Consider the following 241436-nt stretch of genomic DNA (forward strand, 5'->3'; position numbering starts at 1 on the left):
TAATTTCCCATATCTTTACCAAGTGACATGCTCAAGCTTTTTTTTTCTCCCCACTGACCCGTTGACACATACCCCACCAAATTCAACAGAACCTGACAGTTGTTTACAAGAGTCTGAAACTCCATGTAGCACAGCTGAAGTCCTAGATTCTGATCTGGGCATGATAGACAATAAAAGCATCATCAGGTCTGTGAGAATCACAGAATCACTAAGGTTGGAAAAGACCTGTAAGATCATCAAGTCCAACCATCAAGCAACAAGAAGCTTCTCACCTAACAACTCCTTTTTAGACTTAAACAAAGAGTGATACTAGCAAGGCAGTGATCCCTAGGATCAGCCCCTTACATAACGGCTTCTTGTTGGTGCACTTGCTCAACGCCTTAAAGTTTAAAGCTACTTCTCACCTGTGTCTTTCAAGACTCAAAAAAATACCTTAGATGCAATATTGGGATAGAAGCCATTTTATGCCTCCTTGCTGAAGCTGGGTGACTATCCTAGAAGACATTTACATGGTCAGATACAATTAGTAAGAGGTTGCTAGACTCCACAGCTCTACAAAGCTATCTCAGACTCTCATTCATATTCGCATTTTGCACTTTAACAGAAAAATATAGAAAGTCATCACATAATGTCTTATAATCCTTTTTTTTCAATCAGATACCTCAAAGTATAACCTTGCCTCTTTATGAGAAGAAAAAATATTGTGAAACCACAAATGTTTTATGTAACTGTTTTAGAGTAATTGCAGGAATTGACAGAGGAAGTTCACTGCAAGACATAAATATACACATCTTGGACATCTTGATCATACAAAATTCTCATACCCCTATGGAGTTATGAGACAATAGATCAATTATTTATCCTCTCTCCTGGCTATACACGCTGAAATTTCTTAATTAAAAACAAACAAACATACTTAATCGATACCAACCTTCACTTCAATTGACCGTGGACATGAAATGATTACTGGGAAAATACATTGCAATTTTACTTGTATGGATTTTTTAAAAAATGTAATTTCTTTGTATTTCAAGTTCCAGGGGTTTATTGGGCTAATTAGATCCAATTTGACAGAGTTCCCTTCTTGTCATGACACTCTGAGCCAGCAGCTAAAGAAAACAGCAGAATTTGTTCATGACAAGATAGAAAACTCAACAAACACTTTTTGCTACAAAAATGGAATCCATCTTTTCAAATTTCTTACCACTCTGCTGTTCATGGCAGTAGGGATCAAGAAGGCACTTAAAAATGATGGAAAACAGAGTGCCAGTAGGCAGTGAATTTTTACAGATGTGCTTGACTAGAAAGAAAGATGAAACTAAGGATCCTTTTCCTGGGTTTGTTCATCAAAGATAGCTGCAAGGTGTAATACACAGGAATAGTTGTCAGTAGTGGGTGAAGCTGTCTAAACGTTATTTTAAGAACAAAATTGAAATGTTTCCTGGTAAAAGACTTAAAATGTTTTATGTTCACTTAGAAGCTTTTCCAACATTATAAAAACAATGCACAAAGGAAATTTTTCTGTCAGAAAAAGTATTAAGACATAAAGTCTCATTCATGAGATTTCTGAAGATACTTCATTTAAAGTCTAATAGTTTAGCCTGAATAAAAGAAAGGCTATTTAAAAAAAAATGAAAAAAGATTAAGAGCTACATTCCAATCTTACTACATTGTAATAGAGTGAACTAACTGTCAAATGCCCTCATGTAGATGAAAGATATGTTGAAAGATAAACTCCTTCTTGAAAAAGTTCTTTCATGTAATGGATATCAGGTTTTTATGCATATGGTAGTCATGTAGTTTCAGAATAATGAAAAACCCTTGGGACAAAAAATTTTATGAGACCAATGAAGTCTCATTTCACATCTTAAAATTTTAGTTAGTTTAACTTATAAATTATTCATTGTGAATAATTTACAGCTTTCTTAAGCTATTGGAATTTGGGAAGAGGATTTTTTTCTTTATGAAACTTCCTATGACAAGCACATACCCAACATTACCTTAAATAAGTATATATTATAATCTATTACTTTTTATGGTATGGCCAGACCTTGCCTAAGTGTCTCCAAACTGATAACGAAACTGCTTTTCCTTGCTATTACACTATTGTGGGTTTTTAAATCAGAGTATAGAGTGATAATGTGGAAAAAAGAATAGAAACATGAGGGGAAAAAAAAGATAAAAGAATTAAATTATCTAGCAGATGTAGTGAATAGAGATAAGAAACTGTATATCATTCATTGCACTGCATGTCTATGAAATGTTGTTAACCAACCATGGCACTCTTACGGAGTCTTAGAAATTCACACTAGAGCTGAGCCTGTGTGAGTTATACTCACATAAACCAGGGTCAGACTGCAATTAAGGGGTGATGTTATTCCATACTACTAACCTGGTGAACAACTCTGGTGGTGGCACTTTTACACACACACACAGACACCCATCCCCCTTGCTTTTCTCAGCTTTATAATATCTCCTTTATGAAATGCAGTGGGTCTCGATGATAAAAATATCTCTGTAAGAGGCTGATGCTGAGCAGGGAAGCATTAGTTTTGAAATACAAGGAAATAGGTCTTTGTTAGATTATCTGCATTCAGACCATATATCCAACAGGCAGTTCGTTCCCATATTTCCAAGATGGAATTTGAAAGCTAGTTCTGAAGCAAATGTAATTTCCTTCAGGAACACAACAAAATTAAAACAGGACAAATGTCCTGGATACCAAAGTTCACTGGCTTTGATTACCCCTAACCTTGTGCATAGACAAATTTCCTTGAAAATCTGGGAAAGGCACAAAGAGAATTCAAAGTCCCAACAAAGAGCATGTAGGATAGATCATCTACTGTTACTGACTAATGTACTCCACTGCCTTATATCAGGTTCCTGCCATGTAAAATTCATCTTGTGTTGTCACCAGACAAAAAAGGAAATATAATGTGGGGCTTGTGCAATTGCCTTGATTCAACAGGTTTGTATGCTTGGACGTTTTTACATTCTCAAAAAATTCCTGTTCACCTATTAGTATCCATCAGGAAGAATGAAATAACAACGAGGGTGTTATGTTTTTTTCTTTTGTGTAGAAATGCAACAAATACATTTCCACAAATAAATAGTTCAAAAGCACCATTCACAATTGGCTTTCAGCATGAAATAGCAGAACACACAGAACATTTTGGAACATTAGTCTGGTTTCATACAGTGCTTTTCAAATGCTGTGGTAAGAGGTCTTTTCAAAATAGAAGACTGAATGATGGAAATGTATTGACTGAAGACAAGATCTGGTTTTTTTGTTATTCCATATGTTGTACAGGCTTTTGACATTAGAACAAGTTTTATATAAATTATGTACTCTGCAAGAACTGCCCTTACTCTAAGAAAAATATCAGAAGCCAGTCAAGATAGGAAGGCAAAAAGCAGTCTAAATTAAAATCTGTCAGAAATACAGAGCCCTCCTGGTGAGATTCTCTATGACAAGGTCTTAGATATGAGACCACATCCAAAGCCCAAGTTCTGTATAGAAGTTACAGCTTCAACTGAATCACTTTTATAGCTCCTCACTTATACCAGAATTGAATTATATCTACTGAAGAGCAAACTTTGTCTCTGTGGCTGAAAAATCAGGTGCTGGTGAGTCATATGGAGACTTAACCAAGACAGTAACTAGGGCAATTCACTTGTAAAGCATTCACCTGTTAAAGACAGCAGAATACTGTAAACAAATTCAATAGGATTACACCAGCAATTAGTCCCAGAGGTTTAGATTCTCTGCCGTGCTATACCCTGTAGATTTGTACACCTACAAAATGCCTACATGGGAGATTTTAAACAAGATCAGAATGGTAGCATTTTACATCGTGGTATAATGGCATAAAAACTACATTACTGTAGAGACTGTATTCCCTTTTGTATGGCCTTTCTGAATCATAAATCTAGGCCTCCTGGTAGAACCTCTTACATCATGGAGTACAGTCCCCTGTCAACACAGCCACCTATCACTCATTCATTAATGTATTTAGCATCATCTGCAAAGCAACTAGTCTCTTTGCCCCAGTGCTGTGATCAGAGGCAATTCCAGAAGCAACCCGTCATTCCAAATCCAAGTTTGTTCATGGCCAGCCTACACTATCAGGTAAGATAACACAAATACACAAATACCTTAATGATCTGTCTTATGTTTAACAAATATTTATTATACACAAAATGCTTTTTTAAAATGAATACACAGAAATCTGGGTTATTCCATAAACTCCAAAGCATTTAAGGTTCATTAATGGTTCTTGTGAGTCCTGCTACTCTTTCTTGTTGGTATCTTATCACGTGGATACCATAGCCCAGAAGCTTCCTCTTCTATTCAGTTGTAGAGCACAACCATTTTTCCTTTATAATGGAGAAAGGCAATTGTTTCAACGATACACTAGAGACCACTTGCTGAATCAGCAGCAGAGAAAAACTGAGCTTTCCAGCATCCACAGCCACTCCTGTTTGACCAAAAGCTCTGGAGAGCCCCACCGCAGTGTAAGTCCCTCATAAACACAAACCTCATTGCACCATCTCCCATGAGGATTACTAGGGTGCTGGAGAAGGATATCTTGTTCTTTCAAGATTTTCAGAAGCATCTTGCAAACTGGAAGGGTATCTCTAATCATAAGAACTGTCCTTCCTCAGATTTCTCATCCATCCTCAGATTTCTCATCTCATTTCCCTTTGAACTCAGAGATGGTATGCAAAGCATTTGTATAGATGGCAGTTTAGAATGATTGCCCGAGACCTCAGAACTCTCCTTAGACAAAGCACAATCCCTCAAAGTATAACTTCCTATCCTTTAAAACAGAACAAGTTTTCAAAGTACAGGGCAATCAACAGTTTTCAACTTGTGAAGACAATAAGGGTACAAAAGAGAAAGCTTAATGACTTTCCATGCTGATTTACTTTTGAGGGAGATAAAGGTTCATATATTAAATGAAACCGAGAATGAGATTCACACAGCTAACTTCATACACTTAGACTGGTATGCATTTAAAGTAAGTCATCTGACCTGGTTTAGGAGATGAACTGGCCTGTAAAGAACCTTGTTTCTTTATTTCTATTTCCAAAAGAAGGAGTCTGATATAGTAATCCAAGATTTAGATGTGTGGGCTTTAATTGCCTAAGCTGTAAGTGGTGACTCTCACGGGCAAAGTACTGTCACTCAGAAGAACTGCCTCCAATGGTAGAATTCAGCATATCTAATAATTTGCCTTCTCCCCAGTACCACTTAAGGCTACCAGTAACATTGCCTCAAATGCTGCATATTTGAAGCCAGACTGTCAAAAGGCATATCAATGAATTAAGGGCTTGTGAAACCAAACACTAAACCCAGTAATAAACCATATTTCTTCCTTTCTTCAGCTGTTTCTGTGCATACTATTGTTGGTCTACAGGCTTCTCATCTCTGCTGTCCCTAAGACTTTTTACAGGACTGAAGTTTTTAGTTTGGATGTTTCTTCCAATCAATCAGTTTCACTAGCATAACACCTTCAGGTGACAAAAACCCAAGTAAAGCCTAGGGTCGAAACTCAAGTCTGTAGAGACAACAGGCTGCTTCTGTGCTAAGTTTTACAACACCACAGAGCAATCCCACGTTGTCATCACTGTCAATGGCAGACAATAGCAGAAAACAAGGCCCTACTGTCTTCCATATCATGAACCTGTCCTCAAACTTAATAGCACAAGTACTGTCACTCACTAATTTTAAGGCACAGAATAAACAATAAACCCGGATTCTGGCACTGACAAGAGGAGTAAAAGGGGATCTCAGATCTGAACTAGGATGTCCCTCTTTCTTGTTCTCAGTAAGAAGGTGGTATGTCCCTGTATTTTCCCCACAACAATCACTGATTTTTCCAGTGTAGCAAAGGAAAACAAGGAGAACTGAGAACAAATCTAACCCCACTGTACTCAGAAAACACCTTTTTACCTTATTTTTACCAGACTTCCAGGTCAATCCAGATCCCAGCATTCAAGTCCAAAAAATTACACAGATGTTGAGAAGGATCAAGCAACCTGCATGGCCATATAATATTCCCAGTGCATTCTGAATATAATTATATGCCCAGCAGGAATTCATAAGGCATTGCACAGAACAGCAACAATTATTCTTAACTGTAGGCCCAGCTGGCTCCCAGTCTTAAACCAGCAAGAGTTTTGCTAATAACTGTAGCAATAGCAGAAAAATAAATACCTTTGCTAAACACAATCATTACTTACGTGCATCCACCCCACTGGTGTAATTTAATATGGACTCTTTATTCTATCTGCTCTCCTCCTGTCTCCCGACCAGGGTATCCAGGATGTATGACACTAAGGGATATTTTGAATAACTGCTCTGCTCCTGCACTGCAGAAGATCCACAGAGTGGAGCTGAGAGCACTGAATTAAAAAGAGACTCAAGAAAATCTGTACAGGTCTCTCTTATTTAATTAGATTACCTCATAGATTGAATATAAACTTAGGCATCAAGGTACGGAATATCATCAGCTATGACAGCATTGGGAACTGTGATTTGTGCCAGGAAAGACGATTTCAGAGCATGTACCTAGAATTTAATGTTTATAAAATGAATTAAAAAATGCAGTTTGCCAGTCACAACAGTAAAGTTTTCAAGGAAGAGGGAAAAAAAGACTGAAATCTGAGTCCAACTGAGTCAGAATGTGAAATTTGAATGTCTCCAGGCTGTTAGTTCAGGAGAGGGTGTAGACTGGCAATTGCTAGAAATTAAATGGAAAGTAACTTGTGACATTCTGTCAAACTTCACCTGCAAGTGCAGCATATTTATAAAAATAAACTCAGTTCAACCTTTCTGTTTCCACAAAGCATGAAAAAAAAAAATTGAGGTTATTTTCTCAGTGTAATAAAAATGAATCTGTTTAATAGATCCAAACTGAAAAACATGTTTTGCAATTCTAACTAGTGTATCTATCACACTTACTATCTTCAGGAATGTAGAGTAACATTTTCAAAAGTGTCCAAGATTTTTCACTGGCCAGACTTTGAGTTCTCTTGAAAAGTTTGGTTTTAGTTTAAATGAAACATCCAGAACACCAGTTCCCAGCCATCACTGGTCCTCAAATAACAATTCTGTGAAAGCAATATGTTGAAAGCAGCCCTGTATTGTGTCCATCCCACTGTGCTCAATTTTAACCTTTCAGTTCCCTCTGACTGGGAGCAATATCACTGGATCGTACATAGTATTTCACCACAAGGTATGAATTAGGAACCGTTGCTCTGAAATAGCTTCAAGAGAAAATAAGTGTTAGATAGGTTAGTTTTACTAAAGATATCATAGACTATTAAAACTTTATTTTTGACATTTTATATTAATTGTTCGAAACCTGGTCCTGCAAGCTGATACATGCAGATGGATTCTAGTTCTTATACTATACCCCACTGATTTCTGTGAAGCTTTTTTCAAGCATATAGTCATATGATAAGACAGACTTACAGCTCTTTGCACCTCATTCTTTCTGAAACAAAAACAGATAGACAAATACCATTTGTCTCTGTATTTGTCTTTCATTGGCTCTAATGTAGCAACATTACTGTCCAGATTCATTGTATTACCTTATGTTTGATTACATGCAAAAAAATACGTGTACTATAGTGGAATTTTTTAAGATAATCATCAACATGCTTCTCTTCATATAACACTTCTTTAACTCACACTCAATCCTCCTTGTGCTTTTTTTCTTTAAAGTTTTGCAATAACACATTTTAATTTTTTTCGTAGAATTATTTGGCAGAATACCATTGTAGTGACTTCTGCAATCTTTGCAAGACCTTTGGAAAGTATTATTAGTTCTGGAAAACAGGACTTTTTGTGACCTAGAAGAGTGAAGAACTCTTGTTTGTTTAAAAGTAAAACATATTTTTAGAGGAAAAAAAGTATTGCACTTTGTTTCCCACTTAGACTTGGGGGGAAGGGAGCACACAGAAAGGATGTTTTAGAAGCTTCCCTCAGATGGTGTGCACTTTGCAGCCATTTCTGGTGAGACATTAGTACACAAATCAATTCTTCTCAGACAAGCTTTGACCCCCCCTCTCTACTTAAGATTTTACTGGTACAATCTTTCTGCTTTACTGAACAGAATACGGGCACAGGTCATTGCATGTAATTATATGTTTATAATAGAGGAAGAGGAATTAAGATGAGGGAGTGGACTGGTTTACTTACTGCACCAATCTTAAATCAGTATAAGTTTCCAGTGTAGGCAACACCTTACCTAGCTTCAGCAATCACACTCTAGTGTGTAGGAGCTTTTCACACTGTGGTAGGAGCCAGACTATTCTAAACTCTTGCAAGCTCTGAGAAGGCTTTGGGAAAACTGGGACTGAGACTGAGAAAGCACAGTAATGAGCAACACCTGAACTTTATGAGCAACCTTACTGAAAAAGACCAGTCAGTGGAAGTAAACTACATAGCTAAAATGCCTAGAAGGACTTTGGCTTTGTGTGTAAGAAGAGTATAACCTACTTTTATATTCTAAAAAAAAAAAAAAAATGCATTAAAGGGGCTTGTATCCAAAAATAAACACCTGTCCTTCATTTACAACATGAGATCAGTGCTGCAACTCAGCTATATTCATAAAGGATGATTAGATCAAATGCCAGGGTCAAGCGATCTAAATCTCTGTGGATGATCCAGAAAGACAAAATTGCACTACTGAACAGGGACCATATCCTGATCATGTTAAATTCATGAGAAATTAGGCAGGCAAACAGCTGCTGCTATTCCTTTTCTTGCAAATACACCATTAAACTGCTTGTAAATAGCACCCCATCTCCCCTCAGAAGAAAAATTAAGAATAAAAAAGTACATTGAAATATTCTAAAATAAGCAAATGACAGAATTAAGATTGCCCATAAGATCCTGACAGGCTTCCCTGTGTATGGTGACAAGACCTCTTGGTCCTCAGGACAACTGTCTCATTCATTTCAAAAAGGACAGTATTAATTGAATGAGCATATATACCATGTCTTGTTTTGCCATAACTGAAATTTTTTTTCTAGCAATTCTTAATTCACTAACTTTAAAACTCTGCTCTGAAGGGATGATTAAATTCTTCTAGTCATTCTGTGATGCTCATCCTTCTAACAGGTGTTTGACAGGTGATACTTCGTTTTCTTAAACTGTCCCTGACTGAAGATGAATGAGGATAATCCCCATTTTACAAATAGAGAAGGCAATGAGATATCCCAGCCAAATCTCCCCAAATCTGCGTGCCTCGTTTGAGGTATTAAATACTTGACTCACCTCTTATCAGCCTCACTGACCACTTGCCCATTCAGTCAGCAGCCATCAGAGGGTTACAAACTTCTGCAAACTGGAACTGAAGGTCTTCAGTCAGGCCCCCAGGAGGCAAAGCACCAGACATTTGGGGATCAAAAGGGTAAGACCGGTTTTATTGGCTTGCCTGCTATCAAAAGGAGCTCTGCGGACAAGGCAGAATCAGCAGTCACTTCTCCAAGGTGGAATTCATATGGAAGGAGGCTCTGCTTGCAATGCCACCTGATTCAACACTTGCCTTGTAATTGAGGAAGGGAAGCCATAGACTGCAGTCTCTGCAGATGCTACAAACCTGAATCATGACAAAATTAGCCACAGCCGTATACTACACACTGAATAATTAAAAAGCGATCTTAATCCTGCCATATTCTGATTTACAACTGTGTAACATTATATAATCCAAATTTAAGAGTTCAAGCATGAATGCCTAGGTTAAAGACAAAAAAACCAGACAAATCTCACCATGTGCCACCACACACAGCCTTTTGGCAGTATTTTGGAAAGGCATTAGGACTTTCATGGAGTCCTGCATTAAAACCCTCTCTCTCCAAACAGCCTAATATATTATTCAGTATCCCTCAATGTACAGCAGCAGCTTTTCTAAAAGATCTGTAGAAGTGCTGTACATAGGTTTTTATTTGATATAGCATTGCCTATTTGAGGGAATATGAGTATCTTTAGCTGCTCCAAGCAGGTTTGGATTTAAGACTTCAAGGCTTCATCATCCAAAGAAACATGTCTCCCAAACTTTTCTGGCCATTGCTTAGATCTATTTTGAGTCAAATCACAGAGACAATCCCTTGAAATGGTCTCACCACAGCCTCAAGTTACTCTCCGGAAATATGCCTGAAGCATTTTCTCCAAGGATGGCCTCTAACCCTCTGACCATAAAGATCCCTTTGAAGCTCATAGCAGGAACTTTGGAGTTTCTTGTTTGTGTTACTCAGCAATCCAGTAATTACAGAAGCAGAAGTTGAAAGCATCTCTCTAAAGCTTCAGACGGCTGCTTCATTTTCTCCCAATGCAGCTTTATTAAGCATGTTTGTTGCTTACAGATTCTGTATGTTCTGTTCTGATTTTAGGACTAGATTAAGGACTTCTTGGGACCATTAGTTATTTCAGATAGTCCACAGAGATGCAGGCATACTTTCTTTCAAGTAGTGTAGCAGATGCCATCATAAATATGTTGCCCAGATCCCCTGCACAACAGAGGACAACAGCTAAGTTGTACCCACACAGTCCTCTCACTGAAGATGCTAACACACAGTAGAGATGGTTAAATTTCTTTTCAGAGTGCTTTCCATAAACCTATTAAAGTGGGTGACAAGATCTCCTAGAGGCAGTGGTAGAAGGCTATATAGACATGGAAAAGTGCAGATACCATGTCCAGGAGTCAAATTAATCTGCTACACTGAATCAAAAGTAACTCACTTTCCACTACTCTGTACCAATATTTGGGATTTATTTTCTTTATTTTTTGGTACATAGTGTTGGTGTGGTACTATGCAGGATCCAGTATATCATATTGTTTATAGATGGTCACAGCAAAACAGTATTTCTGTCCTGTTCACCATGGCATCCATTACTAAAAAACACATCTCACTCCAGACTGACAATTATCTGAAGAAGTGATAAGGAAAAGTGAATTGATAAAATGTTATTTCTAATTCTTTTTGGGGAATCAGATCTATCTCAAATCATGGTAATGTAAATTACTGTGGCAAATGTGACATCTCTGTCTGAGAGCATGTTAATGTAATTTACTGTAGTGAATATCATATCTCCATCTGCTAAAGCAATCTGTTAAAATTCACTAAGATTATTATCTTCAAGAGGCAGAGGTTTTTAATCTTTCAGGTTGCTGTCTCTTAAGTTCCTTCTGATGGAAATAGTATCTAACATGTGATGCTGACTGACAACATTTGATTAAATTAAAAATGGAGTATGTAAATTCCTAGCTCTTACCAGCTCACTGTAAAATAGCAGCTGGTAGGAAGTCAAGGCCAGAATTTCAATAGCTCAAAACATTCAGTTTCAGCCAGGATTTCATCATAGAGACCAAGACTGTGAGAGTAATGATAAGTTGTATATGTGCCTAAATTACATCAGCTTTTAACAAGTCTTTTCTTATTATCAGAGATCAAAAAAGCTGCTCCAAAGTAAAATGTCCTACCTTGAGAAGCTATGTAAAAGTAAAAAAAAAAAAAATCAGTGAAAGAATGCAATGGTTATGACTATTTCATTATTATGGTTATGCAGTGTTTAAAATAGTAGGCTACAACCTGTAGTCACTACTTCTGTGGAAATCAGGAAAAAAAGGCTGAAATATCTCAAGGAATCACATAACTTTCCTAAGAGGTACCCAGTCTGTACCTATAATGCTTAATCTATAATAATATGGAAAGATGGATATTTTTACTATTAATTGAAAAAGTTCCAAAGCCTAATCTAGGGAGGATGCGTCACATAACTGCACAAAATAGTACAAGATTCTATTTCATAAAAGTCTAAAATGGATCCAAAAAGACATTACTTACACAAGATCATATGAATGCTTAAATTTGTGTTGAAAATGAATTTCACTTAAGATTTTTTCGCTTTAGCAGCTGACAGGTATTATGATCTTAAATAGGAAAATATCCATTAATATGTATTAGAATAACACCTTTAGGATAAAAATAGATAAGGTGCAATAGCACTTCAACAGCTTTGGTTAGGGTCCCTTGCACTGATTAAAACTGCCAAGTATCCCACTCTTAGCCACCTTTCCAGTGTTTGGGTGGGTTTGGCCAGACTGGCTAGGGAGCACAGGGGTTTGAAGGCTGAAGTCAGAGACCACAGAGCTTTGGAGTTGTGGGGATGGGGAATAAAAATACTGTTACTAGGATCAGTAGGAAAAGAAACTAAGAGGTACCTCCTTTCTGGATGGAAGGGTTGCTTAATTTCCTTTCCCCCTTTCCCCTCAGAAGATGGCTTCCTTCCTGGTGGTGATGAAGCACAGAAGAACTTCACAAAGTCAGCTTTCAAAGTGAGACATCCAAAATACATATACTCCCCGTTCCAGCCTCACTCTTTCTAACTGTATCTGGCTGCTGGGCAGCTTCTTCACTTTGGGGTATTGACACCTGCTGGCCAGTATAAAAATAGCAAACTGGTTTTTCTCAGGAACACAGTCCCAGTGCTGTATGCATATGGTTTCATATTCATATTCTCTGCCATATGGTAGAAACTTTCTGATTCAAACTGATTGCAAGTAAAAATCATAATTTTAAAACTATTACATCTTTAAAAAAATATCTATTTAGGAATTTGTTTTACTATTAATGCCAAGACACCCTGAACAATGCAAGTGTTACCAAGACTTTCCAAATACTCCAGTACATTATAAACAACTAAATGTTCCTGGGTTTCTGATTTTCACGGATTTCAATAAATCCAAAGAGCCGCGTACTCCAGATTTTGCTGGAATATAATGTGAAATTAAAGGGAAAAAAAAAGGGTCCATATATTAAGTCTATATATTTCTGCTTTTCCTATGTATATGGAAATCTCTACCTCCACCTCTTCAATTGTTTGTTATATGTTTAGCTGTAGAATCTAAATGAAGGACAGCATCCTTTTAAACATTTACACAAGTTAAATATTTTTAGTGGAAGACTGGAGAGATTCATGAAAGAAAAAACTTTGAGGGTCAGTAATTGCACAGGAATGACATTTGGCTTGATCTAAAAAAGTTTGGAGTCTGAAAGTTTGTCAGGGGAAATGCAATATACTTGCTATTTATGCTTTCACTCTTTATACAACTTTTCCTAGGCATCCCCTTTTGATTATTCTCAATGACAGGATATTGGGTTAAACTGCCTTTTGGTGTGGTCCCATATGAACATTCTTAAATACTGGAAAATGTGTCTTAATAAATACATGCTAACATAGATAAATGCTGTGACCAGCATCCTACTCCTTGCAAGTTGGGGCTTAGGGACAGATTGATTTGTATTCCTTTAAGATCCCACTGAAGTCTGAGGCTCACAAGAATTTTCTATGTAACTCTACATCAAATAATATCTCAGTAAGTGTTTTCTCTAATTATAAAAATAAAGCTTTACATTAGATATTCCACTATTGGTACTCACTCACTTATATTTTACAGACTGGATGTTCAATATCTAAAACAGTAAGACAAACACATTGAGGGTGTAAATTCAATTCTTATCTTTAGCGTACATTAAATCCCTGTACAAACTCCTTCACTGAAGAGATTGAAGAGTAGAATGGTTTTAATTAACTGCAGAATAATCCTTAGAACACTGGCATTGACTTAATGATCTCCATCAGTTTTCTTCAATATTTCTGAACAGCCCTGTGTAAACAAACCCTAAGAAGGGTTAACTTTGTTTCTCTCGATCTTTATTTTGGATAAACTATTGTATTCAGAGAGTACAAAAATTAATTAGCCATGCTGATGAGGAAGACTGTAATCTGATTGTTATCATATTTTCACTGCAGGCAAGATGGAACCACTCATTTTCACCATTTCAGCTCCCTTTGTCTCATCCAAACAGTCTGAGTTACTGTAAACTGAAATGGCATGACGTATGACTGAAGGGACATTGCAATGCAGTACATTTTTAATGCCAGCTATTTTACATTTCAATATATACAAAATCTTCTCCACCTTCTCTGGTATTACTAGACCAGCTTCCTACTCTATTTCTTGAGAAGAATGAGGAGGAATTATAGTCATTACTAGACAATGAGAGGCAGGTATTGAAACATTAATCAGAATGAGAGAAAAGAGGGAAGGGATTAAAAAGCAAATCTCTGTAATCTTCATAAGTGATAGTAAAATATTTAAATAAGCAAACAATGTAAATCTGCACTGTGAACAAATAGAAGTGTCATTTTTCTCATTGTGAAAAACTCACAGTCTAAGACAGAACAGGACAAATAAAAATCAATAATATACATGGGATATTAACAAGGTGAGGGAAAGAAGAATGCTAAGAAGGAATAGTGGTTAGGAGTGGGTGAGCTGGCAGTCAACAACCTGAACAATCAAAAACACTCTGTGTTTTGAGAGACTTGTAGATGGAAGAAACATCCTTTCAGTACTCCACAGGGATTGAATAAGTTTCTTCATCATCACCAAGATCTGCCCATGTAAATACTCTTACAAATAAATTAAAAAATAAAGCCCAGAAATTATCTGAATCCTTGCAATATCTCCTCATGTGAAGGAAACACTGATTAGCAGCTTAGGAAAAATACAAACAAAAACATACAGGAGTGGTTGACTTTGTAAAATAAGTACAAATCTAGAATACAGCATGTGATAAAAATGACTGCAAACCATTGTGCCTGGAAATATAGGTTGCAACTTATATGAATCACTCTGATGTTCACGATGTTCTTCTCACTTGCCTTACTTTAATTTGCAATCCTTTTACTTGTATGGTCGAAGCATATCATTGTTTCACCCGCATAGTTGGCGCCAGTTTCCAGGTCTTGCTGAAACCAGCCAGAATTGTCAAAATGGAGGTAAGAGAAAGTGAATGCAACACCATGACAACTGGGGAGCTAGCTCAATTTCCAGTCTGGTTTTGAAACTCTCTGAATAACCAAAAGCTCTTGGTTATCTTTCCCTGCTTCTTAGCTCTACCGTTCTTGCATTAAGAGGAGAGGAATGGCATTTGGTTGTGTGTCATAGACGGAACGGGCCCAGACGACACTTAAATATTCTTTCTTTACAAGAAAAGGGTTCTGGGAGCATTGTTGATTTGCTAATGTTTCCATCATCCCTGTTACCCCTACTGAGACAAAGGAACAAGGAGTGACCAGATGCATGAGTTCAATGCACTTATCTAATCCAATGCTAACATACCAACTGAAACCTGGTAACATTCCACTCAATTTGCAGCATTTATTTCCACAACACTCCTTCACAATTGGAGAATAGTATTCCTCACATAATTCTTCACATTCCTCGGGGTGAAAACAAGCATGTGCATTGTTTGTAATTTAAAAAAAAAAAGTATTAAGCGCTGTGTGAAAATTAGCTGGTATGGAAGCACCTAAGTAACAAATGCAAACTACTAACATCATACCTTGAGAAGCATCTGCATACCTTAAGTTTTGCTAATGCTTATGGTCAGAACTCCTGGTTTCCTATCTGTGCTGACAACTGTGCTCCCTGTTTCACACACAGGCCTGTTTGGGGTTCACAAGCTAGGCATCCCAGCCCCACAGAAATGCTAAAAACACACCACCAGTGCAGAAGTTCATACAAAGCATAGCAGTTTCAGCTGTTCACATTAAATACATGGCTTGAAGAGAAAGGAGTGCTGCCAGCCTTATACTCTAGCTCAGAACTTTCCTCTAGAGAGCAGGACACCTGGGCTTTCCAGGTATCAAAGAGAAATGAAGTTCGTATTTTCCATAAGAGTATCCTAACGACCAGACAAGTAAAGCTAGGGCACTCCCCAAAAAAAAGAAAGATACAGTTACCAAACTCTGTTCTAATAAGTATATGGGGGCTTTGTTCAGTAACTGCTTGATTTAAAAAGCACAAAATACCCTTAGGAACAAGGACTGGGGACTGGCACCAGCCCTTTCCCCACTATGTACCCTAATGTTAATGAAAAGGCATGCTCCCTCATCCTTGTCTTCTTTTACTGTCCCTTGAATCTTGTGTTCCTAACTGTATAATGGTTCAGACTTAGTAAAACGGAGAAAAAACACCACAACTGCCCTCTACCCTGTCTGGGCTGGTGCTCTCCTGTAACACAGTAGATGTGTCTAGAACACACAGTACCAAAGACCTTAAACTGACTGCTTTGTTTGGCAACCACGAATCTGTTACATGCCCCGAATAATACCACTTTGGTTTGCATTAAAGGAGATAGGGACGATCCAGCCAGTCCTGCACAAATGCATTTCCTCAGTATCTAAACTCAGGTAAGGCAGAATTTCAGCAAGCTACTGCATGGCACAATCTGTTGGTCTATTTAGGCAACTGGCACTTGGCAAGTGCTTGTGAATCTCAGGTTAGGTCCTGACCTAACTCAGGGTTGAGATTTTCACTGTTGGATCCAGCCTCCAGGCAGAGTCTTTGCAGACATGCATCACAGTACTTAAGTTTAATTTTCTACCCAGAACTTCTGAAACGTTTACCTGTATCTACTTAGCTGTATCATCAAGCTGATTTAAAAATCATATATATTAATTTTAATGGTTCAGTCCTACAATAGACTCTGAATTATCCTTCTGTTTCAGTGGTTCAGAATTTTAAAACTTGATTTTAATTACCCTTATATTATAACTTTCATATTTCCTCTAACATTAACAATTTGAAGAGACATGAGACTGCCAGAGGGGAGAGAAGAATGGATTTACAAATGCAATAATAGAACAACTTATGAAACAAGAAATGTCCTTTGTTTAATTTATATTCTGTATTTGATTATGTATCTCTCTGCATGCAGGATCTGCTTTTTACCTTTCTGGATTTCCAGGAGAATTTTGTTAATATGCACATTGACCTTTTGCAAACAATATAGGGAGAAAGGGGAAAATGTTTAATCAGTTTAGTATTAATTTCAATCACTGCAAAGGTTTCATGCAGCCCACAAAATATATATTAAAATGAAGTTTGTTAGTCTGTATTGGTGATGTGAGGTATAATACAATAGTTGTCTATAAGCCTAATTTATAAAGTGTGGGCCTATAAGCACTATTTTGCTTTTTTCTGATAAAGAATACCACTTCATGAAACAGGAACTTTTCATATTAATTTGGAGTTCTTGCTTTCTGAAGCACTTTGCATGTGGTAAGGGAGAGAAGAGGGAAATGAAGACAAAAGAAGCTGAAGTTTATCCCTGAGGTTTCAGCAGGTTGAGACAACTAAGCTGTCTACCAAAACTGTATGAGGAGATGCCTGATGGCCTGCACCATGTGGTTCTTGGCTTTGGGAGTGTCATAGGAGGCAAAGTTCAGTATCCACAACAGGGCTGCATTTACCTCTAGCTATAAGCCATTGAAATATTGCACAGAATCTGCGTGTGGAGATTTAGGGTAATTTTTTCTATTACAAGGAAGTTACACTTAGAGTGGAACATTAACTTTTCCATGTTCTGACATCACGCAAAACCCTACACTTCTGATTATGGCACTTCAGTGTTTGTGAACTCAGGTTAAATTAAGTGGTTTAACCACTACATATGATCTTCCTCTGCAAATGAAGGAGTAGGACAGAATTATGACTATGTGAGTGTCTTGGATAAGTATTTCCATACTTTTACACAGCTGGATCTAAATTCATTCCTCTCTCTGAACTCCCTGGATAAACAACATTTGGCTTCCTAGCAACGTCATTTGTCCTAGGTCATTCAGACACATTATTACAACTCAGTTCTAAAACAGTTTTGTTTGAAATTATAAAAAATAGCTGTGTTGCAGATGTACTTTCTTTTGCTGTGAAACTCTTGAACTAAGCAGCAGAAACAAACTGGAAAAGATGTTTCAAGTACCATACTCTGTTGATTTCTCTCCTGCTCCTCACACTCAGTGAAAGGATGTTGCAGGTATAAACCAGAAAAACCAAAACCATCCCTTGCCCTTTGTGTGTAACAGAAACTTAAGGAGGGATACAGAGATGTCACACTGAAGTGAGTCCAGCAGAGGTTACCCAGATGGACAGTGGGCTGAAGCTCATGGCATGCAGAGTGAAGCTGAAAGGCAGATTTGTTCAGTTTTCAGGAGAAGGCTACCTAATGGTAGATGGAAATGCTGCCTAATGGGGCAGCAAGATGATGGAGTCAGACTGTTCTTGGTGGTGTACAGCAATAGGATGATGGGTGATAGACGCAGGTATTAGGAAAAAACATCACAATGAAGGTGATCAGCCACAGGAACAGCTTACCCATCTGAGTATCTTCATCCTTGAAGGTATTCAAAACTTGACTGGACAAGGTCCTGAGCAAATGCCCTAGGCATTTGAGCATCCCTGATTTGAGCAGGGATTGGACAAGATGACCTCGAAGACCCTTCATTATTCTACAGTTCCAGCTTCTGTAGATGCTACTGTTGCTGAAGCAGCTGTGTTTCAACTACATAGATGTGCTAGGGGATGCCTACTGTACAGAGTAGGTCCCTGTCTCACATCAGTAAAGTCAGTTTGGGGTTCTGCAAGTGAGTTCAACAGAAGCAGGCCCTAGGCTTCAGTTCCAACTATTTGCAGTTATTCATTGGTGCAAGTTTACAAGTTTTGATGCTCATAAAGAAATGTTTGGAGCTGCTTCCTAACAGTTCTGCTTTATTTAAAGTATATGCAAGAGTAAAGTAATCCAAATTCAAGTGACTTGAAACTACCGTTAATCTCTCCCCACAATGAAATATTTTGTTTCATCTCAAAAGCTAATTTAATAGCTTTACTTTTCCATCCTGCATTTGCATCCATCCCTATACTTCATTTTTTCCATGGTTTTTCTCTGACACTTCAGAGAAGGAAAATAGAGCATGCAGTGTAAATCAGACTAAGTTTTTCTTGGGTACCTACTCTTCATTTAAGAAAAAGAACTAGTACAGAATTTTAGGGTTTCCATGGCTGCTACTATCCTATTGAGTTCTAATCCTCAAATGATCTCTTACAGCAGCTCCAAGAAATAGCCAAACACAGGAGTCTGTGTACTTCTAAGCTTGGGTTTATTACATCTGATATTGCAACTCTTGGATTAGTATTTATTGCCACTGTTTCACACAGACATGCCTCAAACCTTAATCAGACCTGGAATGGACTTTTGCAAGCCGCACAGACTTTAGGATCTCAATTTTTTATGTAAAGTCTTCTGCATCTTTTTGAAGGCTTTCCTTCACTAAGCTGTACAAAAGAACAGATGATAATTTAGACTACTGGCATGAAAAGACTTGAAATTTCTCACTGCAAACACACACAAGGCAGAGAAGGAGGAGAAGAAGAAAAATGTGTGCATGACCAGCACAGAAGCATTCCCCAGGCATGGTGCCTGTATCAGTTTAGAGGGAGTAAGTTGTTGTTCCAGCACCTACAAGTTAATGGGAATACCACCAATTATTTTAGGCAGAGGAGAAAGTGGCATAGCTACACTGACAGTATTGCACTCCCTTGTAAGGAGCATATCACTGATTGCAGATCGCTGGATTTCAATAGATTTCCAAAGTAGTGTGTATGTAGTGGTGCCCAAGCTTCATATTCATCCCTCTTCAGGCTACGCTGCCACTCTAAAAGACTGAAGAAAATCATCTTTCTCCCTGTTTTTCAGTGTAAAAGATGAACATATTTTGTCTGTTAGAATTTATACAATCAGATCAGGCAACATTTCCTGCATGCATTTGGACAGTGTCATTCAAAGCTGGCTTTTGTTTAAGCCCAGTACTATTTTCTACCTGAAAATGTTAGTAAATAAGGTGTTTCTGCATGTGTACTGTGTTATTTACATCAGTTAATGACATTTTTAAGTGGCAACTAACTTGTTTCTGGTTTGTTAAATCATTTTTTGTTTGAAATTTTGCAGTTCAAAACTTCACATTATTTCCCTAAAAATGACACTTTAAGAATAGCTATGTAAACATTTTTTCACAACAGCTAAACATCATAATTTCTGGGAAATTATATGCAAACGTCACAGGTGTAACTATGGGTATGGTTCTGACTAGGCAACTAACATACTGCTGTCAAGGACAAGGATGTAGTGGAAGCCAGATGAGATGGAGCTTTGCAATACCAGGTGAACCAGTGTGCCTTATGGATGCACATCCAGAGGAACATCTGAGGTAGAAGTTTCTAGCTATCTCTGCATCTGTGTTCCCTGAAGACCAGTTTCCCCAGCTGAAAATTCAAAACCTGCTGAATTTTACTGCTTCTAGTAACTTAGCCAGTCTATTTCCTCCACAGATATTTTTAGTATTTCTACATTGCACTGGACCCCGACTTACTGGTGTGTCTGCAGCTGGACCACATGCTACTGGGGTAGGAACTAGAACCATTCAGTTTTAAGGATGAAAGTATTATTACTGTTTCTACTTACCCAAGCCTATTCCTGCACTGGGCGGAGCTTAGGTAGAAAAGAGAACCTGCGCCAAACTGTAATGTTATCAAATACTACTCTAGTGACAACTGATTTTTTAATGGTGACAAATTGGAAATATACACATTTTTTCAGATGAGGAAGCAGAGCAATTACACTACACACACAGTGCAAGGAAAATCGAGAAATACGTCTGAAAGCCTTGATGCACAGGTACATGATTTAACTGCAAGACTACTGCTCTTCCCATATTAAAAAATGGTAATGACCCTCTTTCAAATACAGAGTTACTAGAAAGACTGAGGGAAAGCCATGTCCAATCTGAGCAGGACTAAAGTTTCCCTGATCTTGCATCCTCTTTTTCTCACTAAGATGAGTGAAGAAATTCATATGCCTTTCTGCCATCCTTTGGATCTCACTATGTAGAGCTGCATATTTCACCTTTAAATGTTGTGAACACTAGAAACTCAAACTGCTAATAATTGCCCTAGGTAAGCATAATTTTCAGAATGTGACCAATGTATTTACTCTATTGACTGAACTCTCTGAAGTAAAGTGTGGTGAGAGAGATACCCTGCAGAGACTAAAGTAACTATATCTACTTCCCATGGGTAAAACCACCATCATCTTTCCTGTATTGCCACTAACTGGCCTGATTACCCTCACAACGGAGCCAATTTTACACTGGAACAATTCCACCATCTTCAAAGAAAGTTGCCTTCATTTACGTTTAATCTGAGGAGTATCAGGCTCCAAACACGTATAGTTTCATAAGAAACTTAAAGTAGGTCAGTTTGAATCTTAAGCTATTTGATTTTGTCTCTTTTAAAATAAAAAAAAAAACCTTTCAGCACTGAAGAAGCAAAGTCAAGAGGTTTACCCATCATAATCATTTGACTTACATAAAATGTTTTGTGCGCCCTTTACTCCAATGTTACTAATTTCTTCCATTCCCCCCCTTCTTTACTCCACTTCAAGGGAAATGAAATTAGCACTGAACAAAATCTGTATTTTTTCAGTCTTGAGGTCTCAGACACAAAAATTTTTGAACACTCAGCAGAAATTCTCCAGGATTATAACAGGTACTACAGCAGTTTATAAAGGCACAACTGCAAAACAACTAGAGAGGATTATTCAAATAAAACAAAACATTAACTGTAGTACTGGGATATACTTTATATTAGATACACTTACTAGACTTCCAGGGTTTCCTTTTCTCTTTCCAAAACGTTGATGTGGTTTTGTAAGCAGAAATAGTACGATTTTGAGCTTTGAAGACACAGCACTTGCTCTAAAGCCCAAGTTATTACAAAATCATAATAGGCATTGGATGAAACTCTTAAAAAAAAATTCCTAAATATATACATTTCTATACTTAATTGTTTTTCTTAAAAAAAAAAGAAAAAAGTCATTTGTCTTCCAAGTTTTTTCCTAAGCAGAAATAGCAAAACTCAGTGATCTCTGAGTGTGTGTCCCACAGCACCTCTCCCAAGGACTGTAAATTATATTTCCCTTTCCTCCTCCAGATCCCAGACTTGTCCTTCATCCTGCCCCACCACTTTGACCAAGCACAAGCCACCACATAGTTGGTTAATTCAGCACTATAGACAAACTGGTAAGTACTCATAGGTTTCTTGGCTGGCTGATTTCTCTTTGATCAGCTCAGGGCTAACACCTACCTGCAGCATCAGCAGGAACACAAATTCAGATCTCTATCTCATTTTGTGAGAGTTTTATACCTTTAAGTTTTTGGCAGATTTGGCTAAACTGGACAATGTAGAAAAATTCTTGGGGTGAACTAAAGATGGGTAACATGACTATATAAGCCCAATTTTATTAAAAAGTCAAGCTAAAAGCATTATCACTTTGTTATTGCAAGCAATGCTGTTCTGTTACACTTAGAGTCACATTTGTATCAGGTAGTTTAAAGAATTGCAAAAACACAGAACTCCTGAACAAGTATATACTATAAATCCCACTAGAATATTGTTTATTATCCTCTGGAAGTACTTTCATCTTCTGGTTCTGTGAAAACTTTGCATGATGTTCTAAAAGCTTAATATAATGCTCTGTGTAACTTTGACCTTAAATTAAAGCAGAACAACGGAAACGCTATGTTTGCAGTATTATTTATTTGACCCAAGAACGCCTTGGGATTTATTGTAAATTTGGAGGCTGCAGAGATCTGGAAGAAGCTTTTAGCAATTCGCTAATTTAGTGTCATTGGACATATCCTGAAAGGTAGAGATATTCAATTTGGTTTTATTTTTTTGCTCTTTTATGCTTACATTGGCAAACACCAAACCATTTATAAGCAGAATAAAGAACAACTTTCCAAGAAATTAGTGAGGCTCACAGATGAAAGGGCTAGAGCAGTTACCTATAAAGGACTGCATGTAGGACTATTATTACTTCATTTCACAGTGAGTGATGTCTTCAGAAAAAAAGTATTATTGTTCAGCATTAGAAAATAGGATAGTACACATGAAGTATTTTTAAACCTGTGGAGAAAGGAGTACTGAAGAACAGCTACCCTTATATAAAGTAATATTCACCTTGTCCATGAACATGTCTGATGGTCAGCTGGCACACATTTCCCACAGGAACTCCTACCATCACTCTCTTAATCAATTCTGTTCTGTGGTTGAGGGTACTTTTCTTGAAATTTTGTATCATGACTCAAGGAGATTAACCTATTTGAAAAAATACTGAATTATTCCTGACATAGACTCTTTGCCATCCAGTTCTGATAGTTATACTACATAGTTTAACTGTATTGTGAAAGTGTTAAATATTTCTTTTATTGTAGCAGGAACTCCTATTTTTAGAAAAATGTGAAAAATCTGCAGCTGCCTTACAATAACCAGTAGCTGAGTGGTTAAGATGCAAGAGGTGTGTGTGGGTGTAAAGATTCAAGTTTCTGCATAACATAGTTTGGAGTTGCCCCCAAATCTCACTGACAGAAAAATGAGATGAGTGCTTGTCCACAGAGAACTGAATGATTCTACTTTCAACTGTCTGTCTTCCTTGTGTAGCCCCTACTACTTTTATACAGGTTATAAATCAAGATACAAACTTAATCCACATAACCACAAGCAACCTTTCTAAAAATAAAAATAAAAATAATAATTTTAAAAATCGGTCTATTTCCTGCACTTTTCTTGTTGAAAAAATTCTTCCCTCACTTAAAGAGTTTTTCCTGCCAGATTCTGTATGTGCTTTTCCAGGAAAAGTTCAGTTTTGTTGAAGCAACAGGTTCTGATGGAAAAAAAGCCTTTCCACTGGAAAATTCCCCACTAGCTCCAATTCAACTTCTTTCCTTGAGGTCATAACAAGAGTTATAATATTCATTCCTGCTATGCTTCCACCGTAACTTCAAACTGGACATGCTGCTGTTCTAGAAGCATTATCCTGGGTCCCTTAAATTGGTGCCCCAAAGGTATTTTGCCCATCTAAAAGCCAGTTAAAGCTGAAGCTTTCACTCTCCCTGTATTAAAATGCCTGCTCTTGAAGCTGATGTGAGCAGCAGCCACAGAAACCAATTGACATGGCAAAAGATTTAAAGCGCTCACAAACCTGATGCGCTGCAGGTCCTTCAGCGCCACCTCCTGCCACACAACACGTTTATAACTGTGCAGAACTGCACAGGGTCTCAGAGCAGCCGCCGCCCCGGCTCTCCCCAGCCCTCAGAGCACGAAGCGGTAGCAATGGGGCCGATGACACAAGGCACAGCCTGTTGCCATCTGTTCCCAGCTATGGAGTCTTTTCCAATCTACCACAGCCATCCCGTGGATTTGGGGGAGGTCACAGCAATGAAGGATTCCTGCTCACCCCTACTTGCCAGGCAGTTTTTCTTAATGCAGAAGTTGCTGCAAGGCAAGACACTGACAAAACACATTTCATTTCTTCAGAGCCTGGTTTCCCTCATATACTGCCTCATTACAGCTTAATTCTGACTTTGTCCTATTACAAGTTTTTACAGCTTTGTGCTGCCCATATACACTAGGAAGTCTACATGCCCCTAGAGGTAAGCTGCAGACGGAAGACTTCTAGGCTTTGTCTCTCCAAATTTGTGGCATAGTTATAAGAAAGACTGCTACAAGATACTTGTTCCAAATTCATAATTTTTCATTGTTTCCCATTCAAAAAAGAAGTCTAGTGTGAAACTGAATAGAGACATACCACCATCCAAGTTCAATCAAAAATGTAAGAAATTCAGCATACAATCAGCAGCATTGTATTATTTTGCATAGCTGGGAGATGTAAACCGTTACAAATATAGTACTCGATATATATGGTATATGTAATACAATGCCATGTAAAAGCTTATTTATGTGACAGTGGCCTTAACGATCAATAAAATGGACTTGACAAGGACAGACTTAATGATGTGGCACTCTCATTTGAACTCCTATTCTGTCTCAGGACAGTGGGTAACAATTCATCCATTCTTAAATGGGTTCTTCTACTAAGAACTCCCATTAACCTCTTGTGAACCTTTTATAAACTGAGGAGTATTGAAAATGTTCTAAACCAGTAAATGGTGAAAATATGAAATAAATGTTGCAGAAACACAAATCTGCTGGGATTTATTCTTTGAAATCTTTCACCTTGCATGGATTTGAAGACAAGGACTTTCTTTCCTTCATAATAGGTGTAATTTGAGTGATTGATTGCGTGGTTGAAAATTGAATTTAGTATTTTTGAAATATGCTTTATTTAAGAACCCGATATATTTAAGCCTCCTTTTGTTTATAGCTCAGTAATTGCTCCACTAGCTTGCTTTCAAAGATGCAGCATTTTTTTCCTGCTGCTTATTGTCAGTTTCTCTAAAAACCTGTGTATCTTGTTTAATGATTTTCTTCTCAAAATCTCTTTCAAGTAATTTAAAACTTTTTCTTTCAAGTAAACAAACCTATATGAAGAAATGCTATAAAAATTCTTATCCCAAGAGACTGCAAGACTTACATTCCTATCCAAAGACAAATTCTCATCACAGACTCAGTACAGTCCATGATTCACAAATCCTATGGGATTATTGCAAAGCATTAAAAACATATACACACAGGCATACTTTTTGTCAGTAAAAAGCAATGTGAGAGGGAACTACAGAGAACAGGTATCACTCTATACAAGGACACAACTCCAAAGTTTATGGCTTCATAGAATGAAGCAGAATCCACAGAGAAATAAAGAAGTGTTTCATTTCCTTAATTTGTTTTTATTCCCAGGAAGACACTGAACAATTAAGGAAACCCCAAAACGCTGTGAGAACCCACTCACTATGGCTCTAAAACACAATGGAAATGGAGGGACAGCCTTTAAACTTAAGACATTCCAGGATTAAAATGCCACTGTAAGCACGTGAGAAGGTGGAGAAGCTATTCCCCTTCTTCTCACCAGCAGAGTTTGGGGCATCTGAATTTATCATGACTGTGACATCAAGTCACATTTACCTGTTTGTCCTAATGTGCAGCCATGTATAGGCATCATGTGCTCTGTAGAAAATTCTCCCATTCACAATATGCAAATGTTTTAATATTTTTACCTTCAAAATTCTGTGGAAAATGCTCTCTCATCTTGGATTTTTTGTACTAAACATCCAAATCGCCTCTTGGCTCTTCCAGTCTTAGCAGTCTCATTTTCAATAGCTTATTTAATTGCTACTTCTAATTCCCCTTTTAATCATTCATGCCATGTTCAACCCATGCACGGAACATAACCTATTCTCTTCAACGAAGTCTCTGTCAAAATCCTATTTCAAATGTTAAAAGAAACTGTAAAGACATGACATTATCTTACCAAACAGGCTGCTTCTCCTGTGAGTCCAGGATCATACCTGCACACTCAGAAAATATTTGTTACTGTTTTTACCTCTTTTGGTTCTTCAAAACCAATACAGCTGAGAGTGTATGAAAAAGATTACACTTTTGTCCAGCTGACAGTGGTGCAATTATCTGACAATTTCTCCATCACTTGTGCCTGATGGCACAACTGAAGCAGGATTAGTGCTGAAAGCAGAGCTTGGTTATTTGTGAGAAACAGCAGGACAAATCAGTAATTTAACTACAGGCTACACACATTTTCAGAGCAACCTTGGGATGGGAGAGTGGTAGCCAAAAGTTTGACTAATGCATAAGATGAAGTTTGATTAATTTCCAGAAGACTGTAATACATATCTACCAACTGTAATAGGGAAGCAAGACCTGATGACACAAGACCTCCCTTCTTGTACAATGTTATCTACTAGAATAAATTAATACATGATCAGTTTTAAGTACTATCCAGCAGGAGAGTAGAGACTGCAGCAGGAGGCTCTAAATCTATAGCATTTGGCTGTAAATTCACCAGACCTGGTCCCTAAGCATTCAGGATTACATTCACAAAAGGTATTTATCTGTGCCTTATACTGTAATAGTCATTTAGTATTTATTGACTTTAAAGGGAAGTAAGCAATGACCCCTTTGTAGATCTAGCACTTACCTCTTACCAAAGACTAGAGCACTTCCAGTTTACTGGTATGAAAAGAATGCATGAAGCTACAAAATCCAATCTTTTATTGGGGCTTTATTGTTACCTTCAAAACTGCTCAGTGTGTGTACTGGTAAACATCTGGACTCTTCAACTCATGACCTACTAAGTACTTGTGGTCAATAAGAAGAAAAAAACATATCTGGTGAACCATTGTCATTCCTTGCTTGGTCTAAACAAAGTTCTTCTCCAAACACCTAGCTGAAGAGTCCTGACTGTGATTTGCTTTGTACATTAGTGGTACAAGAAGCTCCACTAACCATTAGAAGTTGCCACTACTCTTGCTAATAGAGCACCAATTTAGGATCCCAAAAAGCATCACCATCATGTTGTATAGGCTGCTTTCTCTATGACAGCTTTGGCAGAGCAATGGAAAAGAGATTATAGAAGCTTAATAGAAAATAAATTAGAGTCAGGAAACAGATGAAGGAGGCCTTCTATAACATATAGCATGATTTTAAGCAGGACACAGTGCTGGAGCACTGACTGAATAAGCAAGAGAAGTCTAGTGGTCTCATAACAAAGTGATACTGGATCTCAGAATTCTCTGGTGTTGGCATGGTAGGAATCAAGATAAAGCACCTAAGGAAGAATATAATGTTTAGTGGTTATGGAGGAGCTGAAGAGGGAAATCAGAAGATTCAAGAGACATTTTGCAGAATGGGAATGAGGAAGAAAGGAATTTTGGACCATTATACAAATAAAAATTAATAACTATATGACAGATAGCAAGATTCATGGGTTTTCTGGGCTGACATGAGGTTGGGAGTGAAAATAAGGGGGGGAAGCTTTGCTAATATCAAAGGAACATGTTTCTCATGATACACAGGGTTTGAGGATGTAAAAGACCAGGGTAACTGGAGGTATGAGTAGATGCCATCCTCCATGCTCATACACATGCACATACAAGGAAGTAGAAGAATGGGGTTATCCAGGAGCTCACAGTGTTTTGCTTCTAGCCCACCTCCATCAGTCAGATGCCCTTAAAAATAGGGGGTCTTTGCTAAAGACCAAACAGCCATGTACAAAAAAACAGGAAAGTTGTAACTAAGAATTTTTCCAGGATTTCATCTGAATGAAAACTGACTACTGGTCTGCTGCTTTATAACTCTGGAAAAACTATAATTTTAAAGAGAGACATAAATCTTCTGCTTTCCCTGATAAAATTTACTGCTCTTCATAAACTGCTTAATCACGAACTTACTAGTGCTTTTGATTAACGACTAGGGAGAGAAAAAAAAGTCATATTTTATCTGCATAAGAAATGGCAGTTTTGTAGCAGCGAGAGCCATAACCAAGCTAACTCTATAAGAGAAGGGAAATGGCTTCTTTCCAGCTTTTACAGCACTGATTGAGCTTTTAAATACTAAATAGATCTCTTTTCCTACACTGCTAAAACTTCCATTGTTCCAAGAACAAGCTAAAACCTGAGATGATATCAAATACATCAGCAAAGTCTAATACAGGAGGGGGAAAAAAAAGCCCTATTTTAACCACTACTTTAAACTCTTCTGGTGTTCTGTGGGTTTTTTTCCTCCTTAAATAGAAGTAGATTTCCAGCACAGTGACCTTAAAAAGCAAATATTTTATTGCATCTTACCACCAAATACACTATATCACCTTTGGAGTCTCTTTATCTAGGTTTATCTCCAGCACACAGTACTTCTGAATCCAAGAACATTCAAGTGTAACTCCTAACACTTAAATCACAGTCTTCCAAAGACTTATGGACATGGTGAACTTTAAATAGAGAAATTTTTTCCCCTTCACAATTTCACTGAAGGAATTTACCTTTTTTAAAGTTAGCCACATGGACATATCTCAGCAGACCCAGAATCAAAGAGCGTGATAGCTGATGGCAAGTAGAAGAATCGCTAGTGTAAGTAACTGTCTCTCACAGTTGTTGTATGTATGCAACAATCACTTCAGCGTTATGTGGGGACACAGGAGACAGACTGGTATTTCAAATGGGTTCAAGCTGATTTCAGTACATTGAGTTAGAGAAGGTTAAGTTACCCTTCTCCTTAAATTATGTGACAGCTGTGTAGCGATAACCTTAAAAGTAAAGATGCTTTTGTGGAGAGGTTGGAATATTGAGGTGAAAGAGACAATCAACTAAAGTGAAAAGAAATCAGTTAAGTTTAAAAATATTGTTGGGGTTAGCAGGGCTCCAATGGATGTTGCAGGATTTGCTTATCCACAGGACAGAAGAGCCTGAATTAGAAGAATTATTTTTAATTAGGAGAGCATATGCTAGCAACAATCTATGAATTTAAAATTTGCAAATGGAAGAACAGCTTTTCATTCACATTGCCCTGAAAAATCTAAGTAAAAAGGGAGCATGAATTCTTCACAGCATTATCTGAACAAAAGTAACCCCTTCCTGCAAACATAAAGTGAATACAGTAGGTCAGCGAAACCAATAAAGGACTTTTTTGCCATGAAATGGTCTTTTTAAACCTATCTTGCTGTTTAGTGGGACTGAGTCTTAATGGTGAAATACTAGCCTCTTCAGCTTCTCTTAGAGCTGATCACATGTTACCAGAAGTATAATCAATGTTATATTTGCAAATGAGAGGTCCAGTAGAAGCAAGAAGTGGAGCCTGACTTGCTCACAGAGTCATTACTCCTCTACCTCTTGTTACTGAATCAAATGAGTTGCCAGATCAAATCCAAACATTAACACCAGACCCTAGTGAAGTGCAGGCCAAACAGGTCATGAGTACTATACAGGCCAGGCTTATTCAAAGCATTTTCTTTTTGATTTTCACTGCTACAAGTTTCATGTATTTTATTTAGTAAGTTGAAATGAAATTATTTGTATAAACTTCCCTGTCTTTACAGTAGAAGGTACCATTCCCAAATGATGGAAGTGCAGGGCTAACACTTGCTCTTACTCTCCCTCTTTTTTGTGTTCCAGTTAATCTTTGAGCTATAATCACAAAATCACTACAGTTGGAAAAGACCTGTAAGATCATCAAGTCCAACCATCAACCAACACCACCATGCCCACTAAACCATGTCCCACAGTGCCTCATCCACACGTTCCTTGAACACCTCCAGTGAGGGTGACTGCACCACTTCCCTGGGCAGCCTGTTCCAGTCTTTCACCACTCTTTCAGTAAAGAAATTTTTCCTAATACCCAATCTAAACCTCCCTTGGTGCAACTTGAGGCCATTTCCTCTCACCCTGTCACTTATTACTTGGGAGAAAAGACCGACACCCACCTCACTACAACCTCCTTTCAGGTAACTGTAGAGAGCGAGAAAGTCTCCCCTCAGCCTCTTCTCCAGACCAAGCAACCCCAGTTCTCTCAGCTGCTCCTCATAAGACACGTGCTCTAGACCCTTCATTAGTTTCGTTGCCCTTCTTTGGACACGCTCCAGCACCTCAATGTCTTTCTTGTAGTGAGGGGACCAAAACTTAACACAGTATTCGAGGTGCAGCCTCACCATTGCCAAGTACAGGGGCACGATTGCCTCCCTACTCCTGCTGGCCACACTGTTTCTGATGCAAGTCAGGATGCCGCTGGCCTTCTTGGCCACCTGGGCACACTGCTGGCTCATATTCAGCCGGCTGTCGATCAACACCCCCAGGTTCTTTTCTGCAGGGCAGCTTTCCAGCCACTCGTCCCCAAGCCTGTAGCATTGCATGGGGTAGTTGTGACTTGTGGAACCGCATACAATTGGCCTCCTGGACCCCTTTGCCCTTCAGGACCGTCTCCCAAGGGACCCTCTCAACCAGTGTCCTGAACAGGCCGAAGTCTGTCCTCCGGAAGTCCATCGTAGTGGTTTTGCTGACCCCCTTCCTTACTTCGCCAAGAACTGAAAATTCTATCATTTCATGGTGGCTAAGCCCAAGACGGCCTCTGACCTTCGCTTCTCCCACCAGACGCTCTCTGTTTGTAAACAGCAGGTCAAGCAGGGCACCTCCCCTGGTAGGGTCCCTTACCAGCTGCGTCAGGAAGTTATCTTCCACACACTCCAGAAACCTCTGGGACTGTTTCCTCTCATCTGTGTTATATTTCCAGCAGACATCTGGTAAGTTGAAGTCCCCCACAAGAACAAGGGCTTGCGACTGTGAGACTTGCCAACGTGACGCCCATCTACAAGAAGGGCCGGAAGGAGGATCCGGGGAACTACAGGCCTGTCAGCCTGACCTCGGTGCCGGGGAAGGTTATGGAGAGGCTCATCTTGAGGGCGCTCACGGGACACGTGCAGGATACCCAAGGGATCAGGCCAAGCCAGCACGGGTTCATGAAAGGCAGGTCCTGCTTGACCAACCTGATCTCCTTCTATGACCAGGTGACCCGCCTAGTGGATGAGGGGAAGGCTGTTGATGTTGTCTACCTGGACTTCAGCAAAGCCTTTGACACTGTTCCCCACAGTATTCTCCTAGAGAAGCTGGCGGCCCGTGGTTTAGAGAGGTACACTCTTTGCTGGGTAAAAAACTGGCTGGATGGCCGAGCCCAGAGGGTTGTGGTGAATGGGGTGAAATCCAGCTGGCAGCCGGTCACAAGCGGAGTCCCCCAGGGCTCGGTTTTGGGACCGGTCTTGTTTAATGTCTTCATTGATGATCTGGATGAGGGGATAGAGTGCTCCCTCAGCAAGTTTGCAGACGACACCAAGTTGGGAGGGAGTGTTGATCTGCTTGAGGGTAGGAAGGCTCTGCAGAGGGATCTGGACAGGCTGGATCGATGGGCTGAGGCCAACCGGATGAAGTTCAATAAGGCCAAGTGCCGGGTTCTACACTTCGGCCACAACAACCCCAGGCAACGCTACAGGCTTGGGGATGAGTGGCTGGAAAGTTCCTCTGCAGAAAAGGAGCTGGGGGTGTTGATCGACAGCCGGCTGAATATGAGCCAGCAGTGTGCCCAGGTGGCCAAGAAGGCCAACGGCATCCTGGCTTGTATCAGAAATGGTGTGGCCAGCAGGAGCAGGGAGGTGATCGTGCCTCTGTACTCGGCTCTGGTGAGGCCGCACCTCGAATACTGTGTTCAGTTTTGGGCCCCTCACTACAAGAAAGACATTGAGGTGCTGGAGCGTGTCCAGAGAAGGGCGACGAAGCTGGTGAGGGGTCTGGAACACAAGTCTTCTGAGGAGCGGCTGAGGGAACTGGGGTTGTTTAGCCTGGAGAAGAGGAGGCTGAGGGGAGACCTTATCGCTCTCTACAACTACCTGAAAGGGGGTTGCAGAGAGGTGGGTGTTGGTCTCTTCTCCCAAGTGACTAGTGACAGGACTAGAGGAAATGGCCTCAAGTTGCGACAGGGGAGGTTCAGGCTAGACATTAGGAAAAAGTTCTTCACTGAGAGAGTGGTGAAACACTGGAATAGGCTGCCCAGGGAGGTGGTAGAGTCACCCTCCCTGGAGGTATTCAAGGAGCGTGTGGATGTGGCGTTGTGGGATGTAGCTTGATGGACATGGTGCTGTGTGGTGTTGGGTGGGTTGTGGCTTGTTATTGTTGTTGTGTGTCGTGGGTTTTGTGGTGGGTTTTTTTTGTGGTTTTTTTTGGGGTTTTTTTTTTTTGGGTTTTTTGATGTTGTGTGTTTTTGGTTTTTTTTTTTTTTTCTCCAGGTTGGACTCGATGATCTTACAGGTCTTTTCCAACCGTACTGATTCTGTGATTCTGTGATTCTGTGATTCTGTGATTCTGTGATTCTGTGACTTCTGCCAGTCGCTTGTAGAACACCTCATCGGCTTCTTCGTCCTGGTTGAGTGGTCTATACCAGACACCCAGCAGATATCTGCCTTGTTAGCCTTCCCCCTCATCCTTACCCATAAGCATTCTACCTTGTCATCACAGTCATTGACCTCTATACAATCAAAGCACTCCTTGACGTACAGAGCCACCCCACTGCTTCTCCTTCCTTGCCTATCTCTCCTGAAGAGCTTATAGCCATCCGTTGCAGCACTCCAGTCATGCGAGTCGTCCCACCATGTTTCTGTGATGGCGACTACGTCATAGCTGTCCTGCTGCACAATGGCTTCCAGCTCCTGTTTACTGCCCATGCTGCATGCATTGGAGTAGATGCACTTGAGCTGGGCTATCAATTTCACCCCCTACATCGGCACGCCACCCCTACGCTCATCTCTAGGCAGCCTGGTTTCATCCCCTTCCCCCTTCAAATCTAGTTTAAAGCCCTGTCGATGAGGCTCGCCAACTCCTAAGCAAGGATCCTTTTCCCCCTTGAGGATAGTTTAACTCCATCTGCTGCCAGCAGGCCTGGTGCTGCGTAGACCACCCCATGGTCAAAAAACCCAAAATTCCTCTGACAGCACCAGCCTCTGAGCCATGTCTTAACCACGTTTGCTTTCCTGTTCCTTTCAGTGTTCCTTCCCACCACTGAAGGCATCGAGGAAAACACTACCTGTGCTCCCAGTCCCTCAACCAGTCTCCCCAATGCTCTGAAGTCCCTCTTGATCACTTTTAGGCTTCCTTGCTCAACGTCATCGCCGCCAACCTGCAAAAACAACAGTGGGTAGTAATCAGTGGGCCATACCAGACCAGGGAGGTTCCCAGTGACCTCTCTCACCCAGGCCCCAGGGAGGCAGCAGACTTCCCTGTGGGTTGGGTCTGGTCAGCATATTGGGCCCTCTGTTCCCCTCAGAAGCAAATCGCCTACGACAGTTACCCTCCTTTTTGTCTCAGTAGAGGTGGTTGTGATGTGTGGGGCAGACTGTCTAGCCCTAGGCAACCCCCTAGATGGACTTTCATCCATATCCTCATTATCCTGGCCCTCAAGTTCCAGAGCCCCATATCTGTTGTGTAGGGGCAGCTGTGAAGGTGAAGGTGAGGGAGGCCGGGAGGGGATTCGCCTGCTGCCCTGAGCAGGGACCTGTTTCCATTCCCCTTCATCTCTTAGGTCCCCTCCTTCTGCCCAGTGGCAAGAGGGTAAGGGATCCTCTGTTTCTCATGGAGCCTCCATCCTCTGCCTTGGTCTCAGGGACAGTAGGGTGCGGCTCCACCAATCTATCTCCCTCTTGCACTCCCTGATGCTCCTTAGCCTCTCCACCTCCTCTTTCAGCTCTGCCACCAGGCTGAGCAGATCCTTCACCTGGTCGCACCACATGCAGGTGTTGTCTCTCCCGGCCTCCAGCACGAATGACAGGCTCAGGCACCGCCGGAGATCTGGAAAGCCGCGTGCTCGAGCAAGAGCTCCGTCTGGGTCGTCACGTTCCTTCTGGCAATGGCTTTCAGCCGAGTGGAGACCGCAGCTGGGCCTCTTCTGGGAGGGCAATGACCACTCGTCGAGAGAGCCTCTAGAGCCAGGAGGGAGGACCGCACCCTGCCTGCCCAAACTGATGCACTGCGCAAACTGACGCGCCACGCCCTTCTGACGCGCCACGCCCTTCTGACGTGCCACGCCCTCTTCGCTGCAATCTGGGTCGCTCGCGCTCCCTGGGGGCTGCTCTTGTACCCGAGGCACTTAGGCCGCCGCCGCTCTCGTCCCCGCCCATGCCAAGTCAGAGCTGCCGCTCGTCAGGAACTCGCTCTGCCAGCTAGGGGGGGAAATCTCTACAGCGATACTGATTCAGCAGGAGATGTTGATAATAGTTCTTTTTCATCTTTACAAAAGGTCAACCTAGTACTGCAGAAGATTGGGAGCTGTGGGTATGAATCCCTTTTTGTCAGAGGTCAGAACTGAAGCCAGGTCCTGTATTTGAGCTTAAGATACAATCCACTAGATAGTTGCATTAAAATATTCTCACTGCTCTCTTTTAAAAGAAGATGAGAAAAGAAAGCAGAATCCAATACAGCACTCTGAAGAAGTTAATCATGTTAGGCACTATTTTTTTGAACCAAGTTACTTGCATGTGAAGTGAATGTTTGCTAACATCCGGTTTTTGTAACGCATTATTTCATCAGAGTGAACTGGGCTGTTAATTTGCCAGTAAGAATTCCTGTCCATTAGTAATTCCATTAGTAATAATTCTTGTCCCTTCCACCAGAGGTTTCCCCATCCACACAACCAATTTGACATTCATCATAACTGCAAATGCACAAAAAAATGCTGGAGTCAAAACCAAATTGATTGGTGTCAGTCCATGCGTGGCAGGGAATGTCTCCTCAGACAGTAACTACAACTCTACCTTTAAGTAGACAAAAATACACAAAGGAGAACCCTGAAGGTTTGATGAACTGGTTGAAACTGGGGCAAGTCCCAATTCAGTGCTTTATCGACTATATCAAATTAACTCCATCTTTAAAGAGGGTTTTTTAAAGAGGTTTTTTTTGTCTGCTAAGCCACTGCTTGTGCGGTGCTCAGTTCTCAGTTTGTTGCTATGTTGTTGACTAGATTAGATAGCTTGTGTTGGTGGCATGCTTTAAATATTTATGTTAGCAAAAACGTAAGGCTTAGCATCATTACAGTGGGAAGAGGATGCTCTGAGGGTACATAGAATATATGATGGGTTTAGAGGAATACATTACACACTTCTGAGAGCTTTCATTCTTTTGATAACACAGTGAATTTCAGATTTCCATAAAAGATGCAATTTATAACCAAATTTCTATTTCCATTTCCCTCAGATGATAGAATTGTTAACGTTACACAAGTGTTAACATTACTGGCATGAAACACCCTAAATGCATCACCCTCTCTTCCTCCCCTCCCCACAGTGGTCATTCATCTACAAGAGAGTATAGGAAAGCAGTGGCCACAGATGTTTCTCCTCCACATTTATTTCTGCTATTCCCCACAGTTGCCTGCCTTGCACCTCTGGGTCCTTTTTCATCCAAATTAAGCCATGTGTTCACCTCCCCAGTCCCTCTTCAAGAAACTATGTCAAGTTTTATAGTTAAAATAATTGAAAAGTAACATAGTCTTAAGAAAAAAGTAATGGGACTGCATCACTTAAGTATTCACATTTGCTTCTGTTTCTTAAACTTCTTAATTTTTGAAGGGAAGCTTCAAAGGCCCACAAATATTGAACATGAAAGTCCAACTCTAACCTGATCACCTTCAGATATTTTTCAGTGTAAACAAAAATATTTCTTTCTCTAAGTCTTTCCCCTCCCTTACACCTATAAGAGAATATAATTGAGGAATGTTGAGAGGACATTGGTCAGGCACCAAGAATGAGATTACATATTCAAAACATTCTGAACAAGAGATACTTATTTCAGTATTTTTGTTAAGCAGAAAAAATCCGTTTTTTAATGGGGTCTGCTTTTCACCTCGCATTAAATTGTTTTGAGTTCCAAAACAGAACAGGTTCTAGACCTAAACCTTAGCAAAATTTGAGATTCAGTCATGGTTCAAGAATTTCTCTGCTTTTCATGTACATGGAAGTTTCCTTTTCTTGATGTGCTCACGTGTATGAAAGTTAAACTCACCTTATGTTTTCTTACAGTTTTATTTAAGGGAATGAAATTCCTTTGTACCACTCTGCAAAGATAAATACTACCATTCTTATTGTCCATGGGTATTCTACATAAGAGAAACAATGATTAGCAGTTGAAAAAATTAATCACAACCAGCTAGTAATGTGTGAAATCACATGAACGCAGTGACTAGAGAATAACTCTTACATTCTAGCTCCGAGTATAAAGTTGTATGTAAAGCAGTGGTTCTGAAACTAATACCACAATATCTGTTGTGAAAAAGATATTCAGATTTTTTAACAGCAAGATGCATTCCATGTCGCTGCTATTTTACAAGGCTAGAAAACAAAGCAGCATCATTTTCTTTTTGGGGAGTCTTGGCATTCAACTGAGCTTTTTGGCAGCCTACTATTTCACTGTGTACTTGCATGGTTCAGAGATCTTACTGATCCTACCAGCATTTGGGGGAAAATAATTTTACCAAAGTGACTTACTTTTCAACCTCTTGATGTAATTAGCCTTCAGGCGGAAACAACTTGTCCAGTGGTTTTCAGTAAAAGTTTTTAAATTTAGTGCACAGCCAGCCCATGCAGCTCCATGCTGAAACACAGGTTCCAGTCCATGAGTCAGCCCTTTTGAAGGGAAAGGTTGTCTGCCCTCCCTATCTTCTTCCTGGGGTTTCCTCCTGAAGACCTTCAGCAGAGGAGCCCTTGTCAACTTCCCTACTATAAACAGCTGCTGTATGTATTCACAAAAAATGTAACAATACAGAATTATGTTTGAGGTCATCTCACATATTTTGAGAAACTCTAGCACTTGAACTTCATATTTTTAACCACTCCAGTCTCCCTAGAAGTGGCTTACACACAGAGGGCTTTCCCTGGGAAATATCCAACAGACCAGATATAGGCAATTTCCCATCTAAAGGATGTGGCAGGGAATATATTCCCTACTACAGTAATCTATTCTTCTCCGTGGAGATGCATGAGAAATGGGAAGAGAAAGAGAACTATGACATCAGTACTGTAAGATTACTAAATGGCTATGTGTGGCATGAGAGCAGTGCTTTTTCGGTTGTTTGCTTCTGACACAAGAATGACCTCTTACACATTCCAAATCAGTACTGCTTACCAACTAAGGTAGTGAGGAGACCCTAAGTTGCCAGTCTGAGATTATGTGATCTTCCAGGAATGGCTGCAGAAGGCCTAATTCTTCCAGTGACCTAGCCCATGGCTGAGACTCCTCCAGGTAGGTCTTATGACCACCATTCTGGAGGGGCTGTTCCTTTTTTCCCCCAGGGTCCAGAGGCTCATTTTGGATATTCATTTAAGTGAGAGAGAGACTTTTGAGCACTACCCTAGTTGAGAAAGCTTTCTCATGTGATGAGTCACATTTTAGGCAGTAACACACTGTTACTAAAGAAATTCTGCCCATAAGGACACATAAGAAATACAGGCATAAACATCTAGTGGTGGTGCCTTTTTTGTTCTGAGGGGAAAAAAAAGAAGCAAAAAGACAGAGAGAAAAAAAAAAAGCCAGATATGCTAAAGGAAGTGTACTTTCTACTATTAGACAAGAACCTTTCTTCACCTTTTATTATGCTTGCAGACCAGTGGCATAATCAAACATAAGTGGGCTGACATTTGTCTTCTATCTTATGCCCCATTCCTTTGATTCACATGTTACTTTCATCAAAAGAGGTCACTAGCAAAAGGTGGCATCAGCCATCATGATTTTGGCAGGCTGACAGTCAATTTTGTCACCTCCTCCAACCCACCCATCACGTTATGGCATGATGATAGTATCACACTCAGAGCTAGCCAGGATCTGGTGAAGGCGCCAGAAAATGAGCCTTTAGGATATGGCTTCTACCTTAACTAAGTAATTTTACATAGAGGAATATGAAAAGGAATAGGAAATATCAGCACCCTGGCTTTTCCAGCCTATTGCCGCAGAAGTGTTCCCATCTGTTTTTTCTTGTAAGCTGAACAAATCCTGTTAATTGGCTTTGACATATAAAACTGTATTTGAAAGGAAAAATTAGAGTGTGCATTCCTTGAAGGCCAAAACAATCAAGATTGTTGTGTCCTTCCAGATTCCTCCAGATCATAAGACCTATTACCGCCTCAAACTTAAGATGCAGAGGCTGATTCTGGTCCATTTGTGCCACTGTATAAACTGCAACATAAGAAAAGCCTTATGAATCAGTGCAAAATTAGCCATATTGAAACAGTGAAGAATGATCTTTTAAGTAACTTTTGTTATTTCTAAAGATACCTCACTGAATGCTAGTTATAATGCATACATCTGGCCATGACTGTGATAATACCCTTAAGGAGAGGTATTTCCATTAAAAGCATTAATTAATTTTCTTTATTAAGGCATAGTTAGTTAGATGATAGTATCACCTGAGTTTAAAAAAGAAGTCAATGAGCAGACATGAAAAATCTGAGCTCCAGAACCCCTTTTTTTCCTGAGAAAAAAAGAAAGTCTCTTAACAAAGTGCTCAACATTAAGGAAGACAGATTAATTAGTGCTATGAGTTTTGTTAATCCACAAAAATAGGCAAAATTGTCAAATCTTACACTGTGCAGAGGAAAAAATAAGTGCTAAATTCAGCTTCTGTCTGACTACTATTAGAGAGCTCTAAAGAAAGATGTACTACTTAGCTGTCAAGATCCTCGAATCATGGAGAGAAACTGAAGAAAGATACCTATGAAAAATACCTGCACATTACATTTTGCATAGTGGGAAGATCTGAATAGAAGTGAAACTCAGGCTTTGATCTTTTTAACATGCTATACCTGATTTAATACAAAAATAAAAACTTCAGATGATACCTATTGATCTGTACAGTCAAACAAATGGAGCAACTGACACTGCCTGTTGAGGAATGCAAAGCAGTCCTTGTTCACTCTATGCCTGTTAAATACACTGGTACTTAAATCTGGGCTCACAGGGCTTCAAGCATTTTCTAACAAGTACCAGGCAAAAAAAACCCCAATCAACCAAACAAAAAAAAAACCCAGACAAACACCTCCAAGTACAGTCCTGAAGAAAGGCATCTCTTCTCATTAGCAACTGTTGTAATTATTCAGAAAAAGACATCATGCTTCCTTTTGTATATTCTTATGATTTGAGAAGTACTGTACTCTTTAATACAGCTTCAAATGGGGTGGTGGAAAAGAGTCCTGCTAATTGTTTTAGCAGTGATTACAAATCAAGTGAACATACGGCATTTAAATTACCTCAGTTTCTAAGACACCTGCTATGTTTCATGGAGAAGAAGCTCTTGCTCCAGTTTAGAACATAAGATCCAGTCTGCAAGTGCCCTGTTTCAAGTTTACTTTTGGATTTAAAAAAAATCTCTCAAAGAAAAATACTATCAGAAGTTGGAAAGCCGATGCATATGCCAAATTTTTAAATAAAGGAGCAACATTTCCTTGAAGGAATAAAATGGGAAAGGGGGTACATCATTAATAAATACAGGATGTACTCCACCTGTATCTAGAGAATGTATGAGACAGGCTTGAAATCCCTGTACCCTGTAGGGTTAACCATAAATACAGCACATAGTAAGCACTGGTCAAAGCCAACATACCTAAGAAGCTAGCTGGATACAGGCTATCTGCTTTGCTGCTGCGCTCTTAATCTTCTTACTTAAGAGTGCATCATGATATTAAATTAACTGAAGTGCTTTTAGCATGTTCAGAGCCTGACAAAAATAACTAAATAACCATAGCACATGGAAGAGAAATTAAATATTGAAGCAGATTAATCATCTCACCAGGGTCAGGAGGTGGACTTGCACCTCCATTGGTATCAAAATATTATGTTTGTTATGGTCTGCTTATTATTTACAAAATCACATCATATGAAGGGATTTCAAACATTTATTTAATTACTCACAGTCCAAACCAGTATAACATTCATTAACTGCAGATGTCAATAGTTATTAACACGTTCCCAAAGGCACTTTCCTTTTAATGTCTGCTACATTCCTTTTGCATGCCTTTTAATTATAAATTAAAACCAGCATAAACACTATAATAAAAAAAAATAATTAAAACATGTTATTGCTTGGCATTTTTTAAAAGACAAATGCACATAATTTTGCAGAAATTAAGTGATACACGTATTTTCCTTTAATAAATGCTATATATTTTCATTGTATTAGGCTTTATGCACAACTTTTTACCATTTTTAATAAACAAGGAACAAAATTACCTATTCTAAAAAATTTTAATAATGAAACATTTCTTTTTTATAATGAGAAAACAGTTGCTCTCAAAAAGGCTCAGTCTGCAGGTATAGTTTGTATGTGGCAATTGATTAAAGTTTCCTGCATTAGCCAATTTAAAACTAACTTGTTTTCTTGGATTTCTTCTGAGATTCTTCTGGTATGAGCTGATGTGAAAAGAGCATGGAGGCAGAATTTCACATCCAAAAGAAAAGAAGCTACCTATTATCCAGACCTGCATAAATAAATGAAAATACTTCAGATAGTAATTTATAATTTAGTCATTCAAACATTAAGCTTAAACACAGACAGAAGCATTTGCAAGAATTGCATTGCTTTTAAAGTAAACCAGAACACAGACCTTAATAAAAAGGGAGGTTCCAACCTCTTGCTGCATCTAACAACTATGAAATCATGAATGTGGAGGGGTTCCCTGTTACAAGACTGAAGTCTGGCCAAGTCACTGACTTATAAGATCTGCCTCATAAGTGTCAATGTAGGAAAAACGCTTCCAGACAAACTAATGAAAATTGGTGGCTCATTCTTACGGATACTACTATGGTAGAATAAGGATTAGAAACCATTCTTGCCAGACAATAGAAGGCCCAAGGAGGCGGCCATTGGGATATTTTCGATACTTCAATATAATTGTTAAATATGTAATTATGGAAATACCTCAAAGGAGTAGGTTTCTGCATTTCTTGATGCCTTGACGACCAACATAAATCAATTATAAGCTGTTAGCTCAAATTCAGAGCTTAAAGTGAAGGCATAGACTTGTAATAAATAAAGTGGAATTAAAGACAAGAAGAAACAATTAAGTTGTAAAGATCCTTGTTAACAGGGTTGAATCAACGTGGCACCAGAGGTATTTGAAATTGAGTTTTACCTATAAACTAAAAGTACCTATAAAACAAAAGTGCTAATGGTGAGAAAAAGCCATCACTGAAACAGACTGTGCAAGGAATTTCTTTAAGGCATTAATCAGACCTAAACCTGATTAAGTGTCTAATTGGCTTAATTACTGATGGCAAGACAACATGTGCGATATACCTCTTTGTGGTAAAAGAGTTACAGAGTCTTCAGGAGAGTTGAATGGGCAAGATGTTTAAAAAACTAAAAGCGGTCTTTTCTAGAGCAAAATTATCACCTGAGGAAGCAGACTGCAAGAATGAAGGTATCCCTCCACCACCCAAGGCATCTACAAGCCAGGTATAGTTTTTATTGTTTAGTATAGACCCAGTAATATTACCTTTTGTTTCGAAATTATTTATGTAAGTAAATTCCAAAGGTTAGCTTCTCAAATATACTTATTGCGCACAGTATCAATCTTTATTTAGCAGAATCAGATAAATGCCTTTATTTCCCTCCTCTATCCCACCTTTTCTTTATGAAGAAAAGATAGATTTCCTTCTTTTGCAAGTTGCTTTCCAAATAGGGCTAATCTGAAATAGTACAAGCTTATGAGAAGTCTTGATCAACATTGCAAACGGAGAATTAGAAATACTGGTATGGCTACTTTTGATGTGTTGATGTATTCCTCTTCATCTTGTTTCCTGCTGGCAGAAAATGTCAGTATATCCTTTCTGAATATTGGAATGGTATACAGGTAGCTTCCTGATAAGCGTTGGAAAGGTAAAGTAATTTGGTAGCTTTTTTAAGAATTGTTCTATTTGGCTTGTTTTTACTAATATAACTCCGGTTTGAAAATACAGTACGTCATATTAGTCTACAGTCTGTATTTTTTATTTAGTAGTTCTTTACTGTAAAAGTTAACTCATTCTTTTAATTTTAATTAATGGACTATTTTAAAATGTGACAGAAGGATAGATACTCCTTCACTTGTTACCTTTAATTTTTATCTTTTCCCAATAATGTCCTAGAGAGTGTTTTGGGTTTTTTTCAGCTTGACATAATCAAAACTTTACAAGGCAAAATGGCAACAATTTAGGGTTTCACCAAATAATTAGGAAAGTGAAATGAGTTCTAAAGTATCAGCCTGAGCTATTAATCTGAATTCATGCTTAATGGAACACTGAAACTCTACCATTATAAAGCTAATTTTAACTAAGCAGTGTCTTTTAACACATTCACAACAGTTGAGCATATACAAAGACTCTGACTTAACTTCTGGGAGCCTTGATTTACATGTACAAGAGTTCTGCAGATTTTACAGTTTTAAGTAAAACTGATAGAAACATAAATGTTCATAAGACTGAATCATTTCCTAGAACTGATGTTTTTCCGAAGCTCATAGGTTTGTACAACCTCAAGAAGAGATGCAGTTTAATCCAGCCCAACTGCAACTCAAATTTGATTTATCATTACTATAAAAGTGCAAAAAAATTTTTTTTTGATGAACAGGCATATCCATACTGCCATCCACACAAAATGGCAAAAATGTTTATGTTCAACAAACTTCATATACTGTAGATCTGCAGGCAAAGTATTGTTCATGCTTCTTTTAAAGTTCTGCACATCAGTTTTCTTGGGTCAATAAAACATTGTCTTGAAAGAAGAAAAATCCTGAATCTCAACAGCTGACTTCTGTGCAGCCTGATACCTCACTTGGCAAACTGCTCTAGGAAAAAATATATGTTTAGATTTTCCTGGAGACATGGATTACTCTTTTCACCGGAATAATTCCATACGTCAGCGCAACACTCAGATCATATCACCATCAGCCTCCACTATTACAGATACTGTTAAGATGGAGACAGATGAATGGGTCAAGGATTAACAAATTTTCTGCCTGCAAGGAGATGCCATCTAAAGAGAAAAGAAGAAATGTACATAGTATCTGGTAACTGTAGAGCACTGTTCTCACATTAATATTCTTACACTATTAGGAGGAAACCTTGAGCAAAGAAAACAACCTTTACCACAAAACAACATGCAAGTACCTCTAGTGTCCACAGATATTGATTCGGCCTTGAATTTTCATTTATATATAATATCTAATTTAATTATATTTCTATATATATGTATATTAGAACTTCAGTGCTAGATTCTCTGAATAAAAGCAGACAGGAAAAAACAAATACTTTCATAGAAAAAGACAAACCCCAAATTAATCTCAGAAACTCAAACAAAGAGAAGGTCATTGAGTTTCAAGAGGGTGAGGGGAAAAAAGTGCGTGAAGACCTGAAATCTCCTAAAGCAAAATAATTTTTCATATGCTTTTACTATCTAACATCTTTCTCTATTAATCAGCATGATAAACACCAGGCAAATTCATTCTTTCTGGGATAACAAATGCTCATGGGCTTGATTAGCGCTACACTGTTACATAGTACTGTGAACACCTAAGACTCCCCATGCACTTCTCACTCCCTCCTCCAAGGGCCACTCTGCCAAAGCCAAGATGAACCAAGGCAGAGGCACATGAGGACTTGGTTCATGGATCTAAACCAGAAAGTGTGGGAGGAAGTTAATTTTTTTAGTGAAAGTTGCTACTCTCTCTGTATTTTGTAAAGATTGAGAACTGTCATTGTCGTAAGGTAGCTCAAATCATACCAGGTCTAATAGCCCAGCAGAAGGTTTAGGCAGAAGAATAACTAATTCAGAGATGCCGACTGGCTTGTGAGTGGCAGCATGGAACAAGTCAGCCTTGACAACATGAAGGAGGCTCTGGGAGCATGCAGCAGCAAAAGTCCAGGCTAAGTAACCGGGTTTGCCCAGGGAAGGTGTGAGGACATCATTTTTTTATTTCAGCATACAAGTTCTTTTGTGAACCTGTCTGGAAAGTCTTGTCCAAGAACACACAGAGAATACCCAGGAATAAAGATCAGTGTGTGTCAACTTGGTTAATCAAATTCTTAGGAGAATATTGCAGACATCAAACCATCCTTATCATTCTTAACAAAGAGCATCTACAGTTTCTAATCCTGTTTATTTTTTTAAGGGTGAAAATAAAAAAACTGATGAACCACAGAAAGCAGAGGCCAATAAGAAATCAGAACCTGTACCAAAGCAACAAGGTCAGTAATAAGCTATTTATGAGTATTCAAAGATTATCTAGACAAAATATATGTACACTATATAGGGCTGTAAATAAAATTGTTCTTCTTCTAAATGCTCAGCCAGGTGCTGATCTTGTTTTTTATTTGTGGACGAAATTAAGAACTCTGAATTCCCATTGAGCCCAAACCAATGATTTGTTACGGAAATACGAGCACTATCCAACAATAATAAAAGGCAACAAGCTTTCAAGCACACAGTCCCTTCATGAGCTTGTCCACTTTAATCAGCTAGTCTAACAAAATCTATTTTCTTTTACTGTAAGTTGTCTTCTTAGAAACCTTACTTTAAAATAAAAGTATGTAGTAGCTTAAGAAAGAAAACGGCATATTTTCAATGTATATTTTGGGTATATTTCTCATATGTATTAAAAAACTACAAAGACAAGACAGACTTTAAACTGACATTCAAATCTTTCATTGAACAGCCATTTAAAACTTTTTCAAAATGAGCAAACAAACAAATAATTAAGACAAAGCAATGCCATTAAAAAATATTTGCCATCACTATTCAGAAGACATCCAGGATTAGAACAAAGGAATACAGAACTCAGGGCAGTAATACAAGGTAATTATTTGCCTAAGCAGCTGGTTGCCAAAAACAGTGGCAGCTGGCCATGGCTATTCTGCCCCGCTCTTTCCCCACCTCCCAATAGCCAGGCCTATTTTGCTTATACCCAATCCAGAATGACTGCTGCAGCAACTACCAAAATAAAGGCTCAGGATGTGTGAAGCAACAACTATTGCTGGGCCATGTCCCCTCTTCCCTCCCTCACAGCATCAGCGGTGCAGCCCTTCCTTTCCTTTTCCATCCTCCAGTACTGGAGAAAGACACCAAGTCCAGTTTTCCTGTCACCTCATGCTTTGTCTTTGGGAGAACAATTCAGGTTCATTTCACTGGAGCAACAATGCAAAGGCTGAGGAACATCCAGCTTTCTGTGATAAAGATGACTTAAGGAGAGAGGAGCAACTAGAAAAAGACTCCAAGGGAACTTGCATAATCCTTACTTGCACTTTGTGTAATCGTAACAAGTATTACAATTCCTTTCCTCATATAATGAAACTTTAAACAAAGTCCATTTGATGCAATTATCTTGTTATATAATGGCTGTAGCACTAAATCAAGGGAAAACAAAATCTGACATGAATTAACTGTAGCAATAAGCCAACAATGGAAAAAATAAAATGAGATATTTTGACGGGTTTTAGCAACATTAAATCACAGATGTTATCCCATGGCAGAATGAAGTATCATTATAGAAATTTTTTTTTGTTTTCATCCAAAATCTGATCTAATTTTACAGGTTAATGTAAGTCATGAATCTATATGTTGGGATAATAAACTACTTTTTTTTCCCCCTTCTAAAATATAAAATAAGTGGTGGCATAGAAACAACTGCCTCATCATTTATTTTAGGAAAATATAATAACCCAGTTAAGCTCCATGTTTGTTTGGGGCTTTTTTAAATCCATAGTTTTCTGGAAGACTGCTTCAAGTCTCATTTTCAAACAGCCACAAGACAGTTTCTCCTTTTGCATGTGGGTATTAATGAGTTAGATAGACAACAGCTATACAAGCCAGAGAACTTACACAGGCACCACACCTCAGGAGAAGCTTATGAATTTCAGCACCCTGTACGTAAGTCCTCACCATCTGAGGAACTCCATTAACTGTGGGCAGAAAAGCAAGGCTGGTCTCAAGCAGTTCACAGGAAGGTCTAGATAAAGACTCCTGCAAAACTTGGTGAACTTTCTATCAGACCTAAAATCATGTGGACAGCTGTTACAAGAAGAAAATAAGAATATCTGTGGGTAAGCAAAGGACAAGAAACCAGAGAAAGCATTTTGCGGTGTATGTGCAAATTTGGAGAGAATTATTAAAAGCACAGCCAGGGTTCAACCAACACTAGTTAAGGGAGATCAGTTAAATGGAGAAGTTAAAACTAGTTAGAAAAAAACCTTTCCAAGATCTCTCATTAGTTTCTCTGTTATAACCAGAATAAAATAGACCAGTAAAGCCTCCAATCAGAGTCCCATTTTGCAGCTCCATAGTCCTGAAACACAAACCAACAGACTGAGCAGAGCTTATCTTCATCCCCTTCTTCTCACATGGCCAAAACCAGCCATCACCTTCTTCCGTTCTCCTAGCACTTCACAAGGCAGCACAGTGTTCCCAGCACAAATGAAAACTCAGCAGGAGGCATAACTGGAGCCCGTTTGGTTAACACTTGGCCACTTATATCACTCAGCAACACCTGGTACATTTGGCTTCTTTGTTGGCTACTCATTGCCTCATCTCCACCTCCTCAGTTGCCCTCTGTCTCTCTAGCTTGCTTTGTGATTAATTCTCTGCATAATTAGTTCACGCTGTAATTAATTCTCTGTGCTTAGACAGTTTGTTCCATAATGGACTCTTTTTTTAATTTATTCCCTGCATTTCTTTATGTACTTAACGAAGTGTGATTCACCTAATTACAGGTTCTCCATGATATTGAATCCAATTGCTATTCTTTATGTATTTATCACCTCCCTTAACTGACTGGCTATACAAATGCTTCACTTGTTTTACACACTGTTGTTCAATAGCTCTGTTGGTGGTTATGCTATTTAGAAGGCCACATGCAGCCTCCACCTGCTAGCTAGTATCAGCATTATAATTCTCTGTATCACAATTTCTTTCGTCCTCCTAGCAGACCCCTCCAGTATGATTCTTTCCATCTCATCCCTTTTCTTTCCCTTTCTCTAAACACTCTCAGCACCATATTTAAGTACTGCTCTTCTGAAGTCTGTCCCCATCTCCTTCTCACTTTTCCCTCGCTAGAAACTGGCCTGTTTCCAATATTCTGGTTTTTGGTCTTCTTACTTCTACCAAATCAACAAGTATCTCAAAGATTTTTTCCAGATTCACAGACATATTTATGCAGCTTTTACTAAAGTCCATATTGACATGGTTGTATTCTTGGTAGGACCTGAGTGAGAAAGCTAGACTAAAACTGTCATAGGCATTTCTATACATGCTACAATTGCACCTCTGGATCATAAATTAGACAGAACCTCCCATCTGGGAGATTACCATGTTGATTTTCAGTGATATTTAGTACCTTCAAAGCCTATGTATTGGGTTTGCGTGGCAGCGCTTGGTAGCAGGGGGGGCTACAGGGGTGGCTTCTGTGAGAAGCTGCTAGAAGCTTCTCCTATGTCTGATAGAGCCAATGCCAGCCGACTCCAAGACGGATCTGCCACTGGCTAAGGCTGAGCTAATCAGCAACAGTGGTAGCGCCTCTGTGATAACATATTTAAGAAGGGCTGAAAAACCAGGAAGAGGCAGCCGGAGAAGAGAGGAGTGAGAATATGTGAGAGAAACAACTCTGCAGACACCAAGGTCAGTGAAGAAGGAGGGGGAGGAGAGGCTCCAGGCGCCGGAGCAGAGATTCCCCTGCAGCCCGTGGTGAAGACCATGGTGAAGCAGGTTGTCCCCCTGCAGCCCATGGAGGTCCACGGTGGAGCAGATATCCACCTGCAGCCCATGGAGGACCCCACGCTGGAGCAGGTGGATGCCTGAAGGAGGCTGTGATCCTGTGGGAAGCCCATGCTGGAGCAGGCTCCCGGCAGAACCTGTGGAGCCGTGGAGAGAGGAGCCCACGCTGGAGCAGGTTTGCTGGCAGGACTTGCGATCCCGAGGGGGACCCACGCTGGAGCAGTCTGTTCCTGAAGGACTGCACCCCGTGGAACGGACCCATGCTGGAGCAGTTCGTGAAGAACTGCAGCCCGTGGGAAGAACCCACGTTGGAGAAGTTCGTGGAGAACTGTCTCCTGTGGGAGGGACCCCACGCTGGAGCAGGGGAAGAGTGTGAGGAGGAAGGAGCGGCAGAAACAACGTGTGATGAACTGACCGCAACCCCCATTTCCCGTCCCCCTGCGCCGCTCGGGGGGAGAGGTAGAAAATCGGGAGTGAAGTTGAGCCCAGGAAGAAGGGAGGGGTGGGGGGAAGGTGTTGTTTTTTTAAGATTTGGTTTTACTTCTCATTATCCTACTCTGATTTTGATTGGTAATAAATTAAACTAATTTCCCCAAGTTAAGTCTGTTTTGCCCATGATGGTAATTGGTGAGGGATCTCCCTATGTCCTTATCTCGACCTACAAGCCTTTTCTTCATATTTTCTCTCTCCTGTCCAGCTGAGGAAGGGGAGTGAGTGAGCAGCTGTGTGGTGATTAGTCCGGCTGGGCTTAAACCACGACAGTCTAGATGCTTTGGAAAGTACCCAGAGGATATGCAAAAGCTTATATATCTGCTCACAAATTGAATGCAAGTGCCATTCTACAGCGCATGAGATTTTGGTGCTTTTAACAGAGTCAGAAAATCTATATCCTAAGTGAGAAGCCCAGACAGAGTGAAAAAAAAACCAACCAACCAACCAAGAATTTTAATCAGCATCCCTGAATGTGTAGCACCTCAAAAGAAGAGCTGCTCAAAAGGAACTTCACTCCAGACTCTCTGCCAGCGAGTACACTTCTGTTTAGGTACTCGAGGAACATTCAATTTCCACTAAATTTTTAACTAAAAAAAGGAAAGCAGCAGAAGCTGCTGATAGTTGCCACCTTTCATATATTAGCCTAGCTCTTTTACCTCCACTCTTCTATAATAAGGGATTTCAAACCCGTATGTTTCGCATTCCACTACAGTTCCCTAACTACCCACATAAAGTCAGGACTAGAGAGATGTGGGAGGAATTTCTGTGGCCTTCCTAATTGCTGGGCCATCGTGCAGAAAAGAACGCAAAAACCTGTGAAGTCTGAGAAGATAGAGTACAACACAGAGCCTGGAACTGACCTAGAAGTTAACTGAAACACTGACATTGTAGGAGGAATGAAGAACTTCGATTTCAGCATGTATTTATATTACATTATTGAATCTTTAAAAAAAGGAAAAAATAATTCTCACAATGGGTATTTGACCTTATCGCAAATAAACAAGGCCCAGAGCCAAGATTTCCTCTTGTCAGAGGAAAGCTTTGATCACTAGCTTCTATATAAAAGATGGTCACTCCCTCTTCTTGTAGGTAGAAGTAAAGCAGATATATTTATTGAGGGTACCAAAATCCCGTTGCTGTGAAACCCTGGCTAATTTCTGCTTGTTAGGCACCAACTAACTATGTGGACTACAACTGAGTTATAAGCCCCTGAGAAGGGAGATTTGAATTAAATGTGAAATTTCACAGCTAAAATCTGCCTTTGGCCTGTTATGAATCTGACTCTTAAGCTGCTTTACAAAACCTGTCCCCTAGCACCTCAAAATCCAGAGTTAAATAAGTGGTTTGTATTTCAAAAAATATAAATCAAGAACAGCATTTTGATATAATATGCTGAAGCTCAGTGAACCAAACCTGTCAATACAAAAAGACTTTTAAATAATAATCTTATTCCTTGTCTTCTTATCCTTTATACTCTTCACTGGCACTCAGTCAACAGGCAGCTATTATTCCCATAAAATGTATTTTTTAAAGATTACCAAGAACTTGAATATGTTTAATCAGCTTGCTTCCACTCCTGCTGATATGAAGCCTTTTAATTCCTTTCAGATCTTCATTTTTCACATGAGTGACAGAGCTAAATGCTAGGAAAACAAACCCAGCTTCTTCATACAATCTTTCTTTCTTTACATGGAAAATAAACCTTTGTAATACTTTTGTTAGCCACAGAAGTTGAGGGTTGAGTTAAGATAGACCTACTTACTGATGGTTTTACATCAGCCCCACTGATTTCTGAACTGTTTTCCCCTGCACAGAGCATTTGTCCAAAAAAATTTTGCTTGGAAGGTCACAAAGGTGTATATTTTGTAATGTCAGAGCAGAAGTCTCTTCTCTCGTTTGTCCATAGGTTTCCTGTGTGTTTATTTTTCTTGACATCTTCGTGACCCTATAGCTATCTTTCAAATATTTACGGACATAGCTCAAGAACACCTCTGTGAGGCAAGGACAATCAGGCAAATTATTAACTTTGTCAAAAGTATCCCAGGAAGTTTATAGATCAGTTCTCTCATTCCCATTCTACTGCTTCAAATGCAAAGTCAGTCTTTACTCCTGCTATTTAAGAGAACCTGCTCTCTATGTTATTTGGCAGGTGATAATGTTTAAGAGCCTATCTGAGACTGCTAACCTATTTTGAAACTTTTAATAGTTTTCAAAAAGAGTAAATTACAAAAAAAAATGGTTTTAAGTGCTTAAAATTATGTTTCTAAGGTATATATGTCACCGAGATAGCTAAAAAACAGATTACTCAAACATTAGCCACTCTGCCTCCTACTAACAGGCTCTACCCGTGTCTTTACACAGTGTTTCCCATTTCAAAAAATGCTGTCTAAACTCAAGCATTTCCATGCACTGTTAAAATTGCCAGCATTGTTGTTTGTATATTAACTAAAATAGTTTTATCATATGAGTACAAACACTAAGCTTTTTAGGCAATAATTAAATATACATATTCAACAGAAAAAAGATAAAGTATTCCTTTATCTTTGGCTTTTTCTCTCCCGTGACTAATTCTCTTCTGTGTTTCTGCTAAATATTGAGAAGCTGATCAAGGCAATTCAGGCCAATCAGATTTTCAGGACTTTTTTCTTTACAAAAGAACAACATTAAATGTTCTTTAAATAAAGTTTGCCTACATTAGCCCTGGTAATAAGCATCAGAACTGAGTGTTAAGGTTTGCAATTGTATTACATACATAGCAAGCCAATTAACTATATTTAGTACGACGCTATCATTGTGAGATAATATAGTATTTTTTAAGCATCTGTTTATTTTAAAATGGTTACATTTTTGTAAAAGTCACTAAGAAGTTAGCAGTAGAAGAAAGTATTTGACAATATATTTAATTAATATTAAATGCACACTATGCTAGGGTGTTGTGATGGAAATACTGCTTCCACCAAACAAAAATATACAAATGAGTCAATATTTTGTAAATGGTCTGTAAAACAATATATTGTGCATTGAAAATGAAGTAAGACTATGTCAGACAATGACCACGTTGCGCTAAAATGTGCTTTTGTACAGCCAAAAGAAGCAGCCCAGGGAACTCTTCACTTTTTATATGAGGACAAGTAACTGCTAGCCATTAAAAGTTCTGGCTTCACATATGCCAAACCAGTTCAGAAAGGGAGGGGAAGCATAGATAAGATGCTGGTCAGACTTGCTAGTACAAGGCAATGGAGCTGGCTGGGAATTCTGGGGAAGAAAGTCTTCCCTTTCTGAAGTATGGCAAAAAAAAAGCACTTTTTCTGTTCTGTACTCAGGAATACATTTAACTGCTACTATCTAGCTGCTGACATTTATTCATATCTTTATCTCTAAAAACTAATCTTTTATTTGACATCTTGTTTATCTTCATTTTTTGCAATAAGGATAATACATTTGTGATTATAAGAGGCCAATTACGGCTATGGAATGTGTACATGTACATAACTGATCCAAGAAATAGAACACTTAAAGCCAGCCTAGTGACTGAGAGATTTATGTTTTATCACTTTCTGGAAGAAAGTCGCAGAATCACAGAATCACAGAATCACAGAATCACTAAGGTTGGAAAAGACCTGTAAGATCATCAACTCCAACCTTAAAAAAAAAACAAAAAAAACCCCCACAAACAACAACAAACCACAACACACCAAAAACCAACCCACCCAACACCACACAGCACCATGCCCATCAAGCCACAAGTCCCTTCAGATTGGCTGACTGCTCCAGAGGCACACCTCCTGATGCTGAATAACCAGTAAGGCTGGTGATCTCCACAGCACAAAGTGCTTTCTTTCCTGTCCCTAAGCCTCCTGCTGCTGTTTGCATGGATAGAAGTAGGGGTCAGATAGTAGAGAAGAGCCTGCTCGCTGAGGCAATCTCTTCCCTTGCTCTGAACAGCAGGCGGGCAGCTCAGCACCTTGGTCTCCACATTGACCTTTGGAGGGAATAAGAGGAAGGAGCTGTCCTAGCCAGGCTGGGGAGGTCGTAATTGCCTTTTGAAAATCTAGACCTTTTGAAGAACACCAGTAACAGCAGGAATAGGACTGGGAAGTAGAATAAATTATGAATTAGTGTAAAATGACTGAATTAATCTGCCCTTCCGTTTGCTAAGTACTTACTACGTTAGGAAATAGCATTTTATGCTCTAGTGGTGGAAGGATCATGATCATATTCATGGCCATGGGATGACACTTATGTCAGTGGATCCAGGAGGTTTTCGAGTCCTTTGCTGACATTGCCTATTGACAGAAGAGAAGTCAGCAACACCTCTGTGGAGCTAGGCCTATGACAGAGATTTTTGCATCCACCAATACTTACGTACGCTTAGGACTGAAGGCTTTAGAAGAATCAAAAGTATTATGGCAAGAATAACAACTCTGCAGTGCTGTGTCTTGGCATTGACAAATCTGCCTATACCAACAGCTTTCTCTGTGGAAAAAGGTCCTTAGGACTAATGCCTACAGTTTTAGGACACTGTGTACAGTGCTAAATTTTAGAAACATGACAGTGGAGTTGGTCCTACATGAGCAAGTTTAAACCAAAACCAACTTTACCAGCTCTTTCAATATTATGCTTAACCTCACAATATTCTGCTTTTTGCAAAGCCTGAATTTCTGGTTTCATGTTATTATTACACAGTTCTAATAAAAACCCCAACAGTCAGCCTTTGAGTTGCAGAGGAAAAAAACCCTAAATTATCAATCAAAAAGGCTTAAAACTTATAGATAAGTACGAAGTATTCTCTTTTTTGCTCTACTGCAAAAACGGGAAATACTCTGCTACAGGCTGTTCTGCAAATGTGTGTGTGTATGTGTGGCAGTAAGAAACCAAATGAATTTGGAAAGACGGTCAAGGGTCTCTGTCCAAAATTGTGAAGTGAAAATTGAAGATAAAAACTGCTTTATGTAAACATGAACAAGGGAGCTGAGCAGCCTCAGAATAAGTCGGATATACTCCTCCAACATGCAGAGATCTTCTGGCTACTCTAACCTAATCCTGCAATACTGTTCCAATGTTGTTTTACTGGAAGCTTGAAAATAGGGGACAAGAACAAACAATGAAGGTTTAATAATACTAACATTCAACTGGGAGCATCGTCAACCTGACTAAAATAACACAGGTAAAAGACTGACATCCCATCAATAGCCTTTTTTTATTACTTTTTTGCCTGGCCTATGTCTTTCCTGGAAGAACAAAGACCTGTGGAAAATGAGAAAAATCTGAAAGACTAAGAGAGGGAAACAAATTGGTCTTGTAACCGGCATCTCGTTCCTTGCTCCTTGCTATCCTAGGCAGATGACTGGTGTGATGAGGTTTCAGTGGACCTCTCAATTTAACCAGCTACCTTTTTTTGAAGGATTCCATTAAGCAGTGTTTTGACCACAAATTTATACTTCCACAACTGGTGCTTTTCCCTTCCGTCTTAAAATAGAACGAACAACACTTATCACAACTCAATTTTAAATTATATTATTCTTATGGGGAGGCCAAATGATCTAGAATACATAGACACCAGTGGGCTGCATTCCTCAGCTCCCACTACTAATACTTTGGCAGCTTTACCAACCTATATTCCAATATAATGGGAATGGAAAGAATTTAGAAAAACTCAAATCCCTTATTTTGTCGAATAACCATGAATCTATCTGTTTTGAAAATTGCTTTAGATGTTGGTGCCTTGGCATAAGTCTGCCTCCTTTTTCTCACTCATGATTTCTTTACCGTGACCAAAGTTATGTAAAGCCAATAGAAAATTTCTTTGTCATCCTTAAGCCTTGCCATCTACCTGATGTATCATTATTCATTGTAGAAACCAACTGTTGTACTCTAAATGTTCCCTAAAATGACTTCCACATTGTTCTTAAAGGCATTCCTTTGGGGCTGGTCTCATAAGTCAAAAGAGTATGAGCTAGACTTAAACAATGAAGAGTGACTAGGGTTTTTTAAATGTGACTACACAATTGTGCCCTCACAGTTTCACACAGAAAGAAACAACTAAAACATGACACAGAGCTGGCAGTGGTGCTAGGCCATGATATCCTAATCCTAATACAAATAAGCCCCGTGCTGGTCCTGGAGATTTATGAACTCTAAAAACTTGTGGAAGTCTGGAATATTCATGGGATTACAGTGTTTTCCATCAGTCTAAGTCCAGTCAGCATTTAATGGCTGGTGTGGGTTCACACTTCAGACTGAATACCCTGAGAGGATCTAGCAGTCTGAGAAGCCATTATCCTTCTGCAATGGGATGCTTACGTGCAAGTGCCATATTTTTTTACTTTGTGGTCTTCCCTTCCCATACACATGTTGTCATTCCAGACATAGATTATCTTACTCAGGAGTCTGTTACTCTAAACAGTGTGTCTACACTGGCATTTTATTTCAGATGAAGAATTCCCTTCTGAAGCAAATCTCCTGATTGTCCTCCACTGTGCTCTGTTTTTTCACCAAAACACCTCTAGGGATGCATGACTGGATTCCTTTAGAATTGTATTGGGTTTGTGTGGCAAGGTTTTGCTAGCAGGGGGGCTACAGGGGTGGCTTCTGTGAGAAGCTGCTAGAAGCTTCCCCTGTGTCCGATAGAACCAATGCCAGCCAGCTCCAAGATGGACCCGCCGCTGGCCAAGGCAGAGCCCATCAGCGATGGTGGTAGTGCCTCTGGGATAACAGATTTAAGAAAGGGGAAAAACTGCTGTGGAACAGCAGCTGGGAGAGAGGAGTGAAAATATGTGAGAGAAACAACTCTGCAGACACCAAGGTCAGTGAAGAAGGAGGGGGAGGAGGTGTTCCAGGCGCCGGAGCAGAGATTCCCCTGCAGCCCATGGTGAAGACCCTGGTGAGGCAGGCTGTCCCCCTGCAGCCCATGGAGGTCCACGGTGGAGCAGATATCCACCTGCAACCCATGGAGGACCCCATGCTGGAGCAGGCTCCTGGCATGACCTGTGGACCTGTGAAGAGAGGAGCCCACACTGGAGCAGTTTGCTGGCAGGACTTGTGACCCCGTGGGGGACCCACGCTGGAGCAGTCTGTTCCTGAAGGGCTGCACCCATGGAAATGGCCCACGCTGGAGCAGTTTGCGAAGAACTGCAGCCCATGGGAAGGACCCACGTTGGAGAAGTTCATGGAGAGCTGTCTCCCATGGGAGGGACCCCACGCTGGAGCAAGGAAAGAGTGTGAGGAGGAAGGAGCGGCAGAGACAACATGTGATGAACTGACCACAACCCCCATACCCATCCTCCTGTGCTATTCAGGGGGAGGAGGTAGAGAAAATCGGGAGTGAAGTTGAGCCCAGGAAGAAGGAAGGGGTGGGGGGAAGGAGTTTTTAAGGTTTGGTTTCATTTATCATTATCCTACTGTGACTTTGATTGGTAATAAATTAAACTAATTTCCCCAAGTTGAGTCTGTTTTGCCCATGACGGTAATTGGTGAGTGGTCTCCCTATCCTTATCTCGATCCATGAGCCTTTCGTTATATTTTCTCTCTCCTGTCCAGCTGAGGAAGGGGAGTGATAGAGCAGCTTTGGTGGGCACCTGGCGTCCAGCCACCGTCAACCCACCACAAGAATAAAACTAAACCAGAAGAAGGACTCCATGAATCACCCTACTTTACTCAAGCTGCTGACTGTCATTCAATTCAGAGGATCATAATAGACCTGGTTTGAAATACAGCTGCCTCAAACAGATATAGCTTGGATGCCAGGCCTTCAGCACCATTTCACTGTTCTGGTTGTTGCTATCAGGTTGTATTCTCTGCTAGTATAGATGTAACTAGGGGCAATTACTATAGTAAAGAATATTCCCATAGTGAGATTATTACTGAAATGTTGAGATTAGCCTTGCTGTCACTCTTGAGTACATGGCTTTTTGGCTGGGGGAGTCAGGGCAGGGAGAACTCGAAAACTACAAACCATGAATTCAGAAGGGAATAGAAACTGCAGCAAGTGCTGAAATTTTTTGCTCTTGCATCTTCTTTTCTACATCATGTTATGCTGACCACAAAACCACAGGAGGACTGTGTGCCAAGGAAAGCACAGAGTCAGTAGCATCATTTGTAGAGATCCCCTGGGGAAAGGGTTAAATAGAATTTTAACAGGTTAAGGTTCAGTAGCAAGACCCACAAATTAGTCAGTTATAAATAGGTGCAAAACTCCTTTATTTTCTGTAACTGCAGTTCCTCTGTGATTTTCTTACAGAGGATGTCTATGAAATTCCTAGGAGAAATAAACTTTATTTCACTATGAGAATGTATTCACTGTGCTAGAACCCTGAACCCATTTTAAAATTCCTCCTTCCTAAAAAGAAAGTCTTTTTGACTGGAACTGCCAGAAAAGAATTTTGAACCCCTGTAATCAAATGGTAAGAAACTCTTTCATCCTTTCTTGAACCTTCCTGGAGACAGGAACAGCAACAGTCGTCTTAGGAGCCCTCACTTCCCTGAATGTGTGCTATTCTGTAACTTGAAAATTCCCTGGCAAGATCTTTCAGGTAAGATGAAACATTCCCTAGTGTTATATTTTCAACAGACTTTTCCTCAAGATAGTACTGCAATACTAACTGCTGCAGAAAGGAAAAAATAATCTGCATTTCCATTAAGTGGGCAAGATACTGTTACCAATTAGAGCCATAAATCCAATCAAATATCCGAGTATTCAATGGAATTCCTCACAAAAATCTTCCCAGCTTACAGGTGATAAGTAATACAAATCCTGCAGATTGTCTCTTCTTACTCAATAGTTCTGCATTTCTTCAAGGGACTATTTGAAAATCAACCCATAAACTTGCTAAGTCAAAACGCAGCTGACCAGAACGTTGGGGAACATGGATTTCATCGCCTTCTCTTCAGTTCCTTGTCTGACTCTGGCTTGAGTATTTCTGGCATCCCCAGACACCTCTGTCTAGGTCTTGTCTTTAATTCTGTTTAAGAAATGAATTCCTATAAGAGTAGGAGGGCTCACACAGGGCATTCTCGCTTCTTAACCTGAATACTAAGAAAAAATACTAGAAATGTCCCCCTAGTCCTGTAACCAATTGTCCATCCGGTAAAAGTCTGAAACTCAGCTCAGGAAACATTGTGTCTGTTCTTAATAGATGCCTGGAAGAAAACATGTTTCCAAATCTGAATAAATGGTGGTAGGAGGGTAGTTTGGTTTATCAAGTGCTGTAAACAAACTGACCTGCTATCCTTCACTAAGCTTTGTTTCAATGCCATTTCAAGCAACCACCTTCCAGCTGAGCAGCTTAACAGTTTGCTGTTGTAACTGCTTTTACGCCCCTGAAATGAATAACAGCTCTGAAAATATGGAGATTAACTATCAGAAAACTAATCTTACACTATCTATTCAAAATACTCAAGGTCGATTTTCTTTGAGCTGTCTTGAATTTAAAATACAGCATACACAACAGGCTCCTGATTTATTTGCTATGATGTTTTGCTGCCAAGCTTTTTGCTCTATAATCAAATTACTTAAAGTATTTATGAAGGCTGAGTTTGTTCCTCCTTTATGCAAAGTGTCAGACTGATGAGAGCTTTCAAATTATTTTTCAGCATGAAAGTTTCAAATAAAGATGTAAGACTAATTGTAAAAATTAATCACATAAGGCCACTTAAATGGCAAAAGACTATACCATTTGCATAGAGTTTGTTTCAAACTCTGCAAACTTCCCACTTAAACTCCTTTACAAAAGTTACTTGTAACAAAAATGAAGAAACAGACTAGCCAAAGTTCTACATACTCACATCTTTAATGATATATTTCAATTATAATTTACTGAGCAACAAACAGGACTGTCATGGCAGCTGAAGCAACAAGAGGTTTAATGCAATTCAAACACTGGAGTATAAATAATGTCATTAGCATTTGCTATGCACAAGCAAATAAGGTACTCTTCATTTTTCTTCCTGTATTTCACAAGGCACTTCTGGACAGATCTATCTATCTGTCCTCTACATATTTTTTTAAATAAGCACAGACTAAAATTCTATCATACTGTGTGAGTTCTTGTCGCTTATAAATATAGAAGAGCTCTGTATTGACCATTGTTGAGCTGGCTACAGATGCATCTAGTTTAAAAACCACAAATAAATTACATATTCTAAAAGGTATACTCATCATAAACATGTTCTGTACATCTGGCACTGAAATAGATTTATGCAGGAAATTATTCAAAGGTCAGGTCCCAGGATCAGTGTCATGTAGTGCTTGTCCACTGAAGAAATAATGGCAGCCAAGCTGTGATTCCTCCAAAAGTATTATCATAATTCTTTAAAAAATGGTATTCAAAAATCAAAATCTTTTTTTCTAGATACAGTACCAGCAAAAGCACCTGAGCCTTCAAAAACTGAAAAATCAACTGAACCAGCAGAGACAATTCAACAGGAACAGCATCAGCTCAATGATGGGAAAGAAGATGCTAAGTGAGTAAATTCAGTTAAAAAATTAAGGCTTTTTTCCTGACATCCTGACTTAACATTTCTGTATGCCATATTTCAGTTCTTTAAAAGTCCCTCCTGTCCTGTAAGGATCTGAAGAGCTTTATTTCAATTCTAAGGCAACGATATATATGAGGTATTCATTCAGTATGTGCTTTTGATACTTTCTTGTGTACATCATCTTAAATTGCAGGAATGAGGAACAGGATTTGCTCAACTACACTTATATACTAACAATGCTGCTGCTTAGTTATTATCACTCTACCTTAGCAAAGGAGTAAGTCCTGGGATGCTGCCCTGAATAGCTGGAATATTTGTCACATCATTCTGGCTTAAAAGCTTTTTACCCTGCACATTTTTTTGCTGAGTTATACCATTAAATCAGCATTAGTCTCTGCAACCAGAGGATTAGGACTGTCTCTTCCTGAGAAGAGACAAATAAATTAAACACTAATGTTCCTTCAGGGGAAAATCTAGAGTCATTCAACCTTTGGAAAAAGCTTAGGTGACTGTTTGTTTTGCTAAAATAGAAATAAATATGACATCTAGAAAACAATAATCTTGGAATAGTCTATTCATTACAGAAGCATAGATTCATAGAATCATAGAACAGTTTGGGTTGGAAGGGACCTTTAAAGGTCATCTAGTCCAACTCCCCTGCAATGAGCAGGGACATCTTCAAATAGATCAGGTTGCTCAGAGCCCCGTCCAACCTGACCTTCAATGTTTCCAGGGATGGGACATCTACCACCTCTCTGGGCATCATGTTCCAGTGTCTCACTATCCTCACAGTAAAGAATTTCTTCTTTATATCTAGCTTAAATCTACCCACTTTTAGTTTAAAACCACTACCCCTTGTCCTATTGCAACAGGCCCTGCTAAAAAGTCTGTCCCCATCTTTCTTACTAGCCCCCTTCAAGTATTGAAAGGCCTCAATAAGGTCTCCCTGGAGCTTTCTCTTCTCCAGGCTGAACAACCCCAACTCTCTCAGCCTTTCCTCATAGGAGAGGTGTTCCATCCCTCTGATCATTTTTGTGGCCCTCCTCTGGACCTGCTCCAACAGGTCCATGTCTTTCCTGTATTGAGGACCCCAGAGCTGGACACAAGTCTCATCAGAGCATAGTACAGGGGCAGAATCACCTCCCTTGACCTGCTGGCCACGCTTCTTTTGATGCAGCCCAGGATACAGTTGGCTTTCTGGGCTGAGAGTGCACATTGCCAGCTCATGTCCAGCTTTTCATCCCCCAGTATCCCCAAGTCCTTCTCCACAGGGCTGCTCTCAATCCATTCATCCCCCAGCCTGTATTGATACCAGGGGTTGCCCAGACCCAGGTGCAGGACCTTGCACTTGGCCTTGTTGAATCTCATGAGGTTCACATGGGCCCACTTCTTGAGCTTGTCCAGGTCCCTCTGGATGGCATCCCATCCCTCAGTCATGTCAACTGCACCACTCAGCTTGGTGTCATTTGCAAATTTGCTGAGGGTGCACTTGATCCCACTGTCTATGTCGTTGATAAAGATACTAAACAGCTTCATAGAACAGCTCAGGTTGGAAGGCTGGTCCAGAAGGAATGAGCTAAGAGCAGGACAGATTTAGAGGTTAGACCCAACTCCCAAGTTAGATCAGGTTGCCCAGAATTTTATTCAGTATAATTGTGAGTGTATATCTCCAAGAATGGAGTTTCCACAGTTTCTCTGGGCAATCTGGTCCACTGTTTGACCATCCTTATTATGAAAATTATTACCTCACATATAATTAAATTTTCCTTTGCTCTAACTTGCTTCTGTTGCCTCTCATTCTTTTGCTGTGCACCTCCAAGAACACTCTGGATCCATGTTTCCTATAACCACTCACTGGATAGTGGAACACTGCAATTACCTCCATCTTCTCAACTTTTCATCTCCAGTCTGAACAAACCCAGCTTTCTCAGCGTCTCCTCATATAACCTGTGCTCTAGTCCCCAGTCTTCTTAATAACCCTCCGCTAGTGTTGCACCATGTGGTCAGTGCCTTTCATGTACAGGGGAGACTACAGCTGAATACAGATGCAACCTCATAAATGTCACACAGAAGGAAATAACGACTCCTCCTCAATAAGCTGGCTGTGCTTTTTCTAAAGCATAGCATGTAGTTAGCCTTCATTGCTGCAAGAACACACTGTGGATTCATTTTCAATTTGTTGTTCACCAGGAACCCCAGATCCTTTCACGCAAAGCTGTTTTCTAGTCAGTCAGCTCCAAGCCTTTACTCTTGCATGGGGTTATTCCATTCCACGTATGGAAACTTGCATTTGCCTTTGCTAAGCTTCATGAAGTTCCTGCCAGTCTGTCCCCCCAGACTGCTGAGATCCTTTTGAGTAGAAAATAATGGATACACTTAGTCCAGAACAGGGTAGAAACTCCTGCTGCTTGCTTTTGCCTTCTATTATTTTGATTATGCTGATGATACAGAGCAAAAGTCTTTCCCTGACATGGAGTTATTTAATTTATAGAGAAGATTATGTATTTCCTCTCCTGTCCAAGAGAGACTTTGTACTGCAGTGACAACAGATAATCAAGCAAGATACTAATGCATGTGCCTCTATAAAATAATACCTGCAATTAAAAATAACTCTGACTAGAATGACTGGAAATGTTATAAATAACTTGGTAATTTGAATCTGAATCAGTAGGTCAACAATGAAAACCAAGGTAAAGCATCTCCTTTTTTGTCATTGTAGGATATGTTATTAGACGCTTACAGTTCCACTGGTAAATCCCGTAACCATGGTTAACATAATTAAAATATGCTTATGAAACAAAGGGGTATGTTGCTTATTAGTAGAAGACAAAATCTGTCTGTTAAAATGAAATTAAAAATGTTTATGTTAAACATTCTCTTCTCAGAGCTGTTCTGACTCACTGTCATGTGTGCATCCAGATATATCTAGTCAGTGTAATTTGAGCAACAGCTTCTAAAAATACAGTAAATCTTTGGTAAATTCTACTGTCAAAACAGTTACCCGCTAAATTCTGCAGTAGAGCTCGGAAGGCATGACGCTGGTGTCGTTGCATTGGTATGAAACTAAACTAAACAGACCTATTATATGACTTTCAGAACTGGAGGGAGAATAATTTTAAAAATGTGCCTTTGAGAGATTTAATTCATTGCCCCTGAAGATTCATGGGAGTCTATTCAGACACCATTCTTCATCAAGGTCACTACTTTATTGAGTTTATGTGTTCAAATTTATTCACTAGAATATTGTTAAGGAAATCAACTGCCTTTATCTGTGAGAAAAGCTACATGAATGTGTATGCATACAGAGAATTTGAATCAAATAGATATGTGTAGTCTACAAAAATAGCAGCAAATGAAACATGCTGAAATCACTCTCTAGCACTGAGGCTAACTAGAACAATACAAAATGCCTCCTGAAAAAGTGTCAGTTGTGAATTATCTTTGCTCAATGCTAATTTCTGGTTATTCCCATACCTGGGAATTATTTGGAAAAGTGCTAGTTTGACTAGTCAAAACCGTATCAAGGACTGTTCGTGTAACTCAACAGGATAGTCAACTGAGAGCTCCATTGTCCAGGAGTTTTTCCTGTCACTGTTTAATCTACATTTAGATAATGTCCAAATGGAGATTAGTAACAAGTGGTGTCCCTCAGGGGTCTGTATTGGGAGCAATACTATTTAATATCTTTATTAATGATGTAGACAGTGGGATTCAGTGCACTCTCAGCAAGTTTGCAGATGACACCAAGCTGAGTGGTGCGGTTGACTCCCTGAAGGGAAGGGATGCCGTCCAGAGAGACCATGCTGCTCCTGAGGGAAGGGAAAATGGGAGCCAAGGGTAACCCCACTGCAAGCAGTGTCCTTACCAACAAGGTGCAGTCCCACAGGGTCTGAACACAGCAAGCAGAGCAGTATCCTAATAACAGGGTCCCTCAACAAGGCAAAGTGATGAACCAGGTTTAGAGTCCATCCAGGGAGTCCAGCCAGGACCAAAAAAGACAGGGTCAGAGACAGGACTGGAGACAAGGGTACAACATGGCTCTAAAGTCCATCCAGGAGACAAGACCAGAGGCAGAACTGGAGCTAGACACACTTAGGCGTAGCTCAGGCAGTGACTAAGGCCTGAGCTTAAGTGGACACCCCAGACCCATGTGCAGAGGGTGTGGGTGGAAGTCCCACTGAAGGCTGCTCAGGGCCATTAAGGCCTGTTGGTGTACTCATGGTCCTGGTACTATGATTTGACTTAGATAGATAGATTATTTTCATATACTAATCATCCTCCAAGAGTCAAAGTTCAATAAAAAGTCACTTGATCTGCACCGTAAGAAATCATTGGCATGCCTATAGACTGTGAGTAAGATACATAATAAGGTAAAGTTTGTGGATATATATCTGTTCACAACCCATATACATCCAGACCACCTCAACATTCATGGAAATTATGTTAATAGAAAAGGTTTCACCTTATGTTCTGTTACTGTGACTTAATTTTTTAAAATGCATCTGTGCGGGCTCAGATACATAAAATAAGGAAGAGTGAAGAAGGCAGTTGTCCTGTTTGAAACAGCACACTTTTCATTTAGATCAGACCTGTGTCTCTCCACGCAGAATTTCAGGGCAAGGTAATGAGCTTCTGCATAAGGACTTTAAATTTTAAAATTTTCGGTAATATTGCTTTATGAACAATTATACTAATGTAACTAACTTATGTGAAATCAGTAAGACTACTTATATGTATGACAGTTTGCAAGATTGTGCACCAGCTCTGTCCTTCTTCCAGTTCCAGTGCATTAGAGTAGCTGTAGTTCCGTGCAGCACAGCACGTACTATCTACTAATAGAAAAATAGGGTTTTGAACTTCGTCTGAAAGAACAAATAATTTTTTTTCACTTGCTAAGTGAACTAGAGCTTTGACAAAGACTGCATTTACTCTGGAAAATTCCCATAGAAACTGTTTGTCCACAAGAAAATAAATATATGTCTGGTTTTCCCTCTCAGCACCCCCTCATTTTTAAAATACAGCAGTACACGGTGATGGACATTAATAAACTGTAGAGGGACACAGCACTGGTCTCAGCCACCTGAACTCTGCGTCTGAAAGAGGAGACACACAAGAATGGCTGATGTGCCAAGGTGCTGAATTACGGCCGAGTGACTGAAATTTTTAATGTCTGTTTCCTAATGGCTTAGATAGGATTGCACACAAGTCGGCCCTGTCTGCCAATATATTGTTTCTCCCTTTCATCTTTAATGATATTGTAACAGACGATAGGTAATTTCCATACCTATTTGCTGAGCAATAATAATCTCTGGGAGGAGGGCTAAGACTATGCTGTCTCTTCACAGCAAGAAATAAGGGAACAGAACAACACTCAGGACCTAATTTGCACTCTAATAGAAGACCGTGGAGTCTTATTAACAAGGAACTAGCACAAAACATCATTGCAGCCTTTATAATATATCGAGCTGGCTTTCTGTTGGGTAGGGTTCATAAAAACACGCATGTGCGTGCACAATCCTGCACTTTTTTGAAATGCAGTGCGAGCATTTCAGGTGAGATACTGCGTAGCACTTAGGCAAATATGGCACATCACGAGGGAGCCGCAAGGACCAGCCCACGCCTCAGGGATGGGGAGCTGGCAACACGGTGGACAGGGTAGGGGCCTCCCCAGCCAGGGCCCAGGCCCAGCCCTGAGCAAGGCGAGCAGGGCTGCCAAGGCCAAGGCCAGCCCAGAGCCCAGATCACCAGGCAAGTCTGGGGACCAGGCAGGTCCGAGGCAAAGCTGGGAAGGCAGTCAGCCCAATGAGGGGAACTGGGGTCAGACACAGCCCCAGGACAGCCGGGCAGGGCTGGGCTGAGGCCAGGCGGGATGTCAGTCTGCGGGTGTGGGTCAGGATCAGTGGGACCCGTGGCCAGGCCCAGGCACAGTCGCACCCGCTACTCAGCGGGAGCTGTAGCTGTGGGCCAAGCACTACAGCCGCCACCGAAAGCAAAGGTCTTCAGACCACCTTGTTCTGCAAAGAGACAAATATAGCCATTTGGACACAAGAGAAAATGACAAAATGCTTTGTGAGGGTACTGTTTGGAACCCAAAATCTAACAAAACAAAAAAAAATTAAAAGATGTGATTTAGATGATCACAAAGGTGATGTAGGAGAGGCAAACGTGAGACCTTTGTATGACCCTACGCTGAAGGCTGGGAACAAACACAGAGCCCGTGGCATGTGGTAGCTGATGAAGAGGAGGACTGCATTAAGTGCTTTGGCATGTAAAAGTAGAGGGGAGACAGATGCCTAAGGAACAAGTAGTAGTGGATGCCTGGCATCAGGGGACGAGACAGAGAAGTTGCAGAAGTCCTAGAAAAAGTAGAGTATGGAAGAATGGTAAAGCATCTGAGAGCATAATCAGAGAAAATGGAGGGATACAAAGAACTTCTATGACCTCTTCTCTCCTCTGTGACTTTTAAAAGCCTTTAAGCCTGGCTGAAGTTGTAAGAGTGTTTCATCTTCCCAGATTACCAAGGTGATTACAATGTACTATTTATACTAAGGCGGTACTCTGAAACCCCAGTCAAGGATCGTGAACCCTACTCTGCAAAATTCTGCGTAAAATGACAATCCATATTCGCGGGCCTCATATCCAAGAGTACATAAAGAAAAAAACTCAGCGGGTAACCGGGACTTCGGATGCTTTTAGCTTTCACCTCAAGACCTTAAACATCCTGGGTTATGTCTAGAGAGGAACAAAAAATTATATCTGATACGCCACGTTCAGAATCTAGGTATTATGAACAAAACCTGTTCATATAAAATGCACTAAATAAGTTTTAATAAAATATAAAGATTATACAAAGTACGTCTAACATTCACACCTAGTAAACGTACTCCTCTGATTCTGCTTTTGCAAATGCAGAAACAGAGCTTTCAACATTTTCAAAAAAAAGAGCTCCAGCGTTGCAAACTGCCATATGAGCACAGGTTGTTCAGGAAGACTGAGTTTTGTGCTTGTAGTTTGCCTTTTTCATAGCCACAGCCTATTACCTAGTAGGCTATACCAGTCCTTCTCAGGCCCATAAAGGAATTTTTTTCCTCTCTAATTTGGCTAATAGCAAAAAAAGATAACAAAACAAAGATTAAAAGGCAATTTGCTGTGTGGTGCATAGCCAGGTTAATAAAGAGAACTCCTGTTGGTAGCATGTTCTTAGTGAATAATGCACTTCATTTAGCTCAATTACCTCGACCAAGAAAATAACCGTGCTTATTAGTGCTTGCCATCCACTAGTTGCAACACATCAATTCACCAAGCAGATGCATCTTAGAGAAACTATGTCCTATAACAAGAACAAAATCTCAGCACCCTGGTGAAACAGACCCAGTACCAACCCTCTGCAGAGTCTCCAGAAATCATTGATTACTGTAGGAGCACCAGGGACCCAAAAAGATGACACTCATGACACTAAACTCCAATCGACTTAAGATAAAGTAAAACAAGGCTAATGCTGGGCACTTCTGAAAAATCCCAGTTTAAACATAGTTACAAGCATATGTTGTAAAGGGACTAATACCTTTCCTTAGTTGTTACCAGCTGATCACTGCAGTACTTGAAATTGTAAACAGATGGAACGCATCCAGTACATTTTGTAAGCCTGACTGAAAAGACATTAATGCATTACAACGAAGTCAAAATACTTTTCTTAGCACTTATATTCCTTCTGCTTAGGTTTTTCTTTCAGGGCTTGTCACTTTTAGTGCTTGGATTGGAATTTCTGCAATGGCTAAATTGAGAACCTGCAAGTTAAATAGAAAGGTGGTGGTGTGCTGCCTGTACCAAAATGGATTAAACTTGCTGTAGTCATTGCTGAGATGTATTTTCCTACAGCCTTTAAATTCTATCCATTCTGCAGGATGCAGTTACCCATACCATTTAATGCCATTCACTCTGCACAACAATTAAGTAGGTAGCCTGAAGTTAAAAAGGTAGCGAATTGGGAATTTTTTCCTTGAAGACTAAATGAAGCAAGTAAAGGGACAGAAATGTCATTATGCAGACTAAAATGCTGATTTTTTTTTTTCTTTCCTTGCATTATTTTAAATTATATATTAATAATATTCATATATATTTATTTCTGACTGTATAAATGGGAAAAATTCTTTTTTTTAGAATATCTAAGAAAACAAGGATATAGCTTGTCATACTTTGCCACTGATTTATTTCTTTAATTAAAAGCATTTTGTGTAAATCCTCCATTGCCCTAACATTTTTCAAAGTAAGATACCTTTTTTTGTGAAGGAAGAAATGATAATTTATTAAAAATATTATCGCTGCTATTATCTGTTGAGTCAATTGCAGGGAAAAAAGCAAAGCAATGAGTATTGTGACAGGTACACTGGTGTGTGTAATATGATTGCACCAAACAATTGCAAATATATCAGTGTCTTCATAAATCTAAGAGGCAAATTATGACATAATGCTTATTATCATTTAGTAAAAGAAAACTGATTATTACTTTATGACTAGTGTAAGTATTCATGCCTATAATTAATCTTGTCCAATACTTCTTATCAAAATACCCTGTCTCCAGTTATTTACTCACTTTCCAAATATTAGCTATTTAAGATTAAAACATCCCATTTTGTGCAGCACAAGAGAAAAACAGAGGAAACTGTGACAGGCGGAGATGTGAGGATCAGATGAGAAGTCAAAGGGGTCTGGCAGCCCAGCCTCATTCAGTGCCCTGGGTAAATGGTACTTGAGAGGAGATGTGTGATGATCTGTTGTCCACAGAGAACTTGCCTACTTTGTTGCTGAATTTGGAAAAGAATGTGGCAGGAGCCTGCAGAGGGGGAAAGGATGGTCTTAGATAGCGGTAATTGAAAGTCATCTCAGAGGAGTAGGTTCCTTCTGTCTCTCACCCAAGTTTCTTTGTGATACTAGGAAAGCTACGTGAAATGAGTTCCTGCACAAGTGGCTGTAGAGCAGTTTACCACTAATGAAGGTAGAATTGCAACAAAGTTGGTTGCACCAAGCTAATTTTGTGTAATTAGCATAGGCAACAATAGTACATGGCATGAAGTTCAGTATATTGTGAAAGTCTGCCAGAGTTCCCAATAGTGGAGCAACTTTAGTTGCCACGCGAGCTGAATCTATCCCTCCACTTCCTTCTCTTTCATTTTCACCCTTGCTAGTTAAAGCTTCCTGAAGCATATATCACCTAAAAGATTCTTATTCAGGTACTCACACCTCTGCGCACTGAAAATTATAAAATTAACTGATATTCTTAGTCACCATACAATTATTATCCTTTTCCTAAATCTTCTTCCTTTGCAAAAAAAACAGTAATAGAAAATGAAAATGTACAAATGGCCAAAAGGTAAGACAAAAGAGATGGGACTATATATTTTATCCCATGTACACAGTGGCTAGGACAAATTATACCAAAAGAGATTTATGTTGAGAAAAATTCGTACAATGTGGCTTGTGAAGCACTAGAATAAATTCTTTAGGCAGATTATGTAATAGCCATCACTAGACATATTTAAGAACAGGTTAGACAAGAATCTGTCAGTAATGCCACATGTATACTTCATCCTGCTTTGAGCTGTGGGGACTAAGATTACATGATATCTCAAAGTTCTCTACAGTCCTATGCTTGTGTGATTTTTTTAGGATCTGTATGAGAACAGATGAGAAATGAAAGCATCTATTGAAAATTAAGTTTTTCAAATTTTAGACATTTTATTGCAACTTTTTAAAAAATTCATTATGGGAAATACTGTAGTATTTTCATTTTAGCTTTTTATTCCCTGCATATTAATAAAATCTGAAGAATAGAAAGTGTGAAGAAGGATTTGTGTTGTGCTCATGAACTCTGTACAGCACTGGATCATACTCTGATTAAGACATTTTTTCCTTAGCCATAAATTATTATATGGTTATGTAAAGAAGTTATGAGTTTGCATTTAAATGTGTTCGACTTTAACAGATGTTACATGTTTATGATAAGGAATGTCTTTAAAAATTCCTGATAAGAGGCAGATGCCCCAGACAAATTTAATCACTTACAGATAAGAAAACCCCAATGACACAACAGCACCAGATAGATAAGAAAATGTGAGGCAAGACTACGTCACTTATTATCATATGGTCTTTCTTAGAATATTATACTTTTGTTCTAAAGCAATGAGTGTCAGAATCATGCTGCCCTTATTTTTTATACTATAGTAAAAATCCAGTGCCATTAAAGAACTTTATATCAACAGTGACATTAAAGAAAGGTGATTTTTCTAAATTGATACTTTCAACACTCATCCTACTTTCTTTTGCATAGTTCATACTGCAAAATTGCTAATTAAAATAAAATCTTATTCACTTTCTAATCTGGTACCTCAGTGACTGTTCCATGTGTTCAGCATTGACACAGACTTCTCCTTAGAGAGCACTGTAAAGAGGATTAGAGGATTCACAGCCTGTTGTGATTGAGTAACCAAGAGGATTGTCAAAGAAGCTTCTGTGACAAACCTTTGAACTAGACAGGAGCAATGTCATGCAGCCTAGATGATTAGATTTCAGTCTGCACTGCATCAAGAGGTTTGTTCTGAGTCCAATGCCAGTAGATAACCCTGAAAGACAGTGGCTTCCATGAACATTGTTGCTTCTATATCCATTTTGCTGTATGAATACAACATGAGATCGAGGAAATAGATGATCTCTGCGTTTTATTTCAAGAACACTTGCTTAGGGCCAAAACAAGCATAATTTCTGTACAAAGGCTCTGAACTAAGGGAAAGTCATGAATTCCAATGGAAAGTTTTATTCACGTGGCGTCCACATGAAGCTTATTAATGCTTATGGCTTCTAGATATAACCAAAACCAACCTAAATATTATTATATCACTATGTTTAAATTAATTAAATATGCAAGAAAATAGATAGTAGGACAAAAGTAACGTCAGTTTAAATTCAAATTGCATGTATTTTATTCTTTTTCATTGCAAAGAAAAGTTAATATACTGCCAATATTTCAAAACATGCAGCAAATAGAGAAAGACATAATCTTCTGGCTCACTAAAGATGGGTCTCTTTCAAACACTTTCCCTCTTAAAAGAACAGATGATGGGGCAGAGGAAGATACTTGTTTCAAGACTGCTAATAAAAATTAAAATTTATTTAAGAGCTTGTTGAAATTCCATGGGCTCTAACGTGTCAACAGCTTGTTTCAAGACTGTAAGATCTTAGAAACTCACTTTCTTAGCACTTGAGCTGTTGAGATTTTTGGCAGTAGTGGACCTGGTGGTACCTATACAAGTTAAGTCATTCATTCACTTTCCAAACCTTTATATATTTCAAGGTTTTTTGATGAAAAAGATTTTCTGTCATGGTTCATACATTCTCTTACATTCTCAGGAATCACTGCCTACAATAGTTTTCATGATCTGAGCTAATATAATCTTGAAGTCTGTCATGCTGCTTTCCAACTGCTACTCACTCACAGTCTTTAAAGGCTTAGAAACTTTCTTCAGACCTTTAACTCACACTAATTCGTGGTGTTTCTATTCACATTTATTCCTATTAAAATACGGTTCCTCAGCTCAAATACCTCTTTTCCCTGCATGGTTCTCCACCAAAATTTGAATGATCTTATTGCCTCTCTCAATCTGTTTTGCTGTCCTTTTTTAAGCCAGGTTCCCAGTAGCATTGATCATTCTTATAGACTTTATACAGTTTCCTACGTGAATTCACCTTTTGAATACAGCTGGTCAGAATAACTCTGAGCATTGGCTTATATACCAATATTAATGCTTCCTTCACTGGCAATATGTCAGATGCATTGTAGGGTTACATTTGCACCAGTGTTTTTCATAGCCAGATTACAGTATGGCTCATACGCACCCTGTTGTTGACTAAAACACTTGGATATTTATCCTTTTGTCATCTGCAATTGATAATCCCACCATTTACAAAAGAAATTCTTACAATTTGTTTCTAAATGCATGTCTGCATTATGTAGCATTAGATTTGTTCTCGTTTCTATTACTAAATAATTCAATTTTTCTTGTATAGGAGTCAGTCCTACTTTTAATCTTCTAAATCCCATGTCCTATCAAACATCATTAGCACGCTACTACATTTTGTACCAACATCATTAAAGAAAATATTAAAGCTTACTCCTAAAACTCCATAAGCTTCCTGTGCAGGTAAAGGAGAAGGATAGGCTCCTTTCGCAGGGAATTCAGAGCAGAAACCTGTATCTTACTAGTTCTGAACCTCTCCTCAGAGAAGCCTTCTATTGACTATAAAGGGAGCATAATGAGAATAGCTGAAGTTAGCTTTCTGGAATACACCTGTTCCTGTACCAAGCAGATGACTAACATTATTTTCTGTTACAGAGAAACATTAGGTTTCCTAGTCTTTTAGGGTGTGTAAGCTTAGACTTGGAACTGGGGACAGATAGAGGTTTCTGGTTTCTATAACATTTCCCATACTGGGATTGTCAGCACAAATTGAAGATGTGTTTTTGAATCAATACCCTTCATGATGCCTAGAACTACATTTTTCTGTCTCACTGAAATCTTTCTCAGCTATACAGTCATGTTTTGTGGACATTTGTATAGCTATGCATTGTCATATCCTTCTGAAAATTGGTGATTTGAATTAGTGATTCTCCATAATTTTTTCAAGACAACAAATTATTTTTTCAAGACACAGGTTGTAAATATGATCATAAATCATAATGTCAGTGCTCAATAAAAGCATTAAAAGTTCTATTGCAAGATCAAGAATTTTATTTCCAGGTAGATAGGAGAAAGTTTCTTAAGTGCTGCAAAAAGAAGGGTTATAACTGAAATCAGCAAAAAGTGGTATGGATTTTCTTCAGGCAGCAACATACATTTATGAATTACATTTTCTCAGGGGTCACCTGGTAGATAAAAGATGGAGTTGAACTCAGGTATTTGGTGTTCATGGCCAAAAAGCAAGAAAGAACTCTAGATTGCAACTTAGAAAAGGGTAAACTTGATTTATTCTGAAATAAGTTATTACATTTCTTGATGCCTGTTTTGTTTGAACTCTTAACAAAGAAAACTTCAAAGCCACAGTACTTAATAGATGTTACATGTTATATACGTTAGCACACTCAACACAGTATTTCCATGGCCTGTTCTTTCAAAGCCATTTTCTTCCACTATGCTATAGGTGTCTAAATCTTTTCTCTTATCATGGGGAGAATTAAGGTACTGTAATTTTATTCACTAAACAAACAAGTTAAAACCTACAAGTTAAAAACATAAAACCTACATACTAAAAACATACGAAAATTACATTATTATTATTATACTTTTATTGTTACATATTTTGCTATTGTTAAACACAATATGTTTGAGGTAGTAACAAAACTGTGTGCATAGTACATGAGTTGTGGTCCTGACTTTTTAATTTCCTAGGCCATGTGAAACTATTACTTCTGCGGGGAATAAACATTTCTGCTCTGTAAAGGACTATATGGTATAATAAGTAATATAGACGGAGGCCTATTGTAACATATTGCACAAAGGTCAGAGATAACTTTGCTTGAAGAATAATATATCAGCTTAGAGACAAATCCTAGCACTCCGCATAGCTCAACACAGGAAACCGAAGGCAAAGTATTTTTCTGCCCACATAAGCAGTGTGTTAGTAGGGAGCAGATTTACCTCCAGCTGCAGATCTGCCCCTGTATGGCACAAACTCTTCAGCTATATAACACAGGCAGAGCCAAATGAGGAATTGATCGATATCCACAAGTCTGATCATCCTCTGAGAGCTTTCATACAGATCATAAAACCAAAAAGAGTCCGGTATGAAATCAATACAGTCTGTAAGTATAACTGTGAGGTGAGAATGAACATTATGCATTCAAAATGAGGCGTTATCTCCTTAACAGAGCGTGCTAAAAACGTAAGTCAAACTAACCTTTCTCACAGGCACAAGTTCTGAAAATCTGAGTAGTAGCAAACCAGAATCAGAAAACATTGCAATGTAGTACGATGGACAAATTAAAATTGTTAAATATCATCTCTTCAAAGAGAATTACCTTAGCAGGATGTCTGACGTGGAAAATATACTCTTGTTCCTGCTGGCTGTCATGTTCTGCTGGCAGCTATGTGTATGTATATGTATTCATATGTATATGAATTTATAAAACATATATTAAGAGTTAATAAAAAGTTGACCACATGAAAGAGAACACACATAGTGAATGAAACATCACCAAACAAAAAAGAGGAGAAAAAGAGGAAAGCACCTCAACTCTGCCGGGGAAATGATCTCAGGCCAGTTAGGAGGTGCTGGCCAGACCCTAATTTCCATCAAGAGTGCCACATGTGGTGAAAGGCACTGGTGTCACGCATTCATGGCAAAGCACCACCTAATGAACGGTCTTCATTAGCCAAGGCAATTTAAAGTGCACCTCCACATAAAGCACAGGTACAATACACATCTTCAAATTAGCAGTATTCAACACGTAGCCACCTCCATCTGTATTAACCAGAGAAAATTTAAAGTAAGCATTTCATTACTAGAAAATAATAGAGGAGGAGATAATGCAAACCAAATGAGAAGTAGAGCAAGGAAAATCAATTTCTCATCAACTGTGGGGCAAATAACTTTAAAGAAATTCACATAGTTTCTAATCAGTACGAAAAAACAACATGGTTCTTTTGGGCTACACTGCAATGATAAAGCACCAAATTTATGACAGAGGAGACTTTAACTTCTATTGGAAACACTGTGAAATAACAAGAAAACCCCATGCATCTTATAGCTTATCCCTAGAAAGCAGATAGAAGGGGCCTTTGGCATGACTCTTGTGATAAGCGTATTTTGCTGTAAGATAGCTAGTGCTCTGAGCAAATACAGCAACAGCAAAAAGTAAGAATTATTTTAAATTCTTTGCATAGGAGCTGAAAAACTAATTGTGACATGTTAGCTCAAAACAAGAAAGGATTTCATTACATTGCAGATGGCCTGAGTAAAGGGAATATGTGACACAAAAGGAACTGTGATGAGATTACAAAGTATTTCAGAGCTGTTTCATTAATCTCCTGTCTGGGGAGTTTTAAGAAATAGACACTATAGAAGACTTAAATTAGAGGAATGATAACCACATACTTCCATACTTCTGCTTCTTCTTCTTTTAACAGCTTATCTCCATTTTATCCAATGATTTTATTGCTGAAGGATTTTCACATCCTTAAATCATACTTCCTTGGGCACTGTGATATGTGTTGTGTCTCTAGAAAACTGTGCTTCTCAAAAAGCTACACACATCCCACTCTGGCACTTTCCTTTTTTAGTTACAGCTCCTTCTGTTAGGAACTTCAAAGTAGGTTTAGGTCTTGAGGAGACATGGTGTTTATTCAAAGATCACTTTGGAATGTTTTTAATTTCTTCCCTACTCAAGATGCTGTCATACCACTTTCCCTCTACTCATCTTTGGGAAGATCTTCTCAAGAATTTGGAAATTTCAGGCGTGCCTCACTCTTGGTCTGCTGCTTCTCTTGCTGTCACATCCACATCCCCATGGTATTTGGGACAGAGCTGAAAAACTGACAAGAAAGAAATAACTCTCTGCTGTACTCCCTGTATTGGGCATAGCTGGCAGGGTTTCGGTACAGGGATAGCAGTTGTGACCTGTGTGGGAGGAGGCATGGAGCTGCCCTGCGCCACTCACAGCCACTTCCAGCCGGCTCTGACACTGGTGTGTGACACCAGTTGAGAAATGTTGAGTGTAGGATACAGAAGAAATCCCATATCCTGGTCTCCACATAGAGGAAGTCCAAATGCACGGCCCACCTGCCAGCTGGGTGCTACTCCAAAACAGCCCCCGTTTGCATAATCAGACACTAGCAAGTAATTGAGGATGAAATTTCAAAAGAGTTGGTCAAGAAACACCTTCAGCTAGATTTTCTAATTGACTGCATAGTATGCATAGATCCTATTAAAAGCATTAGTTTCGGTGCAGAATGTGAGAGTGCGGGTGTTTGAAAACGGTCCTTAGGTTTGAAGAAATGCTGTGAGTGCCAAAATATCAACTCAGTGTTACTAGGACCCTGTGATTGTGAGGAAACATGCAGTGGGGAACTTCTTAGTGGAAACAGAAGAAGCTTCAGCAGGAACACCATTGTTTTGCTTCCGCTTGGTAAAACATGCATATTTTTACCTTGTATAAGCCAATATCTATTACAAAAATGAGATTAAATCAATTTTCCCAAGATCAGGAAGCATAAAGTAAGCATAGTCTCTCCTCCCCTACCTGCACATCACAGTCTTTAACTCAGTTATGTCCTGTCATCATTAGGATATTACCATATAATAATGAACACGTTTTTATGCACAGATGGTAAGAGCATGCCTTGTATCTTAGCAAATACACAGGATAAGCTCTAGGCCTTACATAGACACAGTAGAACCTGATGAAAAGTAGCAGTGGGAAGTCATTAGTGTAGTGGGCTACACAGAGCACAGGGTACAGGACCTCCTCTGCCTCAAATACCGTGTAGACTGCTGCACATAGGCAGCAAGATCAGTTGCCACAAGCAGGAAGCAAGAGCAGTTAACTTAGGTGTCCACTTACCATGAATTAAGTGATGTGAATAAGCACTGTGGCCAATAGAGATCCAGTCTTAATGTCCGACTTCTGCTCAGAAGTAGAATTAGCACTGTTTCCTTCCAGTGCTTTCCAGTACATTAAGCTTTTTTCCTTTTGTTTTAATTAGCACACAGAAGCCAGCACCTTCAAGTTTCCAAACAAATGAGTATGCTGATGCCCAGCTGCAAGAGCTTGTCAGAAAAATGCGGGAAAGGGCAACAGTCTATAAAGAAAAGCTGAAAGACCCAGTGCTGTCCTCCCCTGAAGGCAGTCCTACAGCTTGTAAGTGACTCCAAACATAGCCGTGCATTTGTTGAGTTTAAAGATGAAAATTATTTTGTGGGAACAGAAAACACTGTGACAAAATTTTCAAGTAAGTATAGCGCGTTTACCCACTGAAATCGATCAGTTTGTGCCCATTGAAGCCAATTTATCCTTAGCAGTCTACAGTAAACCGGGTCCTTATGTACGAGCTCACTTTGAACGGCACCACTAAAGAATTTGGGGAAAAGTCTTGGGCAGTGTCTAGAATCATCCCTGTCAGGCAGTTTTACGTATTTTAAAATAGCTCCCAGATATGTTTATTCATGGCAATGAATCTGAAACATATGAAGAAACATACATATCCTATGAGTAGATATTAGTCACTCTGAGATTAGATCTTCTCTGTAAAAGTAAGTAAAATTTTAGCTATGCCAGCAATCTTCCAGACACATTGAGGACTCTAAGCACCTGCTTCGAACAGAGTAAAGTCGACCAAAATTAATTAAAAATTTACTTTTGACAAAATATGAAACATAAAACAAATATGATATTTTTCCTCTTTAGAGGAAACTTTGACTTTTTTTTTTCCTTTTCACAAAGAATTGAGTGTGGTGATTTTATATTCTGTCATTTTTTTAGAAGCTGTTTATTGCTTACCTGTTTCTTAATAAGCTGGAAAAAATAGTGCCTGAAGTATTTTAAACTATACCAGCTGATAAAGAAATTAGGGTTTTTTTCCAAATTATTTCTTTGCTCATTTACCTCTTTTGTTCTCTTTGTAGAACTTACTTACAATCATTTATTTCCTAAATCATTATAGATCCAGTTTGCCAGTTTACTGATGAGACTGTGTATCCTACTCAGAGGTAAAGCCACCAGAATTAATGGGACAAATGTGTGGACAAAATTATCCAGCCCAAAGATGGAAGAACTGGGCTCAAAGGAGTGCCACAAGACTTTTGTAAGCCTAGAAAAATGCAAAACCATAGGCTTCCCATTAGTTTCACCTGCTGCATCTTACATGTCAGTTCTTGGGAGAGGGGAGAGATCAGCCCGTGGCACAGATGTCTTTTCTTATCTCCATCCTAATTGCATGCATTATTTGCAACAGTCATGTAAAGAGAAATGCCCAGTTGCATTAATGAATGCTGAATTATGAATTACCTTATTTCTGTCAGTCATTTATGGCATTAGTTGTGGGCACTGTCCAAGGAAATACAGTAATATATATACTGCACTCTGTAACTTGAAGTGCCCTGTTCTTGATAGAAGATGTACATTATTATATCAGTGGTGATTTTATTCTCCAGTCTGTTTTCTAATGCATTCAGTACCATAATGAATTGTAGCTTTAGTCACTGCCAAGTGGTTTTAGAAGAGTTTTTAACATAATGAGGTTCTTGTACATGTTAGAACAGGATGTAGTAATTGAGCCATTATTAAAATGTCACCCTTTGCATTATTCTATGTGGCTAGCACCGTCAAAGAAGAAGCCTCCACCCCCACCAAAAGAAGACAAAAAAGAAGAAAAGAAAGAGGACGCAGAAGCAAAGCCAGAGGAGGATCATTACTGTGATATGCTGTGCTGTAAATTCAAAAAACCTCCACTGAAAAAATACATGGAGTATCTGCAGCTACCAGACAGCATAGACTCATACACAGGTAAATTAAAAGCTATGCAATAGAATGGGGTAAAGGCGTATTGAAGTGACCTAGTATTACACAGTATCTGTGAGCCACCATAAGATCCACATTCCAGTTTGCAACTCGGAGAGACGCATAGATCCTGCCCTAAAGAACATTTATTCCAAACAGGGAAAAGACGTGAAAAGTGACAACAGTTGTAAAGATGATATGCATACCAACCACAATTAAAACCCAAGTCTTCTCATTCTTGTTCTAGACTGTCCCATTCATTAAGGCCAAATAATTCTTTTGTCAGTTATAACATACACCAGCAGCATGCAAAATGCATTGAGTTTCTTCAGATGCATTAAATTCTATGTGCTCTCATAAACTCATCTTTTTTCCCTTTTGCAAATTCTTTGTGTGACTCCTAGTTCCAACCTATATCACTTTAGCAGACTGTGCCATTGAAAAAGGGAGAAGGGTAGGTTGTTCTGGGCAGAACCATTCCCAGAGACTGCTGTAGAATAAATGAGTCTAAAAGAATGAGAAAAGATTCTAAGTTCATGCCTGTAAATTCAATGTTTTTTCTTTCAGATCGCCGTTACGTAGCATGGCTCATGCTTGTGACAGTTGCCTATAATTGGAATTGCTGGTTTATTCCCCTTCGGTTTGTGTTTCCATATCAAACCCCAAGTAATACAATATATTGGTTTACCATAGACATCATTTGTGATATTTGCTACCTGTGTGACTTACTGATTTTCCAGCCCCGAGTGCAATTTTTAAAAGGTGGAGATATAATAGTAAGTATTGCAAGTGGGATTTCCACAGGTAATAGTTGTGTGTTAAAATACATTATAGAAATTCCCTCTAATCTGACACCTTTTTCCTGCTATGTTAAATCTATGTAACTTTTTTCATTTATCAAAGGATACCTGTGTTCTTTTTCACTGACCTTCCATTATCCTATTTTGGAAGAAGGAAACATATCCATTGTCTGCATTCTTAAAAAAAGAAAAAACAGATTTGAAAGTAACAGATGAGAGCAGTCGGAACAGGCATAAAGCTCTTTCTCACCACAAGTAAATTGGTGCAGCTTCACTGGAATCAGTGATTATACGACTATGTACTCATATGTGTACGCATATATTTCTACGCTTGTGTGAAACTTTCAGCATTCTATTCACCTTGTGCAAGAATCATAGTTGAAGACAGTGCATATTCTGCTAGGGCTGGACAGGATATGCGTGTTTTGTTACAGGTTGTGAGATTGTGGGGTTTTTTGCCAAAATCAGAGCAAATCCCTGTAATTTCAGAATGTTTTGAAAATAATTTATTCAAGATATTTTATTTTGTGAAAATACGCACATTAAATTTTGCTTCTTGCTTCTATTTTTGTGTTATCTTTTTATAGAAAAATGCAAAATAAAACTCTAAGCAAGTATTTGAAAAAAGGTAAAAGCTTGCCCTTAACATATCAAAAGGGCATCTAGAACATTAACTTTTCTTTAAAATCTTCCCTACTTTTGATTTTTTAACTTCTTGCAGAAGAAAACTTAATGTGGAAAAAAATTAGTTTAGGTAACTTCAGTGTGACACTACTGTGCCCAACAGGCAGAAAATTCAGAATTATATATACTCAAATATAATTTGGAACTAGGTTTAGTTCAGTGCTTTTACATAAAATTTTACACATTGTGCATACAAGATATTACTGATACCTTTACAGAGGAATCTCAGATAAAACTGTGCAAATATAGTTTGGAGAGATATTAAATGCAGTGCAGTGTAATGCATTTTTCCATGTCAAGACATTCAGTAACTGACAATCTTGCCTAAATCCTACAAAACTCAAGTTTTATGAACAAGGTTAAAACTCTAAAGTAGGAAGCTTACCTTTTATTTCCCTTGAAGCTGTTTGTACAATTCATAGATTTTAGTATGTGAAGAGATCATCTACTGCCTGATCTTCTGCATTTAGTTTAACGCTTAAACTGATAATAGTGAAAAGTTGGCATGGAAATATCCTTAAGATTTTAGAGCTATTTTTAAAGTGTCCCTGGTATAAAAAGAGAAAGTATAGTAATAGATACATTTCTTTAGATATTTGTGATTACCCTTTCTTATTAAGGTATTAGCATCAGTTCCCATGGAGAGCAATTTAAAAATAAATAGCTAATCATTATTAATGAATGCAATGTTGATTATTATAATGATAATAATGCTAGCATGTTAATGCTAGCTTTCAAAGAGCTAATTTTGTACAGCACCATCAGAAAAGTTCTTTGCATTCTTCTTGGAACCACTGAAGTCAAATGGAGTTTTTGGCCTTGAAATTGAAGGGGTTTGGGTCAAGCACCAACTGGTACAGATGTCTTGAGAGGGAATATTTGTGGGAAAAATGTAACATACTTTGCTAGACCAACAGCCAGATTTTGAAAAAATCAGACAAACCCCAAACATGTTTTTTTCAAATAGGTCTAATAAAATCTGATCCAATGTAAACTGGTCTAATAAAAGCACTACTACTACCTACAGATATTTCTCCATTCATACTTTTAGGCCATCATTAATGTAATTGACATCATCCCTACTATGAGAAGAGAATTATTATTATTGTCGAGTAGCAGAGGCTCATTCTTGACATTCTGTTCTTGACTATGCCTTTTTGTCCTTTTGTTATCACTGTAGTCAGACAGAGTGGAAATGAAGAAATTCTACCACAGCTCTATGAAGTTTCGGGTAAGCAGATCCTGTGTTAATGATGTCAATACGTAAGTTCTGGCTGTAGAATTTCACAGGATTTTTTTCATTCACTGAAAATCACTGTTGGTTTAAGAACATCACCAGAAAACATTGGCTTGATGGCATGTTAGTACTCACCAGACAAAGATTGCCATCTTCATAGACAGTGTTTAACTGTAAAACAGAATAATTATAAATACAAATATAAATATTAATCCTGATTAAAAAAATAGTAAAATAGAATTAATAAAATTATCTGTTTTGATGAATTTGTGTGAGGTCATCCTCGCACACACTGAAAGACAATAGCACAGTTTGCCAGAGATTCATTAAACAAAATAAGAAGTCTTGAAGTTAGACAATAACTCTATTCAGTGAACTCTTATGCATGGTACTGAATAGGTCATCACTCACACGAGTAAACAAAAATTCAAACTAAGATTTTTGATGCTTATTGCACTTTGTAAAAACAAAGATGCATTTGATTTAGGAAAATGGTTCGTTTTGTTCCTAAAACTGGTTTTGCCAGCAGAGGATAGCTACTCTATTGAACTCCTGATACACATAGAATCATAGAATCATTAAGGTTGGAAAAGACCTTTAAGATCATCAATTCCAACCATTAACCTAACATTGCCAAGTCCACCACTAAACCATGTCCCTAAGCTACCTCATCTTTTAAACACCTCCAGGGATGGTGACTGAACCACTTCCCTGGGCAGCCTGTTCCAATGCCTGAGAACCCTTTCAGTGAAGAAGTTTTTTCCTAATATCCAATCTAAACCTCCCCTGGTGCAACTTGAGGCCATTTCCTCTTGTCCTATCACTTGTCACTTGGGAGAAGAGATCGACACCCACCTCTCTGCAACCTCCTTTCAGTAGCTGCAGAGAGCAAGAAGGTCTCCCCTCAGCCTCCTCTCCTCCAGACCAAATAACCCCAGTTCCCTCAGCCACCCCTCATAAGACACGTGCTCTAGGCCCTTCATTAGTTTCGTTGCCCTTCTTTGGACATGCTCCAGCATCTCAATGTCTTTCTTGTAGTGAGGGGCCCAAAACTAACAAAGTATTTGAGGTGCGGCCTCACCAGTGCCAAGTACAGGGGGACAATTGCTTCCCTAGTCCTGCTGGCCACACTGTTTCTGATGCAAGCCAGGATGCCGTTGGCCTTCTTGGCCACCTGGGCACACTGCTGGCTCACAGTCATTTGGCTGTCAACCAACACCTCCCCAGGTCCTTTTCTGCAGGGCAGCTTTCCAGCCACTCGTCCCCAAGTCTGTAATGTTGCATGGGGTTGTTGTGACCCAAGGGCAGGACCCGGCACTTGGCCTTGTGGACACTCACACAGTTGGCCTCAGCCCATCGATGCAGCCTGTCCAGATCCCTCTGCAGAGCCTTCCAACCCTCAAGCAGATTAACACACCCGCCCAACTTGGTGTCGTCTGCAAACTTACTGAGGGTGCACTCGATCCCCTCATCCAGATCATTGATAAAGATATTAAACAAAACTGACCCCAATACTGAGCCCTGGGGAACACCACTCATGACCAGCTGCCAACTGGGTTTAACTGCGTTCACCACAAGACTTTGGGTCCAGCCATCCAGCCAGTTTTTTACCCAGCGAAGAGTGCACCCGTCCAAGCCATAAGCAGTCAGTAATACAGCTCTGTGACAATAAGCCCACGTCTCTGAAGTCTCAGTTATTGCCCCCTCATCTTCTGTAAATACTTTTGCACCTGCCTTGTTTCAGAGTTAAATTTGTCTCAGTGGCTGTGGTATCACTACTTACATACTTGAGGTTAAGCTGTCCAAAAATGAAGGATACACACTGTACAGGCAAGTGAGCAGGACAGAGTCAAACTGAGAGCAAGAGAACTAAGTGGATATGCATAGTTTTATTTTAAGTTTACAGTTGCAGTATGTTTAGTGCTCTTGATTTCTGCAGAAACTACTGAGAGTTGAGTGTTCTCCCCACATGCAAGATATAGATATAGTCTGGGAATTTGTCATATGATTAAGTGCTAATTAACAGTTACTGATTTTAAAGCACTTCTGACTAAATTTTGCCTCCTATTAGACATGTGTTTGAGAGAGGGAGAGAGGCCATAAAAGGCTGTTTGTCCTCTATCAATTTTTTGGTTTGATCTGCTTTTTTCACATAGTTCAGGTATTGACTGCATCTTACTTGCAAGGAATAAAAGGTCTGTGCCACAGGCTAGTTGCTGCCAACACCGGTTTTGTGTCTCAGGGAAAAGGCATTTCTGATTACGGTGAGATGAAGCCTATAGTTCCACATCCCTCTTTTGTTCCCAAATGATATCAGCAACAGAGCAAGACATCACAGGATCCTTAAAAAGGCAAAGTCAAGTTTGCCATAGCTTTCCTTCTCTCCACAGAATCTCCATAGTGATATGGGAAGCAGAAGCATCCAAATATAACAAAAGACAGTATCTATTAAAAAAAACCACACCCAAACTTACCATCCTATGATGAATCTGTTATTTGGAACACATGGCTTCTGCAGGTTGCAAGCAAGAAGTCTACTTCATTGTGTTCCCCCAGATTGCTTTAGGCAGCCTTGTTTGAAAAGCCATAGGACTACTAAGAAGTGTTTGTGGAGTGCTTTCCCCACCTCCACTCACCAGCCACATACCTACCATTTTAGTCTTTTCAGAACTATAATTGAAATAACAGAATGTATTAGTAATCAAACATCTGAGATACTGTTAATAATACCCGTGAAACAGATTAAAACCTCAGGCACAGGGGACTTTAAAGCAGGGCAGAGGAAAGCTGTTGGTGTTTTCAAAGAGATAATCTTGCCTGCCAGTACTTTGGAAGTTACAGGCTTAGCATGCTGGATGTTCAAATATTATACTCAATCATGATTCAATCTAAGTAGCTTTTGACGGCAAGTAAATGCATTATGATTATTGTGAAGTTTAAACTGACCTCTCTGCTCTTCAACAGCTTGATGTGATATCAGTATTGCCGTTAGAAGTTTTATACTTCTTCTTTGGATTTAACCCAGCATTTAGAGCAAATAGGATGCTGAAGGTAAGATCTGTGTTAGTGATGGATGGCTAACCACACATAAATGTTTTCACAACCCAATGGAAAGTTGTTTATAATATTTAGGAATATGAAATTTAGAAATTGGAAAATATCTGCAGGATAAACTACAACATCAGTAAAGAAAGGAACCAAAAAGACAAGATATAATCTAGCCAAATGAAGCCCTCATTCTCTTATTTTTCTTCTGACTTTATTATTTCCTACTTTCAAAAGGTATTTTGTGATTAAGACTGCTTTGTTTCCATTATTTAAATTAGATTAATCTTAAATTTCCTGTTTAGTTTTCAAAGATCAAAAAAAATTAATTTAAGATCACTAATTAATGCCAATGTATTTTCCCCTCCTGTTGGAAATGTCAGGTGCTTAAAAGCAAGGGAGGGAATTTTAAGGACAACATAAATTATACACAGCATATTTAACAAGTGTAAACCCGCTTTTGTTATTGAGTCCAAAGACATCTGGAGTTGTGCAATGAAGGGGCTGAGAAGGGATTAGACAACAGCCTTCTCCCTTCATTTCCTGGTAATTAGCAGGCCACTCTGTGGCTAAATACATTCCCCTTCACACAAGCAATATGTTGACAAAGAATTGGCTTTCATTTAAAGTTGGAGGGGGAACAAGAACTCTGAGAATAAAATGAGGGTGCTCTTCAGTTTTCAACAAAACTTCAAAATTCCATAAATCAGAACCAAAATAATATAATGAAAAGTTAGACAGTACCTCATATTAGGCAAACAGACATGTACTGAACAAAAACAAAGAAAAAAGCTATATGCAAATATTAAGGGCTATCACTAAAGGTAAACTACAAATAATTAACAGGAGGAGTTCGATACAGCAGCAATTGTTACTGCATGATATCATCTAGTATGTGCTTGTTGATACATAAGCTAACTTACTGAGAATTAACTGGAAATTCAGAAAGAGTAAAAAGAGATTTTTATGTGTGTAATTCTCTCTGATAAAGTTGCCTAAGCAACTATGTATGTTTGAGGAGGTAGCAGTCATTCATCTGCAGCAGTCTGACCTAAAGAGCAAGGTTATTTCTATAATCAAATTAATGGGGCACTCAACACCCAAAACAATGTTTAACTCAATTTTCAGCTTTGCTTTGCAGTTCACCTTTTAGTTAAATGTTTAAAGAAAGACTACCAAAAAATCCGAAAAATTGTTTTCAAAATGTGTATGTGAACTAATGTCTGTACTATTAGAAAAAGATGTGTGGTGAGGAATAGTAATTGGATTACTTTCATTTGTTTTCCATTCAGCATAACACATTCTTTGAGTTTAATGATCGTTTGGAAGCTATTCTGGACAAAGCATACATCTACAGGTATGTGCTTATTAAACTCTTGTAGCATGCAAAGCCTGGCACGTAATGTATTTTGTATGATTTCACGGCTTGTCAGTGAAACACTGGATGGAATATGATACATCTTCAGCTATTCAATTTAAATATCTGTCTTTATTGTAATCATTAAAATAATAAATGCAAAGCTTCTCTCCCATATGAAATCTAGCTCAGTTCAGCTGGCCTAGTTCAGGCAAAATGTTCATCAAACTGAGGCTCCTGACAAAATTTAACTGCTCAGAACTATCAGAAGTTTCTTCAGTGAAAGAGCTAAAGAATGGTTTCTTTAAGTTGTTCATAGCACTGCCAAATCCTCAGTAGCTGTTTATTTGTACTTAAGTCATAAGCTTGAGCCTGTGTCAACATTTTTCTTCAAATATGCTCTCACCATGAACCTGGCATATACAGAAACTTGATCCTCCACTGCATTGACTAAACTTGGAATGAGAATCAATTCAGCACAGATCTCAAATAGTGATTATAACTGTTGTCCGCTGCACTATGTTCTCACCTTCTGCATTGACTAGAATAATACTGGAACCAATTCAATCAGTCCATGGACATGGGTATGGCAAGTTTCATAGGCCTCTCAGCAGTCAGTGATGCTGCTAAGACCAAATGAACCCATCTACTGTGTCACCATTATTGTTATCTACTGTCAGTGTCATCAGCCGTAGTTTATCCTGTGCAATTCCTACACCGACAGACTTTTTTACCCTGTCCCAGTTTTGGGGCATGTATTGTTCCTGTGTGCTGCTGCAGCAGAAATAAGAATCTGCTGTTTATCACTGCATTCTATTTCAGAGATTATTGCACTTAAATGGTAGACTTGGTATTCATACATTGAAAATGAGATATTTTATGAGATTTAGAAACTAGCTAATTTGAAAAGGAGTTTGAAACATCATCTGTTTCATATTTTCATGTACCTGCAAAATAAAGCAAAACTTAGAAGATTGAAAGTTCTGCTAAAGTATTTTTGAGATGCTGACCTCCACAAAGCGTAGTCTTATGTTGCCCTCTCCTTTCACTTATTGAAGAGTCTTTTGTGGTTTGTTTTTTTTTCCTTTTTTTAAATTCTTGTTGGTACAAGAGAAAGCTTGTCTGAATTACCACAAGATGAAGAAAATGCTTTTCAGTTTCTGAATCACTGCCTCCCTATCTTCTCCAATTTCTAATCTCATTAAAAAGTTTTCATATCTCTTGCTTATATTTTTTAACTTTTTCTCATGTTGCGAAATTTTAAAATTAATTAATTAATTTCCATAATACTTCCTTTGCTTTGAAGTCATAATTCAATTACTTTTCCCTGATAAATGCCCTTTTCTCTGCCATGCCCTTATACAATGCTTTAAAACATACTTCAGAAAACACTGATTCTCAGTTTTTGAGCTGCTCATTGGTAAAAACATTTATATGGCAGAGATCTTTTAATTGGCTTACCAAAAGTCATTAGGGTGTGGAAAGAAAAAAGGGCAAATGGATAAGAGAGGCTGTTATACAGAAGAAGAGTACAAATGGAAGCTAAAAAATATAAAAAAGATGGGCTGTTTGTGCAAATCACTGCATTTTATTTGAATGTAACAATGCTGTTTTGATCTGAGATCCTGGTATGGTCACCATTTGAGCAATAAGGCACCAATTAACTGGATAATGTCAAACTAAACTTCTACACAGCAAATGCATGTGCCTGGGTGGATTCTTTTCTCAAACTCATTAGTTTGAGTTTGTAGGAATAGAGCTAGCAAAAGTTACTACATCTTATCTACCTATTGTGGTAGATTCAACATGTGCCTAGAGAAATATAATATATATTGTAGCAAAGGCTTCCAGAACCTTTGCTCAGACCTCAGGAGTCCACTTGCATGGATTCAAACCTGTGCACAAGCCCCAGCGTGGTCAATACTGCAATATTACTAGATCACATCAGTTATCTGCTGTTCTCAATAGCTTGCAACCCTAAACAGAGCTGTCCTGGAAGCACACCAACATTTAAGCAGAGAAGTAACATTCATTTGTCAACATCCTAAAGAAGAAAAGTACACATAGGTAGATTGCTCAATGGCATGGAAAGGCAAAAGAGGGCATGCAATGGCACCTGAAGAACCAGCAAAGGAATGCATAATACAGAAGCAACCACAGAGTTATTATCTCCCATTAACTTAGTTTATAGACCTAACTTAGTTAGAACTCACTAAATTTTCATAAAATGACGCACTCAGTTACTATGCACTGTGAACTGCATTGGATTGTAGCTGTAGCAGATAAACTCATTATGTACCAGCCTCCCTGTGTTTAGCCAAGTCCTGAACTTTTCCTGCTTATTTATCCCTTGCCTGTATGAATATTTGAATGGAGAGCTAAACACAGGAGATCTTTCTTTTTATCCCCATGCACTAAACAGAGGATATACAATGAGATCATTATCGTATTAAACAGAAAGCTGCTCGGTGCTTAAGTAGTTCATCATTGGCGTTCTTCAAAGAACTGGCCATTGGCCATAAGCATAAGAACAGGGATTAGGAGTGATATAACTCCTGCTGTAGCCACTAAATTGTACTATTTAGCGGATCTACTGCAGGCTTCCTAGCACAGTTCTTGTAACACGGTCCGTTTCTGACCTCAGACATTTCTTGGCTTTGGTTCACAAGTTTAGAGCCTATCTTGAACAGTTTGGCAAACTCATTAGCCCTCTAGCCTCATTAATATAGCTTCAAATTTCTATAAATGTTCATAGCCAATTAAAGAAGTGGATTATAAAGTCCTCAGGGAACCATAATTTAAAAATTACCCTGTGTCAAATATTCTAGGAAAGACATTTATTTGATCTTGGACAAACATGAGTGACAGGTAACTGCCAGCTATTTTTTTCATAGAGTCAATACAGGTGGGGAACTACTTAGTGAATGCTTAATATAAATATTGTTGATCCAAAAAAGCAATGGGTTCCATATTAAAAGGAAGGAAAAATGTAAGTTGTTTTACAGGAATCTGTTGACTTTTATAGGGTCATTCGTACAACTGGATACTTGCTGTTTATCTTGCACATTAATGCATGCCTGTATTATTGGGCTTCAGACTATGAAGGACTCGGCAGCACTAGATGGGTGTACGATGGCAAAGGAAACATGTAAGTTTTTTTCTCCTGCAAGAGTTTTTTGTTGATTTTTCTCCTTCCTGCATCCCCCTCCTTTTCCCATACCTTTGCTTGCAGAGTATGCCCTTACTTTACAAGTGCTTGGATGGCAAACTTTTAGCACCATGACTGTTGATTAGCAGCTTTCATTACTAACACATATTTGGAGGGCAGGTGCAGTGAATAATCAGTTTACCACTTTCAGCTTTTATAGGTTTATGAGTCAGTGCTAAGCACTAACTTAATTAAACATTTAGAAAGCAACAAGGGTCATAAATTAAACTTACTGATTGCATATGCACATGGGAACTGTTAGACGGATTGCAGAACAATGTCTCAAAGGAATCAGAGGCACAGAGGTTTTTTCTGCCACACAGCATTGTGTCATTAAAATGCAACATTTTAGTTCCTCTAAACACCATAGTGATTGGTCTGAAAAAATTCCACCCACTTTCTCTGATTTTTTGAGAAGGTCATGATTAAACATGTGGCAGAGTGTCTCCAGTGGGAAGGACTGGATATTGGTACACTTTTCCACAAACTCCTTGTGACAGCAATAGGCTGGGTGCCAAGTAAAGGACATTCATTAAGATGATGGAGAGGAAGCAAGAGAAAATAGCAAAGTTATAATGTATTTTGTGTGTAGTTATATAAAAACATATCTAGTAGGTTCAGATGTATGAACGTTCATTTCTTTCAAAGGCTATAATATAGTTAAAGCCACAGAAGCTCAATTTGTTCATTAATTGCATTCTTTGCAAAACCGCATATAATATACTACTGGTGTCACAAATCACCCTGTAAACAACTTTTCACGTTTCTCTTGGAGACATGCTCCTCCTGCTTGTAATTTTGTCAGACTTCATGAGTTAGGTGTGAAGTCACTACCTTGAAGGGTAAGAAAATAGCCTTTGAGAGTAAAACACATTTTGTGTAAAGCAGCATTGATTTTTTATAATTGGGGTTCTCTCTCAAAAAAATGACATGGCTGAAGTTTCCACACACCACTAAAATACACAGCTTGAATACTGCAGTCAGACACATGCAAGCAGGCTCATGGAGCTCAATGGGACCACTTATGTAAGTGAAGTTATACACAGGTATTTATTTGCAGGACCAAGGCTTCCAGAAATCTGACAAGAACAAGGCAGAATGAATTTCCATTATAGCTATTTTTGTTAATGTCATTCTTGGGAATACTTGTCTCAGAAGTAAAAAATAAGGTAACTAAGACTGAGCAACCTGAAAACTCCGAAAGTAGAGCGCTTACTCAGTCTTCATGTTTTTAATGTTTGTTCAGAACAGCCTAGAGAACAGGCAAGAAAATCTTCCTGACAAGAATATTTTACATTTCACTCAGGGAAACAATCGGTAGAAATTGTTTGCCCGCTTGATCACAGACAATGCTGTTGTGCCCAAAGGCAATGGTCAGGTTTTTTAATATTTTGTGATACCTTTTCCATGAGGAGACAAAACCACTTCTCAGGTGACATCACGCTGAAATCACATGGGATTTAGGGCAGAATTTTTTATAAACAATAACAAAAACCTGATAATTCAAGGTCAGTTTGACTTTGAAACTGTCAAAAAAGATTAAACAGAGATGCTGAAATAGTATTAGATTATATCCATGTAAGCATCGTTAAGCCATTAATCTTCCTCATCTTGGTATTGGTTGGTGAATGTATGACTTTATTTTTTTGCCTGTATCTAACTCATACCGGATCATATGGTCCCATGTACATGGAACCCCAAAGAGTATCCCATGTTGAGCTGCATTTCATAAACTACAGCTTGGTATCCCACTAACAGCAAATGCCTTCTATATGGGATAGTCATTGTCTTAGGGAATCAAGCATGACATATTATCTGACTGTGGAACATTTGGGAACTTTTGACAGAGAGGCATTGTATGAACATTAGTTATTATTGGAGATGCAATGTGAATTTAAACATATCAGACAAGATACTTTTAGGTATATTCATTTATCTGGAAAGCAGAAATTAAGAACAATCTGGGAAAAATCTGTCAGAAAAAGTGACCAGTACTGCAGTTTATAATATGGCACAGCAGTGCAGATGTAATTTCCTTTCACACAGCAATCAGAGTTTCCAATATTTGAAGCAAAATATGCCATTGGTCTCACATAGAATGGGAACACATTCAGGAAGAAGATAAACATAGTTTCTTAGATAATTAAAAAAAATGACAGTAAGCAGTTTGACAAATAAATCAAAATCCTAGTGGTCTCAGATTACACTGACCCAAAGCAAATGATCTGGCACTGATTTAGCAGCATGAATGTTTTATGTAGAATCCCTGCTGTGTCCATAAAATGTTGCTAGTTATGGCCAAAACCAGTTCTTAAAAATGTCAACAGTTCTACGATATTTTTTTTTTCCTTTCCAGGCTAAAACGAATACACAGACAACAGTTTCCTTTATCAATTTGATTATATATATGTTCTTGAGCAGGCATACTAACTGGTGAACTTCAATTTATAACTAACTTCAAACCGCAAGCAAAGTTATCAAAGTAGCTATTTTTGCAAATTTCTGCTAGCTGCATTCTTTTCCAGCTCCTGTCCAGACACTAAAGTGTTAGTGACAGTCCAAGAAGTTCTGAGGTCTTCTGCACGGCAGCCTTCAGTCAAAACCTTTGAACTGAGGTGCCAAAGGCAGTCAACTTCACCCCCCTGCAACACACTCAGATTACACACACAACATGTTCCCAGCATTAAAACACTCATGAGTTCGGTATAATTAGGCAGACAGACCTCAGTCATTACTCTCCTAATGCAAAGGATAGCATCCCTGATGAAACACCATAGTGTAGAGCCTATGTAACCACAGCAGCAAGATACTGAAAAGGTCTTTTAATTATAGCTAAGTGAACAATTTGAACTATATGTGTTTATTTACAATCTAATTTAACTACCTAAGTAAGAGATCGGTCTCCCCAATTCCTCAGGAAAATGGACAAATCCTCTAGAAAGGGATTCAAGGCAGGAACATAATGTTGTTGTTCTGAATTGTACCATGGAAGTATCTGTCTCTTTCATCACTGTCCATAAGGGAAACTAAAACTAGGGAACTGAAATTCCTATGCAAACCCCCCAGGTTAGCATTAAATTTAGTCAAAACAAATCATTCCATTTTGCTCACGGTATAGTTCTGCTGCTGTTTGCAAGTCATCCACAAGTAGTCTGCAAAATTCTCCAGCATATTTATTAAGCAAGACACCTATTTGCATCTTGATGGTGTTTCTGTATAGCTTGCTGCCTTCCTGCTCTGGGCACAGACTTAGTGCGTATCTGGAAGTCCCAGAAAATGGTCACTGTATGTGTCTAGAACAACTCTACTTCTTTGGTATGCATTGCCCAATATGCAGTAAGACTGGCATATCTTAAAAGGTGTCTCACGGATATCAGCTATACATTGCACTTGCAATAGGATTGATGTGTCCACTCATAGTGCTTGCTATAGAGAAGCAGTTTTGTGCCTCCAGATAATATGGGAATGCACAGACTTAATGCTTTCAGACCTGCTACATTGCAGTCGTACTTTTTAGATAAAAGCTTTGTAGTTTACATGATCCTGTCTGAGATCATCATACCCACAGCCACCTGATGAATCAATCACTCAAGAAAAAGAGGTACCAAGAAGGAGGTCATTAGAGTACCAGTTTGTAAAGGCCACGTCTTTACTCTGCTTAAACCCATCCCAGTTGTAATTTGAGAGGAGTCAGATGTGATAGCCCTGAAATAATGCTTCCCTGGGCTGAAATGAATGTGTGAATACCACCTTAAAATCTGATAGCCACATACACAAAGATTTGATCTACCTGTATTAACCAAAACTATGTAAGGAGTTGAGCGTATTCTGAAATGGACTTTTATGAAAAGGATATTTCTATTGGCATAATATTACAAGGTATCTTACTTGCAGCATTTCTGAATTTTTTCATACCTAGGACTTATTTTAGGGAAAATCTAGTAGTCTGATTGCCTGAAGGATAAACATACTCTCTATTTGTGCAGAGGGAAAATCCCTTTCTTGTCTCATGTTGTTTGCTTCAACAGTAATTTTATAGCAGGCTAGTAAGCCGTATGGTGAGCAATGATGGTTTCCAGACACTAGCTACTAGGAAGCAGAGCTGCTAATACTGTTGAAATAGGAGTCTGTTTTTTCTGGCTTTCCTTAAACAAAATTTACAATCTCTTTTCTCTCTTTCTTAGGGAAAAAAAGCTGCTTTATATTTCAACTGTGTAACTTTCATTTCAGATTAAAATAAAAAAATAAAATGTGTAAATGGAGAAAATATAAAACCTGTGCCTAAGAGATAGTGAATATCCTGTAACTTTGCCAGTAGAAAGTTTCTTTTGAAGTAAAATTACATAAGAATATACTGTATTAATTACATCTTCAGAAAGGGGTGGGCAGATCTGAAAAAACCTCTCACATTTTGGTTATACAACACTGCAAAGAAGAATGTGACCCTTAAATTCCTTTGAGGAGCTGCTTTCATTCTTTGTAGACATTCCCAGAATGAAGATTATATTGTCTAACATGGTGGACTTAGCAAGCCTGGCATCCAAGGCCATTAGGGGTGAGGGAGTTGGTTAATTACTTTCGTTTCCTATAGTAACTAGCACAGAAGTAATGTTAATTTCTTTATTTTTATATTCATAAATTATACATGTTTCAAGCACTACAGAATTCTTATTTATGGCAAATGAATATTATATTAATATGCTTTATATGATAATTCCCCTCAGACAAGCTAGAAACATTATTTTATGCCTAAATGTGCAATTCTTCCAAACCAGATCTGAGGCTTTTTCTTACTATTTATTTATGTTACAGAAGTCTAAGAGAAAGCTGCCACTTATGCATACTTTGTTGGAAGCACGCATATGTGATGATTTTTTTTGAACCCAAGTGAAAATATTATAGTGGTGTAATCCAGTTGTTCATTTCGCACCCCTAACAAGGAAAAATTATGGCAGATGATAGGTAATTAATTTTTTGACTTAAGGACTCCGAATGAAAACAGCCAGTTCTGGCTGTTAAAATCTAAAACTAGAAAACTATTGTAAAAGTGACCATTGTTACTGCATTTCATTAATCTGCAACCATGTAAAAAGTGACTTTGTAATGAAAAGCAAAAATTGATTGCTTGGTAAAGCTTGACATTTTAGGTGAAAGACTTGGAAACACTTTTGGGTGATTTAAATAAAAATCCTCATTGGAATTGGTTGTTATTGTAAGTTTATTTTCTCATATTTGCACAAAACTGACCCTCCAATTGTATCATTACATGGTCCATTTATTAATAGGAGTGGAGTCCGTATCTTAATATGAGAAGAGTTTAAAAGTGGAGGCCACCAAATTAAAATATAAATCTGAAGTCTGCAAGCAGATCAGATGGCCTCAGATTCAGGATAGGCATGAAAAGATGCATGCAAGACTGTCTATTTCAAAACATATATCTCCAAAAGCATTTCTTCTGTTGGTTGTGTTTTTTTTTTTAATTTCAAACTCAATGAAATTCCACAAACAATAGAAGGAATCTTCATTGCCTCAGAAGCAATAGTCTTAGATGAAAGAATGGAAAATTTCATTGTACAATTAAGGAAAATGAATTTCCACCCCTAATCATTAGCGAACCTGAAGTCTGATTGTACAGAGACTTAGGAAGTCAAATCCTAATTAATAGGGGGCCTTTAAAAATATTCCTAAATCAATTACTTATTAGCTCAGAAAAGAAGGAAATGTTAGCATATTCGTGACAATGATTTGAACTAATTAATCCCAGCTGCATAGTATGGGGGATGCTGCGTTCTAGTACAGTGGTGCCATGTCCTAGTACAAAATTTAAAACAGAAGCTTAGAGACGCCAAGGCACTTTATATATATATAAAAGAGAGTTAGTATGACTATCCTCAAAAAAATAATAAAAAAATAGTTCTGTCCAGGTCCTTTGTTGTTTTCATAAACCTGTGTTATCATACCAATAGAAATACACCACTTGAATGCAACAGGCTGTCATGCACAAAGGCTGTACAGAGGGCTGTACAAACAGGACAAAATGTCTTTGGCCAAAGAACTCACAATTCAGGTATGAGAAGTAAGAGACAGCAGACGGATACAGGGAAGGAGTCAATATAAGCCATACGCTGAAACAGAGTCTTCGTGACTGACCATTGCTCACTGCTATATTTGGCTTCTAGATCAAGAGAGTTCTGAGAAAAGTTTTCAAGGGTGTTAACAAGGTGGTTTTGTAGCCATTGATGGACAATTCTTCCCAGGCATGAGGGAAAGTAACGAAGAAGGCAAGAAAGTGTTTGTTAAGGTGATAGAAGGGGTAGTGGAGGCCAGCCACTAGAAGTTAATGCAGGAATCAACCTTTCAGTGCTGAGTAAGTGTAGTGGTTTGGAGAAGCTGGACTGTGGAAACATGTAACTTCTGTTTGACATAACCCAGGAGGCAGAATCGATGAAGGGTGCTCAGAAGCAGAGTGGGAGGAAGACCAACGTGGTTAACTGGGTAGGAAAACGAATGGGCACAAGAAGGACAACACTGCATTTGTCGTGCCCACCATAAGGCTTCACACTGATGTCATCAAGTGAAGCCATGGAAGAGTTTCAGATGTGTGTGCATCTAGTATGCTACAGATAAACTCTGGGAAGTGTCTAACACTTTTACACTGCTTTTAATGTCATGGCATCTTCACTGGTAGCATTCTAATGCTGTAATGTCCACCTTGGCAATTTGTTACAGAAGTCTTCTGTAATGCTGCATAGAGTTACTGGAGAACAGTAAGTAACCACTGCATTTCCCATTTATTCTTATTTTGCCGTCAGTGAGAACATTCAACTCAATATGATTTACTTAACTGTATCATTTGTAAAATCATAACCCTTTATAAAAAATGCTGAAGGTCTTTTGGACTGAAAGGCATCACTGAAAGGCCCAACTCAGGAAGGTATATGCTTAACTTCAACCACGTAAGTACCTATGGTTAATAACAAAAATGCTGTCTGTATCCACAGGTATCTGAGGTGTTACTACTGGGCAGTTCGTACTTTAATCACCATCGGTGGCCTTCCAGAACCACAAACCCTGTTTGAGATAGTTTTTCAACTGCTGAATTTTTTCTTGGGTGTCTTTGTCTTCTCCAGCTTAATTGGTCAGGTACATCAAGAAATAGATAACTAGATAAGTTCAAGTTACTGTAATGCAGTGATAATAAATTCAATTTAATGAAGTTTAGTTCTGGAAGAAACTTCAGCTTTCATCTGAATGTCCCTCTATTTAACTGTCATCGATACTTATTCTTCTGACAAATAAATGTGTTTAGTCAGTTCCCAGTTTTGTAGCCCTTTTGCACACAAGCTAATTTAAAGCCAAGACTCTGCAGGACATGAATGATTCTTGAAACTATGTATAATTCCTTTTTTCTTCCTCACAGCCAAGGAGACAGTTCCTTAACATTCACACTCTACTGTTAAAACTGATATAAAAATTGTAATTGTAGGTATGATATTAACATGTACAAATTATTGAATAAGTCATGCTCGATACTACTGCCAAAAGAATGCTGTTAATGGAGATCCCATGATTTTTGTCAAACTACAATTCTGCTCTCCCATAAATTACGACATATTTGTTAACCTGAAAATTAACTGGTTTCTATTTCTCTTGGTTCTCATTTGGCTGGAGGAAAAAAAAAAAGCCCATAGCACAGCTAAACAGTTATATTTCCAAATGAATATAACTGAAATATTTCTGGCTTGTAACTATTAAACTTCAGCTTTAGATCCATAGCTTTTGAAATACCTTGCCTACAGAGCAACAAATGCCATGGTTTTAAGACACCTTGCCTACAGAAAAAGAAATGCCATGGTTCCTATTTGAGACTGTGTCTTACGAATTCCTGTACAAATCATTCCAGGCCTTTTGATTTGTATATGTCTGTTATTGGAAGAATTATTATGAAAAAATAAAGATGAAAACTGAAATTTAATTTTTATTTTGAATACAGGATTCAAAAAGTTCAATCAAAGAGTTAAAAACTGCAAGTCTCCTGTTGTTTAGAAGTGCAAGAAGAGATAATCATCACAAAACAGACTCTTGCCTATAGGATGTAAAATTCATCCACAAACAAGAATTACCAAAAATAAAACAAAGTAGTTCATATAAAATATTTCTTCTGGAAAACTATTGAATTCAAGTATATTGGATTAAACTTCAGAGTTTTCATATCTATAATTTTTTCCTAAATTGATATAACTGTCAATGAAAGCACCATTCCCTATGAAGATTCTGCAGATTAGTTTTTGTAACCAGTATAGTAATTTGCAGACTCAAATCTTAACTCTTAACACACGAACAGCTTCATTGTAGTTTTTTATAATTCCTGTTTACAAAGAGCTCTTAAAATTACTGAGTTATTCCTGGTCTAACACACTTGCCTAAAAATTGTTATTCCTACTGCAATCAACTGCATCTGCAATAAAGAGCAGAATTCAGCCCACCAGCACACTAATCCTTGACCACTGCAATATGAAGCCATTTGACTAAAAACATGTCTATGCTTTTGAAGAAGGAATATCTATGAACATGAACTCATACACTTTCTAAAAACTAAATTGTATTTCTGTTGGAATGTTAAATGATGTTCCTGCACTAAAATCTTCAAGGACAACTTTCAGCCCAAAGTGCATTTTTAGGACTGATCTAGATTTGCTTAACGATTTAAACAGTGGCAGGATCTTAATTCTAGTGGTGCTAGCTGATGTTATTAGAGAAATTTAGCCCAGTTTGCTTTACTTCCGACTTGCATGGCACACCATATGCAGAGTAGCTTTATTATGGATTTTTAAGGAAAGCATTATCTATATTTTTCATCCATGTCCAGAAATATGAGACAGAATAATAAGCTAAAGTCCACAAATTATTCCTTTAAAGTCATAAGTACAGACTTTCCAACACAATTAGATTAAATTTGTAATGCTTCTGAAAAAGCGGATGAAGCACCTATTCAAAACATGCAGCTGAATATATAATTAATCAGTGATTTTGCAAACAAGAGTTTTATTCTTTTTATATGTTGTTGACAAGACATTCAAATCAAGACTATTTTTGCTGAAATGTGTAGTAACAACAACTGATGTTTGCAGATGAGAGATGTAATTGGAGCAGCTACAGCAGGACAGAACTACTACCGTTCCTGTATGGACAACACTGTCTCCTATATGCACACTTACTCTATTCCAAAAGAGGTCCAAAATCGTGTTCGAACCTGGTATGAATACACATGGGAGTCTCAGGGAATGCTGGGTAAGGCCTTCCAATTCCAGTTACGTAGTAACTCCAAGTGAGAGTGGTTGTATAGATACAGATATAGGGTGAAATTCACATTTCTTCTTTTCTGAATTGCATGCGAGAAGTGAGGAGGCTATTCAATTTACTTTGGAAAAGAAAAAAACTCCAAAGCAATATGAAGCTTACTATTTCATAAATTCTATTAATTTATATAATGTTCTGGTTATAACTTTAGACAGGATATGTAACTTAAAAGACAGTATCTTAGTAAAAACATATTAGCAGCTTCCTCATTTGAACTCATGGATACTAGAATAGCTCCATTAAGATATTTTTCTGTACAATGCTCATTTTTATGGACATTCTTTCATTCTTCCTTTATATTTTCTAACTAATAGGGTTTGCTTTTTTTTTCTTTTACAGATGAATCAGAATTACTGGAGCAGATGCCAACCAAAATGCAATTAGCCATTGCAATTGATGTGAACTTTGCCATTGTCAATAAAGTTGACTTATTCAAAGCAAGTAGTTTTACAGAAATGTGTGATATTCCTGAAACAGAAACCTTGTTTTGTGCATCTTGCAACACTTAAGAATATGTTTGTTAATATGCAAGGTGAAATAGGTCTAAGAAATATTTCCATCAATGGAGACATGTCAGGACAAAGCCAAGTGCCTGCCTTTGAATTTTTTGTGTCAATGCAGAGATTTAAAAAAAGGCAAATGAGATTAAGACACAGTCCTGTTGTATCGACATATTAAAGCTGATGTTATGGTGAGACTGTAAGTTATTTCAGAGTATAACTAATCTCAAGAGTCAGACATAGAAGAATGTAATTTTTAATACAGTTCACCTTGCCTTGCTGTATACCGCCCAGCATTGCCTGTGAGATCACTAATGCTATGTGTTCTGGCAACATAATTTTGATGCAGTGAATGCTACTTTTTAGTAACTTCTTGTGCAAAGGAGCTTTCTCTTTGTTATCATTATAGTTTTCCAGAGATACAATTAAATGCGGTACTTTAAAGACTGACTTTTTGATTGCAACACCAAGGAGACACTACATTTTAAGAACTAGTCTCGATATACAGTAACCTGAGCACTAATTTGTTTGTTAGAATAATTGCAAAAAAATCACATGATATCTTTGTATAAACATTACATATCTTCACAGTTTCTGCCACATTTGCTTAAGACATGGAATGCATAGATTCATACCAACATTTGACATGTTCCGGTGTTTTTTTTCCCCTAGATCAGTAAAAAAAAAGACACACAAGAGACCCATAAAGCTGTGGACATAGCACTAACTGAGCTTCCACACCAAATTTAGATGTACAGAAGCTTACTTCATACAAAGTGAAGAGATGTTCAACCTAAAGGGAACTTTATAAGTATCTGAAATGACAATTCTTTCAGTCCTCTCTCTCTCTAAAAGCTGATCCTTACAATGTTTTGAGTTTGCCTTCCACTTACGAATCCCTGGATCATTCATGTGTTGTTGGGTTTTGCTGCCCAATGTAAGCACTAATAATCACTTGTGTTACTGAATTAATAGAGCAATCAATTCTAACTATTTTAACAGGGGTGCGACACCCAGATGATATATGACATGTTGCTCAGGTTGAAATCCATTGTGTATTTACCTGGTGACTTTGTCTGCAAAAAGGTGAGCATTGTCGTCTCTTTCAAATAATAATTGTAGCATGTATTTTAGAAAAAGAGTTCAGATATCGGTCACCAGTGTCCTTTAAATAAAATTAATCCTGAGTGAATTAGATAGCATAAAAGTAATTAAGGTACTCTGTGTAATAATAACAAATGTGCTCTCAAGTTTCAACTTCGAACAAGACAATATGGATTTTATTACTTATATTATCAAACATAAAATTATAGTAATATGGGAAAGTAGTTAATGTAAATATGGCTTATCTAATGATACATCATGAAGTTTTAATATTTAAAATGGAGCAAGCTAAATTTTTTTATACATATATACATACAAACCTAGCCTGCAGATCTCAATCTATGATGCTTTGCATGTGCTTCATCTGTATATTCAGAAACTCTTACGTGGAATTATCCAAGAATGTAGAAAATACACTGCATCCCATACCACTCCTTACAGCAGGATCTGATCTTACTTTACCTTCACTCACAGCTCTGAGTCATCTCCAGACTTCCAGCTGAATGCTGTCACACTGTCCCTTAGCAAAGACTTCTATCTTCTCTAAGCATTTTGGCTCAAACATGGCCTTGTAGTAACACAGGTAGATAGCTCAGCTTCTGACCAAGTGAACGCAAGTCTCTTTACAAAAGGCATGTAAACATACTCATAGGCAGTGTTGGATGTAATTAAAGCATGCAGGAGAGTGAAGTATCGGTACTGTTACTGTTCTGGCAAGTAACCCACAGTTCATACCACACCCACAAGTGACCATCAGCACCCCTTAACTTGTCTTCAGCAGTTCTGGTCCAGGATCTTCACTAAGGTCCTGCTCCCTCCAGGAGTTAAGCATATGATCCTCTTCCCGAATGCTGAGTTAGTCCCACTGACTCCACAGTGTAGGAGGTTAAACATTTGTGAATGCACTGAAGGATCAGGTGTGTCCCTTCAAAGACCAATCCCAGAATTACTGTTGGCTAGAAAGGATGGAAGACTAGTTTGGTGTGTTTGCTTGTACAATGCACAGCATGAAAGGATCTTAGACTGTGGCTGGGACTCTGCCACAACAGAGATATTAAATGACAGTAACAGGTTCAAGGTCTTGATCAAAGATGCAAACAGTTCTCAAAAAGGATGGATTACAAGAAATGAAAGTATCACCTTATTCCAACTCGATTCAGAGCTGAAAGGCTGCTCACTTGTGTAGATCTGCTGTGTGGCCAACAACCACAGTAATCCTATTAGTGCTGCCACATGTAGTAGGGAATAAAACCCTGTTGGAACTGCCTCCTCCTTGGATGTATGTTGGCCTCATCGTACTTCACCAAGGAGGCTCTGACATGCAAGCTTGGAGGCGCAAGGGCAAGCCCTATGTTTTCAGTTATGGCTTTGTTGTTGTTGCCTTTTCACTTTTACAATTAAATTGCTGCTTTATCTCAATTACTCCAGCTGCACGAGTAGAAAAATATTTATTTGCCTGTCTTATTGAGAAGTTACGAGGACTGTTATAATCATGTTTGTGAAGTTCATTATATTACTCCAGTTTGCCTGCTTTTTATTGTATATACTGATATCATGCTTTGAATCCTAGTAGATCATGTGAAGGATAATAAATAAATTAATAATCTCTTTTACATAAAAGTAGACAAAGTTTTGAATGATTGTTTATTCTTAATTTCCTTTAAAATTAGGTAACTAATAATTAGAAATAATAGTGTAAAAACTGAAGCTTTTTAGACCATGAAGCATAGGCTTTCTTTGCACTTCTCTGTTATTAAATATGCTGCCAAAGTACTTTAGTTTCCACCAGAATAGGTGATGGAAATGACTGCTACAACCCTAATTATTATCTAGCCTTCTTCTTCCAAGCTGGCCTACACAGTCTTACTCCTGTTCAAATATCGTTCCACAGCACAATTAGATCTGCCAAAGTCAGATCTGCTCAGTGCTACGAAAAGTAGCGCAAACATTTATTTCTCCATAATACTGGTAAGCCTGTTTATGAGAAAGTGGAAAGATATTTAAAGAATAGTTTGCCAGATTATTCTAACAAAAAAACACTGCCTTGCTAAAACATGGTTTCTTTGTATGTTTGTACACCCAGGGAGAGATTGGCAGGGAGATGTACATCATTAAACAGGGTGAAGTTCAAGTCCTTGGAGGCCCTGATGGTACAAAAGTCCTGGTTACACTAAGAGCAGGAGCTGTATTTGGGGAGATCAGGTAGGTCCATCGCTATTTTTAACACTTTCTTTAGAGCTGGGCAAATCATCAGTGGTTGTTTAACTTCTCTGTGGTAAGCATGACAGCTACCATGGGGAGGCTGGAAAGTTGGTAGGATCAACCAAGATGACAATGAGCAAGAGGATGCAGGTAAGTGAAGGAAAATCTAAGTGAAACATCAGAGACTAATCTGGCAAGATCTTAGACCAGTGTTTCGGGCAATGTACACAGGGATTTTAAGACAGATTTCTCCTTCAGCATTTAAAAGATTTAACACATCTTCCTGTTCTGAGGTCTGCAATACAGCAGGACCAAATACATTTTATTGCCTGTATAGTGAGACTAGGTACCCTCACACAGCAGATGGTAAAAATAATTAATTTCCAACAAAGGAGATAAAAATCTAAAATAGCAAATAAGCCTGGTTCATTTAGGAGCTGAAGTAGGGATGAAGTTGCCAAAAATCAGGCACCCACATTTGAAAATGTATTTATTTAAGAGCATACAAAAAAAGAAAAAGGGTGGCAGACCAGATTTTTGGCTATGAGTTTATCTGGAGGAGAACATTTTTCTCAGGTGGTTACAAATGGTTTTTATATTCTCCACGTGGTTGCTATGCAAAATCCATTAACTCTTATGGGCCATGTGCCCCAATTAGCCAACCAAGTACTAGATTTTAGGCACTGCATCCCCTGCTGAGGTTGGCCTGAGGAAAAGTAATAAAATACATGTGCTGCTGCATCTGATAAACTGGATTCTTGATTTCTTCCAGCTGCCTTCCTGTTATTGTTAATCCTCTTGCTGGTAGTTTTAATCTGCCTTTTGAAAAGTGGTAATCAGCTCTGTGCCAGGTTTACATTTATCTTCTACTTGTGTCTCCCTTCGTGGCAGGGGAAACATTCCCATTTATCCAGTAATGTGCATACAGAACTTGCTTAGACCTTAGGTGGAAAACACCTGATATATCCCATAGATACAGACCTTTTTCATTGAGTGGGAAAGTGAAATTATATCAGCTCTTTGAGAGAAGGTTATGTGAAGGGTATCTATGTGTAACAATATAATACCTGAGCAAAGCCTCAAAACAAAATGCCGTATTGTTACTTATGTGGAAAGGCTGAGAATGCACTGGTTTTCAGTAAGGGCTGAATAATGAAAAGATAAAAGAAAAAGCTACAGCAGCCCAGATATGTAACATGCACATAGTTTTCAATTATATATGAGTCTTCTACTTGGAGTGAGGACTTTATTTTAACGGAGAAATGATAATAATTGGTTTTAAAACAAGGAAGGGATTTTCAAACTTTTGATCTAATACAGGTCAGCACTTGTTTCCACGTGAGAACTACACAACAGCCTTTAAAGCTTCATTTCCCAGTACGTGTTACTCTTCACATAATTGCCAATATGGCCAGTAAAACCCTCAGCAATGCTATAACCCTGCACTTCTAGTCTTGTTTTATTCATCATTGACCTACTGCAGCAGCATACCAGTGCAGACACACGTAATTTGCATATAAATGACAGGCTGTGGATAAACTGGAGGAGAAAATACACAGCAACTGGCAGACATCTCCAAAATTGAAGAAAAGCAAAGACATGAAGCACTAAGTGTATTGGTAGAGATTTATCCTCTTCCTTGTGGTGAAGTGTTAGAAAATAATGAGTTTGTATAGCGCCTCTCTGTAAGTTTTGTCAGGGTCTTCTGAATACTGTATAGCAGAAGAAAATAAAAAAAAAAATATTTAGTGGATGAAATATTGCTTCATTTAGCACATCCAAGTTTTCCCCTCAGTATTCATAGAATGGTTATCACCTGATATCAGACTGATTTCCTTCTGACTTCTGATTGAAGATTTGTTTAGAGAAATATGTCAGCTTCATTCCAAGTGGTTTAACTACGTGATTTATAAGACACTTGCTATTTAATTTCACTCTGTTCAAAATACATGTAAATGATGTTTAAAAAGTCTCTGAGGGCAAAGGAGTTAAAGAAAACAAAAAATGTTTATTTCAAAAAATTTCCCTGAATCATACTAGAAGGCCAATGCAAGACTAATGTCAAACAAGTCCTTTTCCAATTTCATCCTTGAAAATTATTACAGAAACAGATTAAGTAATGGAAGTTGCCCTCCAGTTAACATCTTATCCTCATTACTACTTTCCTGTATAGATAATATCACTTTGGGAAGCAAAATAATCTCAGAATCAGAGGCAAACAGATTGCTGCCTTAATGAGAGCCTGTCTGCACAGACAATTGAGAAAGAGAGAAATTCAACTATAACACAACACTTCACTTCATTAGCCCAGAGAAATTTATACTTTAAGCCAGACGTCCTCATTCATCCATTTACTGTTATTTCACTAGAACAATTTCCTATCAGAAAATATTTCTCCATTATACGTAAATTTTTGAGAGGAAGATCTCTAAATGTTTGGTCTCAGCTTCAGATTTTCAGCTGTTTTGTAACTTTAACTTTTATTTAAAAAAAAAATCAAAACTAAAGGGAGTATTTAGCCTTGTGAAAGATTACATTTTCCACTTTGCCCAGGATTTCCCACAAAGTGGCAGCTGCTGCTTCTCAATGAGCTCTGCCCTTTGGTGTTTGACATCCTGCTCAGAAGCAAGATCCAGACCTCTTTGCCTTTCCTGACTTACCAGTTATCTCCATAAGCACATAGGTGCCGAGCTGAGCCACCAGAACCCTGCACGTTCAGCTGATACACATGCCATTCCGTGGATCAATTTGCTAATTTCAATGAACAGCAGCTTCCTACAGAGATCAGCTATTAAAAAAAAAAAATAGATAAGCTGAGTCATCACTCTGACAACTTTATACCTCTAAATTAAATTTGCTAGCATAAGAATTCAAAAGTTATCATCTCATACTAATATTATAGCATTTCAAGCTGACAACTGGAGTAAAAAATGTAAGGTAAAAAGTGCAAATTTCTCTATTAATATAGATATTACATTATCAAGAACCATTGCAAGGCAAATGTAGTAATTTTTTAAAATTTGGTCTATCATGTAACTCTTAGCACACTAGCCAAAACAGATTCAGTGATGAAGTCCGTGACGCTCGCTGTCCTTAGCCAAAGATAATTCTGCTTGAGCAAGGACTGCCTTACTTGTAAAATTCACCTCACACCATCACCATAATGAAAAAGTTGATCTCTTTAGTCCTAGTCTGCCTCGATAAAATGAGTTTTCTGTTAGGAAAGCCTGAAAATGATTGTTCAATGACTTGTTGAGAAGTGATTCATGAGAACTCAAAAGCTGTTTGCAATTTTCTTTAGCTGCTTTTCTTATTGTGCAAATAGTTTTATTCTATCTGAGGAATTGTACAGAATTGTTTAAAAAGAAGACGATATACTGCATTTTCAGCTTGAGTTCATATATTGATTGCTATCTTGGGTTGCAGAAAAACACCGTGTGTGTGTAAAAATAGCCTTGTACACACAGTTGCAGAGGTCTCATACTATCCTTTAAAAATCAAATATAATATATTATCTTTATGATCTGTTATTTATAAATATGTTCTATAAATATATTTATTATTAAAACCAATATTTATATATACTTGATTAATATTTTGGATAAGTATTAATTCATGTTTTATGGGATCCAGACTATCCTTTATTAATAACTTTTAAATTTAGAGATTACTAAATAGTCTCTAAAAATATAAACTCACTGGTAAATATTTCAGGGACAAATTTTAGGGTAGATGTCCTTGAATACAGTGATAAAGGAATTTTAGAAATAAAAGCAAAATGCAACTTCTTTTGCTTGACATCACAGCTGAGAAGTGAAGTCTCTTCATTTAATTTGCTTAATGCAAGATGAACAATTTAATTTTCATTTGTACAACATCTAATTTTTATGTGGATATCCTTCCTATGGCCAGCTGCTGCTTGCTAAACTGGCCTAATGCCTTACTTTCAAAACAAAATAGCCGCCACCTTCTGGCTGACACATTTGTAACTGTCAGCTTGAAAGACCTTCCTAATCCGTATCATTCAGCTTGCCAACATTCAAACGTGAGATGTGGTATGTGAGAAAACTGAAAAACAAAGTCCCACCAAAGTTATTCACTCAAGAAAATTAAAATTCTTGGAGAATCATTCTTTCATTGTAAATAACTCTTCCAATAATACAGACTTGTGCTGCTCTACTTCTGATGTAAATCATTGAGGAAATGCCAAGTTCACATCAAGACTAAAGCAAATGCAGTCCTTGCAGTGGGTGTCACTTGGGAGAAATGTCTCTACCTAGCAAGACTTTTCACAGTCCTTAGCATCTACACATGCCTGACCAGTAGTGACAATTTGCCTTCCTGAGGCAAGAAGATATTTCTAATCCCACTGCAAAGGGACTTTACAGAACATCAGATAGAACAGTTGGGTTCATAAGTGAGCTTTACGATGATTTTAATGGAGAACCACCAGCAAAGAGATTCCTCACTAGGGCAATTAACAATGTGACTGATGATGTTTGTTTTCATTCCAGCCTATTAGCTGCAGGTGGAGGAAATAGAAGGACTGCCAACGTGGTGGCTCATGGTTTTGCCAACCTTTTCATTCTGGACAAGAAAACACTCAATGAAATCTTGGTGCACTATCCCGACTCAGAAAAACTTCTCATGAAGAAAGCAAAGTATGTCCTAATAACAGTTTTTAAATCACATTATTTAGCTGCAGAATGGACAGTTGTGGCTTCTAGACAGATTTGCATTCCTTTCTTGGAAGAGTAACAGATGTAAACACATTTGTGTTTAGAGGTCAGATATGCCTGGTAGTATCTAGTGGAAGTCATGCTCTTGGCAAGGCTTCCAAGGGTTGTGGAAATGTGTAAGTAGAATGAAGTCCTGAATGTAGTTGCCTTCTCTGTTGTATTTAAGGTAACAAAACAAACAGGAGATACAGATGCACATCAGGACTCCTTACACAGTCCAGAAAGAAACTGCAGGACAGATGTCAGTTAAGGAGTATGTTTTCAAAGATGTAACCGAACACTTGCAATTAATTCTACAGAGATAGGCTTCAATGCATCCACAGACTTGCATGCATTTCCAAAACCTTAAGCAGTAGTTAGGAATGGATTTAAAGTAAGACCCAACAAGATGGAAGTACACAGCTTAGAGGGGCATGCATTTTGTTCAAAAAGATTCTGAAATGGGATTTCAAACCCAAACTGCTTTGGGTTTGAAACTGCTTTGGGTAGCTTGCTAGGATCACCATTTCCCCAGCTTTGAAAGAGCAAAATATTGTCAGATTTTGCCATAAAATTATGACAAAATGAGTACCTTGCTACCTTGTAAAAGGTCCAAATACATGAAACAGTTTGTCATTATTAGTATACTTCAGCACTCTTACTGTTCTCAGCTGTTGCCTTGCATTGCTACCAAAGGTTGGAAGGTTGCTCCCAGACTTGAAATTCCACCAGAAAAGACTAAACATAGCACAGGAGTGACATTTTGTTTAGGGAAATGCTAGCAGATGGTTGCACTCAGCATGTTTCAACAGCGCTGGCTGTCAAACAGCAGTATCTGAGAATCATCACGTCCCTGAGGAACAAGGAACCTAGATACAGAATGGGCTGATTGCCCAATTTTCAAAACCAGCATCAACAGGCAGAAAGGTGGAACAAATCCACTGACTGATGGTCCCCAGCATTTATCCTTCCTGACTTTTCTCAAGCTTCTTTCTGAACTGTTGTACGTCCATCATTACTTGTTATTCCTGTCTCTCTGTCCCACACTACCTTCTGCTTTCTTGCCCACTCTAATTATATCCTGCCAAGCCATTAAATTCTGCTTCCTCCGGTTAGCCTCCAGATTGGTGGAAAATTATCATCCATCCTTCGTACCTGCACTCTCATTTGGGCCCAAAGCCCTCTCTAGGTATCAGCCTAGATACAGGATATCCTGTTTAATTTTAAAGATACGGAGTACCTGCCACGTGCTGGAGGCCATGTATTCTGCTCACCTGTCTAGGCATCCACTAATTCTTCCAAAACTCCTGTGCTCTATGTATGGTCAGCTATGTCTGTAGAAAAACCAGGCACCAACAGGGAATTTGTGCACTGTTTTGATAAAGATTGCAGTTATGTTCAATTTTGGAATCAAGTTATTAGTTGCTCTTCCCTGGCAGGTTTACATTAGAGTTCTCATTGGCCATCCCACACCTTTAAAGGGCTCCTTGAAACAAACTAAATGGAGTTATACAAACAAGAAATTTGTTCTATTATCATCCACCTTATGGTCACTGTATGGTCTTTGCATAATAAACCCATGCAAGTTGCTGAAGCGTACTTTTTAATTTCATGAAAATAAAACTTAAAAAAAGTAAAACCTTCACTTCTGAAATTTCCAAAGTACAAGACACCGGAGAAAATTATAGTATTATGGCATTTACTGTATAGTCCCTATTCATAAAAAGCCTTAAGTCAAGGCTTTCGCAAGGTTAGAAAAGTTGCCTTGAAAATTATACAGTAACCTAATAGAAATTGAAAGCATGGGAACCCTCTGCTTTTCACTGGTTCCATCTATCCTGGAACTATCATCTAATCTTTACTCTTGTCGTTCATTATCACTTCTTGTCATTACGGTTGCAAAACAGTACAGCTATGAAAGGGTGTAAAAATCTAGTCTGCCACATGATTGGCAGTAATTTTTATACCCTCAGGGTACCTTCTTCTACTGAAGAAGACCAAAAATAAGTACCACTGTCTAACCTGACTTATGAGAGATGAGCTATGCTGAGTTAGTTTGGTAAACTATTACTTCCACAAGCATCAGATGGACTCCAAATTGAGCACTAAATGCTCTGAATTTGCATCCAGAAGGCCAGGTAAGAGACGTCCACCTCAGGTATGAGGCATCTGTCCCCTCTCCACAATACTTTGCACCTTATAGAACTCTCATCTGCTTTGCAATACCTTAATTTGAGCCTGCACTTGTTTATTCTCCAGGATATAGGTAAGCAATTGGCTGCTCATGGCTTGGACAGAGGTAGTCTTTGCTGGGTAAAAAACTGGCTGGATGGCCGGGCCCAAAGAGCCGTGGTGAACACAGTTAAACCCAGTTGGCAGCCGGTCATGAGCGGTGTTCCCCAGGGCTCAGTACTGAGGCCAGTTCTTTTTAATATCTTTATCAATGATCTGGATGAGGGGATCGAGTGCACCCTCAGTAAGTTTGCAGATGACACCAAGTTGGGTGGGTGTGTTGATCTGTTCGAGGGTAGGAAGGCTCTGCAGAGGGATCTGGACAGGCTGGATCGATGGGCTGAGGCCAATTGTATAAGCTTCCACAAGGACAAGTGCCGGGTCCTGAACTTGGGTCACAACCACCCCATGCAACGCTACAGGCTTGGGGATGAGGGGCTGGAAAGCTGCCCTGCAGAAAAGGACCTGGGGGGCTTGATTGACAGCTGGCTGAAGATGAGCCAGCAGTGTGCCCAGGTGGCCAAGAAGGCCAATGGCATCCTGGCTTGCATCAGAAACAGTGTGGCCAGCAGGACTAGGGAGGTGATCGTGCCCCGATACTTGGCACTGGTGAGGCCGCACCTCAAATACTGTGTTCAGTTTTGGTCCCCTCACTACAAGAAGGACATTGAGGTGCTGGAACATGTCCAGAGAAGGGCAACAAAACTAGTGAAGGGTCTAGAGCACGTGTCTTATGAGGAGCAGCTGAAGGAACTGGGGTTGCTTGGTCTGGAGAAGAGGCTGAGGGGAGACCTTCTCGCTCTCTACAATTACCTGAAAGGAGGTTGTAGTGAGGTGGGTGTTGGTCTCTTCTCCCAAGTGACAAGTGATAGGACAAGAGGAAATGGCCTCAAGTTGCACCAAGGGAGGTTTAGATTGGGTGTTAGGAAAAATTTCTTCACTGAAAGGGCTATCAATTGCTGGAACAGGCTGCCCAGGGACATGGTTCAGTCACTATCCCTGGAGGTATTTAAAAGAGTGTAGATGTGGTGCTTAGGGACATGGTTTAGTGGTGGACTTGGCAGCCTTAGGTTTACAGTTGTACTCTGTGATGATTCCTAAATGATTCCATGATTCTAACTCCAAATTAGAACAGTAGCCTCCAACTCTACCAGAGCCTAGGGTGCAACCCTTACCCTTTCCAGCTTTGCTTTTGCCACTGGATCTGGGACAAGAAAAAACTCGCTGGAGAAGTTGCCAGATCTTCATCCATGAATGTGACATTTTAGCTTTGCAGGAACTTTGCTCGGTTTCACAGCACTCCTGCATGTTCTTGTTCCTTCCTGTCTCCAGGGTGCTGCTGAAGGAGAAGGGAAAACCTGCTCCAGGACCACCAGTGCAACAAACACGGGGCTTGGCCAGTCTGTTTGGGCAGAAGCAGGAAACTCCAAAGTTGTTTAAAGCTATGTTTGGAGGCAAAAGAAAAGAAGGTCTTGCTAGGCTGCTGCAGCTGAAGAGAGAACAAAACATTCAGGTAATGCCACAGAAAATAGAGTAGAAAATTCCAGGTGCTGAAGAGGGAAACAGGAAAGACACTGGGAGGGCCTGGGCAAACAGAGTAGATGAAAATGTAGCCTTACTGCAATCAACAGCAAAAGCTCCCAGTAGCCGAGATATAATCACTGTACCTAATCTCTGTAAACACTAATTCTAAAATTTGGCTCAAGTCTTCCTGGACCTGGACTCTATGCAGAGTAGAGAAAACAAAAGTAAAGAAAAAGCAAGGAAAAAGGCAAGCAAACAAAAATCCTCAAAGAAAGTAAGGATAAAATAGATTTTACAAAGACCCTAAGGGCATCTGATCTTCTAATTTTATGTAAACAACAGTAAATACAGAAATATCCTAGCACAGTAATCTGATGCAGCTGACTCAAGCACACGGTGGACTTTCCAATTCAAAGCCAGATCTTTGGTTGTCACAAATCCTGAAGACAAAATTTAAAGTTTAGCCCACACAGCTGAAACTGATTAAATCTCTAATACACTGCGCTTATGAGAAAACTGTTATTTTAGCTGACTAAAAATAATTCCCACATTATACTCTGTTCTGAGAAATGTTAATGTTAGTAAGAACCTGCTCAGTTCTACATATTTAGCCAAAGGTGGCAGAATTCTTTTCGCTCTTTACAGCTGAACTGGCAGTGTTTTTATTCAAGTTAAATAAAGAACTTTGCTTACACAAATGACTACAACACTATGATTGGAACAGAAATATTGGTCAGTTTAATGTGTATTATTTGTGAACTTAAATAGCAAATAGGCTTGGCCAAGGAACTGGGGCACTGGGCGATATGTCAAGATTTACGTAACACTTTTTCTTTCAATACTAATCTAAGTATAGAAAGGAAGGCAAGACTGAAGGAAGGGTTGTGTGCCCCAAAATGTGCCTGTTTCATCCTGCTGCATTAGTAAGAAGCAGATACTATCACTATCCACAAGCTTTTCCTAGGTTTTATGTTGACATTCTGATTCTGAAATTGCATTTTTCATTTAGAAACTGATTTTCAGTATCTAAATACAAATTTACATACCTTGCATACCATTAATCACAGTATCCATGCTGCACCTTTCCATTGCATATACAGAATAGAACTACTTCCTGAATTTCTTCTGCAGCATTGGAAAACAGTTAACTTTTTGTTTCTAGGAAACTCAAGCTGAAGCAGAGAATAAGCCTGAACAAGAGAAGAAACCTGTGGAGCCTGCTGCCTCATCTGCACCCCCTGCACAAAAAGAAGAGCAGAATGCAGACACTAAGCCTAAACCACCTGCAGTTATGCACAGAGGAACCAGTAATGAGTCTCTGATCATTAGTATGTCTCCATCCCCCAAAGCAGGAGAAGGAGAGATCCTTAAAGTTGAAGTCAAAGAGAAAAGAAAGAAATAGATGGTGCTTTGGGCTGTGGCCCCATCTGTTGTCTTACTGAATTCAGAGGGCTAACGTGACTTTGCTTTTGGGTAGAAAAGATGAAAAGTAGAGACTATTCAAGAGAAAAATCTACCCCAGCTTCTCTTCTTCTTTCCCTCCTCTCTTGAGACAACTGGGCAAATTATTTATATACTTACCTCTTAACCTTAAGCTTGAAGAGAGAACTTCTCATGTAATAGGAATTAGAGCTCAGATTGTATTTCAGGACCACTTGTTTCTTGTTTGATCCATGCTCTCCCTTATCTCTTACTCTGTCTTGTTCCTGCTTCTCCTCTTCCCTCTCCTGTTTATCCTCGCTTTCTTATTGCTGTTCCTGTTGCTCAGTTTGCTCTTAATTTTTGTATGTGTTCTTTTCTATTTTCTTTTCTGGTTCCCCATAGTTATCTTTTTTCTTGTTACTGGCCTACTGTTGCTGAGGTTACTTATGTTTCTTTCAATTCTTCTCTCTCCTCCCCTTATACTTGTCATCAGTGACCTGCTTTTGTGACCAGCGTGGCTCAGTGCAGATAGCTGTGATGCTTTGTGTTGGGATGTTTTAGCTTGGGGCAGAAGGCTAGAAAACAAAACCATTGTCAAAAGGTAAAAATCACAAAATACACAATGGGGAAGCAGATGGCAAAATTATTGCCAGCCTTTTGAAAGCATGAGCATTGGCTCCAGTGGTCTTTGACTCTGGTGAATAAAGATGGCAAAGACTTAGATATTCCCCCTCACCCCAGGGGTGACCTTTAACTTTGGGCTGCTGATTTACACATTTGACCTTCTCAAGGGGTTGGGCATTAATAACGCTCTCTGAAGAGCAAGCAGTTGATACTGGACAACTTCTTGAAGAATCTTGGTATCTAAACTAGCCACTTCAGAAATAAAGGCTATCTTACAAAAAGCAGGATTTACACTTCCTGGCTCTGTGGTGCATAGCTTCAACCAATGCTCCAATTGTTCACCTCCATCACAAACCTCAATTGATGGTGCCAAGTGAGCCCTGTGCACTACCGGGGCTGAGCTACATCATACCTGTGAACTGAAGTAAACCCTTTACCAGCGCCACAGCTGAGAGGGATACAGCTGTCTAACAAGGAGCTCCCACACTGTCAGCCTTCTGCACTGACTCATCACAGAACGGGATGCAGTATTAAACAAAAGGCTGAAGCTGTGTTTTAAGCTTAATTATCACTTTTTTCTCTTCCACGGGTTTGCATCTCCTCTTTCTCCCTGTCCGCTTTCAAACCCCACTGGATAAACAGTTTTGGGAACTAAAATCGTTACGCAGAGGCCAAGCCAAGAAATCATAAGGGCAGGCTTCACAGCCCTCAGCTGACCAGCCAAGCAAGGAAGGCACCATGCCAAAATTAAACATTCACTTTGCATGCTATATATGATCCTGTGGGCTATGCATTCCATAGGCCTGTTCTTTAAAGCCTCTGAACTTCTCTAATCACAGGCAAAGCTGGCAGCCCAACCAGAATCAGTGGGAGCTTTGCCTGAGTAAAAGCTGGATGACTGAATTCCATATGTTGTATATTCCACATATCCTCTGACATGACCAAAACCTAAATCTCTCTCAAAAAAGAAAGTTCTGTCGCATTAGCAGTGAGGTCAAGGTTCAACTGCTACGTGGGAAGAACCATCTTTATTTGTATGTTACTTGTTATTTGATATGTAAGAAAAATAGATGTCACAACAGAGGTAGAAAATTGTAAGATGCATCATAAAGAATTATTCATCTATTGCACATCCAGGAACGTCTCAATACAATCTCAAAATTAGAAATATTGCAGAACTGCTTCACAAATGAGGCCTTCTGTGGATAATAATGATCTATGAATTCATTACAATACATGGTTCTCACATGGGTTTTTTTGAGAGAAATTTGTCAGAACACTACAGAGGGGGGAAAAAAACCACAGACACCCTTATTTTAACTTTTTTATATTGAGTGAAGCTCTCTGTCATTGCAAAAGATCCAACGCCCTTCTGCCTACACAAACGATACCAGGTAACTTCAAACATTTTCGCTGTTGGCCTATTTAAGTTTGTCAATCACACACTGACATGTATTACAAAGTAAGGGCTGAGACTGCAGCAGCAAGCATTACACTGCATCAACAGAGCATCCCATGAGTTGCTGCTTTGCTACAGCTCTTAACAGCTCAGGATGGCAGGAAAGCCTGTCAGTTGTGTCTGCAAAATTACCAAATTATGCACAGCTCTTGAGTTCCTTAGACCCAAAACGAAAGAGAAGAAATGTCAGTGTTTGCAGAAGACCATGGCCACACAAAAGTAACATCCATCCGGTTTTCTCTGACATCCTACTTTTGCATTGTTGGAGTATTCTTCCCCTCCCAGAATTCCTCCATTGTTAGGGGTGAGCAGGGGCAGGAAGGGTCCAAGAATCCAAGTTGCAACTATTTATAGGGTTTTCACCAGAAGGAATGACGCAAGAAAGATCAAGATGTAAGATGTATTGGTTCCTTTTAGAAACCAATTCTATCCTGTGGATTCCTGACTGGTGGAGAAGTTGAGTGAATTACTCTAAAGCACTTCGAAGATGCAAATTCCAGTATCAAAGCTCATTAAGGTTCTGTATGGCATCACACTCCACTGCAACACTATGTCTCTAGTATCTCTCAGTTTCCCAATAAAGCATCTCAGACTTGACTACACTTGAATGTAAAGAAACTGAAGTGTGAAGTAGGACAATGTATTTGAAAACTCAAAATAACCAAACTTAAAACGTAGATGCTGTTCTGAAAAAAGTTTTGGAAAACCTGATATAATTGTATGAAACAGCATGCATGGGAGAACTAACGTGGCAAAGACAACGAAACAGTCACTGCCAAAACCACCCAATTTCAGAGTATCTTCTTGCTAAAAGACAGTATGAGATGCTTTATGAAATATACACTGCACATTTATAACCACTGAGTGAAAAGGCATTTTTTCCTCTAATCTGATAATACTTGCTATAAATCTGAGCTGGTCAGCCTGTGGAATAGTCATCATAGGAACTGAAAAAGCAGCATTTATCATTTCATCAGAAATGCTGAATACAAAAGCACAACAGTAGAATAGTATACTGAAATTATATTTTTAATGCATAGACATTGTAAATCAGTTATCTTCATCAGAACTGAAATACACAGGAAAGTAAAAAATTCTGGTTACAGGTTATTTCTCTGCTGTACATATGTATATATTATGACCATTAAATGGCAAAAAGCATCCGATTATGAAGACTGCTATACATCATTTTTATCACAAGGTGGTGCAAGTCACCTACAAGCACATTCGCTTTACAAAACTTTGACAATATTTTGCTTTGCCACTCTCAAGCTAATAAGGCATTTTTGACATGTAAAAATAAACAAACAAAAAAAAGGCAAAACAACAAAATAACTCCCCTCCCACTTGACTCACCGTCTGCTGCATTCCTTGACTCAGAATATTGCTTCAGCCTAACTTGGAAGTTTCCAAATTTTCCAACAGGCTGTTAGCTCTACTCCTCTAAGAGAAGTTATACCGGAAAAATGGTTCTTGCTGCTGTCAGGTCTGAAACACTTTTCTTTTACACAGAATAGTGCACATTGAGAAGGTGTCATTGATACACTATTTAATTCCCTAAGCTTGAGGAACACAGAGGCACTTTTCCAACACGAGATAATGAATTCTCTACTGTAGAAACTCAGAATTTATGTATACAGACAAAACAAAAGGGTTTATGTATTTTATATGCAGCACATATTTAGTATAATAATACCTACTAACATACTTAAATGCATTTAAATGCACTTCCATGGCAACTTAAAACAGAATTGGCAACACAACTCAGATGCAGCATTACATTTTTGGCAGACAGCTCAGAGGAACTTCAGCAGTATCCTGTACTCCTATCAGTAGTACTTGTCCACGCCAGTGAATCTAAACAAAGCATTAATACAGCATCCAGTTACCTCTGTACATGGAGCATGTAGCTGTGAAACAGTTTACTGTTCCAAAATCATACAGTATCAATTTGTAGCAGTGTGATTTAGGTTGATTATAACTACTTCCTTGATCTTAATATTTTGTGTTGCATATCTGGCATGACACTTCATTATAATTTTATATATAAAGTAGTAACACATTTGCACTACACTGATAAAAAGATGACTGTAGATTTTTATATAAATGAACACATGAATTAGATTTCAAAAAAGAAAGAGCTTGGCTTAATAGGAAACAAAATCTCTTCCTTAGTATTCCACTACTGAAACTGTTTGGGACCCGCTTCCACCAAGGAAAATGGAGTGGAGAATAACATATTGATCCATGACTGATAACTAGTCAACTGTCTAAAAAACATTTGGTATGTTTTACAGGATGTGTAAGACAATCTCAATACATATATCTTTTATCTGTCAATGTTAATGTGAATTCAGATTTCTGACAGGATTATACATGTATGGAAAAAAATAAAAATAAACCACACAGAGGACCTCCAGCAACTAAAAAAAAGTCATATACAAAGTCACATACACTATGACCTGGTGCAATCTTGAGTGCCCAAATATGCTAAATTTAGTGTTAGTCCATTCTGTTCTTACATGTTACAGCTAGACCATCCAAAATCAGATCAGTTAGATGTCTAACCCTAAACCACTTCAAATGTGAAACTGCAAAATTAATGTTCAAGATGGGCATTTTGGAAGTGATAAATGAGACCTTTACATCCACTTACAGGATGTGTGTACTTACACACACTGACAGGATCAGAAGAGATCCTCAGCAAGCAGTGTGCAACTGGGAGACAAGAAAGCTTCATCTGTCCACTAAGCAACCACAACATGATTTACACTTGCTGTAAATGGTGAAGAGAAAACTCAAGCCATGAAAATAAACCAGAAATTGTTTGCCCTAGAGAAACGCAATATGATTACAGGATTAGAGCTTAGAGACTTTCCCTTCCCTACTGGGAGGGAAGAGGGAAGATCGGGGTTTTTTGCAGGCACTTTTCATTAGTGAGCTCATGAAAAAGAAGCATGATTCAAAATATGACAAAACCAATATAAATTAGGTAGCACTTTCAAGAACTGTCTTTGCTTGAAAATATCGAGTTATAAATCAGAAAAAACTTTTTAACTGAAAAGGGAATTCCCTTTAAAGATCAATAGTCATGACTGTTTTACAGAAAAAAACCCAAACAAAACAAAACCCCAACCAAAATAAAATCTCGAGTTCCCATTTTCCAGCACAGTACACATTGCAACACATCTTACAGCCTTTACAATAGTAGCCTCGAAGGCCAATAGTATTCTTCTGAGATGTCAGAGGTTTACCTTGATTCACCCTAGTTATTCCTGTACTACTTTAAAAGACTGCAAACTATAAAAGAATGTATACTTTAATGACTTGTTTGGCTCATGTTCACACAGCCTTGAATCCCAGGCATTGGCCAAAGGCACTGAAGCGGCATATGTGAAGTAGCCATGCAAGGAGGGCCTTTACATTCTGTTCTGACACTCATCTAGTTATGAAACTCCTGTGACAACATTTTGTTATGGTGGCTTAATAGACACAGAAGCCTGAAGTATTCCAAATTTGTTGAAGCACATACAAACTCTTATCTGCTTGGTGGGGATATACCCTCTTTCTCATTTCAGACTGGTTTTATGATCACTGAGAAACTGCAGTCCTCCATGCTGATCCCCACAAAAGTAACTGAACACTCCCACTGGCCGTATTTATCAAACAGGCAGCTGTTCCACTTCCAGCCGTTCTCCCCCTTCTCTCTGCATATTCAACCTCTTTTTTTCCACTCTTACTTTTTATAATAAAACGCACCCATGTAAGCCCTATCTCTCAAATCAACATCAAATATTAACAAAATTACAATTTTGGCCCTTAAAAGGCACACTTGGCAAAGTGATTTGCAGGCAAAAGCTAGCAGACGTTACCATACAGAGGTGTGTGTATACCTGTATACAGAAGTATCTTTAGAACCAAAGTCTGTAGATACAGCAAGTAAAGCAAGCACAAAGTCTCAGCTCCCCTGCTCAGCCCATTCACTTTGCAGCAGGATTCTTAGGAGGCTGCAGTTTGTAGGTGCTGAAGTAGTTCACCACTTGCTGAGGGACTTCTGCCAGGACACACTGCGCCAGAGCTTCTTTGGGAGACTTATAAAAAAAGAACACCAAGTTTCAGTTTCCACCAACTGTTAAAGGAGATCCCAAGATGGGGTAATAAGTACCTCCTCTACTAGGCGAATTTAAAGTCTGACATTTTACAGAGGACTTTACACAGCACCCTTGTGGAACAGATGGAAGCTTCCCTGACATCCTTACCTTCTCGTTCCCATTACCAGGAAGCAGCTGGCTGCCTTGTTGCACTGACTTAATAGGAGCTGGGTGCACAAAGGGCTGCCATGTCTGAAGATACCTTTTGTCATATGAAATACACACACAGAGCGCAGATGTCAAACTTCAGCCATGTGAACACACTTCCACTGTTTGCTTAAGATGACCCTACAGGAGCTTGTCTAATCATCTGCAACCTTTTGCACCAAGCGTCATCCACAGTAACTGTATTGCTACAGAGCAGCTCTTCTAGAGATACTGTTTTTTACTGTAAGACTAAGTATCCACGGGGAAAAAAGCACCCCTTCTTCTAGAAACTGAAAGCATTTGAATATATAATTCTATACTGAATATTGACCCTAGTTAATCTACATCCAAGTCCATTATTCAGTAAGCATAATCTATATTGATTTTGCTCCCTTTCTCCTTTCAGTTTGCCTGAGTTGCTCTGAGATTAAACAAAGAACTTGTATCAAAAGTAAAAATAAAAATACAAAGACAAAATAAGGAGGTGTAAGGAGTATTATTAACAGGGTTAATATTAAGAAACAAAAAATATAGAACATATTAGCATGGAAATAAAAATATTGATCTCATCTTCCCCATCATGAGGAAAATTTGTTGGGTTTTTTGTTTGTTTTAAAAAAATCAACTTTTTCCAGCAATATGACATTTAAAAGCCAGACTGTATTAGCCTGTGCATATTTTATTGGGTTCTTCAGCAAAAAAATCAGGACTCCGTTCTTTCACCACCTATTTTTTTGGTATATTTGCTTTAATGAAAATGAAGACTATCACCACTATTGTGCCCACACTCAGTTTCTACGGATTACGACCTCCCTGATTTAGTCTTGAATTTTTAACACTGCACTAAAACGTGAGACTAATCCACATTTACAAATGGGCATGCACAATAAAAAACACTTTTCCATAAGAACAAAACCACAGTAAGTTCTTCCTCCCAAATGAAAAACACATCCATCTGTTTAATCAAGTCTTAGGGAGATTTACAAAGGTCATTCCCCTGCAGCAACTTGTCAGAAATGCAGTGCTCAAACCAGAAATGGAGTCTTTTTAAACATGAATCAGCTCACCTAATGGAAATTCTACAGATGCTGAAGTCTTCTCTTCTTTTTTTTTTTTAGCATTTGATAAAGACTTACCTCAGACTTCAGAGTTCATTTTAGAGACACTGCAAAAACTTAGGACTATATGTAGGATATCCTGGCAAACCCAGCATACCTCTACAATATTTATTAAGCATACCATTAAGATTACTTACATTTTGGAACTTCCTGAATGGCACAAACTGGACAATGTCTCTGACAGCTGGTTCTCCTGACGAGGATCTAAGAACTCCATTGTCACCATCAAGAAACTCCATAGCATCAAAGTCTGCTCCTCCAACACCAACAATGATAATGGACATGGGCAATTTCGAAGCATTAACTATGGCAGTTCGAGTTTGATCAAGGTCTGTTATCACACCATCCGTTATGATCAGAAGTATAAAGTATTGCTGTCAAATCAATAAATGCTCTGTTATGACAAAGAAATAGAAAACATGCAGGCATGTACACTTAGAAAAATGCACATACAGACTACATACTGTTGTCACTTTGAGCATGTTCAATGCACTCACTGAATTTTACAATCAAACATCTAAGTTGTGGTCAGGCTTCACCTGTACAGTCCGAAGAAATTTATAAGGAGAACATAATCAATCTTTTAAAAGAAGTCATCTTTAAACAGCCCCTTCCCAAAAACCCAATGGTATCACCCTTCTCCTCTCCAAAATCCCCAGACAAACCAACAGTTAACCTATCTTCCAAGTATTTGTCCTGGGACAGAAGGCAGTTTTTTGAGGTTTTGGACAGATAACACCCGTGAAACTTGTGTTTGTTTCCTTTCTGGTCTATCAGTATCTTTATGAAATGCTAACCTTCGCTTCATTCAGTTAAGAACGGATGAATAAAAGACTGCTACCAAGGGTAATGGAAATTGACTTCATTTTTTCAGTGCATCCCTAAATCCTAAATATTAGATTCAAACACATCTTTCTGCGCTGAAAAACAGCATGCCCATTTTCAAATTCTTTTAATTATGTTTTTTAGCTGCTTTATGAAGTTAATTACCACGGCATCTGAGACCCCCTTGCAGTACTTCGGTAATTTATTCAAGTACCACCTGAGTTGCTTCCACTATACTTCCACGGCTTCTAAAAGTTGGCATCTTAGCCTCTGTTCTGGATTTAAGTATCAAGAAAAAGCTAGAAGTACAAAGTTTTGACACTATCAAACACCTTTTGAACTTCTGGTCTTCTCTCACTTGGTTCATTTCAGATTATTACTGGGCAGCACAAATTCAAATTCCAAAGGTACTCCCAGTATTCTTAGAAGTCTTCCTCTTCAGTACTTTGCTTCCCATCTTCCCTTATCTGCCTCCAAAATAATTGGTTTTCCCTTATCTCCTGTGTTCAAGTATCACCTTTTCTCATTGCTCCCCACTCTACCAAGAATGTTTACAAAGCAACCACGATCAGAGAAGACTGTGACCAGCAGCACGACAGCACATCACACTAGATTTATTTCTCTCTTCTTATACTTCCCCCATATTGGGAAAAAAACAACTCCAAAACCAAAACCCAACCCAAAATATCTATGATATGCATTAAATGGCAAGGCAGCAAAATTCCTTCAATACATCCTTTTCAGGCAGAAAAAATAAATCTCTTGCTAGGCATATTACACTCTCAGGAAAAAAAAAAAAGTACAAGAGGTTTTGCTACTTTCCTAATATATTTATGTTGATGACAGTTACTACTGAAAGACTACCAAGGCAAAACATTATAGACCTCTTGGCATATGAAAATCCATAGCTCTTTTCCAAACTGGTTTCCACATGTACTTTTATATGCAAAAATATCTATCTTATTTTCTGATTTTACATGACGTCTGAGATACCAGTATTTGCTATCATCAATGATTTAGGATATATATGGCTTCAGATTTGCTGAACTTGCATGGATTATTATCTACATGATTTGATACTCAAGACTTGCTCTTCAGACTTCCTATTTCCTAATATGGTCAACAACTCAAGCATACAATTTTAATTGGTAGGAGGGCACAGCACATACAGCACTAAAGCTTTATAGTAAGGTCAGTTAATTATCTATGTTGGTACCTAGGTGTCAGAAGCAATATCCTCCATTTCTTTGTTACCTTACTTAATTCTCTCTCTCAGCTATCTGATGTGAAACAAGGTCTAGTTGATTTTTCTCAGCTGAAGTTAAATCACCTTCCTATATGCAAAGGCTTAAATTAGACTTTAACACCTGTATAGCACTGCAAGAGCTTTGAACAGAAGATACCTTAAAGGTGCCATGTATTTTTAAGTTGGTATTTCAACTCTGAAGAGTTTATTTAGTTAATTTAGGAGAGAACTGTTGTGTACCATCTGCAAAATCAGTTAGCTTTTATCTTGTTTTAAGGGTACCAAACACCAATTCACAAGATAAATGGCCAGCTGTCGAAACAAGTACACTTACAAGCTTAAAAGAGAAAAATAGTATTTATAAACTAGAAGGGAAAGAAGAAGTAAGAAAAATACACACACTACCATAAAGAACTTACAGATGCTGTTTGCTGTTGTGTAGCTGCAGCAGCAAATCTTGCCACATGATTTATAATTGGAGAAAAATTTGTTGGCCCATATAACTTCACTTGAGGAAGACAAGCCCGATATGCATCAACAATGCCTTGGATTCCTAGAGAACACAAATAGATCATATTAATTTTTTCATATTAGAATTAGGATATTTTGAAGCACTTGATCTTCCTAAAACACTGTATATATCAGTTATTTAAAGTGATGATGCAAAGATTTAAAATTAACCATGATGAAAAAAATAAATTATTCATAAGCAATGGAGGCCTTCAGCTTGTCCAATGCTTAATGCACATACTTAACATGCTTGGATTTATGTGAATAGAAAGGTCAAATACTGTACACTCAAGTGCGTGTAACTGAATTACAACAGTTCTTTTTGCCTGGCAGCTTGTGGTAGGTAGTAGTGTGATCAAAGAGGCCATGTTGAACAGGCACTAGCAGCATCATACTCAAACCAGACAATTCCACACCAGCAGTGAAGTAGAATGAAGTGGCTTGACAACATGACAGAACCGTTCCCAGCTTACCTGTACTGCGCCCTAACTGCTTAAACACTTCTTTCACATCTCATTATAGAAGAGAGACCAAATGCTATTTCTAATAACTAAGAAAACGGTTATAAAATTGTTACCTGCTACAGAACTAAAAACTCATTATTTAATTAGAACAACATGCTTCACAGTTCACCTTTCACATGTTTTTATCCCTCCACCTTAGACATTTTACTCTCTAGGTCTGATGTTACTTTCTCAGACTTACCATTACAGAATGGGTTTGATGGGTTAAAATTTAATGGGAACTCATGTGACACCTGTCAATACACAAAAGACATAGTCAGGACTGTATACACAATCTCCCCCTGAACTAAGTGCTTTTATTTGTCTTATGTAGTGCATTTACATATTCTATTACCTGAAAGGAAGGAGGAATTTGTGCACCAAATCCAAAGGCTGGAAACATCTTATCTCTAAAAATGCAATTTTAAAGAAAATTAAGTGAGTGCCCTCCTTTAACAGCTGTCATAGTCCAGAAGTTTAGCTAATCAGTGCTGCTTTTGATCATTAAAAATGCTGTTTATTAAGCATTAAGAGGCAAGATTAAATGGAAGTTCCCCCCTGTAATTGTTTCTAGGACCAAAACCAGTCTTTAACACCAAATTGGCAAGAATGCAAGCATTTATTTAAATTAATGCTGCTCTTTACATCACAGATAAAAAACCTTGCTTGACTGCTGTAAACACAAGCTTCTCCTTGTGATTATGTGATTGTGCAGTGATTATGAAATCTTTTTTAGCTCTACATTTCAGCTCAGAAGTTTCATTCTGATATATCTGCTGGCATCACACTGGTTTAAGAAACCACCACAAAAATCTATATGCATCTAAAAAATTATTTAAATAAAAATCTTAAACTTACGTATCATAATCCTGAATGACCATTCCTACAGACCAAATGGCTGTTAGGTATTCATTAACTCCATTAGGGCTGAGGTAATGCAGAGAGTCTGGAGAGCGAGGGTCTCCATTGGAGCCTGTAAAATCTATCCCCACCTGTCAAATGCAAAATTTATATCAAATTGCTGTTAGAGGTAAAATTATGTTTCTTATCTCTGGCAAAGCCAACGTGAAAATCATGAAAGAATTCTAAACAGTAGTTATCGGGACATCTACAAATCTAACAGGCACAATACTTAGATTCTTGGAACACTCTTAAAACAACGCCTCTATAAAACCAGCAGAAGCTCTGCATCTCTCAGAAGTGCTGAAATTACTTTCATCTGTCAGGTTTTCACTGTGTTTACATTCAGTTACCATTCACAGCAGCTCTTCAATAGCTGTAAAAATAATTTCATCCTGTATCTTGCCATACACATCTTTCCTCTCAGAAGTATGACTAGCCAGACATCACAGAAGCCTAGAGATAGTTCTTTCTCTGACCTCAATGGGTCTTCTCTGCTTTGGTGATGAGGCATATTACCAGGGTGAAGACATCTTACTGTTATTTGTGCTGCATTTGGTTTGTGAATTACATAACTTAAGGGTCCTAACCCATATGATGGCTTATGTATGTTTCTTTCATTAAGCAAAGGGCCTTGAAAACCACCATCAAGGGCAAAAGTGAATATTTGGTCAGAGGAAGGGGGGGAAAAAAAAAAAGAAAAAAAAAAAGACCCCTTATGAAAAGGAAACTTGAAGTAAATCAGAGAACTGTAAATTTCTCCTTGGTCTCCATCCACACAGCTCAACTAGTTCCTAATGAACATAACTACAGGTTCAGAACTTCGTGCCATGAGTAAAGACAGTAACTTTTTCTAAACAGACTAGATGGACTCTGGCAAATAGGCTTCCTCCCCTCCATTGTACAGAACAAACAAACAAAAACCCCAAAAAACAACAAGAAAAATACCCCAAACCCCCACAATAATCAAATGAAGAGCACAGGCAAACAATTATATACTTCAATTCGATTGAAAACTCAAAAGCTATTTTATATAAATGATTTAACTTACTGTGAAATTCAGCTGACACCCACCCATGACATAATCAAGGAATGTGCATTCTACTATGATCTAAAAAAAGAAGTTAAAGATAGAAATCAACTTTTTCTTTTAATGAGAGAAAAACAGTAAGTATTAGCAGGAACTTTTGAGGTTCCAGATTTGTTATCTTTACCCATGCAAAGTACTACTTTTACTCTACAGATATCACACCCACTGCAGTGAGGATATTTACAGCGTGTGCCATCGCGCACTCAGTGCATCACAATCAGGCCTTTTAAAAAATTACAGGCAGACAACAAAGCTGCTCCAAAAGCACTGTCCTTTATAAAAAAACATATTATGACAGACTTACCAGATTTTAATTCACCATAAAGTGATGAGTCGGGAAATGCAGTGGTTCAGGAATGGCCCTACAAATTGGTAAGCAACCTTTGCCACATAGATGGCATCGTCAAGAGAAAGTGAGGGGACAGGGGAGGACAGACACATGATTCAGCTGCCAATCTGTCTCCTTATATGAATCAGAGCCCTTAAATATTTACTGCATCTGGAACTTTCAGACATTTTAAAGTTTCTTACAGTTTGAGGGTGAAGGCATACTAGATCAGAGTTGTTATGCCTGAACACTTAAAACCAAAGAGTCATACCAGAATATATTACAGACCTCACAGTGCTTAACGCTCACAATGCCAGAGTTTTTGTAGGTTTTTTTCTTCTGTCTTTTCTTTTCATTGATGCACTCAAATTCAACCTGCATGAATGCAAACAAATCCAACAAAAGCACTATAATCATCATTTATGCAACAAATTTTAAAATTCTTTATTTTAGGACTGATACTACTTTGGGTTTGTATTAAAAATGCAGTTTATTTCACTATCAAGCAAAATTAAACCTAGCCTGCCTAAAATCAGCAAGAAGAAAAACATTACCAAGACAGAAATCCTCTCTTACTCAAAAGCTTACAAAAATGTTTGTTTAGACAACTTTATTTCAACCAGACGAAGAAATCCTGCACCATTTTCCCTCTGAGAATACTGCTAACAACTTTCTTTTTTGGTAAAGACATAGTGATTCAGGCAAACCATCACTATTTCCAGCAGCCGTGGCAGTAACTCATGAAATAAGAGCTATATGTTTAAGCTTTCCAAAATCAATTGTTGAGGGGGCATCAACTAAACCAATACCTTAACCTCCAAGTGCAATCAACAGCTAGCCAGGTTAAGCAGCTTCTGCCATCATACAGTCACGATGGCATAATGCAGCATGTCTGGTGCATAAACACTCTGAGGAGGTATTCCAGACATGCCTTCTGGCTCAATGCCAGAAACAGGTTCTGCTGCTTTGGTTTAGGTTAATTAAGTTTTTAAAAGTGATCTTGCAATTAATCTCAAGGGAAAAAGAATGCACTAACAAGGTCAGCACCTGAGAAGTCTACATGCCTCTTCTTTACCTTCTTTTTTTTTTGGACATTTCACCATGACCATCACTTCTATTTGATGGAAATTGTCTTTCAGGGACTTGTTTTTGTACTGCATCAATTCACAAGGGACTCACTAATGATGACCATGGGATACATAGCGTGTACAATCTTTCAACTACATTTTATAACCCTCCAACCAGAGCACACTAACAGTATGCTGGGGGTAAGATATGCCTTAAGGGAAAAAAAGAATAAAAAAAAATAAGCAATTCTCCAGAGAATGAAAAGCCACCCATTCACTCTAGTCATAGAAGATCAGCTTTCTCAGCAACTGAGGATACAGTCTCACAGCTGTGCTCACCTCAAGTAAACTTAAAAGAAGTTGTGCCAAATCTCCTACAGGTGCAGCTGATGTCAGAATTATGGGAGTAACTAAGATCACACTCGGAGTATATAAACTCAAATTCTAATGTGCACTGGAAATATTTTATAGACATTATCAAATTAATCAGACAACTCAGGATTATAGGTTAGTTCCTTCTAAAAGTAGAAGAAACGTGGAGCACATTATTTGTGGTGTCTCTTATCTTCGCTTCCTCTTACTGACACGGTAATAAGTTACTTAGAATAGGTATAGCCACAGTTCTCCTGAAAACAACTTTCTTAAAGCATTCCCAAAAACAGCACAGGCAGATTATAACTTAAAACACCTTTTCTTTAAATTCCAAAGAGACCACACCTATTATGCTGCTAGGGGAGCAATGAAAATAGATATTTGTATTCTCAAAGAGCCTTTACACAACATGCTTCACACTGCATGGGAACTCACTATCACAGTTCTTACAAAAATTATGTTCTTGAAAATGTGAACATACAAACCTGCTAGGTTTGTTTAATTTACCATACTGCTCTATAACAAAAGTGCTACCTTTTTTTTTTATGAATGAAGAAAAACACCTTGTTAAAAGATTCATAAAATCTCATTTAAAAAGCAGAAAAAATTATTTTATTAAATCCTCCTGCTCCCCCTTTGTTTTGGGGTTTTTTGCACACTTAAATTACAATAATAATAAGGATCACTGTCAGCACTGAAAGCTAAACTGATACCATCTGGCCCCTGAAAATCTAGAAAAAATGAAAAAAACACCTATGAGCTCCAACAAGGCAGCATATGAATTACATGCTTATATATGAGTCCAAAATTCCTTACAAGCAATATAAAAACTGAAGAGGCATTAAACTGAACCATGCATAACTCAAAATGAATTCAGAAACAGGTATCCAGAAAAGCATGGCAGAACACAAAGCAGCAATCAAAAAACCACTATAGTCAAGGCTAACTCTTCACATTCAACAGCTCTTTAGTACAGAATTTAGTACAAATGGAATACTCAAGATGTTAGAAAAGTACAAGCAGACACTCAAGATATCCCATTATTATTAATGCACGAGCAGTTTTTCAGGTTTTACAGAAATAAAGGAAAAGACGGTAAAATATTTTGATTAACATAAATGCGCATAAAACAAAGACTTTTATGTTAAGGTTGCTATGCCACCTTTCTTCTAAATGTGAACCTTGTCTATTAAAAGGTTTGCAAATTGTTATAGTTTGTAAGAACAGGAAGGGTAATCTCACTTTAAAGAAGAGCCACCTAATGTAACACATTCAATTGCATTTTTGTGCAGTGGCTTAAGTGTTGAATTTTTTCATGCTCACTAAAACATGCATGATAGTTGGTAAGTACCATACTTGAAATACAAGGATTGAGTAAAATCTGAAAAAAATACTACAAGTTTGGCCTCTTAACTGCAGTGACATTTGTACTGCATTCTGTCTTTGACACTCTAAATTTTTTTATTTCTGTATTTTTATGGTGAGTGAACTTCATTTTTGCTGACAGTTGGGTATTTAGATATGTAATATTAAAAACTAACCAAGACCTTAATCCTAGGAAAGTGGATGCCCAGCTCAAGTGCATCTACTCCAGTGCACGCAGCATGGGCAGCAAACAGGAGGAGCTGGAAGCCATTGTGCAGCAGGACAGCTATGACGTGGTCGCCATCACAGAAACATGGTGGGACGACTCGCATGACTGGAGTGCTGAAATGGATGGCTATAAGCTCTTCAGAAGGGATAAGCAAGGAAGGAGAGGTGGTGGGGTGGCTCTGTATGTTAGGAAGTGTTTTGATTGTATAGAGCTCAACGATTGTGATGCAAGGTCGAGTGCTTATGAGTAAGGATGAGGGGGAAGGCAAACAAGGCGGATATCCTGCTGGGGGTCTGTTATAGACCACCCGACCAGGGCGAAGAAGCCGATGAAGCGTTCTAAAAACAACTGGCAGAAGTCTCACAGTTGCAAGCCCTTGTTCTTGTGGGGGACTTCAACTTACCGGACGTTTGCTGGAAATATAACACAGCCGAGAGGAAACACACCCGGAGGTTCCTCGAGTGTGTGGAAGATAACTTCCTCACGCAGCTGGTAAGGGAGCCTACCAGGGGAGGTGCCCTGCTTGACCTACTGTTTACAAACAGAGAGGGTCTGGTGGGAGAAGTGAAGGTCGGAGGCCGTCTTGGGCTTAGTGACCATGAAATGATAGAATTTTCAGTTCTTGGCGAAGTAAGGAGTGGGGTCAGCAAAACCACTACAATGGACTTCCAGAGGGCAGACTTCGGCCTGTTCAGGACACTGGTTGAGAGGGTCCCTTGGGAGATGGTCCTGAAGGGCAAAGGGGCCCAAGAAGGCTGGACCTTCTTCAAGAAGGAAATCTTGAAGGCGCAGGAGCAGGCAGTCCCCATGTGCCCTAAGAAGAGCCAGCGGGGAAGACGACCGGCCTGGCTGAACAAGGAGCTTTTGCTGGGACTCAGGAAAAAAAGGAGACTTTATCACCTTTGGAAGAAGGGGCAGGCAACTGAAGAAGAATAAAGGACCTCGTTAGGTCATGCAGGGAGGGAATCAGAAAGGCAAAAGCACAGCTAGAGCTCAACCCGGCCACGGTCGTAAGGGATAACAAAAAATGCTTCTATAAATACATTAACAACAAAAAGAGAGCCAAGGAGAATCTCCATCCTTTACTGGATGTGGGAGGGAACATCGTCACCAAGGATGAGGAAAAGGCTGAGGTACTTAATGCCTTCTTTGCCTCAGTCTTTAATAGCCACACCAGGTATCCTCAGGGTATTCAGCTCCCTGAGCTGGAAGACAAGGATGGAGAGCAAAATAAACTCCCCATGATCCAGGAGGAAGCAGTTAACGACCTGCTATGCCACCTGGACACTCACAAGTCTATGGGGTCTGATGGCATCCATCCAAGGGTACAGAGGGAGCTGGCGGAGGAGCTTGCCAAGCCACTCTCCATCATTTATCAGCAGACCTGGTTAACAGGGGAGGTCACAGATGACTGGAGGCTTACCAACGTGACACCCATCTACAAGAAGGGCCGGAAGAAGGATCCGGGGAACTACAGGCCTGTCAGCCTGACCTCAGTGCCGGGGAAGATTATGGAGAGGCTCATCTTGAGGGCGCTCACAGGGCACGTGCAGGACAACCAAGGGATCAGGCCCAGCCAGCATGGGTTCATGAAAGGCAGGTCCTGCTTGACCAACCTGATCTCCTTCTATGACCAGGTGACACGCCTAGTGGATGAGGGAAAGGCTGTCGATGTTGTCTACTCTGGGCTTTAGTAAAGCCTTCAACACTGTCTCCCACAGTATTCTCCTGGAGAAGCTGACGACTTGTGGCTTAGACAGGTGCACTCTTCGCTGGGTAAAAAACTGGCCGGACGGCCGAGCCCAGAGAGTCGTGGTGAATGGAGCGAAATCCAGTTAGCGGCCGGTCACAAGCGGAGTCCCCCAGGGCTCAGTTTTGGGACCGGTCTTGTTTAATATCTTTATTGATGATCTGGATGAGGGGATTGAGTGCACCCTCAGCAAGTTTGCAGACGACACCAAGCTGGGCAGGTGTGTTGATCTGCTTGAGGGTAGGAAGGCTCTGCAGAGGGATCTGGACAGGCTGGATCGATGGGCTGAGGCCACTTGGATGAAGTTCAACAAGGCCAAGTGCCGGGTTCTGCACTTGGGTCACAACGACCCCATGCAACGCTACAAGCTTGGGGAAAAGTGGCTGGAAAGCTCCCCTGCAAAAAAGGACCTGGGGGTGTTGATTGACAGCCGGCTGAAGATGAGCCAGCAGTGTGCCCAGGTGGCCAAGAAGGCCAACGGCATCCTGGCCTGTATCAGAAATAGTGTGGCCAGCAGGAGTAGGGAGGTGATCGTGCCCCTGTACTCAGCGCTGGTGAGTCTACACCTCGAATCCTGTGTTCAGTTTTGGGCCCCTCACTACAAGAAGGTCATTGAGGTGCTGGAGCGTGTCCAGAGAAGGGCAACGAAGCTGATGAGGGGTCTGGAGCACAAGTCTTCTGAGGAGCGGCTGAGGGAACTGGGGTTGTTCAGCCCGGAGAAGAGGAGGCTGAGGGGAGACCTCATCGCTCTCTACAATTACCTGACAGGGGGTTGCAGAGAAGTGGGTGCTGGTCTCTTCTCCCAAATGACTAGTGACAGGACAAGAGGAAATGGCTTCAAGTTGCATCAGGGGAGGTTCAGGCTGGATATTAGGAAAAATTTCTTTACTGAGAGAGTGGTGAGACCCTGGAATAAGCTGCCCAGGGAAGTGGTGGAGTCACCACCACTGGAGGTGTTCAAGGAACGTGTGGACGAGGCATTGTGGGACATGGTCTAGTGGGCATGGGGGTGTTAGTTGATAGTTGGACTTGATGATCTTACAGGTCTTTTCCAACCATAGTGATTTTGTGATAATGTAAATGCTGAGTCAGCCTCAACTACAGTAGCATTGTTAAGGTGTAGCCTACCACCACTGAGATAGGTGCAAGTCAAGTGACTTAAGTTTTGCTCCAAAATGAATAAAAAAGCTTATTAAAAACACACAGGCAGTTTAGACTATGTAAGACTTACAGGTGAGGACCGAGATGCTTCCTTCAGTTTTGACATCGTAGTTTGAAAACTTCCTATGAGATCATGAGACCCATCACTATCATAGTCATAGCACTCAACCTAAAATGAAGTATTATTCAGTGTCAGTCACAGAAATGACCCTACAAAAGCAGTAAACGCTGCAACGGCATTACTAGTTCAGCCAAACCTGAGCATCCAAAACATTCCTAAATCTCTTGTATCATGGAATTTTTCTCACATTGTGGTCTTAGAATTGCATAGAGTTGCATCTAAAAATTACAGCAGAAGAAGTGAAATTATGAAGAAGGCAGAACAAGTGAAAAACAGACTTTTTCTCTGTTTGAGAACCTATCAGTTTGAGTGAGCATAATTTTACCAGTTACTTTAACCTTATCATGACCTCAATTTTTGTTTTTTAAAAGTTCAACTTATAAATGTGCCTCAACTGCCTTTCTAGGTAAAAAGCTGGGTATTTATCTATAATAGCATATGCTAATTCCATCCACTTCTGATATTTTATTTCAGTTTAGCAACACAGACATGCTAGCTAACTTAATCAAACCACAGAAAAACAAATTAAAATCATTTAATAGTAATAATAATTATAAATAATAACAATAATAAATAAAGAGTCAAAGTAGGAATCCCCCATTATCTAGAATGAAAACATAAACTTTAGGAAAAACTTTTATGAATATATATGGCTTAAACTGAACAGCTGTTTTCATGTCCGTATTTCCAGACCAAAAAAATCCTACATTATATTCAAGAAACAATTTAGTTTATTACTTAGCCACTTCATTTATGAATAACAAAGTAAAGCAAACAACTTCAACATACACTTGAGCTTCTGAGAAGAATTAACATTCTGAAAACAAACAGTAATGTTGAAGTACAAAATAAGATGTGTAGATTGCAAGTTCTACACTGTGCAGGTCATGCGTCTATGTTGCGGTTTGCACTACTCCTACAATATTCTGCATGCACTGATAAATAAATGAAATGCATGCACATGCACTGAATAGCAACTTAAATCTCATACAAGCAGCCACAGTACCAACAGACTAATAATGTTCATGGCAGATGTGGTGTAAAAATTCTTTGGAATGCCATAAATGAAGCCAAATACTCAGCCAAGTGCTTCAGTACCCGAAATTTTAAACTGAAGACATTTCCTGAGCCAAAAGTTATGATACCTGTTCACAGTTAGCACAGTTATTTCTTTTTCCTTTTAAAGGGATTAAAGTTTGTCTTGCTTGATATATTTGACCCATCTAAGCCAATTTTCAGTACTTACTCCAGGCAAGACAGAAATATTTCTTTTGTTCCATGTATGCTCTCCTGGACATGCACTAGTGCTAGGGAGCCATGTGATAAAATTGCATATATATTTTTCCCAGCAGAACTAGGCATGCTTGCTGCAGATGAAAGGCTCACATTTTCAACACAGAAAGACTTCACTGACTGCAAACACACTCACAGGGAATATGGCAATAAATCCATAAGATAAAGAATCAACTTGGCTTGTGCATTGCTGGGGATACACAAACTAAGCCATTAAATAGCTGAAAAGCTACTCATTATGGAAAAGTTGGTGGTTTTACTTACTATGACAAACAGCCCATTATGTATGCAACTGCGTGCATATAAAAGTGTTAAAAGTATTGTTTAATCCTTCAACAACATTATAATACAATTCTGTCTGCATTTTAATGTTTGAAGTGATAGTTCCTGGGTTTTTAAGTTAAGACATAATCCTATTTTCTGTCTGCAAGTCCATAACAACTCCAAGTAAAATTTATTTCCTCTGGGAATAAACCTACACTTCTGAGGTAAGATTCCAAAAGAACAAACTTTATTAAAATGATGATAGAGCTGACAATAACTCCATCTTAATAGATACATTTTAATCATGGTCTACAGTTTTAGTATGACTGTTTACTGAAAAAGAGAAATATATTTACAGCCTATAGAAGTGTAAGAGTTGTCACAGCTATTTTGGGGAAAAGGGAAGCAGAAAGGAAAGAGAAGGAAAAAACACAGAAGCAGCAAGGGAAGCAGGTTCTGGGCTTGTAAAGTTCTTCATTAATCTGCTCTATAAATATGTATTTAAATCTATACAGGTGCTTGTAACACCCAGATCCCTGTGGCTGTTAAGCATTTTCCAGGACTGCCTCAAGTCATATGACTAATACCTGTCACATGCAAATCATGCTCTCATTTTTCCTTCCCAGAGGAAGAACAGCAAATATAGTGGTTTGTTTCATTTGTTTTTTTTTTCAAATGCTAAGATATCAGGTTCCTAACATGTTCATAATAGCTTATAAATGGCATTTTGATTGGTTGTTTAGCTTCCCCTAAAGGGAATTCCTAAAGAAAAACCTTCAGAAGTTAAACATAATTTATTCAAGATAAGATTTGAAGATACAAAGAGTTAAAGACCACTCCTGGTAAAACTATCACTTCACAGATTTGGTTGACTTTCTGACAAAGTTTTATCTGAGGAGGAAAGTTGCTACATCTGGTATCCACAAGATACATCTGGTCCACTTCTGTTATCTCAGCTAGTATATTAAGTGTATTTAATTGTAGTATACTAAGAATTTCATTAGTGTTCCCTGTTGCACCAGTACCAAAGTAATACAAGATCCATAACGTAGAGCAAAGCATATTCTAACCTTTACCACGCATCTTTCACTATACAGTATCTTACCACTACCAGTATTGGCTGATGCAATGCTACAACTGTACGATCTAAATAAGAAATTGAATTGGACATTTCAAAGCTACTTATGTTCAGCTGGTTTCCCAGACTTTCAAAGACCAACTTTTACCAGATAATGCATCACAAATGTAAGGTTTTGTTTTCCTAACACATGCATGTATCTCTGTCACTTTCAAATAAGATTAAGAAACAAAGAGGCATAACTAAAATAACACATCTTCCATTTATTACATATCCTATGTTTTTTTATAAATGTGTTGATTCATACACACATTTTGTATACACTACCTTGATTGACTTATCCATGTCACTGTAACACAGAGAATTGAGAGAGATTTTAAAGGGCCTCCAAACAGGATTCAGGTTGTTTTTAATAACCTGTAAAAAAAAAAAAAAAAAAAAAAGCCAGAATAGTATTGTTCACAAGAGTGGAAAGTAGTCATTGTAATTGGACATACCTTCATGCCATGATTTTTGTAAGCAAAAACAGTTGACTAATGCTGCTGTCAATCACTTCCACAATCTAAATCCTACCACATAGGATATAAACAAACTAAACATTCCTAACATGCAGTAGTATTGTCCAAAAGAGATGGTATCTTTCAATTCCATGTTTTTCTAGATTGCAATGTGATCTACTGTATCATGTAGCTACGTCACTGCAAAAAATTAAATTGCTTTGTCTTTACATAATTTTTTTTTTAAATAAGCACACACATATATACATACAAACATATATAAAAGCGTGACTTACCAAAAAAACACGGGAAAGGATTACACTGGCATTTCTGAATACATCAATGCTCTGGAGATTACAATTCCCTCCAGCTTATATTTACGCTGAAATGCCACTCATGGAAATGTTCCCTCAAGAAATTCATGGCACAGTTAAGCAGAAACAGTGTATGAGGATAAAAAGACACCCTGCTGCACACAGTCTCTCAAGCTGAATGCTAAATAATTGATATTTAAGAATAATATGGAAGATCTTCAAATTTGTCAACTGAAAAGTATCTGTAACATACCCAACACACCAAATAATGATCTTCGAAAGCACAAGAAACTACACACAAGCAATACTTAATTAATAATATCTAATAATAGTAATACTTATACTTCCAGCACTGTAGGAGTGCAGAGAAAGAAATCTCTCTTTTGAAAACAGTAAATAATAATTAGTAATATAAAAAGGTTTTTAAAATCTGTAACATAAAGAAATAATCCTCCAGACAGTTCTAGGCTGGAACAGCAAATTCTGGATCCATTACTGAAATTGAAGATGACTGAAATCCTCATGGAACAAACACATTTTATGCAGAAGAACCACCTCATGAGAGAAGCTATTTTTATAAATGTGACACAAAAAAGGATTTATACTTCTTCAACGTCCATGCTTCAAAATGAATAAGGTCACCACTTCAAATATGCACAGTACCTCAGTTGTGACTGGGGTCTCAGCTTCCACTACAGTGAGACATTCTGAACCACTCCTACACTGTCAGCTGCTGCCAGGGGACCTCTGCACCTCCCCCTGGGTGGAAGGCTGCTGCTGCTGGTCAAGCACGTTTTCCCTCACTCAGCATTATCCTTGGTTTGCCCTTGCTATGCAAGCATTTGGTATAATTACTTTCATTAGTAAACGGTACAGCTAGGTGACACTGACATAAGAACAGCACAGTCACAGGAATGCCCAAGTTCTAACCTCAGAGTAGCACTGAGACAAATGTCCCTGTGTGAGTATGCAGTACCTTTTCAAAACATTTGTTTTCTTCTAGATTGCAGAAAGTTTTTTCTAAAAAAAGTGTTTTCTTTTAACATAGGATATCATAAATGAGAATCAGAGTAAGATAGACTTCCCATCCTATCAGAAAATCAGTGGAAGAGCTGAGGTGCTTTCTAACTGGTCTGTATGTCAACTACTGGACCATTCTCTTCTTTTTGTAAGGCACTGTACCTCTAGTGCTGTGACACACCGGAAATCAAATACCCTTTATCTCTAGGTTGTTGACTGAAAATATCCTACCTCTGTTCTGTGAACCATCACCCAGTTTCCATCTCCAGTCTGCTTGTGGAATTCCAGATAAGGATCTGACTTTCCAAAAAAGTCCTGTATTTAAAGAACATGCAATTATCCCAGAACAGCCTGTGGCATGAATGCCATTAAATGCTACTTAAAACACACTTAGATTAACAAGAAGTAAACTAAATATTCAGTGAACAAAAGCTTTAGATGAAGATATGCAAGCCTGATTATCAAGAAATCAAGTCTGATTTTCAGTAACATTACCACCTGTGAAAGAGGGGAAGAAAACGGGCATGTCCATCAATTTAGAATAAAAGTTCTGCAGTGTCCACATATGAAATACCTGACAGTTCAAGCAAAAGAATACTTATACTAATAAGTACTATGATGGATAATTAGTAAACTAAGGATTTCATCCAGTTCAAAAAACGATCATTGTTTTTAAAAGTCATTCTAAATACAGTACTTCTAGCCAGCCCCAAAATATTTACATAACAGATTTATACACTCCAAGTACACTCTTTACCATTTATTTGAGAGAGCTAACAGGTAATCATTCCAACAACTATTTAAACCAATGGATTAAACTCCCTTATCTTTATAATTAAATGTAAAGATTTACATTTAAATGGAAGTGTGGTATTCACGGAATATCCCTGCAACGCACTTGTCTTATTTAGAAATGTTCTAATTATTTCAAAAGAGTCAATGAAGTTACTCTGAAGCAATCTTTCTTCAATTTCTTTTTTAGTGTAAGAAAAATCTTAATGGCTTTAATTATTTCAGAAAAAAATAATAAAGAACATTTTAATGTTTCCTGTTTTGACAAGATTCTGATTTTACTACTTTATCAAAGAAGCCACAATCACTTAAATACCTTATTGTCCAGTTTCCTTGCTTCTACTTCCAATACAACCACCCTGTTATCCTTCACTTCTTCTGCGGTAATCTAGATAGGCAAACAAAGTAAAATACTTATTTTGTATTCAGGAACTACACAGTTTTCTCATATTCGCAACACTCCTATGACAGCTCCATTAAAAAAACTCATGTTTGCTCACAAATGAAGCATTAAAAAATGGGGTGAAGGGAGGGAGGAACAATTTGATTTGACATTGGGATTCACTAGATGATGATACTGACAATTAAAGATACTGCCCAAACAGTAGCATGTCTGATGCCCTAAATCTTTTGATGGATGCAATGAGACTTAGAGATGCAGAAGGTAGGTTGCGCTCCTTTTGGGTGACAAACTGGTATTCGTGGAGGGGAAAAAAAAATGCTTTAAGATACTTTTTACAGCACTGTAGATTAGACACACTGTGTTCAAGCTACTAACAAAAAAAACCCCACAAAAACATTTAATGATAAACACTGAAGAGATTTATTATCTTAATTGTCTTACCGTAATACTTCCTCTTCCGGCAGGTCTGCCATTTTTAAGTACTAATGGTTTTGTTAGAGTCCTGCTAGAAACTATCTGCCAAGACAAAATTTGAGTATCAAGCATTATTAGCGCAATTTAATAGATTTTTCAAAGGAAAGAAATGAGATAGTGAGTATTTTCATTTTAGGAATTTTTCCTTCATCTTGAAGGTGACAGCATTACATTTATTTCCCATGATCTCCTATAAATAATAAGTAATAATTGATACACTTCAAAATTTTAAAATACATATGCAGATGAACACATGCAGAGTTTCAGGAGCAATATGAAATAAAATGTCTTGTAGTAACATGATACACATACACAGACAAAGATAATACCTTAAGTTCCAATCTCAAATTGTTTTGAAGTTTTTCATACATACCATTCAAACACATTTCATGAACGGCTTCAGCAAACAGATTTATAAACACAATGTTTGTCATGCAAACAAACGTCAGCCTCGCCCTACAGTGTTTTCTAGTTCATTTTATTTTATCCTCTTCAGGCAACACTTTCTCAGAAGTGTGTCTACTCATTCTACAGGTCACTATTCTAGAGTACGTTTCAGGGCATCATCTCAAGACCTTTTGCAAATAAAATGTATATACCCTGAACTGAGGCTTGAAAAAACAAATGAAGGGAACCCTATTCAACTTAAGAGTATCCCAACTGCACAAGAACATAGTGATAAATTTAAGATAAAAGTGGTTAATGATTTGCATTAACTTATATTTTCTTAATTCTAAGGGATATCATCTGCATACTTACTTGTCCCAGTGTACATTCAAATTCTCCTAAGAAGTCATCATCATTCAGATCAAAGGTTTTGTTATCGATGTCATATATTCCAAATTTAAGTTTCTGAACAAGCTCAAAATAGTAATCAATTCGGAATTTCTTGGCAAACTTTGGGTTCAAGGAATTCTTAACTTTTTCTGTGCGATCAACCTGCAGTTAGAAAGATATCACTTTATCCAGTATTTCACCTACCAACCAAGCACTCAAATCAAGTAACATATTATTAAAGACTTCCAAAAGTTCTTCTTAGTATAAAGTATAACGCCGTATCTTCCTACAAACCTTTCATGAAATATAAATAACCACATTATATTACAAAACCCACTGCTGTACGTCAGAGATATTTGAGGACCTGTTTTTCTTTGCTCCCTGTAAGGACTATTTATTCCTGCATAGGGAAGACCAACATAAAAATGGTATAGTGTCAAATCCAGGATGAGACCCTAGTTTTGGAGTACTGTATTTATAAAAGCACATTTAAGCAGTTGGAAGGCTTCTTCTGTTGGTCCACACATGGCTAGGGGAACAGTGCTAAAAATCAGACAGGTGTAAGTATCAGAAAACAATTATTAGTGTGCTACCTGTATAACTATTATAGACATAATCTAATGAAAAGTATTCAGAGGTGCCAGTATATCATTAAAATATTTTAATGAAATCATACACTCCAGTGTTTTAAAAGGTCCAACAAGTTAGACTGTGTTTTTAGCAGATTCATGAGAAGCATCACACTGTTACCTCATACCACTGCTGACCACTCGTGTTCTGGAGAAGCACACACAGCGGGTCTGACTTGGAACCAACATCTTTATCCAAGAGATTGGTGCAGGCAATAGTCAGCTCCACCTTTGTCACACACTGTGCCGCCATTTGTTAAGCTAGAAAGCAGCAACAGAAATCATTATTTTAAAAATGGACTAAAAAGCAAACAATGGGATTGTCACAATGCATTAATTCTCTGATCATTAGAATTGTTAGCTTGTCAGGAGAGAGATTTGAGGCTCCAACTGCAAATTTTAAGATTTATGATGTACCAACATTACAGTACCACATAGGTATAACACTTCATTTCAAAATCTGCACATAAGAAACAATATCAGGTTTCTTAGAATGCTTGAGGAACCAAATGGAAAACAGGATACACCATAAAGAAAGCACAGTGGTTTGAATTGCTGACAATAAAACTTCGCAAGCTTTAAATTACATCATGTAAAGCCCACATGAATGCCAGTGTCTTATAATGTAGATTTTAATAATAATTCAATGAGTAAGGAAAAAAAAAATCATGATATACTCCCCCACCAAACCTTTCTAACAAAATGCTGAAGGCGTGAGCATGGCAGAATTGAAAAAGGAATTTAAGTGGGTAACAGGAATAGGTGATCTTGCTTTAGTAAATCTTCAAAAACAACTACAATTTTTAATAATAGGGATAAACAACTTTGAAGTCAAGTAAAAACTGAGAATTAGGAGGAAGTGTTCTATCTGGAGGTTCATTTAAAAAAATAACAACTGAAAGCTTTCTCCCATTTCTTCTTAAGTATCTCAATCATTCTCCACTGGAACTGAGAAGACCACCCACCAGATATTACAAACCTACAGAAACAACTTCATTATCAGTTATGAATCCTATTCTGGGATAACGTGCATTTGCAAGTCTAATTAGGTCTGAGCAGCAGGTATTTTCCATATAAAAAATCCCTATAATTATACTCTTCAGGAAGACAGCTGATCATTTCCAACACCTCTTTGGGAGGTGAGCCTCTACAGTACAATTGCCCTTGACACTAAACAGAATAAGGAAGGAAAGGCATCTGCTTCTACCTAGCCAGCTCACTTGCATCATACGCATATAGTGTACTTGAACACGAAACTATACTTAACCCAACCCATCTCTCTTCCTTTCACAGCATTCGTGTGACTTCTGGTGAAAAAACTTTTTTTAGAGGCAAAAAAGGGAAAGGAAGATGTAAAAGAGGAACTATGAACTGAAAACAGGAGAAAGAAAACGCTGTGGTCTGAGGGAATTTTCCTGAGGCTTCCTGTATTTCACTAGGGAGTTCACTAGGGAACCTTCACACATTGCCTCTCCAGCTCTGTTTTGCTATCTTAGAGATGGACCTTTTGGAGATTGAAGTTAATATAAATGATCTGTAAAGGAACCACTCAAACATCCGTGCACATACATTATTGTTAATAAGCATGTCAGATTCATGGAAATCCTCCTGCACCTCCCAAACACCTAAACGTGATTCCATCTTTGAGTATCTTTTGCTCTCATGACTACCAAGTTTCAGTCATTGCCCTTGAGGGAAAAAAGTGAAGCTCTGAGTTCTAAGTATTTAAACTGTTTTTAAACCAATGGTTTTTAGGCTTAGAAAGCGTAACTTTAAAAAACAGTCTGCCCCCTTTTTCCTGGTTCTCTTTTTATACTGGTATTTTCCATTGCCTATTGCTTTCCTGGCTGCCAGACAGAGCTCATTAACAGTCAGTGGCTTTGCCCATAGAATCCAGCACAGACCAGTGCATGACTCCTTAATGGCTGTTTCCAGAAAAACAACTTTCTGCTGACAAAATGATGCTTTAATACCCACTGATGCTGCAACAGCAAGTAGAAAGGGTTTTCATGAAAGTCAACAGAATTCAAATTTTAATTTAGACATTTTTCTCAAAACAGTCAAAATTTTCTTGCTCTAACTTCCCTGAAACTCCTTATTATTATGAGTGCTTGAAAGGACTTGTAGCCACATTTCTTGTGTTAAAGTAACATTTCCAAAATCACTGGTAAACAGAGAGCAAATCTGGTCAGCTTTTTCTACTTAGCCTGTGTGTGTGTGTGCATGTCCCACTTCTCTTACATCACAAGTACTTTCTCACATGAATGTCACTTCTGCTACTTCCTCTCCTCCTCCACATGTCACTAACTCTCCCACTATGCATCTAATGTGGGAAAAGAGCAGATTTAGCAAAAGAGGTGCTGTGCAAAAAGCATCGTTTAACACACAGAGAAAGGAAGAATAAAAAAGCTGCTTCCCTTCCCTGAAATCCAAATGCTCTTGTTTGAGACCCAATAATTGTGTCCGTATTAGGTAAAAGAGAACTTATAAAAAGAACATGATTTTATCTAAGTGGAGGATACTCAACTTGAAACACAGATACAAAAGCAAAACTTCCCAAATCCTTAGATGGTCCTTTAATCTCTCCCATTTCCAGTTTTGCAAAATCCAAGATGAAAAATAACACAAGGCATTTTCCTCAGAGGTTTTGAGAATAGTAGGAATCAGTATTTGTATAATGGGTTGAAGAGGTCTGTAATACTGCTAATGCATTTCAAGAAATAATTTTGCTATTTTACTTGAAAAAAGACAACATGATTATCCATAATACCATAAGACCAATATGTTTTACAGTAAATAATTGTATACAACCTGGTTTTCAATAACATTATAAACACTAAAAGTTAGTAAAATACTTACTAGTGAGAAAAAGTCATATCTCATTAACCGAAAACAGTATTTATGGTAGTGAAACTCAGTACATAAACAACAGATGCTTCTCTTACAACACTGCAGTCATTACAGAACTTGCAGAGGGCACACAGATGCTTCACATGTGTGAACTCAGAAGTCTTTTAAACAGCAATAGCTGTTGGAGCTCTACATATGCTGCATGAACTCTCATAATCCCACACTGCATAAAAGGCAGAATGACGCCAGCTCCACCCAATTCTCCTCATATCTGAAAGCCTGTGTTAGCTGAAAACTTCCAAAACAGGTTTGGGAGGTGGGTGGTAGGATTCCTAAAGATGATAAACATCCTGAAGGATCAGAGTGACTATCAGGTAAGTAAGCATGCTCTTTTTGAAGACTTGATGGAATATAGTCTGGCAAATTGCAGTCTCTTCAGGACGGTGGAAATAACGAATCATGGCTGCACTAGTGCACTACCTCTTGAAATACCATTCTACAACACACTATCAGATCTAGTAGGCAAATCAGATGCAAAATATTCTAGATACAGGACTGGATTACTTGCACATTTGGGATACTGGAATAACTTTACATGGATAGATGATATTGTTTGGGCTCTGGTAGGATAAGCCTTGACTGCCAATAAGTTACATCACATAACAAAAGACTCTTTTATTCAATTAGTTACTGTTATGAAAGTTACTATGCTCCCCATTGGCCAAATATAATTAAAACCTCTGCTTTTCTCAAGCTATCAGCTGTTTGTCCTCTATGTAGGTACACCATAAAGTGAGGTAAAGCACACCAGAATGGGGCCAGATGACAGCTCAGCAGTCCTTTTTATTGGAATAGCTTTTATGACCGCAAGAGTGTATCAGGCTCTTAAAAACCCACCAATAATTCTGGACAGGAGAAGACTGAAAATTACTACATAAACTGTACGGCAGAACTTGTGATGTCCGGACTGTGAACTGCAGCAATGTACGGTCACAAGGGACATACTTGTTCCTGATCCTATGCCATGTCTAGGCTGCTCAAGAGCATGATTAGGTCAACTAAGTATATTACAAGTCCTTCTGCTTGAGCTGTCATTATCAGCAAAACTGTAAATCAAGGACTAGTCTTGCCTTGTAGTTCCACCGATCATAATGTTCTTTGAATCCCACTAATGATTCTATTGAAGGGAAGTGGCGTCCACCAAATAACCCAGCCAATGTCTGCTTTTCAAGAGAAATTGTAAACATGGCATTCTACTTGGAAAGGAACAGATTTATTACCAGAATAATCTAACAGAGCACTTGGGAACTGTCAGACTGCAGCAATCCTGTCAATGCTGCAATACCAGAGGAGAGTACAGCCTTGCCTAGATAACCTTCCAGAGTAGTACAATGATATGTTCATAACTATAGGTGCTTTCCAATCTGATAAGCAGAAATACATAACTAGAAGAGACAAAAAGACTAATGAAGTGAGCACTGCTCTAGCTGGGGTTAGTATCACTGCCCTTAGTCACAAGTCTCAAACCCGTTCTGACATAAGCTATTGCTGTCATAGAACATTTTCTAGTTCCTGTGAACTACTAATGACAATAGACCAAAAATCCATATTTTGTAGTTACCTCAGGGCCCAGATGGACACAGAAAAAGCAGAGGAAACGTTTCAGTACTTGCTAATAAAGTCTATTCCTGATCAGCTAATTTTCTAGCTATAACGCTACACTTTAGCATTTTATGAAAACTCTGTGCCAGACTGAAAAAGTCAGTACCATATACAAGCAGTGCTCCAATCTTTCTTGGATTATTAAGTATTTCCCATGAACTTGGGCAGATGACAACATGGAAATAAATTAATTATTCAGACAGACTATAAAAATGAAAGTCTTGAACCAAGTCTAAACCTGAAATAATGCACATTAAGCTTTACTGTCCTGAACATTCACTGTATGCAATTGTTCAGTCTCTGCTCTTTCAGACAGGACTAAGATACCATTTTGTGCAAACAGAAATTTTTGTGGTAAAAATCTCTAGGCCTGTATTCCTTAGAACCTCTTTTATTGCATCTCAGATCAAGCAGTAACACTTCTTGCAACAGCCCTTCACAAGAAGGGTTCCAGTGAAGAGCTGGGGCAAAGATGGACAAAACAAAATTTAAATGAAAATAACCTGGGAGACAATATCCATTTGACAGTATAACCTGCTCAATCCATAATCTCAGCATAGTCCTCTAGCATCTCTTTATAACAGCTGCATATGCAAAGACCAGAGAATGACAACATATTCCCAGAAAATGCCACGTCTGCTGCAAGAAGCTGACAATGAGATTATGATGAACAGATCCTTCTTTCCACCAATGGGGCTAGTAGCAACATAACTTCTGGTCATCTCTTGGACTACATGTATACAAATGTATATTTAAAAAAATCTCAAGGTAACCCTTCAACTCTCAAGGAAACGGACCACCTCACAGGAGCTGACATTTCATGTAAAGTTACAAAGCCTAAAATAGTTTCATAACATAATTTCATCACTGCATTTGAAAATTAGAAGCTTCTCTAAAAATCATACCTCTAAATCTGTGTTCTGGCTCCTCTCTCTCTCTCTCTTTACAGGCAACATAGCTGATAAAATTCTCATGTGGCACTAGCTGATGTGCTCACAAGTTGAATAACAGAAGCAGCTCAAAGTAATACATCTCAGCTTGAATCATTCTGTAAGTATTTGAAGAATCACACAAAACCTTGTATCTTCTCACATTCGCTATTTAGTATGCACAAAGGAATTATATCATTCTTAACTGAACAAGTGAGATTACGCTGATAAAACCCTAATGAACACAGAACTCATTTTACTGGGGATTATGCCAAATAAAAATAAGAGCTAGTATTTAAGAAATCTGAGGCATATGAGTGCGTGAGAAGGGAGACACTGTCTTCTTTATGGGAAATGAATCATCTATTTATACAAGCTTCATCATACTCAGGTAGTTCAAATATTTAACTACTGGATTGGTAGCACACTGGTGTAACAAGTTAGCCAACTATTTGTAGATAGTTCCTATATATAAAAATTTATCATTAAGTTACACTGCCAAAGAACATATTTAGAATTCTATTTTAAAAAAATCCCACTGCACAGACCAGAAACTATTAAGTTGAATTCTAGGACACCTGTTCACGAGATGACTTAAAAACAGGCATTTCTAAATATCCTTCTGTTGACCTTTGTATTCCTGCATATGTGTATTCACCCTTTAGGCATATCTTTAACGCTGAGGGTTCTTCCCAGCATCCTCCTCACATAAAAGTATTTTCAGAATTTTGGGTGACGTTTTGATCCAAGTGAGCTAAACTATAAAAGGTAATATTGTACCCTGAACAAGAAAATTAAGAAACACAGATCTCCTGACTTCAAAATTTAGCTGTTTTAAGCAGACAGCATTCAACCAGGGGAAAAAGTGTTTCCTGCATATATATGTTTTATCAGAATATTTTTATATCAATTACTTTATGGAAAACAATCTATCAACTATGCAATTGGAATAGTATCTTAAATCGTGTAGTCTTCATTGCAATTTCTCTATGTAGAGCCACTGACTGACTCTACATAATTAACACTACCCAGAAGAAAGAAAAACTTGTATCTCACTAAAACTTGCTGCATTTTATTGCAGAAACAAGATGCAAGTGATCACATGTTTTAGACTAATCCTTCTTACCGTCCATTTCAAGTCTGGCATGTTGTAACACTTCACTCTTACAAATACCAGTTCTTAAAAATGAGTTTATGGTAACTTACCTCAGAGGTCTGCCTCTGTGCTTCTCCGCAGAAGGCTAAAGCTTCAATAATAACATTAAAATGTGACATGAAAGGAAATCAAAACCAAGAATTCTTATTCCCACATATAATCGAAATAACAGGTTCAAATGCATACGCTTTCAAGGAACTACCACTTCTCTTAAAATGAATAGCCTGTCCAACAGTTTTATGTGTTCATGACAGCAGCACTGTAAAGATTATTTATGGGAAACTCAGGAGCCTTTGTTAGAGAACAAAGTACAATATAAATTAGATATTTAAAAAGTCCAACAAGAAAAGCCCTTTAAGATTTTAAGAACAAAGATCAGATTACCTATTTTGTCCTATTCCTTTAATGCTTTTTTCCCAATAAGGTGACAGTGCTTTAAAAGTAAGTAGACCAAAACCATTAGCTTGCAAGCTCCCAATGTGGCTTATGCTCTAAGAAACTTATGCTTTCATATGCTGCTAAAGGTTGCTTAAGAAAAATCCATAAAAACGCTATCCCACAATGGTCTACCATATCATTCTGTATCTCAATATAAACAATAACACTAAATTCAAAATGACAATTACCAAATTACACTTTACTATAACCCAGATTTATTTCAAACCTTCCTATAGGCAAACCAAGAGCTCTCCAGCCAGCTGTCCTTCAATTCTGTATCATAGCAGCTACTTGCACTCTGCATTCACTGTGCCTGGGAGGCATCATACATGCTCTGCATATACATAGGCAGTGGCTCTGAACACAGGGACACAGCAATCATGCTACTTCCTGGAACCATTCAGATTATTGCACATGTGCTAATCACCTACCACGAGGACTTTGTAACAACCCTCCTGAATGTGAAAAGCAGGAGAAGCAAGTTGCCACGACTAGAACTAATTCAGCTGTCTCCTAACTGTGCCTTGGATAAAGCTCTGAGTGAACATGTGCACTCGATCCAGCTACACGATGGGAAGGATCTACAGGATACAGTCTTCTTTCAACCATAGAAGAAAGTATGAAGCAAGTGATCCAAATCATTAAGACTATTTCTTCAATAGAAGCTCGGACCCAGCAACCCAGCCCCAAAACTCCTACATTCAGAAATCCTTCAAATGCTTAATGATGCCATTTTTAAATCGCTGAGCAACAGCATCTCATCTAAAGCAATATTAAAGTCAAATCAAAGAAATTAAACACAGAACAGTAAAAAGCACTATAATTTTACTTCTTGTCCTCTTGTTTCCACAAGCCACACCACAACTTCAAAGGCGACGCCAGAAGGGGCCATTATTAATCTTAGCCTAATTGATCCAAGAATTGAAGTAACCTTGTTGGGTTTAACAGGAACTAATACCTACAAATGCTAACTTGCTCATGTATTACTTACGTTGGAAGAGCACCCTGACTTTCACTGAAAAATAAACAGAATTAATAAGGAAGGAAAAAACTTATCTTACTACTTAATTTTGCCCCTAAACGTATTTCCTAAAGGAAACCATGGCAATGACAGGACCTGATTCTAAATCAGAATAAGGGGAAAAAAAAACCTCAACTCCACCTCAGGTAATAACATAAACCTATCTGTGGAGTTGAGATTTGAGTTTTACTATCCGCGAAAGAAGGATCATTGGTGTTGTTTGTACAAGACAGCTACTATGGCTTCCCTCTAGCCTTAAATTCTGGAGAAACATTAATGCCTTGGGCATAACACAAGGCTGTAAAAACACTGTGGTACAGCACTGCTGCCTTGGAATTCTGGCAAATGACATTTAATAACGGCTTAGTTATTCAACCTACCAGAAACGGACTTTTGCTTTCAACAACTGAACTAAAATTAGTCTAACAGTTACATACAATGGATCTGTGTAGATTAATTCTGAGATATTTAACACAAACATACTTGTTGGAAAAACACTGCATTCTCCCTAACACCATAAAACAAGAAGACCTCTGTCTGGTTCTCTTTGCTCCTCTACACATCTTTCTTGCTTACTTTTTTTCCTTCCAACACTTATTGATGTTCTTCTGCATGCCCTTTGAAAAAATCTTACCTCTGTGATTATAAATATATAAAGTTAAATTTTAAAACTTCAACTGAAAAAAAAAATCTGGGATTAAGTTTGACTCTAATTATTTTTACTAAATAAAATTTTTTGTACCACCACAGAAGTATCTTCAACATTTGGGGACATAAAACTCCCAAGAAAACAAATGCAAGTTCTGGAGGCAGGGTGATGCGTATTACCTTGCCCATATTACTTAACGCACTTTGAAGATATGAGTACGGAAGCAGAAGTGAAGAGCTTTCATATTTTAACTTTTCCCTCGTGGAAGAGTAAACTATGACAACACGCATGTCAGCTAAGGTTTGTCTTACACGTATGATGCAAGTGCAATGAGGAAAGAAAAAACAACAACCCACTCTAACAGCACCTCAGGAAGAACAGCGTGTGTTTTCTTAGGAATGACGATGGCTTCTGACAGTCTCCGTTCTGAAGGGCGAGGGTGCTTTTCAAGAGCAGTGTTACACCGCCACAGAAACCAGCACCCAGGACTTAAACGCTCTGGCTTTAACTTCACCGAGTTTCGCTACCTGAGGGACAGCGAATCAGACGACGGATTCCTCGAGCTCTGCAGAAGTTTGTGTCCAGCTCCCCGCAGAGCCGCCTGCCTCTGGGAGCAGGAAGCGGGCAGCCGCCTGAGGGGATGTTTCACAAGAGGAGGCGGTTAGGACAGCTGCGAGCCGCCGCCTGCAGCCGGGGAGGGGAGGGGAGGGGCGGCCGCCCCAGCCCAGCCCAGCCCAGCCTTGCCCTGCCTCCCAGACCCACACGTCCCTCCGCTGTACGAGGCGGCGGCCCTCGCCTGCCGGACGGCGGAAGCGGCTCAGGCAGGCGGCAGCTCGAAGGAACGACGCGCGGAAAGCATCCACTCCCCCTCCCCGGGCTGGAGGGGAAGCGGACCACGCTGACGCACGCCCTGCGCGGCCGGCCGGGCGGGCGGGCGGGCGGGCGGAGGACTCGCCCCTGGAGCACGGGAAGGCGGCGGGGCCCCACCAGGCGACGAGCGGCCGTCCCTGGGCCACCGTCCCCGGACCCCCAAGCGCTCTGCCTTGCCCGCGGACAACGCCCAGTCCCACCCCGAACAGCGGCGCGGCACGCAACGCCACTCACCCCGCAGAACGACCGGACCCCTCACCTGCTGGGCCCAGCGGCAGCAGCGCGAAGGCTGCGGACCCCTGGCGCCCGCGGCGGCCACGCCCACGCCAACCGGGCGCGCCCCGCCCCAGGGCCGCCGCGGGCGAGGGGCGCATGCGCAAAACCCCCTCTACCTCACGCCCGCCCTGGGCCGGCGACCTGGCTGGGGTCGAGGCTTGGCTCGGGTCCCGGGGTCGCGCTATGGCTGGCGCTCGGAGACGCAGCGGTCTGGCAGGCGGAACGGGCGACCGTTGCCCTTGTTTCCCACTTCGCCCGGGCAGGGCGGGGGGACGGACCGGTTCCTCCGCAGGTGGAGGGCGGTGCTGGCGGCGGCGCTCGGGGGCGATGGCTACTGTCATGGCGGCGCTGCTGCTGGCGCGGCCCTTCCGCCGCGGCCCCGCCTGCCTAGGGAGGCTGCTCCAGCGGCAGGCGGGAGGCGCGACGTGGGGCCGGGGGGGGCCCGGGGCCCGCCGCGGGGCCGGCGGGAGCGAGGTAGCTGGGTTGCCGCTCTGGGGGGCGGCGGCGGGCGCGGCCGCTGCCAGGGTCTTTTCACAGGCGTGAGGCCGCCACTCGCCCTCCCCGGGGCCTCTCAGCCGGCGGGGAGGGAGGCGGGTGGAGGGAGCGGCTGTGGACGCTCCGGCATTGCGGGACGTAGCGAAGGGCTGGTTCATTTTTGCAAAAGCAGGGATCCCTGTGCTCGTTTGAAAACCACAAGTTTGCCTTTTTTGCTTCTTACCTTGAGTTTGCTCCATATTTATGGCTTATTTTCAGTCTAGTGCTCTGCTCATATTTTTAAGTGTAATTATGAGCCCTTGTTGAAAACACTTAAAATACCCTCTTGACGATGTGGGGTTTTTTTTTACCTTTTGAAAGTCTTTTCGCTGTTCCAGAGCTGAAATGTAACTGGTGCTAGAGACGAGAAAAACTTTTTTAACTCCAAGTGTTAATGTTTATTAATACATATAATCCCATGCAGGTGCTTAGAAAAAGCCTTCAAAGGGGGGTTGCGCTCTCAACAGGGTCCTTTTTGGTTTATGAAGCTCACAAGCTGATTTCTGGCTTTGCTGAGGTTCATGCAAGCTTCAAAGGTAATACTTTCAAATTTTGATCTATGTAGGTTATTCTCATGCAAAACTTAAAAATTTTGATAGAATTATATAGGAAAATGGTGCAATGTTTTTGATTTTCTCTATTAAGGCTGCATGCAATGTGTTTCCAGGACAGGATGCTTTTGAATTGGTTCAGGGTAGCCTTGTAACAGTTTAACAAGTGATTCTTTCAAGCGTCACTGAAAGCAGATCTAGTAGGTCATCCTGTCTAGGGTATAATACATGCACAGGGTGTATGACAGGGTGTATGATACCTAACTTGTTGCCCAAGCTTTAAAAAACTTACTGGGAAAGATATGGTGCAGTTAGGAATGCAAGCCAAACCTTAGTTTCTAGAAATCTTAGTTATTTCAGACTTTCAATATGAACACAGTGCGATTCCCATTTAATCTAGTCGAGCAGCGCTGAGGTTGCATTTCAAACAAAATTGAGACCTGTCTTGTATTTTTGCTAGACAGTAAAAGAGGAAGAAAAGCCTTGCTTTACCTACCACAAACAAATAGAACAAGTGATAAAATGTCCTTTTCAAGGTCTGAATAATGGTAGTCTCACTACTGGAAGAAAAGTAACATTATCTTAAAAGGGGATATTGTTGCAGACTTAAAACTTATCTATCACATGGTAAATTAAGGGGTTTTTGAGAGTAAGCCTCACTGAATGGAGCATGAGCCTAACTAAAATGTGTGCTTACTGCGCAGATTAGATAGTAGACAGTTCAGATAACCTGTTTCTCTGTGTCTCAGAGAAAAACATCTTAGATGTTTATGCTTATAGAAATAAAAATTCAGACACTAGACTTCTGAATGGATAAGGAACGGTATCATTTGCTGTAATAGAAGGAGGTTCAGTGACTAGATCTAAGATAGCTACTCAGTACACAAATAAGATTTCCCATGAGGAACATAAATAACACTACTTGGTTGCCTCTCGTCTTTTTTTACTGCTCTGACTTGAATCGGGCATTTACATTGCCAAGAAAAGCAATGTTAGTGTGCTTTCTATGCAAGACAACTACTAGATATGGTGAACATTAGGGTAAAAAAGAAATAGCTGAAAAATACTCTTAAAGAAATAAAAGCCTAATAATTTATGTAAAACACCTGGTGGGAAATGTGTTCAGAAGTTTGAGTTCTGAGCATTTAGTCATTAGATATGTTAGTAGTGTTCAGGGAGCACTCAACAAGCAAACATAACTGTTCGCTCAAGATAATACTGAAGATGTACCATGAAGCTAATATTGGATACTAAAATCCAAAGTCCATGTAGACTGTTATCTTATCTTTGAAATGGTTCATAGAAGGCATTTAGAGATGGCAGGGTTAAAAATTATCCAGAATGGTCTCCTAATCTTCAGTGATAGATATTCTAGACTCTTTTTAAGCTGAAGAGAAGGCTTTTGTCTTTAGTAGCCTTCAATGTTTTTTTTCTTCTGTATGTAAAACTGCTGCTGTGAAACATCATGACCATATTCAGCAGATAACTTGAAAAAAGAAAGCTTATAAAGACGATTAATTTTTACAAAGGGGGGAGGTAGACCTTATGTTTTGACCTAGAAGTTTGGTCATAGATCCAGGAGTAATACCAAAGAGACGATATGCGTAGCTGAAAGTTCTGTAAGAAATTAGACGAGGCTTTTGACTTAAAAGGTAATTTTTTCATGTCTTAATGTTGGCAAAAGAGTAAACTTGGAGTTTGTTCTTCTGTACAGTTACATACTTCAAGAGAATTCTCCACCTGCTTCCCTTTGGGTATTTTTCCTCTTAATTCCATCTGTTCTCATGCTAGAATCCTGTATTGTATGGTGTTTGGTATTTTCTGTTTCTGGAATGCTGTTTTTATGTACTATATACATACTATATTTATTTATATATTATTATATTCAGCCAGTTGTGGAAATTGTAGTCCCCCATTTCTGTTGTGTTTTAAAGTATTCTCTAGAAAAAGAATTAAAGTATCATAAGAACAATGGGTACTTAGCTCATAAAGTTATACTCTAGAAAGTCAATTCTGAATTTTCAAGATACTGAAAGAAAAAATAATTTGAACACATAAAGGTTTCAGTAGATGAACTGTATTTTTTGGAGTCATGTTTGTGAAAATCTTAAGGACTTCAGTCAGAAAACCTTTGAGCAATGTTTCACTTTGGCCACTCAATCTGCAGTCATATTCTGGCAAAACTATGGAACCATATTGAGAATGAAAGAATATTTTTTAAAGGGTTTTTGTTTTTTTTTTTTTTTTTCATTTTTATTATTAGATTCAAATTCTATACATATACTAAAGAAGGGGTTTTGTTACTCTCTGATCTCTACTTCACTTGCCCTCCTGGTCATATTTTTCATACATTTTTTTTTTTCCTGCCATTTTCACAAACAAGAAAACAAATTGCTTCTAGTAGTCTGATGCACTGAGAAAGACCCTTTTGAATGTTAAATTTATTAAGCATCGGAAGTTAGGTTGCTGAAAGCTGTTTTGTAGCTCCATGAGAGAGGCATGTATTCAGCACTGTATCTCTTCCTAGTTAATTGTAAATGTAGCTTATCCAGTCCTGCTGTGCATCTAAGTTGTTTGGAATGATGGCGTAAAAAGGAACTAAATAATTTGTTCTTTGTGTTTCAGCTACGTTGTCTTGCTCTAAAATGTTTTGTTTATGCTATAATGTCCTAATTGCATGCAATTTGTTCTTCTGTTTCCACAATTTTAATTCCTTCTTAAGTGGAAGAAGTTATAGAGCAAGCAGACTACCTGTATGGGAGTGGAGAAACGGAAAAGCTGTATCAGTTGCTTGTTCAGCATAAAAATAGGTACTTGACTGCATTGAGACATTACTATGACTTCTTTTCTGTGTTCTTCTGTATTAGTTTTTCAACTAATGTTCTCATTGTGGTATGCTGGAGAACCTTGCTTTCATCCTTATGTACGTAGGAAAGAAGGACTCTTGATCTTTTTCCTCCTGATAGAAAAATGAACAAAGAAAGGGCTGGTAGCTGCAGAAGGGGAGGATTAACACTCGAGTTTTTCAGTCCTGCAAAAGAGGTGTTTTTGCTTGTTTGTTTTGTTACTCTAAGAATCCTTTAAAATATAATGCAAAAACTCCTAAGGTATCTACACATTACTAAATGATCAAAGTACCTACATTTCAGGTATGGAAAATTTTTGAGAGTCACTGTTTCATCTCTCTTTCATTGCTGCCCAGCTGTTTTTTCTGTTTTTATTTGTCTCATGTTAGGATTTGAGTCTGAACAAAAAAAGCTCCTTACTGACATAATTATGTCTGAACTGCACAAAACATTATTGATAAGTGAACTGGGACAAGCTGTTTAAGGGAAAAACACAAAATGCATTGCAAACTGAAGAGGCTGTTTCTTTGGAGGAGACAAGGCATCTCACTCCTAGAATGTTTCTGGAGGAAATCAACTGTTCAGTTGTTTTCAGTAGTTTTCAGGTTTTCATGTTGGTTTTTTTCCCTCGTTCTTGCCAGGGGCACAAGTATAAAGCCTGGAAAGTTAAATGAAGTTCCTAGCCTGCAAGGGACCGCATGTCATAAGCAAGCTGTAAGCTTGATACTAGGTGTCTAAAAATACTAGTTATTCTGTGAGGAGTAATGATTCCAGTAGCAGTACTTAACATTTTTGTGATTTGGCTGAAAAATGAGTCTGACTCAGTTTTACTCTAGATAAGAAAACTGGTTTTTATTGATACTGTGAGTTTAGCAATAACTCATGTATGCTTTTTAATACTTTTGTTTCTGGTACTTTTGACATTAGTATTCCTGTTGGGGCGGGGGGGGGGGAGGGAAGGGGAGTTTTATAGCCAAAACAGACAGCCAAAACCTCTGAAAGACTTTCTAAACTTAAATGAAATATTAAAGTCTCTATTAAAATAGTAAGCCAAAATTAAAATGGTAGTTAGGTAGAAGTATAGGAAAGTGCAAGCATTGTTTCAAAACAATATGGTAACAAAATAATTAAATTTAAAATCCCTTATCTTTGGCTGTAACTTACCATACATCATTTGATACAGTGATATAAATAAATATATAAATGTATAACTTCATGTCATAGTGGTATGGCTAGTCTATGATTTTTCACTGTTCTAGGAAGAATTTAATTATTTAGGTACAATTACAGGGAAAAATATGAGTAATATTTTAAACATTCCTAGGAAACATTAATACCATATCAGTGGAATGTGGCAAAAAATACTGTCTAATGAAGAACAAATTAGTCCTTGTTTTACTTCTGGTGTGGTACTGTTGGCTTTTTTAAATCTGCATCTTTTTTGAGAAAACAGAGTCATTTCCTACAGATATGTTTGCTTCACAGACCAGAATGGCAGAACAAGGGGATCATCAGACATTCTATAATGGAGGGCTTTCATTTGTTGTTTGTTACCTTGGGGTTGTATAGAATGACAGATGATACGCTGTTGTCTTACTGCCCGCTTGTAAGACCTTGGCTTGCTTTGTTTCCATTATTGCTTTAAAACGTTTGCGTTTCTGTTCATAACTAGTGATGACGCGGACTTGTTATGGCGACTGGCGCGGGCATCACGAGATCTAGCTCAGCTCAGTAGTACTTCTGCAGAGGAGAAAAGACAACTGGCGTATGAAGCCCTTGAGTATACAAAAAAGGCACTTGAAAAAAATGAATCAAATTTTGCAGCGCACAAGGTGAGCCAAGCAAAATAACTTAACTGAAATCTTGTTCTTTGATTTCTGCCAGTAGAGACTGGAACAAATGTCACTGTACTGTTTCAGCAAACTTGAGCATAATTTAACTTTACAGTTGAGAATGAGTAATGCTTCTCATTCTCCCTAACCTTTTTGGAAGATCAGAGTTCAGACGCTTGCAGCTAAATTTCCTGTATACAGGAAACAGGAACTGGTTAAATGTGTGCAGGAGCATGGAAAGAGGCGACTGATCAGGTTGATTACAGCTGATGTAATCAGCTCATCCTTCTCTGATGTAGCCTTAAAAATGTCCTACATGCCCCACATTCAGCATGCTGTTTCTGTGCACAATAGTAGCTCTATAGAGTTTCACTGGAAATACTTCAGGCTCTGGCTTAGTTCAGCTCTTTTTTTTGTGCTGCTTCTCTCACAGGCAGAGAGGTAACAAAGTATAGTCAATTGTGTTGGCATCTTGGATAAGAAGAGAATGTGGATTCCCTTACGCATGCAGACCAGCAGGTTGCTCTGATGCTGCCTGAGCTGTTCGTAATAAATACTTCTTGTTGTCATTAGTGGTGGTGGCAGCTGTTCTGGGTTTGTTTTTTTTTAATTTACTATGAATAGGGATAGTGCTGTATTGAATTTTTAATTTTTTTTCTTTGAATTACAGTGGTATGCAATTTGCCTCAGTGATGTTGGAGATTTTGAAGGAATCAAGACGAAAATTGGAAATGCCGTTGTTATCAAAGAGCACTTCCAGGTAATGTAAACAGCTTTTTGCATACGACAGCATTAATGCATCCAGTATGTAGGTTGTGTGACAGTTGTGAACTATTTTTTGGTGAAAATTTGCAAGTGCACTTCTGTTCAAATCTCCTGGTGATACTTTGTTTTTTGGGTTATTGTGTCAGTCCTGAATGCCCCAGGAACAGGGAGTACAAATGATCTCTTGCAGTGAACTAAGTCCCTATAGAAGTGAGTCTTGAAATAGCTGAAGCAGTTTTGACACCTCTTAGATCTAGATGAAATGTAACTGTGCTATTGAGAAATGGATGTGCAGCTGTCCTTTTAACTGTGGATTATGTAGCAGAAAAGGACAAATACTGAAAGAAGATAAAGGACTACTCATTTTATATCACCAGAAATTATATCAAAATAAATGACGCCAAGTCTCATGTGAAACTCTTAATGACCTACTAAACAGAAGTGCTTAGAAATCTGTTAGTGTTTTCAGTTTCTTGGAGGTTAGCAGATTTAGTTGTGCGCTGAATAAATACCGTATCGCCTTGAAATTCTACACACTGTTAATCTGGTTTAATTAACAGTAGGATAACAAGTCTACTTTTTTAATGTATTTTAATCCAAATGTGTCAGAACAACTTTTTACATCTTGTGGTTTTTTTCCCCCTCACTAGAGAGCCATTGAACTGAATCCAAAAGATGCTACAACAATTCATCTTATAGGCATTTGGTAAGGCATATTTTCAAACAAAAGTTAGCACGTGGCAAAGAAGAATGCCAGAATATAAAATGTTTTACGTGAATTGAAGAAATGCTTAGAGTAATTCAGTGGCATGTAATTACTTGATGCAAACATGAAAACCTATTGAACAGGTATAGGATGTCATGCCTTGAAAAAGTCTGGCTGTTAATTCTTACACAGTTCAAAAAGATGAAAAATAATTGTTCATTCAGTTTATTTGTTTTACTGTATGGAACTATTAAAAACTCATTTTGCAGACGTAAGTATGTTTCCATAGCAGACATCAGAGATTGTGAGTACTACTCATTTTGTTATACCGGTAAGAATGGAGACAAAACTCAACACTGAATTTACATTGAATTTCAGTGATGGCTGCAACTTAATACAATCTGTGTATAGTGAAAAGCTATCAAAAGCGAGATGTGTTCCTAAAATACTTCCATTATTATCTGTCATGATACTGTATTTTAAAAGTTATATTTAAGTAAAGGCAGCTTATAAATGCATATCCATTAACAAAAATCTCTGAAATCGAATTTGTTGTTCAGTGAAATTGGTACTAAGAGTTACTGTTACATAGCAGGAGAAGGGACTGGAAATAAAACTTTCCATACTAACAAACAAGAGCATTCTGTGGAAGCGGTGTAGTTGAAAGCAGTTATCTTTTATGTGTTAGTGAGAGTCTCCAGACAGCATTTCTGGTCATTTGTCTGAAAGAGACCAAAGCTGCTACATTATTTAACAAGAAATCGCTACTGTAAGATTGAGAGATTGAAAATAAATAAAGCCAATGTTTTTGTAGCTTTAAAAAAAAAAACAAAACTGAAAACCACAGCCGCCACCTCTGTTTTTTTCTGGACTCTTGAGTATCACAGTAAACTACAATCCACTGCTCCACAGTTTTTTATTAGTTTACAAACTTACTTCAGTTTTTCAGCATCCACCACTCATTCCCACATGACCTAACAATTGCAATAGTCCAAATTTCTAAAGAGAAGTGTATGCTACCAACTGAATGAGCCTCAAGGTCAGTTTTGAGATAGGAAGCCTGTTCGGGAAAGTACTTAAGACATTGTTCCTGAGGAAAATTAAAAAATATTGTTAGAATTGTGAGATTATTATTGCTTTTGGCACTAAAATATCCCCATATTGTATATTTAAATATACTTATTATTGAATCCCAGAGTGTCTTCATCTGAAACATCAGCCAATTCTTGAGTATTTTTCTCCTTTCTATTCTATCCTGGATTGAACCTCTTTTATTGGCATTTCTGATAAGGCACATCTGATGGCAAAATTTCAACTCAGACTGTGTATTTCATGTCTTGCCCCTCTGTCCTCCGAACACTTCCATATTTGCGTTTATTAATTTTTCATCTCTAGAGTGCTCTATTTTACACAGTGGATAGTATTTTTATACTCATTGTGGGAGGGTAATGAAGCAAATAGCGTTGTTTAACATTTACACCTGAAATGTTCTACGTGTTTGAAATACTTAACAGATGTTTAATCCTTTCAGCATCTCTAAGATAGGTGACTGATTACCTTTGTTAGTTTGTAGATAGGAAAACAGCATAGAATGGCCTAGCCTAGAACACAGTAGTTTGACTCTTGGGTTTATTTTCATTCTTATAGATCAGTGTCTTTCAAGAATGTACTGCAGATCTGCTTTATATTAATAGTTGAGAAAAACAAGGTAGTGTTGAGGTAAGGCAATGACATTACTCAGTTGTGCCCTGTTTTTGCAAAGATACTAGAATAATATAAAATACACATAAATTGTTAAAATCATTCAAACTTCAAAGCTGTCTCATGGTTAATAACTGTCTCCAGTTCTGTCTAATATAACAACAGTTCCCAGTAAAAGACACACCAAAACTTCTATAGCAGAGCTACGCAGAAACTTCAAACATCTTACTATTTTGTTGTACAGTTGTAAGAACTTGCTTATAGAACTCGCAGTGTGGCTGGAGTTGTTGTGACTCTTGGAAACAACAATTATGACATCCAAGATAGGGCAATGTTACTCGAAAACAAGAGAAAAATGTGAAGGGTATATACAGATGTTTCCTTTTGCTCCAGGTGTTATTCCTTTGCTGAAATGCCATGGTACCAAAGAAAAATAGCTGCAACGCTATTCGCCACACCACCAACATCCACATTTCAAGAGGTACAATACGAAAATGTTTCACAGATTATTATTCCCTGCACAAAGGTGCTGATATACTTTTACTAATTTTCCTGACAAAGCTGACCAATGCTTATAGAATAACTACGGACTTGGGAGTTTACAACTGTCATTAATAAAAAGAGACTATAACAGGAGTGAAGGGTATCTAAAAACATAAAAGTCTTTTATTTTTTTCAATGGTAGCATACACAGAATAGTGAAAATTATTTCATGTAGTTTGTGCAGCAGAAAATGACAAGCTATATGTAACTTTATTTGTACATACTATTACGATTATTGCAGATAACTGTCTGTACTAGTTCTAGTGCTGATGATTTATGTGGTGGTGTTACACCATGTGCTCATTTGATAGGACTATTAGAATTTTCCCCTGTATATTAAATGCAAAAAGTAACAGCTTGTTTTGTTATTTACCACGAACAAATACCTTCTCATCCCCTGGCTACATATGGTGCGGTTTTTTCAGCTGAAATTTTTTTTGTTCATCTTTGCTATGAAAACTCCTGCTGTCATGCAACTAAAACATACTGTCCAGATGTGTATCTTCTAGGGTGTCTAACACAGTATGCACCTTATTTAAACACTTGTACATATAGAGAAACTTAAATATTAAATTGGTAATAGGAAAGTTTGCTGCAGCGGTTATAATCTTTCTTTGTTTAGATCAACCAATAACTGGCCCACTATGTTTTGTTCTTTTGGGGGGGGGGGGGCAGGAGTCACTAGAAAGTAATTGTAGAAGGCTGCTTGCTGTCACACAGAAAGCAATTTAAGCTCTGACTGAAAAAGAAAAAACTTTTTAATGGAATGTCAAGCTCGTAAGTTTTGCTGAAAATCAGTCTGAGAAGAATACAAAGTGTCAGCCAGGATTTTGAATACTGCAGAATCATGCCAGTCCCAGTATTTAAGTAGCACTTAAAGTGGCTGAAGAAGCAAACTTGTCCCAGAACCTGTAGTTGAGCCATACTGGTAAGACTTCTGCAGTTTCAGTACGAAATCTGTTTTGTAGATATGTTCACGCTTTAAGTTCCCTGACAATGTTTTCCCTGCAGTTAGTAACATCAGGAAGAGGTAGCAGTGGACTGAAATTTCTGATGTGCAGGATGGGAAAATAGTTGAAGAATGTGTGTGGATTTCATAAAAGTTTATTCTCATGTAAGAGGATATTAACTGGTGGGATCAGTTCTCCCTGAAGTATTTCTCAACATTAATGACCTGAATAATAAGATTTGTTTCATTTATTAAATTTATACAAGAAAACTGGCTGGGGGAAACTGTAGATATGCTGGATGGTAGAAATAAAATTCAAGATGTTCTTCACAAGTTGAAGACTGGAAAAACACGATCCAATTTGCTAGTGACAAATACAAGGTACTGTACTTACGGAAGAAGTGGCAGGGGATAGTTGGATAAGTACTAGTTTTGTTGAGATGTCAAATCTGATTGTACATTGAATGAGAACATCAGTACATCAGTAGCATGCTGAATTAATAAAAGTAAGATCATGGACAGGAAGTCCTTCTTCAGCTATGTTAAGCATGTACCTAAGGTTTGACTACTGTGTTCAGTTTATTCTCCATTTTAAAGAAGACAACCTTATCTTTTGCAGGCTCTTCATTACTTCCACATGGCAGAGGAAGGTAATACTTCTAGCTTCTTTGGAAAGAATATCTTTTATGAATGAAGACTTGCAATAAACCTCTGGCTTTTGGTATTATCTTAATAGTGTATGATCTGCTGATAACAGCCTGCTGTGATAGTCAACAGACTAGACTGAGTATCTCTGATGAAACATTCCAATGTAACAAAGTATGTTACACACTTACTGTCATCGCTTAGAGTGTAACATGAGGTTTTTTCCAGAATAAGTATTAAAGTGAAATTTGTACCTTCATTAGTAAGAAAGCACCCTTGCCAAAGGCATTCAACTGGAAAGCAGGGGGGAGGAACCAAGTAAAAAAGGGAATTTTATGTCACTTTTCTAAATTTTCTTAAAGTTCAAAAGTCCTCTGTATTCTAAGTAGAATGACAGAGAAAGCACACTTTTTTATTACTTCAGAAGCTATTTGGATCAGCATGCCAATCTAACTGGTAGTAAAACTGTCCACATGTAAAAGAAAATACGGACCTATTATTTCTCCAAGATTGAAGCCATAAGCAAAACTGACTAGCTGAAAGATAAAGAAAGACAAGGGAACACAGTGTTCTGTGAAAGAGTTGTATATAGTTGTATCAGTGAACTTAAAAGGAAAAGTTCCTTTGACACCCCCAGGGTGTCAAGTAATGCAGCTGTGAACTGGAATGGTGGACTTAATCGCAAAATTTGCCTCCAAAACCCCTCCTTATGTTTGGAATCCTGACCTTAGATCTAGCAGCAGAGAAAGCCTGTGCTACAAGTAGGAACAGCAGGCAAGACTAGTCTTTAGTAATGATTGATAGCCAAAGAATGCTTCATAAAAGCAACTTAAGTCTCTCGTTAAAAAAAGTTAAATATGGGTACAAACAGCTTAAGTTTTCTTCCTGTGCGGCAAAAGCTAAGCTAATATTTGCATGTGTGCGGTCTGAAGCTAGGAAGTGTCCCCTTTATTTCCTTGCCTATTCTTGCTAAGCTGGTTGCACTGCCTGTTGCACCTACTAGGTCCAGAAAAGCAGAGAATCTGCAAAGCAAAGCTGTTATGCATTAAACTCACTGCTTTGCTCTTTGTGAGGACTCTAGTTTCACGTAGTATATTAACTAACAAGATCCTAGCTAACGTAACTGTATGTGAGACCAAAATATAGCAAATAAAAGTTCTACATGGTCTTCCTTCTGATCCAAAGCCAAAATACTATTCATCATCTTTTCTGATACAAATATTTGAAGGAGTGACACGATACCATGGCTTTGATAGTGTGCTGCTCATTCTCATTTAAAGCTATTCTCCTGTCTATATAGCTGACCCAAATTTCTACAGCAAAAATTTGCTCTTTTTGGGGAAGACTTACTTGAAGTTAAACAATAAAAAGATGGCTCTTCTGTGGTTAACCAAAGCGAAGGAGTATCCTGCACATACAGAAGAGGACAAACAGGTAGGAAGTAAAGAACTGTAATAGTACAATCATATATTGCAACGAACATGTGTGTCATCATGGCAGTGGAATGTTCTATAAAGTTAACTCAGAGTAAACTAGTTCAGCACCTATATTCCAGGATCACATCCAGACACCAAAAAATTCTAGTATGTATGTTAGTGACTGCCTCTGAACACAATGGTTGGAAATACTCTGTTCATAATAAAGAACTGTTACTCCTTCATGACGTTTTTGTAGTGCTAACAACAACGCACCCTTAACTGTGTGGTTGAAGTTAAGGCAGGCACCTGACCTAAGCTATGTCTATGTGAGCACAGATTCACTTTTCATATGCCTAAAACTGTAAAGGTAGAGATCATATTTTGGAAGAGCTAAAAACCACATGAACAGGAGGAAGAAAAAAGCATGGATGTATCAAAAACTTGCTAGATCCATAAAACTTAGCATTGCAGTCCTTTCCAGGCCCCTAGGGAGAGATTCAGACTATCTAAATTGAGATAAATAGGAGTAATGTATCTTTGACAGCAAACCTCCAATGCTAGGTGATGTGAGGCACTTAATTACCCTTTTGAACTGCTCAGAAGGATCCTGGTTTGGATGGAAAGGCATCTGCTTCCTACCTAAACACATACCAAGTACTTCCAGGAGGGGTAATCCATTAGACTTGTTCAGACCTAATACTACATTCAGTACAAACCACAGCAATTGCAGTTATCTTTCATAAACAATCCTGTTAGCATCAGGACTAACAAAGCCTGATTTCCAATTGATTTTTCTTATGGTTGATTGACCTCTAATTCATGTAGCATTAAGTTGCAGTTTGAGATGCTTTAACTGTTACAGAAAACATCCAAATGTGTTGTGACATTCTGAATGTCCTAATTGTAAGAAATACTTCGATAGGATTTTGCACTTCACACCTCAGAAAAAGCACTACTGAGGTTTCCTTCTGTACATTCTCTAATAAGGCTTGAATTGTTTCTCCCAAAAGTTGAGCTCCTTCAGTGACATCTTTCACTAGAAATATGAGTAAGGGTTCCATTCCTCCACTGCTTTGCAAAATGTATAGGAATTTAATAGCCTAAAGGAGTAGCGGTCTCAGGTATGTATGAAATTGGTCAGTTCTTCTGAGAGTCGGTAGTAGCTGGAGGCACACGTTAAACCAGTTGCCTTTCTTTAGAAACCACACAAAAGGAGTCAGTAGTGACTTTTATGCAGTAGCTAAGTTGTTAAACGGCTTGTCTGCTGCAGCAGCGCCTGGCCTCCTGGTACAAACATCTATTTCCTTATCTCCTAGAAGAGTGCAGAGCTGCTGAACTGAGAGAGTTGGTATTCTTTCCACTCTCTGGGTGAATCTGTAAAATGCGAAATTCATTGGGAACTAGACTTGATAGTCTGGTAAGAAGGAAACTGGCCTGTGCAAAGAAACTGGAATTCTTGTCTTTGCATTTGGCAGAGATAGACATAAGTAGGTTTTCTGAACATTTTTTACCTCTGAGTATCTGCAGTAGCTACCTTACATTGTCTGCACTGCTTGCTCTGTCAGGACCAGAAGTTTGTTGGGTGTTTTTTTTTTTTTTTTTTTAATATAGATGTTAGAGGTCATACTGAAATTTTATTAGATTTTACCCAGAATCTAGGGAGTCTCAGAAACAGTCTTCTCACACTTCCTGAGCTGCTGTCCAGAGTTTTGAAAACCCTGGGTTGGTTAGTTATGGTTAGATATAGGACAACTTACTACATGCTACTGTTGGACTATAGCAAATCAAGAGCTAATCATCTGTATTCAAAACAAATAAACTTTCTACATATAGTAAGTGAATTACACTGAAGGCACTGGCTTAAGTGGTTTTATTCCCATTCATGTTGCAAGTGTTGAGCATCTTGAACTACAGAGGAAAAAAGACTAGCCTTAGGAAGGTTCTGAATTTACAGAACTGTGGTTCTGTGTACAGAACATTTGGGTGCTTGCATGGAAATTCTGCTAGAATAGCCTATAACCACCTGGCACTGTTTTGTTACATTTATTTCTTTCAGGTACAGAAAGAAGCTTTGGAGTTGCTTAATTCTATCTAACAAGAAACAAGATAATGGGAATTCAGTGCCTCAGGTTTGAGCAGCATAGGAAAAAGACCCTAAATACTACTTCTGTTTATTGAAGCTGTTAATAAAAGTATAGCCTAAATCTGCTATCTCCATCTTGTTTTAATTAAACTGTCAACTAGATCTGTTTCATTGTGTGATCCTGTCTGATTTACATGGGAATAAAGGGCTTCAGGGACAAGCAGTGTATATATTGGAGGGGAGAGTGGTTGCAGAGGTTTTTAATTAAGTTTTTTACACTGTTCAGCTACAAGTTATGTATGAGGAATAATAAGAAACATGACTAGCATAGCTTTAAAGAAAGGAGGTACAGGGCCATGACATAATTATAAACCTGCAATTTTTTCTAGAGCATTCCCCTTCTGTGGGGTCCAACAGCCTTCAAGAGTAATATATGTTCACATTATTAGATGCTCCTACAGATTTCTCATTAAGGCTGCACAAGCAGTCTTAATTCCAATACACTTAAATGATAGTGTTTGACTTTGCAAAAAGTACTGTGGTTTAAAAAAAAAAAAAAGTAGGGAACACCTAAGAAAATTCTTTTATGGGTGGTATCAGCATATGCAATGATGAGAAGCTTCTCTGTGAAATATAAGTACTTATTTGCACATTGAGAGGCTGTGAATTCTGAGGATTTAGTGGCTGCATAATGTTTGCTGGACACAGGCACTCCTTCATCTAGACTATGATAACAGGAGGAATGCCTGCTCCCAGTACATCAGAAGGGAACTACAATTTGGAAGCACACAGACTTGTTCGTAGAGATAAAGTAAAACTTTCTTCTTGTTCTTACTACTATTTTAGCAGGAACTTTCACCAGAAAAATAAATTAATCTAAGTTAGATATCCAGCATAGAAAATATTTACAGACTTTCCAAACAATATATTCTGATTACCCAACAGAAAAAGAAGACCAAATAACGAAAAAATGGTAGGCAATCAAATAGGCATGTATTGCCAGTAGAAAGTCTAAAAATCTACAACAAATTGACTATAAATACTTAGTGTTTTCTTTAATAGAAAAGGATATTGCAATCTATAGGAGGAAGATAAGGGCATAAATTGCTTAGACTAACAAACCAGGCCTGTGCTACGTCAGTAGTAAAAAGCCGCAGCTGAGAGACAATCTAGAGCTTTAATTCTAGCCTCAGATCACAAAAGTAGTTAAAAGATGGTTTTCTCCATTACGGTAAAGTAATTCTTCTTTTTCTATTAGGAGAGCATCAAAACGAAGTCTTTGATATGTCAAAGTCCTGGGGTGGATGACAGGTAGTGTTTCAGAGAGATTCCTCAAATTTTCTGCATTCATACACTACAAAAACATCTGCCATATACAAAACCAGCTTTGTGGCAGAAGCACCTTACTTCTGTGCATTTTCTGCTGCAGAAAACAGTATCTGCACAAAGAGGAAGGCTATCTAGGTACGAAGTAAAGATCGCTGAGTGTTTCAAGAGGAGCAGCTGAGTTCCTTGCAGGAAGAAAGGAACAAAGAGAACCCATGAACTACATAGTAGCTCCTACAAGTAGTATTACCTCACTGGTTCCCTCGTCTGATGTCCAGCCTTTGCTGCCTTTCCTCTTCACTGTGTTCCCTCCCCACAAGTACAGCTGAATTACGGGGAATGCAAACAGGAAAAAAAAAAAAGTTACAATGCAGTATTACTGAAATTCCCAGAAAGTCCAAGTTAACTGTACGCGTGCACGCACACACACAAGTATATAAATCGTCGTGGTTTGGGGTTTTTTCCTCTTAAAAGCCATGCTTTCATTCAGTCCTTTGAAACCAATTAATAGATCATATACATGTAAAGGCGGCCACTGGGTTTGGGTATTTTCCTTGCTTACTAACCCTTACCCACAGGCAAAACTTGCCGTTCTGAGACGGCTAAAATTATCAAAACAACAAAGCAACTACATTCTTGTGATGCGCTGTCTTTTTTATTATTTTGTTCACTTACTCACAGATTCACAAAATTCAGCAGTTGGTAGTGGGTCACCAAGTCATTCATTAGTGCAAAGTAATGAAGTTCAACTCCGTGACATTCAGCCCTCTTAATTGTCCTTTAGACAAGGCACACACACTTCTGTTGCTCAGCCTGACATTTGGTTTTTGGTTTTTTTTTAAAGTTTCCTCCATTCTAACCAGCATAAGTCATAATTTAATTTGCACTTGAAATTAATTTAATGCTATATTTATGGAAATGGTTTTGAAGAAGATATTTGGTGTAGTATGAAAAACCCTCAAAGTGGTGGAAATTTTTGAAACTCTTAGAGAAAATTAATGTAAGATAGCAGTCTATTCGGCCCGTTGCACTACTGGCGTTACCAAAGCTATGTACAGGTTAACAGCTCCACAGTAAGCTGTGCATATTGAATACAAAGCCTCAAGAGAATCCAGTAAGTAGAAAAATAAAATTTTGGCAGAATTCAGTTGCTGTATTGGAAAGATACATGAACAGATATAGCTATTTTTTCTGCATGTACACTTTCAACAGTGCAATATGGTATGTTACAGAAGTGTTTTTAATCATATTCTAAGAAATCATTTTCATGTGTGTACAAAATTCTGTGTAAGTTAAATGTAATGGAATTTACAGTTAATATTTAAAGCATAATACAAATGGTAATTTTAAACACGATTTTACTCTATAATAAGGAAGCACGGTTTGCTAAAAGTAGCATTTAATACCATTCACATGAATAAGGTGTTAAAAATCTTAAATTTTTTTAAAAACACATCTTTGCAGTTCAGCAAATGCCCTCATTGCCAATAAAACTAATTTAAAAATGGCTTTATATTATTGTGCACTTAGGACAAACTTGACCTACATAAAAGAATGACAGGTTTTAGACATACTTACTTAATTCAGGTACATTTGAATTTCTATGAGAACTTAAGAGGAAAGAGAGTATTTAATACTTAAGAATATTTTTATCTGTGCAAAGCCTATGTAACTTTCATTTTATTTGGGTTTACTAGATCCAATAACTGAAACTGAACATGAACACAGAAAGCAGCAAAGTTCACATTTGTATACCCTTATAGCTCAGTTTACATTAACATACTCTACAAAGTTGTAAAAAGGACATCACGGATTGAAAAGGGAAGCAAAAAACAACAACAAAAAAAGAAACCTGTAAGACACCAGACCAAGGAAAGAATGTGTAATATTTTCTCTTTTATTATTATTTTTTCTTTAAAGATTACCTAACATCCTCGTGGTAATAACCCAAGGTAATATGTAAACAAATTTCAATGCTGCTCAAATGAATTAAAATACTCTGTTCAGCTCCTACGTAAGTCAGAACAGTGGCACCAATTCCTTTCAACATTAAATCACATTCATCTTATTGTACATGACTCTTGTGCAAGTAGTAAAGGCTTTATTCATGACCTTGGCTACATCAGTAGAGAGGGATATATCAGCTATTTACGTATTTAAAAAAATTAAACTGACAGAAGAACATATTCTGTCATCTTAAATACCAGCAGCATCTTTCTACATATTTAGGATACGTTTGGCCTAAGCCTTTAACACCTTTTAGAACAGCCATGCAATAAAACAAACTTGGAGATGTTTCTTAAGAGAGAACACAGAGCAGTTTAAACATTTTTCTGAATAATAAAGCCAAGATAAAGCAAATCCAGGCCCTTTTAAATGGCTGCAACTTTTCATACACTTAAAGCTCTATAAAACTAGAGCCTATTAGTATATATATATTTATATTTTTATATATATTTTAAATAAGTCTCTTGTCTGCTTTCAAAATTTATGAGGGGTTTTTCTGGTCTTTTGGAAGGGCAATAAATAAAAGTAGAAAAGGCTGAACTGTTTTGCATATCTTTGTGGAAGAACGGAGAACAGTTATACTTTTAGAGTTCCCGAAAGATCACTGTACAGAACAAAAAGCTTATATACAATTAAGTGTGCAATTTTAGTTGGCTGGGCCTTTTATTATGCAAGATCTCCTTTTTGACTAGAAGCCACTTCTACTCTTGACCAAATCCCTCCGTTTCTTCAATGGCAAAGAGCAGCTTCTCTTTTAGTTGTTCATAGCTTTTATATGGTGGCAAATCCAAACGATTAAAACTGAGCAGAAAAAAACAAAATTTTGTTAAGTTTATCTAAATCCCATGTAGAACAATACAGAACTCAACTGCTATAGCAGAAGTTAAAAAAGTTTTGCTCTAACAATTAAAAATAAAAAAATAGCAATTAGTGCAATCTCACTGCCTTGACAGTTCTATGAGTAGTAAAAACAGATAAAGTTTGAGAGGAATACTTTAAGAAACAAAAGACTGTTATAACATCAGATAAAAACCAGAACCTTTGAAGACTAAAGACAGCCCAAGTTACAGAGAACTATAATACGCATAAAAGAAAATGTTCACCATGAAGTTTAGTATCATCGTAGTTTGATACATCTCCAATTTCCAGCAAGAGCATAAAAAAGCTGAATTTTTCTCCTTCCTATGCATGCCTGGATATAGTTGGGTTTTTTCCCCTCTAAACTTTGCCCTAAAAGGCTTCTGCCAAAATTCTGTTTCATTCCATGTCTTACCCAAAATTATCTTAGTCAAAGAGGGATGTTTAACTCTTGCAATCATCACTTGACAACACCAGTGGAGAAAAATGATAAAATGGAGGATTCCCTGAAGTAGTTTAAAAGTATGATGAATATCATTGTCACAATGTTGCCAAAGGAAGGTGTGTCCATTTTGTACACAGTATATGGGAAACTGACCTGTGTACCTGTTGCGCCAGTTTGGCGTAGGAATGCCAAGCCAGTAATAGTCTGAAGCCGGCAGAAAAAAAGTATCTGCATTCCTCGCTAAGCATCCTTGTTCTGAATGTTTGCTGTGATTTCCTTCACGCTACTTTTTCTCATGACTATATATTTATCTTTTATAATGTTACTGTATAATAAGTTTATCTAATAACTGTATGTACCTAATACCAACATTACTTTTGTGCAGTTATTTAATATTCTCTAGAATAAAGAATTAGGGAAACACCTCATTTCTATTCAAGAAGGATGATACCATGCTTTTGATAGATTTGATACTGACAAACTGTGTACAGTACACTAGCAAAATTTAAGAGTAAGGCAACCAGAAAAGTTTTCCATACCGGCATGTCAGATAGAGAACTGATTCAAATTAGATTTCATTTGATTTGGTAAATGCAAGACCAGAAGAGAGAACCACTGAAGGTACAGAAAGTTTATATATAACAACTCACCAAGTGTGACTTCTTGGTAACCAGGTCTCCTTACCAACTTTTTCAATGCAGAATTTCTGAGGACCATTACTTCCTAGAAAAGAAGATTAAAAAAAGTGTAATCTGTTCCTTTTCAGTAGCACACGTGATATATATGTGACATAAGACACAACTCAGATACAGCAGACAGAGGTCATTAGGTGCTACTCAATGTTACATGAATATGAACATTCTTCTCATAGAAATGAGCTAATTTCCTAATCACTTATAAATGTATTCATGGGATTTCTGATATAAAAAGCCCTTCTAGATCCAAGCTGATGTACATGAAGTTCCTGCTATCTGTACACTTGCAGCATGGTTCATTTGCAAATGGAACAGTTACAGCATAAAAGTTTTGGTCACCTTTTACTTACCCATAAGTTCAGCAAATCCACCCAGTGGTAATCTGCAAGTGCCAGTGACAAACTGCAGAAGTCGCATGCGAACCTCATTGTCTGTTTCTTTCACAAACTAGGCACAAATATTCAAATTACTTAATAAAAATCTTTAACATAGCTGGAGAAAAACAAAAACCCCAAGAGATTGTTGAAAAAGTGTAATTCCATTTAAAAAGACACCACCTTGAGAACAGTTTACCTTTCTTGATTTCAGCAAAATTGGGCGGAGGGAGAAGACAGTGATTTCAGATTATGTGCACTGTCGACCATTACAATATGAAGGCTGGGAACAGCAAATAAGAAGAATCTTTACCTATTTTATTCTACACTGAAATATAAATCATGCCAATGCTTTACATGAAGACTAGTGCCATTTTGATTAAACACAGCAATAGCCTAGCCACAGGCTCTGGCTATTTCAAGACTGAAGTACTCCCTGCATGTTGCAGTCTCAGTGAGAGAAACCACCACCCATAACAGCTGCATCACTTTGTAAAGAAATTCACTAGGAAAGGAAAGAGGAAGAAAAGAGAGGGGAGACAGAGAACATCTCAATAAGAGAGAGGTTATTGATACAATCAGAATTTTGATTCAGAAAAACACAGATAACAAAATGAGTATTTTTGTTCCATAAATGTTGAAACCGTATCAAAGTTACTTGAACTTATGGTTAAGATTCTTTCAGTAGCAAGCTTCTTCAAAATAGACCATAGCATCAGATCTTACATTATTCTGACAATATAAATAAGCTAGGAAATAATTGATTTGCATCATTTTCTTATAGGAACTTTGTCAAAAGCATCTCTAAAATGGTGATTTATCACAAGACAGGAACTGGCTAGCTGTGACTTCTCTTTAGGGAAATTCATAGGAACTGGGAGCTTGTATAGCATTTTTGGAGGGTTTTTTTCTGAAAATAGTTCTTAGCCAGCTTCACTAAAATGTGAGTTACAATCACTCAGTGCTAGACCTGCACAGTTAATATGAATAGTCATAAATAACGTGGCATTTCAGATGTACAGGTCTACTACATATAAGAACATTTAGAAGGTAGATCGCTGCTAAGAATACGAAAAACTTTATAGTTGTATAATCAGTAAGAAGGACAAGATATAGAAAAAGTATTCATGACCCAGCCATCCAAATGTAATGCGGGTATCTATCTGTCATTTCCCACCCTAAAGTATGGCACCCCTCCACTCCACATGTCATTTGTGTCACAAAACAAAACAAAATCTAAAGAAGTCAGAAATTTTACTGATCAACATACCTGCCAGAACCATATGATTTGCTTGCTATTCCTTGTATAATGACGATAAACAGTGTTCCTCTGCCAGTCTGCTAAATCAACTTCTTGCATACCACAAAGCATAACCTAGAAAAGAGAATGATTACTTGACAATATACATGTCTACACACATAAATTAAGAGTTAATTTTGTATCTTGTATGAGACACGCTTACAAAAATTTAAGTTATTGCTCCCAAAAAGGACTGGTAATTTTTTCATTTTACTCCACAGTCAGATTTTCCTTTATTCTAAGTTTACAGAACATTGTTTATGTATTTAAGTGGTCTGAAAGCCTGAATACCAGAAACTTAGTTTCTTCTGATCAATAATTCAATAATAAAAGATACTACCTTTCTCATAAAAGGAAATTTTATTTTATATTAAAGAGGATATTACCTTTCCCATTAAAACCTTTCCTCATTTTCCAAGATGATAATGATTGCATTGCTGCTACTACTACTAGTAAAGATAAAACACACTGCAAAGCGTAAGTCTGCAAAGCGTAAGTCTGCAAAGCATTCATTACGAGAGGCAATGAAAGCTGAAAGTGCTAAAGGCAAAGCCTCCTAGAAAACTGAACGCTAACTAAGATAGATGAAAGTCCTTTCACAGGAAAAACTCCCATTTAACTTAAGAAGCTTTCAGAACACTGCTCGTTATATCCAGGGAACCTTGGCAGGTCTCACAGGAATAAATAAGCATAGCACTACAGAGCCTTTTGTCCCTGCTCCAAATCACAACCCCAACAATGAACATAGGTCAGGCTGATTGTTAAGTAAACACGGTGCATGCAAGTGATTCCTGTTATCAGCCCTTGGGTTGCATACTGAAGATCTGCAAAATTCAGTTTCAAACCTTGTTGGTTCCTCCAACTTTCTGTCCCTAAGCGTAGTAACCCTAGAACCTATCCTAGACTTTGTATGTGAAACTAAGCAATTACTATACACCAGAATCAACTTCTGTGCCATCTGTTACAAGGTAGTTCTACCCATCTACCACAGAGGGGAAGTTTTCTATGACTAATAGATCCATCTGTGACCTCATATTCTGATCCTTTCATGGAAACTTGCAAAACACATTTTAATACTGAGATGGAAACTAAAATTCCCAACTGCTGAACAACACAAAACACCGATTCAATAGACACTGGCTTTTCACTATGATTTACCCCCACTGCTCCTATTAAATTCTCTATGTTCCAGAAGCTATCAAATGCAGCATGCCACAGATCAGAGATTCAAGCTGACCTATCCATTTAATCTTTTCAAATGTATTACCTTTGCAAAAGGTTAAAATGTTGAACAGAAAACCTCACCTCCAGCTCCTTTTCATCAAAATAGTGTAGCCACTGTAGAGGAACAACTTCATTAAAACCATCAAGAAAAGCTTTGGTTTGTTCTCTAACTCCCCGAGAAAATCGCCACTCAGCCATTAGCCTGGGATGGAAAAAACCAAACATATATTAAACATCAGTTAGCACTCAACATGAAGAATTTCAAACATGTATGACTGCATGTGTGTTCCCATGAGGTAACGCTCCCTCCCATTTTACTTTCTTACACTGTATGATTCCATAGACTGTAAAGGACCTACCGTACTAATATTATCACAAATCTCCAAACTCAGACAACTGTAAAAGTAGCAAGATGTACTTAGATTACCATTCCAGTTAAAAAAAAAAAAAAAATTATTAACCTTTCGCTAATCAAAATTCAGCAGTCTTTTCATGAAAATAATGCTACTTGGGCATCATCATCTTGTTATGGCAAAATTTGCTTCAGTTAAAAAGTGCATAATCCTAGCGTTTCAATGGTAGAAAAGAAAAATTTCAACTGATTTTAAAATATTCTGTTGAGCAAAAAACACCATGTAGGCAAAGAATAATAAGAAATACTGTTGCTCATAATACCTATATCTATGGTTGCCCAATACTTCCAGCATAAGACTATTTCCAGCTTCAACAGAGAGTAATCATTTTCTGTTCTGAGCTTCTGATTTATGCTAAGATTTGGAGGAAGAGGTAATGTTTTTTTAAGTTTCAACTAAAATGGTCAAGCCACTTCTGAATAAAAAAAAAAGACAATAAATATATATACATGCTATAGAAACTATTTCACTGAGAAACTAAAGACTGCTAATTTAAGTGGAAACTTTATGTGCAGCACTGGACATACACTGTATCATAGAAAAGGATCTGTGCACATCTGCTTTTGAGATCACTCTGAATAGATGGATCAGAAATACAGGTTCAGAAAAAGAAAGGCAGTTGTAAGATTAGGAGAGAAGCAGGAAGGAGCAGCATAACAGAACAAAGAGAAAAAATACTTTAAGTCACATCACATTATACACCATTCTGAATTTCAGTTTCCACAGTGACAGCAAAGTTCTGAACTATTTTGAAATCCTCTGTCAAATACATGTCTTCCCTCCACCTGGATTTGTTACCTGAAGTTAATGAAAAGAGGTTTGCTCGTTTTCAGTCTCACTTGTTCTCTCATTGTACATGTAATAACAAGACAGGTCACTTTCTCTCTATCAGGTCTTCTCTTTTTTTCTCCCCCCTCCCCTCCCCGGCCCACACCCCCGCCCCCCCCCCCCCCGCCCCCTTCTGTTTCAGGGCAGAGGGGGAGAGAGGGAAGAGGGGAACAGGAGACATCAAAATGTACGGAGAGATCATGTGTACCAAGATACAAAACTGTACCAAGATACCATTTCAATAATAGTCCCAAGAATGACATAGCAATAGGAAAAAAAAAAAAGAAAAAAATATCATATACTGTATCAAAAAATACTAGAGCAACAGAAGAAATATGGAACACTTTTTTCCAACATCTACACCTTCCTACCCAATATATTCTTCTTTGTTCTCCTCAGTTACCAAGATATTTGAACCTCCTGATTTCAGCTCATGTGAGGTTACTTTTCCTAAGAGTTCCATATCCACACAAAAGTACATTTCCAAGTTACACTCTTCGATGTTATTATCTCTGAAGGAAAAGAAAAAAAAAAGCACAATGAATTCCATATAAACAAAAATATCCATAAAACATCACACACACACCCCGAAAAAAAAATATACAAACCTTATCCAAATTAGGGAGTTGTAAAATTCAGTATCAATAGATTCTAGGTCCTTAATAGTAAGTTTTTTGCTCAGCATTCGTTTGTAGAAAGGCAGAGAAAAACCAGTGTCAATAAATTTCCCATGAAATAATGCCTGTTGAACAGAAAAATGTCTGTTTAGCTTTTACTGAACTACTGAATTATTGAGGTATTTCTGGACTTGAATTCTTTTTTTCCTTTCTCCTTCAAATAATAAAGAGCACCAAGCAGCAGTAGCAGCTTGGTATTTAAAAAGAACAAAACATTACATTAAATGGGAAGAAAAAAAAATTATTAATTGACAAAATTTATCCAAGCATGTTATCATTACAATTTAGAAATTCTTTGATTAAAAAAAAAAAAACTTCTCATAAAAGGATGAAGTCTATGAAAAGAGGAAATTACTATGTTTCCTTTTTATTATGTAGACAGGTATACATGCCAAGTGTTATTTGATCCTACTTGATCATAATATTTGATCCTACTTGAGTACTACCATTTTTTTTTACTACAGATATACATCCTGCAAAATCATCCTTTACACAATGCTACTGCAGCTTATAAAAAACAGTTTAAAAATGCAATCACAGACTGCTCTGGAAATCGCTTTGGGAATCACATTTTTTTACAGGGGAATAACAGAACTGAAAAATGAGATTCTCCCTTCTACCACAAAAATGAAATGCAAAACATGGTCACACTTGTCTCACGACGCATGCACAAAGGGTGTATGCTGATTTCTAGTACTGAAACATAGCATTACACACACACACACAGAGTGTTAACCTCTATACTGACTCAGCACGTCTGAGAGCTAACAGAGCACAGCTATAACTATGAAAACATTTTTTTTTCCCCTCATCCTTATGAAGTACACTTTCTTCACTAAAATACCTCTTCAAAAATCATCCTAAACATAGGCCACATATGGCATTCATTGCTTGTCTTTCCTTACAGCTGAAATTCTATGAACAGAAGAGCCTATGTAACAGCCCATTTCCTTTAGAAAATGGCAAGGCTCCATCTTTTTTTCCTCACCTTCTAACTTCCCCCCTAAGGCTTACTCTAGCATGCATTTTCTTCTGCTTTAGGAAAGCTTAAAAAGGTTCTCTCAGAAGTATGCTTTTATTTATTTATCTATTTATTTATTTGTGTATTCGTTTTTAAACTAGTCTATACTACTCATGGGAGAGCGAGCTGATAGAAACAGAAAAATTAAATGTCAAGTGCAGCATCCAGCCATGCAACTTCCTGCTTTTTGCAAAAGTAAGCTCTTAAATCATCTCATTTATGTCTATGATAATCTTACAACAAAATAGAAAAGTCACCTCAGCCAACCTCATTTAACAGCTTTTTGTTAGAGTAAGATGTGTATTCTTTATGTTTAACCCCATTTCAAGTCAAAAACGTCTGTGGTTGTTTCAGTACTTAAAACCAAAAGCAGTCTTTATGACCTGAAAAAATCACTATTTTAGAATTATTTTAGAACTGTGAGAAGGATAGAAACTACAACCTCACTTAAAAAACCTGTCTAGACTCCTTAAAATGATTCCCACTTACATTATTACCTGAGCTATTTTGAGTCACTAGAGGGTATCCCAGGAAGTACTGCAGGAAGTGCCATCCATTATGAACCATTAATACACTCATTGCAACTGACCACATCAGGCACAGTTACACAAGTCTCTTTCTTTCTCTCTCTCTCTCTCCCCCTGCCCCAAGAATTTAAAATAAAAATACAAAAATACTTCAGGAAAGAAATGTTTAGTCTTTTAATTACACTAAATACTTCAATTAAGTTCTCTTCTATGATCTGTACTTTCATGAAGTAGTTTTCCTAAAGTTAACATTTCAATTATGGACTTATCTTGTGCGCAAGATCAAAAATCACCAACTAAAAGAAACAGAGTTTGGCTCTAGCACCTAATTGGCTTCATCACATCTTCCTGCTAAATGGCATTATCACTTGCTGAAAGTTCTATAAGAAAGGAAAAAGTTGGCAGCCTATTTAATGTGTTAACCCAATGATATCAATTTTCATGACCGCACAGAAATGGGGAACTTGGCCATAAAATCCTCGAAATCAGATATGTTATCATCAAAACGGAAGAAATTTGTTTCTCAAGAAGCATCTATAAGAAAAGCAAAACCAAGAAAACCCCCAAACCTAACTTATTTTAAGTCTGAAAGTATTTTTCCATTTATGTTACACTTTGCTTGTGTTTGTTCTAATTTCATACAAAAAGCCTGAACAACATGAGAAGATGACAGTCTCTTCAATCTGAAAATGCACTTTTATCTACTCTTTTTGATTTCAGTATTCACAATGTTCAGGGATGTTGCTGAGGGCTACCTGTAGACATCATGATGATTATGTGGAAAGATCACTTGTATCACTACATGGAAGGAAAGAAATGTGACAGAGCAGAAGACCATTACAGAAAACTGACTCAGTGATACCAGAAGAAGAAATAATACAACATGCCTCATCAGCTTTTAGTTTAAGAGAAACATAATGGCAGCGAATCAGCTCGCTGCCAGCTTCTGCTCTCCTCAGTATCTGACCTTTGTATCCAAGTACATACGTTTAATTTAAAGGCTCAGTGTACTCCACAAAACATTTCTAACCATTTTTTTTCCAATACAGTAAGGTGTACGAAGTCTAACCAAGAAGCCTTTTTCGGAAAATACTAGTCACATTTTTCAGAGCATCAGTATTCAGACACTCAATCAAACAGCGGTTTGCATGAGTACACACATTCAATTGATAAAAATAAAATATTATACTGAACATCATATTAACTTTCATCACTATCCCAGGAAACTGGAGTGTGTAAGAGACTTAACTCTCAGGGAATATTTTGGCTCAATAACCTTACGTGCCTTAATCTTCCATTTCTAAGAGATTAATATAACCTTTAATAACTGTAAAAGCAAATACTGTTCAGGAATAAATGTATAGCTACAGCAAATAATAAAACCTTAAAAATCTAACCTACCATGGCAATAAAGCGCCCAATGAAACAGAAATATGAAAGATGGTCAGGATTGATTGTTGATGCTGGATTTATCTGCAGGCAATAGTTGCTCTTGCCAGCATATTCAAATAGGCAGTACATAGGGTTCAGTACTTCATGGGAAAGCAAGAAAAACCATTCTCTAAGGAAAAAAAACATTTATACACATAAAAACCATCAAATACAGATGTTTATCACCATTCCCCTTAGGTAACTAGCAAAATGGTCAAAATATAGGCAAACTTAGAAAAATAATATAAACAGTGTTGTACTAGAATCACAGAATAATATATGGCATTATATAATTCTTAAATATAAAAAAATCATTATTAAAAATGATAATGTTAGAAAATCATGGTTTCCGAAGTTTAGAAATTAAGATTGTCACCTTGAATACACCCTCATAGCACAAGTTTTAGCTGCATATTAGTAACAATTTTGCCTAGAGTCCTTGCCTCAACCAGTACACAGTACTTATCCACCTCATGCCTGCTTTACTGCGTACAACTCAAATCTTTATTCAAAAAAATTACAGATTATTCCATAAGCAGTGCTTATTATAGTAACAGCCTAGGTAGAACAAAACAAAAAATCCCAAACCACAGCACACCTTATTTGCTTTCCCAATCTGACAGCAGAACACACACTGAGTTACCGTGCTTTAACAAATTACCATTATCAGTTAAGCCCACAGGACACAACAGTGTGAAAATATATTTTTGTTGAGGTTTAACTAATACATGTTATTCACCACTTTCATAGTTTCCAACTCAGCTGACCTGAAATAATAATAGAATCTGGTATTTCAGTGTCAGGATAGCCGATTTTTAGAATATTTGTTGCTTTATAGTATTTGCATATAATCAGAGACCTCAGAAGCAGTCATATATACTCAGGAGTTTTTGTATCACACCCTAAATGCTTGGAACTGAACAACCACGCTTAGGGAAAAGCTGCAAAAAAAAGCTGAAAGTCTATCCTATAATAACTGCAGGGACTGAATTCCATCCTGACTGCCTTTCAGCTGTCACGTTTAAGAGCCATCTTTCCTATCCGTGTATTTACCTGAGATCAGGGAATAGAAATGAGAGGTTTGCTAGCATGTTTCTCATAACAGTTCTATGAAACTCAAGTCATGGATCACGATTCACTACAATACGCTTCCAACTCAAAGGCCAAGCAGAAACAGTAAATAGAGAAAGGCAGCCAGGATACAATAACCCTAACAGGGTTCTGTGCATCTTTTAACAAGCACGAGAATGTTGTACAGCATTCTACGCAAGTTTTATACTGAGACAATTATATTGTCTCTGCATAGAAGCATCAAATTTAATAGGTAATTAATTTAGTTCAAAGCCAGGTAACAAGGGAGCAATCAAAGAAATCGGTCATCAACAAGAAGTTTGCAGAAACAATGAATTTTTCACATCAACAGCTAGAAGTAGTGACAGGACACAGTGTCAGATTGGTCCTGCTAAACACAAGGTAAAATCTGTAGGGAACACTGAGTTTAGCCTGCTGAGAAACAGGTGATAAATCAGGTGCATCAGCTTTCTAGGTTTGTATTAATTCAATATTACAATAGCAAGTCAGTACATGAACATTTACTCAGTGTCACTTAAGAATTCTCAGCTCAAGTTACAATGAGATCCTTGCTGCTTCTCAATTTCACATACAAAATCTTGGGCAAGACTTATTCCTAAAACTATGAATTTATACTACTTATACATTTGTTATTGATTGATTTATTCTGCTACTTTCTGTGACTAACACTCTTCAGTTAAATTATTCTAACATCACTTCTTTGGAATCTGGAACAGATTACTTCAACTCTCCTGGTTCCCATCCTATGCCTAGGGCCATCATGATAGGGACACCTATCAAACAAAACCCATGCAAAGCAAAAATTGGATTCCTCCCTGCAGTCACCTCTCAAAAGCCTGTCAGATATTGTAATTCAGAAGCATAACCACCCACGTATCCAAAGAAGCTCAACCTTCAGAGGCAAGCTAAGCTTCCTTACTTACAAATACTACACATTGTCACTGAATTTCATTCTAACACAGTGAACTACAAAAAAACAGAACAAAACCAAAGCAGAACACCTTTACATTAAAAAACAACCAAAAAAGAAAAAAAAAAATCTATCACCTATGACTACTTCTAATTCCCTGGATCTGCAGTAGTACTGAAATCTTCATCCTAGTAGTAACATTTCAGTCAAGTAACTGGCAGCAGCAGTCAGTGGTTGTCTTCTATATGGTCAACAGATGAAACACACTTTATCTACGGTTTTCCTGTTACCAGATTTTCCCCTCCAAGTTCCACTTCAGATTCTAGAAAAACTTGTAGTCTAGATGTTCTGCATTCCTGCGCAGCCTACGTAGTCCGTTCGTCTGCTGTTACTTCATACCTGCACTATTCTCCTTTTGTTTATGTCCTTTCTGTTCATATCAGCCCCAATCTGGTGTTCGCTTTTTTTTTCCCAAATCAGCAATACACTTTATTTTTCCACAGGAAAGTGGAACTTTCTGATAGAAAGTTTCTGAAATAACTCAGTCTAGAGCAATTAACTGGCATAAAAGATTTCCAATTTAAACATCAATCTTTGACAAAGAACTGAACAACTGAGACCACAGTTTTACTAATGGAAGTTTATAACCCATAACAATAGCCAGTGCTGCCAGTTCTACCTCCTTAATACATTAAGGGAAGCTAAAAAGGTAACCAGGGTCAGACTGCAAAAACAAGCCTTTTCTTTGCCAACAGAATTATATTAGAAATCAAAGTTAGAGTGTTATTAAAAAAATAAAAACTATTTTAAATAAATTTTCTTTTACCTTGCCAAGCCACCATAATCCAATCCTTCTTCTCCTCTGAATATAACATATAACCTTCTCCTCAAATCATAAGGTTTTAATGCCATAATCTATCAAAAAACCCCAAAAATTGTAATAAGTTATAAATTATGCATTGTCAATACAATCACTCCTTCTTATTCAGATTTTATTTAATTGATACAGAAATGCCATATATGTCAAATGTTTACACAGATTTGACAAGCAATTAGACCATCTCATGGAACATGCAATCAATGAACTGCACACAAAAATACGAACTCGGACTTAAAACCCTTGAGCAGCAGACTGCTAGCAAGAGGGAGAGCACATCTGGCAAGTATCACTATATGGTTGCCCTGTTCTTATACTCTTCCTAAGGCATTCATTATCATTAAAGGAAAACAGGCAAAAAGGCATTTCATCTGATAAATTACAGATTTTTAGTTTTAGGCAAATCACTTAAAGTAATTTACTCTAATCCAAAATAAGTGTAATATACTTTCATTAATAATATACTTTTTACTTATAGAGAATCCCAGCCAAGAGATTTTGATGTGGTGACAGCGGCAAGAATTTTCATTGTTACAGAGAAAGAAGGAAGGAATATATATTGGCTGCCAACTGTAAGAGCTCAAGAACTGTAAACTTCAATTACACAGATTTAACATTTGAAGGACAAAGCAGGACACCAGTTTTAATTGGAGAAAACAACATTTTGTAATATATATAACCACGCACAAGAATCAGAAAAGCAAATCCAAGTTAATATGGTACGCAATGTGGTTAAGCTACGGCACTCTTTACCACAGGATGCTGTAGACGCAGAAAGTTTACAAGAGGACCACAGACAAGCTCACAGAAGAGAAGTCCCTTGAGGATTATTAAAATACCCAGAAACCACATCAAGCTCAAGAAGCATTTCAATTGCAAACAGCTGGGAGCTGAAAGATCATTTAGTAAAAGTATTATACATATTACTTCTGTTCTTACAGTATTCCCTAAGAATCCCCCTTTGGCTAATACAAGAGGAAGATTACTGTGCCTGAAGGACCATCAGTCTGAACTGGCTATGGCCATTTTTGTTCTTATGCTTTGTCTTGATAAAAAAACCACAACAATCTTTGCAGGCTTACTTGCTGGAAGGAATCCTCAAACAAAGTCTGTCTGGATACATTGATCTTCACATGACTTGGCAGGGCATTGGACTGTAATCATAAGGCAGTAAAGTTAATAAGCACATAATAAGGCAGCACATATAAATGTAAATTCAAATAGTTTCAAAAAGTAAATTATTACTTAGTACCTGACACAAGTAACGGAAATGAGCAAGTTTCCACCTAAAGCTACGCTCATAAGCAATCTGTGGCCCTTTATTTCTGTAAGGAAATATATTTGAGATACATTAACCATACAGACATCAAACAGTACTTTCAATGCTAAACAACAGCACGTAGATTTCAAAAATACACAAAAATTGTTATCGTAAGATATGATCAGAAACAAAATGCAGTTGATGGTTTGGTCAGCCAGTCTTCCCTTTCACTCCCCCCCTCCCCCCCTTTTTTTTTTTTTTTTTTTAAGATGCTAGTCAATTTGCCGAATTCGAGAGAAAGATAGAGATCTAGAGGATTTCAAACCTCTATCAATCTTGTAAAAATTACAAGCCAGCTAAAGGAGAGACATCTAATTTATTGTCTTGACTGAGAGAAAGACTGCTAAATTAGGCTTCATAAATTCAGCTGCTTGTGGAACTATGAAGGAATTTCTAGTACAATACTCTATAGGCTCTTTGAATGAAACATCATCAACACGTCATCAGAAGTAAACCCTACCCTGCGTAAGACATTAAGACAGCCGCCACAGGTTTGGTCAATACTTCTGACTAAACTATTTTTTAAAACATTTGCATGTAAGATTTTTGAAAAGTATTTAGAACGACTTCGTTTAGATATTAATGTTGCTAGAGGGTGTATAACTATAAACAATACTTATTACATCCATTTGCTGTTTCTTCAAAAATTTAACTATTAGCTACATTAGCTCAATATTCAAGTTTACCTCACTTCCCCTCTCTATTTATAAAACAATTACAATCTTGGTATTTAAGAAGTGTATAAAAACTACTGAACCTTAGAGCAATACAGCAAAGTGTGTCATAGAGAAACTGACAAAGCTTAAAAACAGATTAAATTTACAGGACAACAATTGGTCATAATTTAGTGCTCAATTACAGCTAAAAGTATAGATTGTTTTCTAGTATGAGAAGACTTCATTATTAAACTATAACAAGTTAAAACATTACAAAATGTATTTGATTTCTCACTTACACAGAAGATTTCCCAGTACGAGGATCATTGAAGGTGGTGGTTCTTGTATTATGGTCAACAAAGTATCTGACACCTTCTCTGGTATATCTGATTTCCCAGCCCTCTGGAAGAGGGTCCTCATTTTGTAAACTGCAGAAGAAATTACAGACAGTATTTTTTCCCCCGTATCATGGCATACAAGAATTAAGCAAGATCTTTTTCTCTGCACAGTCAATATACACACCTACCCTTGAGTTCGAGGGTCTTCCCACTGTGTTGTCTTTGTGTTATGATTTACAAAATATACCCTATCATTTGAATCCACTCTCCTTTCTAGGGGGAAAAAAGAAAAAACCCACTATACAACAATTGCATTCCAAATTTCTGTAACTCTCACTTCCTGAAATCAACAGCTAATTAACTTACCCCAACCTGGTGGTAAAGGCCCAAGTGGATCATTTTCTGCTGACAACATTGAAGCCTATTTAAAAACAAGAGGACATTCAGTTAGGCCAAACATTATTTGTATTTTTTCCTTAATGTGTTTTAAGGTTACCACTAGTTCTGAAGACCATCCTTTCTGAAAAAACATGCCATTTTTAGTCTGTTTTTGTGAAGAAACATAGATTATATAATAAGACATGATTTGTGCACTTGCCACCACTGTTTCCAACCCTATGTACCCTCCCTTTCCCTTCCTACAGCAAACTTGACAGAGAGTCAGTGGTCTTCAAGATGTACAGTTCACAAAAGTTTTGCGGAAGCACATATAAGCAGATAAGCATAACGTTCTTGCTTAAGAATGTGCTTTACCATAATAAACATTTCCAAGCACAGTGATTACTGCCAACATAGGGTTTTTTGCTTCCTCAATACATGAGGTCTTCCCTGGATGTTTGGCTATTTTCAGACTTTGTCACTCTTTGCAAAGGCAGCTGCATTCATTAAAATATGCAGATGGTTAAAATTACACCAACATACAGTAAGGTTAAAAGGAAAAAAGAAAGTAAAAAACACAGATTAAATTATTATGTAAAACCATGCTAAATTCGTAATATACTGTAAACTTGCAGAAATCCCCCCATAGCTCCCAAGAATACAAAGCATGGGAAAAATAAAATTAAAAAGGCAGAAACCTCCCAGACTGCAGGATCCATGCTCTGATTTATAACTAAAAGCATATATCCCCTAAGTTTTCTGGACATTAAATTCTTTTTTTTTTCAACCCCCTTTTGTGCAGAATGGAATTTTGGTATATGGGAACCAATCTACATTTTCTAAAGAGTATCTTAAGGATCACCTTGCTACTAATACTGCTTTATATAGCATTTGCAATCTAAAAATCTCAAATCCACCTAAGAGTTTACAACTGCAAACTGAGGCAAAAAAAGCTATGATATTTTTCCTGAAGCAAGGATCAGAAGAAAATCAGAAGAAAAGACACTGTCTCCCATAGTATTCTCCTGGAGAGGCTGGCAACTCGTGGCTTAGACAGGTGTACTCTTTGCTGGGTAAAAAAATAGCTGGATGGCCGGGCCCAAAGGGTTGTGGTGAATGGAGTTAAATCCAGTTGGCGGCCAGTCATGAGTAGAGTTCCCCAGGGCTCAGTATTGGGGTCAGTTTTGTTTAATATCTTTATCAATGATCTGGATGAGGGGATCGAGTGCACCCTCAGTAAGTTTGCAGATGACACCAAGTTGGGTGGGTGTGTTGATCTGCTTGAGGGTAGGAAGGCTCTGCAGAGGGATCTGGACAGGCTGCATCGATGGGCCGAAGCCAACTGTATGAGGTTCAACAAGGCCAAGTGCCAGGTCCTGCACTTTGGTCACCACAACCCCATGCAATGCTACAGGCTTGCGGACGAGCGGCTGGAAAGCTGCCCTGCAGAAAAGGACCTGGGGCTGAATACGAGCCGGCAGTGTGCCCAGGTGGCCAAGAGGGCCAACAGCATCCTGGCCTGCGTCAGAAATAGGGTGGCCAGCAGGAGCAGGAGTAGGGAGGTGATCATGCCCCTGTACTCGGCGCTGGTGAGGCCGCAGCTCGAATACTGTGTTCAGTTTTGGTCCCCTCACTACAAGAAGGACATTGAGGTGCTGGAGCATGTCCAGAGAAGGGCGATGAAGCTGATGAGGGGTCTAGAGCACTTGTCTTATGAGGAGCAGCTGAGGGAACTAGGGTTTTTTAGCATGGAGAAGAGGAGGCTGAAGGGAGACCTTATTGCTCTCTGCAACTACCTGAAAGGGGGTTGCAGAGAGGTGGGTGTTGGTCTCTTCTCCCAAGAGACTAGCAACAGGACAAGAGGAAATGGCCTCAAGTTGCCCCAGGGGAGGTTCAGGCTGGATATTAGGAAAAATTTCTTTACTGAGAGAGTGGTGAAGCACTGGAACAGGCTGCCCAGGGAGGTGGTGGAGTCATCCTCGCTGGAGGTGTTCAAGGAACGTGTGGACGTGGTATTGTGGGACATGGTTTAGTGGGCATGGTGGTGTTGGGTTGATGGTTGGACTTGATGACCTTACAGGTCTTTTCCAACCTTAATGATTCTGTGATTCTGTGAAAATGCAATAATTACACTCAAAATCAAGCTGCCTCTTTGTTCCAGCCACCAGCTACCAGATGTGAACAGAGAATTATCATCTCAGCAGCAAATGCAGTTAGCCTTTTCTGCTTTTGGAAACTATACAGTCACAATGACACTGTAAGCAAAGACTTCTCTGTGGTGAGTATAAAAAGAATAGCACTCAACAGAAACTGCTCTCTGCCAAAGGACTGAATGGTGGTACAATTCAGAGATTTCCTATCTTCTTAATGGATCCAAGGATTTGTGTGTGGCTGCTGGCTAATGTATATTTAACACAACACACTGACACACTAGGCAGTAGCATGGGATGAGCCAGATTCAATACCAAAATGAGCACAATATATGAACCCAGGTAGAAATAAAACTAACTAAAATAACTATATCCTATCTATTTTTCTTCCTTCACATAGTTTAGCTTTGACCATTGAAGGTAATTGAAACATTCTCTCACTCATTAGAAGTATTAATTACTTTTTCCCAAAAAATTAACTACAATCTCACTTATAAACTGCTACATAGCCAGAGTCCTGGTATGTCAGCAGGGGAACAAAAGTTAGCTGTAGTTTGACCTTAACAATTCTAGAAGAAAAGTATACAGCAGCACTACATTTTAAAAAAAATAAAAAGTATTCACACTTTTTTCAACATAATTTCAATTTTTTGCCCCCAACAAAATGTGAGTTCTAGGTAATCAACTGATACACTACTTAGAAAACAGAATTCTAAAGAGATGCAAACAGTCGAATTATCTTTTCTCTTCCTTCAAGTACATTCTGTCTCACAAACAAATACTAATTTAATGATACTAAGGTCAGATGGGACATTTTAAGAAGTGAGTCTGTGGTTTTCAGTAACAGTCACCATGAAATGAAGAAAGGAACATAATTTAATTTTAAAAATACATTGTTTCCCAAGAGAATAAATCTAGCTCAAAACCAAATAAATCTTAGGATCAGGGAAAGTGCGAGTTTTCTTAGATGTTTAAGCAACTGATCAAAGTAGTACACAAGTACAGAAGGTTGCTCAGCAAGAGTTCTTGGCTTGGTATGTTTCAGCTGTGATTCTTGGATTTGCATTAAAAGTTATCAATAAATACCTGAAGGGAGGGTGCAAAAAGGATAGAGCCAGGCTCTTTCCAGTGGTGCCCACTGTCAGGACAAGAGGCAATGGGCATACACTGATACACAGGAGGTTCCCTCTGAACATCAAAAAACACTTCATCTCTGTGAGGGTGACCAAGCACTGGCACAAGTTGCCTGGGGACGTTGTGGAGTGTCCATTGTTGGAGATATTTAAAAGATGTCTGGACATGGTCCTGGGCAACTGGCTCTAGGTGGCCCTGCTTGAGCAGGGGGGTTGGACCAGACGACCTTCAGAGATCCCTTCCAACCTCAACCATTCTACTTTTCCCTAACTCCATCAGATAAATTGACTTTGATGCACAGCTCCAGGAGTTAAGAAAATTAGTGGTGATGCATGTTTCTGCTATTGCTAGTGATGAGATATAATGTCTAATTAGATAATGAGAGACTGAGAGCTGTTAAATGTAAGAATACTGCAGCATCCTTTACTTCAGAGTGGTACCTGAATAAAGTCCATCAAAGATAGCTCTGCAGATGCATAAAGTCCTAGTCCAATGAAGCTGTTTCAGACTTGTACTTCTACGGTTTCTTCTTTAAAACACTCCAGCTTTGCTACATATCACTTACAAAGTCTCTGGCATTGGATCTTTTTTTAAGAGACCAAGCACAATTCTTAAAATGGACAGTTTAAACTGGCAGTGACATGCAGGCACCATCATTCTTAACTCTGAAAAAGCAACTATCCTGTTTATCCAGTCACAAATGGTAAAATCTGTCTCAAGAAATATCTTCTTTGAAGCTATTCATGAATATTTTCTTCAGGCAGAAGTAAGTGAGCAACTACCTGAGGGAAATGGAAAACAATGTAGGAAATTCCAGAGCTGAACCAGGGGCATAAGCTTCAAAAAGAGCTCAAAGTAAAAGAATTGCCACCTGTATTAATGAATGACTCCTAATCACTAAAACAGTTTTGAAGGACATTTAATGTTCCAAATGCCCATAACTCAGCCTTTACATTCCTCTTCCATTAAGGGACTGCTTTAGTTTTACCTTTTACTACTGTCATTAAAAGTCTAAAGTATCATGCAGTACTCAAGGCTCAAGTTAGGGAACAGACTCAGAAGGGAATACTTTTTGCCTTTAAGGACAATTTTTGTTAACATTTTTCAACAGAATCAGAATCCCAATTAGTGATGCCAAACGTCCCCTAACACATATGGTTGAATAGTTAAAAAATCACTTTAGAAAAAGTTAAAGAACAAAAAGTATACCTACACCTATCCACTCATTTCTAAATCTTATGTAAAAGTTACCGAATAGAGGTATCGTTGGTTAAATTGTTGCATAGCTCCCTGCAGTTGATTCCGTTGAGATTGCCATTGCTCAAAGTTCCTGACTGATTCCATTGTTGGTCGCTGCCACGTCGTTGTTCTGGTGTTGTGGTCCACGTAGTAAACTCTCCCACGATCATCAACTCTTCTTTCCCAGCTTTCAAGAAATACAATGGTTAACAGATGAATTTTTCAGTAATATTACATAACTAATTTTCTCTTTATGCTAAATTCCTGGACAGTACTTGAATGAAGTACTGGAGTCAACATGCATGATTTTAATTTCTGAAGTACACAAAAGTACTCCCCAACTTTATTGGCAGAAGGACAATCACACTGAGCAAAGATAGATTTCAAGCACTAGCATGCTCAGCACTCTGTCACCTCATTTTTAACTTTGTAAATTCCTGTGACCATAAGCAATGTTGGCAGATTTCACAGAAAACACTTTCCCTGGATATCTCAGGTTTGGAATCAGTGCACTACACCTAGTGGTGCCACCTAAATAAAGGTGGTCAAATGTGCATTATTTAATCCTTAAGTTTTAAAGGAAGAACAAAATACTTTAGCAGCTGTATTTGAACAAGTGATCAGAACATCTAAATTAACTGAAAGCTAGGATTTCTTAAGATATGATGTATAATACAGTTTCGATGAGCTGCTTAAAAAAGCTGGTATTCTTCCTGCACCAAACAAAAAATAGTACCTTTATCGTATTTAAATCAAAAAAGTCTACATTACCCAGGAGGTAAGGGCTGCGGTCTTTCCCATGTTGTAGTTCGTGTGTTGTGATCAACATAATAGGTTCTACCATGAGGATCCTTTCTTTGCTCCCACCTTCAAGACAAAAAGACTTTCATGTAAGTCAAGGTGAAAATGCTTCCTTAGGACTTATTCCCCACTAAGCCAAAAAAGTACCTTGGTATTGAATGAAAATACTATCATCCAAATCTCATTCTAAAACACCAAAGAAAACTCACACTGGAATACATATCAGTTACTTCCTACTTGAACTGCTATCACCATGAAGACTTCTTTAAGGGACTTGGTACATAAAATGAGCGTACATCAATATTCACAAGCATTTTCAAATTCTATTTAAGATATCTGAAAACAAAGTCAATTCATTATCTGCTCAAGGCTTGGATGCTAAAATTACCTCATTCAGAAAGTGCTTAGAGACACATTTTTTGCATTTCCAAGCACATGTCTCTCTCAAAAAAGAGGGAGTTTGTATTTTGAAGCTTTATATCCAACAAACAGGATATTTCAGAGTGAACCTGAAATGTGTGCTATCAGATGTTTTTCCTGTGTTTCTATTTCCCATCCTGGTAAATTCTGTATCTGATATCCCTGGGGATTATTTCTTCAGTCTTAATTGCAAAGCAAACTTACATTGAAGATGGAGAGCGAACCAAACATTATAAACAATTGAAGTTTCATGCTGCTGAGAACTGCCATAATGCAATAAAAGTATTTATAAATGGGAGAGGAAACCAGGATAAATGTTAGACAAAAAACTGAGGCCCTTGATTGCATTAGATATATGTTTGTTTTTCTTACATACGTAATTAATTAGCTCCTAAAAATGTAGGCAGAACACCTTGCCTGCTACTCATAGGATCTGATGTGCACTTCCTCACTATTACAGAGTATCCTATAAAACTCCTACAAAATGTTTTCTGCAGTTCAAGAGGTTAAATGCTAAGATTACAAGATGCAGCAGCATGTTACAGAGTTACTAGGGCTAAACATAATGCAAATTCAACTAGATTTGGGGCATGGAGGCTGGGAACCACAAAAAAACCCCAACAGAAGCGTGATCAGGAAGGAATAATGAAGAAATGCATTTGGCCATAGTGTGCACTATGCCTAGAACTCATGACCCTGTCCTCAATGGGAAAGCATGTAATTAATTAAAAAAAGTGTTTGGAGGGGGGATGACCACAGGAATACCCACCTATAAAGAGCTTCCATTGTCAAAGCATCTGAAAATTATAAACTTTGTGTAACTCTTCCCCAACAATATATACACAGTATTTCTATCTTTTTAGATGCTTGTTTTCATATTTATCCAACTGCAGAAACTCAAGTGAAGTGTCACTAATAACTTACTGAACCTCCTTCAGAGGGAGCAGGTACAAGACAGGCTCTCTGAAAGATCAGCTACAATGACACAAGGTATATACACTTTGGGTTAAGAAACAATTTCTATGTTCAGAAAATGCTAAAATAGTTAATATTTAGAATATTACAGAAATGTCAGTATTTCCAATTAGTTACTGAAGACATCTTTTCACCCAAACATGAAAGCATCTATACAAAATTTTTAAGACCAATATTTATATTTGAGCATGTACTATGTGTTCATTTAATGTCTAAGCAGATCTTTAACTTTGCATTTACAGTTTAGGACTACAGAATTAATTTCTAACAGACTAGTAGAATTAAAAATTTCTAGCTATTCTGAGCACATATATACACTCCAAATCTGAATTTTTATCTGTAACATTATTGATCTCATTGTTACACAGCAAGCACCTACAAGTATTTCTAGACTATTTTATTAATTTTCATTTCTCTGTATTTTGGTCCCTACTACACTCTCATAGTTTAAGAACCAAAGGAGTAACAAATTATGACCCAAATAAGTTTGAATATATCATATGAAAAGTCTTCACATCCGTAATGCCGAAGAGTTTGTCTATTTAAATCACAATACCATCTCAGCAAATCAGTTATCAGCTGTTACTTTCTGGGAAAAGAGCTACTAGCCAGTTATAGCAGCAGTACAAACACGATTTTAGATCAAATAACCCTGTCTCAGCCAACTGACTTGCATTTGGCAATCCCATTATCAAATTACATTTCTGCTTCTTTGTATGCATGTTCAGATGAAACGCAATTATAGCATTAAAATCAAGCCCACATACCCTGGTGGCAGAGGTTCTGTACTGGCATTACCAGGTTGCTGTCTTACAGGTTCTGCAGATGCACTTGAGGTGGAAGAGGATTCCCTTGGTTTTGCTGCATCTGCTGCTATACTGTTTCTAGAATCAGGCTGAGCACAGTCTGTTGCAGCTGTAGGTTCTAGTCCAGCAGACACAGCAGGTAATGCAGAAATGTGGCTTTCAGAGCAACTAGTTACTTCTGTTGTTGACTGAGGTTCTGCTGTAGTGTTAGTGCAATCTGAAGACGTGGGAGCTTCGACTGAACCTGTCAAAGCCTCAGAGACAGAAGAATTACCAGCTTCTGGTGCAGAGGCGGATGACTCGCCATTAACTGAGAAATGGGAAATAAAACATTTGTGTATCAGAATCTGATGAGATTTACTTTTTGAATGACCAACTTCTGGGGTAAACAACATGGAACAAATACGTTTCAGTCGCACCTATATGCCATAAGCAGCATTTTTGTCTCAGATGACAAAAAGTCACAACGCAGCTGCCTCAGTTAAAGCTGTAATTAAAACTTACAGTCTGCAAGCCATTCTCTATACTTCCCTGCTAAGGTAACTTCTTAGTTTCTGCCTATCTTGGTCAACTCAATGTTACACCTTACTCTTTATATTAGCACAAGGTATCCATCTGCTTCCCAGAAAACAGTACTGCTTTATTTGCTTTGAAACTTTGAACTTATATCTACTTCAAAAAAGAACTGTGATTACTATGACATGAAAGAAAAATATTAAGAGATAGATAACTCTATGAAATTTGGAAAACTGAGAGGCAGTTCTTAGAGATGATTTTTTTCTCCTTTTTCAGAATTGAGGTACAGAACCCTACAATTAAGCAAAAACCACCTGTGTGTGTCTTGGAAAAAAAATCCCCTTCCAAAAGCAGGATTAAAACGTAAAAATTCATCTTTGGCTAATGTAACTTACATAGTTCAATGACTGAAGAAAATTGTTTTAGAATCACAAAGTAAATCAATTTCTGCCTTTTGAAGAACAATATAAATGTCATCCAACTCAAGCAAGCATAATCTCACAAAAGGTTTAAAGTAGGCATGGATTTAGCTGGAGAAGAGTGCTAAGAAGGCTTTATTACTCCCAAGCCCACTTGGCCAACAATAAATCAATACTAATCATCTGCAGAGCTTAATAGAACAATATCTAAGCACAACAAGATCTTGTCTTAGAAAAGTGAAATCAGGTACGGCAGTCAGTAGGGCCCCCATTAAAAGTCAAGGCCCTATATTAAAAGCAGTGCAATGTCATTCACAGCTTTTATTTTCTGCACCACTAATCAACACCAGACAGTGACAATTCTTTTTAAACTCAACAGTTTGTACCTCATCTAGAGTTGGAACTATTTTTCTACAAAACTAAATACAATATGCAAAGCAGACTTCAAGTAATTTTCTACCTAACAGCATACTATCAGGTTACAATTCTAAGGACAGAGGCCAATACAATTGCTCTATACTCATAACCTTATTGATACAGATTTGCAAAATTTAACCCTAAACTAGTGCCTATAAAATGCTGTTCCATCATTTTAAAAAGTTAATTTACTTTAATTCTGTATAACACCCTTACAAATAAAATAGCTAGATTCTACTTATTACTTGCAACATGTATATAAAGTCAGCAATTTCTTGATTTACCAGATGGTCAGAAAAGCAGGTCAAAGAATTACAAACAACAAAACTGTCATCAGCAATGTATTTAAATTAGCGAGTCAGTTTCTTTAAGGAATTATCTCTGGGCCATAAAAGTTTTCTTGCATGATTTTACAGGCAGCAGCAGATTTGTAAGATTTGTAAAGGCACTGCTTTTTGAACACAACTATTCCGGGGTAATACATCACTATTTCCAGCTCACACAAAACAGGTTAACTACATTAAGATATGTCAAGACTTTGTATTATTTCAAACAAAAGTAAAGCATGACATTAAAAAAAAAACATAACTACAGACAATCTGATGAAGTTTATTCAAACTTCTGCTTTAACTAGCAATAATTTTACTTAAATAGGAAAAAAGCCAACTGAAATTTCAGCTTTCATTTAAAAAAAAAAATTCAATTCATCCACATGAAAGTGTGAATGGGATTACATAACAAAGTTAGAAGCAAAATAAATGGCAAATCATCAGCTCTTTTAGTAAGCTGATCTCTAAAATAGATCTATAAAATGTTACATCAGCCAATTACCTCACCAATATAATCTAAACCAGCAATTCTGGCAACACCACATGAAATTACAATCTTGCTAAGCACAAAAGGCGGGGGGCGGGGGGGGTGGAAGTCTGTCATCAACAAATGCTGGAAACCTGTTTTATGCCTTGCCTTAAAAAGTCTCCACCAACTGGTACAGTAGTCGAAAACTGTTATATCAGTGCCTCAGTGCAAGCTCAGTGATGATTTCATCAATATTACAATTTTAACAAATCAATTATTTTTGCAATTACCTTATCCTAATACAGATTTCAAACGGATCTCTCCACTATTGAAGAAAAAGGGAGCAATGCCTAAATAATATATATGCCCTCTGGCCTTCAACTGAAAAGAGAGGGGAATCAAATTCAAGTTCTCCAAATAGAGAAAAGCTTCAGAGAAGACCTAATTTAATTATTACCTTTTAAAGTTCGTAATTGTTTCTGCTATCTTCCCACCATACCCATATTTCCCACTCTATTACAGAAAGTTTGACAGTCTCTGTTCTACTGCTTATTAACAGCTTGCCTATTTCTATTTCAGGTCATCTTTTTCCTCTGTTATCACTATAATCTCTCTCAAACAGCTGAGAAAAGGCAGAAAGTGCTTAGAAAGCACAGTCATTATTAGATGCAAAGTTTTACGAGAGGAACAAAAATTAAAAAATACTTTCTTTTCACTTGTTTTACTGTACTGAATGTTACTTGTAGTCATAATCAAAGTTTTTGTGTTTCAGAGGAAAATGAAATTTAGTATTTGCCAAAAGCTGTTTCGAAACAGAATACCCTTTGAAAAAATGGAAGCCAAGGAGAGTCTGCAACACATCTCAACTCAGAGCACAGCAGTTCCCTGACAGCACTTAAAATCAGATTTATCTAATGGCAAAAGAAACTTAACTATAGTTACTCAAATTAATTGTGAAAGAGATCTGATTTTTCCTCCAAACAATCAGTAATATGGTTTAGTCATCTGGGACAGAGAAATGGAAGTTTTAGATGCTTTACAACTTTCTTCATCAGAGAAGAGAACTGACAAAAGTATGAAAGTTAGTACATTTAAAGAATGGATCTACTCCAGAAAAATTCATGGAAATGGACAGGCAAGATTATAAATTCAAGCCCAAAAACAAAATTTTTTTTGAAGTCTAACAAAAAGTTTATAGAAAAAGTGGCTCAACTTCAGATACATTTCAACCAGACGAAAAAGCCTTTTGGAACATGTTCTCATAACTCTCCCATTCTTACCAGTGCTGTTGACAGGCTGAGCTGCAAGTGGTTTTGGTACTGGTGTATTTTTGGGTCTGGCTGCAACGTGAGTAGGAGATGGTGTGCTGTCTCCATTAACAGCTTCTATACAGAATGTATTCTGTACTACAGAGTTGGAAGGTACTTGATTGTCTATCCCATTAGAAATGTCACAAGCAGATCTTGGTAAAAATAAAAGATCATTTTAGGTTACTACAAACAACATGTTAAACAGTTATGCAACTAAAGCAAATCCTACACTAAATCATGCTGAAGAAACAAATAAAGAAATGGAGGTAAATTCACAACCGTTTCTAAAACAATGTTTGCAGCCTAGATAACAGTCAAGCGCAAGAACAAAACAATTAAGGAACAAAAGGCAAATTTTGGTTTTGAGGATTTCAGATACTTAAAACAGGTAAGATTCTCCATTTCCACTTCATCTTTTACTTGTGATGACATATTAGAATTGAGTTGGGCAGATTGATGTGCCTGCCACATCTTCCAAAACTGCCTTAGGGACCCTTCCAAAGTACAGCTACGAGCAGGAAAACTTTTTATCTCATTAAGCAAGTGGAACAATTGGTTTTGTTTGTCGTATCTCCAAAAATTATTCCAGTCATAACATAAGAAAGTAACAAAACTCTCTCTCAGTAAAAGGAAAATAAGATGAGCTTCTCCATGCATAGGCAGGACGGGACATTGTGAGGACAGATACACAGAGGCAGCTCTGGGTTTATAAGGCCCCATGGAAATAAATGTAGTGTAAGGGCTCGTGAATGGAAAGTCTTGTTCAATTACACTGTTTTTACTTAAATCTATCCCAAAATGCTTAAAGCCATGTGAAAATTACATTCGATGACAACTCCCCATCTTCTCAAGGAGTAGAGGCTAAAAATTAGAGAGAAGTTAAACACATGACAAAAAATTTAAGAATTGTTAGAAGTCCCACTTTGCAGAATAAGAAAGGAAGAAGTGGCATTTCCATGCTACCTTACTCAACTCCAAAGGAGTAGTATAAACAGAGAATTAAAGTATTATCCCTTTTCAACTCTAGACTACAAACCCAATTAGCTTCCTAAAGACATGCACAGAAGCTACCTTAAAACTTTTCTTCATCTCTTAATTTTAAAACTGTAAATCAAAACTGCTGGATAGTTGTATGGAAAACTGCTGTAATGAAAATATAAACATCAGGAGCAGGATCCCAGTAAAAGCCACACCTCCAGCAACAACGGCTGAATGAAAACAAACGATTGTTACTACTGTTTCAAAATGGCATGCAGATGTGTTTCAAATCACTTTTAACAGTCCCAAACCTTTCTAACGAAAACTAAGAAGCAGCAACTTTTTATCCTCACTCCCTCATATTGGGCACCCATGGGGGAACAGAGACAAATATCCACATATTCAAAAAAAAAAGAATCAAGTCAAGCGTACAACGACAAATGTGTCTCTGTCACTCAAATGCATAGCAACTGTATGGTTTTTCACTCCAGTGTGTGTCAAGAACTTAAACGGAAAGGGGTTCACTGCAAGGTAACTGAGCAGGTCAGTAACATTATATTGATCTGAATGTTGACCTGTTTGACTCACTAGTGGTGAGAGGGCAATCAATCTACTCCTACTTCTCTCCAGGCAGTCCTTGAGCTGGTATAAATGTAAGAGAAGCCAAGAATGAAGCTCTAAATTGATCCTAAAGCCTTTTTCTTGCCACTTCAGGTTGAAGCAGGCAAACCCTTTACCTCAGTGTTCTGAATACTGCTTCCTAAGCTCAATACAAGTCTCTTAACAAATCCCTGACCACAACCTTGAAAAGGAACTGGATGAGGGGGAAGAAATTTAGGCTTTTTTTTTTTTCTTCCTTCCATTCAGATGGTACATTGCAACATGTTGGTAGACATGAACAGAAATGGTTCTTAAACAGCAGAAGAAAACAAATGGAGTAAGTACACAAAACCACACTAAACCACTGCTCCCATAATCTGTGCTGCAGCATTTAGTAGACTTCCAATCAGTTTAATTTTTATGTTCAGAAGGCTACACATCCAAGAGGCAATGATAGAGTAGTGGAGAGCAGACTCTACCAGCAGAGGAAGAACAGGGTTATAAATCTAATTCTTCTCAAGCTAAATTATGTAATTATCATACAAGTAATGTTTCTAAAACCTGTGGTAACATAACTTAGGGCTATCCCCTTCAAAAAAATAAAAAACCCACACAAACAACCCAAACATTTCAACTGATAAATTTGCTAATATACTTCATATAGCATAAAACACAAAAATAAATTCCAACCTGGATGTACTTCTTGCTGAAGCATCTCTGCTTTCATGCATAGCCTCGCCATTTTGCTGAACTTCTACTGAACAGTAAGAAACAAATTCAACAGAAATATTCTATTATATCTGTTTGAAATCTTAATCAAAATATCACCATCTGATTTAATTATTTTAACTTACTGGTTGCTGATGAACTGAGATCTGTAAGAGATTCTTGTTCAACAACCAAACCATCTAGCACAACTGTCAGTTCACCTGTTTGCACCATGCCACTCTTGTTTTCCAAAGACAGTTTCAACTGTTCTTTCACCTTCTCCACTATAAATGGAGTTGGGGTGGATAGAGGGAGAGAAGGAGAGAAGGGATAAGGGAAAGATTAAATTCTAAACAACATTAAAAGAGACTTTCAACACAAAAATATGATACATGTATTTAGTTGTACAGCACTGAACATCAGAGATACTCAGATGACCCAAATCAACACAGAAATCACTAAGAAGCTGTGTAAATTTACATTTGCTGTGGGTAAAAGCAGTTTATTCTAAAAATAAACTGGGCATTTACATAGTATATTCTATAGGTATGCTATAGGATCCACACAGTTTCAGTACTTTGTTGTTAATGATTTCCCAGGTTTGCTGTTTCCACTAAGCCCTTTTGAAATTATGCACTACTTACATGACATGAGAAGGCTTAAAGTCAAACAACTTCCAAACTACACATCCAAATACTACAAGTCATGGGGAACCTTGTTGTACAACCAGAGCTTATGTTCATTTCTCATATCACCTTCCAAAACTAATTTTAAGAGACCACTGAGAAGAACATCACTTTGAGGAAGAAGTAAATGCAAAGACTGAACAGAGTTGTTCCTCATTTTTAAAAATTATTTTTAGTAAATCCTTACTAGCATTTTCATAGATCCCAACTCCAAGGATTAAACAGTAACAGAGAGGATACCTCAAGTAACCAAAAATTAAATCAGAAACTATTTTCACCAAAAGAAACTTTGAGATAATTGAGATATACAAAAAAATGTGTACATGGTGCAGTAGAAGAATTCAATATGACTGATAAGCAATGCACACATTTGTAGAGAGACATACATAATCCAGAGGTAAAACATGCTGTGGATGCTGCGTAATTCTCTCTAAATCAACTATTACTAGTACAGCAGTTAAAGCTACATGTCATAAATCCAAACACAGTCAGCTATGAGTTCACATTAATCAGGTTAAAATGGTTAAGGCCTTTTAGTATTTGCGGTCTCAGATTAAAAGATTAATTTTTCAAGATACACCACCGTATTTCCCTCCATATAATAACATTCCAAGCTAAAGTTAAAGCTCACAGTGCAGTTCTATGCATTAAACTAGTATTTCCTTATTTATATCATTCTTAACATAAATCATAAATGAACAATAAACACGAAAATAGGGAAGGCTACCATAAGCTATTGCCAGATACCCCCAAGCTGCTACTTTAAAGAGCAGGTTCGACAGTGTAGTTGGGCAGTAGTTACTAGCAGACACCCACTGCTATATTACAATGGATTTCAAAGTACTTTAAATTGCTGGAGCAAGCACAAAGCTCCCAAATCTACAGAACTATTGATTCAGCAATCTGCATTTTGGAAAATGGTACTACCTGAAAAAAGAGAAAGAAGAAACTAGCCTATCATTGAGTTTCTAAATTAACGTATTTATAAATCATTATTTCTGCAAAGGGTGATTGGTTTAGCTTCTGCTTTTTTAACAGGTTATCTCCCTAAACCAGATTGACGGTTGGCTGTAGTCCAACTGAGCTGGCAAGAAAGCTGGAAGGGGTGCGGGCAGCAATTCAATACTCATGGTGTTTAGCAGGAGAAAGTAACAGCAGTAATTCTTAAGTTTCTGCATTTAGAGGACTTCCCCTTTACATTTTCTTCAGTACAGAGCCTTTCAAGTGCTGCATTTAGATTAGGTATCAATAACTGAACAACTGAAGGATGCCAATCAGATTATTCTACCACTGAATTACTGGATAATCCAGTGTGTGTCAGACTGCTGACTTGCCCAAATCAGAACCACTGTACATAAAGTGCTTTTGGTGCAATGTACAGCTGACTCAGTCAACCATTCCCCAAAAGCATTTGCCAAGTTGTTGGATCCTACATCCCCTGGACCTACAGTAATAAAATATTAACTATTTTGTTAGAAATAGTTAAAATAGTAACTTTTTTTTTGCTAACATTATTACAACGCAGTTTCTTCTGATACAGGTTTTTTTAATTTAAAAAAGAAGCAATTTTTTTTGCTTAACTATGGAATCTTGGGCAGAATCTTTATAATCTTTATAATACTGCTGAAGAAACCCCACTTGATTTTGGGTTCTGTTTCAATTTTCTGTAAGAATCAGAAAAAGGAAGCTTTTTTTTGGCTCTCCTTTCCCCCTACCTCCCTAAACAGAGCTCTCAGGTTTGCATATCTAACTTGTGAGAAAAGTTAGAGATTGGTTTAGCTGGAATTCTACTGCCACTCTGGAGTGGAATTTAAAGTGTGGATTCACCATCTTCTTGTACTAATGAAAAAAATCTTAAAAAGCAAATTAGATAAAAACGACCTGTTTTTATTCTATTAAAGACAATTAAAATTAGAAGTTACATAGAAGACCACAATCTCTAATGTACTAAAAGGAAGTTCTCAATTGTTTCATTAACCAGTGGTTCCTACTGTTCTCTGGGCAGCTAAATTATGAGGTAAAAATATCCAGCCTTCCTATTAGTGATTCCAGAGAAGGAAAACATGAAAAATTACACAGATTACTTTTCTGAAAGTTTAGACTTCTTTTTTTAACCAAGTCTAAAACAGATCTTCTAGCAAATTAGTTACCAATTTGCCACAAAACATTGTATTTAATCACTTCTGCTTTTACTTAATTGGTAGTATCTCATACTTTAATGTTTGTTTCAAAATTATTATAAACCATTGTTACATTTAAATTGCTCTCGATAGCACAGATATCTCTAGAAGAGACAAGTAAAGACATCAACTGAAAGTCAGTTGTAACTACATGTATAGTTAGTAGTCTGGTTGCCAGTTTGATATATAGATTAGTAATAATAATTCTACTTCACTCAAAATATCCTTCATGATAACTTACATTTTCTATTGTGTATTTCCAAAGCTTGTCTCAAGTCTACAGTGGCTCTTCCTAATAAAGCATCTGCTTTTAAAGTGTGATGGCTCCACACTCTAAATTCCAGCGTAGTCTGTGGAGTCACATTCCTGCATATAAAATACATTTTTTAAAAAAATATATACAGATTTTAAGTATTTGTTCTTGTTATCAGGAGTATTTGAACTTAATTCACTTTCTCATATTTATTGTGTTTCTTGATACTAATTAACTGAAAGACTTTTTTGTACTGCAAGGGTAAAGTTTTAACTAAGAACTGCAAACACTACAATATTTATACTTAAAATCAAACTTAAAGTGCATTACTATGACAGCATAAGGAATTTGAGGAGTATCAGAATAACCTACACTAAGCTCAAATCTCAGTTATATAAAACATATCTTACTTTATTAATGAAAGGCATGTTTTCCTTATTCCTCACTATTCCAGAATTCTAGCTAAAAAATCTCATTATTAAACATGGAGAAAAAGGTGGTAAGTATATTTGTCTGTCACTAGAAAGAAAAATACTAAATATTTTTTAAAAAGGAAAAAGCAACCAATCAGCTACTTGCAAGCAGGAAGAACCCACTTAATAGGTGTCAGCTTGCCATGAAAGTGTTGATAAAACATTTGTGAATTCACAAATATATATAAAACCATGATGCATACTCACAGAAATCAGAGGGGAAAAATCAAATTATGAAGCTAAAGTAAAAACTGGAGGGAAGCAGAAAGGTAAAGGACCCAAATACAGTAATATTATAATAACCTTTGGCAGTGATCTCTCCCCTGCTCAAGAAGGAAAACGAGAAGCTATGCTAGGCCCTGGAGAGTAAGTGTTGTAGTACAGGGTCTAGTAATGCAAGAGTGCTCCTGGCTGTGAAAAATGGAGTAGAATCACTGTACTGCAAAAAGTCAAAGGCCATATATCCATCCGTATTGGATACAGAAAGTTCTATCAGCATTGATGAAAACAATATTAAAAACAACCCCCACCCTCCCAACAACAGGGCTAGCTTTATGGTCAGTCGAACATGTTGGACAACGTGGATTTTTGCTGAAACGCATGAGAAAATACATTTTTTGCATTTTGAATAGGCTGCCTTCTAATGGAAGTCTTACTAAAAGACCAGCTCAACAAAGAAAAGAAAAAGAAACCACCTGCACACAGAGAATATATTGCTGGTGCTCATGCAGACCCATAGAAGTGAGGGGAATTTGGTAAGCCACAGAGTTCAGTTACCCTCAAATAGACTGGGCAACTGAAGCAACAATACCATTCCAATAGCCAGAGGAAGAGGGGGCCAGAATACCTTATACATATAAGGGTAAGATCCTAAGTAATACTATGATGGAATGAGTCTGTTTGGCTGCACTGTGCATGCCAAATGACCTCATTTCTATCAGCTCGCCAAATCCTGCCAAATCAAACCGGCTTCCTCAACAGAAACTCTGGTCTCTGTGAATATACTGATAGCTCTGTACTTGTGCTGGTAATAGCCCCTGGAAATCATCATCAGGTCCAAGACTATATTATTCCCTTTTGCAATACTGCAAAGGGCTAATAAGCTCTACTAAACCTGAAACATTGAGAAACGTGGCACATGAATACCCTACTTGCTTCAGCCCATGTCCGTAGTTAGTAAGTAAGTGTTCCCAAGCGAACAGTTCCCCAAAGCTAGGTATGTTGTACCACTCCCCGCTCTCCAGCACTATCAGTTATAGAACCTGGCATGGTTCCTACTATTAATAAAGCTGGCTGTTGCACAAAGACAGGTCAGATGCTGTAAAATGTACTGACCCATGTTCAATGCCACTTGATCGTAGCTATGCTGTTTCCAGACCCAAATCTGAAGCAGTACAATCTTGCTTGTATAATAAAGCATTCTAGCCAATTGCACAGTGCAAGACTGCCAGTTCTCCATAGAGTCATATTCAGGTATATCTACACCTGTAGCACAGTTAAATCAAATTAAACCACAAGAAGATTAAAAACGTCAAATACTAGGATAAGTTGCAAGGTCACTTTGCAGTAAACTGGTTTTGTGTGTTTATCCCTTCATTAGCAAATTTAAAGGAAAAAGTGACCTTCCTCATAAATACTACTTATCCAGCTGAGATTTTTTTCCTTTTAAAGTTGAGAATGACATGGTTACAATTAGTAACATCTTCTAGAGAGGAATCTTAAACTTGAACGGTCCACAGTGCTAACAAATATCAAGAGTATACCATGTATAGCAACTATATGCAAGCAACACTCTCTGTACAAAAAAATATTCTCAAAACATTGTAAGAATTGAGAAAAAAGATTTCATTTGAGATAAATATAATCTTATGTCTGCATTTAGTCATCAACAGCCAGAGAAAACTATGTAGGCAGCCAAGCTTAGTAAATATTTGCCTGCAATGTCTGCCTAATAAATAATATTAAACAACCAAAAAAATCTACTTACACTGTCAGCTGCTCATCCCATTTTGGATTTGAAGAACTACTTGATTTTGCTGTTTTCTTAATTTCTCCATCTGCAGTTAATTCGGTGTAGAAACTTGTTCCAAACCAATTCTTTTTCCGTTTCAGTTTGGCACTAGAAACTAATAAAATACATTGCTTTATCTGTAACAGCATACTGTTGCTGAAAAACAGAAAAAGTACTACCTACACAATGTATGAAACACAGCATGGCAATGTTATTCCTCACCTTTTCTACTTCTGCTGAACATAAAGAGGTCAATGAGAGGCTTTTATTTTCAAAAGCTACTTTATCAGATAGTTGAAACCAAGTGTGACATATTCTCTTCACCACGTGCTGGCAGGATGGGTTGGAGAAACAGCACAATTACTTTAGGGATAAACACTGAAAATCATGTGGGTTCTTTTGTTTGTTTTCTCATTGTTCTTCCCACTCTTCCCTCAACTGAAAAATATCTAAGTATGATACATCTGAGAGATTATCAGGCAGACTTTTTTTTTAATTATATGTAGTTATGAAAGCATATGCAGATCAAGCCTATTTCAGAATGCCCCTGTATAGCGAAGCCTGTATAAAGAGCTTCATTTCCTTGCCTATATTACCTGTGTGGTTAACTTGTGGTTTAACACATCAGTTTGTTAAAAGTAAGAAATCAACTCTAAAATTTCCCCTATTTAAACAGCTTTGCAGATGAACTTAAAAGTTTCAGCAACAATTAAGAAAGAGCAGATGACCAAAGAAGCTATTTTTTACCTCTAAATCACTTGTGAGGTCCTCAGTGCTCCTGAACATAAATCTGGTCTCCCACTCTCCCACTTCCTTGCCCAGCTGCGGAAGTCACTATAAAAACCAACAGCTGCCTAACTGCCAACATTTTAAATTCTATTTCAGGCAGATATTGTCTTCAGAAGACCACATTGATGGACTCACAGCTGTACCTACCTGCTGGCTATGCCTTCTCTCTCATTCCTCCCATACTTCAGTGTGAACTAAAGCAAAGCTGAGTATTTCAAGCCACTTGGAAATAATCCTTCCCTGTTACTTTTCTGTATGGTACTTGCTAATTCAAAAATAAGTGGAAGTTAACTAAACTGTCTGAAAGGGAGACAAAAAAGGTCTGTCATGTATTTCTGGATTACAGTATTCTGAGACATATACATTAGTTACTTAAAAGTTAGTGGGATGTGTCCAAGATTCTAAAGGCATTAGCCATGGACTTTTACTTAATTTCAATTAAAAGGTGAACACTTAACTCCCTCACATTTGAAAAGTCCAGTCTAAGTCACGCGTCATGTGTCATAAAAGGGAACTGCAGCCTTGATTACAATGAAAGATTAAATGTAGAAGACTAAAAACGTAATTCCACATATGGGTCATATTTTTTCATCTGAAATCATGACATATTTTTAAGCTTTAACAACTTCTTCTTCTTCCAGATTTTTTTCATCCATATTTTGCTTTCTAAAAGCAACTGCAACATTTGTTAAAACATAGGTATTTAGTCATAATATTCAAGCTTCCTTTTAGTTTCCCACCTATTATCTGTTTTAAGTCACTGAGTCCCCAAACATGAAAGGAGACCATCATCATTTTTTGGTTAGGACTTGTTTTAAAAAAATTAGAAGTAACAAATACTAGCAAGAGACTTCAAAAAGAACTAACTAAACCTTCAGAAAACTAATCCTAAAAATTGTACAGATTTCTTCCCACTTCGATCCCTGAACCAGATCTCTTGAAGTCAAGAGAAGCTCCAGTGCCAGAAAAATACAAGACTACTTACATAAGGAGCAGTACAGTACAGGATATCAAAATGATCATTTCTGCATACACAGATCTGAAGTTACGGGTCATTTGTGTAACTCAGTTTGTTAGAGTTATATATATTCAATCTACAGATGGCTCCATCTATGCTATTAGTTATTGCCAATTTTGATGATTCATCACGTTATCAAGTAATGTGACCCTTATACAAGGTTAATCAGTTTTAAGGTTCCTCTCTTATCTAATTTGATAAAATATCCATTTTGGGGACTCTCCAGCAATGTATTTTTTCTCAGATAACCTGGCCATCTTTGGACCATCCAGCATCATCTATCTTTCTTGAGATGCAGCTTTTTTTAAGACACAGTATCTTACTTCTGTCTCTTCCAAATTTTGTTCAAGCTAGCCTTAATACATTCTTGGTCATGCATTAATTCTTACTTCTGGGTTCCCAGACTTCTCAGGATCCCTGGAAAGTTTAAGTTATTTATCAATGGTAAAATAATACACACACATACAATTATGTGTACATATATATTTATACACAATATCTAACTACTTGCTGGTAACATTTTCACTTCTAACTACTGTAACACTGTCATAATTAGCTATCAAACTTGTTTACCTAGATGCATTTTACTTATCTTCAGACTACAAGTCTTTGATCTGCTCTGCCATCCCACAGAAAGAGCAGCTAAGACTGACACCAACTGTCACATCCCTGACCACTTCTCATCCATGAATAGCAAAATGCATAACCTACGTGGCCTGTTCAACATCTATTGAAAAAAGTGTCCCCAGCACACTCAGAAATTGCCAGAATTGCTTGTAGCCCATTGTGTTTCCCTTCCAGCAGATACTACTATGGCTGAATTCTGCCTTGAACTATGAGAACCAGCACAGCAAAAGGAAAAAAGTAAGCAGTCACAAGATGCAACATGGTGAATTCCAATTGGACAGAAAGAAAAACATTTTCACAATGATGTGGTTTATCACCAAAGTAAGATGCCCAGGAAAGTTGGTAATCTACAGCCTTTGAGATACTGAAAATTCAACTGGACAATACCCTGAGCAACCTGATCCAACTTCAAAGGTAGCCTTGCCTTCAGCAGCAGAGTGGACTAGGAAATCCACAAAGGTCCCTTCCCACCTGAATTATTCCATATAGCTGCGTAATCCAACCTGCTGCCCTAAGGATAATACAGAATACCTATATTATTCTCAACAGATGTTTACCTGATATGTAATCGAAGACCTTAATCTTTTGAAGGGCTAGCAGATTACGTGATCTCCTCCTGTTCTTCTCCAGCTTCACTATAACATCGCACCTATTTTCAGCTTGGGGTTCACTACAACCGCCCATCTTTTTTGTAGAATTTCAATAATACGTGTTTCCTCTGTAGAATTTGTGCCAGTAATTATTTGTTCCGAAGCAAAATTCCTTATATTTGTCCCTACTGTTGTATTGAATCTCATTTTTTTCTGATTTGAAGAGATCATTAAACCCTGTCATCTAACTCATTGTATAACGTCTACCTATCTTCAATTAACTGACATATATTATAGTCATATTCTTAACTGCAACATTCAAGTTATTAACTAAAATATTAACTATACTGATCCATTTTTTACACTCATTTCAAAGATTGCTTTTTTAGAATATATTATGTTTTCCTGTAAAAATCACCAGGATACAAATCACTACTTGCCTGTTACTTGCATCTGTAATCTTCCGTTATGGTTGTCACTTGTATCAGATCTTGGTGAGGCTGTGGCCATGTCAGAGGTTTAGGCTTTAGCCTAAAAGAAAAGCACACAGGTAGCTTATTAAAAAGTACTTATCTCTGCATGTTAGTTACAACTATTAAATAAAATGCTCAACTAATCATCAAGTTACCAAATGTTACTTACATAGGGCAGAATACATTATTTCATAACACCAGTTAAAAAAAAAAAAAACAATTACTTTGGAAATTTGTTCCATGTTACCTTTGAGGATGTCAAGGCACTTCAGTAATGCATACATTTACATAGTTTAGAACAACTGTTTAACGCAAAAAAAAATTCCGCTGTGATACATCAGTATTACTGTCTCTGGAAGGTATGCTTATGGTCTGATTTCAGATGAGCTAAGCACCAACAACTTCAAATGAACAAAACGTCTGAAACGTTTACATGCTTGAAAATCAAGCTGCGCCCAGAAGGATACACTCAAGCAGTAATGCAAGTGATTCACACAACAAATATTTGTATTCTATCCCTAGATTTGCAATCAGCTTTCTATACCCCTGTTGTCCACCCACAAATCACTTGAGTCAGTAAGCACTTTACAAGGACCACCCCATCTTATCATTTGGCAACAAAATAGCGTGGCTCTGATCTTAGCTGGGGCATCCAGCACTTGAAGTACATGCAGACAATATCACTCCCACCTCCTGAATTACTACACCTGAAACAAAGCTAGAAGTAAAATATTCTCTGTTTCTATCAGACAACTATTTTTCATGAGAAAAGAATATGTGCATTTAAAATACACTTTCCATGATCTGGATGAAATTCCATATATTTGGATTATATTTCTGGATGAAATTAAAAAAGATTAGCTAAAGATTAAATAAACAATATTTTAAAATAATTTTTTATTGTTAATGGTACAAAAAAACTTTTTGCTCTTGCTAAAAACATTAATTTTTTTTTGAGAGCACCATGTGATTGAATATACTTCATCATTTTTTAAATACAGTGATTTGAAGATCTGGTTCTAAATTCAGTTTATTTCAAAACTTGGTTTTAATGGCTGTCATAGCTGGAAAAGACAATTTACAAAGATATGTGCATCCAAATGAAAGTGCATCACTGGCTTCACTTACTAAATCATGATACTCATTTTTCATTCCCATCCACTAACTCTACAAAGGTTTTGCTTGAAATTTGGTCAGTAAATTTCCATCTTCCCCGATATCAATCAGTTGTTATTGCAAACTAATGAAAGGTGGTTTATATTTTTAACAAATGGGTTCAAAACCCCCTGAAACTCTTTATTTGGAAGACTTTTAAACAGGTGAGGAAACTCTGTTTCCAAGTTTAAGTGTACTGATATGAGAGTTTTTAGACAACATCTTTTCTGGCAACAAAATCACACAATGATGGAAACATTTCCAAACATCCATTTTCAAAATGCTCTCTCCATAGCACGAGCTTCTTTCAAAAAGCAGTTACCTTATTGCTCATTGTTAAAACGTCACCTTCACCTTGAAGGGACATGTTAAGTGTCTTTAATTTTTTGAAAGTATCTGTTAGTCAGCATACTGCTGACAGCCACTTGTCATCACAGAACAGGTCAGCAAATTCAGAACACTCGTCTTTTCGTGAAAGAAAAACGTGTAATTAATCTTCAAGTTTTACAACTCTTCTAAGTACTTTGTCATGATAACCAGCTAACCTCTGCATGGTACAAAAGATCTTCCTGGTCAATCCCCGTGTCATTACAAATTATTGTAAAGATTCTACTATTTAAAGGTTTTGTTTTCATACAGTTAACCACATTGATGACATCCTGCAGCACTTAGTGCACTTGTGCACTTCTGGCTCCAACTTCCTTGTTGCTTGCCTATGCATGATGCAGTGAATGAATTCCACGTGTGGTGCTCTCCTTGTAACCTTACCCCAGAATCCTTTTTACTTCAGTCAAAGCAGCCACTCCATCAGTAGTTACACTTGCACAGTTTTTCCATTTAAAAAAACGCTGTTATTAAACAAGTCATTTACTGTTAAGAATGTATCTTCTCTGGTACATCTTTCCTTAGTGACTTACTTCTTTGTGTATTTCATTATCGACACAGAATCTAGCAACTACCGTAAGCTGAGCCACATTACAAACACCTATACTTTCATCCAGCTGTGTATTTTTTTCTAATATTTGTTTCTTCAAATCTTTGGCAATGTTTTCCAGACATCTTCCAACAGTATCTGCTGACAAAGGAATGCATTTTAGTTTGTCTCTATATTGTTTTCCATCTATTATTTCAGACATTTTTACTGCAGCAGGAAGATCAAGTGTTTCCCCAATGGTATGTGGTTTCTATGTCTTTTGCTACTGAGAAACCTCAAAAGAGGCTTCTAAAGATCTATCATTAAGTTTAGTGAAATCTTGTAAAGTACTGGACTCAGTATGGCATGACTTTAAACACTGCTGAAAAAATTGTGGAGGTTTGTCTTCATGTTCTGGATACTTAGTTTTTAAATGCCTTGCTAATTGTGATGGCTTCATACTATCATTAGCCGATATCTCAAGGTACAATATTCTCTTAGGGTGAGGGTCATCATTAGCGATAGTGGATGTACATCCATGTTTTCAATAGCCTTCTTGATAAACCCAAATGTTTTTGGCCAACATCTTCTCAGATCTAATCGCCATTGTTTATACCTTATAACGAGGCTGACCTGGAGCTCATACTAGGAGTAGAAGTGCCAGCTCTGCCATGTTCTTACTGTTCGCTTGTGCTCACATTATTAGTATTCTTTTCAATATTTGCAGGTCTCTTTGCATGAATTTTTTTAAGTCACTTGGCCACGTTTTGAGGTTTAGTTTAGTTAAAACTAGATAATATAATCCATAAATCCACCTAACCGGGCACACATGAACTGCACACATGAACTGCACACATTGCAATACACTGAAAGCAAACAAACAAGTGAAGGTGCTACTGTGAACCCTCCACACTGTGGAATACTAAATCCGCCCACAGCACACCTCACAAACCATACATGGCACAGGACCATCTGAGATACGGACCAAGTAAGAGTGCCAGTGTCAATACGTATATTAAATAGAGTTTAATTTCTTTTTTATTTTTCAGATAAAATGTAAGTCCTAATATTTTCTTCCCACACCTCAATGGATGGTCTTACGCACCTGACTTTGGAGGCCACTGATATGGAGGACATCAACGGAGCAAGACATGTAATCAATTCTGTGACAAGCAAACTCAAATTCTTCACAAGATACCGAGGTCTGCAATCTAGTTCGAATCATACATTAAAAAATTAGTTTAGGCATACTTTTGTAACTGACAAATTATGATTACTTTTACTGGTTTTTCTTCCTCCTACTGTTCAACCTGAATAGATCTAAAATGCTAGGCTTTTTTTTTTTTTTTTATTTGGTTGGTTGGCTGGTTGGTTGGGTTTTGTGCGGTTTTTTTAACTCTACTTCTAGCATGCACAAAGCAAAATAAATATAGAAATAAAGAAATAAACTGTGTCAAAGTCCTCAAGTAGACAGTTCACTGCCTAATCTCCTCAGACTTCAGGTTTCAGGTGCTGATTTATCTGCAAGGCATACCACCTGCCCTAACCTGAGTTTCTGGCTCTGCTTGCTACTAAGCTGCTAACTGCATTTGGCAAACGCGTGTTTGCCAATCTCCTGATAACAGGGAAGTGAGAATTCACTACACTTAGCTTTGCAACTTTCCCCTTGAAGGAAAAAATGACCATGATGCCTGGGAGAAATTATTACAATGGCAGGGAGATCCCAACAGAGGATGAAGATGAAACAAATTTAGGCTGGGGTTGGCTGAGGGGCTGCATGTTTCTGCAGTAGCTACCTGACTGCACCCCACGTCAACAGTGCCCCGATGTTCTGTTTCTGCCCCCGTAAAATGAACATCCTTCCATAATAGAAGTCTGTCTTGTATTCTTGCCAATATGGTACACCTAGGTACCATACACAGCAATGATTACAGTTCCAAATTTTTAGTATGTTGGAAACAAAATACTGCATTAACATGTATTTCAAATACTATTTAGAAAAACAAATTAAAATAATATGGAAGTGCAAAAAAAAATTTGAAGTTTTTTAAATATACATAGCTTTTTTTATCAACAATACATGAAGAAAGTGTTATGTCATATTTTATATTCACAAGGGCTTTACAGAACAGAGCAAACTAGTTGAACTGCCTGATTCTGGTCTCATCATGTTCCAATGATTCCAATGCTGCAGCCCCACCATTCTAGTTTAACTGATTAGGAACTAAGAACTGGTTAGGAATTAAAGGGGATGGAAACATTAAATTTTCTCTGAGTCAAAAGAAGAAAACTAATCAATTGTTTTTTCTAGTAACTTCTTTTTCAGAAGTACCTTAAAAAATTATTTAAGACTTCAGTCATCAGTTATTTTAATCAGTAACTATCCAAACTCAGCTACTGACAATTTTAAATGAAGGTAACAGGTTATTGTCTAATCAGCTTTGATGCAGCTTGGTTCTCCTGGGAGAAGAGAGAGCCTGCTCACATCATGACATTTGTAATTTTCATTCAAGATCCAAAAAGCTACTCTTATCGCATTGTTGAAAAAAACAAACAAACAAAAAAGTCTTCACTGCCTCATGCACACTCGGTCACACTCACTCCCAGTCGAACACATCTTTCATCCAGGTAAACAAAGCCTTCAGGAAGAAAAGTTGGCCAAGTTACATTGTACAAGATGAACGATCTTATCTAGAGCTTTGAACAACTATTACTCCCTGAAGGCCGGTCTGGATATATGACAAATGCTGCTGCACAATCAAAGAGGAGAAGCATAGTCCAAAACGTAGCTCCTCAGCCTTTGACAGGAATATTTCTACCATGATGCAGCCATGGGGGGACGGGGGGGATGGGACATGGGATAACAACCTCGTTTATCACATGAACTGTTTGCAGTAGTGATAAAAACAGTATTAGTGACATTGTGTAAGGTACTAGTACTGATTGTCATATTCGAGAAAAACACAAGACATGAAGAGCATTACTGGGAGAATAAAGACAGTGAAAGAGCAGTCTAAAAACAATAAAGACCGGAAGTAAATCTGCTCTTCATCTATAAATATATCAGGAACATGTAGAAAATGAAAACAAAGGCTGCTGAAATAAAAGAATTGTGTTGACATAAATGTTTCCAAAAATCTCAGGTTTCTGGGGGACAGGTTGCAGCAGAGAAAGAGAACAAGCAGATACTGTATGAAACTAAGCAGGGCCAGTAAAGAAGTCACATAGCAGAGGGACCGACAGACTTTCACTAGGATGGGATTACACCATCATTAGAAGTAAAAATTTTAATAAGCTGAGAAAGATTAAAAAAAGTTCTACAACTAGAAATTCTTCAAATACTGAAAAACTGGAAGTTTCAAGAACTAGCAGCCTCCCGTCTTTATGAGCCAGAAGAAACTATTTCTGCATGGCCAAAAATAACCAAAATTTCAACTAAACAAGTTGTCTGATCTTGGTGAAGGAAGGGATGGGATGGGAATTGCACAAAGTGAAGTGATGATATTCATTTGGAGGACAGAGATGTTTTCACAACCAGGGATACTGTCAAAAGCAGAATAACAGTACTTCTTGATCTAATTTGCAAGAAAGCCTGTATGAGAAAGAAAAACAGGTGGTGAAGAAGCACTGAAAGATGGGGGTTTTTTAAAAACCATTTTTAAAAGTTTTATTTCAAATAATGCAAGCCCTAACCACCAATGGGCAAGGGAACACTATGTCCTATAGGCACCATTTACTGGTTTCTTTTATCGTGCACACACTTTTTTTTCCCTCAGCCCTAAATCCCTTTTTCTTGTTACTCAAAATAAATGCCCAGTTTGGCTACTGAAGATGTGGATTAAGAGCTAAAATCTTTGAGGTTATCTCTACATAATCTTAAAAAGACGATTACATACAGCAATGTAAAAGTCACCATCCCTGTAGTTAGATAATCTTCCTGAAAATCAGGGGATTAATTCTAACAGGGCTACAGTCACCATACGTTCCCAAATATGAACCTGCTACACCTCTTTATTCAAGCTCTAGGTTAAACTTCATTGGTCTAAAGGTTTACTTTCAAAACTGTTTCACTGACACATACAACCCCCCCCTCAAAACTCCTGGACACCAAAAATGAATTGAGAGTCTTGAGAGCCACATAAAGATCCTAGTTCTCACAACGCTTCTGTCTAAACCATCCTCATCATACATAACTATTACATGAACTGGAAGAGTACAATCTATTTATTAACCCCATAACAGATATTTTAAAAATTAACATTACTTCAATTGTATACATTATTTCAGGTAACTACAGATCAATTAGGACAAAATAAGACCCTAGCAAAACCATGGAATGGCTGAGATAGTAGTTTACTAAAAAATTAAAGGATCATTTCCTAATTCATATGAATCAACAGTTTCATGGAAGGCAGTCTAGTTAACAATAACAGTATTTATAAAATTACACTTCTGTGAAGAATCTTCTCTAAATCTCAAAATGCTATTAAAACATCAGAAATAAAAGACAACCATGCTAGTGGATATTCCATTAATTTATTTTTCAGTCTTTAGTGGATGATTTACTTATTCATGGAATTTAAGCAGACACATTTAAAATTACATTACCCATTTGGTAATGAATGCACCTGGTTGAGACTTACTATTGTGCTATATTGAAACAAATTATGGTATTTCTTGTGAAGTTGAAAGCTAAGAGATATCACTGGAGCAGCAAACACATAAACACATTTATAAACTGACTGATGCTTTGAATCAGTAACTGAGGAGATTTTTTGTGAAGAACCAAGAAACTCAAATGTAGAAGAGTACAGCAACCAACACATAAAGTCCTTTCCTTACTCATATGATACCACAGGAGTCAAGCTAGGAGTAAAACAAAAAAAATTGTACCAAGTTTAAGATAGTAGGGTCTAATCACCTGTGATATCATTTCACAACAGATGGAAAATCCTATCACACAAAACAGTTAAAATATAGGAAGAATGTTAAATCTGCAGAAACAGGAAGTTACACAGCATGGCTTTTCAATTTAACTTTAAATCAGAAGATCTGCAAATCAGGAAAGTACCAAGGGAATATTTATCCAAGCAGCGTGGTCTCCCCCCACCCCCAATTACCTACAGAAGGTCAACGACTAAAAACAAACAAAGAAACAAACAAAAAAACCACCCCTAACCAAACAGAATTACATAGCCAGGAACTTTGAAACCTTCCATAAAGCTGTGGTAGAGAATTTTACAAGTCACTGTGTCCCTCAGCTGAAACTGACTGCAGTTTCATCTGATACAACACAGCAAACTGAACAGAAAATAAATGTAATTGTAATTTAAAATTAGTTATATTCAATCACAATGTATTTGGGCTTACTGATGGTGCTTTACTGACCACTGATTTATTCCCTTGCTAATCTGACACTTCTGTTCCAGAAATAATATAGAACATGGTGGATAAAGGAAGAGAAAAAAAAACATGAACAGATTACACCATGAATGAGCACTGTTGAATAAAAAGTCTTCCTGAATGCCCAAAACCATAATAAGAAAACTTGAGACCTAGTTATATAAATGCACTTGGCAAGGACTAAGTAGATGAGCAAAATGCCTAAATATTACTAACCTTCCCACTAACATCTTTAATTCAATTTACTGTAAATATAAGTAAGAATTGAGTTGGCTAGGTAAAATCACCATAATGCCATAAATATTAATTTTCCTATATCAGAGCATTTATTCCAAACAAGAAGAGAAAAGCAGAAAAATCTTTTCTTGATAGATTTCTTTTTTTTTTTTTTTTTTTTCAACAAGGAAGCTCATCTATTCAAGGTTTGTCCCGCTCTCCCCAAGCAAAAAGGTAGGAAAGGTTGAAGGAAGGACAGTGTGGGGAACAAATAAGTGAACTAAAACTCTAAAACCTATGGCTATTTAACATAATAAATGAAGAGTCATGGGAAAATAACATTACTGACATTAGTTACTTTTCATTGTTACAAAGCATAACACAAACACCAGAAAGGCCATGTTACTTTGATTATAAAGTCCTACACATAAGAAATGCTTAAAATAAATTAAAAAAAAAAAAGGTTTAGGTTCAAATTAACAAGCTCTCCAACTACACAATCATGCCTTTATGAGTATTATTTAGTGCTGGATTACCTGTAGCTGTCACAATTCTATTAGATGTAAAACTGAACAGTATGTGCACTATCATAGTATTAGCAATATGAATTTGTGCTCTACACTTCAGGCATTCCCTTCCCATTCTCCTACCTCCACATACACACACTTTTGTTTTCAAGATGGGATAATGCTGCTGGCAACAACCTCCTTGTTCCTTCAGTGGAAAAAGATGGCCTGGAGGCAGGACTAGAAATGTGGATGATTTCCTACTCTCTCCAACACAGTGGAACAACTGTCCTTTTCCTGAAAGAAGCTCACACACAGTTGCTTTGCCGTCCTGGACCGCACGCTCCACCATGAGCGAAGTCTCCCAAGAACAACCCTCCTTACCACACCTCACACTCCAGAAGATCACAACAGCTACAGTACACAGAGATTCTGACCCCTACAGCATCCTGAAATCACCAGCCACTTGTCCAAAACCTTTAGCAGTGTTGCAACAACTGGCCTTTTTACATTATTGAAAAAGCCAGTACCATAAAAGCACAAGATAAAACCAAAAAGAGGTGTTATTAAGCAGTGGTAAAACCAGAAATAGTAAAATAAGACATAGTATAGTATCTTTTAGAATAATACAGTTCCTAAAACAGCATACTAAAGGAGTTGTACAATAGTCCAAAACAGAACAGACAGCTTTTAAAAGCAATGAAATAGTTGATATACCGAAGAGAACTTAACTTTCCACTTTTCAATTCTCAAAAAGCGTTTACCTCAATAGGTGAGAGAAGGGGGAGGAAAAGGGAGGGAGGGGAATCATGACTCCTCTACAACAAAATCAAACAGTGTAAGATTGGAAGCAAATTTCTTGATGTGAAAATAAGAACAAAGAACAAAAATAAGAAAAAAACCACTTTTCTTATCTCAGATACAGGTAAACTTCTTAACTGATCCCTTTCCATTCAGACTTCCAAAATCCAGAATTTTTATTCAATGCAATTCTGATTTGAAAGACTATTTCACTATTTATCAACAATAAAAATGGCGATGATTGCTAATCTCAGGAGGATAATTAAATTAAGTGAACACTCTCAACACCAAGAACCCTTAAATTTACATATATTCTGATCACATCTCTACCAAAGGCACAATTTTTTTCTAATTTTGTTACGGCAAATTGAATGTATGTCTAATTAATTGATTTTTTTTTTTTTAAAAAAAAGCTACAGATGTTAACTGTATTCCTTACAGAGAGAACCAGCAATTCTATCTCATCAGAAAAACGAAGGGTATCTCCCTTTGACACTGGGAAAGTTTCATCTCAGAAACTGGCTACACACAAATAGAGACCAGATCTATTTCAGATCTAGAGAAGAATCTGAAGACCCAGAAATGTTGGCCTTTATTAAACTGAGCAGGACAGTAAAGGATCATTTCTACAACTCCTCTTGCCTACAGTAACACTAACAAAAAAATTCTAAGACTTGACACCCCCTAAATGGATATCTTTGGTCATCAACAACTAAAATTACAATAATATTTACACCTAGGCAAATAGAGAACTTTAAAGTCAAAGTTTTATTTCCCTGAACACCAAAAGCCTGCTTGCTACTTTAACAAGCAATGGAAAGACTACGCTTATCAGCAAGGGATACCCACCACAAACACCAATATAGCAATCTGAGAACTACTGAACTTTCTGCTTGATGTTGGTGACAAAATTAATTCATTGTTCTTCATGAAAACTTGACCTGTCCTCTTCTAATTCACATGTCCTCTTCCTTTTTAAGATCTACTATTACAGGCTAATTCAAAATGTCTGCAATTCCATTCTCCTTTCTGACCAAATATATGGTAGCCAGGAATATGCTGCGAAGCCCAGTAGGTACTTTGGTTTAGGGGTGATGGACTAGGGGTACAGACAAGAGACATTATGTAGGCCAAAGTATTAGCTTTTATTAACCAGTAATTTATTGGTGTATGTGACAGGAAAAAATAACCTCTCATGAACAGAAGCTTCCAGCAAAAAGCTATATTTATGGACATCTTATATATTTAATCAAAATACTTGCTGGTTTGATTCCTTTCAATAGGATGCCAGAATTTAAAATACTCACACATTGTTTTACAATCCACCTTTTCAGGTATAACTAATTAAATTTAAAGGTGGCAAAATGGTACCTTGACATGCTGTAGGCATTTAGAAGGTTTCCTTCACGTATGCACTATGTTACACTCACTCTTAAGGAACCAAATTGTTTGAACACAAGGACAAACTTTAAGAAAAGGAAATTATTGTTTAGTAATACTATTGTTTTAATTATCTCCCATTACACATCCTTCTAGCTAGCAAGGAGTTTTAAAAGGGTTATATTTAGTTATAAATTAACATATTGTGACAGTAACGCAGCCAATAAGTCCCCCTTAAAATTACTAAAAGTTGCAAAAATGTTAAGAGATTTTTTTAATGTCAAATGGAAAGACTTGACATTTTTTAATTTATTGAAATTAAGTAAAGGAATAGCACAAGAACTACAGACTAATAAAGCATCATTAAGCAGCAGGCCCTGTTTTGTCTCTCTTACACCTATACTGAAAGAAACACAGTCCAGTGGCAAAAAACAGTAACCAGCAACCGACTCCTGCTAAACATATGCAAGGAAGGCAAAGTCCAACTTACACAAACAGCTCTAACCTTCGTTTTGTACTCTGAATGCTTTACACTGAAGGTCTTGGATTCTTTCAATTTAACTCAATAGATCTGTTTATATGACACTGAAATGTTACGTTTTTTTCACAGACTAAGTAAAGTTCCTTGTCATTTAGTATTCTGCTTTTGCCCCAACACAAACTGCCGACTCCCAATCACACTTAGTTTTTTACCTGCATGAGTTTAATCACTTCTTGTTTTTTAAACCCCTTATTTTTTGTTCTTTTCACCTTTACTACCTTTAACTTTCAGTCCCATGTATATTTTTGTCTTTGAGTTTTACACCTAAATAATTTAGAATTTTTCTGGGAAATATTTTAATTATCCACCACAGAAACACACACAGAAGTCATATCACAGAATCACTAAGGTTGGAAAAGACCTGTAAGATCATCAAGTCCAACCATCAACTAACACCACCATGCTCATTAAACCATGCCGCACAATGCCTCGTCCACACGTTCCTTGAACACCTCCAGTGAGGGTGACTCCACCACTTCCCTGGGCAGCTTATTCCAGGGTCTCACCACTCTCTCAGTAAAGAACTTTTTCCTAATATCAAGTCTAAACCTCCCCTGGTGCAACTTGAGGCCATTTCCTCTTGTCCTGTCACTAGTCACTTGGGAGAAGAGGCCAACACCCACCGCTCTACAATCCCCTGTCAGGTAATTGTAGAGAGCTATAAGGTCTCCCCTCAGCCTCCTCTTCTCCAGACTGAACATGTTACAAAAGAAAAAATATTTAAGAGTGGAATCATGCAACATGCCTCCTCTGGGTATTACAAATAGGACCACACGCACAGTGAAACAAACTGAGTAAATGACTTCTCCTTGCTTTTAATATTCAGCTGAATAGCCTTCATATCTGCCAGAATACATAATACGCTACCCACACACTAGTCTTCAGCCTCTCTGGGTTGCAGTTTGCTATGGATAATCCCAACAGTTCATATAAGTTGTTGTTTATCAGACTTGCATCAAGAGCAATATAAAGTAATATACTAAGATACATCTCTAAAATATGGGCAGATTTTAGTAGACCTACACTGCAAACAGAAAACCTTACTGTAGTTACATGTAGGCACTTCCACATTAAATTTAACTCTGTAGGTAACATATTATAATAATGTAGAAAATAGAGAGGTATGGGCTTCAAAACAGGCAGGCAGCCTGAGCACATACCAAGAATGCCCAGATAGCTTATAAAATCCACTCACAACAATTCATGCCTGTCACCACCACCTTATTAGTCACCATAGCCATGAATAGTGTAAGCACATCTCTATTGCAGTCACAGCAAAATTAACAAACCAATAAATTCCAAAGGAACATAAAACAACATTAAAGTTGTTAACCAAGACTGCTGCTGTTTCTTTTACACCCTCCCCCTTGTTTTTGTGGGGATATGAAGAAACCATCATTAAGGAATGCCAATAATGGGCATTACATTAATACTGCCCCAATAAAATAGTCTCCCGGTCTCCCCATTGTTCTGCTAAGTCAGTAGAAGATGACAATTCAAAGAAGAGGAGAAGAGAAACCTACTCATTGTTATGGGCTGAAGTGGCAGAAAGGGTCTGTGCACATTTTTCGGCAGTAAGAGATTTGATATGATCCACCTCTCATCAGTAACTATCTCAAAATATAGCTCAAAGAGGTATAAGTAGAATTCACTGCACATTCTCACTCTCTCTTCTCCGAGTATCTGCTTTTTTAAATGTGCTATGCAAGCCTCTTTCCAGCTGTCAATCTCAGCAGTGTTAAAACACTAAAACATGTCTGTCTTAATTCCAATCACGGACTGCACTAATCTTACCTATTACTACCTGAGAGCACACACGCAAGCATTGTCACATTTTTTCAAAAATAGCCCTTCAGCCTCTACAGTGTTAGAGAATTCAACCTGATCCTTAGTAAGACTCCCAGGTAATAAATAATTCTCACTTCTTAAAACAAAAAGTTACCTGCTTCTACTAATTATTTCCCAATACGATTCTAATCTGAGTTAATCTGATTCCAAAATTTAACTACACAAAAAAGACAAGTTGAGAACATGAAAGAGAGTAACACAAGTCTTACCAGAAGAGCCCAAAGTTTGACTTCTCAAGGGTCAATATTGGACCACATCAATACATTGCATATTAAGTTTAACAAAGGAATCAGTGAGCTGTAAGAAAACTATTTAAATTTTGTAGTAAAAGAGCATTTGAAATATTAGTTATTTTCATTTTAGGTGAACAGATGGAGTTCATGAGAAATGCAGATACTCTCATGAGGGTCAGTATCCTTTCTGGTGAAAAGCTAAAGACTAAATTATGTAACTTAAAATCATTAACAGCCAATTCTTGAAAACAACACTACCTTGAAACCAAGAGACTACAAAAACTGCCCAGAAAAGGTCATCCAACTCTCCACTGAAAGAAGTCAATTTTCAAAATTATTCATGTTGATTTTCAAGGAACTTTTGAGGGTAGATATTAGAGACAGAGGAAAGACAAGCAAGAAAAAAGCATCTCCATCATCCTTTACCCACATAATGGACACTTGCATGACAGGATCAACACGCAGGTCTTCCAGCCTGAAGAGTATTAAGAATCCTTAGTCATTCTGTAAGTTGTCTTACATATAAATGAGTCATCCTTGCTGTCCTTCTTTGTACCTTCTCCAGTTCTACTGTATACCTTTTGAGACAGGGTGGAAAGTGGAAAAGATGAAAAAATGCACAAAGCATTCATTCAAGACAGGAATGCACCATTGATATAAACAGTGGCACGATAATGTTGTCTGGTTTATTTTTTATTCTATTGCCACATCTTCTACATCAACCCTTGAAACCATCAGCTTTTAAGCTGGGGGGTGTCCACAAACATCTGGAAAAATGTTCTTACTTCCCCTCTGTTAATGGGAAGAGATTGAAACACAAAATTTTCAAGTATGCAGGAAAATAAGCCTAAAGTGTATGTTTCTGCTAATACAGATTTATTTAATCTAATTTTAATTTCTCATGGCCTCTAAAGCTCTGAAACTGAAGCAACCAGCATAACAGATTTACTCAAAACAGACAAGAACATCAACCAACTCTGAAAGCAAGCTGTCCATGGTAGTTAAAAAAAAAAAAAAAAATCCAAGAAAGGCTATAGTGGGGAGTCTAGACTAACTTGCTCATAGGAAGTATTTAAAAATGCAGTTAGTTTCTGCACTGAAGTGCAATCTGTATAATCTTTTTTTATTAAAACTCCTATTACTTAGCAACGAGTTTTCTCCTTGTCTGTGTAACAATCTAGTCCTTATTTTGAATCATACATCAGCTAATCCCAACTGAATCTTGTAAGAATTACTTCTTGATAGACTACCCTACTCAACTTGTCAAAGTGTGCTCTAACATCTCCTTGTTTAGTTGTATGACACAGCAGAGGCTGAAATTTACTCATATTCTATTCAAGGTTCTGTTGGCCTCTGCTGGAGGCCTCTCTTCCTTCACTTCTTTTTATGCTAAAAATTAACAATATTTTCCATTTTATTTGCACAGGAGCAGTCCTATTCTAATAGTTTTCTCCTGAATCAGTTATTTTTTCCTGATCAAAAATGGAACACAAACAACAAAGAAACACAACAGTCCATTTGTAAAAGAGCTAAAGCTAGGAGGTCCCCACATAGTACCAGAACCACTTGCCATACAACAGTAACATTTAGCAGTTTTCAAATATACTTATGTAATTAATATAAAAATAGCATGCAAGCTAGTATAAGTTATATTCTTAACACATTCTAACATTTATTTTTTATTCCATTCCTAATGAGACATCTTCATAAAGCAATTCATAATTGTGTCGGACTCTTATTACCAAATACTTAATTTTCACCCCATTTTGATTAATAGTTCTAGCTACTCCTTCCCATATGCATTAGGTCTCCTACATTAACCCAAAATTTATCTATCACAAAAGATTAAACTAGTCCCTGTTATGTCCCTCTGAAGTTTCCACTGCCATTACTCAATAAATAATTTCACTACCTACAGATTTTGCCAGTTCATTAGTAGCAGTCTTTTTGTTATGTTACGAACTAAGACTCCAACTAGTTTTCTTCCTCACAGCTATTCCCTTAACAATGCAGTTTTACTCACCACCCCATGACAACACAGCTTTGTCAGCAACCTCTCACAAGACATTCAGCCAGGGATTTATTTTATTTTATTTCGAAATGACACACAAATATCAGTCTTCCACCACATTTTCAAGACCAATTGAATTTTTTCCTGTCCTTATAACTTGCATCCAGAAGTCGAAATACGCATATTTCTTTTTCTTTGATTAGGTTTACATGGCAAGGTTTTGGTAGCAGGGCGGCTGCAGGGGTGGCTTCTGTGAGATGCTGCTAGAAGCTTCCCCTATGTCTGATAGAGCCAATGCCAGCCGGCTCCAAGACGGACCCACCACTGGCTAAAGCTGAGCCCATCAGCGATGGTGGTAGCACCTCTGGGATAACAGATTTAAGAAAGGGGAAAAACTGCTGCGGAACAGCAGCTAGGAGAGAGGAGCGAGAATATGTAAGAAAAACAACTCTGCAGACACCAAGGTCAGTGAAGAAGGAGGGGGAAGAGGTGCACCAGGCCCCAGAGCAGAGATTCCCCTGCAGCCCGTGGTGAAGACCATGGTGAGGCAGGCTGTTCCCCTGCAGCCCATGGAGGTCCACGGCGCAGAAGATATCCACCTGCAGCCCATGGAGGACCCCACACCAGAGCAGGTGGATGCCTGAAGGAGGCTGTGACCCCATGGGAAGCCTGCGCTGAAGCAAGCTCCTGGCAGGACCTGTGGACCCGTGGAGAGAGGAGCCCACACTGGAGCAGGTTTTCTGGCAGAACTTGTGACCCCATGGGGGACCCACGCTGGAGCAGTCTGCTCCTGAAGGACTGCACCCTGTGGGAAGGACCCACGCTGGAGCAGTTTGTGAAGAACTGTCTCCCGTGGGAGGGACCCCACGCTGGAGCAGGGGAAGAGTGTAAGGAACGGCAGAGACAATACGTGATGAACTGACCACAACCCCCATATCCATCCTCCTGTGCCATTCAGGGGGAGGAGGTAGAGAAAATGAGGGGTGAAGTTGAGCCCGGAAAGAAGGGAGGGGTAGGGGGAAGGTGTTTTTAGGATTTGGGTTTATTTCTCATTATCCTACTCTGATTTTGATTGGTAATAAACTAATTTCCCCAAGTCGAGTCTGTTTTGCCTGTGACAGTAATTGGTGGGTGATCTCCCTGTCCTTACCTTGACCCACGAGCCTTTCATTATAATTTTCTCTCCCCTGTCCAGCTGAGGAAGGGGAGTGATAGAGCAGCTTTGGTGGGCACCTGGCATCCAGCCAGGGTCAACCCACCACATTCATTTAAACCCAAAATCTTCCCAGCTACTACAGTAAGACAGTGATCATTTTTTAAAAAGATAACACTGTAAAAAGGCAGCTGGAAGCAGAAAATAAGAAGTGCCAAGAACAAAGGAATAAAGGGAACTGAAATTTAAGAAAAAGCAGCTTCCACACTCCTAACCTAAGGGAAAGAGAAAAGGGAAGTTTGCCAATCCTGTTGCTCTTCATCTTCTAATTAGCTTTCCTCTCATATTTTATTTTGCTTTTTGACTGTTATGTTTACACACAGATACTTTAACGTCACTAGAAAATGCAGAAGAGCTAATTCCAATATACCAGTTAGTAAAAACAAGGTCAGTTTTGAAGATGAACGTATCTTGATCTGTTCAGCAGTTTTAGTTCACACTTACAAAAAACCAGGAAAAAAAAAACTTACTTAATTTCTCAAGAACTAGCAGAGCACTGTGTTTCAAAACTGGACATGTGGGGTTTTTTCAGTTCTGATGCCCAAGTATATTGTGCAGTTTTACAGATTATGAACTCTCTCTTTCCTGTTTACTTTTCCCTATTCTAAAACTACAACTCTTTTGATTTATACTGAGAAATCACTGGCTATGTTGAAATGCACATACAGTCCAAAGTTCTCTCACATTTTTCACCCACCTATATGACGAACAGATAAACGGTTTCATTTGTTTCTTTTTTAAAGGACTCTTTTGCTAATCTCCTACTCCATTTAAACGCTTATAGCAAAAAATCTTGGTTAGAAATCCCAGTCACTAGAAAAGTGCACAAAGTATACTGTCTACACTTTTGTCTGCACTCACAGAAGCAGAGACAAGAGCTCCCTTCTGCCCACTTCAGGCTGCAAGGTGAAGATACTGCAATGTGCAAAACGGAATTATTTTGCTGTTTATTTTTAAAATGTGACATCCTCTTCTCGACATTTTTTAAATTGTTTTCTTCCATCTCCACAATGATTTTCAGCAAGATAGCTCTAAAATCCTAATAAAAAAAGTAGATGGAGTAATTCTGTGCCATTAGAACTACTTGAGAAGGTCAGTTACACACACGTATTTGTATTCTCAATGCCATTTACACATAAAACAAATCAAGAAAATGTCCCATTGTGTTTTCAGTAACAGATATTTATATTTGAAAGAATTATTCTGAAGTTATTTGAGCCAATGAAAGATTCCTTGCATTAGACATCAGAGGCTGAATTTCCCTACAAAAGAAAACACTATTGGCTGTACTAGTTACATCACTCCAAGTTAACAGTGAGGATGTGAAGAAGTCTTCAGGTTTCGAACTGGTTACATTTAAGTATGCTCAGACCCTCATCATTTAAAGCAGAGCATAAGCATCTCTAACATATTCCAGCAATAAGAAAAATGGTGATTAATTAAAAAAGTTTCAAAAGCCCAAGAATGTAATCTGCTTTGTTAAACATATGCTTCACTCCAGTTTTTATTAAAAACATCGCTCTCTCCCAGGTAAGTAATTCTGACATACTACAACTACTCTGACAGCTGATAGCTTCCCTGGAACCTCTAGTGTTCCTCTGTAAAACAACACTACACTTGCAAAACAGAGCTAAACTTAAGTATGCTTCTAGTTAAACTATTAGGTCCTCAAACACAGCAAAAACATATCCCAAGAAGCAGTAATTAGAACTTTTCACTTACAGAAAGCAATTAAAAACAAAAACTCCTTCTTAAAAGGTACCGTAGCAAATTTTAGCAAAAAACATACCATGTCACAGTTCTGCAGGAACAAAAAGAGTGTGCACCAGTCGTAAGAACTGTTCTTTTCTACAAGCCTTTGGAATGCCTCTGCTGGACACTCCAACTCCTGCTGATGAGGAAGAGGAGATTTCTCTCTCCAGTCATATCATTTTCCTTCAAGGAAACGGAAGTGAGATCTCCGATATTTCCGATGGTCCTTACCTGTGACTATTTTACATCATTACAGAGAATGCCAGCAGATTATGATAAAACTGAACTAACACCTATAGAGAGAGAAAGCAGCCTACTGATGCAAAGAAAACGAATTTTTAAAGAAGGACCTGGATATAACCAACTGTTATTGTCTGCATTTGTACACAGACCAAAGCAATATAGAAGAATGTCACTATACATTGCTTAACTCAGAATTCAGCAGTTCTGGTTTACAAGTTTCATAAGGACAGCAAAAATGACAGGATTTTGGTTAATCTGACACTACCATAGAAACTGGGGAACCTTGCCCCAATTTACACACTGTCGTACAGGAAGGCACACTGGAGCAGCTTTTCTACTGACTGTGAGCCATATGCAATTGATGCAGAGCTACAAAGCCATCTTTTTAATTGAGGTGAATGTTACAATGTGCAGAAGCAGGTAAGAGCAGTACTAACCTAGCTTAAAAGATACGACATTTTTATCAATAGCTTCACTCTTTCTCTTCAGTCTTTATGAAGAAAGAGAGTCTTTTTCACCAAGTTAAAAGCAACTTCCAAGAATCACTTAAGCATAGTTTGCCAGAAGCACTTTGGTTTGTTTTGTTTTCATTTATCACTCCATCCATTCCCTCTCCAGGCTTTCTCACTTCATTATCTGCATTTCACCCAACTAAATTCTAGGATGAACTTGGGTTTTTTGGGGGGATTTGGGTTGTGGATTTTTTTAAGCTAATGAGTGTTTGCTCTAAGTGCATAAATAGTAGCCATTTCCAATTAATAAACATGGCTTAGGTCATGATTTTTTGATTATGGTACCTGAGTTTTCAAATCTACTGTTTCAATGGCATAGAAGTACTGAAGCATGAAGAAACCGAATGCAACACCAACATCCTGTCACAGATCCTTACCCCTGACTCTTCGTGTCCAAAAACCATGAGAAATCTCTTTCCCCACACACATTCTTTCAAGAGAAAAAATAGGAAAGTGGGTAGAAATTCCAACTTATCAAAATTTCCAACTTCATATGGAAGGAGAAGAAGGAAAATGAAAAGCAATAGAACTAGCAGGTGTTCCTCCTTCTTCCAAGAGTTCCACAAACTCAGGAGAAGCAGTTGGCTCTGAACTCTGTCAGTATTCCCATGATTTAAGAAGCACTTGTAAACAGGTGATGATTTAAACTTTATTGCCAACCCGTTAGCAAAGGCACACGGGAAGACTTACAATGTTTTGTTCACTGATGTTTAGCAACAAATGTAAATTATTTTTCCAACAAAAATAATCCATATCCTTTTGGTAACAAGGTGTCTCACGCCGAGAGATTAAAACAGTCCCAGGTATGTAAAATTGTTTTCATGTTTTCAACTATAATTAGTTAAGGGATTTATTCTACAGTATCATTGGAAAAAGACTACTGATAGTGGTAAGTTACTCAAGCTACAAGCATTTATAGGATCAGACCTTTAAAACATAGCTCAAAATACACACCAAAGAGGTGATAAAAGGATTCTAAACCCACAGTTTCACAAGCAACATCGGCTCAAAGTAGCTTCTAGCTACCCCACTTGAAAGTATCTTTGTCAAGAGTCCAGATAAACTGTGCTTTTACAAGGTAAATTTTTTCTCAAAAGGATGAAAAATCCCTCAGATTTTTTTCTATGCAAAATTTCTTTAATCTTTATTAGTATCAAAAGCAATGAGAAATAGTAATTCAGTTTATACCTTGACCAACACGGACTCAGATAAGACAGCATACAAAACAAAAAAAAAAAAAACAAAACCACCAGAAAACAAACAGCCCAAGTTAGTGAAGCATTACCACAGCCCACTAATAATCACTTTGTTTCTATATCACAAAGGGATTAAACCAGAATACAAATTTAAAGGGAGACTCTTATTACTACAAAGGCCATATTGTCTTTCACATGTATGACCATATATAACTCAGCCTCCTGCAGTCAGTGACAGTATCACCTGGTAAGCTAGTGTTATTAAGCTTGCATAACCTAGGGTTTTTTAAATGCAAAATATCCTGATGATTTTCTGTATGACACAGGTTCCATGTGAAAATACAGCTGAAATATGAAAAGCTCTTTTTACAGTTTCACCCCAACATTGAAGAGCTCCCTTTAAAATGATAAGACAACGTTAACTCTTTTTCCCTCTTTGATGTACGGTTTAAACATTTATAGATCTGGAAGCAGAGCTAGATCATCCTAGTTAAACTGGGATGAGAATTGGTATTGTTCCAAAAATAGGATGTCTACAAATAAAACCAAGTAAATAAACATTTACACTGAGTTGTAACATTTTGCCACAACATAAAAAAAGATAAATGACATGAATAGGTCTTTTGAGGTCTTGAATTCACACAGTATGCTCAGCAAAACATACATTCAGAGGACCCAGAGAGACTAGCAGACACGTACAACTCGAGCAGTAACCGTAACGACTTCCCACCCTGCTGTGCCCCCTCCTCTTGAGAGGCGGCACACTACCCATCTTGTGAGGAGTGACAGCAGCTCACTGTAGAGGGGAAACGGCTCTTCACCTCCTCCCTCCCCAGTTTCACCAAAGGAAGGTGAACTGAAACGTAACAATATCCTTCTCCTCTGCTTCCATCCCGTAGATAAGCAAGCAAGGGGCCGGCCGTGGAACAGCCTCAGTGACTCCCAGTCACTAACGTCTCTCATAATCTACTCAGCATTGACACAGGTCAGGACTCAGCCCTCAGCCACCCTCACTCGAAAGGCCGTAGACAGGAATAAACAAGGTTATTCGCCTGACACCGGACACCAGCGACACTCCCCCTCTTCTTCCCCCCCCGCCCCATACCTCCACAAGCTCACCACCCTACCGACCCTCCCTCCCCCTGCCAGGTGTGGGCCAAGAGGCCCTCAGCCCTGTCCGGACGTGACCCAGGGTGGGAGGACGGCAAGGAAACACAGCAATCCTCCCGTCACCAAACGGGGACATCGAAAGGGGAGAAGCAACAGCCGCCACCCCCCTCCACCCCCGGAGTAGGGCCCGGGGGGTGCGACGAGTTGAAGTGCCGGAAAGGAGAGACCGAGACCTTACTACAGCTCCCTTCGCCATTTTAGCCCCCACGCCCATTCCCCTCCTCCCCGCCCCTCAGTGACAGGGGGCAGCTCGCACCCGTCCAGAGCCCACCCCCCTGCCCTCGCCGCCCCCGCTTCCCCCCAGCCGAAGGGCGGCGAGGAAGAGCGAGAAAAACGGCAGCCGTTTTTCTCCTCAGGCCGGTCGGGCTCTGCCGGGCCAGACCGCAAAGCGAAACGGCTGCGGCACAGCCTGTTTTGTTTCCTTACCGTGGCTCGCAGCCTCACAGCTGCTGCCGCCTCCTTCTCCTTCCTCCCACCTTTTTCTTCTTCTTTTTCTCCTCCTCGCCGCCGCGGCGGCTTCTCACCCCTCCGCGCCGCGCGCCGCCGCCGCGCAGAATGATGCCATCTCACAGCGGCATCGGCGGCTCCTGCACAACAACCCCCCTCCCGCCGCAGCCGCCCCTGCTGCTGCTGCTGCTGCTGCTGCTGCTCCCGCCGCGCGCCCCCAATGGCCAAGCCAGCCTCGTGCGCGCGCCCCGGGCACGGGGAGCAGGAACTTGTGGAGCCGCTGCCGCCGCCCGGGCGGGAGGGCCCAGTCGGACCCAAGCAGTGCGCAGCGGCGGTGGGAGGGAAAAGGAGAGCCTGAACCGAGGCTCTTCAAAGGGGACAGGGCTTATTCTTAGCGCCTGCCCCGGGCTGAACCAACTTGGGCGCTGCGGCGGGGAGAAGAGCCGAGCGGACTGAATCAACCTCTCCGAAGGCAGGGAGGAGGGGCCAGGCTCCAGCGCCGGGGTGCCGTCCCGGGGGGAGCGCGTGCTTGGACGGGATAAGGAAGGCTTTTGCGAGTCGCCGCCGCCTCGAGAAAGCGCCTCCGGGGTGGCGGCGCCGAGAGCCAGCACACCCCGCTGGTGTGCAAGCGATAAAGACGGGGGGTGTCTTCTCCACCCGCCTCCCTCCCGGGCTACGCAGGCAGGGCGGGCTCTGCGCCCCGCCGGGAGGCTCCGCCGCGGCCGTGACAGTCGCCCCGTTTCGGAGCCAGGGGGATCGTCCGGCTGGTCCCCTTCCTCTACCGCCTGACCTCTTCTCCCTCTCTGAATAGCTGATACTGTCCCATGCTTAGGAGGACGGATGGAGGTGGGGGAGAGGCGGCTCCCCGCAGCCCACGACGGCGGTGGAGCAGCGGACAGGGCCGGCGGGGCCCGCGGTGCAGCCGGGCTGCCTCACTGCCCTGCCAGCTGCCTTCGACCCCAGCAACACCTTAACACCGACCCCGGCACGGGCAAGGGGCCGGCTGTCGTTAGCCACCGTTAAAAAAGGCACAGGCATTCCGTGGGGATTTACAAACCTGAAAGTGCTTTTATGCACAAAGGTGATGCTTAAGTTGTGTCTCGTATTGAAGACTAATGAAGCTTTAGCTCCGTACCGTGCAACATAGCACTACGGAGGCAGTGGTAGCATGAGCTTTTGGGCATAAACAAGGCCTTTGAGTGGTTGTCTCAAAAAGTCCAGCACCACTGTTAATTGAAAGGAACAAAAGCTTACAGTATGAGACCCTGAAGCAACTTCCAGCAAAGTCTGGTGTTTTGTTGTTTCTAAAAAACAACATGAGGGCCAGCAATCTGATTTGGGCATGTAAATTCCTTCAGGAAACAAAAGGGAACCACTTAAAAGTACTACTTTCCAACCTGTTCATTCTTCATAGAAAATCCATAGGAAAACCACAAAGTTTGGAAAAGAAAGAAACATTATGTACAGTTCAATTTTAAAAAGTATCTTAAACTAGACTTTTCTAAAAGAAAACAATACTGGTTTCTCTTAAATGGTAATACTAGTACAAGTGCCTGAAAACTCTGGTAGTTTGAGTATTCGCATGCAGCAATTGTAACAGAACATGTGAACGGTACACTTGCCAAATCCATCGTGGACAGTAAGACTAGCTGTTTACAGTTAGCAACCTAATTAATCCACCTGATTTGCAGAATTCAAGAAATACTGTTTTCTGTACATCAACTAAAGCTCGTATTTAAAGAAAACTACATTCCTGCTGTTGTTCTGAGATTGTCCAAAATTAGCTACTATCTTAGTCCAAGGGACTACTTTTACAATCCTTTGGTACCACTTCCAGAGCCTGCCGGTAAGCTCCATCTCTTTCCTCCTTGCTTGTTTGTTTGTTTTTCTGATGTAAAGCAATCTAACTGAAACCTAGATAAAAAAATACCTGTACCTTGAGGTAGGAACACTTTTTAGTGGGGAAAAATTATATTTAGGAACTTTCCACTGGATGCAGCATTACATTCTCAGCAGCAAAGGGCGGGTGAAGGTGTAAATGGCAATATTTCTGTCTCTGCTTTTTGCATAAGCTTCTAATTCCTCTACTCCTAGGCTTTGCTTGTTACTAGTATCAGTAATCTGATACTGACACTTCATGAAAAGTCTGAGCATTATTTCTTAAAAGGGAGGTGATCGTGCCCCTGTACTTGGCGCTGGTGAGGCCGCACCTCGAATACTGTGTTCAGTTTTGGGCCCCTCACTACAAGAAGGACATTGAGGTGCTGGAGCGTGTCCAGAGAAGGGCGACGAAGCTGGTGAGGGGTCTGGAGCACAAGTCTTATGGGGAGCAGCTGAGGGAACTGGGGTTGTTCAGTCTGGAGAAGAGGAGGCTGAGGGGAGACCTTATCGCTCTCTACAACTACCTGAAAGGGGGTTGCAGAGAGGTGGGTGTTGGTCTCTTCTCCCAAGTGACTAGTGACAGGACAAGAGGAAATGGCCTCAAGTTGTGCCAGGGGAGGTTCAGGCTGGATATTAGGAAAAAGTTCTTTACTGAGAGAGTAGTGAAACATTGGAACAGGCTGCCCAGGGAGGTGGTAGAGTCACCCTCCCTGGAGGTATTCAAGGAGTGTGTGGATGTGGCATTGTGGGATGTGGCTTGATGGTCATGGTGCTGTGTGGTGTGGGTGGGTTGTTCTGGTGTGGGTTGTGGTGTATTTTGTGGTTTGTGGGTGGTTTTGGTGTTTTGGGTTTTTTGTTTTTTTTTTATGGTTGGACTTGATGATCTTACAGGTCTTTTCCAACCTTAGTGATTCTGTGATTATATATGTAAAATTGCTAAGTGCCTCCCTCTTGCCTTATGAAGTATGGAAAGTGTGTAGTGACTTGAAACAATACTCTCTGGCTTGCCTCCTCCCTGTTTCAAAACAAGCTTTGTTCACCCTGGGGAACAGTGACATTCCAAGTATTATTCCCTCTTAAAAGACATCTGATACACTTATGAATGCAAAATGTCACAAGTTTGTTAATGTCACAAGTTTGGGTTTAAATGTCTTATAAAACATCAAGATTCTTGCATTTTTTCAACTACTTTTAGGGCCGTAGGAAGTAAATAAATATGTAATGGTTAGAAGCCATACATTGAAAACGTGCTATAAAAATTAAAGTTATACTTAAGAGTTATACTTGTTAAGTACCTGAAAAAGTACAAACACAGTTTTCTTCATTTTGCAGATAACCACCTTTATTTTTTCCACTGTGCTGTGGCTGTAAAGATTACAGATTCTATCATACAGTGCTGAAGGGTAAGAGGAATTAGTGCAGCTTTGGTTACCTCATTGCTTCAACGCTTTGCTCTTTAGAGGGTTGAAATACACTGTTAACCTCAGGTAAGGTCTCATAAGCCACTAAACTTATCAAAACATCAATCAACCGAAGTTGGAACTTTGCAAAACTAATTGAAAGTTTTTACTGGCGTCTCCTTGAGTGTCTTTCTGATGTCTTTTTCCTTGCAAAGTAGGGAGAGTTTTGGAGAACTCAGATTCGGAATAGATACCTATAAAACAGACTGCAAAATACACTGGGTTTATCCTTAGATACTAATAAATCTTTTCTGGCATGGTTGAACAATGTACATTTAATAAGCATGGATTTTAGGATGGGCTTTTGCAAAATCTAGGATATAGAATACTAGAGCGTCCACTGGCTGGAGTTGTATCGTTCCTTTTCAGTGCGTGTTTTTGCTGTTGTTACTGCACACAGAGGATTGGCAGTGAGCACTGCTAGCCTTTAATTCGGAGGTCTAGGTGAGTGGCAGTAGTTTTCCTCAAACTATAATTCTGGAGAACTTCTAGAACTTAATAGGAAATGAACCAGTAAAACTGGAAATTAATGTCTCTAGTAGCACATAAAATTACTATACGATACCACCTATTTGCATTTCTGCTCTTTTGGAATTTCTGAAACATCTTATGAAAGCCTTATGTTAAATTATAATCCCCTCATGCTACAGAAGAGTTTAAAAAATTCTATAGAGAAGTAAAAGTGAGATGTAATAATTCAGCTTCCTTAACAGTAACACAGTAATAAAAGATGAGGCTGAACCCAAATCTTTCTGCCTTTAATAGACTCAAATACAAGCTGATTTCACCTGAGCAAAGGCATGCAGAACTAGTCTGTGTATATGTGTGGTTGCTGTTGTTTGAAATGAGCAAAGTTTTATAATACAAGTCTTAAATGCAAGCGATTAGGTTGGTTGCTTATGCAGCCCGAATCTTCCAACTGTGAAAAATCCAAAAAGCAGTATCTAGTGAGAGTAGAGGGAAGATTTCTCTGGCAATTTTTGTTATTTTTTACATGGAGATTTCTTACTACAAAACTCCCACAGAGTAAGAAAACTTTTGGCTAAGTTTCTTAGGACCATACTCAAAAAAACATTTAGGCACCTGAAATGTGGTTTAGGTAGAACTTAAATTCTACTTTCAAGAGCACAAGCTACAAAACCCTGTAGATGTAGTCACCCAAGTCTGCTAGTGGATGTACTCGGTGTCCGTAAGCATGTGCAGTGGGCACCTGACGTCTTCACTGCGGCAAAAAAATTGCTGCTTGACTTATGCCTGTTTTGTTTGGGGTAAAGGCAGTGGGTAGTATATCATCTGAAATCCATGGAGGGGTGGATCAGAGAGGCATAGCTAAGGGTATATCCAGTACACAAAAGATCTGAAATCACCACAAAGTACAGAAGTTGCAGTAAGGGCAGAAGCAGAGGGGAACATGGTAGCAGTGATCACCAGGCCTATAGCATCATAATGATTACAGAACTTGGGACCTAGAAAACCTGTGTTCTGTGCCGTCCTGAGCTCAATCTCTCCTCTCAAGGCAGACTATGACCAATGAGTGCTGCCTGATTTGGCATCAGAATTATCCCTCCTGTGCCAGCTCTGTGCAGCTTCACAAAGGCACACTGAAGTAGTGCAGGAGAGTATTGCCGGACAACTCGGCAATTAGGGAACATAGCTAGAACAGCTGGAAAGTTTTAGTTTCTGATCCTTCTTCCCAACAGTGTTCAGACATTTTAACCAATGGCTTTTCAATGCACAATATTGGCTTCTGTTCCAGGACAATAAACACTCCCTATAACAACTGAATGTCTGCACTGTTGGCACTCGGTCAGAATCTCCTCATATTTCTGTCTCTAACTCCATGATCATTACATTCTGAAAGCAGACTGAGTATAGTTATGTATATGTTTTATTTATATACATGCATACATACATTTGTATCTGTAAAACTATACCTTAAATATATATTGTCATTACAAAGTATCTTATTTATGTGGTAAGTAAGGGGCAAGGGTTTGTCCTTATGGTGATACATGTGTTTTTGATGTTATACTTAAAGTAGAATCCTACTTCAGTCATTTTTTTCCTGCGTATAATTTAAAGTCTATAGTTTTACAATGGTTAGGGAACTTGGGACTGCACCATCCAATTATTTACTGTCTCATATTTCCTCACATCTCTCTGAGGTATGCATATGTTGCTTCTCATTTAAGGTGTGAGATATGGATTCTACTATTATGTGTGCAATATTTGACACAGTAAGATTCTAGTCTGTAATATGAGGGTTTTTGCATATGTAGCAGTGTAAATAGCACATAACAGTAATCACCTTGGGCACACTTAATTTAACTTGATGCCTACCAAGAATTTGGTGTCTGATTGCATTAAAATGATCAGGTTTTTTAAGCAGCATTGTGGAGAAATTAAAACATAACAAATTGCAAAGAAATCAATAAAATTGCTTGCCTCTGGTTTTAGACAATATTAGTTTCTTTATCTAGAAATTTGGAAATATAAGGAGAATCTTTTTCCTACGCCTTTTTCCTAGACCAAAAAGTGTTAATTCAAAAGTTGTAACTTTAAAAGATGAGTGAATGATTGAGAGGGGTAAAAACCATTGATATTTATCTACAGTTCCATAAAATGTATTTTCCTTTGTAGAAACATCTTCCAAAATGGCTCCGTGTTTTGAGAATACAATTACTTCAATACCTTGACATTGTCATCTTTTCAGATTTGTTATTCATCATTGAGGCACTGCTGAATCAGCAACGAATTTATTAGTTTTTCATGTAAGCCTAAAGGTTTGTGTGCTGAATCCTAAAAATCTATTAAAACAACTTGTCAAAGTGTTGTTGTTTCTGGTGGGCTATCTCTTAGCAGCATGGGAAGTATGACCTACTTGGGGGGGGGGGGGGGAGGGAATTTACAAACCAGTATGTCTCATCTCCTGTTGTAATGAGCACAAACATTTGCTTTAAGTCTGGTACTGCAAGGTCTTCTCTAAACTCAGAAAACTCAGATTTTCTGTGAAGATACTGGAATGTATTTGAAAGGCAGACAAAGCATACAGTTATCTCTTTATCAAGTATTGTTTTCACACTGACAATAGCGTGAAATTTATTAATGTAAATTCATCTCTCTTGAAATTGTAGCAGATAAATGTTGAGCCAGTGTTTGAAGTCTCTTGCTTCATACAGGGTTACTGTTTTGAAGCATGTCTGCACTTCTGGCTCGGAAGCGGGGCTGAGATAGGGTGAGGTTGGAAGCAGATAATAAGTAGGCTGGGTGTGACTTAGATGTCTGAGGAGATATAGAGACAGGTAATGGAGAATGAGGGACTCTGGTCCTACTCTATGAGAGTAAGTGGTATGCAACAGAGGAGTGTGGGAGCATAGCAGCTCAGTTTGGGGCTGGAGGAAGAAAGAGAACAGGATTGTCTGGAAGGCATGAGGTATGCAGAGGGTATTTAAGTAAGGGGAGGGGAATGGTTTGTTTTGTTCTGTTCATATTTCGGTAGCAAGTAGAAAGCTTCCGTAAATGTCCCCTGGAAGGGCTGCAGACAAAGAAAAAGCTACATCATTAAATTGAACACTATTAACCACTGGAGAATGGGGAGCAGGGAGAGAAAAGAGTAAACAGTAAGCCAGCGAGCCCTTACGAATGCCTGCCATAAGAGAAGGCTTCAGCTGGAGTTTGCATTCTTAAGCACAAAAGTCAATCAACCATGGAAAACAAATCTTTAAGAGACCAGGCTTCATTAGTTCCAGGACTCACTGAGTGATGTGATTTAATTGCAGCACCACCTAAAGCAATGCTATGCAGCCCATAGTCTGCGGATAATTGATGGTCAATAAAATATCAAAAGGGAGATCAAAAACCAAGTCAAAAACAGAAATTCCTGCACAGCCATATCCTCCCATACATACAAGCAAAATGGAAGAGGAGAATAAAAATAAGGATAAATTTTTAATCTTTATTTGTCTGTAAAAGAAGGCCATTGTGACTACTTCAGCACAGTAAGCACAAGATGGTCTCTGAGTTTGTTTTTCTTCCAGAGGTTAAGTGTTCCTTCAGTTAAAAAGGTTGAGAAATGTAGTGGTCTAGAGACACAATCAGAGAATCAAGGTTCTGGTTGTTGTAAGAGACCACGTGTCCTTTTCTCCTTATTGCCCTATTTAGGTAGCACAACTGAAAATGCTCAAGTGGATGTAATTTGTGTTCATCCTTCGTGAGAGCAAGGCCTAACTGAACCAGAGTCAGCCATCAATTTGAGCTGCAAGTTACTCTTACCTTTTCTTGATCCTTCTCTGAGCATTAATCAGAAAAACTAAGAAATCCAAATCTTCAACTTGGTATTTTCTGAGACCTAACCATCTTTTTTTTCTCTTAACACTACAGTGGTTGTTATAATGTTCATGGTTATTTAAGAGCTGAGAGCTCTCTCTTCTTTTAATATAGAAGATGTGCATATTGCATTTCTGTGCAGACCTCTGGCCATGACTTTCTTTTATTCTAAGGAAAAACAAAGATCTTGAACCTCAGCTTTCTCCTGACCTGCCTCTGACCTTTCTTGGATTCTTACCTACAGGCCTTTTTTTCTTAAGCCCTAGTACTCCTTTTGTCTCTGAAAAGACTCTCTTCCTGAACTGGAGATAAGAATTAGACCATGGTACTGCATGTGTATCAGTAGATAAAATAGCCTTAGAGATCCATGCATGTGTTTTAACAACTTGTGAAAGTCTTTTTTTGTCAAGTATTTACAGTATAGTAGTTTTGTTTCTTTATGTATAATTCCAAGGTTTAATGGAAGTTAATTGCATTTCAATTTTAAGGCAATACACATCCTTGGTAGAAAACAGTAATCTTGGTGAATGGTTCCTTCAATGACTATTTAAACTGTTAATAGGAATAGACTAGAGAATGTTTAACTTTTCCACTTTTGACTTTCTTACTATTCTCTCTATTAATGCAGCTATGAGACATTGTCCCCAGATTGTTATTAAAGTTTCACTAGCAGTTTGTGCATGTTGTATATTTTAAAATTAGATATAAAATTTATACTTATGTATACTTAATTTGCTATTTAAAATCTTTTAGGCACAAAAGGGAGGAATAATATTTTTAAATTATTATTTCTAAAACTTTTTTTTTCTTATGACTGATACAGGGGTGTTTTAACCAATTAAATATTAATACGGAACAATGCTTGTATGTTCACTGTAGAAATCAGTGTGCTGTTGCTCTTTAAAAGCATTTAAAAATGCATTGCAGTTTTTCATCCATATTCTGCACCTTCAGTTTAACATGTAAAATTTTTAGCACAAATCTGATGGAATGACAAAAGACATGTTTGAAATAGAGCTGCTCTTCCGCTTTCTTTTGTCTTCTGCATTTGCCTAGATGACATCAGTTGTTTTGGTGGGCCAATTTGCGACATGGTCACTAAAATAGTGGCAGTGTCACAAGTAATTCAATGAAGACTAAGTCAGCTTTTCCTGCTGCAGTCTCTGATGTTTGAGGTATAGTGGAGGTAAGTGAGCTTCTGCCCTGAGTGAAAGCCCATGACTTTTAGTTCAGAAAATACAGGTTTTTCTATAGCTCTTTCTCTGTCTGATGTAAGACTTTGAAGAAGAGGCTTAGTTCAGAATTTTCAAGTGCATAGATTCCTACATGCAAAGGTATGTGGAAGATACATGTGGGAGATAAGCTCAAATAGATTTGTTTTGTTGTGTTTTTAAAGGGTGGGTCCTATCTTGCACATCTCTGTGTATGAACTGTAGGCGTCTCCTATGGCTCTCTACCAAGCACTGAGTGAGTTACAGAACTGACGTGAGATACTGTGCACAAAAAGTCTGCTTAATGAATGCAGCCTCAGGGATGGTTCCTATTTTCAGAAAATAGTACTACCCATCAGCTTTCTTACGTTCACTGGGTGGTAGGTAGGAGAAAAATGAAAGCAGGGTTGAAAGGAGAAAGGTGATGGAAGACGGATTGTTTGCAATAACAGAAATCAGCAAGATTAATGTCCTTATACATTATTATTATTATTATTACTACTACTACTACTACTATTGCTGCTGCTGCTACTACTGCTACTACTATTACTATTATTAATATTATTCCTGCTAACATTCTAACTTTTCCTAAGGGAGAAACAATATATAGCATATGGCAATGAAACGTGCACCGGCGTAGTTCTTTTTAAGGTGTGTTATTTTTCCTCTCTAGAATTAAAAGACAAATACTGCTTTGGTATTCATGAAGGAATGATTAACTAGAGGGAGTAGTATTTACATGGAATTTGTTAAATTTAACAACAGTGTTACCTCCAAAAAATAATAATTTTGTAACCCCAAAGACATGACTAATTTTCATCCCTTTTCAAAAAAACTACTAGGAAAAAAGATATTGACTGATGTAACTCTTTTCAGACAGTTGATTACTGTATTTAAGTCTGCAAAACATTAAAAAATTGTTTTCCAGCAATATCCAGTGATGTTTCTTAATACTTACTTCCAGTAAAATAACAGTTTATTTGAAAATGCTGAAACTTTCTAACTTGTGTTGAATACCTATAATAGTATAAAAATGTCAGTTAGCAAGACCAAGTTCCCTAATGATACAGATTTTATTATGGATTAAATGAAAAACTACATTTAGGAGGAGAGGGTTAACTTGCATTTCTCAAATATGTCTTTTATTTTCTCCCTGCTTTCCCAAGATGTATCATACTAACTTTGTTAAGGAGTGTGCTAGTCTTGCCGTATTCAGGGAATTCACAGACTAATTTTGTTTATTTGTCTTGGGATACAAGTTTATTTTCATATTTATTTTATGAAAGTAAAATGCAAAGAAAATGAGAGAGAAGTTAACAAATGTGGAAGTCAAGGAAACCATGGATACAAGATTCATATAGCAACAAAGTATCTTGCCTTGCATCTGAGTGATTTTATGCACTGGTGAAGGTTCAAGGTTACTCACTATTTGCAAAGGAAATGGTAAGAAAAGCAGAAGGAAGTGTAGATATTTCTGCGTGAGTAATATCCCTTCTAAGTCAGAGATAATCCAGAGTTATTCTGAAATAGTTCGCTCAAGGCAAACAACTGTTTGGGCTTTCTGCAAAGCTATGGCAGTCTGTTCTTGTTCAATTCCATTAGCCTCTTGGTAGTAATTGAATCAGATTTCTTTCCTAAAATGTTATGTGTAAGAGTGATCCACATACTTAGCCTTTGCTGTTTCCAAGGTATTACTTACATTTTTTCAGTAGCTGTGCTTGCTGCACTACCACTGGCCAAACAGCAAACAAGACTTGGACAACAGCGAAGATGTTGTAATTGCATTTTCAGTCAATCTGGATTACATTGTAATGGAGATGAGAAGGCATTTTCTTTTAAAAAGCAAAGCTTGAACGTACAGGTTTAGTGTAAAAGTTACAATTTTTTTATATTTAAAAGGATTCTAAAGTTTCACTGTAATTTTTAATATGCTGAAATACCTGCAAATATATAGTTGATAACAAGACTGAGCTGTAAGCAATGTGTTTTCTTATTGCAACCAGCGTAACTGACAAAGCTGGGTAGGCTCCAATCAGAAGACTCAAGTCAAATGATCTTGGTGAAGAAGTTTAATTTTGTAATCATTAGTTAGTGGAGTTGACTCTTTGTCCCATGATGATCAATAATTAAAATATCTTCTAGTCTTTAGCATTGTCACTATTTCAGTTATGAAAGGGTTTTTTTCCTGTACTGCTGGCCTGGAAGGTCTGTGTGAGTTTAATATATTATTTTTCTGCATGTTTTAATGCAAAATCTGCCGTCTAAAATTCCAAAATTTTTTTTGTTGTTCTTGTTTTTCTCTTATAATTAAAAAAACCTCTGAAAATCACTGTTAGGAGATTGTAGAGCAAGTGTGAAGTGGATCAGGGAAAGTGACTGTATGGGGAGTTTTTCCATTGAGTTCAGTCATTCACATACTGAGGAAAAGAACTGACTTAGACGTGGCCAGTAAACTGACTGGTTATAATTTCTCTGATATACGTAATCCACTTGATGACATGAAACATTGACAATTTTATGGAGACTTCTATAAGGAGTTATCAAGATGTGCAGAAATAGTGGTTTGGGTTTTTTTTGCTTTTAATACAAAATTAGTTTATCCTGATTTTTTTTCCTTCTGTGTTTTTGTCAGAGGACTCCTTTTCTAACCAATGTAGTTGGTTACTACCTTGTACTTGTCTGGCAAGGTAGTACAATTCCTGAGCATCTAGCTTTCAAAAGCCAGAAAGGATTTGAAAAGCCGGAGAGGTTAGGTTAGTTTAAATTCATCAAGTCAGGATTCATAAATTACTGTGTTACAGATAGAGAAGCCATTGAGCTGAGTGTGAGCATCATTTTTCTTAGCTAAGGAGAAACTGCACTCAAACACATTTGGACAAAATATGATTTGGTCTGCATTACAGCTTATCTTGTAAATATCATCCTATTGCAGCTAGTATTAACTTTGTGTATATTATCAGATGCCTCCTGAAAAACAACTTTTCTTTCCTCACATTCAGACACATTACTTGAGATAAATACATACTGTCTTCAAGCAAAATTTCTATAAAGTTGCACAGTTCAGAGCTGGTATCAGAGCACGATTAGGTTATGTCATTTTACTTTTTCAATAACAGGTTTTGGTACTGGTCTGTATATTTCTGAATTTCTGATTTCATAGAGACGCTAACTGTTTTTCTTTCAGTGGAATTAGATCATTGTCCCCATTCTGGATACTGTGTGACTCTGCCAGAATATGTTAGTTATTTGCTCTTTCTGTGACTCCAAATACTGTCTGAGTAATAATCTGACTTTGCTTATTAGCATCCTTGAGTAGGTGATAGAACTCTTTTGGGAGACTTAAATTTCCAAAAGGTTTTATTTATTTTTCTTTCCGCTTATATTGTGTACTTCAGAAGTGCACAAACTGAAATGTTTTGAGAGTGTTTTTAATAATCATCATTCTCATTAATGTGCCTGGTGCTGTGCCAAAACTAATCTTAATTGCTGCACTTCAGAAGATGTGTACTAACTGGAAAGAGTCCAGAGCAAACCAACAGATTTTTATCAGATACCTAGAAAATGTGATCTACCAGGAAAGACTGAGTTTGTTTAGGTTGTTTAGGACAACGAAAGAGAAAACAGAGAGTCTTTTCAGGGTTGTTATTCTTTGATGAAAATTTGACCTACTCATAGGGGGGTGAACTATGCATTATTGGTAAGATCATTTGGGAGATCTTTTAAAAAGAATCTTCTGATGGAAATGCTGGGCTAGGACTTGTGTGCTCAGTTCTTGTCTCTTTTGCCAAAGTGGCCTTGGGAAATCACTCTGTTTTTTGATCCGCCAGCACTAACGTGTTAATATTTTTCCACTCTGTGTGGTTTATAGGGCTTAAACCAATTAGGACTTTGGCACTGAGAACAGAACTCTGGCATGCTTGGAGCTTTTGATTCTAAAATTGCTCCAAGCAAACTTTGTTCAACCTCTGACTCTTCAAAATGCCTAAATTCACCTGTCATTTGATTTCAAAGTTTTCCAGTTGGTTTTACTGGATTTCTGCCTGTCTTTTGCCCAGCATTGTCTCAGTCTGAACAAGTTAGTGACTAAGTCTTGCTTAAACTCACTTAGGAGCAGGAACTGGTGCAACTCCAAGTTACTTCCTATCATGCAGAGTCACTTGGTGCATCTGCAAGAAGTCTAGAGACCTAAAATCCATTGGTTTCAGGGTCCACTTTCATCTGGTTTCCACTGTCTCAGACTTGCAAGTTCATGCCTTAAAATTATGCTGGTTAGGACATTTAATTGCGCCTGGGTTGTTCAGCAGCCAGCCAAAACTATTTCAGATCTTTCATTGTTGGCTATAGATAAAGAAGTGGTTCTGGCAGCAGAGACCAACCCCAAGATCTCCCTGCTGAGGGATTTAATTGATAAGTTAATGCAGTTGTTGGCATCTATACCTAGGAACAGCCTCCTTTTCCAGCATTGGATAACCCACTTACGCTCCTGAGTATAGCTGTGCCCTGAGCTTAGCATTTGCTGTTGATCAGCAGTATATGTCTCTGCTCAGTGTGCAGGATCCACTTTGAGTTGCTTAAGCTGTCCAGACAGAGCATGGGAAGAAATAAATCTTAATATTAGGGCACCCTGTGAAGTGGCCATGTACCTGGCAGTCTTTCAGTTTTTAGCTCTTAGATTGTGTACTCTGACAGTGGGTAAAGGGACTTGTTATCTTGATTAAGAGCTATAGGCATTGTAATACAAATTAAAACATACCTACATACCTACCTACCTCACCTATTTTTTAAGTAAAATCAAAGAGTAGAACATATTTGAAAGCTTCTACATTTTAATTGCTATCAATTCATTACGATACAAGTGAGTATTGTTTGGTAAATATGTTTTGTCTGCAGCATTTCTGAGACTCATTACTCATATGGAACTGTATTATCACTTTTATTCCCTAAGAGCAGAAAGCCTAAGTAGAAGAAAAAATGTTGCAGTAGTTTAAACCTGTTAGAAGGCAGAGAGCTGGGTCAGCTTTGTCCTCTATCTTTCTCCTCAGATGGTACTTTCCTCATATTATCAATCTCAACGTTTAAACAAAAGCAGCAGCTGGCTAAAACTGAACCTAGCCATGATTAAGGTAATGCTGATTGTGGTTGTACATGTGTGGATCCTGTACCTCCTTGGTTGTTGTTGCTACTTTAAACTCCTGCTCCTACCCTTCCCAATGTGTACAGCCATAGTTAAGACTCACTGCAGTAAACTCTTCAGCATTCAGGGTTTTGCTTAAAAAGTACTCTGGGATATTAAACCATATCTGTATATTTCACACCCCAAAATGAAGGTGTCTCTATTGTTGTGAGCTGCCATTTATTTACAAAATTTAATTGTCTGTTATTTCTCACAAAATGGCAATTCACTGCCTGTCCTGCTGCTGATAAACCATAAAAACATCAGGTGAGCTTAGTTTGCCTAGTGATCTGTGCTATTTAACTCTCCTGTAGGGGCAAATCATGTCTGATACCATTCATTGGGTCATACTTAAGAACAATATGGATCTTCCCATAGCAGTGATTTTCTTTTGGAGTTGGAAGACCTGGCTGACAATAAAGGGCTTCTGAGATTAATCCTGTATGCAGTTCCTTAAGAAGATAGCAGACTTTTTTTTCATTCTTGAGATCGTTAGAGCAGCATATGGACTACTTAGTATAATTCCTGTCAATAATGCCCATTAGTAAACCACTCTTCCCACCTTCAGATGGCTTTGTGTTTGATTCTAGTATTTTCACTGGTTTTATAACCCTAGTTTAAATATCCTGCTCCTAAAAATGCATATGCCATCCATAAAGTTGTTCCAGTGGATATGGAATAGAGCAGCTTGCATCCTAAGTAATACTTATAAGAAAGAACTTTCTAGTTTCTTGATTTCCTGTTCATAATCCTGTTTTCGTGCTAGGTCTCAAATCCAGTTCAGGACTGTAGAGTTCTAAGCACTCTGAGTTCTTGAATGAATGGTTGCAATCTGTTTCAGTAACTTCATTTTTTTTTTTTGGAGTTAGTTCCAAGAAATGTGGAGCTGCCCACTTCAAGGACAAGACTGGACAGCTAGATGGAATGTTTGTTCAAGGTCTGGCCCACACCTCTTGAAGACTTGTGCAGTGAAACATTTGATTTGCTGAGAGACACTTAGATAAAATAGCATTTAGTGCACATGTGGTTAGAACAAGTAGGTCTGACTGGAAAGGCTGGCATTTTGATCAGTGAGTTAATACTGGCAAGGGTTTGTTTTAATGCAAAACTTGGCTTGTGCTTTGGTAAGGATAAAGTCCTGAGAGACTGAGATAAACTACAAACTATAACTTATTTGTCATGATTCAATAGCAAGGACTGATCTAAAAACCATAGGAGGAAAAAGCTACACAGATATGATTACATTTAGACTGGACTGATAGCCTCTGTTTCACGGTGGAGGTTGTAAACTGTTACTGCTCTTTTTAAGAGAAAAACATTAAAGCTGACACCTTTAAATGACAGATTCTTTGCATTAGAATGATAGAAATAAGGCTGGTATATACACCATGACATGATTTTATGTAGTCGTTTTTACTAACATACTTTAATAGCAGTGGTTTTCACTGGTTTCAGGGGCTTTCACTGTTTGATTTCTGCATGCTTATATTGAGCAAAATGAGGAGGCTTCATGCGGCTGATTCCCAATATACTAAATTGAATAGGTCTGTTTAATTAGTCGGATGGTCAAACCTCTGAACCCAAACTGAAATGCACCTACTCAAAAGTGCTCTAATCGTAGATCATGAAGACCAGAGAGGGAAGTAGTGATAACAGTGTTGGCAGAACTTCTCAATTATTGTCTCCTGCCAACGAGGAGTGGTAGAGAAATGTGCTCAAAGAAATTGATAGCATCAGCAATCAACACCAATGCATCTAAGGGTTCTAAGAAAATGTTACCTTTTTCAGTCAGCTGCTCAGTGCTTTGTGACCTGTGCTGGGCACAGTGACCGTGCTGGTTAACTACCTAGCTAGCACAAGAGTTCTCAGCATCCTGGCTGCTGCAGAACACTGTACAGCAGTCTACCATACTGGACAGCTCTAAGGACAGGCTCAGGTTTTTCTCATAAACCTTGTGTATGCACCTCACACGAACACAGCAACTTGCTCACCCTGGAGGTTCTAACCCTGCTCCCACTGAATTCAGTAGGAGCATTGTCATTTTCTTCCATAAGAGCAGATTAGTGGGCTATTACCTACAGTAGCTTTTACTGTATGTATTTATATGCTTTTGTTAAATCAGTTGTTTATTTTCTGTGCCATAAGATGATTTTATAACATACTGTTTAGAGTAATTTGGAATTTGTTTGTGGTTTTCATACATCTACAAAAGTCATAATATTTGCTATAAATAAACTTCATCTGTTTTATTTTGGCTCCATTGGCTTCTGCACATTTGTAACAGTGTTAATACTCCGTGTTCATGTAACAGATGATAGATAAAACACTTCAGTTTTGTAACAGTTATGATGGTTCAATCCTATCTTTTGCTAAAATATATATATATTTGATTAAGCCATTTTTGTCAAACCTCTGATTGACGGGGGAGACTTTTTAAAAGAGTAACTTCAGCTTTTTGAATTTTTACAATTTCCTTACTAAGGGCAGAGCATATGTGGCCTCCTCGTCTTTTTTTCTTGGTCTGTCTAGATATGGGACAGCTTTTGTCCCTTAAGTCCCCTTGAGTTTTGTCCCCAATCTCAAGCTTGTTTGGGTTTTTTGGTTAATGCAGTCAGAGGTTGTAAACAACACTAGTATAGGGCTCAGCTGAACTTGAAATACTGTTATAGGTATAAAGAATTTTTGTGAGCTTAAATCAGGCCTGTAATTATTCAAGTGCTTTCATTTGCCTCTTCTGCTGTACGGTATGAAGAGAATGAGGTACTTTTCCCAAAGAATTGGTGATCTAAATCATTTTAGTTGAAAATGCAAAAAGAGTTTCCTTTGCTTTATTTGACTTTGATGGGATCTTATTACAGATCTTTCAAATGTTTTACCTGTTCTTTACATTTTCACTGGAAAAAAGTGTTGTGAAGCCGCTCTCCATCATTTATCAACACTCCTGGTTAACAGGGGAGGTCCCGGA

General features: G+C 38.3%; 4 protein-coding genes across 9 annotated transcripts; 2 read left to right on the forward strand and 2 right to left on the reverse strand.

Annotated features, from left to right (window-relative positions):
- The first annotated feature begins 41582 nt into the window (after positions 1-41582).
- Positions 41583-110860, forward strand: CNGB3 (cyclic nucleotide gated channel subunit beta 3). Its single transcript, XM_059815616.1, has 18 exons — positions 41583-41690; positions 44383-44458; positions 58817-58928; positions 75695-75849; positions 77308-77493; positions 78055-78263; positions 80152-80202; positions 83173-83259; positions 84546-84610; positions 87636-87758; positions 94820-94961; positions 96950-97109; positions 97518-97615; positions 98681-98764; positions 100866-100984; positions 105499-105645; positions 109267-109447; positions 110621-110860. Exons 1-18 carry the CDS (start codon positions 41583-41585, stop codon positions 110858-110860), a joined length of 2343 nt encoding a protein of 780 aa, XP_059671599.1.
- Positions 110861-113984: 3124 nt separating this feature from the next.
- On the reverse strand, positions 113985-147259 carry CPNE3 (copine 3). The gene is made up of 16 exons (XM_059815618.1): positions 147222-147259; positions 137509-137648; positions 136741-136920; positions 135949-136023; positions 135421-135492; positions 134544-134627; positions 132809-132898; positions 129796-129894; positions 124070-124156; positions 123415-123474; positions 122322-122455; positions 121819-121873; positions 121666-121717; positions 120870-121003; positions 118517-118753; positions 113985-117054 (listed from the first exon to the last, which is right to left on the reverse strand). Exons 2-16 carry the CDS (start codon positions 137638-137640, stop codon positions 116944-116946), a joined length of 1602 nt encoding a protein of 533 aa, XP_059671601.1. The 5' UTR covers positions 137641-137648; positions 147222-147259; the 3' UTR covers positions 113985-116943.
- Positions 147260-147565: 306 nt separating this feature from the next.
- Positions 147566-161973, forward strand: RMDN1 (regulator of microtubule dynamics 1). 3 transcript variants are annotated; one of them, XM_059836373.1, is made up of 10 exons: positions 147566-147712; positions 148197-148308; positions 151046-151133; positions 152842-153001; positions 153672-153761; positions 154417-154472; positions 156567-156654; positions 158285-158315; positions 159611-159744; positions 161785-161973. In XM_059836373.1, the coding sequence occupies exons 1-10, from the start codon at positions 147566-147568 to the stop codon at positions 161821-161823; spliced, it is 945 nt and encodes a 314-aa protein (XP_059692356.1). In that variant the 3' UTR covers positions 161824-161973. The 3 variants fall into 3 exon arrangements, with proteins under 3 accessions (XP_059692356.1, XP_009808623.2, XP_059692357.1); XM_009810321.2 differs by lacking the exon at positions 147566-147712 and having other exon boundaries at positions 147859-148308; XM_059836374.1 differs by lacking the exons at positions 147566-147712; positions 159611-159744 and having other exon boundaries at positions 147859-148308.
- Positions 161974-163793: 1820 nt separating this feature from the next.
- On the reverse strand, positions 163794-224491 carry WWP1 (WW domain containing E3 ubiquitin protein ligase 1). Of its 4 annotated transcripts, none has more exons than XM_059836072.1 (24): positions 224400-224491; positions 202848-202938; positions 199360-199498; positions 196888-197012; positions 193927-194064; positions 193763-193826; positions 191465-191646; positions 187996-188344; positions 185804-185899; positions 185045-185219; positions 180498-180552; positions 180320-180404; positions 180093-180221; positions 179069-179141; positions 178899-178970; positions 177766-177854; positions 174908-175067; positions 171890-172023; positions 171653-171793; positions 170122-170242; positions 168787-168891; positions 167493-167589; positions 167098-167170; positions 163794-165945 (listed from the first exon to the last, which is right to left on the reverse strand). In XM_059836072.1, exons 2-24 carry the CDS (start codon positions 202915-202917, stop codon positions 165846-165848), a joined length of 2772 nt encoding a protein of 923 aa, XP_059692055.1. In that variant the 5' UTR covers positions 202918-202938; positions 224400-224491; the 3' UTR covers positions 163794-165845. The 4 variants fall into 4 exon arrangements, with proteins under 4 accessions (XP_059692055.1, XP_059692052.1, XP_059692053.1 ...); XM_059836069.1 differs by having other exon boundaries at positions 193763-193829; XM_059836070.1 differs by lacking the exon at positions 224400-224491 and adding an exon at positions 206054-206090 and having other exon boundaries at positions 193763-193829.
- Between the last annotated feature and the right edge of the window lie 16945 nt (positions 224492-241436).

This window comes from Gavia stellata, chromosome 3 (genome assembly GCF_030936135.1).
Source record: "Gavia stellata isolate bGavSte3 chromosome 3, bGavSte3.hap2, whole genome shotgun sequence".
Classification (NCBI taxonomy): Eukaryota; Metazoa; Chordata; class Aves; order Gaviiformes; family Gaviidae; genus Gavia; species Gavia stellata.

Bases quoted from the DNA above. Each gene is read 5' to 3' on its own strand.
- CNGB3 (XM_059815616.1), top strand. From the start codon at position 41,583: ATGTTTAAAAAACTAAAAGCGGTCTTTTCTAGAGCAAAATTATCACCT. The intron at 78,264-80,151 runs GTAAGTATTGCA...TTATCACTGTAG, and splicing joins TAAAAGGTGGAGATATAATA to TCAGACAGAGTGGAAATGAA. The intron at 94,962-96,949 runs GTACATCAAGAA...TGATGTTTGCAG, and splicing joins TCTCCAGCTTAATTGGTCAG to ATGAGAGATGTAATTGGAGC.
- CPNE3 (XM_059815618.1), bottom strand. From the start codon at position 137,640: ATGGCGGCACAGTGTGTGACAAAGGTGGAGCTGACTATTGCCTGCACC. The intron at 136,921-137,508 runs GTAACAGTGTGA...TTCTAACTGCAG, and splicing joins GTGGTCAGCAGTGGTATGAG to GTTGATCGCACAGAAAAAGT. The intron at 122,456-123,414 runs GTAAGTTAAATC...TGCATTTGACAG, and splicing joins GGTGTCAGCTGAATTTCACA to GTGGGGATAGATTTTACAGG.
- RMDN1 (XM_059836373.1), top strand. From the start codon at position 147,566: ATGGCTACTGTCATGGCGGCGCTGCTGCTGGCGCGGCCCTTCCGCCGC. The intron at 148,309-151,045 runs GTAATACTTTCA...TTCCTTCTTAAG, and splicing joins GGTTCATGCAAGCTTCAAAG to TGGAAGAAGTTATAGAGCAA. The intron at 153,762-154,416 runs GTAATGTAAACA...CCCCCTCACTAG, and splicing joins TTATCAAAGAGCACTTCCAG to AGAGCCATTGAACTGAATCC.
- WWP1 (XM_059836069.1), bottom strand. From the start codon at position 202,917: ATGGCCACAGCCTCACCAAGATCTGATACAAGTGACAACCATAACGGA. The intron at 193,830-193,926 runs GTAAGTTAAAAT...CTTACTGTTCAG, and splicing joins TCTCAGTTCATCAGCAACCA to TAGAAGTTCAGCAAAATGGC. The intron at 188,345-191,464 runs GTAAGAATGGGA...CCCATTTCTCAG, and splicing joins TCAGCCTGTCAACAGCACTG to TTAATGGCGAGTCATCCGCC.